This window comes from Lutjanus erythropterus, chromosome 6 (genome assembly GCF_056507025.1).
Source record: "Lutjanus erythropterus isolate fLutEry1 chromosome 6, fLutEry1.hap2, whole genome shotgun sequence".
Lineage (NCBI taxonomy): Eukaryota > Metazoa > Chordata > Actinopteri > Lutjaniformes > Lutjanidae > Lutjanus > Lutjanus erythropterus.
Window position 1 is genome coordinate 4536084 of NC_139322.1, and position 288358 is coordinate 4824441.

Sequence of the window (288358 nt, forward strand, 5' to 3'; positions counted from 1 at the left end):
AAGATTCAGGATTGTGAAGCAAAAAGGCAAAGTGCAAAAACAACAGAGGCTCTACAGGGAGTCTTTGTGCAGTTATATTTCCTCCAACATGGCCGCCTGTAACCCATGTTTTCCACTTTTAAAAGAAAACACCCACTTCATTCTCAGGTAAAACGCTCCATGTGTCCTGACACCAGTTTTTTTCTGCTGCATTACGGAGGACAAACGCACAAACATCCTGTCAGAGGCCTCTGTTTGGTTAAATAGTTCTCCCTTTATGATAAAACAGAATAAATAATATTTGAGTGAAAAGTAGTTTTGCTAAGGTAGTTCATGAACAGAAAGGTCTTTTTGGTTGTTGATGTTCCTTCACAGTGCAGACAGAATGAGGAAAGTCTGTAGATACAGTGAGTTCCCAAGAAACATGAATAATATCTTCGCAGTTCCACCTTAAGAAGCTTCAGTGTTGGCACCGACCCGTTTAAAAATATTATTGTACCGTATGTGAGCGTTTTTGTGCGTCTCCATCCGGTGAATGAATGATGATCAGTTCTGCAGCAGACTCAGATCTGCGACTAATGATCACTTTCTGTCACTTATTTTCTCGATTAATTGATTAATCATTTATAACATGTTTGAAATAATGGAAAAAAATACTTGTCACAATTTTTCAAAGCCCAAGCTGACATGTTCAGATTGTTTTGTTCGACCAGCAGCCTAAAAGATATTTAGTTTAGTTCAGGTTTTTGGAAGTGGGGTTGTATGAGGTACTTACCTCGCCTTCAAAAGGCCTTTTCTGACAGGAAACTTAAGTTTGATCGTTCATAATATTGCTTCCTCCAAAGCAACCAGACTCCTTCGACAAAAACAGTAATTATGCCTCACAGATTTTGGGACTTGCTGCTCCACTGCTGCCTCGATTGGTTAGTTTGTCTCTATTATTTTGTGACTCGAGTGTTTTTAAGAGTTAGCTCAGATTCACTGAAGTCACAGAATATTATAAACAAACTAATCGATTAAGGCAGCGGTAGACCAGAAATACAGATGTTTACAAGATAAAATTAATGCTTTTGTTAAAAGAGTTTGGTGGCTTCGGAGCAAAGATAACAGCAAGATAAAGTGATAAAATATAAATAACGTAGACTTGAAATTCTAAAAATTTTTTGTTTAAGGTGACTAAAATACATTTTGCTATCAAACTTTTCTGCTTCTCCAAACAACCCCACTTCAAAGAATCTGAATTATTTCTTTAATAATATAGAAGACAAATAGTTTTACCTTAAAAAATATGACAAATGATTAATCAATTATCAGAACAGATGATGATTAGTTATCCAACTCAGCTGGCGTCACATCCCAACAAAATATTGCAATGTTCGGGACAGTAAAGACCTCAAAAGTAAACAAAAACTAATGCAAAAAAGGCTGCTTTTCAGCTATTATTTGAAGAAGTGTTTGTGACAGGCTTTGTTGAGCTGTATGATGTGTTTCAGTGTTGAAATGCAGACCATAATGGACACGGACTCCTGCAGTGGGACGGGGAGGAGACCTTTCCCCAAGAAGCTGTTTGTCACTGCAGCAGAGACGATGACAAGTGTTTTTTTTTTCCATCTGTTTTACCATCACAGCATTTTTTTCAAAAGACGCAGTGCTTCTCTTTGACCACCAGAGAGCGCAGCAGCCCGCTGATCAGCAAGGAGGACGGATGACGACATGAGAGCGAGACAGAGGTCAAAACACAGAGGAGAGGTGGATTAAAGCTGTGGGTTTGAATCCCAGGATCCAAGGACAAACAGAATAGGAACATCTACGCTTCAGGTGGCCTCAGGTAAGGCACTTAAAACATCTGAACTCCCCCGGTGGAGCTTCTGACAGCAGCAGACTGCAGCTCCATGTGTGCTACCAGGAAGCATTAGAGTGATGATGAAAAATGTCCCTCGATTAAAATCTGATCAGACGAGCGAAGAAGTCAGGGAGTGGGAGTGTTAATGTCTCCAAAAACAAGAAGAAGCTGGTGAAGGAAATGACATCACTTCCTAACCTGGTGTCTAAACCAGACCAGTGAGAGGACGAGACATGTAAGGAAGTTCTAGAGACTGCTGTCAGAACCGTGCTGTTTTCCCCTCATGGCCTGAGTTTATGGCCTTAAACTTAACTTAACAATTTAAGTTTTGTACCAAATGTTGGACGGATGTTGGTAACATGTTGCTTAAAACACTCTTCAGTGTTGATGCTTTTAAATGAAGTAACATGATTGTCAAATGTGCAAAACTCATGTTTGTCTTTAGTGACTGTCAGCATATTCAAACCAAAAGTGTTATTTCAGACTTTATGTCCAATTTCTTCATTTTCAGCCTCAGAGACTTTGGTGCTGCAGAAGCAGCGAACCTCAAAATCGACAGTAGTTTTAGACTAGAGTGTTAGAAACAGTTAAACAGTTACAGTTATTCTTTCTCAAAATAATGTTAATGCTGCTCTGACTTGTAACAGGGTTGATGACGTCTCTATCATTCAACTGCAGAGAATTTAGAAAGGACGACTCCACACTGAAACCAAAATGATCTAAATTTGTCATTAAAGTTTCATGAATGTCTCCATTTCTAAAGTCTGTGGTGAGGATCAAGAGAGGAAAACCTTTTTTAAAATCTGACAGGAAAGACAAACATATAATTCCCTTCACAGAAGACATGATTTTAAGTGTTTATGATTTTTGTGCTGCTGTTACTTAAATATATCCGTAACTGTATCGATATTGGATTGAAGCAAAATCGGGACCTTGTGAGTCTGATTTGTTTCAGGAAATCTGTGGTGATACCCAGCTGTACTGTTGAGCGCGGCGCCAGTCCTACTGCTGAACCATCGATCACAGTGTGTCGTCACTTTGGCGGCTGAGGGAGGAAGAAAAGGCGATGTAGCTCTCTGTGTCGCTGCCAGACCCGCTGTCGTACTGCCGTCACAGTGCGGACGAGCTTTGGTGTCTGAGAGGAGGATGACTCCTCCGGGCCTCTGAGCCAGACATCACGACGATCCGTCTGTCACAGTGTGGAGCTGAAAGGTGCCGGAGCCCCCGGAGGGAGGTGTGATCATCACCGCTATAACTGCTGCTGCTGCACCAGCCGTCTGTAATGTGGCATGACTTTACTCTCGGGGAGGTAGAGCGCCATCTCCAGGGCGACCAGGATGGTGAACTCGAACGATATCAGCTCCCTCCTGCTGATCCTGAAACGCTCCTCCAGCTTCTACGGAGACACAACAGAAACCAAAGCATGAGACGAAATGCTTTCTGACAACATGTCAAGTGTTCTGTGTCCAATTCTCTCTGACAAGCCATATTTACTTATTTTCTATTTAAATTTTGTCATGCTTTTCACCCCAGGGCCACCTCAGTCACTTAAAGGGACAGTTCAGATTGTTTGAAGAGGGGTCGTTCAAGGTATTTGTCCATTAAAGAAAAGAAGATGGAGGTCAACAGTTTGGAGAAGCAGCAGGAGCACCAGTGCAGGAAACTAAACAATGTACTCCAGTGGACAGAGTCAGCAGCGAAGGTTTTTTAGCCACGTAAAAACATCTATATCAGCTTAAGTATACATTTAGAATATTTGTCAGACAGCCTGTTCTGATGGGAAACCATCATTCTATTAGACAAAAATCTCTCTCTGCAAAGCCAGCAGAGCAAATACAGTAATTTTACCTTGCAGAACACTGCCTCTACCACTGCCTCGATCGGTTAGTTGGTTTGTGTTATTGTGTGGCTTCAGTGTTTTAAAGGTTTAGTTCTGCTTCACCAAAGTCACACAAACTAACCAACCAAAAGAGACAGTGGTAGATCAGCAACTCCCGAGTTCTGCTAGGTAAAATTCATGTTTTTGGCGAAGGAGTTGATAGCAGAGAGAAATATTTGGCTTTTATAACGGCGGATTCTTATCTGAAAATGTCGTCTGACAGCAAGGACATAGTGTACACTTAAAAAAGGCCCGTCCACAGCGCTTAGCTTCCATGCTGGTAAAACTCTCTGTCTCCAGATGCTGTACAAACCCATTTCAAATAATCTGAACTGTCCCTTTGTTTTGTACAATAAACAATACTGAGATGACTGATTCAAAAGTATTGATTAATGTCAAATCAATGTCAAACATGAGGATTATTTCAAATTATTATTATTATTTTTTTTTAACAACTGATCAATTTTAGGATACAACTAACAATCACTTCCATTACAGACAGTCTGAGGGAGTCATGTTGAGCTCTGGGAAATTTTGATCAGATATATTTGTTTTGTTTGATAAAACCCACCAAATGTCGAGTTTATAATGATACAAAACAGAGAAAACCTGCAAATTCTCATAATCCCATTGTTGGCCAATTCTCTTCTGACAATTGACTAATAAATCGAAATCTAACATCTTCAACATTTCTGTTTGTTGTTATTCATCCGACATGTCTGTGATGAGCTGAAACTGTCCGATAACAGCGGCCATGTCACTGCACCTGCTGTGATTTAAGGACGACCACACAGCTGAGGTTTGATGTTGTCCACTGTGAAGGACAGAAACTGTCCTGCAGGTCCTTTTCCACCTGCTCAGGTAGATCAGCTTCACAAACACCTGAGCAAGAGCAACATGATCTGACAGACAGGCGCAGGTAAACCACTATGATCCTACATGATCCTCTGTGTGTGTGTGTGTGTGTGTGACTTACATCAATGAGGTGTTTGACCTCCTGCTTCTTGAGGTCACTGCTGATCTTAGCAGCCAGTAGGATGCAGGCAGCTGACACCAACTTCCTGTAAAACAGCGTCAGCGCTTATTGTTGGTGATGATGTACTTCATGCAGCATGGTGATCAAACATGCTAAAATAATATAATGACAGTTTACATCTGCTCGGTCAAAGCTGATCAAAGGTGAGAGTCCACCGCTGCTGGCTGGACATCACACCAAAACACAACACAGGCATAAATTTAGCAGCTGTGTGGGTTTCAACAGAAGTAAAAAGGGAGACAGATGTGACTAGTCGAAGGATGGAGGTCAGGTTGGGCGACTGGATGAATGTATCAGCTGCTATCAATTGGTTGAGTTAACTGCTAGTTGTTTTCGTTTTTTTTGGGTGATCTTTTTGTACGATTTTTGACATTTTTTATTTATTAGTCTGCCTCTGAGCGAGAGCGAGTGCTCAGTTACAGACACTCATTTAACTTTACATTACACACCCACTGAAAACAACCTGAAGAGCCAGAATACTTTACATCTTACACATCTAACAGGGTTCCCAAGCAGAATGAAAAAGTATGTTTTTTGATTTTAGTCATTTATAGGTCTGGATAAGTATGGAAAAAAAGAGCTTTGCCTATATCCTGTTCTGTTAAAATATAATATTCTTAATTTCTAGAAATAAATCGATCATACAAGCAGTGTTTATCATGATAAATGGAGCAGAAGTCAGCCAGTCAAAATATGCCACCAGGATAGATTCATATTAATAAACTGGAATTAGAGAATCTTTTTACAGTTTTTCGTAACAAATGACAACAAAGTTTACAACAAATAATAAACAAAAATCAAGTTGGCACTTAATTTAATAGTTGACAACTAATTGATTAATTGACTAATCATTGCAGCTCTAGTGTTTAACTATAACAGCTGATAATAGGTGAGTTATGGTAAGAATTACTTCAGTTTTCAGTCCTAAAATATTCACTTCAGTAGGGACGGGCATCATTAGTATTTTATTGATACCAGTACTGTTTGTAAATACTGATGCATACTGATACTCTTATTTCATACCACTCAGTGTAATTTAGAGCAGATAATAAAGATATGACATGAAATGTCACACAGTGTGTCTGCTGATCGATTGATCATGACTTCTAACCAATCAGATGTGCTGCTGTAGGCGTGACATTAAGCCAGACTACAGAGCGTAGTTGTGTATTATACTGTACAGTGTATAATGATCTACTATATGTATAGTTTGAAGTTTTTAATATTATTACCATTATCATTACTATTATCATTATTATTACATTACATAACTATGGTGATAATTACAGACAGGCAAAGATCAAAGACAAGTGCATTTTTAAAATAATTTAACCCTAATCCCACCACTTTTTTCTTTTTTGCTGATCCGAAAAATGATCCGATCTGTGACTCAAAACCGTGATACGATCTGAACCGTGGGTTTTTTGATCTGTTGCACCCCTACCAACAGCTGACTGATGATGATTTCAGTTTTGACCACGGGTACCAGTTCAGTACCAGTTCTTGATACCCGCCCCTCACTTTCACAGCACAGTGCATCCAGCTGTTGTGTTCTATGAGAGTCAGATGTTGGCGTACCTGTTCTGTTTATTGAGTCGACCCTGCAGCACCAACTTCTCAAAGTAGACGAACGCCATCGCGATGGTGACGGGCTGCAGGCCGCAGTCCTCCCCAACTACTCTCATCTCTCTCTTCAGACTGTGAGACAGAGAGTCACAAAGTCAACGGATTAAAAGTTAAAGTACTGTAAAGAAATGTATCATGTATTCTGTTACTGCAAGTCTTTCATGATATTTAGTTGTTCAAATACTTTACCTGCGTATTTTGCTGAGAGTGAGTTTAATGTGAGGAAACTTCTCCTTAAACGTCTCGTTCATGTCTTTCTTCAGGTCGGACGGTTTGACGTATTCTATTACTGTCGTCTGGAGGAAGAAAAAGACGAGAAAAGAAGATGTAAAAAAAAAAAAAGACAAAGAAGATGGAGAAAACAGAACAAGAGAAAATGAGTGGGGGGAAGAAAGGAATGAAAATGTCTTTTTTCCTCTGTTTATGCAAAGAGTAAGCAGAAACATTTAAAAGTCAAACAATGGTGAACTGAATGTAAATGAACCCCATGGGGAAGTAAACACTGAGAGGGTTTTTCTCTCTGTACCATCTTCTGCTTCACTCGGAGCTCACCAACATTTAGCCTGTATTTGGCAAGTCCTGATTTTATTCCCAGAGTCTGAACCTTTAGTTGTTAATTCAGTGAAGAAGTGTGTACACAAAATACTTTTAAACCAGGACAAACAATTCTACGGCTTAATTGTGGGAGTCGTAGAGTCGACTGAGATTCTTCCAGTCAAGCATTTTTTTTTCTTTGTCAGTCGATGTGCTTTGCATTTTTTAAGCTTCTATCTGTTTTATCCTTTAACTGTAAAGTGGGAACATTTCAATGAGGAATTAAAGAGGCAGATAAATATATTTTTATAACAGCTGATGCACTTATTAAAAAATATCCATGAGCCCACATGTGCTGTCAGTTGACTGATGAGAGGATGAAGGAGTGGTTGGTAAACAAGTTTCAGCTCATTTTTTTTTCTCCAATATTGTACATAGAGCAATGCAACAGCATGACAGGATGTAAACTTCACAAACCGGGTTTCTAAATCACCACAAACCAACCAACTGAGCGCACAGAGCAGGTGATGCTCGCTTGTTTACCTGTTGTTTGTGCTTGTATTTGCCACTGACAGGCTCAGATTGTTGCTGTCAGTGTTTGACGACATTATAAAAAGGTTTGCTAAAGCGAGAGACCTTATTTTAAAGAGTAAGATTTAATGATGTTTAATCGCTCTCACCAAACTCACCAGAATCGTTTTGAATCATCGTCAGCTTCACTGCCACTAAATAAAACTCACCAAAAACAACTTGGTCTGTCTTTCCACTGTCCCTTGATCAAAATAAATCCTGAAATCACGGCGTGAAGGAGCAGTCAGCGTGCAGCGCAGGTGATGTTGGGCAGCTGCTTTTTTAACTGAACTACAGGATGCTTTTAATTAGGGCTGTGCAATTTTTCGCAATCGCAATATGGCTTCCTGCAATTTTCAAATCATAGGTGGTGCAATATTTGTTAAAGTCAAAATGTGTGTCCTGTCCTACAAATCAGATTCTGCAGACTTAAAAAACATCTTCATTTGGTGCAGATTCCTGCAACAAAACAAAACAAAAACCCCACCATAGTTATTTTAACATGTTTTTCAATCAAAATAATCATAATGATGTAAAACTAATTATTATCTCTATATCATAAATCATACGGCAATTGCAATATCAGTCACAATAACTGCAATTTGATATTTTTTTCAGAATCATTCAGCCCTACTTTTTGACTTCTCCGACTGTGTAAAAATCTGATATCTTCACATCACAGGTCACGAGGAAAAGTTAAAACTCATTTAGGAATTTAGTTAGCACACTGCACCTCAAAATAAAAAAAAGGATACACATCAAATATATGTATAGAATATTAGAATAGAACAGAATATATAGTTTGGTTGATTCGGTTTCATTTGTTGGTCAGGGACAGCCGTGGTGTATTTATAGTGTGTGAGGGAAGTTTTGACTGTGTTTCTGATCTTGGTGTGTTTGTAGTTTAGGTCAGAGGGTTGGCACTGTAGTGGGTGGTGAGATCACACAGCGTAATGCTAACACACACACACACACACACACACACACACACACACACACACACACACACACACACACACACAGAGATCAGTGACAAAGCAGCCCACCTCTGATGGATTAAACAGTACTGATAAAGTGTGTGTGTGTGTGTGTGTCCATAATTTTTAATTCATCCCAGTGGAGGGATCAAACTAAGCTGCTGCCTATAGGATAATTATGTTGATGTAAAAGAACTCCATGTGTGTGTGTGTGTGTGTTCATGAATGTAAGTGTATGTGTGTGTTTCTGTTCTCAGTAGTGATTATTCTGTTCTCAGAGCTCTATAATCCTCTGTACTGCTCTCTCCTCTCTGCACTTCTGTCGTCTCTTCTTTATTTCCTCTCTGCCTCGCTCTCCTTCAGACTTTTCATTCTGCCCCTTTATTCCTGTTTCTGAGAACGTGAGGAATGAACCTTACAGTGTAATTTTGTTCTTAATCAAAGAACGAAGCGTATAAAGATGATTTTCATCCGAATAAAAATGAACCAGGTCCACAACTGGAAACAAATCGAGACAGAAACAAAACAAACACATTTATCTGAAGTTAGTATGAGAAATTTGATCCATTTAATTAGATTAACATCTGATTGGATCAGCACATCGCAGGCTGTTTATTTGCAACTCGTCTTTTAAAATGCTACTCATAACTCCTCTCAAACAATATTGTTTGCACAGAAAAGACTGCTGATGTATGAACGGCTGCGCTGTCATATAGCAGTAAAGTGCTCTGAGTGCATTAAAACCATCTGTCCTCTGACACAGAGTTTATTAAAGATGACAAATAGCCTGCAGAGCTCTAGATGAAGACCAGAGATGTCACAGGACCTGATATTTCAGTACCAAGTTGATTCCAAAAACGCGACGGTACTTGTTTTTCTACACTATGGCTGGTACCTGGGATGCAGTTCTTCCAGACCTGAAGGGGGCAGCATAGCACCTACGAGCGTTCGTGGTTTCAAAGGAAGAGGACGAAGGCCAACCAGCACAGAACAGGTTGAGGGAGAATTTAACCAATTAAAAATTAATTAACTGACAATCTGTGTTTTTTGTAGCATTTCTCCAGAGTTCAAGGGTTGTCTCATGATTTGATTTGGTCTGCTTTGTTAGTTCTGTTTGGTGGTGTCAAAGGACAGGTTGACAAAAGCAGACATTTTTTATTTTACTAGTCATTAATTATTAACGATTAATCGATTGTTCACGTTCAATTATCAGTTAAGGAAAATGCACAAAATTTGCAAAGCTACAGCTCTGCCACAGCTTATCGAAAAAAGTTGTGTATGGGAGTAAATATCCCCCTCAGTCTTTCTATCTCAGAAACTAAGAGTTTTTATTTCAGGTGAAAATTAACAATGGCTGAATTTCATTATTGATTTTATCGATATCAAGAATCGTACTGTGGCACAATCTGCTGGATATTTACTGCTGTTCCAAAATTATATAGATTTTTGATGCATTTTAATGAAATTGAAGAATATTTTTAACGTAGCACACCCTTGGCCTTATTAAAGAAAAAACTTTATTGTCTTCTTACCATGTAGGAGGCGAAGATCAGCACCCGCTTGTGTTTCCCACAAGGCCACTGGGGGTCACTGAGGAGGTTCGGGTCGTAGTCGGTCACATCTTCTAGACCTGGACGAGAGACAAACACACAGATTTGAGTCAGCAGAACTGAAAATATAATCGGAAATTATTTGTATATGATATGATTTGTCTTGTGAAAGAGTGAAACTGTAAGTGAGTTGATAATGAATGATATCTGATAACTTTAATGATATCTCTGGTTCTGCTGCACCAAGTTTGATTTATTTTCTAAACTGTCCATGAAATAGACTGACAATGTTATTAAGTGCTCTTATAAAATGTGATAAATGTCAATGATTAATCAGTTAGTTGGATTAATTAAATCTATTGATTGGTTTGAGTTGTATGAATAAATCCTTGTTCCTTATAACAGAGGCGTTTAGCTTAGCTTAGCATAAAGACACGGGGAAACTGCTAGCCTGGCTCTACATCAAACAACTCCATCTATCTCTGACTTTCATATTCTATTATTAGTAATAATTTAACACATGTAGAAATGACGTTGGATGAGCAGTTAGCTCACACGCTGCAGCTGTTTATAGACCAACAGCTGGCCGCAGTGATGCAGGCTACATCTCAGAGGTCCCGACCTGCTGGCGAAGCTGTCGACGTCACACAGTTTCATAAGTCTGAACAAAACCAAATGACTGGCTGGATGCTTTTGTGACTAGTTAGCCACCAAACAGTGTGAATAAAGCAGCTTTCACAGCTGAGACTGAAGACGTACGTCACAAGAGGACTAAAAATATAAACCTGCTATCAATGCACACACTGATACACACACACACAGTCTCAGATGTTTTGTAACTCTCAAATACACACACACACAGCTGTGTTGTGTTAATGAGAGGTTCCGGATTAAAGGGAGAGGTTTAGAGGCTAATACAGGGCTCTGTCACTGTGTGTGTATGTGTTTACAGACAGGAGGAGCATGAGACACACAGTGTGTACATACATATGTATATGCATGTGTCTGAAATATTCAGAGAAAAGTACTACAGTACAGCTGCAACAGCTCTCACGTCTCATCCCTACATCTCGTGTTTTTCTCTTCCTCTCTTTACATTATTTTTTTCCTTCTTCTACTCTCTGCAGCCACAGTCACACTCATCTGCCTCCTGTATCTCACTCTAAATGTCACGTCAAAATGCAGGGACATAAAACTATCAAATAGGTCTGTGATGACGGACACATCACCGCAGTCATGTGATTCTTACTGCAGGGTTGAGCTCATCACCGCAAATTTTATTTTGACGGGTCAATCTCATGTTGAGATCAGCGCACGGATTTCTTAATACATCTATGCATCAGCGCTTTCACACACAAGTCAGAAACAGCCTCTGACTGGTTAACAAGTCAGGAACACAGACTGATTGTCTAACAAACTCAACCCAAGGCATCTTGCGGTTGCCAGAGGGTGGCTAACAACATGCTAACAACAACAACAACAACAACTGTTTTCAAGATGGGAATCAAACATTCTGCGTTGGATTTATCATTATGGAGGGATCTGCCCTCACTGGAGCCGACACTGTAAAGGTACAATGTTAGCATTAGCATTAGCGTGAGATTAACATTAGCCTTCTTCTGCTCAGTTTACTTCAGGGCTAACCTCCTTCCTTTTTCCAGCAGTTGGGAAACAACAGAGTTTTCAGACTTTTCTTGGTCTTGAAAAGCTGCAGCATTTATTAACTGACAACACAACCTGTACTGTACATTTACTGCCAGACTGACAACTTTCTGCTCTGCTCCGCTAGCAGCACCATCACTCAGCCTCCTGCTCACACTCTCCATATCAGCTGCATGCTGCTGGTATATGTTGGTTTGTGACCGCGGTAAGAAAATATCCACACTGTCACAGCCCTACTATCAACCCTACGTTTGACTTGATAGTTTGTGGTGAAAACCTGACATAATCTAAAATATATAGGGGTATGGCACCTGTGTGTTTGTGTGTGTTTGTGTGTGTTTTATTACCCAGGTCCAGTCCCACAGTGCTGTTCAGTCTGCTGGGTGGGCAGCTCCTGCCCGGCATGCTGTGTGTGCTCCTGGACACGGGAATCTGCAGCGTCAGGTCGCTGGTGGACGACGGCTTCTGCCTCACCAGGGCATTAGTAGGGTACAGAAACTGGGCGTACGACACCGACTGAGACACAAAGAGAGAGAGAGATGAACTTACAGTATCTGAACACATGAAACTCTGCCTGTGACTGTTTACACCTGGTATTAACACGTGTCTTCAGTGATCTGATCACAACATTGAGGACGCATTAAGATCTGATCTCTCATTCGGAGGTGGTCTGGGCCACATGTGATCACATCCTTTTAGCGGTATGTATAGAGTGTGACTCAACTGGCAACCTGTAAAGCCACATGAAACAGCTGTCTGATTTGCATTTTATTCACTGTAATGTAAATGACGTGTTCAGGCTCTCCTACCCGCCAGGGCAAACAAAGAAACAATTTGGCAAACATTATACATTAAAGCTTCTACAGGGAACTTTCATATTTTGTGGACAGAATCTGTAGTGTTTCCACAGTAGTAACTACAAAATATGATGTCAAAAATACAATTATCCAAATAAAAATCCTCCTGCTTCTTTTTAACAGGCTAACATACAACTTACTGTAACTTTTGCTGTGAAAACACGGGCTGGTTTCAACTGATTTCAAGGAGAATCTGTCCCGGAGGAAGACATTAAGAATAACTATAGAGAAATATATGTCAGTAGGTCATATAGAGGCATCAGTATTAAACTGATACAACCAGTTAAAAACTCTTTGTTGCAGCTTTAAGTTATTTCTTCTGTGTTGGGTACTACTGTTGGGCTGCCAGTTATAAACAACACATCTGGTCTTTATAAGTGGAAATCATGCAGCTACATGTGTTTTTTCTACAGAGCGGGAGAAGTGAGATCCGATCACAAGTGGGCACTTGAGACGCATTCTGAGGCCAGGCATGAATGGAGGTGCTCAGAGCTGTCCACTTGTGATTAGGTCACCGAACACGCATGTTAATACCGCGTGTAAACAGGCTGCGTGTGTCTCAATGTGTGTCAGCGTTGGTGTGTTTATCTACCCTGCCGTAGGTCTCCAGTTGAAAGCCCTCCAGCCCCGGCAGCATCTCCAGGGTGGTGGAGATGTTACCGGACGAGTGCCTCCTCCTGGGGTGGTTTAATGTGGGGTCACTGGAGAGAAGGGGAGAGGGAGAGAGAGGGAGAGAGAGAGAGAGAAGTGGTTAAGGTGAGTGGAGAACAGAGGCAGCAGGTTTACCAGCAGGAATTTAAGAGCTCAGAAAAAAGATTGACAGCATGATGAATCTGACTGCAGTAGTTTGAATTTTGTTTTTTTTCCCTTAAAAAACTGATCTTGTCAAAGTGGAGATGTAGACTTTCAGAAATATACCATGTGTCAGGGCCGCAGTTACGTGCCTGTAACCAATCAGTGTTCAACATGTCACATTAGAAATAGACAAAGGGATGTAACTGTTGATGAGCTGATCATTTTACAAAACTGAAATCTTTAATATTATCAGTAAAAGATTTAAATATTCAGTCAGAAACCCCTCAGTCGACTGGGATTCTTCAGGTCCAGCAGTTGTTTTATTTTTGTAATAAAGAGACAAAAGTTTATCAAAATGCACAGGCATAACATTTAAATAAGGAATTATAATAATGGTGAATCACAAAAAAAGAGAGAACAAGAGCAGACACTCTTACTGTCTCTGACTGTGTGGAAATAAGGGTTGCCGCAACTTTGATATTAAATCGAAAATCACATGAAATGAGTTTTCATTAAAAAGGCAAACATAATCACAATGAATGGTACCATCAGATCACAATACTAAAGGACCAGAAAACATCAAATCAGTGAGAAATTAGTCTAATACTTTTAATAATTTTAGTGACTACTTCAATTTTCCTTTGTCTAATCTGATTATATTCTTGCTCCCCAGAGGATAAACCCTTTTAATTTTAAGAACTTTCCTTTAGCACCTTCAAGATAAACTTTACACTTTCATACTTTTGTGCTTAAAACAGTCTAAAAACAGCTAAATCTTTTTTGAATCATGAGGCGTAATGAACTTTTTAGCCTCTAGGGGCTGCTAGTGGAACTTTAGATTTCTAGTCTGGTTTAAAGACTAAACCATTTTCAATGTAATATTCTCTCCCTCAGTCCTCCTGCCTGTGGCGTTTATATGTGACAGGTTGGGACATGTGGTTCATAACATTCCTGTGCGTTAAAGGTCAGAGGTCACCTCCCACCAACATCCCACATGCTCTGATGAACACACTGAACTCAGCACCAGGAACAAGATAAAAGTGGAAGTGTGACATGTGAGCTCACTTCCTCTGCGGCAGGAGAATTACCAAGAAAACCAGTGGTACTTTGTGTGTGTGTGTGTGTGTGTGTGTGTGTGTGTGTGTGTGTGTGTGTGTGTGTGTGTGTGTGTGTGTGCAAAACAGAAAGATGGAGCAACTTCTGTGTGTTTACAGTAATCTTTGTGTATGGAGCACATTAGTTTTTCTTTGTGTACTGATAGTTCTTACATTGTACGTGTATATGTGTGCTGGGAGTGTGACGTGATGATAAACATGCACCAGGGCTGTTGTAGATTACCATCAGAAAATGTTTGTGTGTGTGTGTGTGTGTGAGAGAGAGATAGAGAGAAAGGGATTAGGATATGTTTACATAACCGTTCCTCTGTATTTTCATCTGGAGTATTTGTGTTAGAGTCAGAGAGAACAGGAGAACATGATAAGTGTACGTTCTGCTCCGTATTTATCTGTAATCATGTCAATACAGACCCAAGTGTGTATCTGTGAGGAAGTCTGCGTGTGATTATGTCAGTCTGTGTATATGTGTATGCGTGCATGTTTGTGTGTCACCAGCCAAAAATGTCCTCAGGTCAAGTCAGGGGGAGCTGAGGCTCATGGGAAAATCATCCCAAATCTCCTCCCCCCCTTGTTTGTTGTGTCGGGAGGAGGTCTTGAAAAACAACTCTTCTGTACACACAAAGAATGATAACAAAAAGTCTCACGCAACAGAAATGCTCTCATCTTATTTATTTATTTATTTACTATTTGTTCTCATGCAGCTGTTTGCACCAGCTCTGAGCATCTTGCGTTCCAGCTGTGTCTGACGGGCGTAAACGCAACCTGAAGCATTTCTTTAGATTTAAAGTACTTTTTTTTTTTTTCGACAATATGGGCACACACGTTAGGCTAGTCCGGAGTCAAAACGTACTGAAAATGCTAGGTTGAGCAGAATGTGCTTCAGAGCCAGACAGAAGTTCACTCTGCTCTGCTTTTAATCCTACAGACTCTCCCTTCACTTTTCTCAGCAGCTGGGAAACAAGACAAGGGAACCTCTTGGGCTTGAGTTCATTCAAAACTGAACAATATCGATGGGATCACTTTCGGAGCAATTTCATGAATGATAGAAACACTGATAGCCAATCAAAAGCCATCCAAACTCCAAATTAGGCATTAAAAAGTTCTTACTGATGTCCTCTCTGATGCTTGTCAAGATACCATAAAATTGATGTTGACCATATGAATGTATGAATAACATTTGCCTTGTAACAGAGCGTTGGATTCTTCTAATGCATCTAACCCTGAACCTGTATCCTTCTGTCTTTCTGGATTTCAGGTCACAGCCCTGAGTGTGCAGGGCGTGCTGGATACTGCTGTTTATCATTATTCATCAATGTGGATGCTCACAGTTATCATTGTAGTTGTGCAGTTTATTGCTGCAGTTATCATTCTTGGTGCAGACAGCCCTTTATTCCTCCTTCTCCTGTTATTCTCCAAAAGCAACTCCTTCCTCTCTCCTATTTTTTCATCTCCCAGTGAGATAATCACATCCTCTCCTAAGCCTCCAGCTCCACATCCTCCTCAACTCTTTTCCAACACTTTCATCCTGCCGGACACTGACGCTAAAGGCGGTGGTGTGTGTTGTTTACCTGAGGTAGAAGCTTTCTCCGTAGGGCAGAACAGAAAAGGCGGCACACAGAGATCTTTTAGCACAGATCAGCACAATCCTGGAACACAAACAGAAACGCACATCTGTGGTTATGTTGTTATAACATCTGTCCAGTTGGCTCTGTTTATTGGTGCAAAACAGGAATTAACTTGGCAACACTGGCAGGGTGGGCAGTGAAATCACTGGTGGGCAGCATATTTTTAGCTGATAAAACACACAGATAAAATAAATTAGAGGACTGGACAGTCAATGAAAAAGTAACCAAAACCAACCTAATTTGAGTCAAATAAAACAGAAAACTAGACCAAGATCAACCAAGAACCCTCCACAATCTGGAGGGAAAAACTTGTTGCTTCAGAAGCAGCTGTCTGTTATGAATCTGATAAAATAATCTCACTCTGTACCTAAAAACATCTTGTTGATGGAGTAATGAATATTCCATAAATATATTAAGTTTTTAGATTTTCCTATTTCTGCAAATACTTCAAAGTGTCCTGTTGACTCATGGGCCATAATTTTTTGTTTCTTCCCAGTATAAAGAATACAAGCTCCAGTGTGAGGACGGAGAATCTTGCACATGAGTGTATTCAATAAGATATTGTTTATTAACTGTTACCAAGATAAATGTGACAATTAATCTCGTCAATAATTACGCTGATAAGAAAAAATATCTGGCTGTCTTAGGACTGAGTATCTGGCATTTATTTATCACATTAACTCTTTAGTGTATTTCTATCTAACATATAACTTTCATACTTTTATTGCCTTCCTCTTGTGGAAGAATAAATATCAGAGCTGAACTGAACAAATTTAATTTAAGTCACAGCGAGTGGACTGTGACCGTTTCCCTTTTTCATTTCGTGTTCCAATCTCAGTCTTTAATTGTTGAAACCAGACTCCAGCTGTAAAACTGAGTACTGCTAATAGCAAGTCAGGTTTATTGTACAAGTTCTTTGTATTCTTCTCAGGTTCACACTCAATAAAATCGTACTGAAAATATGTGAGACATCTGGTGGTACCTCGCAGTGCTATTAAGTGAGCATGTTTTCACCAGGTGGTCATAAAACCAGTGGAAGTGCTGAGCTCTGGCCTGAAGCCACAGGACCACAACAACAGCCAGGTCAAAATATAAAACTTATCACTAGAGCTGCAAAAGTACAAGAGGTTCAGAATGATAAAACTGTCAGGGTTTCATCATGTATGATATTTCACAGTTCTTATTATTATCAGATACAATGACTCTTCACATAACGAAAAGAGAAGCCTTTTTTGGCTGAACAATCTAGGGCTGCCTTCTACTAGTCGACTTCACCATTAGTGCAAGTTCTCATTTATTTGTTAGTCACAGAAAAAAAACAACCTCAAATTCCATGCGGGAGCTGCACCTGTCCGTTAGGTCCGAGGGATTGTTGCAACACAGATCTCTGTTCCCAGCACACTGCTGCTAACTGCGCCGCAGCTGCCATTACCAAGTCAGCCCAGTTAGCAGTCCTACGGGATACACACTCTGCCTTCAGGGGATTTACAGCGTCTCTGAGCAGACTCTGACTCCAAGGACGATGAAGACACGACGGGGACAGACAGGGACAGGAGGCGTGAAGTGTTTGGCGCAAGATTGCAACCTAGCGACTTAATTGTCCATAGTGTTGTTAAGACCACGACTATTTGTTTTTGTGAAGCTGGAAGTGATTTATTCCTGTGTTTTAAACAGGTGATAAGGAAGGAAAATCTTTAGTCAGGGGCAGCCTAAAAAAATGCTTTATTATAATTTCACAAAACACAATGTTCAGTAACAATACAACTTGGTAGATTTTAATATTTTTTATCAGAATAGAATTCAATAATGTAGATGAGAAAATGTGCATGGTCTGATAACTGGCAATTTTTATACCACATCCTACTTAAAAAGACAATTTGAAAAAGTTTTTTTTCCCCCCTAGGATATTATCTCTCCTCAGCAGGGACTTAAAATGTTTTGCAGACACACATTTGCACCTTTACCAGAAACACTGCTTAACAACATCATGCTATAACAGGGTTTCAGTGGAAGAAAGTCGGTGTGTGTGTGTGTGTGTGTGTGTGTGTGTGTGTGTGTGTGTGTGTGTATTTTTCATGGTGGATCCTCTGGAGTATAAACCTCTGTGGTGCAGAGACTGGTTTGTGCATCAGAGGAAAATGTTTACAGTCATTATGTTTGGCTCGGGAACCAAAGAGACTGGATGATGATTCACAGTGTGTGAAAACATAAACACACTCATCTCTGAGTGTATCATGATTATGATGCATCAATTTATTTTCTATACACACTAGGCTTGTATTCAGCCACAATGAGACCTTAAATCACTGACCTTGTGTTTCCTTGATGGCATTAAAAGATAAAGGCCACACACTGCCTGAGCTCATCAGAGCACTGAGACTGACCACAAAAATAACATGAAGTCAATCTGAGACTGTCAGAGGAAACAGCAACAGAGGCAAATGCCCAAAAATTCAAATTTAGCCAAATCAGACTAAGACACTAACCAGCTCTGCAGTTAATCAGAATACTGGCAGAGAGAGCAGTAAATCTACCAGAGTAGTTACATAACCTGGATTAAACAATATGAGCAAATAAAATATGAGATTTAAAGGAAAAAAAAACTTTATCTTAAAATCTGCAGAGGAGGGTTGTGTTGAGGGTGGGGATGAGGAGTTTTGTTTTTGGGATGCTGGAACACAATGTTTAGACAAACTCAGCAAAACAGGAGTTATTCTGATTTCAGAGGGGTTAAAATGATAAATCTGCTCTTTGTTTGGGTGAGGATAATATTCAAGAACACTTACAACGGGGCTCGACAATAAGGATTGCCCGCAGCAAGTAAAATGCCATGTCCAGAAAATATGACCAGTAACTTGCCAGACTGTACAAGTGGTTAAAAAGTTAAACTATTAAACTACTTCAGGATACAAGAATACAAGGTGATTTACTTGCTATTTACAACAAGGTTGTATTACGAGATTTCAATGTTGTTCCCTCTTAGATTGATTTGTTGGAATTGGCTGAAGAATTATTATAATCCAGTAATCTTTCAAGTAATTTTTCATGAAAAATGGCATTAAATGTTGTTTCAGCCTGTCAAATATGGAGATTTCCTGCTTTTCTCCATTTAAAATAATTTAAAGCTAAAAAAAAAAACTTTGGGTTTTAGTCTGACAAGACAAGACTTTTAAAGACATCGCCCTGGAACGTACATGTTTCACTACATTGAACCCTGTTACTTAAAATGTGCACGATGTCAGAGAATCATGTGACAAGTTTTGTGACATAACCAGTGAATATTTGTAAGGTATTTGTAATTTGTCAAGAAGGGATGGCGGCTGGTCAACTGAGCACAAATTTGATACAGATATCTGTGATGCAAAGAGGATAAATCCTACTGACATTGGTGATCCACTGAAAATCTACAACTACTAGAAGATATCTCCTCCCTTCAGATAAATAGCGATGACTTTGGAGATCCCTTCATTTTCCATAAAGTGCCGCCATCAGGTCAAACTAAATTTATACACTACTTTATCAGCATCTGCTGTACTCTGGTGAACCCTAAGGTCCTGGTGATTATAACTGCTAAACATCAGCATGCTAACCAGTATCATTGCCAGCTTGTTAGCATGCAGAGACTAGCATTTAACTCTTTGCTATGCCTCAGTTTGTCTTGTTAACACTATTATCAAATCAAACTTTACTTATGTCGCACTTTTCAAACAAACAGAAGGCAACACAAAGTACTTCACACAATAAAAACAATAAAAGATGCCCTTTGTGTTTATTTTTTTGAAGGGAACATATGTCTAATTGCTAGACTGTCCCTTAAGTGTTATCAGATTGCAGTGTCTATATATTTTGTAGCAAGAGTTATTAAAAATGTAAATTGTTTAACAATGACAAAGTTGTGACCTAAGTAAATGTAGTCAACTCATGCAAAGGAGGTTTTTTGGTAATCTGATTCAAATTAAGTGAATTAAATAAAAATGATTCTAAGTAGTTAGTGGTTTGTGTAGACAGTCACACTGGGATAAACTTCTAAAAAGGGCCACAGACTAGAAGTTAATCAAAATCCACTGTGGTTATTTTTACAAGCCTGACATGATCCAGGTCAAACATACAGAGGCGAGCGATCTCATCTTGTGGCTGTAATTCATCATTCCAGGAGGCAGAACTGTTTTATAAAGTTATTTATCATTCAGTGGAGACCAACAGGGAACTTAGCGAGCTGCTGCGGTTCAAAGTTTAGTTCACAAGAGCTAAATGTCTAGTTGTCTTCCGGGAAATTGGAAATGAATGTGAATAAATCGTTACGACTTAAACTGATTATCCTTTTTTTGTCCCTGCTGCTCTTCCTTGATCCATCCCATGAGACAGACTATGAGTTTGGGTTTAATGCTGTCGTCGGTTGTGTGTGTCACTGAAACACACGCACACGCAGCTCGTTCCCTGATGCATGGGAAAGTGAAGAGCAGGAAGTCACCAGGGAGTTATTTGGAAACAGCAGAAGCATCACAACAGGCCTGCTGGAAACGTGACTGATGGAGACTCCACACGTCCACTTATTACCACACGTTCATAACACCGGGGGCACAATATTCCATGATCACCTTAAAGAAAAACCCCTCTGGGAAATGGACCGCTGACCGAGGAGCTGGAGCTACAGAGCTACACCAAAATCTGCCCAGAAAAAACAAATCTCTTAAGACATTTGTGGAAAAGTTTAACGGTGAGATAATTCATCCAGGCCTAATAGAGTAACTGTGGCCAGTGACTTTATGTTAATATCATTTATTTATCTGGGGAAAGTCCAGTTTCACAGAGGATGTATAATCTAGAGCTGTTTTTGTTTAATTCACACTCCCCTCCTTTGCAGGCTTATGGCATATTCACGGCACGTAGAATTTGAAGTGGATTCTCACAAAAGTGGTAATTTACATGTTTTAGGGCAGTTAATGGACAGATTTGTACACAATTTTGATTTTAAAAAGAGCTTTTTGCCTGCATGTCCACAGCTTCTTTTCAACACACAATAGATATTTATGAAGGCTGGACGCCGTAGTCGTGTTCCCTGTGTCACATGGTATCTGGGCATTCACCAGTTACACATTGATTACATTACTGTCGTTTTGCTTCTGTCCAACGTCTTTTCTCTGTCCTGAAAAATGTGTCCTGGTATCCATTGTCTGATGTTCCTCAAACTATTTCACCTTCAAGACAAATAAAGGCTTTCTTTAAAAGAAAATGATCACTAAGGACGTTCTAGCAACACTTCAGGGAATACTTAAGCAGCTAAGAGGAAACACTGAAAGATTAAAGAGTTTTCTCTTATAACATCCCAAGGAAATCCTGCAACTCATTTTTTCCTAAGCAGGGCTCAACAATAACGATTGTCTGCTTGCCTGGGGCAAGTTAAGTGCCATGTTGGGTAAGTAAATCTGCCAAAAAGGCTTAAACTATAACCCTTTTCAATATATAATTTTTCATGCAAAATGGCAGAAAATGCTGTTTTCAGCCTCTCAAATATGGAGATTTCCTGCTTTTCATCATTTATCATATTAAGCTAAATACCTGTGAGTTTTAAACGAACCTAACAAGACATTTAAAGACATCACCTTGGACTCTGATAACTGGGATGGATATTTTTCAGTGTTTTATAGATGTTGCAGCCCTAGACTGAACATAACAATTACCTTCAGTCTTTGCTGTCATCTAATACAGCTAATAAAACAATTTGTGCAGGGGCAAGTAAAAACTGGACAAGCAGATTTCTGATCCAATTGCCCAACCAGGCAAATACAGAAAACCATTAATGCTGGACTCTGCTTAGGCCTTAGATGAAAATTCAAGGAAAACCTGAGCCTAAGTGGTTTTATGCAACTGGGCAGAGAATGATAAAAGAAAATGCTCTAAAGTTTTAGCATCACTGACAAATTCACCGCTTCACCTGAAGTTATTCGCATTTAGGTGAATCTGCTGCACAGTGAAAACTTTTGCTCCATTACATATATTCATGCGAACACAAACAACAAACCTTCCTACTTTCTACTTTTACTATGACAGTGAAACACTGCTGGAATCAGGGACTTGCTCTTATTGACATATTTTTTTATTGGTGACCCACTTAAAATCTCCCATGAACCAAAGGAGGGTCATACGAGGTTCAACAGTAGCAGTTCCAAGGAAGGAGAGTTCTAGCATTCATTTTTCTCTGTAAGCTGCCGTTTGACATGGCGACTTGCCTGAACTACAAACAACAGCTCTGCTGCTATTAGCCGGATCTATTCTAAAGCAATCAGCCCTCAGTCTATAATTATCTGATGAGTTGTCCTGCGTTCCTTTGACCCAGAGGTCTGATTTATATACCCTGCAAGGAAGGACGAGAATAGAATAACAATAGAGGAAGAATGGAAGAGAATGACGCTGTCCAGGCTGCGTAAGATAAACCAAGAGCTTTGTTCTCCTCCTGCTGCGGCGTACAGGCTGCACACTTCAGCTTGTCTGAGAGACTGAGCAACTGTAGAAAAGGTAATGACCTCTGGGATATTTAATTAAATCCCACAAACAAGCAACTGAAAGAGAAAGTTGGGATTATTTGATGTGGGGTTGTAAGAGGTCCTTATTAATGCTCAGCGTATTAGCAGAGGAGCAGACAGGAGTTTCAGCACGGAAGCTAAAATGAACTGCTGTAAGGTGTTTCAGCCACTTAAAAAAAGGTCCACCTAAAATCAATATCAGTTTAGGTGGACGTTATATTTAGAATAGTTTGACCACCTTACTTTGCTGTCAGACAGATGTTTCTGATGGCAAAGAAAGAAAAGATGGAAAAAGCCTTTAGCTAAGCCCGATATCTCTCCAAACCAACCAAACTCCATAGATGAAATCAGTCATTTTAACTCGCAGAACACAGGAGTTGCTGATGTTGTTAGTTAGTTTGGGTTATTGTATGGCTTTGGTAAATCTGAACTAACCCTTTAAAATACCGATAATACACAATAACACAAACAAATTAAAAGATCGAGGCAGCAACTCCCTTGTTCTATGAGGTCAAATTAATGATTTAGCCTACAAAGTTTATTTCATTTTTTGGAGAGCACAATATTTGGCTGATATAACATAGCATTTTCCCATCTGACAGCAAGGTAAACTTGTGTACACCTAACCTTTTTTAAGCGGCTGAAAGTATGTTTTGCAGCTGACCCCATCCACAACAGCACATTGCTTAGCTTCCATGCTGTTACTCCCCTCTGCTTCTCCACACTGGGGCCGTGCTGACCGCCATCTACTGCAGGTGATGCACTAACTATGGAAAGATTCTTCACACAAACCCACTTCAAATCTTATGAACCATCCTTTTAAAATCACTATAAATAATCATAATACTATTTAAAATATGTTTTATTCATATTAGGGTAGAGTTGAAGCTGTTCAGAATAACTCTACAGGGAAGGTTAGAGTCACTCCGCTGTAGTTTGATAACGATGAATTGACTTGTTGCAGAAAATGTAGCTCCCAGCGCCGTTATAAGAGCTCCTGGTGGCTAAAAGCAATGATTCAAGCACCCTGTATTTTCACTCTACCTTTCAATTTTCCCTGGCACACCTGAGCAGAGGCTGTTTCCCTCTGACAATACAGGTCCTAGGTGACTTGCAAAAAGTTGAAAGACAGTTTGCATAAAAGTCCCCTGCCCTGACCTTGCTGTGCTTAGGTGTTGTTCTGTAACTCTACACGCTGTGAACAGCAGGGATCAACATGCTGCCCAACACTGTCTACACCTGGACAAACATTTGGCTGGAGAAGTGGAACAGTGTGATGTGTGGTACTTTCAGCTTTTATCTTGAACTTTATTGTCCCTGAGAGGAAATCTGTCTTCCAGAAAAAAACACCATGTTACTGTACACTGGATTAGACTTAAAAATGTTTTGATGAAGTTCATAAATGTTTTTAGACGTTAATATTTCTTTATAGCAACTGCAGAACAGTGTGTGTGTGTGTGTGTGTGTGTGTGTGTGTGTGTGTGTGTCACCCACCTGCTGCCTCTCGTGTCGTACTGTTTCATGTTTTTGATGAAGTGGATCTTCTTGGTGTGTCGAGGTCTGGGAGACCCACCAGAGAGGTTCCGAGTCCTACAGAGACACAGAGCGAGACAGACACAGAGATTAACTGAGGGTATCATGAATCATGTTGGGCAATAATCCATTACTCAGTTACTTATTACTATCATGTAACGGATTACAATTTTCAAAACAGTAATTATATTACAGTTTCTAAGTGTGCACGCACAGCTGGTCTGCGCAGGTCACACCAGCTGATAGTCAAAAAGGCTAAACAAAGGATGGAGGATGAGGTCTAATGGCATATTGATCTGGATCGATATATTGATTCAATGTTCAATGGTCCAATATGATTGATGCAAAGATCAATCTTCTTCCAATCATCATCTTTAAGATGCGCCTTTATTTTGAAATTTCCACAGCATGTCACAAACATCTGGAGGCGTTCAGTCATAAAATCATGATTTAGTTGCTTTTTGAGTTGACATCGACATATATTGTCTGATATCGATTGCAGACCCCTGAATTGATCAGCAGATATCATGTCATCTCCCAAAGAATTGATATATTGTATCATGATGGAACTTGTGATCTGCGCCCCTGGAGAAAGACATACTTTCCATTCGTGGAAGTATTGTCATTATTTTGGGTTTGTTTTGCTCCTCCAGAGAGAAAATGCAGTGAATTTGAAGGCCACACTCAGAGGAAGACTTTGTTTCCACCACAGCTGACATCTGGACAGCGACAACAAAAGCTTTCTGCACCCAACAGTTCACTGGATCAGCAGTTCAACTTTGAAACGCAACAACAACGTCAACAAGGTACAAAAGTAATATAGTAATATCATCCGTAACTTAACTAATTGGTTTAATACCAAATTATAAGAAAAGTAATAATATCCCTTTTTAAAAGGAGTAAAAAGTAACTTATTACACTTCCTCCTTACAACACATTTGAGTAAGACATACACACACTCACGCAGACAGACAAAATTAAGCTTAAAATCAAACCATGCTGAGGACAGCCTCAAAACTGAGGCTGTGTGTGTGTGTGTGTGTGTGTGTGTGTGTGTGTGTGTGTGTGTGTGTGTTTCCTGTGACTGTTTGCTGAAGGTCAGGTTATGAGCCAGGTTGTGCCACTGTGTCGACCTTGTGGATTAAAACAACAGACCTCGACATGAAAGCAGGCCAAGGAGCTCAGCTCACTGACATCACAGCAGTTACATAACACTACTGACACTGCAGCATAGAGTTACACACACACACACACACACACACACACACACACACACACACACACACACACACACACACACACACACACACACACACACACACACACTACAATTGCATGTTACGCACAGTGTGCATGCATCCCCTTTAATCCACATTCTCACATTTACATTTACACTCTTGGAAATAGAGGTGCTAACTAGAACTGTAGGTTCTCTGGTTTGTCCACATAGGAGAACCCTTTATATATCGTTTGCCAAGGGACTACAGATGGAAATTAGCCTCCACTTGGAACCCTTTCAAAGGCTTCTACCTAGAACCCAACATAAGGAGGAGGGTAGGAGGGTTCTACCGAGAATCCTTTTATATTCAAAGGGTTTCATCTAGAACCCACCAAGGGTGATCAAAAAAATACCCTATTTTAACACCTTTTTCTACAAAGAACCATACTGTGTTCTACAGATGAGGCCAAATTACAAGAACGCAAGAAAAAAGAGTGATTAAGGGAATTTCAGATAACATTTGAAATATGGATGAACATTTGAATATTTGAGGGTGAGAAACTTTTTATCTTTGAAAAACTCTTTCTTCCAAAAGGTTCTTACTGGAACACTTAGTCTTACAAAGAACCCTCAACAAACCCTATCTTCCAAAAAAAAGGGTTCTTCAGAAGCAAATGGTTCTAGGAAGAACCCCAGCCCCTATTAGGAAGAACCATTTTGGGGCCGTTATTTCAAACAGTGGGGCACATACATAATCTCACAGCACATAAACACACACAGCACGTTCTCCACACAACCCTCCAGCACACACACACACACACACACACACACACACACACACACACACACACACACACACACACACACACACACTAACCACAAACAGATGTTTCTCATATGTTGTTTATTTGCATAAAGAGGCCATTTCTGTGGCCCATACAGACAGATTTGCCTCTGATCGAAAACTTTTTCATATGCTTTTTTCTTTGAGAAATGATGGCATCAGCGTGCAGGAAGAAGCTCCAAACCCCCTTAAAAATATATAGATATCTTAAACCTGAATGAAGAAAAAAATATACACAGAATGCTGAAACAATCTGCATCACATTCTGTTAAAAAAAACATTTTCATATCAGCACATATCAGCAAACATATATGCTGATAACTACTGTATGTAGACTGATATAGCTGTGGTAGGCCAATATTGACTAGACAATATCACTCAGGCTTTAATATATTTATAATGTGATTTTCATGTCACAATATTGATGCTATAATCAATATGTTGCCTTGGTTCGGATAAGGAACAATATGACAACATGACACACACACACACACACACACACACACACACACACACAAAGCAGACTGGGACCCAAACCCCAGAGGAAAGCAGAGCAATAAGACCTTCTGCTGCGAAACAGAACTATTACACAACTGTGAACACACACACACACACACACACACATATATATATAAATGAACACACATGCTCACACACACATACAATACAGATACGCACACGCGCAGAGCATCTGTCACTGTTTTTTTATGGCTGACCTGCTGATTCCACAACACATGGAGTTTAAATCTCTGTTATCACTGCTGCTCACTATGACACACACACACACACACACACACACACACACACACACACACACACACACACACACACACACACACACACACACACACACACACACACACACACACACACACACACACACACTTCCTACCATCAGCCCTGAGTACTCTTAACAGGGTAGTGAAGCGTCTGTTTAAGGGAGCTGAGCGTTAGTGTGAGTGTCTGTATTGTATGCGTGTGAGCATGTGTGTTCAGTTATGTATGTAGATGCGTCTCCTCCTTCAGTCACGTTGAGTTGGTGGTCCTTTAACATTCCACCCAAAAACATAATTCACCCATTTGTCACAGGAATTGCTATCCAAGTGCATATATGAGTGGGCATGTACAGTATTTTCACACCCACGGATGATATACTTTGTCATTTAGGTGTTTGAATTAGTGTAAAATTCATCAGATTCACATTAAGTCACATCACAGTGGTGTCGTGACTCATACATCTTCAATGCAGCAGCAAGAAAGGGGTGACTGAGAATCTGCTTTACATTTCAGTCTTTTTTTTTCCTCTCCATAAATTCCTGACTGAGCAGCTGCCTGGTGCCTTTTTCAGAAGCACTGAACAAGACTCCTGCAGCACTTTTGGTCAGATAATTTTCACTCTGGGTTCATTCTTAGACACCTCTCCCCACAACTGACTGGGTTCGTCAGCTTGGACACATCTGGTAAGATGATGGTGAGTGCTGAGCTTTGTCTTTTCTTAAAACAGACACAGACTGTGTTTTCTAAAGACTGCATCAGATGCCATCTCACTGGCAGCGATCACATCTGCAAAAGGTCTAAAATGACACCAGTTTAGGCTCATGCACCCAATTTGACCAGTGATACCATCACTGTGACAAACCTGCGTAATTCTTACTTTTATGGCAGCTGCCAAATTGCTTCAATACTATCGAGTAGCGAAAAATACCCCATTTTTTGAAACCAAATTTCAGTACCCAAGGAGTAAATCTCATCAGCATAAGTGCGCAAAATCTAATACACGCTACACATCATAGAATCATGAAAGGGGGATCATTTTTTAGCTTTTTTGTTTACCTTTTTGGAGTTTATTTGGACCTAGATTGGTTGTATAGAAGCTGTGAGCACAGAATATCTACATCTAGGTTAGTCTGGACTGTACTGACTTGGAGTGACCACATGAATATGAGTTGTTCTTTTCTGGACTTTAAATACTTAAAAACCTGAAATCAAAATCTTTAAGTTTGTTGTTCATTCAACCTTTATAAAAGGCACAGCATGTGTTTTGGCACGTGCAAAAGAGAAAGTATAGTTGTCGACAGTTTGCATATTAACTACTTGCACATGTCTTGTTAATCTAAACTATTATGTAATACTCAGAGACATTGTCTCCAATTCTGCTTGGATATAAAAGAGATTCTCAGAGACGTAATGCTGTAAATTGATGTAATGCTGTAAATATTCATGTTTACATTAGAAAGTGACCCCAAAGCAGTTACATTAACAGTGTTTTCCCAGCTACTGTTTGGAATGTTCTGAAATTTTATTTTTAAAGTACCTATGTAAGTTTTCTTCCTTCCTGTGGCTCTGCTGTCAGTTATATTTCTAGCTGTTGTTCATGATGTTATTCTGTCATGTCGATGTTAAGTGTATTTATCGGGCCGCTCTAATGTCTGTAAAGACTCATTTCAATAGTTAGGCTGTAGAAATTTGCCTTACCAAGTGATAAGATGACTGGCTAGCCCAGCTGCCTCGCTCCGTATCACTGAACAAAGTTAATGTGGTCACTGCAGTTAAGTATCCACACAGTCACACAGAGAATTTCCTGATCTCAGCCTCAACGATCGGCAGTCTGAAACAACATCAACATCTGGTTTTGATCAGTTCTTCCTAGAAAAACATTTTGACATTCAACAACAATCAGAGAGATCTGTCATTGCTACCATGTGAAGCACAGGACTGTGTTTCTTATAAATATTGCATTGTTTTTTTTTAATCTATCACCTGAGATAATACACAGACACAATAGTCCTGATTCTCTGCGGCTCTATGTGTATGATGGTGTATGTACGATTGAATGAGAAGTGAATGTGCTGATGGAAACGGAGCACAGCATCAGTTTAGACACTACATCATTCAGCTCCAGTGAAGCTGATGATCTGTCAGCCTCCTCTGGATAAAAATAAAGATTAAAAGTAAGAATATCCAGAACACAACCGCCGCGGCTGTCACTTCTCCGGTCAAGATTCTAACTTTGGTAACTACTGTAACCGCGGTCACGTGATGGAATATTCTCAGCATTCCATTTCCATGGGAACCATCATCCACAGCATTCCGGAATGCTGTGGAATGTTACTACTGTGTGGGAATGGATGATGATGATGATGATGGTGGCTGGTGTTTAGGTTAAAGACAAATATGGTCACAAGGGTCGACACAGTGACACATTTAGGGTTGCATGATCCTTATTACAGCCATCAGTCTCTGCTGAAGTGTCTTTGAGCAGGACCTGCTGGAACCAAAGCCTAAGAGAGTTTTCTTCTTCTTTGTTTTCATTTGCATCTTTGTGAATCATTTTATTTTAAATTCAAGCATCCCATAAATAATGAATAATTATCTGTCTTTTCAACCGCACTGGGGTACATATCTAATGTAGCACATGAGTAGGGACGGATGTCGTATGCATTGTTTTGATAACGTCGCCATTATGATACCCATATTTCTGTACTGATGACAAAATGAGAAATGAGGAATACGAACATATTTCTCTACAAGCCTGTTTGCATTCAGCAAAAGAAAGCAGTTTATAAAGTTGCTATAAACAGGCCATACATCAGGCCAGCAATTTGTCAGTGACCCACAGTCGCCCTTTTTGTGGGAAAGATCATAGTTTCAAATAATGAGATAAATGGCTGAAAAGCTGCTGTGTAGCAGGTTGTAAAACAAATAAACAAACCCATCATGAGATCTGGCTCCCCATCCTTCCTGGAAAGGAAAAGGATCCCAAAAGAGCGAAGTAAGAATGTCTGGGCCTCCAGAGAACGGCTATTGTTTATTTTGACAGCAGTATTAATTCCCTTTTTGATGATAGTAAATATGAATATGATTATTTACGCTGAATAAGAGACTAGGAACATTTTACAACAATCATCAAATAAATTTAAATTTGAGACACATAAGATACATGAATATTCACTGTCAGTGTCGGCTGCTGGAGTTCAGTCATAACGTTACAGCACAGCAGCATCAGACTGACGGAGGACTACGGCTGACCAATAAACCACAATTAATTAATGTATCACAAACGCTCGGGTTCAGGCGAGGTCACAAAATAACTAGACATGTCTATAAAACAAAAGCTCATTAAACTCTAGGACTGCAACTAATAATTATCTTAGTTGTTGATTAATCTGTTGCTTACTTTCGCAATTGACAGATTAGTTGTTTGGTCCATAAAATGTTAGAAAATGGTGAAAAATGTTAATCTTTAAGTACAAGATGATGTCCAAAAATGTCTTGTTTTGTGCACAACCAAAGGATATTCTGTTTACTTTCATAAAGGGATAAAAAGCAGTAAATATTCCACATTTAAGAAGGTGGAATCAGAGAATTGTGACTTTTTTTTCTTAAATAGATTAAAATTAATAGATTATCAAAATAGTTAGTGATTAATTCAATAATCGATCAATCACTTGACATGAATGCATACAAGCTGGTGAAAATCATAATTTAAAAAACACATAAAATTGCCTTAATAGGATCAATGGTTTTTGATTCCCTAAAAAGTAACGCAGCCATGCTGTTTTTGGTGAAGTATCTGTATGTGCTGTTCTGACTTATAATAAAATAGCCTCACACTACCAAATCTGATAAAAATCTAACAAGACATTCAATGCCAACTTACTGGACGCTGCAGACACATTTGTGTCTGTACCAAAAAAAAGTATTAAGGTTTCATAGGCAGCTGCACTCACAAGGTACCACTGGAGAATAATGAGCAGTGTTATTCAATGCCTCAGTAATGATCAACTCAGAAGCTAACTTATCTCATAATTGACAGCTACAGTGAGGATAACAATTATGACTTAACAACATGTTTGGACAGACAACAAACAAACCTACACACACAATTATGATCGTAAAGTTCTTCAGCACGAGTGTGACTGATATTTAACAGGACGTGTTAATTATAGCAAATGATACACCGGCACAATAAACATCCCTTTTAGTTATCTCTAAATTATTTTCTCAGCTAGAAGGAGTCTGTGGAAAATGCTGTAGTCATAAACATCAACAATTTCTGGGTAACTGTGCGATAGCTGACGCCACTTCTCTTCCAGTCTTTCTAAATCCGTCCCAGTATCGAAGCTGTGGATCTGCAGACTCATTATCACAACAGTCTGACCAGTGGCCCATTTCCATGAGAACCAGCCGGCCACATCTCTCTGGGATGTTGTGGAAAATTTTCCTTCTGTGGGAACGGAAAAATCCAGTTTGCAGTTTCCCTCGCCGCTGAGGATGATGATGATGATGATGATGATGATGATGATGATGATGATGATGATGGGTGTTTAGATAAAGACACATACTGCCTGCATGCTCACTAATATCCTGAGGGTCCTGGTGAGCTGGATGAACTTCACTGTCACGTTCTGAGGAGATACTGAGGACACTGAAGCAGTAACCTTTACAATATCAGTCCATCTATCACCTGTCCAGGTTTTCACAAAGATTTTTTCTAGATACCATCTTGAAAAAGGACGTTTAGACCAAAACAAGCTCAGATGTGTACACATAATCTGCTTTTAGACTTTTTAGATTTTCTGAATGTGACATTATTCCGTAAATATTTTTAGCTCTGTGCCATTAAACTAAAGGCCAAACCAGCCAAAACAAAACAGCAAAGCTTTTCACTGGAGTCATGTTAAGTTTTAGCTGATGCCCTTTTACACAGAAACTTAATATGTTTCAGCAGGTAAGTTTCACAATATTTCTGTTGCTATGAAACAACAAATAAAAGAATTAATGAACACGTGAATAAATTAATAAAAACAGCAGATTTCCTTCATTTGACCATCGCAGTGAGACAGGGAGCAGACAGGGTTTTCATGCCCTGCTCAAGAGTTTGTGGTGACAAATTATCTAGGATGATCTCTACACAGTTGGGCTGCAACCTAAAATTATTTTTATTATCAGTTATTTTCATGATAAATTACTGAACTGAACTGATTAATTAATTATCAAAACACACTGCCTGGCCAAAAAAAGTCACCACCTGGACTTAACTAATCAAACAGGTAAGAGTCTTCCATTGGATAATTACTGCAGTGATTAGTATGTTTCAGCTGACAAGAAGTTATTTAACCCTAACTGATGCAGTGAGGAGCTTCTCATTTCTTAAACAACCATGTCAGAAGACAAAAGACATTACTGAAGAAATTACTGACCTGCATCAAGCAAAGAAAGCAACTTAAAAGAATGATGAAACTACTAAAACTGGGTTAAGAACCGTCCAACACATTATTAAAACCTGGAAGGATGGTGGTGAACCATCATCTTCAAGGAAGAAATGTGGTCGGAAAAAAATCTTGAATGAAATGTTTGGTGAAATCAAATCGTAAAAAATTAACAGTAGAACTCAAAGCTGTGTTTAGTGAAAGTAAGAACATTTCCACAAACAATGTGAAGAGAACTCAAGGGATTGGGACTAAACAGCTGTGTGGCCTTAAGAAAACCACTTATCAGTGTGGCTTCAATTTGGTAGGGTGCATAAAGATTGGATTCTGGATCAATGGAAAAAGGTCATGTGGTCTGATGAGTCCAGATTTACCCTGTTCCAGAGTGATGGGGGCATCAGGGTAAGAAGAGAGGCAGATGAAGTGATGCTCCCATCATGCCTAGTGCCTACTGTACGAGCCTGTGGGGGCAGTGTTATGATCTGGGGCTGCTTCAGTTGTTCAGATCGAGGTTCAGCAACGTTATGAGCCCAAAAACTGAGTTCAGTTCACTACCTGAATATACTGAATGAGCAGGTTTTTACATCAATGGGTTTTTAATTCCCTGATGACACGACATATTCCAGGATGACAATACCAGGATTCATCGGGCTCAAATAGTGAAAGAGAGGTTCAGAGAGCATGAGACACCATTTTCACACATGGATTGTCCACCACAGAATCCAGATCTGAACCCCACTGAGAATCTTTAGGACGTGCTGGAGAAGACTTTACACAGCAGTCCGACTCTCCCATCATCAATACAAGACCTTTGTGAAAAATTAATGCAACTGTGGACAGAAATAAATGATGTGACACTGCATAAGGTTATCGAAATGATACCATGGAGAATGCGTGACGTAATCAAAGCTAAAGGCGATCCAATGAAGTATTAGAGTGTGTGACTTTTTATGTTAATGCTGTTCATTTTGCAGTGACACATCGCCAAAAAATACTGACTTTAGTCATGAGACAAGACAATAATGATGATTTAATCAAATAAACACTACAGCTTTAATGTTTCTGTGATACGGAAACAGTGAGTTTCATGGCCACCATAGGCTCTCCTACACAGCAGGGAGGGTAGAGTGAGACGAGGTGTTTACAATCTGCAAGCTCACCACTAGATGCCACTAAATCTACACACTGGTCCTTTAAGTAACATTTTAAATGCAGCACATGTAAGAGAGTATTTCTACACTGTAAAACTGCTACTTTTACTTAAGTAAGTAAAAGATCTGAGTACTTATTAATTGATTTAAATATTAAAGAACATCTATGTTATGTGTCAGAATTGCAGTATGATGTGAAATTCAGACTGAAATGACCTTCAGCTCCATTAAATCACACAAGACACAGGAACTCTGCGGGTCAGGGCCCAGAGGCCACAGCTGGCCTGTTTTTGGGGACTGTAGTGATGGATTTGTCTGGGACGCAGAGTCATTTTATCCAGTTTGAGTCATGAACAACTCCAGAGTCACACTAATAATAGCTGCTGTCGTTTTAGCTTAAAATAAACCAGTGCAAACACACACTGTCAGAGCACTGTATGCCTAAAATAGAATAAAAAATGATTTCTGTTGAATGTTTTTATTCTGTACTCTTTCGGCCTGATTTCAGCTTTCTCTCATGTGTCTCTTTTTTTTAAACTTCCTTTTTTTCTCTGGTCACTTGTTTCATTTTCTGCCCCTGGCTAAGACTTTTTAAGGCAGTTTAAGGATCTGCCAAAACCCTGTTTTAATTTTAAATCGCTGCCCTTGAAATTTAAACAGCATCTTTACAACCTGGAAAATTAGGTCAGTTAAAACCCTCTCTATCATCTTCCTGCATTCATCTTTTTGTGCTGTGAGCTGTGGACCAGACTGAACCACTGAACAGTCTGTCACAACACTACAAAGAAAATGTCAGATTATCCAGGAAGTCTGACAAACAGCTATGATCTTCTCATCTATGCCACTGCCACTTTTAACTCGTCACTACTATCTTTTTTCTTGCCTTCATCTCTCCCTTTATCGCTCCAAAAATATCTTCCTTCATTCCAAAATTGTAAGAGTTGATGACAGGAATCACAAGTATCTTTCTATTTCTGCTTCCCTTCTACCACAAACTTTCAAAGTGCATGACATCATGAAACTGAATGTTTTTTGATGACAAAATGAGACTGGATGCTTTAACTTGAAACTGGATGATTTCGTGAACAATAACTGACCCTATGTTTCAAAAAGTAAGATGGTATGATGGTAAAATACAAGAGTCAGAGTCTTTTCCTGAGCCAGGAAGAACTTTCAATTGCATTCAAAATGCAAATAAAGACAGATTCCTATCTGACTGACTGTGTTTATCTCTGCATACTGAATGCAGAGTGGTGTTCAGGGTTTAACATTAACCATGACTCGATGGCCTGTGGCTCTTCCGCAATACACAATATAAATCTTGATATACATATTTTCGCAAAGATAACATACTGAAAATTCTAATACAGTGCAAACAAATGTTGTTCTTATAGAATATTACACATTAATGTAGATTAGGCTACGCAATGGTATATAAAGTAGCTACAATAAGCAGGACTGCAACTAAGAATTATTTTCATAGCAGATTAATCAGTCGATTATTTTCTCGATGAATAAATTAATAGTTGTTTGTTATAAAATGGGGAAAAATGTCAATCAGTGTCTCCCAAAGCCCAAAACGGCATCCTCAAATGTCTTGTTTTGTCTCTTTAACACAAAGCTATCCAGTTTATTTACATAGTGGAGTAAAGAAACCAGAAAATTTTGACACTGAAGAAACTGAAATCGGAGAATTTTGACTTTTTTCCTTTAAAAAAAGTAAAAAAATTAAAAAATTAAAAATTAATCATTACAGCTCTAAAAATAAGCACAACCTTGAACATCTATAGCAGTAAAATGCAACGTACACATTAATGCAGCAGTGATATTAATCAGGTCAGCGTGGTTCGTTGTGACAGGGAGCTAGTTAGTTAGCCGCTACGAGTCAAGCTAAAAACAACTGAAACTGCCTAAAAATCAGAGGTCTTCCAGATACTTCTCAGAGCTGGAAGCAGCAGGTACAGTAGCAAACGTGTTCAGCTGTTTATAACTGTCTGTAAGCCAGTTACCTTGCAAACAAAAGCCCACTGCTCTGAAAATACACACTCTGGAGTTTGAGTACAGTGACTGTCATTGCTCACTTTAACAGTTATAAACATCCACTCCTTCTACAAGATTATTAATGATTTCTTATGACACATAAATAGACACCATCTCATTCAGCATCAATTACCCCTATTATTCAAGGCCAGAATAGAAATTTCAAAGGGGTGTCGCCCTGCAGCATTTTATTATATATTACAGCAAATATATTACAGATTTCTCCTTTAAGTTGCATTAAATTGTTTATCCTGCATGTTTTACCTAAGTTTATATTATGGTTTGGTGTCCTTTGGTGCCCAGTGCTTAAAAATATTAGCGTCTGTCCCTGGGTGTTGTACTTCATGCTATCCTGAACATGTCACTGTCTCTGTCCTGCTACGTCCTGATTCGCCCTCGAGGATCAATGATATTTGCTTTTGTTGCGTCTTGATGGACGAGCTGACAGCTGCTTCCTCCTCGCATACAGGTTCCACTGATCAGAGGCAGAGTGGTTTAGCTCAGAATAGACTCACTCACTCACTCACTCACACACACACACACACACACACACACACACACACACACACACACACACACACACACACACACACACACACACACACAGCAGGCAGCAGCACACACCACTGACTTATATCAACACACAGCGACTTAATCTCTGCAGATCTCTTCCTCTGTAGGGACAGGAATCAATATTAAGGTCGTTCAGCATGTTGATTTTAGATTTTTTTTTTTTTGTGCTCATGCTCATACACCACTGAACTGAACAAGTTGCTTCAGTTACAAACTTTTAATGTTTGGACCGTTTTATGCCCCTAAGATGCTGAACAAAAATCACTTATCTGATCTACTCCACTGTTTAAATCCTCCTCCATGTTTGTAGTCAATTTAACTCGCAGTCAGACTAGTTTCACCAGTCAGCTACTTACTAACCTAGCCTAGCATCACTACTGTCACTATGGTTACCATGCAGCTGAATATACAGCAAGAAGAAAATTGGCGGTTAAAATGCTGACCCGAACTTTGTTTGTGGTATCCACATGCAGCTCTTTTTTCTTCTGTACCACTTAATATATTGCATAGTTACAGTCTCATATCCATTTACACTGTATGAGAAAGATCTAAAGTCAGACAGCCACTGTACAGATTTTTCACCCTGAATTGGTCTCCTCCAAATAATTTTCCAATGTGGACAAATTTCTGGCACATCAAGAGTGATCTGATGAATAGTTTGATGGAGGTCAAACATCTGACACATATCTGAACAACTTCAATTAATCAGACGGAGGACGATGACAGGATGTTTCTTCTGTGTCAGGTTGTTGGAACTGAAGCTGTGCTGAAGTGAACTGCTGGGCTGATTTCAACTGCGGAAGTAGGTTCAGTTATGTCTATAACTGCTTTCAGAACTGTCCTACACACACACACACACACACACACACACACACACACACACACACACATACACAAAGCTTTACTTAAATACCTCTCACACTAAATCCTAATCACACACACGTACACAAACTGTCACTGACCAACCACCAACCATAGATTAAATGTTCTGTTGTCTAAATCCTCATCGCGCATGCACGCACACACGCACAGCTGCCTGCTGTGTGTAAGAACACTCTGTCTGCACCTCTGACATTGACGGACGGATGCTGGACGTTCCACAGATTACACTGCAGGGGCCTCTGACTAAGCGACACACACACATAGCTGGCCTGTTGTGTGTCTTACATCACAAGATTAACAGACTCCTCCTGCTTCTTCTCCTGCCTAATCTACAGAAAAAAAATCATCCTGCATTTCTTATCCCTCCTTTTCTTCACGAAAAAAAACAACAAAATTAAACATTTACCGTTGATGTTAACCCTGCTGCAGACCAAATAACCTAACAAGGCAGAGACAACTTGAATTCAGCCTACATTAGTTGTATTTCTTAACTGAAAGACTCACACGTTAATGTGTGAATACATCAGATTTCCACTCAGTCCTGGTCATACTTCAGTTATAAAAATCCTAGTGGGCTGCGTGGTTGTTGACAGCGCTGTGAATCGAATACTCAGTCACACTGGACGGTTATAGAGGAGGTGGTATCGACATCTTGCTTAACAGTAGTTCAGCCGACTTCACAGACAGTTGAGAATGCCAGAGTGCCAAACACAAACAAGCTGCGTTACCCTTCCATGTGCTGCCCAGTAGGGGTGGGAAAAAACAATAAAGTCATATATGGCTCAGTGTGGCTCATGGACCATTTCTTCTTCTCTGCCATGACTAATTTTGGTTGTGAGTTTCCAGCAGTATGGGAGCATGAGTTTGACATCATTTTAAAATACAAAACCATCAGAAAAACAAATCAGCATTGATAAAAAGGAATTGATGAGCTCAGAGTCATTCTATTCCGATGGTTCAGACCATTTGGTTCTAAACTGGAGCTGGTTCTCCGTCCTGGTCACTGGCCTCGTTCATGTCATCTTACTGGTTTCCCACTGAATTTGCTATAGTTTACTGGCCTCTACCTACCTCTGTGTATGTTTCCAGGGTATCTTTGATAGATTGTGTATAATCCAGCTCTGCTGATGTGGTTGTCCTCACTCTGACTACAATCCCAATATTATGTAATCTGGTTAACATGTTTATGTGACAGACCAGATTAAATAAATCTGGTTATAATGGACTTATCAGAGTGTATGCAAACACACTGTATGAATATGAAGCAGGGCATCTTTGGAGAACGATATACTAGTTCAGCTGATTCACTCCTTATAAAAAATGGCAATGATTTGAGTATTAAAGAAGAAGGAAAATGTCCTTTTATCAGCCTGTTGGAGGCATTAACACATTCACAGAATCCTGCAAACCAAATGTGATTGATAAGACTGTGTGGGTGTGTGTGGGAGGAGTACAGCGATGAGTATCTGTTCTCTAACCAGACTAGACACACATACACACGCACGCACACAGAAAGGTCACAGGAAAACTGCCGCCTGCTCACACTGATGGCGACAGGTTATCATCAGAAATTGAATGTCTGCAACTAACGATTATTTTTATCGTTGATTAACCTGTTGATTATTTTCTTAAGTTTTTTGTCTATAAAATGTCAAAAAATGGTGAAAAGTGTCGATCAGTGTCTTATTTTGTCCACAAAACCAAATATATTCAATTTACTGTCATAAAGGAGCAAAGACACCAGAAAATCAATGAATTTTAACCTTTTTTCTGTAAAAAAAAATTACTCAAACTCAAATTAATCATTTAATAATTGATGAGTCGATAAAACGCTGCAGCTCAGGCCCGGAGCGGACACAGTGAACCTTTGTCTCGTTGAGTCACAGCCGTATTTGTCTAAATTTCAGGGCCAGTCACACTCCTTCTAAATGACTGAACAACCTTAGTTTGACTTTAGTTGTCTGACGTTGTGTGGACAGAATTTAGCAAACAATCTGAAAAAGTTTGTGCAAAAAAAAAACTAATATTTTTTATATATTTGTTTGTACAGAATAAAAGAGGGAGAGAAATTGTGTGTGTGTGTGTGTGTGTGTGTGTGTGTGTGTGTGTGTTAAGGGTGTGGAGGAGAGTGGGGTTCAGCTCTGTTTTCACTGGAGAGGCATGCATGTTTAAACACACACACACACACACACACACACACACACACACACACACACACACACACACACACACACACACAAGACATACAGATGATGTCAGTCAGATTACATCTCCTCTCTGGGTTCAGTGTGTGTGTGTGTTAGTCCAGAGGGTGTGTCTAATCAGTGTTCCTGCTGAATCTGATAAGTTTTCTGCTGCAGGCAACAAATTCACCATGAAGTTTTGGGAACAAAGCAGCTCACTGCTCCAACATATATTCAGCCAATGTTGATGTGTGCGTGTGTGTGTGTGTGTGTGAGGGGAAGGAGTTCAACCAAAAGGGGAAAAATCAAGACAAACTCATACATGAGTGCAGACAAAACATCTTCCTCACTCCAAATCACACGTTTCAAGGTGGTTTTAGCATGAAAATTAAGTAAGTTTTGAAATGTGATAATAATAAACGATCAGTATCGAGAGAGAGAGACAGACAGATGGAATATGAAAGAAAGGCTGATTGACAACCAGGTCAAGTTTGAACAACCAAACCCTAAAACTCTGTTTACTCTGCTGGGTGAAAATAAAGGAGGGGCACTATGAGAAAACATACGCACAAAGAGCAGACAGAGAAAGCCAAACACTTGACAGCCCTGCTACAAATACAACCTTTGCAGTATTTTTTCTGCATTTTATGTGGAATTATAGACAGTAGAAAGAAAACAGGGCACACGCTGTGGACACTGCAGTTCATGGTCAGCGATATGGAACAGATAATCTACATTATCACTTTTATTACGAGGTTACTTATCAAGACAAATCAATAAACTGACACAAATTATTGCTTCGAAAAAGGGTTTTGTCGATTTGAAAATTATTTTATTGCTCCTGAAGGGTCTATGATCAGAACTGGGCAACGTTCTGCTACAAAGAAATAACAGACCTTAGAATACAGCAACTGACCAATCAGAATCAAGTATTTAACAAAGCCGTTTAATAAAACCGACTACAAAATGTATTATAATTTCAACAATAAGATGAAATCCAAAGTGGAGCCTCACCGATATGTTTTTGACCAATATTACTGGCCAAATTTTTGCTATTTTGACAACACATATACCAAGACTGATATATCTATCAGTCTTGGTATATGTGTTGTCTGATATGTGCCATCATGAAAACTTTTTTTAAACAGAAAATAATGAAGATTGTTTGTATTTCTTAGCTTTATAGGCAGCATTTTATCTATATTTAAACAACAAGTAGTTTTTAGCTGACCAGATGAAATGAGCCTGAGCCAGTGAGTCATATGTTAGCCGGCTAAAAAGAAGCAGAGGGATCTTTATTTCCATAATTTTACTTTTGACGTTTTACTTTGTGGTTATTATGGTGGAAACACTATGGCTTTTGTCCACAGGAGACTACAAAATCAACAACATATGAAAGTTCTTTGCAGTAGCTTCAGTCTAAGTGTAATGTATACCTTTATTTTGCTGAATTTGTGTTTTTTATTTCTAGTAATTTATAGGTAAGACGCTAGAGTTTAAACTGGTTGATGAACGATGTGATTAATAAAGACAGGATTAAAATGATCATGTCCTGATCACAGCAGCTGTAAAACTGTGTCTGTGTGAACAGAGCTTCAGTTTCTCATGAGGTGGTTATTTACTGACAAGCTCAGTCAAGCTGACCCGCACTTGTTCTTCCTCTTTCTTTTTCTGTTCAGATTTATCAGCCAATAAGTGCTGTCACGTTCAAGTTCCTCCTGGCAATAAAAGAGCCTCTGAGAATCTTAGATAAACCCTAATGAAGAGAACCTGAAACTCTTCCAACAAACATCCCTGATGTCATCCGGAGTAATACCAAATCCTAATTTAAACCAGGGACAACCCTCGTTACAAAACTGGAATTAAAACCAGGGAAGGCCCTTATTACCAAATCCTAATTTAAACTGGGAACAACCCTCATTACAAAACCGTAATCATCAATGTGGAGTTTTCGACAGTCCACGTCACTGACTCCATGAGGTCATTCAGGAAACACTTGACCTTTCCAGGGGGAAGTTCAGCCAAACTGGCCTGACTGAGTGTCCTCACCTGGCTGACAGGCAGGTCAGCATAGTTTTAGTGTTTCCCCTTGGCATCGCAACTGACCTGCTGTATCAGTCACAGATTAACCTTACACTGATACAAACAACCCTCAGTGTGTCCTCTGTTTCTTGATTAAGACAGGATTCATTCACATTATTGCCAAAACTACAGAATATTGCACATGGGTCCACTAAGATATTGATAAAATATATGTGATGCCTGTCTGTAGCTAATAAAGCAGCTGCGCCGTGCACACATGCACAAGATTTTCCCCAGGAAACAGTTAAACCAAGGTGGTTAGCCACGCAGATCATGACAAACTTCATCTCTAAGTTAGTAAATGACAGCCTGAACAACAGCCACACTCTGCCTGGTAAATAGTGCCTGTGCTCATTTCCTTGAAAAGTTAAGTTTCATTTCATTAAAGTATTGTTTTGGTTTGTGTTGGATGTTATCTCTTGATAATTTTGAATTTTCATTTATATAAATAATAATATCTAGATTAAGTATCAAAATAAAGCTTTAAGCTTAATAAAGTCACAGTAATGATGCTGTGACTGAGCAGCACCTAATCACTAATACTGGCTGTGAAATAATATATTGATGTTTTGCATCTTAGCCTGATACTAATTGAATTCATGAGTTCCTAAATGTGGTGTATCAGTGGAAGGTTTATCTGAATCTGAGAGGACAGCCGAGATCCTGTTAACTAACTCAGAATAGCAGTGTGCAGTGGAAACAAACTGAGCAAAGTGCATCATGGGGAATCCTCAGTGTCATGGTCGGTTTGGTAGACTATGTTCTCTCAGCAGCTGAATAAAGCTAAATACAGCCGACGCTGCTCACAGGAGACACTAATCCTGCAAAGTTCACACTCAGGTTGATCACTGAGGACTTGACCTGGTGCCTTAATTGGAGTGTGGATGCAGTCAGGCTGAGTATAAACTTGAATCAGCAGGTGGAAAATTAAGATACATACTGTAGGGCAAAGCTGAACATGGAGAACTCTTCTGCAATGCATAGCAATGAAATATCAAAATCGCAATATGGCCAAGTGCAATAATCCAGGTTGCGGAAGCTGAATTTGAAGGAAAAATGTGTGACAAAACAGCATTATAATGAAGTACTGCAGTGCTGCAGAGGCGCCCTGCCAATATTGCAATTGCAGTATCTGTGAAAACAATTGCAATATTATTTTTGTACCATATTGTGCAGCCCCAGTAAAAACTATGATGAAAAGTCTGACTTTGAACTTAACCAAAACAAAAGGGACTAAACAAAAAGGTGCAGTTAGTTACTAAATCTGTCATATCTACGGAGCAAATCTGATCAGAAAAGAGGCGAACAAGCTGCCTGAAGCAGGAGAAACAGTGAGTCCTGATGCGACTCGGTGCAGCTTGTTGTGTTGAAACCGGTAAGGGAAATCATGCAAATCAGCGTGGCTTGGTTTGACTCTGTGTGGCCAAAAGTGCCAATGGAAAAGCCCTACAGGAGCTGTCTCAGAGCTGTGCCTCAGTTTAAGGTTTAAGGTTAGACTTAGCTTTAGGTTAAAGTTACAGTAAAGATTAAGTGTACACATGGAGTTTGGGAATGTATTACATCACAAAGTCCTCACTCTGAATGCAGTGCAACCATGTCGTCTCAGTTTTTGTCCTCTAAAGAGTTTGAGGCTGTTGTAGTTTTTAGCCAAACTCATGATTGTTTAATGTTCAGTTTAGAAAGTAGAAACAGTTTAGTAAAAACCTCTCCTTGTCCCAAATTCTAAAATCAGACACAGCACAACAGCAAAAACACATCCTGCTGAACTGTGAATTCTCTAGTTTCTTTTTCTAGTACTTCTCTCACACATGAAAACATTATATAATACCATCAAGCTTCTTGTAAACTAAGCAGCTTGGGAACCGATGGCAACTTTGCTGTTCTGTTCACACTTTAAAATGCACAGAAATCTCCCAATAAAAGATGCAGATTCACTGAAGGTGAAGATGTTGAAGCTTGTGCAGAAGCCGAACAGCCCTTTGGACACAGTGAAGGCGAGAAATCAAAACTGTAACCTACTGCAACCACAGGTTCAAGCCCGTCAGCAGCCACAGAGTGCACAAATTACCAGCCAAGTGTCCTCACTCACTGTATATGAGAGCGTCTGTTAAACAGCTTAACTGTTGATACGTGTCAGTTAGTGTGCGAGTGTGTGTGAGTGTGTTCATGGGCAGGCTAATGAAGCAGTTGGCTGGATGGTTAGCAGGCTGGCAGGACTTCACACACTTGGTGTTGTTACAGACAGAAAAGCTAAACAGAGCGTGACTGATGATCATATCTGATGACGGCCAGCTCCATCACACCAGGAAGTGTGTAGGTGAGGAGATGGCTGCTTGTAAGTGCAGCCGCTTTAGTCCCAGCCAGCACAGGAAACTCAACATTAATGTCCTCGGCAGCGACAGAAACTATAAGCTATAATTAGAGATGGGCGATATGTTGAAATTTTCGCCACATGCCATTCCATCAACCAACGGCTGCCGATATATTCACGCAGGTGTTTGTGTCCGTGTCAACCCCCTTCCCTGTGCAACTCCTCCAGAGTTTCAGCTGAGAGATGTGTGCAAACTGCGACATTGCGCCATTTGTATTCACTGTCTAATGATAAAAAGAAACTCACAAGTGTTAACGAAGGAAATATTCTGATATTCATTGTCCTTGTTTCACAGAAATGTATAACTTCTAAATTCAAGTTTCCCTCTTTTACTGAACTAAGGCACACTTTAACACTTTTGTTTTGTTAACGCATCATAAAACATTCAAACATGACAGAAAAACAAGATAAAACACACCAAAACTGTAATGGTTAGTCTTTCCACTGTTCAAACAATCTTCGGCTCTGGTTTGGTTGAAATAAATCCATAGTTCACCACGTTAGATGTGAAAATATTCTGGCTCTACAGGCTATTTTCCTCTCACTCGTCCTCCGTGTGTGTGTCCTGTGCAGCTGAATGAGTGCATCACTGAGGAGCAGCGCTCGCTCGTTCAGACCATTAAATCAACTGAATAAAATAACAAAAATTGCCCCACAAAATGGCAAAGGGCATAATTTCGTCATTCAATTCTAGATTTTTGTGTGAACTTTGCATATGAATCCCTCAGTTGTGGGCAAAAAATATTTTATAAGGTCATTCTTGAGTCCATGTGGATGTTTGTGCCAGATGTAATGAAATTCCCTTGAGACGTCCCTCAGATATCACGAGAATGGGACAGACATGAAGTTGACCTTGGACCACCAAATTCTGGTTCAATTAATCATTGCAGCTCTAGATTAAAGGTTTGAGTGGGCTGCAGGAGAATTTCGGATTTCATCTTGGGCTGCAGCATTCTTAAACTCAAGAGTGGATGCACTAAACAGTTTATCAGTTAATTCACAAGAATAATTGCTTGATCAGTCTGTCAATTACGAAAACAACAAGAAGCTGCAGCCCTTTGCCAAGTCTACTTGCTATAAACTAGTACTTAGTGTGTAAAGTACACTCCTTCTTAGTAAGACTAACATTAACCATGTTTGCATGAAATACAATAAAATATTAGCTTATATGTGCAGCACCACAGTAAATAAACAAAGGTCATACAGCAGGAGCTGTAGATGACGGTTGGTGACTGCTGCAGCAGTCTGACTGATGAGCTCTTATCTGCTGGTAATTTCCTGGCCTGTTGTTAGGTGTAAATAGGTTAAGCAGTGTTTATCGCTGCAGGGCTGACATTCTCTGGGTTTGATACGCTGCCAATGTGGTGACGAAGCTGATCCATCCATCAGCACTCACACAAGCACAGCATGTCTGAACCACTGCCAGATGAGCGAGCTTCACGTACACACACGCTCACTTCCTTACACAACCACATTCACACAGTTATTTGTCAGAAATTCATCTTACTCTTGCTCTTTTTCGCCTGCATCTTTCTGAGCTCAAGCACCTCGTGTCTGTCCCTCTGTCTGTTTGTCTGAATTTCTCCGTCTCTTAGCAGAGACCATCCAAACTAATCCCAAGTAACAGTAGTAAACACCCAAATGAAAAGAATTCTGGGTTAGTGTGCCACAGAAACAGCTTGACTTCATGATGTCTGTTGGTGGTTTTTAACCGTCACCAGGTTCACTTCCCCTCGAAAAAGCCATCAGCTACCACTTTAAAAATGATGCTTCCTATTAGACTGCAAATGCAACCTGAGAATAAATCTATGGCTGGATTTTTTGCATTATGTATGTTATATATTCTAATTTTATCAGAGATACCAAACATCTTTAAGTTCATAAAGACGGTTTGGGTCTGTGCTTTAAAAGGGGAAGTGGAGGGTCGTCGCGTTCACTCCCCACCTGCAGATACTGTTCAGCCTGACTAAATACTCATGCTATTTTGATGTTATGTAAGATAAGCTTAGAGGGGGATCTGCAAGTCTGATGATAAAACGGCTCACAGATGCTTGTTAGTTTAGAGCTCTAGAAGAAAACAGTAATCCAAAGTCAACCTAGAAAAGCAAAAATGCATAATAGTTGTTCAGTTTATCTGTGCTAGTATTACTGTGAAATAATATGCACAGATTGGTATGGCCTGACATGACCAGGGTGCACAGAGATGGGCATTGTTGAATCGGTATTGGTGTAAGGAATGTAGCAACACCAAAAACGCAAGATACAATAATACCATGAAAAAAAAGTCTATGATATGATATTTACGGCAATATCGAGACATATATTGGCAGTATTGAGATATTCAATATCTGCTTAAATTCTCAAATGCATTAGTATTTAACAGTGTGCTAGTAACAACTAGGGCTGCATTATTTCGACTGAAATTGCAAAAAAGTTGTGGTTTTGTGACATTTGTTGGGGTCTGTACCAAACAAACTTGTTTTCTTACATCTGGAGAACAATGTTTTTTGGCCAGGGCATCTCTGCAACACTGCATTACTTCATTATAATGTTGCTGTCTCACACAGTTAACATTTTAAAAGAAAAAAAAATGTGATTTGGCTCTGGCTATGTGATTTGGATAATGCACTTGGCCATGTTGCAATTTCAAGAATATTGTGATTAACTGTGCAGCCCTATTACAGACTTCGCATTAAAGATCTACACTCAATCATTTGGTGCCAACTTTAAATACTTGACATTTTGATCATCAAAAATTTCAATAAACGATTTATAGAATTATTCACTTAAAAACACCAAAAAATGCCAATCAGACATAGACAATTTGAAGATGTCAGTTTGGGAGCTGAGATTTATTTTCTGACATTTCATAAACTAAAAGATGAATAAAAAAATGGAAATATTAGTACAACATCTAAACTAAGTACATAATAAAATTAACAAAATCCTGATTGAAATGGGAAAACACACTATGAGAATAAGTCAACAAGACCAAAATTATCTGACAATAAAAGTTTTCTTAACTTAACCTGATGACGCTGCAGACACAATTTTAATTTTGTGAAGACAGCAGTGAGGGAAATGAGCACAAGCCAACTTTGTTATCTCTTTTTCCAAAGCCAACATGAAAATGAGCTACTAAGACATAACAGTGCTCCTGAACTTATAATAATCCACACCCCCACCTCCCAACGTCAGGTGGCATTAGTCACTTGAGTAGGATCTCGTTCTGAGGAGTCGTCACCTGAGCCTGTGTGGGCTGCAAGACGTGACTCAGTACATTAACATACAGTAAACGCTCCCAGTGCAGTCTTACCTCCAGGCAGGGAGGGAACAATGAATAACAGTGGATACAGAAAAACGTTACATCACGACCAGTGACACACTCTTTAACCTCCCTTGACTGTGAAATAAAATTATTCTTAATATCACCGGAACGAAACCACAAACACTAAAGGGAGCCGGAGACTTACAGCATCAGATCCAATGTCAACATGTCCCTCAGCTTGAGTGCAGAGTGTGAATACTCAGAACCAAAGATAAACTGGACCAAGCTACAGTCAAGGGCTGGTCAATATATTGATTTTATATTGATATTATGATATCATCTTGGATTTTGGATTACATAATATTGTGATATGAGAGACGTGTTGTCTGTTACTGGTTTTAAAGGCTGAATTGCAGTTAAGTGACTTGATTTTCTGAAGGAGGAATGGGAATTGACAAGATTTTATTGATGTTGATGCCATTATTGAGATTGCTTATTGGTCTGGTTCTCCTTATTGATTCTTGATCATTTATCTGTGTGGAAAAATGAAGCCTACACACTGTCTAATTACGTTACAGTCTGAAAATGCTCTCTGCCATGACGACTTCTTGATGCAAATTTCCAGCAGTGTAGATGAGTAGTTCTTGACTCAAATCCCCTGGCTCAACCAGTCTGATCTACCTGTTCTATTATTTAGTTTTACCCACTTAGCCATTGTATCACATTACTTATGATTATTTATCGAAAATCTCATTGTGTCAATAATTGTTGAAAGCACCAATGGATCACAGCAGCCACACATCATGTCCCATGACTACTTTCCCCTTTGGGTGATACCATGCACTGTAAATGCGGTCAAGATGTTACTGGGTAGAGCAGCAACAATTAATCGATCAAGTTTCTTTACTTCTCTGTGACAGTAAACTGTTTGTTATGTGGGGGTTTGAGGAGGAGGACGTGGGCTGATGAAGAATCAAAGTGACTGTCCCTCTGCGATTGTGGTCCGACTGGTCTGGCTGGGTGACTCATCTCAAGGTCCGCTGTATTAATGGAATACCTGCGCTTCCTTTTCCCACATTATTGAGTGTATTTCTGTTATCTTTCATGTATATACACCTGCCGTATTTCACCATCCAACCAATGTTTGGCGAGATGAAAGTTAGCTTTAATCTCAGTCTGGTAACATTAATGTTAAATCATGCACTCAGCTGTTAGGTAACTTTGCATAAACACTTTTACAGGGTTCTTGTTTTAAAACGTGTCAGATGGAAACATTAAAACATCAGCTGAAGACTTCTCAGCTGACTCAAGTCGAGTTAGCAGTAGCTTACATCAGCCAGCTCCACTCATGAAATTTGCTTGTGAGTCATTATTTTAGATGAAAAAATCCACCATCATCAGCTAGAAATGAGAAGCTGCTTTTGTTTACTTCTCTAAGGAATCACAGACCTCGTGTTTCTACAATTACACCCATTTCTGATGGAAAATCTGCCACGGTTATCACTGTAAATGGCATAAATGCAGTGCAGGAATAGAAAGTTTGGCAGGGGTGGCAACAGTAACTAAGAAGGGCTGTGGTTAGCGAAGGGTCAGTTGCATCTAAAGATGGAAGTGGATCAGAAAAACTAAAGTTTACACTGAAAAAAGAAGTACGGTCCTACCATAAAACACCCACTTTTAGCATGAAGTTTGGTTTAACAGTATCAAAACATCAAAATAAAATGTCTTAACAATATATAAAGTGACAGATGCCTGAAATACATTACCTGAAGATTCAGTAAGGTAGTTATATGTTAGGTTTGTCCACTTTGATGGAGACAGACTGAAAGGAATCCCCATTTCTTTAATTCTTTGTCTGTAACGACACCGATCGTAGATCGGCAAAGACATGTCACAGTGTTTGATTTTGCCCATATTGCCCAGCTCTTCTTTATACACTATTGAGTAGTAAATGTGCATATTAAGATCTAGATAAATATGGTATATAAGACCGCAACTAATGATTATTTTCATAGTCAACTAATTGGTTGATTATTTTCTCATTTAATTGATTAATAGTTTCTTGCCTATAAAATGTCAGCAAGTGGTGAAAAATGTTGATCACTGTTTCCCAAAGCCCAAAATCACGTCCTCAAATGTCTTGTTTTTCTCATAACCCCATCATATTCAGTTTACTGTCAAAGAGGAGTAAAAAACCCCAAAAATATTCACATTTAAGAAACTGGAGTCTGAGAATTTTTTTCTTAAAATACATTACTCAAACCAAATAATCGAGTATCAAAATAGTTTGTGATTAATTTAAGCATTGGTTAATAATCAATTAATCATGGCAGCTCCAATAGTATCTTATGGCATAGCCTAAAAATATCAAAATATTATTTAGAAGCCATACCATCAAACTCTACTTTATATAGGCTGCTACTGGGAGTACAGTAATGCATCATAACCTATAAGATCATCAGTATTTGGTATGTTATTTGGGAGAGCAAGTGTGATATTGTATATCAAGGCACAGCCAAATAATATCGAGATATTATTTATAAGATAAACCGTCCAGCCGTCAGTCTACCTATGGACAAGTTATGACAACAATCTCCTCCCTCAAACTTTCAGGTAACGGTGAGACATTCAAGCTAACAGTGATGTTTTTAAGGTGAACACCGGCCACAAAGATGCTAACTGAGCCGCGTTTCAGTGGCTGAAACGACACGCCTGCTCAGCCGGTAGAACAAACACAAACAGCCGCGTTGTCTCACCTCTGTCTCGGCTCTGAGGACACCGAGTTACAGCTCTGAACTGACAGCAGTGTGGAAGACTTTCGCGGTCCCAGGGGCGACGGTAGCAGGCTGCTGTTTGACGGGGACGGGGAGAGCAGGTTACTGTTCCCCGGCGAGGGGAACGAGCCTCTGCGGCACTCCAGCAGCACCTCCGCGCTCCCCACATCGTTGAAGCCCGTGTCCGACGGCAGGACGAGGATAGGCGGTACCGGGAGCAGTCCGGTCCTCGGTGCCGAAGAGGGGTTCACGTTCCCGCAGCTCGCAGACGCTGCCAGGCTGGAGAACGTCCCGTAGCTGCTGTGGTTCGCCGGCTCATGACATAAGCCCAGGTCGGCGTCTTTATGGTGGCGACTTCCTACATTGTCGGCTGGATTACTCTGGACCGGCCGTCCGTCCAGGGAGATGTTACTGAGAAACAGAAGAGCGGCTTGTCTCCGGCGAGAGTTCTCCCGGTTCCTCCGACCGTGTTCCCGGCCACTGTGCGGTTTCTTGCCGCTAACGGCGGCCGTTATCGCAGCGCTGTGTTGGCCGCAGGCAGCAGCCGCCGCCATGGTCTCTGTCCCACTGAGGAAGTCAACTGAAGGATCAGCTCAGACCTGCAACTGTCAAATCCCTTTTACGCGAGACCGCTTTACGCCCTCCTCAGCTCTCATTGGTCCAGACCAGAATACGTAATGACGTGTAGCGTCAGGGCCCCCGGGAAGTTGTTTGGCCACGCTGTAAAGTACATGCCGTTACAGAAATGTAAATATCTGAAAACTGAACATAAATGGAAATATATGGAATCAGATTTTTTTTTTTAAATAAAACATTATTTAAAATGCTGAATAAGTTACATAATTGATTCCAAATTGGGAAATTAATGGGTTCACAGCAGGTTATCCAGACATTAAACAGAGGAAATACATCGCAATATATGAACATAAGGAGACACAACTATACTATAGCTATAAAAATAACACACCAAGTAACAAAAAATACACAATATAAAATATATGCAATAATACACAATAGATACGCTAAAATTATGCTAAACACTATTCAGTTACTTAAGGCCTGTTTACCCCTTTTCTTTCTCTTTGCGCTCCTCTTAAAACAATTTTATTGTATTTTTATTTTTTTAGGAACAGTTCACCCCCAGATCAAAAATACATATGTATTTTTTCCCTCAGCCTGTAGTGCTATTTATCCATCTAGATTTGTATTTTGGTGTGAGCTGCAGACTTTTCACAGCCTGCTTTCTGGAGTAGAATCTACCAGAACTACTTTCCTTCCAGTAGAGAGAAAGTAGTCCCTACATGAAACTGCTCACAACAAGGTGTGTGGATTATCTCAAGTAACGGGGTCATGATTTTTGGAAAGAAACACTGGTTTTGAATTTTTCAAATATATTTTTTTGGTACGTTGAGCGCTGCAAGCAGAGTGACATTTAGTCCCCTGGAGTGAAAGCAGACATATCTTAGGCTTATATCTCTAAAACTCAGCAACTCACACCAGAACTATCTAGTTAGATAAATAGCTGTACGGGCCAGGGGAATATGTATTTTTGATTTTGGGATGAACTATCCCTTTAATAATAGCCTAACATGTAGTAGCAGGCAGATTCTTCACAACTACTGGCTTCACTAATATTATCAAAACCCTTTTTCAGTCAGGAAATGGCTGTTTTTACCACTTATCAGAGTCTGTTGTACTTTTAAACATTTTAATCTGGTAGGAAAAAAGAAAGAATCTTTGTCCCTGTTAAGTAAATAAATAAACAAAGAAAAAAAAATATTTCTGCCCTGATATTATACAATAAAAGGCAGCATGGTTCCAAGCTAGGTACTATGATTCATTTTCTTTTCTTTTTTAATTTTATTGAAGTTGTGTTACTTTTCTGCTGATATTTCCTGCAGTGTCTGTGGAGTATCAGGGCTGCTGAAGCATTAACTGAGCTGTCACTGCAGCTCTACCTGACGGCGGCTTTGATTGGCTGCCGGCGCTTTGTTATGAAACCTCAGTGGATTTTCTCCGCAGTGATCCCTGCAGTGACACCAACGCCGGGCTGAGTGGCACCTGGCCGGCTCAGGAGGACGACCACACTGTGTAGAATGACTGTTAGCCTGCTAAATATAACCTGTAGGACACATGCACCATGCTGTAATCCCTGTAGGCTGGGAGTTTGTTATTGTACACTCACCCCCTGATCCCTTACATCTGCAGGGCAACTAATGAACTGCAGATGACCTTCCAGATCAGCTGGAACAACAGCAGGATTGGAATCCAAATCTGACATCATTTAATTCTGTTTGATCTCTCTGGAAATCCATTTTTCATTTGCATGATGTCGTGTCTGATTATAGATTACAGTGCATGTTTTTGTCCACAGGCATAGATTTTAGGGGGGTGGAGGGGACAGGTCCCCTTCAATATTGTGCATTTGTCCCACCAGTAATGACATGAAAGTAGAACATTGCATCAGAGTCTTTAATACTGTATTATATTTGATTATACTTTGAATGAACTCTTTCCAAGTCCCGCCTTCTTTTGCTCTGTACTCCAGTAGCAGGTGAGCAGGCTTAGTACCTCAGTCAACTAGAGATTAAATAATTTCTATGAAAATGTCATGTACAGTAATTCTATACATTTTTTTTAAACTTTACTCTCATGACACTTTGCATTGCGGTAACCCGTCTGCTTCCAGCTGGCTACCTAAGGCTAGCGGTGGGTGCACATTAATATCATGACGAAAAAAGGAAAGTAATTTTGACTCAGTGGCAAAACGAAGTGGGTTATGACAAACTCTCAGGAACGAGCCAATGAAACTCAGCAGTAAAACTCAGGCTACCTTGTGTAGTCCACTCAAACAACGAGAAACAGTCTTACAGTGATGGAGACAGAAGTTGCTTATTTCAAATGGTTTACATCTAAATATTGTTTTCCGGTTGCCTGGCAGAGATTTGCACACCACTGAATGCACTATGTAAGAATTCATATGCAATACATTATATATATATTTTCAAAATAAATGCCTCCGTACTGCTTGTTTGGTGTAATCCAAGTCTCCTAAAGCCCAGGCATGTCAAGCTGACTTGGATCATGTTATTTACACCATGTTTTTTTTAGCCTTAACTTTCATTGTAGATGTTTAGCTTGGAGCCACGTTCATGTTGAAAACTGGTCACCATTCACTTAAATTGTTGTTATAAATTGTTGTTTGCAACACCGTTTTCCTGTGAAACAAAATTTACACACATTTTTTTTTTAAATATATACCCTGAGTCTGTTCAGTAACTGATAGTGAACAGATAATGCAAGGTGGCATCACAGACAGCGGAGGAGATTGTGTATGTGTGTGTTTTTTTTGTGTGTGTGTGTGTGTGTGTGTGTGTAGTGAGTAGGATGATGGTAATGATATTGTGGTAAATGCCGCCACATGGATGATTGCAGAGCAGAGTGTCAGAGCTCTAATCCGATGATGGGGATCAAGTTTATACAATGTGTCTGCTGCCCCTGGCACACACACACACACACACACACACACACACACACACACACACACACACACCAATACTGCCCTAAAACTACATCCAAACTGACAAAAATGACCTCGGATCTCCTGTCCTGATAACAGAGCTGAATGTCATTTCATAGCATTTATTCCCTGGTATCAGTCTGACTGATCGTGACCTCTGACTTTTAGAGGAGTAGTGATAACATCGCTCTTTGACTGCTATGAGCGCAAACATGGTGTCCTCTTCCTTGAACAGAAAAGAGGGCTTTTCATTATTTTCCGGGATCTTAAAGCCTCGAAAACCTTTGACAAAACATACAACCCCAATTCTAAAAAAGCTGGGACGCTGTAAGACGTAAATAAAAGCAGAATGCAATGATTTGCAAGACTTTTTTTGACCAATATTCGATTGTATACAGTACAAAGACAAGATATTTGATGTTTAAACTGATAAACTTTTTTGTAAATATAAACTCATTCTGAATTTGATGACTACGACATGTTCTAGAAGAGTTAGGACAGGATCAAGTTTACCACTGTGATACAGCACATTTTCTTTTAACAACAACTGGATCCTTTAATGATATTATAGATTGTAGATGGTGAAATCTCCAAGTTCCAAGTTTTGTGTTGAAACATTGTTCTTAAATTGTTTATCCACACCGTTTTGTCACAAAGTGGTGAACCTCACCCCATCCATGCTTGTTTAGAACTGAGCATTGCCCCTTTAATATCAAATCATGTTACTAATTAACCCGTTCACCTGTGAAAAGTTCCAAACAGTTGTTTTTGGAGCATTGGAACTTTACCAATCTTTTGTTGCTCCTGTCACAACTTTTTTGGAAAATGTTGCAGGCATCAAATTCAGAATAAGTGAATATTTACTAAAAACAACGAACATTAAAATACCTTGTCTTTGTTCTTCATTCAGTTATTGAATTCTCTTTTTTATTTATGTTTTACACAGTGTCCCAACTTTTTTGGAATTGAGTTGTATTTAGTGCTTTGAAAGTGTATGGGATGTGTATTGGAAATCTGTTTTATTGCTTATTTCATCCTGGTGACAAGCTTATTTCAGACAGCAAATACATGTATTTTAAATAATGTGTTTTATTATTATTTGTTTTCTTTGCAGTGCCTGTGCTGCATCCATCTGCAGGTCAAAAGGTGAAACTCCAGCCTTTTGGTTTCCTCTGGTACATTTACAGTAATGTGAACGGTCGCTTAGTGAAAATAAACTAACTCTGCTTTCATGATAAAACAAATGCACACGGCGGTGTTACATAATGAGAGCGAGGAGATGAACACGAGTCGGGGGAGGCCCACGGCTCCACTGACTCTCTCTGTCTGATGTTCAGTGAGGCTGGCAGAGGAGAGGACCGCGGGGCAGAGAGGCAGTGCACCATGGGAAGGTCATCAAGCTGCTGCCAGGACAACGGGTCAATGCAGCTTTGGGATAGAGAGAGGGAGACACGCAAAGAGAGAGATTTTTGATTTTCTGTTTATTGTATTATTATATTGTATCTATCTATCTATCTATCTATCTATCTATCTATCTATCTATCTATCTATCTATCTATCTATCTATCTATCTATCTATCTATCTATCTAACCTCAGTTGCCTCCATGTGGTGACTGTCAGGCATTACAATCTCTACAGAAAACACCATCATAGCAGCTTTGTAAATTATTTCAATGCCTTAATTTGATGCAAATAGGCATAAAATTAAGACTTAATTCAAAATGAATTTAAAAATAGATGCATTTGTTTTTTTTCAAGCTATGCATGACATTTAACTTTTATTATAATAAGAATCATTTTATGCAAAAAATGACAAATTCAGTAAAGATAAGAAATGAATTATAGTGAGTGATATTCAGTGTTGAAGCTCCACTACTGATTTACTCTTAAATAAAGGTTCCAAAAGGGTTCTTCCTGAAGGGCTGAACCATCTGCTTCTTTTTCATTTAAATAAACATTTTTGAAAGAAAGAGTTTTGTCAAGGGTTCTTAATATAAAACATGTCTCTGTAGAGAAAACCCTTCAATTATAAAAGGGTTCTTGGAAGAACCCCCTGGATGGGTCCTTGTAAGCACCTTTAGAACGTGAAAAGTTTCTGGACAGAACCCCAGAGGAGGCAAAGGTTCTTTGTGCCAAAATATAAAAGGGTTCTCGATAGATCCCCCTGTGTAGGTTCTAAATGAAACCCTCGGAATATAAAATGATTCTTAGTGAAACCACCCTGGGTAAGTTCTTAGAAGATGGGAAGATTCTGGATTGAAAGCCAAGAGAAGGTTCTTGGTAGATCCTCTTGTTGAGGGCTTTGGGGTGAAACCTTTTGCTTAGAATTTGCCTAGAATTTCTTCACTGTGAAGAAAATTCTGTTTGATGCAGGTTCATTTTTACAGAACTGCACATTAAAATAACATGACTCAGTGGAGTAATTTTCATTAGGCCTCACAGGTGAGTTTTAATTTCACAAAGTTCATGTATTACTTTGTGTTCAGGGTGCATGGGGAAATTAAAACTTACCCGGAAAAAACATGAATGCAATTTAGAACGTAAGGTAGTGGTGCACTCAGCCTCTGGTGGCCAAAATAAATATTACAACTGCAAACAACCTTTTTTTCCACCCACCCTGTTTGTCACAGATGAAAAAAGTAAGAAAATTAGAAAGATAACCCTGTTCTAATTTCAAGTCATAAACACAGAAGAAAACAGTTTAGATCAGTCAAAAAAAAAATTAATCATGTTTTTTTCCCCTCACTTGCCTCTCAGGGTTTCCATAATGATGCATATGTAAATTAAAATAACATTTGCTTTGTTTAATCCTTGTTTTCATTTCACTGTGTATTTACTGTGTGATGCATTGAAAAAGACCCTGCATTTTAATTAATGAATCATACTGAATTGAAGAGCTTTGGTTTTCTAAAGAACGACCATCTTACTGCTGTTTTATTTCACTCATTTTTATTTGTTTACAGGTTTTTCTGCAAATAGAGCAGGTTTCGAATGTTACATAAAACGTCGACATTAAAAAAGGCTGCCACTGTCAAACATATTTACAGTTTATTTGTGCTGCAGAGGAGAGAACGTGAAGTGCTGCACGTATTCAGGTGCATGTGGGCAGTTTGAATTCAGAGGAATCAAACTGTTTCTGTGTTTCCCTTCATCCCTCCATCAGAGGTAGTAGTCTTCCTCCTCGATGTCTCCGTGCGTGTCCTGGAAGCCGAGCGCCTGGATGTCGTGGGTGATGTCAGTAATGCGTCGGTTGAATTCCTGAGATCCTGAAGCCATAGTGCAGTTGTCATACCTGCTGGGGGAAACACAGATTATCTAAATGCTGTCTCGTCTCTGTGAGATCCTGCTTATTAAAATGTGCAGGTGATTTCATTTGACAGGAAAATTATCATTTAAAACATATTTGTGTGCATATTTTTTAGGCCATGTAGACTCAACCTGGTAAGAGGTAAGAGGTAAGAGAAACCATGACTGAACGTTACAACAACTTAATTTAAACTCCAAAAAAATCTAAATAAAAGCTTTTGACAAACATGATAATGTCACAAAAAATAGATCCATCACATCTTAAAGGTTTTTATATTACAATCTGAATTGTTATTTTATAGTTTATTTAAGGTTGCTAATGGATAGAAAATGTAAACATACTCACTCTCACATTCAAATACTAAAATTATTATTATAATTTTATCAACTATAAGTTTAAAACTTTTTAACTTTTTGCTGTTGATTTAAAAGTCTAAAATAAAAATGATGTAATCCTTGAACCACATGTTGATGCTCTTCAGTTTTATTAGAGAAAAACTAAATGCACCATATTAAATGATTATGATGTAATATGTGACATCACTGTGATATTTAGAAACAGAATAACCTCACAGACCATTCAAACCTTATTTTCAAACCAAGCTATGAGACAGATCACGGCTCACTACCCGTCCTGACCTGCTGCACGTACCCTCTCATGGCCGTGGCCGACATGTTGCTCATGCTGCGTTTGATGCGTCCGAAGCTGTCGGTTAAAATCCCGCCCTCCCGGATCCCGATGCTCTCCAGGAAACTCTCAAACACCCCGACGTCCTTGTCTGGGATGAAAGGACGCATGCCTGGGATACAGAAATAATAATAAGTCAGGTGTTCATCATGGATAAAAATGACTTTTGTTGTTCAGCATTTTGTTTGGGTTGTGCCCTCAATATGATTAATCTAAGTAATTTTAATAATAATGACAACATTGAAGTGGTCTCTTTTGCTACCAAGTTTTATGAATTTCTAAGTTTCAAAGAGAGTTGTGTTGATGTCCTAATGTCTAACCCTAACTAAGCACATTTACTCAAGTGCAATTTTAAAGTAGCCTATTTACTTTAATTATTCAGAGGGAAATAATTTACTTTTTACATTTCTGGTTACTTTGCAGAGTCAGATTAATAATACAAAGTATAATTAAGAAAAGAATGATGATATATTATTATAGGTTAAGATAAAACTTTATTAATCTCTTATGTTTCATTCACAAGCTGCCCAGCAAAGTTTTTACAATTAGTTTAAACTTTACTGTGTTAAAGCTACTACAAGGAGTTTTCATATTTTGTTGATTTTGAAGTGCCCCTGTGGACAAAAGTGTAATAACCACAAAATATGATGTCAAAAATACAACAATGTAAGTAACAACCTCTGTTATATCGCTCTCTCCAAACCAACTAAACAACACATACAAAATCAGTAATTTTATCTTGCAGAACATGATTGTAAAGTAACAGACTCCATAGAGAACAGAGCTGCACGCTGTTTTTCAGGTGTTCATAAGTTAGCTCCTATTCTGGCTGTTCAGGGTGATCTGGGTTGGATTCCTGGTTCAAAAAGGCAAAAATATGAAATCATCAGCCCGTGTAATCATCTGCTTAATATGTCAGAAAATAGGGTTAATAAGAAGGTTTTTCTTTGGAGCAAACTGCAGAATTCTCCGTGGGTTAAAGAGATTCATTATATCTTTGAGGGAGCTATGCAGCATAAACACAATTAGAAGAAAGTTACTTGTCAGATTTGATGCAAAATGGTAAAACGATATTGCGTTAAGACCAAAATTACAAACATACATTCAAATCAAACACAATTATGGCCTGAATCTTATCTTACAGAAAACTTAACAAGGAGTCAGAGGTGTTTAGTTGCACAGCTGAGAGCAGGAATCCTTCTTCGGCAGATTTAAAAACATCTGGGAAGATGACAGGTTATGTGAACTGTGTGATTTAGGGGAAGCTGAGAACGAATCACATTTTATCCTGTTTCTAAGCTTGGAAAAAGCATCAGGATGGGTTATTTGTTAATTTTGTAATTTGTGTTGCTAATCTGGTTTCTGGTCTGTTTTGTTAAATAATGGTGCCTTGAAAGCCTGTTTGGGCTGGGCACATCGCTTTAAAACATTTTAACCTTTTCTAATATTTCAAAAATATGCATAAAAATACATGTACTGAAGCTATCACTCCTCTGCAGCGGCTGCCGGTTCGACTCCTAACTGTGGCCGTTTGGTGCGTGTCATCCCCCCCTCTCTATCCCCTTTCCGGTCTACTCTTCAGCTGTCCCCATCCAATAAACCCTCAAAAAAGTAGGTGTAAACAAAGTTATTATGACTTTACTGTAAAAAAGCAGCTGTAACGTGATTAACTATAATTACTTTACATGAAAGGCTGTGAATTGAACATATGGGAATCTACATGAACTCTGTGGTTACTATTCAGCCTGTGTGCCGTGTGTTTGTCTGGTTTCTTCCTCCTGAACCTGTAATAATAAAGATTATACACCAGCACACTGAGCATTAACAGGGTGTGTGGTGAAACAGGATCACACACTAACCCTCTCTCTCTCTGACACACTAACAGGAAGTTGTGGTTTCCTCATTGGAAGTGGGTCAGAGCTGAATTTGTTGCGGTAAATACACACAATACAATAACCTCATGTATGCACACACACACACACACACGCACACACACACACACACACACACACACACACACACACACACACACACACACACACACACACACACACACGTCAGTATACAGTTTACAGCTCACACACAGTCTCTTTTCTCTGCAATGTTACCACAAAAACAATCTAAATAGTAGGCTGCGGTTTGCCGCAGAGTTTCAGTTAATGAGCTCTGTGAATGTGCATGTATTTGTATGTGTCTTTGCGTGTGTGTGTGTGTGTGTGTGTGTGTGTATGTCTCCCTTTCCCTCTCTCTCTCCCTCTCTCTCTCTCTCTCTCTCTCTGTGTGTCTCTGTGACTCTCACCCAGCAGCAGGAACTTGCGGTTGTCTCCGTACAGTTGCAGCAGCTCGGAGCAGAAGTGGTCGATGTTTGATCCCAATCTATACTCTCTGAGCAACACCGCAAACTGCTGCAGCTCCACCGGGCTCAGCTTGTTACGCAGCTGCACGCACACACACACACACACACACACACACACACACACACACACACACACACACATACACACACACACACACACACAATGAGAGACTCAGAAGAGCATACAAACATGCAGACAATATTCCTTCTGATGCAGACAGCCAAAATGTTACCAACTGATTGTTCCTAAACCCTTTCACCACAGTTAATGACACAGTAACTCTGCTGCAGGTTGTTCAACTCACACAACTAAAGCTAAAAATTATGATACTAAAACTGAAGAATAATGGAATAAGAGGTTGCAGTTAACAACAGGGATGTAACAATACCAAAAACTGACAGTGCGATAATACTGCGATAAAAAGTCCATGAAATATGTCAGTTAAAAATTCTCTTATTAAATAATAAATCTGATGTGCACATCATTTTTTGTTTGTGTAAAATTTGCTTTTCCCTGTAACTTGCTTCTGCTTTCCTTCTTTAATGAAATAAAAGTAACCAGTAGTATGTATTTTCACAGTTTGGTACGATATTGAGAATTTTTTTGATTGCCATATCACGATATTTGATATACTGTTCCATCTCTAGTTGAGAAATAATATAACATCCAGTTAGGTCATGAATAATCAACAGAGCCACAACAAAACACAACAGCAGTCACACAGATGGGGCAGAATAGAAATGCAGCTATTCAAAACCTAAAATTTCAAGGCAACTCAATAAAGTGTAAGTAATGGTGTTTCCAGCTAATGGGAATAATAGAATTTTTAAATTTTCTATATCAAAATGTACTCTTTGTCCCGCATTTGGTTTGTTAGGATTTGGTCAACTTTCTGTATAAATCTGCAGCATAATAATCTTGTAGCAGCCTTTTTTCAGTGATTCAGTGTTTAAATGTTCACCACAAACACTGTTTTGATCGTTCACCTTCATCAGAATACTGGGAGTGAAATCTATTGAGCTTTGTATGAGCTGTGATTTTTAGTCAAAAAAAGAGAAAAAAATCTGTCAGGAGCTGAGACTATTAAATTCTCTATTATCTCTTAAAGCTTTTTTTGATTTAGCATCTGTAGCTCGCTCATGGAGACTGAAACCACCCTCAGAATTTAGATGAAAAGGCTCCAAGCCATAGATGTAGGCATGTATGACGCACATTTTTGTTTTTTGTTCTGGGGTGCAGGCTATATAGTTTTACAGTCGACAAATGTAAGAATCCCTTTACACTGTAAAAAAAAAAAAATACCCAGGGCAATTTAAAATTTCAAGGCAACGTATTGCAGTACATTTTTGAATTTTCAGCTCAACTTGAACTTTTATGTTTTGAAATAAACTTTTAAGAGTTTTGCCAACATGCAATCTTTAATTGAGATCATTTTGTATTCTTCTTTAGATAACTTTGAATCTTTGAGTTTTAGAAACTCGAAAAAAATGGATTTCACGAATTTTCAAATTACACAAACCTAAAGAAGACAGGTAAATTATCTAAACAAATGATCAGTAGTTGGTCAAACTTTTTCAAAACTCAAGAGTTTGAGTGGGGCTCAAAACTCAAAAATCTATTGCGGTACACTGCCTTGAAAGTTTGAGTTGTCTCGACTTTAAATAGACCTACAACACTGATAAATGGAATTTAAAATGTTTTTTTTTTTTTAAGTCATCCATTTCCATATAATTTTTTGCCAAAGTCAGAGGGGCTAAAGAGCTGCAGGTTGCAGACCTCTGGTCAAGACCTAACCTGTATGAAGAGTGTCTTACGATAACTTTGCCATGCCATGCTGCACACACACACTTACACACACACACACACACACACACACACACACACACACACACACACACACACACACACACACACACACACACACACACACACACAGACAGACAGACTCACAGTGATCATGTACTCCTGCATCAGCAGCAGGGCAGGGTTACTGTCTCCTCCGTCACTGACTGAAGCCAGACTGCGATGGGAGTCCTGCAGTGACAGAGAGGAACTCTCGCTGTACGTCTCACTGTAGTAGAGCTCAAAGGCATCCTGGGAACCATCACTGAGACGGAGGAAGACAGAGTATCACAGACGCAGTAATAGATAGATAGATGGATGGATGTGTCTGGCAGATTTATATCACTACGAGCCAAGAGCTGCTGATCAAATGTCAATCACTCAGTTAGTCATTTACTATGCAAGCTACATTTCCACAAAATGCACTGTTTATTAAAAGCCTTTGTCTCTAAATGATTAGTCATGCAGGATTACATTCATTGTGAAGCTGCACATGCATTCTTCTAAACATTCACAATAAAATTTACTACAAACGAGCCTCTCTACTTTATCTAAAATGTATTCTGTGTTTGGACATTACGACCAAACCCGGCAGCTGGTAATGAGATTAATTTATGTAGTAAAAGTTTTCAAGGCCATCTGTGCAGACTGTCTGTTAAGAAATAAATTAATAACCGACTGTATTGATCTGGAGATGTTGAATATTACAGCCTCAGTCTGGACCAAATGTTACTCACTATGAGCTGCAGCAGCTAAACTCTGGATCATAACTGTAGGACATGTCGGTGAGACAGCTGTCACCTGCAGGTAAACAGACAGACACGGCATAAGCATTGCATGATTCCTACAGATTCATCACTAAGAAAGAAGGTTGCAGGTCAGGATACTTCACAAAAATCACAAAAATAGGTGTAGGTGTTTTGATGCATGTCCAATGCAGACATCCAAATCTTTAAGGGTTAGACCCTGCAGGAGAGTAAAACTTTTAATTAATGATAGGACAATTATTTTTTAAATGACAAATTTTCTAAAAATGCATTTTAAATATGCAAATTAGTCATTTTCTGATTAAATATGGAATAGTTTTCATACATTTCATGAACAAAAATCTGACCACTGGATAAAGAAAGGTTTAAAATTCTTTTTCATTTTGTTGACATATTAGAATCAAAGGGAATCTCTTTTGATCACTACATAAATTAGTAAAAACAGTCGACAATGTCGATATTTTTTGGAATAAAATGTTAAATCTGGTAATGAATGATATATGAAGAAATCTCCCTATAAAATCCTTCAGAATATAGACAGAAATAAAGCAAAACATTTTGGTGTATTTACAGGAAGTGGAGATTGAGTATGAGAAGAAAAAATAATTCTGAGAAAACAGCTTTTAAACATGTGTTGTAAAATTCCATATACATTTTTCAAGACATTACATGTGAATACAGTTTTAAAAAAAGTAACTTCACAAGCTGATTACAATTATCTTTTTTGCATTCCAAGTTTTCTGAAATTGTATGTTTTTTTTTTTTAATTTGCAAACAAGGTATTATTAAATACATTTTAGTGAACTGAGGAGAAATCTACAGATGCAAAGGGACAAAATGTAGAAAAATACCAGCTAAATAATAACACCTAAATGCATATTTGGATTTTCTTCCCAATAATCTGAAAGAAGAAATGTTATAGAAGTAAAATAGATAAAAATCTTTTATTTGGTTTGTGTGTGTCATTCAGGACCAAAAGCAACTGCAACCTTAGAAAACTTAAAGTTTCATTGGATTTTCTGAAAGTCATTTAAAAAGTAAATGAAAATTTCATAATAAGATCTAATTTTTAATGTTTTAAAGTCCACACAAATCTTTGCTTTTGACAATACAGAAAAGCAATGTGTCACTCACTCCTCTGCAGCCAGTAGCGGTCCGGCATGGTGTGATGAAACCCCGCCCTGTCGACACACTCGATGGTCTGATGGCCGTAAATGATCTGGAACATCTGACAGATCAGAGAACAGTACTCCTCTGCAGCATCCTGCATGCACACACACACACACACACACACACACACACACACACACACACACACACACACACACACACACACACACATATACACAACACTGAATTAATTATTACATCAGTAACATGTGTGACCCTCTCTGACATCACAGCTACACTGACTTCAAGTGTACTGAATAAGTTCTACTATGTCGCGGGGGCAGTGCCTTGTTAAAGGGCACATACACAGTAATAACTGTGAGGGTTTGAACCAGTAACCACCTAAAGCCGAGCCAGCAGTCTGTTGTTGTGATGAAACATGGCTGAGACTGTGAGCTTCATCTGAGCCAGTTAAACAATGACACACAAACGCTGCCAATCCAAACAAATTATCACTCCGGGGACGAGTGTAACAATGACAAAGGATCACACACGCACACACACACACACACACACACACACACACACACACACACACACACACACACACACACACACACACACACACACACACACACATGCACGTATGCACGCAAATAAAACAAACTGACAAAGCTACTCTGCTCTGTAAATGTGATGTAATGCTTCTGGTTATGCAACAATGCAGAGAGTCTCAGTACAAGTGTGTGTGTTTGTGTGTGTATGTAGATGAATGAGCATCATCAGTGTTGCCCTACTTTCCACAGTTCCATCACGAGAGCCAAACGATTAGTGAGCTCCTCTTTTCAGCGGTTAATTTCCCTTCGCTGTTGTTCTCTTTCTCGAGCCTGAACGTCCGACTGGACTGAATGTCCACTGTGATATTTACAACTAACTCTGAGAACACACACAAACACACACACACACACACACACTAAATGTTAGTGCGGTTTTCTTCTCCAGCTGCACAGCTCCAGGGCACCGGAGGACACTGTATCCCAACCACTACTGGATGGGTTGTTATGCTATTTGGATTAGTCTTAATGACTTCATTGATCCCTGACTTTACATGTAGCGCCACCAACAGGTCAAAACACTAAAACTTACTGACACATTCCTGTTGTCTGTATGTTGAGCTCAAGACAGCATTTTCTTCTTTCTGACAGTAGGATAAGAAGATAAATCACTCTCATGCCTTTTTCTTTAAGTGTGGAGGACGTGGTTATTCTAGTTTGACAGACTGAAAACAGGAGCAACAGGTGGTCCGGCCCTGTCAAAAATTAAAAAATACACCCCAAAGCAACCCTAAAACTCAATAGTTTTACTCTAGTTTATTTGATTTTATGAGTAAGTATATTTCCCAAAATGCAGCAACAGAAAGCATTCTGGGAACTATGGTTGATATTCTTCAGTTGAATCAGGTTTTGGCTGTACAAGTGCGGCACAGTTAACTCTGATATCAGCCTGAAACCAGTAAGAATCGTGTTTTATCACCTTTCTTCATCAGATTTTCACAGTCATAGAAAGTAAAAGTGTGCATCCACTGCATCTACGCAGCCGTTATCTAACACTTTCAAGGGTTCTCGTTTTAAAAATGTGTCAGATGGAAACATTAAAAAGTCGTCCAGAGATAGACTTGTCAGCGGGCTCAGGGAGTTCAAGCATTAGCGTTAGCTTACATTAACCAGCTGCGCTAGCGAGAGTTGTCATTTTAGCCAACAAAATCCACGGTTGTCGGCTAGAAATGAGAAGCTGCTTTTGTTTACTTGTCTGTGGAATCAAAGACCTCATGTTTCAACAATGACTCCCAATTTTGACATTAAATCTGTTACCGTTATCGCTGTGAAATGCATATATGTGCAGCACGAGAATGGAAAGCTTGACAGGCGTAGCAACAGTAACTAAGGAGGGGCTAAATGATGGGTCAATTGTAAATCTTGTGAACAGTCATAGTCTGTATTTATCTGCACAAAGCCATAGGGGTGAATGACTTTTGTTTTGGTTAGGGTTTTGGTAAAACTAAGGTGTTATGTCGCTATCACATTGACAAAATCTGGCTACAGACACATAAACACCCGACTAAATAAACATCTCTGTGGCAGGTGTTTCAAAGACCACATTTTGCCAAACACACACAGACAGATCAGGTGACCCACCCTGTTCTCCACAGCCAGGATGACCAGGTTGCAGTAGGCGTCAGGACAGGGCGTCGGCTCCAGTGGGTTGTGGTTCCTCCTCTCCCAGCTGCCGTAGCTCTTCCCCCGTTCCCAGCTTCCCGTGCAGGCCTGCCGCCGCTCCCAGCTCCCTCCGCCGCCACCTCCTCCTCCGCCGCCTCCTCCCCTCCTCTCCCAGCTCCCGCCTCCTCCGCCGCCTCCTCCCCCATGCCTCCTCTCCCAGCTCCCTCCGCCGCCTCCTCCGACCCCCACCCCCCAGCTCCCGCTCATGGGTCTCGCCCTGCGGTTCTCCCAGCTCCCTCCTGTTTTGCGTGTCTGCTGCCTTCTCTCCCAGCTCCCTCCCACTCTCTTCCTCTCCAGACTGCCTCCTCCTCCTCTCTCTCCTCCTCCTCCTCCTCCTCCACCTCCTCCTCCCCCTCTCTCCACGTTCTGGCTTTTGTCGTGGTTACTCCTGGACAGTGACGGCCTCCAGTCGACTCCACAGATCGTGTGTCGTCGCTCCATCGTGCCTCCTGCAGGTCGAGGGTCAGCATTGCAGCTCATGGTTTGACGTCGGCCATCTATGCCTGTTGGCTTTTTCCTGTCCAGGCTGTCGTCCCCGGCAACCACTGTGTCCACATTCAGACCTGTAGGATCGGGGTTAAAGACAATGTCATCACTGTCTTTTTTCCAAAAAGGTTCTTCCTTAAGGGTTGAGGTTCTACCCAGAACCAATTGCTTCTGAAGAAACCTAAAGAACCTAGTCAATAACACTTGTTCAGGATGGTCAAATCTATGGTGAGGGAGCCAAGAAGCTGCTAAGTTATATAAGTACCTCAGTAACTTTTTCAATTTTAATTAAAAAAACTGCACTTCTCCTATTCATTAGCTGGTGTCTGGTCCACAGGTGTGTCCTCACCCGTCTTGAGGACCAGCAGGTGCAGTGCATCATCTCTCAGGTAGGAGGCAGCGGCGATCTCGTGTGTGGGAATCCTCATCAGCAGCTTCTCATTGTCTCTCCACGTCAGCAGCAGGCAGCGAGCAGACAAACTCAGAATACAGTCCTGATCCACGCTCGTCTTCAACGGCAGCACCTTCAGCTGCTACTGACCAACACACAGGGATGTGTCTGTCATTGTCTCAAGTTATTGATTATCAAGCCCAACAAAGGCATAGATAGGTTTATGATTTACAAGGCAAGGAAAGGCGAATTTATTTGTGGAACACATTTCAACAACAAGGCAATTCAAAGTGCTTTACATAAAACATAAAATGCATCATGCAAAATCTAAAAGGAAAATAAGGCAATATAAAAAGAATAATAAATAAAAAGTTTTTCCAAATCCTGCTGAGACATACAGTAAGTCCTTTAATTCTTGATATATTACTTAGGTGATAGTAGTTGACTTTCTGTCTTCCTTGGCTCCAAAAAACAATTATTTGTATGGGATTATATTCCCTTGGTGATATGGTTTACGTAAATTTGTGTCTCCTCTGCATAATTATGGTTACATATTTTTTTTTTTTCCATAATTTTAGCTAGTGGAAGCGTGTAGATAATGTACAGAAGAGGCACCAGTATAGAGCCTTGGGGAACTCCACTGGTCATTTTTTTTTTCACTCAAATGTGTAATTACCTATAGACACAAAGTAGTACCTGTTCCCCAACACCAAAACTAATATCCTGACTTTGTCTGTGTTTAAGTGGATACAACAGTTAGTGATTATAGATTGTTTGGGAATACTTAACCTAAGTGATTAGGTATAGATAGGTTATTACTTGCTGGTCATATGCCAACCCTGGCTTGGATTATTTATAGATATAGGTTACAGAAACGTAAAGAAACGAAAGGTTTTTGATTACTAACCCTGAATGTTTTAGCTATAGATTGATAGTTAATCACTAACCTTAAAAGTGCTTCATTATAGATACATTATCATTAGCAGTGATTAGTTAGTGATAATGTATTGATTACTTACCCTGGCTGTGTCCAGTAGCTGTAGCAGCTCGTCTCGGCTGGAGGGGTTCAGTGAAACTGACACCCAGGTCAGGTGACCGAGGAACTGAGATGAGAAGTCAAAGGTCAAACAACTGGTCACATTGTCATGAGATCAGTGGTGATATTGTTCTGTATTTCAGTTTGTACCTTGACCTCCTTCTCTACATAGTCGAAGATGAGCCTCTCAGGGTGGATGAAGTAGTCCGGGGGGTAGAGAGGGACAGTGTGCAGCGGGCGGCGGTAAATGCTACCTCGATCCACTGGCCTGCGACCAGATTTTGACCAGACCAGCCGCTTAATAGGAGAGACAAAACCCTAGGGAGAGAGAGGAAGAAAAGGAGAAACAGTGTCTTATTGTCCCTCTGTTTGATTTGCAGACAACCAAACTGTTGATCCAATACTTTGGCTCACAGCAAGATATCTTCAGGTGTCGAGTTCACCTGCAAATTTTCTCTGCACATTAGTGGTCATGACAGGATGAACACTAATGTTTTTGGTGACCCCATTACCTTTCCTGTAGCGCCACCATGAAGCCAAATTTTGCACACAAGAAATAGGATTTAGTAATTTAAAAAAAAAAAATTAATGATGACTTTTGAGAGGGTCGGTGGCAGACTGGAGCTTCTAGAGGAAGAAATGCTGGAGTCACTCTGATGCTGACTCCTTTATTGGCAGGACAGGATCTCACAGTGCATGTTTTAAACTTTTGGGATTAAAAAAGCTGATTTATTTTCACTCCTGCTTCTCTACCCCTCTGCAGCAGCAATCCATGAAGAAATTGCGGACCTGCCGACCAGCTAGACGAGAGCTCAGCTTTATTTTTTATAAACTTTTGGGATTAAAAAGTGAATCCATCTTCATGTTTGCTTGTAAACCTGTGTGAAGCAGCAACAACCTTGAATGAGCTGACCGCGCTGTTTACAGTAATATAATTAGTCTCCCTGTCCATGTTGACTGCTGAACGTAGGAGAAATGTATTTGAAACTCACATTTTGAGAGTAAAGAGGGATGTAAAGGAAAGAAACAACTTCTCTGGTGAGTACTGTCAGGACCGACACACAAACACCCACTCACAGCTGATGTCTGTCAGTCTGTGCTTGCTTACAATGCCTCGGTAAACTGTTGTGCATATACATGAAGCGTGTGCTCCTCGTCTCGTAGGAGGGGCTCAGGATGGAGAAAACAAAACCCATCTCACATCCTGGAGACGAGACTCAACAATCAACCGTTTTTCAGACCCTCCATCTACTGCAGCTTTAACACTTTAGTATTCAGACGGGAATTAAAACAGCGGTCTCTAGTCACTATGAGGGTGTTTTGGGCTTGAATTTGAAGTAGAATTGGAAGATGGTGAATTTGTGTGTACATGCATGCCTCGGTGTGTGCGTGTGTGTCTCTGTGTGTGTGTGTGTGTGTGTGTGTTTATGCATTACATCCCTTTGGCTGTTCCAGCAGTGACTGACAGGTGAGCAGTGATCTCTGACAGCTCCCTGCTGAGACTCACTGACAACACAGCACACACGGTTAGACGCCCACTGACACACACCAACACACATTAATATACTGTGGCTCGAAGGCATAAAACGAATAGCCGTCATAACACACACACACACACACACACACACACACACTGAAAAGAGGAAATTAGCTTGTTTAAGAATCAGAAACCTGTCCTGTGCTGTCTGTCTGAAAAATAACAAGGACAGATCTCTACATATCAGAATGAGGACGGTTTGCGATGAACATCTCTGTAGTCAGCTGAATTTAATTGTAGAGACAAAGACAGAGGATGGTTATAATGAGTTTTGTTCCTCCTCGTGTCCCCATGTTCCTTTGAGGGGAAAGAAAGAAGGAAATAATTGGATTTTGTAATGAATGTGCTTAATGTAACAACCTGAACAGGTCAAACCAAGGTGCTATGGAGCAAGATAAAACTTTTTTTCAGCTTTTTTCTATTTGTATTAGAATTTTGTCAAACTCGCCTGTTTAAGAAATATTTTTTAATGCTTTTTTTTTTTTTTTTTTAAGTTTTCGAAGTTAGAAAGCCAGCTGTCTTGTGTGTAGAATATGCATGTTTTAAAATAATTTTAATGTTTTTAAAGAAGTGAATCAATTAAGTGAAATCAACAGGTGCTTTTGGCTTTTGGATGTTTATCTTTGTGCCCTCAGAAAATGCAGCTGATGAGCTAACAGTTAGCAGGCTAGCAAACCAGGACTAGTGCTAACAGTCAGAATAGCTCTTTATTGTTCTTGTTTTGTTTTCTCTGTACTGTCTTGTTTACAGTCTTCTGGATTTTATTCTCAGGATTTTAGATAATTTTACTCAACAATTCATGAAGAGGAAAAACAATCTCAGAGGTCTACAAGCTAGCTAAATCGCTATCAATTGGTTAGTTAAATTAGTTGGCTCCTTGTCTTAGTACTTATATATTGTGGCTTGAAAGCATAAACATGAATACACATTATAACACAAACACTGAAGAGAGAGAGAGAATTAGCTTAACAATGCAACTTGTGAGCTAATGGCTAACAGGCTAGCAACCCCTTAGAGCTAGTTTCTCTGTACTGTGCAGTTTACTATCTTCCAGCATTTTATTCTTGGGATTATAAATCATTTCATCCAATAAAGAATTAATGAAGACAGGAAAAACTTTTTCCAAGATCTATGAGCAAGGTAGATTATAGACCCGATAAGGACCTAATAAATTGCTCTGTCAGTTGGTTAATTAGTTGGTTAGCTTGTTGGCTTGGCACAAATATACTGTGGCTTGAAGGCATAAAAATGGGTAGACACTATAACACACACACTGAAAAGAGAAATTAGCTTGTTTGAGAATGCAGCTGGTGAGCTAATGGCTAACAGGCTAGCAGGCTGGCAGGCCAGGAAGGTACCAGCACTAGTCAGTCAATAGCTCTCAGAGCTTACTTCTGTTTTCTCTGTTCTGATGGTATATTTTCTTAGAGCTCTAAGTCATTTAATTCAAGAAAGAACAAATTAAAAGAGGGGAAACTCTGTAGGCCTACATGCTAACTAAATTGCTAACTGTCTGCTAGTTAGCTTCCTTGGTCACCAACCAGACAAAATTCACCCATTTAATTTGAGAGTGGACTCTGGTAAAAGTAGAAATACTGATTCAACTTCTTAACTTGAGTTTATTTGAGGTTGAAATTGGTCTTGATAGGCAGTGCACAGAATGAAAATATACAACTCCCCTAAAATACACAAAAACTAAAGTAATGAGCCTGTTTTGAAAATGTAAAAATGTAAGGAGTAGAAAGTACAGATATTTGTTTGTAAAATGTAGGAAGTAAAGGTAAAAAGTTGTCAGAAAAATACAGATACCTGAAAAATGTACTTAAGCACAGTAATTAAGTATTTGTACTCAGTTACTTCCCACCTTTGATGCAAACCATTCCTCTTTTGTGGTGCAGCACACAATATGGAGGATAAATTAAACTGGATCGCTCTTTTTCCCATAAAGGTCAGCGCTGTCAAGAGTTTGTTAATGGTCAACACTGTAAATTGATTTTGGCACAAAATTTAGTCATTTATTGGTGTGACCAGGTATTAGGACTGCTGGAAGGGGCTGGGCTTGTCAAAAGCTCAACTACTGTATGACTTTACTCCAGCTCGTTTGGTTTGTCTTTAGGAAGCGAGACAACATTGACGGGTCATTGGCTCCAAAATAACGATGTCCCAATTTACAGTTGGGCGATGAAATATGAGAAAATTTGCTTTGCTTGAACAAAATGAAACAGAAACTCAGAGACAAACCAGAGGCTACTGTACCTTCTTGGATTTCTTGGGTTCATAGTCCATCGTGGATCAGTCCTCCTCTGTCCTGGTCCTTTCCTGGGTCAGCTGAGTCCTGGGTCCTGGATGTATATATATATTTTTTTGTTTCAGTCTGTCTTTTGTTGTCTTTGTGTCTGTCTCTCAGTTGTTCTTTCCATCGTTCCTTCTGTCTCCTTCTCTGCCAGTTCAGGTTATTTTAGCCTCTGTCTCGGCTGCTTCATTCTTGTTCTTTCTCTTTTAACACTGATTGTTCTTTTGAGACCCCTCCTGGGGCCACACACACACACACACACACACACACACACACACACACACACACACACACACACACACACACACACAGGGTAGAGAAGAGAACAGGAAGCAGAGGAAGCCCAGTTCCTGTCCGAGAGGAAACTCCACCAGAGACTGATAAGGCCCATTCTCTCTGCACTCATTGCACATACACAAAATTAGTTTTAATTAAACTAATTTAAGCAATTTGCAGTTACACAAGAAAAATAATTGGCACTCAGTTTGTGGGGCTCAAACCACACAAGCTAAGTGCCATTTAGTCCCGTTATATTGGAGAAAAGGCTGATATCTCCAAAACTCTGCAACTCACACTGAAACTTTCTAGATGGATAAACAGCACTACAGGCCAGGGGAAAATATGTATGATCTGACTTTGGGGTGAACTGTTGCTTTAACTGTCTAATTACATAAGAGATGATTGATGCACGGGTTGCATTATGTAGCGGACACTTGTGAAAGATCAAAATATGAGTATTATTAATTAAATGTGACAGCACAGAGGAATAAATGCTTTCAATGGTTTCATAAGAATAATGAAAGATCATTCGTGGTGGTTTGTGGTTTTCTGCTGCTCCCATGGTTCTCTTGCCAAGTGTGAGTCAGCGTTAACTTTCGCAGCACTTTCACTGCAAATTTAGGTGAAAGTCTGTTAATGCACGTCTATAATTAACTACAGCGACTCCACAAAATATACTCCCATTAAGTGCTTCCCTCTTCAGCATCGATCACATTTGAGGTGATGACGTAGTTTAAAGTTTGGAAAAAAATATCAATTAAAGGCAGTCAGTGATGAGATCTGACATCAACACATTTTCTGTCAAAATTAGGTGAGTTTTGGTTTGTCAGATTTTTCTATGCTCCAATCAGAGTTTGGATCAAAACGTGATGACGGTTGTTGCCAGCATTGTCAGTCAAAGATGATCATCTGAGTGAAATGAAACTGCAAACAAATAATAACTGAATGAAACTAAATTAAATAAAAAAAAAAAATACATTTGAGTTCTGTCGGGAACTAAAGTATGAAAAGGATTAAAATGTTAGTGCTAAAAAGCTAAAAAGTTAACAAAATACTACATTGGTTGCCAGGTAACTACAAAGTTAACTAGCCAACTTCTCACTGTGAGACAAACTTGTTGGCTGTATTAAAGGGATAGTTTGCCCAAAAAATAAAGTTCAGTCATTATCTACTCAACCTCGTGGTGATTGAAGGTTGATTTTAAATTTTTAGTCCACAAAACTTCTGCAACTCTGTTTTCATGTGAAACTCCAGCAGTCAGTCAGTCAGCATGAGGGTGAAAAGATAATAACTGAATTTTCATTTTTGGGTGAACTGTCCCTTTAATGGACCAACAGACAACAGCACAGCAAGGACGAAAGACACTGCCTGCATCATAAAAGCAATCAGGTTGAGTCTGTCCCTAAACTGTCTTCGATGAACTTCATTATTTTGCACAATACATATTTAAAAAGGCAGCCATTTAAACCTCCTCAGGTGTGAGTTTAAAGTTTTGATGCAACAGAATTTAATCTAGATTTCAATAAAAACTAAACTGAGGTATAAAGAGAGGTTTAGATGTACTCTTTCCTCTAGTTTTAACGTTTGGTTTCACAAGTTAAGCCATCATTAATCTGGGTTTAAAATTATATTTATATATTATATTATTAAAACAAGAAAAAAGGTTTTAAGGCAGTCATTTTCTAAGGAATTTATCATCCTCTCAGTTTCAAGTGTAAAACTGCTGCTGTGCTGCTTTCTGCTGAAAATATCATCCTTCAGATATTTAATTTCTAGACACATCCCAATCAGTAATGTGACAGCAGGTGTTCTGCCCCGACAGTAAGTTTTAAAAATAACTTGCACTGACATCATCCTCAGTGACTGAGACTAAACACGTAGGAGTAAATATTTAGGAGTTCAGTTGCAGCGAGCAGGTTTGGCCACAGGGAGGCAGCGCTGTGACAAAGACTACCTGGAGGAGGACGGAGGAGAAAGACATATATCTTCTCAGCAGGACACTGATGGAGGCAGAGGAGACGGCATCAGACCTGTGACCTTTCTGACACACACATCATACACACACACCTACTGTCATGGTAACCACTCCATGGTGAGTGCAGGGCTAACGGCTTAACGATTGTCCAGTTACCTTGGCAACGGGAGACAAAGATGGGGCATTTATCTGAGTGTTTTTTCTTGTCCCGATCTATCTCGATCAGCCTCCCTGAGTAAACCCTGAGAGACTTGGCCTGGGGGGGATTAACGGTATCAAAATGAACGGACAATAAATCACAAGATCTGCACCAGATTCTCACCAACTCTGAGTGACAGAGCCAACAAAATTAAAATATGTCAGTTTGATTCTATTCTCAAGAAATATAGGTAATTTAGTCATTTGATCCCAAGACTGCAAACAAATCAAATGATTGTTTGATGTAGTTTCTTTTATGTTAAAGTTTTTGCTGCAGGACTGCCTTGAAAAAGAGGATCTGAACCTAAATGGAAGCTTCAGTAACATTAAAATAAATAGAAATTAAAGCAACATTATGTAACAATTATTCCTTAAAATAACTATAATCTTTTTGCTGCTACACTGATGTGTTATAGGGTGAATGGTTGCTCTGTTATTCCCACTCGGCGCCCCTGTTCTCGCTGGAATTTCATCATTTTAGGGGCGAGGCCTCGAGGTGTTTGGTGCTGCCAATGTTTTTGAGCTCACAAATGGCAAATGGTTTTGACTCTAGAAGTGAGGAATTTAATTTAAGGTTTAAAGATGGTTTTACTTTTATTCAACTTTATTTTGTAATTTGTTAAAGGTGCTGTACAGGACATTTAACCTAGAGGTTGCTGTAAAAGCACCAGCATGCCAGAAAAAAACAAATGCATGATTCGTTCTTTCTGTAAAGTTGGGTGAAAAAAGTATCATTTGAACACGCAAAGCTCTCAAATATAAGATCAAACTGTCAAACTGTGCAAGCATGGATCAGGATTCTGTTATGGTATTGCCTATTTCTCACCTAAAATGTCCATGGCAGTATTTGGAAACTTTAGGTAGCTAACTATCTACTAACCAGGAAGTTATCTACCTCCCACTAACCAAAATATCTGAGTTTACTTTGCAGCAAAATCATGATTGTAAAGCAAAGGACAGCTGTTTCGGGGTTGCCTCTCTTTTAAGACGACAGCTTTAATAAAAACAAGGCAGTGCAGTGCGCCTCACGTTTGCAACCTGACGCACATGTTTAGCTGTCCCTATTTATAACAACTCTGAAATTGGATGCACTAAATCGTAAAAATACCAAATTTTGCGTAATGCTGCTTTAAACCTGAACTGGAATGCAGTCACTGTTTATTGTGTAAAGAAATATGTTCATCTTTTTAGTTTTTTTTTCTGGTTTTTCAGGTTTATTACAAACTTTTTAATGCCATCTCTTACTATTCAGTATAAAAAAAAATGATATAGAACATGAACATTTCTACAGCAGATTTTCTCTTTCTGTAAATGTATTTATCATTTACTGAATTTTAATTTGGCTACACACACATGCAGTACATACACACATTTCACACTCACACTAAATAAATGCACCTGTGCATCACTATGTACTACTGTACATCAATATTCACATGTACTCACCTGCCCTTGATGTTCTGCCCTGATACACACTGAAACACACACTCTCTCTCTCTCTGTCTCTCCCTCACACACACACACACACGCACGCACGCACACACACACACACACACACACACACACACACACACACACACACATCAATCATGCTTGTGTGAACTTCAAAGGACGTCAGACCTTGATATATTTTGGTGCTGCATCAACTGTATATCTCTCAAAACATGTGTGTGTGTGTGTGTGTGTTTGCAAGCATGTGTGAGAGTGTGTACTGGTTCAATTCTGTGTGAATTTATGCATGTATGTGTGTGTGTGTGTGTGTGTGTGTGTGTGTGTGTGTGTGTGTGTGTGCATCAGTGATATCAAAGAAGAAGCATCCTTAAAAGGCTCCACGCTTCAAAATCACACGAGGAAGGAGGTCTGACGCAAGAGGGGAGGAAAAAAGAGGAGGAAAATAAGCATGAAGGAGAAAACAGGTGGAAGAGGAAGAGGGTGGAGGGATGGAAAATGATGGAAAAGGACGAGGGACGAACAAAAATGAGGATGAGGAGAAGAAGGAGGGCGCAGTTAAAAGGAAAAGACGATTGTAAAAGAGGAAGAGGACTAGAGATAACTGAAGGACAGAAAGGAGGGAGCAAATGAGGAAATGAGAAAGGTGGCATGGAGGGAAATACAGAAGACATGGATGAACAAATGAAGAATGGGAAAGAAGAACAAGGATTGATGGCAAATAAAATTTAGAAAAAGAACAAAGGAGAGATAAAGCAAAGGACCAATAAGTAAATGTTTTTCCATGGCTTTGTTAAATACTCAGTTCTGATTGGTCCAGCAATACGTCATCCATCCTAATCGGCAACGTCACGCCCCCTTCTGGTGAAAAACTCACAGTGTCTACTAATGGGAGAAAGAAGAAAATGCTGAAAATCTGCTGTGTAGCAGTAAGAAATAAGAATTTACGAGCCTCTAGAGAACAATAATCGTTTGTACTGATGGAGATCTAACATTAGCTTGAGTGTGAGACTGCTGGAGTTCAGCAGCATCAGACTGTCATCTCTGACTAAAACTCAGCCTAGCTTAGATCAACAGGTGTCTGTTGACAGTTTTTTTTTTTTTAAATATACAGATGTGTTAGCGGTGTCTGGTCAGTGTGTCGGCTCACTGATCCACTGAGAAGGCAGAAGTCTGAAGGAGTATGATGGCTGAGTGATTAACATTCATTTATTAAGATATTACAAATGCTCAGGTTCAGGCAAGAATATTTTAAATCCATAAAAAAGTCCATAAAACAAAGGTTTGTTTAACTTAACACCAGTTCATATAAACTTGTCATAATTGTGATTAAAAAACACAGAAAACGGCATTGTTGCGTATGGGATTTTGTGTTTTCTATCTAGGGGTTGCAGCCTGACATTTTGGCAAAAGTTGTAAATACCAACAATTTAATTCCACTTTTTGGGTGAAGATTTTCATCTTTAAGTATTTATATGTATGAAATTTATGTCATTTATGAAATGTTTTGATTTTCTTTTTTTTATTTCTAAACTTTCTGGGTTTTCTCTGTAACATTTTGTCATCTCTGTAAGACGCTGAAGTCGAGATTTTCCATTTGACAGAGTTGACGTCTAAATTTAATTAAAAATTACCAGAGGTTGGCCCCACTACGAGGTTTAGTAGCCAAAAGTTTGATCTTTTAGAATATATTTTCCCAGCATAATTGAAAAGTAAAGATAAAAAAATCAACTAAAAATATGGTTTTGTACCAGTTCTCAAAAATGAGTGCTTGACCTTTGACCTGTTTTGGTCAAATTATTGGATTGTTTTGCAAATAAACATAATAATAAGTAATAAGCTTTATAATGTACAGTGAGCAGGTCATTATTGTGAAATAAATCCCTTCATTTTGTCTGGGTTTAATTAACAATAATGACCTGCTTGCTGCACGTCGTCCCTGACATGAATGATAACGAAAAGAAGGGAAAAAAATGCAGGAATGGGAGACGGAGGGATGAGGACAAGAAATAAGAAACTGATGAAGTGAAGACAGAGACAGCAGAGGAAAAGGGACGGATGTGAGACAAAGAGAAAGGAGAAACAAACTGAAAAAATGAAAAAAGGAGGAATACTTTGAGGTGGAAGAATACGTTGGAGGGTAATGTTGGAATAAAATCAAGCGATTAAAGAGGAGGAACGCAGAAAGGCAAAGAGGGACAGAGAAGGGACAAAAATGGAGAACAAATGGATAAAAAAGGGAAGAAATTTTCAGCATCTGTCCTCTTTCTGCCTGCTGTGAATAAATGAAAAAAGGATGGTGAGAAATTGGACTGAAAACACAAAAACGAAGAGAAAAGCAAAGAAAAAAGGACAAATGGTGCAGTTTGGATCTGAAGAGAAAGAGAGAAGCAGTGTGGATTGTTGTTTGGTCGCTGGATCTCCAGAGACGCCGACCAAATAAACAACAAATCCCCAGGATGGAGGGATGCTGATGCGAGGGAGAGATGGAGAGATCAAAGGATGCTGGTTCGAGGGAGAGATTTTCTTGTCGCCTCGAGAGGAAAGACAAGAGGAGAGCTGAGAGGAAACGAGAGAAAACGGGGCGGGAAGATTCAGGAGGAAGAGGGTTGGTGGAGCTCCAGCTTCAGGTTTCAGCTCCGCCTCTCTCCGGTTTCACACCTGGAAAATTCCTCTGTGCGGTCCAAACATACAGATGGTAAGAAACAGCCAATCAGAGGGCTTCAAAGGGATTCTGGAGCTAATGGGGGACAAAACTAAGAGGTTGAGCTTTACAGAATTCATTGGATGAATTCAGTCATTTAAATAAAATGAAATTAGGATTTTGGATCAGTCTAAATTCAGTGTTTGTGGCACAGTGTTTTATGACAGTAACACAGAGCTGCTGTAGTAGCAGACTCAGGCTGTTTGACAGCAGGACTCCCTGAAAACTAAAAAGTGCCTGCATGCACTTGTTGGCTTGCATTGGGTCGTCTTGTCCCTGTCTGGATAAGTAAAACTGTAAGCTAAAAAGTTGTTTATTAACTTAATCTTTTCCTTAACCGTGAGACTAAATCTACAGGAGATCGCATTCCTTCAAACAGAGATACTTTTTTAAAAATATTTATGTGATCATCAATTTACTTTTAAGATACATGGAGAATTTTCCTCCTTGTACTGCCTGCAGTCTGCAACCACGACAAATATTAGATTTTCCTGATTTTCAAATGACTTTTGTCATTACCAGTGTTTGACTGAATTGATCATCATAACATTATACTGGAAAATAGAACTAAATCAGGTGTGTAGTGGTAAATACAGAGGTGAGTAAACTGTAGTTTACCCTTGTTTACCCCATAGATTAAATGCAGTGTCAAATAAACTTATCTCATATTGTATGCAAGTATTATTCAGTCTCGTTTTGCTAATTTCCCAAGATTTAGAAATAAAATTAACCTGTTGTTTGCCACTCAGCTCTTTTCTTGTACCCAGAGCACAGGATGAAACAGTCATTTGAGCTCACTGAAACGTGCACCGCCAGAAAACAGACTAACGACATTCCAGTGGACGATCACACAGATCCCCACAGGTACAAGCACTTCAAAAATGTCTTTGCAAAGGCCAAACAGCTGGTGCACCTGTGGAGTGGAGCTTTGTGCACAATTTAACAATCACATATAATCGTATGGATGAGTGGTGTGACTCTGTGCCTTGTGCTAAAATGTTGAAAATATTCTAATTTACAGAGACACATCGATAGAAACGTGTCACCAGCAAAACCACTGTTTTCGTGTGGTACAGCGCGCCTGCCGTGCGCTCCTGTTTTGTACCACGTGTAATTTTTTTTCCAGTGGTTTTTAGACCCGCACCAGCTGTTTTAACTTTACCAGGGTGTTTATTACGCATCTGTGCCTGTAGCCATGTGTTTCTGTGTGATCAGCCGCTGAAAAGTGATAGAAAACGCGACATGTGGTGCAAGAAAGGTGCACATTCCAGATACGCTGTACCATAGGAAAACAACGGTCATGCTCGCGACGCGTTTCTAGCAATGCGTCTCTTTGTGACCCCTCCCTTACTGCTCTCAGATGCTCAGTTTGAGCTGAATACAAGCCGCACTTTGGAATCAATGGGCCTCATGCATAAATCATTCATATTACAAACCGCTGCTCAGCAGACCAGATTAATCCATTATACTCGTGAACATCAGTGCACCATCTCCACATCTGCTGCCCTTCCTCAAAAGATAAAAGTGTAATTTCCTTTGATTTTCACTTTTTTTTCTTCCCTTCTTTCCTTCTTAGTTTTACCTGTCAGATGTCAGTGGCTTATTTTTTTGTGGTTTTCACATGGTGCTTAATTCTGCTGCCCTTATTTGGATGTTTTGGGGAGTTTCTATATGCTAACTGCAAACGTCCAACCAGCGCATCCAAACTTAAGCTCAAATGTGATTCATCAACATACTCAGAACAGCGAGAACAGATGGCAGCGCGTGTTTCAAGAATCCCTCGTAGGATTTTCGTATTTCTCTTGCACTGCTTTGTTTAAGAACGAATATAAGAGAAAAATAAGAAAACATTCATGCATGAGGCCCGTTGTTCTTTTTAGATACGTGAAATATATATAAAAAGTAAAGGCATGTCAGACTACCTGTGCCTCAGACTCTTAAAAGTACAAGTACCATAAAAATTGTACTTTCATACAAGTAAATGGTCAGTTACTACCTCTAATGCTGTAAATGAAAACACAGGTACATCAGTTTATTGTCGACGGCTGTTCAGCCATGTTTACTACAGTATTGTTCCCATCTACAGTTATCAGCACAGCTTGTTGAGTTCTTTTTTTAACAGCGTCATAGATATTTTCACCACTGGTTTATTTTTCTGCTCGTTCACTCAGAGGATGTTTAAGCAGCATTATCAAAAAAACTTAGAGCACATCCTTACATACATACTGTACATACGATACACACATACAAACCAAAGCACACATACTCATACACACACACGTCCTAGTATAGCGCCACGCTGGTATATACAGATATATAGAATGAGTAAAAAAAAATCTATTTTCAGTTTTTACATCTTAATATAAGAGTCATACCAAAGACATGGCCACCGAGTGAGTAAACAATAGATAAATAGATATAAAACAAATACAAAAATAAATAAACATAAATACTTGCATCAATTAATAAAAGATGATATGAGTTTTTAAACTCAGTTTACTTTTTAACATGATTTGTTCAAGTCGATATATATTCAGCGCACCACTTTTAACTGTTATTTTACCTCAACGACAAAAGACTGGTTCGTTACCCAATCAGAGAAAGCGAAGCCTCGCCCTCGGCCCGTGATTGGGTGTTTGATGCATTATCTGTACATTAGCCTATCATGTTCAACATGACGTAATCATTGTTGACATAGAGTCATTTTCAGCACCATTAACATCGCAGTGACTGTCACCACTGTACCAACATCCACAAGTTCAGGTAGGAGACAACACTATCAGGATAATAAAACCCACTTATTACCAATATTAATTTTAAACTTGTATTCCTGATTGTTGATTTTCCCCATTACAGTTAAATTAACACAACGGTTTCCCTGCAGAGGAGACACACACGTATGTCCAAAATGAGCTTATAGGGATATTTTTGCCCCTGGTGTCTTCACTGGGAATACAACCACAAACCGTGTGAGGGTCAGAGTGCTTATATACTTGCTTTTAACAGTTCATAAGCCTGTGCATGATGGCTGCCCCGCGTATCCAGAGGGTTGATTATTCAGACCAGCGAAATATAATGCAACCCATTCACAAGATGTAATGACACATGAACGGTAGGGGCAGGAAAGTATGACTCTGATCTGGTGTTATGCAGGTATTATTGAGCCTTGATCTGCCCAACACATTTACACTCCCAACTCATCAAACAGGGCCGTTTGGTCATCAGCCCTACTCTTCAAACTGATGCTGTAAGTAGCGTCATTTTTACATGTGCAGGACTCTGCAGTCAAGTTAGCCATAAATATATAACATCCGGTTAAATAAAGCTTAAGGCATTCCACATTTTATGAATTTTGGACCTGCAGGAAAGGTGAGTCAAATGACCTTCATCACCAGGATAACAGTGATAAACACATGGTCAATATTGAGCGAAGGGCAGGGGTGAAAAAATCCAAAAAGGGATGTATTTGTGGTTAAATATTTCCAGTTCCTGGTTTTGATTAAAATTGTTTTATTATGCGTCTTAAAGTACAGCAATTACTACATGTCTGTAATAAAAACACAAAAGGAACTTTTACCTATTTGACCATTTAGAAGAAAGTAGAGGCCAACCAATTTTCTAGCATACAGGGTAGCCTACATTATATGGCACTGTATTGCATTTGCTGCGTTGCACCTAGGAGGGCACTTTACCATGTTTTCTCTATTGGAAAGACACCCTAGGAGGCACTTTTTCACATTTTGTGCACTCTGAAGGGCACTTTATTAAATTGTCTTGGCCACTGCGCTACCCCAGAGGGCATTTTTTCATGCTTTATCTACCATAAGGGCAAACAAGAGGGTACTTTTGCAGTATTTTTTGGAACACAAGGAGGTTGTTAACAATGTGAAATGGTAGCAGTTTGATTAGGAAAATACCATGACTTGGGTTAAAAGAGTGCACTAGTTACTGAACTTAAATTCCATATGTTACATATATTAAAAAGAAGTTGATTTTGACTATTTCTTTAACACAACCTCCAGAGCTGAAAAATGAAGCTGCTGCAGAAGCATCCAAAACTGTAGTACCTCAAATAGCCACCTGAGGCTGTGGAGAACATCATGATGGCTCTTGAAAAACCAATGGCTGATGTGACGGAGGCCATGTTTTAAACAGTCTAGTTTTTGACCCCAGTCTCGTGGGTGACCCATCCATCCATCCACTTTGACGGCACAGTAAAACATTACGATAGTGGGGTGCCTGCAGAAGTGACACTAGAGGGGAACCCACAGCATCATAGTTTGAAGAGTAGGACCACTGACCAAGCTGCTGATCTTTAAGAAGTGTGAGCGACCTTCTTTTTTAATCCTCCAGGTACACACAAAGTAAGTAGATGAGTAAGAACACGAACAATGCTGCTTATCTACGTGGGCACATTGTTAAAAAACAAGTATATAAACAGCTCTTTGTGACTTGCTTTACCCATCGCACATGAGGTTGGAAATACTTCTCCTGGAGTCCCTTCAACACCTCTGAATACACACATGCATCGTCAGCATAAAGATGATAATCAGAACTGCACTGGATACTGCAACAATAAACACCGTTTGTTGGCCTCTGATGGCGGCAGGAGGGAACTGTTCGAATTCTGAAGACTTCACTACCCAAATAAGCGAGTTTTCTTTTTATCGTCCACCAGGATGGAGACGATGGAGACATGTTCAACAGCTTTCTCTGGATGAACAACTTGTTGTTAAGTAGATATTCTCACTTTTTACACAATAAACATTCTGAGGTTCAATTTTGATGTTGATACAACAGTCTGCATTAGCCTTGACAAGGGTAAGGGAAGTGCTAAAATTAAGTTAATCATCCACAGATGTTGCCTGTCCTGCTTTGTAAGAGCTAGACTCTAAACAGCTTTGTTCATAAATGAGTTTTTACTGTGCCATAGTATTTTGATTTGTGCTCGTGTCAGTCAACCATGAAGTGGCGACCCCCTGAACATCGGCATCTTCTCAATGATTGTTGGGTTGTAACGTAAAAAATCTTGGTTACATCAGCCACTAAGGTAAAAACAAGCAAACAGTTGAACTACATAATGAACTGGGAGCCTTTATCACTGCACAATATCTCAGATGCATCTTCAAATGTGTTTTGATGAACATGCTTTTTAGGATGAATCAGGGTCGCATGGGAGATGTAATGGTTTTTAGAGAAATGCTTCTGAGTGCATTCCTAAAAAATGCTAAGACCTTCTGCTGCCTTTATCTAAAACAATCACAACACTGGTTTAAATGTTGATTGACTTAAAGAACTTCTGCTTCATAACAGATCAGATCACCTTAAATGCACAGACTAACCCTAAAGGCATTTAAAGAAAAAAAAAAAAGTCTTTGAAACAAACTTCAAAGACCGACTGCTGAAGCGAAACCTGTTGTAATATGAGAAAGGACAGAAGTTAGCTTTGATGAGTTCTTTTTTTTTTTTTTACTGTTCTTCCTTCAGGTACTGTTGATGACCATGCTTGACTTTCTGAGCATCCAGCTGCTTCTAATTGATAGTAACACTCATTCACACCTGGGAGCAGTCGTGTTTAAACTTCAACCTCTGAAGTTGGTTGCTGATCAGCTCGGCTGAATTTGTCGGAGTTGTAGCTCCTTGCCTCGGGGCATCGCAACAGCAGTTTAAAGGAGCAAAGAGGGTTGCTTTTTTTTTTTTTTTTTCCTATTGATGATATCACTTACAAGTCCAAACCTGAATCTGCAAATATCCACTTTGAATCAAAGGCCTGTACATGGTTTCATTTTGTAAACAACACCGCCTTTCATAAAGGCCAAACCCTTGTCAACATCCTGTCTGTAACATGAAACAGCAGCTAGTGCTGAATAGCTAGCCTGCACAAACGTAGCATACTTTACATCTTTGAGCTTTTGTTATTAATTTGCTTTTGCTTTGCATTTATTGTTCCATGCAATAACCACTTATGGGCTGTGTCCACCAAAGCATTTTTTCCCAGCTAGAAACACCAGGTGCATGTGAGAGCACTTTGGAGACGCAGCATTTTTGCAGCTGAGACACTTTAGTTGCTGTAATACAGAATCCACAGAAGTGCATGATGCAACTGCCTGTGTATGTTTATGTAGTGAAGACTTTGAAGGAATTTAATAGCAGGTGTTGAGTGTATTTTTTGGCAAAATGGAACTTATCGCTTTATTGCCATGTATGATTCAAGTGGATAATTTCCAGTGAGAAACTGAAAAAACTGTCTTCACTTAGAGACCATTTTTACAGAGAAGAGAGATGAAAATTATGTGTCATCACTTCCTCATTTTATCCTATTAGATAGTCATGTGGAATTTTGTCATAGCGTATGAATTCTTGAGTTATGGCCAAAAATGTGAGGTCAGAGTGACCTCTGACCACCAAAATATAAAGGGTTCTTTCTTTAGTCAAAGTGGACGTTTGTGCCAGATGTTATGAAATTCCCTCCAAACGTTCCTAAGAAATTCATGGGAATAGACTCAAAGAAGGAAGGAAGACTTGTACTCAAGGTCACATGGACCTAATTGGTTCCTCTTTGAGTTCAAGAGGACACTTGTGCCAATTTTGAAGAAATTCCCTCAAGGTAGCACACAAATGGGACACATACACACAGTTGTTGCCAGTATGGAGGTATTAAATGTAAAGTACTTGTCCTGGATGAAAGAAGAGCTAAAGCACGGAGGGAGAGAGGACTGACCTGTAGACCTGTGGCAAAAATAATGCTCCTTCAAGCATTATTCTTCATATTTATATTATGGTAATCTGAGGATGGTACAAACATGGATCATCATAAACAGCAGTGTTAATTTCTCCTCTATTGCTGTTGTCTGCGTGTGTGTGTGTGTGTGTGTGTGTTTTTTTTTTTTTTAACACTTCTACATGTAAGATGTGGCAGTTGGTCTTTGTGGTTGGAATTTGTCGCGCCCCTCATCTACCGTGATTGGACCACTGGGTAAAAAGTGACAGTGACAAATGCAGCATTTTTTCCCCCCAAGTGTGCAGCTCACACTGTCACACTCCTGGCATTTGCAGCATAGTGTAAATATGCGGCACTTCCAGTGCTAACAATTCAAACCTCTGAAAAAAAAAAAACACTTTGGTGGACACGGCCCCTTACTGGACGTGTTCTTGCATTTTCACATTCTGACAATTCATTCCAGGATTCTTTAAGGTCTGTTGACGTAATTAAAAGACATTTCTCGTCAGCTACTGTTCTCCCCAAACACCAAACACTGGAAAATGTTTTCACAGCATAATGAGGTTGCTCATGATACCCTTCATACACCTACATGGTATGTATTTCCAAGAAAAGTGGACAACATTTAGACTCTTTACGAGTAAATGAAGCTTCTTCACCCAAAAGTCATTCATCGCCTAACTAGCTTATTATAATAGCTTATTTCTGACATCTGTATTTATTCAGCTGTACATCACAGGCCTGTTTGTGGTGAGTCACAGCATGCCATATGGTGGGAGCCATCGCAGAAGTCGTCCACCTTACATCCTTACATCCAGTCCTGATTGATTTTTCCTTCCTCAGGTTGGGGGTGACAATGCAGCTGGGATGCAAACAGTGGGACTTTTGCTATGGCTGCTTTTGTATCACATATGGATGGGAGGCTGTTATCACATATATCTGAGGCCTACTTTTCATAAATCATCTGGACCCAAACTGTGAAACTTGTGAGCCTAGATTTCCTGGGCCCTTGTGTTCTCGTGAGACTAGAACCCAGCGTAGGAGACTACATTTCCCTTTAGACACCATGGACACAAAGGACAGTCACCACAGTTTGCGAGGGACATGCAACCTTTTGGAAGCATGATGGTATAAAAAATGAAAAATGTGAATCCATTTTCCAGCTTTTTACTGGAATTACTGGATTTGGAGGCAAAAAGAAATTTGCACATCTTGGTTAAAACTGGACTAAATTTGGTTGAAAAGTGGGACATCTACATCAAAGATGTTTCACTCACTTTTTTTTTTAAATATATTTCATTTTGTTATGTCCTTCACTGAAATATATACTTAAATATGGTAGTTTGAACACTATCTAACATATTATAACTAACCTAGATTTCTCAACAGAACTACACATCACTTTTCAATCCAATTTATCCCAGTTTAACCTTGACATCTACGCGTCTTTTGTCCTGCAAATCACTGAGTCCCTATTTTCTGTGAGTGTCTAATTTGCTACCAAACCAAAATGATTGCATGTCCTGTGCAAACTTTAGCAGCCAAAAGTTCCCTGGTAAGTCTCTATTGAGTCTCTGGGGTCCGAGGCTCAAGTTCATGCAGCAGACTGTCTCTCAGTGATCTCAAACTCCGCAACTTCATTGCTCACAAATCCTTTTACTTCTTGTTCTGACCGTGCAGGATGAAGCTAAATCTAACACTCCTTGGTCCCAGGATGAGAGATTAAATTTCTCACCTCCAAGCTTTTAGAAAAGATGAAGATTATCCCAGTTCAGTGTTACTCCCTTTACTTCCCACGGCTCATTCATGCTACTTACTCCCGGACTGCGCCCTAAGGGGAGAGCCTTGGTCCCAGATTGCGCTTTACATTTTACAATCAAGTTTTGACAACCTCTTTTCTTAAAAAGGAGTTGCCTGACGCTCTGTGTCTCCTCTCCATGCTTCTCCTGACGAAGGTAGTCCTGGGATGAGAGCTGATCTCAGGCTGAGCCTTGGTCCCAGACTGCACTTCTATGTTTAAGAGCCCTTGTTGGCTTAGACAGTTGTCTCATACTCTAATACCTCTTTGCTGCCCATCATGCTACTCCTGTACTGTATCCTGGGGCTGACGGCGGATGTGGTCTCCAGAAGCAGAATGGTCTTGCGGAGACGCCGATCGATAAAGTGTGCATCCCAGGCCGGGTATCGCTTTCTCGGGAGGTCGATCCGGATCACGGGGCCCTCCTGTGCGCGGGATGAGGAGGAGGTCCTGTGAAGGAGTGCAGGAGAGGAGGACGGGGAGGGACGCACCTGGAAGACAGGCAAGCAACTGTCCCTGTCTCTGTCCCTGTCTCGCTCCCCGGGAACCGGCTCTCCCGTGTCTTTAGTCCTAGGGAGAGTCCTCGGAGGGCTGGTAATGACCATGTCTGTTTGGGACCCTTGGGATGGTGTGAGACAAGCATCAATCACTCCCGCCACCCCTCCTGTACCCACCGCGCCCTCGTCCACACACCCCCCCCACTGTGAGCCCAGAACGGGCCCGTCAGGGTGCAGCCAGCAGTAGTACACCAACATGAAGAAGGTTCCCAGGGCAAAGCTGCAGGCTACCAGGCACACCACCACCAGGGCGTAGGAGTCGGAGGTATGCGGGCCACGGTAGGTGTACCAGGCGGCGGTCAGTGCCACGTTCTCAGCCAGGGTCACAGAGTAGTAGACGGTCATACGGAAACGGCTGGGGCCCTCCTTGACATTGAACCAGCAGAAGATGTAGATGATGCCCACCACCATGTTGTAGATGATTTCCTCCCACTTGGACATGCAGAAGTCGGTCTCACCTTGGATGATCCAGAAGGTCATGACACACCTGGAAGACAATAAATCAGAGGTTTTCAAATTCTGAGACGGTGGGCCACCCCTCAGACAAAGCATTATGCCACGATTGACAGTCAAGCTCTGCTTCAGATTGAAATCAAATGACGTCACCAGACCGAGATGGCAGCCCTTGTATCCAGGATATTTTGGCTTCATTTTCGTTCAGATGGAGAAATTAGAGCTGTGTCGTCCATCTTTGTTTGCCGTCATTGGTCCCTCTAAACAACTGAATCTCTGATGTATCTTTTTAACCAAACCACACAAATTTAGGCTATTTTATGTTATGTTGTTGATAACTAATGTAATACCAAATAGAATATTTCTTTCACTTCCATTCACTGAGCCTCCCCTGAAACTGTTTGGACCCCCCTGGGGAGGTCTGCCTCCCACTTTGACAGCCTCTGCAATAAACAATACTGTTAGTAAGATTAAGTCCCCTGTGGATTTTGTGAAGAGCGGTAGTCTTTGTAGTCTGTGTTTGGTGTGGCGCACTTGCATGGGATAAGCAAAGTCTGTATTTTACTCAAATTTCCAGACGTTTTTACCTGCATATGATGTCAAGGCTCTGCATATTGAAAACAAGTTGTTTTGCCCACCGTCTTTAGTATGTGTGTTACAATCATACATAAATATTTGCAGCTCCTTTAGATCAAGAAACAGATTCATATTCTTATGGCTGTACTTCAGTATCCTTCCTTTTGTTGCTCCTAACCTTCTCTGTCATCATCACTCTGCTGTTCAACATATTATGAGCTCTGATCAAATTTTATGCTTGTTCAGTTGTCTGACAACAGACAACAGATGGAGTAATATGGAAATGGTAGATAAAATGGTGGAATTTTCACTTTACAACTTACGGACATGGGATTTAGATCTGTGGCAACCTCTTAAATGATCACAAATTACTAGTGGTTGCCAGGTAGTCCAGCGTGGAAAGGGTTCAACATGCCAAAATTACTTACAGGATGTCACTGGACACTGAGGCAGCAGGACAATACAATTTGTACTTTTTAAAACACCTCCACAATCACAATGAGATTAGCATGGCAAGATATCATTAGTAATTTCATACCAACGCATTTTTAGTGATTTAAATTTAATAATCTTGGTATAAAGGGATCAAAGTTAAAATCACAGCACTTTGCACAAAATAAGACATTGATATTATATCTCTGCTCACAGAATACCACATTCTTTCATCACCAATTTCATAAATCTATAAATAATTACAATGAATGGGGGAGGAAATTTATAAATTAGCCACTACTAAGTGTTCCTCCTCGAGGGAAAGAGTGCGCAAAGTGCAGAGGAAGCTGTTTTGTTTTAACCCCACTTTTGTGATCTAATGAGCGAGAATGAGCTGATTAAAAGGCTCATGGTAAAGGAGGACATACTTAGTGTTTACTTACTATTTACAAAAGAAAGCTGTTTACTGACATACATTTGTGTTTACAGTATTTCGCAGGGGAATGCATTGTTGTATAACTTTCTTACTGGTCTGATTTTGGAGGAAACTGAATAATTTATCATCTAATTTCTAAGAACATTTGTTTTTGGTTACTAGAATTGAGTGAAAGGACCTTGAGTTTCCTCCTGACAACTATTAAGAAACACATCACAATTCATCATTTTTCTAAAGTGTCTAAGCTTCTCCTTGTGAACCCAGACTCAGGTCACGTGTGGCGCACCAGTGGCTGACGATGAATATGCCGAAGTAGAGCTGGAAGACGGAGGCGAAGAGGGCGAAGGCCACGGTCCTCGCCCCGATGGTGAAGAAGTGCCACAGCATCTGGGTGATCACGGCCTTGTAGGACATGGGCAGCTTGTCGTCGCGAGAGTCCCGCAGAACCTTCTGGTAGGAGGCGATCATCCAGGCCAGGGAGACCAGGGAGGCAGAGGCCGAGAGACCTGGAGAGACGGATGAGGAGACAGACAGAGAGAAAAATGGGAGTTTGGAGGAGGAAAGAGACGCAAATAGAAAGATGTGTGAGTAATGAGGGGAGAAAATGCATAAAGCCTACTGTGATTACAATGAACCCATGCGCATACACTGACATTAAACACCAACATTTCTCAGATTATTTGATGCAATCATTGTACAAGTGTCTCCAACGTGGAATTGGCTCTTCACTCACACCGGTGATGTACTGTATATGTTAGCTGATAAGAAATGAGAAATTTGGACCATGTAAGTGCCAACCTGTTATCAGGCTTGTTTCACTCCATCTCCATATTCAGTCTGAAATGGTTTCTACTCTAATTCTCTCTAAGCAATCACTGGAGACCAACAGATTCACCTGAATCTAACCTCATTTTGAATCGGCTCTGGTTTGTTGCCATGCCAACATACTTTGTTTTTGTTTTAATGTCCGGGACCAAATTCAGGATGTATTTGTTAAGACCTTTTTTTTTTCTGGACCAAAACAAACCACAAGTGACAAGTGATCAGACAATGGAAAATCAACCTTGAGTGCAACTAATACCTGATGTTTTAATGATGTTTCAAAATTAATGAAAGACTAATCAGCTGATGCTCAAATGCTAATACAGCACATTTAATGACTTACCGCAATAAAAGCAAAGCAACCCGGTACCTACAAATACACTGAATAATAAGTGTTTTCCTTCTTTGCACATTCAAATAGACCTGAACCAGTTTCTACTGAAGTCAAATGATCATTAGCCCGCACACGTAACTGTGAAGCCCGCCGCGAGCTGCCCTGAGCGCAGTTTAACACATTAAACATTCATGTGAGTTAATCATGCAGCCTTGTCTCAAATTAGCCATGAATCACACTGAGAAGGCATTAAAATTTGAGCAGAGAAAGAGCTGCAACGACTTTTTAAGAGCTTATCGTGATTTAACATCACGTCACAAAGAGAATTTGGTGCATTAACTTTATATTATAGGAACTTTTTCTTGGTGTGTAGCGGCCTCACAAATGGACGTCAGTGGCTGTGGTCAACTGAGAACATTCACAGACCTGTGGTCAACTTGAATTTAGACATCTAATTCCAGTGGCCCTCCTGAGGGTAACCAATGACCATGCAGATGCTGACATGTGCTCTGAGTCTTATTATTGGAGATTTAATTGAAGCATTTGACATGACAGACCACTGCACTTTTTATTAACAAGCTGAGACACTGGGTTAGAATTTCCTGCACTTCCGGGTCCTGATTTATTAATTGTGTCTTGTCATCCCATTTAATTTTTATGCTGATGACACACAAATATACCTTCACATGAAGCCCCCTGACCGTGGTGTGCTACATTCATTACAGCTGTCTAGCAGGCTAGGTCCTCAACATATTTTTGATTGCATGTCCAGGCATCTAGCAACATTTCTGAACAGTGAAGTCTATACAAACATTCACGTCTAAGCTGTGTGCCAACCAGTTTTGCGTAAAGTCAGTTGTAGCTTGGTGTTTTAAGTCTGACCTAATAGTTAGCCTGGTTGCACCACCAAGGCTGAAGACTTCTCTTTGCTAAGATCAGGCATAAATCTTACAGGAGGCCATTTCTTGGCCTTGGTCAGAATTGGATTGAATTATTTCTCTCCTAGTCCCACTGCTTCTTCTTTGTTATTATGCTGGACTGCTTGGCAGTCAGTGTTTTCTTGTGCTGATTGTTTTCTTTTTCTTATCTCTTTTCTTTTATTTGATCCTCTGAAACATTGCTGCATACTAGAAATGATAAGCTACAAATTAGCAGCAAATTAATAGAGAGATTGTTAACAATGCATCCTAGCAACACATGCTACTAGGCAATACCCATAGTCATGTGGGAATTTACATAGACCAGGTTGCTAAAACTGGGTGGTTAGTGCAATGTATGTAAAGTTCATTCCAAAGACTGGTCTTCAGAGAAGAGAAAAGACTTCATAAAGACAATGGCTGTCCCAGTTGAAGAATTTTTAAAGTTGATTCTGATTTTGCTCCTGAATACAAATATTTGATTGAATATTTGTTATCTTTTCTTTTTTCTTTTTTATTCTGCAACATCTGTGATGTGAAAACGCCAGATTTTCGCACTGTCAGAGAAAGTAACAGTGTGCATCTTCTTGTAGTTCAGTCATAAAATTCCCAGCACACTTTAGAGCATCACTCCCCAAGCTGTCTGGCGTCACCTGCCCTGCATGCCCCAAAACGCCATTGACTAAGAGTTTATTTTGACTAAACCAGAGTTGTTCATTGCTGGAACAATGGAAAGATGAGCCAAGACGTTTTTGATGAGTTTTATGTCGTGCCTTTTGAGTTTGAATGAAGCTGACGACGATGATTAAATGACAGCTTTTCAAACAGAGTCTGGTTACTTTGACGAGAGCAATAAATCATCTGTTTCTGGTGAAACAAAACATATATTACTCTTTAAAAGAAGGCCCCTGACTGCCATGACCCGTTCCATAATGTTGACAGACACTTATAATAACAGTCTGAGCCTGTCAGTGTTAAACAAGCAAGCGTCACCGGTCCTACATGCTCTGCAGTGCGCTGGGGTAAAGTGGCAGACTGTGCTGCATTTCTGTCACTCAGAGTTTTGTTGCTTGTGGTGATATTGAGACTCAGTTCATAACTGAAAGGTTATTCCTGGGTATTTTTGTGCATCAGTCTATTTTATCCTGTTACTGTAATGCACACTGACTGTTGTCTTAGTTGACAGAGGGGTCTCTGACCAATGATTCAAATCTTTAACTTCAAGGAAGCAGCCTGAGTAAAGACCAGTTGGCACAACCAGGCCAAGATGCTCTGGATCAATCTGCCTGTAAAGACCTGTGTCTGTGTTTTTAATCACACTTTATTGTAGAGTTTACTGTGATTATAATCAAATCAGCTCCCACTTATTTTTTCTCCATTTTGTCCAGTTTCTAACCCCCATATTTCAAGCCTGTCTTGCCTTGTTTTATTTTGTATTTTATTGTGATGTCGTGGTTGTGTGTTTTGGCTCCTTTTCCGCAATCATTTTATAACTTCTGTTTAGGAAAGAGCTGCATAAAAAAGAAGTTCACCATCATTTTCACAAAAGAAAAGCAAAACAATGCAGCATATGCAGCATAATCTGCTCCTCTGTTATCCATTTGCATGATCATAATGTTCATAAACATTTATAGTAGCAAAACAGCATAATTCACTACTGCTGTGTCATGTCATTAACATCCTTAAATCAGTTTGCCAAAGCTAAATGTTTTCCAACAAAATATTGCATCCATAATGAGCATATGGATGAACAGTGAGGAAGTGGATTATGCTGCAGGAGAGGTTTCTCTGGACGTTTTAATACCTCGAACATCTCATACTTGACTTATTTTTCCTTCCGTAAAACCCCACCTGAGTTCATAAGTCGGACCAATGACATGCGATCCTTCCTGGAATACAGCTTAAGAAAATAAACCAGAGCAGCTACAAGAAATGAACCCAAAACAAAGGGGATTATTGGTAGAAAGAGACAGATGCAATTTGTTATGCTTGGCAAGTCCGGTAAATCCCAGCATTTGGAGAAACTGGAACCAGCAAATGTTTGGGATTTGTACCCAACAGATGACTTGAATGATTAATTGGCAGCACTGATTGGCTGTTTAATTTGATTGATTGGCTGATAGATTAATCAGTGTGCCTTATCAGCAGTAAGGTGTTGTAGGCTGTGTGGGAGAATCTGCACTGTTTAAGTGCCCACATTTAAAAAATAAATGCTTTTGAACAGATGGTAGGGTGCCAAAACAGACAGAAATGTGTGTGTGTGTGTGTGTGTGTGTGTGTGTGTGTGTGTGTGTGTGTGCATGCTCCGATACTTGTATCTATGTGAGGACCATGAGAGAGAGAAGGACATTTCAGTAAGTGAGGACACCTTCTTTGGTCCGCATTTCTTCAAAGGGCTGTTTGAGGTTTAAAACATGGTTTTAGGGTTGACATTAAAGGGATAGTTCTGTCTTTTGAAGTGGAGTTGTGGGAGGTATGTTGGTAAATCCAAAACTAAGCCTTTAAAACAACAAATTCACACAATAACCCAAACAAAATAATAGACTGAGGCAGATAGACCGGCAACTTAGGTTTTCTCTGAGTTATATTACTGTTTTTGCCAGTGGACTTGATATTTGATAAATCATGATTGATGGCCAACTAACCTTCAAGGTCCACATGGCCTCAGTTGCTCACTCATGTTGATTTTCCCTGTACAGCATCAGGAACATCAGACCCTACCTGTCTGAGTATGCAGCACAACTCCTGGCACAGGCTCTCGCAATGTCACGCGTTGACTACTGCGGTTTCCTTCTGGCAGGCCTCCCCAGATGTACGTTCAAACCTCTGCAGATGGTCCACAGCGCAGCGCCACATCTGGTTTTCAACCAGCCCAATAAAGCACGTCACCCCGCTTGTCAGATCACATACCACTGGCCTCCAGTTGCTGCCTGCATTAAATTCAAAACCCTGACACTCACTTAGCTCCCGCCTACCTCTACTCCATCATTCACATCCACACTCCCTCCCGCTCATTGCGCTCTGCAAATGAAAGGCACCTAATACAACCACCACAACAGCGCTCAAGGTTGCTAGCCACACTCTTCTCTTTTGTAGTTCTCTGGTGGGAACGAGTTACCAAACCTGTTCAGCTCTATCCTGAGCACCTCTGCACTTGATAGACCTTTTTGGTTTTTTCGAAGAAAGGGAGGAGACATTGCATCAGCTGCAACAAAAATGAAGCAAAATAATGAGAAAGAGCGAGAAATAGAGCTTCAATTAAGTATCAAAACCAGCGCACATAAAAGTCAGGTGCATACATGAGCACACTGAACAATATCCGGGAGCAGAGTGAGTATGTCTGCATTTCTTCAACCTGCTCAGAACTTCTCAACCTTGCTTGCTCATTAAGATGCATTGCCTCTTGCAATGCCTGTAGGCACCTTTGTCCTATCAGACTTGAACTGTGCTTTATGGCACTTGCTCATGTTGTTCTCTCCTGACTAGATCCTTGCTTGTGTCGTATCAGCTCTCAGATGAACGTCGCTTTGGATAACAGTGTCTGCAAAATGAAACTGTAAATTGTGCTTGTAATGAAAATATTATAATTATAGCTTACACCTAAACTGATACTGATTTTCTTAGGTGGGTAAAATTGGTTTTGCCACTGATCCTGTCAAGCTGCTTCTCCAAACTGGGGATGTGTCAACCACCATCTATGATAGGTAATACACAGACTGTGGATAAATAAACCCCAGTTCAAAAAACCTGAACCCACACTTTAAAGTAAGCGAAAAGGAAATAAATTATGTTAGTGAGGGTCCTCAAAAGTATAAGTACTAATGTGTATGATTAAAGTGTAACTACACCCAAACTATATTTTTTAGACAGCTATCTATCATAGCAGCTGCTACTGCTGTTTGCTCTGCTGACCGGCACTGCAGCCGTGCTACATTGTAAATGGAGTGCATGAAAAGCGCTTTTCTAGTCCACCGACCACTCAAAATGCTCTAAAACACATGCCAATCTTCACCCATTCACACACACATTCATAAACTGATGGCAGAGGCTGCCATGCAAGGTGCCAACCGGCTAATCAGCAGCAGTCACTAGATGGCTGCTCTGTCTTCTGAACCATGCTGCTCTTCACCGAGCTGTTAGTCAGTGTTCCCTCATAGCACACGTGCTGATCACATGCATGGGGAACGCGGCCAGCGCGTACGTCTATACTGCGTGATGATTACCAAGTGATGGTAATCATATGTGTAGGTGTTTTTTGCTCAGCTGTCCTACAATACTCACGAGTGATGCAGTGTTATGAATGATGCCCCCTCAAGATTGTGTGCTTGTATGTGTGTGAGTGAAGCACGATGATATTGGCATGTTATCAGAATTGGCTGACACCATCTTCAAGTACTGGTATCAGCCCAAAATGAAAAATTCTGCCTATAAGATGACATGTTATTATGCATATCTACAATAAGTATCTGCGGCTACTGCTGAGATACTTCTAGTTCTAATTACAGGGAGAATATTTCAGTGACTATTTAAAAAAAAAGCACTTTTAATTAACGCTTTTAATCTGCGACATGCACAGAGCAATGCAGCAGCATGACGGGCTATAAACTTTCCACACCACAAAAGTAACTGTGATGTAAGCAGAGACGAGGAGCGCAGGTGATGCGCTGTGAGCCACAGCTGCACCGGCGCACCACAAAGCGCATAGAACAGGTGGTGCTTGCTTGTTTGCTTGTTCTTTGGAAAAGATCGTCACAGCGAAATACCATCTGATATGTTAATTTCAGCTGCCCTGCCTGATCCACAGTTTATCTGCGTGCCCATGGATAAAACTGCAGGCATCTCTACTCCAGCTATAAAAACAAAAAGGAATAAAAGTAACAAAAAAGGTTTTTAAAAAATTGGGACTCACAGGTCCAGAATGCAATCATGAATGTGGAAAAAAAAAAAATTAGGCTGACCAGTTTAGCAGCACTCTCTCTCTCTCACACACACACACACACACACACACACACACACACACACACACACACACACACACACACACACGCTTTTTGTGATGTTGGTGGCATTCACTTAATTTGGGCGCCCACAGGCAGAAACATTAATCAGCTCCCAGCCCTCACAGAAGTCGAGGATGGTGGATTAACTGACAGGTTGTAAATCCACATCACTTAGTTTGTAGGCTTTCCTGTCGATCACAGGTGTGTGTTTGTAGGTTTCATGTGTGTCCTGTGACTGTGTGATTTGAGCGATTCCAATATGTGTCTGATACCGGACTTCTGTGCAGCCAGGTGTGTGTGAACACTGAGTGTACAGTGTGTGTGTGTGTGTGTTCTGAGTGTGAGAAAGAGAGAGAGTGTGTTTTGTTTTATTCATCAAAGGCCAATCTGCTTCTTGTAAGAGGTGCATGAATAAAGCATAGACCCTGCTACTGATATCTGCCCTCACACACACACACACACACACACACACACACACACACACACACACACACGACCTTTATTAAACTTTACTCTCCGTCTCCCTCCAGAAGCCTTTGTAACGATCAGAAACTGCAGCTGATAAAATCTAATAAAACAAAGTCCAATAAAGGAGATAAACATCAGATTTCTTAAAGGATAACTGCGTTATATTACAACTAAGGTCCTGTTTTACTCATCTGCATCAGTAACAACATTGTCCTCAAAAAGTTTTATTGTTTGTAAACCCCTTTTTAAGATGTTTTTTTGACGGCAGAGTTTAGGTGGAGGCAGAACAATTCCCTGCAAACATGAGCTATCAAGCAAGTTTTGTTGGCTTGTTTCGTAACGGTGTCTGAAGAAAATACAAGCTCTTTTGAATGTGTACGGTCGCTCGATCTCAGAGTGTTATTTGAAACAGTTCACATTAACTAATGAGAGCAGACTTGCAGACCCGAACACACTCACTCAATGGATGTAGGAACTTTTGAGGAGCAATTAAAGCTCATCTTAGTTTGGTGAAAGTGAGAAACTTGAATTCATGTAGCATACTACTCTGTTTTCCTCCAGTTTTACTTTGTTTTGCCTCCAGCTAACACTGTGACGTAATCATGATGTCGGCATGGGTTTATTTTCTAAATTTACATTAGTAATAACAACATCATCCTTAAAATGTTCACTGCTTAGATCTGGAAACATGGTGACATCACAAAAAGAAATCTGACCGCTTCACCTTTGACATACAGGGTTGTCCCCGGTATCTTTTGAGGGACTTCGAAACTCAGGTGAGAATCACGTGATAATGCTTTCCTCAAATTTGTGGAGACGAGGACAGGAAGGGAGGCATCAGGTGCTGTCCGTCCATCTGCTCCTCCAAAGTCTCAAAAGTCAAACCTGACGAGCGAGCAAGTATTGAGCAGTTGTTAAGACGTAGGTCAGCGTTTCGTGCGCACTTTATTTGTGCACGCGGACCAGAAACACTCCCTCCTGAGGATGGTTAACCAGATTAACCATGTTTTCTGCTTTGTGGATATCGTTCTGTGCACTTGTATCATATGCACATTTGGAAGACTACAAAGAATATGCCACCATCTAAACTCATCAGACACAGAGCATCGTTTTTCTAAGAACCTCGTGCAAACTGCTTCAACATGTAGACAAATGCAGAGCTTGACAGGCCAGTGGGGCCCTAGTTATGGTTGCTAACTGAAACTAACTGAAACTGCTCTCGCTGACGTGTCGCACTTATCACAGCGAAGCTTCTCGCTCACCCTGCAGAGGGAGGACGGCGTTTCCGTGGATCATGATGCTCAGCTGGAGGACGAGCTGCGGCGCGGACTTCAGGAAGGCTTCCAGCAGACGGAGCATGGTGATGTCGGCGCTCTCAAACATCAGCCGCCAGTGGAAGTGGCGACGGGGCCCGTTGCCGTGCCAACGGCTCTGGGCACCCAGGTAGAGGGCATGGATGTACCTGAGGGCGAGAGACAGAAATAGGACGCTTAATCATCTCTTTATCATTCCTGCATCTTTCAGAGGATCTCGTTCTAGGATGTTTCCTGAAGAATTTCAGTGGCAAAAAGTAGAAACTGAAAAACATCATATATACATACATATCTCAAAATGATGGGCTGCCACTTTACAATGATACTACCCTTATAAATCATTAATAAACTGTTATAGCACATTAAATAAAAAGGACATCAGTGACCTGTAGGTGCCAAAGAGTTGCCTACATTTATCTGTGCTGCTGAGCCTCAGATCTCATTGCTTATTAGCCGACTTTGTCTTCTCCATTCACAAATTACCAGATTCATTCACTAAGGCTTTGGCAATATTGTATTGTACCTTGACATTTTCAGCATGTTCAAAACCCTTTTGCCAGTTATAAATGTCAGTACCTCATTAGTAAAATTAATTAGCAGGAAGCAGTAATTGGACCAGATAGTGAGCCCACATCATTGTACGAGAACCATGTTTTTTTTTTTTTTTATATATATAATTATTTACTACTGTTTTATAACACCTAACAAATAACCTAATTAGAAACAATTTAAAGGGGAGAGTTATTGTAAAGTGGTACCACAGTGATGGAAATCTGCAACATGTGAGAATAGTAACCACTGGACGCTTTACCAACACAAAACGTCAGCATTTGACATCCCGGTGTCTTTCCGATGCATTTACAAACAGCTCAGAACTTACATAAACTTTTATGTAACGTAAAAGGTCTTCAATGATGTGAAGGTTAAAGTAGAAAATTACCACAGGTTGGAAAAGAAACTTGCATAACTACTTTCTTTTCTACCAGAAAGAAAGTAGTTCCTGCATGAAATTGCTCTGTAGATTATCTTGAGTAACCGGCTCATGACTTTTGGAAAGAGACATTACCGTTCAGTTTTTCAAATGTGCTGTATTTTTGGCTCTTTGAGCAGCAAAAGCCGAGTGCCATTTAGTCCCATTATATGGGGAAGAAGGCAGACATCTCTACGACTGATATGTCCAAAACCAAAACTATCTGGATGAATAAACACTACAGGCCAGGGGAGTAAATAATTAATTGTGAACAATGTATAATTTTCTGGGATAATAGAGAATGATTTTCTTTTCTTTTCCATTTTCCAGTATTGTTAAGTGTGCACACTTCCATAAAAAAGTGTACATCATGTGTATACAAGGAGACATAATTTATTTAAAAGTTAAAAAACAACAGTTTTTCTTCAGACTGAGGTGTTCAGACATGATAAATGCAGAGTAGGTGTATCACTAAAAGCTAAAAATGCTAAATTTAGCTTGTATATTTTAGAGCAGCAGTCTTCGCTGCTGTAAACACAAAGAGATATAACAGTATAAAAATTTAAATGACATCTTCCAGCAGGAAATGTGAGCCACGCTGTTCTCCTGGGAGGAAAAGAAAAAAAACACCACGGAGAGATGCACGTTCCTCCAGGGAAACGTCTTTACCCTCAGCTGTCACTGTTTGACTCTGATGTGCTTTTTCTTTTGCAGATTTTTTTGTGTCAGTGACGGTGTTGGGCGCCAGGTTGCGGCGGGTCAGCCGGTACACGGTGGAGAGTAGCCTCGTGTTTTTTGACAAATATTGATGTGAGGGGAGGAGGGGCAAGACTGTTCTTCACCTGCTGCTGCAGCACGAGGTCTGCACTGAAAACACGCTGCTGTCAGTGAGGATCAGGAGAGGAGTTTGATTAAAAAAAAACCCAAGGTAACTTTTTGGAAAACAGGCATTATGACTCAGAAGTTGTTTTATGCTGATGTGCACAGTACTAGTATGAAGTATAAAGCTGTAGATTTGTGTGTAGTCCTTCCTTCTATTAGAAATGTTACCACAAATACATGATAAGAAATGGTTTGCAGCTCAATATGACATCACATAAGTGGAAATAGACTGGTGTTGGTTAAGTGGACATATATCTGTTTTCTTCTTAAACTTAAAACTAAAATTCTTTTCTTGTCAAGTACCGGATCAAAAAAATCCTTCAGTTCCATCAAATTAAAAATATCTGAAAGGGAAAATTTCTCTAAACCAGACTGAGGTAATAATGTGTGACGAGAGGCTGTGGAGTCGACATCACTTCATTTTAAGGGGTCACGCTTTAGACTGATGGCTTTAAAATTGCGTCTGGTGTTAGTGTGAAGTGGAGGAAGCACAGATGCATCATGGGAGAAGAGGATGGCAGACAGTTGTAGTCTTAGGGCAGGACAGACAGGTTGTGGAGGAGAAATGAAGCTTGCTGGAGGAAAAGTGAGACGACACTCACTTCCTGCGCTTCTGCATCCCCAAGCAGATTTTAAATAGAGGGGTAAAAATAGCCCACAACACACACACACACACACACACACACACACACACACACACACGCACACACACACACACGTCAGCATATATGACGATGTTCAAGCCTGCAAAATACAGACAAGCACAGATACACGTGTGTGTAGTTGATGCACACTCAACAAACAACATTTCTCAACATGCGCGCACACACACACACACACACACACACACACACACACACACACACACACACACACACACACACACACACACAATGTGACAGACAGGCAGGAAGGCCAACGAGGCAGCCTGGAATTCTGTAGCTCTGCAAATAATTTGCTGTCCAAGCACTGCCGGCACTCCTCCATTCAATCCCTGTGTCTCTCTGTCTCTCTGTCTCTCTGTCTCCATCTCCACCTCTGCAACTCTCTTGTTTGTCTGTTTCTTTCACTCTTCAATCTCTTTTATATCAGATATCTTTATTTATCCTTCATTTCTTATTGCCTTGCCCTTTTCTACCGTTTTCCTTTTTTTTTTTTAGGGATGAAAATATCAGTGGGTCGGCGAATCCATCACTTTGGTCCGGACCAAAATAAATCAACAACTCTTTAATGGATCGGCGCTATATTTTATTTTGGACAGACATCCGTGCTACCCTCAGGGTGATTTATAATCTCCTGACTTTGCAGGTATAGTGGCATCATCTGGTCAAATTCTACTTTAGTTTATGACCAAATCCCATCAGCTTCAGCTGTGCTTTGTGTTTATTGTGAATACTGACGCCACTTCTTCATTCAGTCTGCTTTACTGACATGCAGCTTAGTCTGTATATTAATCTCACCTTCAACTCTTACTCAAACCACCAAAACACATTCACTTTGTCCATATCCATGTGCGTATCTAACATCAAACATAAATTAGCCTTTACTCTCAATTAGTTCAGCACCACGGACAGCTCCATAGATTTATCAGTAGAAAACACAGTTACTCTACTAACAATCTTGGATGATTTAGTTTCTGGAGCCAGCAGCGAGCTTTTCAAGATATCCAGAAAGTAGGCAATGGATATCTGTGCCAAGGTTTTGTCTTCTGTACACTGGTCATTATTTACAGTCCGATTAGCAACATGAGGCTGGTTTTACAAAGTGAAACTTTGATGCAACTGTTTGCAAGAAAGATCATTTCTATGCAACTTGATAGAGTCTCAAAGTCTCATGCAACACACTTTAAAACTTGATTTGACTTTAATTAGCCGACTAGATTGTTCTTTTTTTTTTTCATAATTGATTTCTCGCTAAATTATATCAAGTGGGAAGTGTCATGGCAACTACATTTGCATCTTTGTATCTTATTTTGAATCATTTTCTCGCTGAATGATACCACTTTAGACGTGTTGTGTCACATTGTTGTTGTGTTTTTTTCTGGCACTGGCTGATTACTTTGTTTTATACTTGCTGTCCTGCAGGATAGGAAGAGAGCTACTGGTGCATTAATGCTTATTGATATACTGGAGGATAAAACACAACCTATAGGCCACTCAAAAGAGAAACCAGTGGATCGTTACACAGCCTCAATGAGGAGCCCGATCCAGTGAACCTCCAACTGCGTCACCCTTTGATTCAAGTGAAACAAACAAATAAAGAAATACGCAAATAAATACATTCAAGACTTGCCTCAAACATTCACTCATATTATACAAGACGCTCAAAGGACTTTCATCTTCTATACTGTTGGACTTCCCTTAATCAATAATCGGTCAAACCACAATCAACATCTACATCTAAAAATGGTCATTGATTAGCAAAGAATTGTAGCACTTTTTGGATCTAATTGTAATACATGTCAATTTGTACACTTTCTGTAAATTCATCATTCTTTTTTTAAAATCAATACTACTCAGAATAACAAGACAAACTGACAACAAACGGAAACCAAAATGCTTCTGGTACCAAAGTCTTGTCTCTTGCCTGCAGGTTCTGCATTCGTATAAAGACGTCTGCTTCATTAGAGATCAGGCGGCTGATATTTCCGAGCCGTGGTCGGGGCCATAGATTCAAACTTGCACAAACCTCAGTCAGAAAAAGGATCGATGAGTCCGACAGAAACAACCTCTCTGCTCCTGCACCGTCTCTTCTACAAAGGGGATGGAGAGGTGGGTTGGCAGGTTAACAAGCAGGATGAATTTTGGCCATTTTGCAAACAAGGAGGACATCACCCCCCCTCAAATCACCTACTGGTTTTATTCTTTCACCCTTATCTCTCTGTTTCTTTCTGTCCTCTCGCTATTTATTGGTTTTCTTTTCATCAATTCGTCACTTTCTTACTTGTCCAGTATCTCTTTCATCCTCCACCTTTCTTTCAGTGTTTTTTTTTTCTCTCAATTTATCTTAATCTTTCTCTGTTTTTTGTCTCTTTCTCCCTTTTTCTGCCTCCTTTGCTTTGCTTGCTATCTCTCATTTTGTCTCTCTCTCAATCCAATTTCATGCAGCTATTGTCTTTCTCTCTCATTTCTTTCTTTCTCTCTCCATCCAATTTATTTTGTTCTTTCCTCAGGCGTTCTCTCTGCCTCGAGCTTCCAATCTATCAAATCTATATGAATCCTCTCCTCCTCTCCACTCCTGCCTCCATCACTCCTCTTCTCTCCTTCCCTGTATTCTCTCTGCTCCTCTTCATCCTCCTCCCGCTGGTCTTCCTCTCTTTTCCTCTCCTCTCCGCCAAAAACTCTACTATCTACAAGGCCACAGTTGGACCGCTGAGACCCTGAGCATTTGTAAAAAGAGCTTGTGTGTGTGTGTGTGTGTGTGTGTGTGTGTGTGTGTGTAGTCTTAGAGAATTGCTGCCAAGTGTGATGGTGAGCCAAGAATGAACCCAAGGAGAGACACTTGCACACAGAGAAATTAAACTGTTACACACACTTCATTTGAACCTCTTTTAAATGAATATTACAGGTCAGTGGATGAAACGCAGCGATCAGCAGCAGAGAGGAGGCAGAGGCACAGATTTGTAATTTAACCGAAGCCACCAGAAGCTGCAGCAGCACCAGCAGCGCTTTTATGTGTGCAAACTGTGGAAACAGTTGTGATCATTGTGTTCCCAAAATAAAACAATCTGCAGGTTAATTCAGTGCACAAGCACTGCACTTAACCCTGCAGACCCGGTGGAGCCTGGAAGAGCTCGACATTTTAAAATAATTTCCAACGTATTAAAACACAGAAAAAAGTTCTGAGCTTTGTTTTGTAAAAACATGAAGTTTAAAAGTTGAGATCTGTGATTTTCACTCTCACTGTTGAAGGTTGGCATTGTTTCCCTCCAGGGAGTGTGACAAACAGGCTTGTGGAGTAATGGATTACATGATTAAGAAATCTGGATACAAAAAAGGTAACTATTCAATTAAAGTTAGATAAAAATGGATGTAATCAGATTACAGATATGTTTAGCAAAGCGGGGGACCATTTTTTTAAGAACTCAGAACTCATATATATAATAAGGGTTCCAAAAGGGTTCTTCCTGAAGGGCTGAGGTTCTACCCAAATCCATTTGTTTCTGGAGAACCCGCTTTTGAAAAAAAAAAAAGTTAATCAAAGGTTCTTTGTAAGATTAAGTGTTCCATTAAGAACCATTTTCATCCAAAGAACCATTTTTGGAAGAAAGAGAAAGGGTTCTCAGTAGAACCCCCTGAGTGAGTACTACATGAAACCTTTGGGATATAAAAGAGCTCTTGGTGGAACCCCCTGGATGGGTACTAGATGAACCTCGGAATATAAAAGAGTTGTTAGTAGAACCCCCTGAATGGGTTCTCAGTAACCCCCTGGGTGTGTACTACATGAAATTACAGAGTTCTCGGTGGACCACTCTGGATGGGTTCTTGTTAACACCCTGAGGAGGTGGGAGGGCTCTGGATGGAACCATTGTACCATAGAGGGTTTCTCCTTTAGAACCCCTAGGAGGTTCTGGGTGGACCCTTTCGCAGATGCTTCCAGATATAATCCTTTTATGTTGGGTTCTGTGCAGAACTCTCTAAGAGAGTTCCAGATGGAACCTTTACAAAAGGAAACCAAAAAAGGCGTAAGCTGAAAAACTCTGAAAAACTTCTAAGAGTGTAAATGTAAAAAAGTTCCTCTGTTGTTCTCAGACTGTCTGAGACTCAGATTTGAATGATGACTTGTGGGCATTTCTGTTTTCATACTTACGATCATTAATATAATAATTATTGTCACCGCCGCGGCATCAATTCACAGGCTGCAAATTTCACATCATTAACGGCTCATTGAGTTGAAATTGATCAGCAGACGCGCGTTCAGGACGCAGCGAGAGGCAATAAACAAAGGTCAGGAAACAGATATTAGAGCCAGTGGTAATTAATGATTTGTTTACCTGAAGGAACAAATGAGACTAATAATAACTGTGATGATAATAAAAGTGGAGAGTTGGCACACGGAGGCTGTTATAATGTTAAATCACTCAATCATTTCCTGATGATTGATTTTATATCTGCTGCTTACAAGACTAATGACTCCTCTGTTATAACTCTACGTCTCAAACACTGTGACTTCACTGCTACGATGTCAGGCCACTCTTGCAGAGTTCAACATCGATGTTTTTTCACTTGCTTGGTCGGGCACGCGGGTCACAAATCTACTTGCCCCTGTCAAACTGTTTGATTAGCAGCTATTAAATAACAACAAAGGCTAAATTTAATTGTCATCTTTGATCCAGGGCTGCACCGGACAAATGTCCATCCAAGTTTTTCAAAGTCCAAGGCGATGTCTTTAAAAGTCCTGTTTTGTCAGTCTGAAACCTAATTTACCTCTGGGGATCATGTAATCACACCTGTGTGTGAGTGTGTGTGCGCGATCATCTTGTCTGCAGCTAATCTTGAAAACTACTGGATGGATCAGTCTAATTGTAGTATGCTGAAGGACCGCTGTGATTCAGAATTCTTGAAAAACCTAAAAAAACAAACAAACAAACTTTTAAAATGGTTTTTATGCCTTTATGCTTTTATGGCCAGGGGAATTATGTTTTCAGGTCATCCCGTTCTCGTGAATGTCGTATCTTGAGAACACCTTGAAAGAATTTTCTTCAAACTCGATTCAAATGACTCAAGGATTCAAACGCTAATGAATGACATTTTATATCAAAAAGCTCAAAGGTCAACTTCACTGTGACGTCATAATGTTCAGCTCTGTCCTCTCTGTATAAAATAGTCTCTAAGTGAAAACTGGAATCACACATGTATAGTGAGAAACACTTCAAACTCCTTCAAAGTCATTATAGTGGTAAGTTTCATATTAAATTCCTTCAAAGTCTTCCCTAGACACATTACATGAGTCTGGACAGACATGGATGTAAACTGTAACTTGACTGGTTGGTGGAGACAAACAACTGTGAGGCAGCAATTCTATTTTTTGGCTGCTCTGTTTTATTTACTGTCAGCTGACTTCTCACTCTTCTTAACTGGCCACTAGGGGCCGCAAGTGATCAACAACAGGTTCAGTTTTAAATCTTGTTTCAGCTCAGGACAACGTATGTGGAGGTCATGTTAATGTTGCAGTGCACTCTTCTAGTTAAGGTTTGAATTCTCGTGTTACGGCCAGAAACAGGTTTTTTCACCTCCAAAATCTAATCAGTTCGTCCTCAACCCCAAATGACACCATGAAATCCCCTTCAGCACGGGAGAGACTACAGGTCACTGTGACCTTTACCTTTGACCACCAAAATCTAATGAGTTCATCCTTGAGTCCAAATGGATGGTTGTACCAAATTTGAAGAAATCTCCTCAAGACGTTCTTGAGATATTGCCACAGCTGTCACAGGAAACCTAAATATCTGAGAGACTGAAAGCAGCATTTTCTCCTATTTTTCATAGAAAATTGCTTGAATAATTAATCGATTATCAAAACATTTTAATTGTTTAATTATTTTTTATGACTTGTGGAGTGAGTTGCCAGATTTACTTGCCCAACGTGGCATCTTACTTGCCCCGGGGCAAGCAGGAAATCCTTATTGTTGAGCCCTGTACTGTAAATCCTCCATCGATGAGACAGGAGAGGAGAGCTGGGGAGGGAGAAAGAGGGGGCAGAAAGAGGGGGCAGAAAGAGGGGGGAAACATGTTTATTAATAACTCGTCCCTGTGGTTGATCAAAGACTCGACTGACGCTCTGACACGCCCCCTCGTCAGTCTCCAGGGCGATAAATTTGTGCCAGCTCCAGGCTTTTAACGAGCCTGCTGATCTATTAGCTTGACTCACACAATCACACTGCAAATTTCTATATATCCTGAAAATCTGTCGGCCGTGAACAGAGAGAGTGGAAGAGTGAGAGCTCTTTAACCTTCATCACTTGTCTGAAGAGACTCTCAACCTGCCCATTATCACGCCAGCAATCAGCGGCATTTATTGCCTCTGTGTGTGTGTGTCTGTGTGTGTGTGTGTGTGTGTGTACATACACATACACACTGATCAAATGTCTCTTATGAAACACACAGTGCCGGTTCTCACTTCTGATTGGCTGAGTCACATTGGAAGCTGTTGTGCAATAACTGAGAAATATATAAATAAAAGCTGCAGTCGGTGCGTTTGGCCACGTTCCATTCGACTGGAGGATGCGGCTGTCGTTTGACTTCCTTCCTTTGTTTCGCAGTGGCCTTGGACCAGCAGCTCGCTCTGGGTTACATCATCATGCTGCGCTCAGCCCGCTGCACCGGCGCTGCTCAGCTGAAGTTACAGTAAAGTTATTTTAACTGTTGAAAAGATTATTGCTTTACCATTAAGCAGACTTCAAACTATGGGATTTTAGCCCTGGTTTTCCTCTCACCAACAGGTTTTGGAGGTTTTGCTTCAAAGACACGATCTGGCGAGAATTTTTTTTTTTTTGCAATACTGTTGCCTAAACTGCATGAACTGATACTCTGCTTCAATGTTAAGGCTAATTTGAACTTGACATTGAACAATATATTAAACGTGAACATTGTAAATAAAAACACAAATTTAACCCAGCAATTCTTCACATATAGCATTTTAAATTTATGCTCCCCAGCTCCGGGGTCAGGGACGCCCACACTGCTGGCTGACGCGCTTGGAACCAAATCACTCAGGCAGTCGAGCACGCTGCATCCCCGTGCTTTCAAGTGTAACCCGTTTGTCACCAGATGCTTCGTCACTATGCTTGCAACATTTGCTGCACGTTCTGCTCAGTGCTGGAATCCTTTCAAAGGAAATATAGCTGCACTTAGCTCAGAATTTAAACTGTGTTTACAGAAGCTACGAGCTAACGGAAGGCTACCTGCTGCCAGAGCCATGTAGGTTGAGTGCTACCACAATGTCAACAAGCGAAGTTGTAGTGTAGTGAAGTTCATACCAGAGGGCAAACATTTCAGTCCACAGCTCAGGGATGTCACACCAATATGAGGCACTGTAATCTGCTCTCTTTTGTAATTCAGTCCAGTAGGTACCCGTAGTTTCAGTACACAATCCTAGTCTGTACACTTAAAATTACCGAGTTTGGTTGCCACCCAACTGGGCAAACAGGGGTTCAATTACAGTAGAGAAGCAATGTAAAACATTCCTTTCCCTTTTTTGGTCCAGTTTCAGTAGCTCACTCCACAAAAAAACATGGTCAAAAAAGTAATTTAACTAGTTGAATAACTATGCTAATATAAATGTGGTTAAAATAAGAGCAAGTTGCTGCAAAAGTTTAATTAAATGTAGTCAGACACAAGAGCTACAGACTTTGAACCACAACCCACATTAGTGTTCCTGCAAAAAACCTCTTCTTATCTAACTCGCAAACACGAACACACATCTTTTCTTGCACCTGAGCTTGTTGAACAAGCAAACAAACATTCACCAGGGAAACCCTGCTAGCGTCAGTCTGCAGGCTGATGTTGTCATAATTTGCAGTCATGCATCAAAGATTTTTTTTTAAGAGAAACTGCAGTACTGTTCATGTGGATGCTCAGTCAGTGTTGATTTCTCAGTGCTGCTATTTTGACCAATAAAACAAAAAGTTCTCCTGCTCATAGAGCCGTGCAGCAGTGTCTACATTTACCAGGATGCATTGCAGGCAAGCTTAGACCTTCCACGCCCATGTTGATATGTATTACTTTGTTGGCCAAAACATACTGTTAAGGTGACAAAAATGCTAATTTAGGACACCACATGGCTACGCAAAAGTGGAGACTTGAAATCCCAAGGTGAAATAACTTGTAGTTCTTCCTGCATCCAGTGATGTCACATGAAAAGTGCTGATGTTTCCCCTTAAAACAATAAAATCCACAGCAGTGGGCCTACATAGTAATTGGCAAGAATATAATGTGGTGTTGGGACACACTCCTGTGAATATATGCTAAACAGTTACCGTGGATCACCTGAGCTGCAGGGATACGTGACACCAAGGTTGAACAAGAAACAGTTTATATTCATTTAAGTTTCACTCTGTCTCTCCTGTGTGTCTCCTGAGCACAGCGCACTTCAAGTTGCTGTAAACATAACAACAACAGAATTTAATTCAGACAAATTAGACAAATCTACAGCGTCTTAATTAGTAAGACTGGGAGCTGCTTGCAGCTTCACTTTGTGATTTATGTTTTGTTTGTTTTTACCTATAAACTTACGCAAAAGCAGCAGTGATACGAAGCTACGTTACTGTGTCAGCATCACGGCAGAGCACGAGAACCCCCCCCCCCCACCAACACACACACACACACACACACACACACACACACACACACACACACACACACACACACACACACACACACACACCCCAGCAGAGATGAAAAGCCCCCTGCAGTGGGTGGATGGAGGTTAGAACAGTCAACCTCCTGCTAGTCTGTGAATAATGCAGCTGTCAAAAAGCTCAAAATTAAACACATTGAATACACACAGGACAGCCGTGGGCTTTGCAGCATGCACACACACATACACACACTCACTCACTGGCAGACATCTATGCATACACACAAGCAGAAAACACACATTGTTTACATGCAGGCAGATACACAGCCCACTATAATCCCATACAGGCACATTTACACATGGAGGTAAATAAACACACTCGCACACAAGCACACACACACATACAGTATTGTACTTTTTCCTTTTAATTCCCAAATCAGCGAATGCATGTTCGGTTCCACCAGATTTGGTGTTTAAACACTTTTACATTTATTTCCTGGATCACCACAATAAGGATCAGTAGCCACATGACAGAAACATCCCATCTTAAGTCTTAAGTTAAGATGAGAAGAGTCTAAGATAAGATCTTTTTTCCAGTTCGGGTTTATAGAAGCAAACTTGCCCAGACAGATGAGTAAGAAGTTTTTAGTAACATCTGTACAGATGCAGCTTGTGAGATAAAGAAAAGGAACTAAGATAGCACACACAGTTGTATGTTCTATCCATTGTGTGCAGATTAAAAAGCTGACACTCCTCTTAGCTACTGTTAGTGCAGGTAGGAAAAATAAAATTAGAACAGGTTCAAAGTTCTGCTAAAGTTTATTGAGTTATGAGTTTCAGATTTTCTGAAAGTTAGGATGCTTGTGTAACACACTTTTCCTTTCTTTTGTTAGAAAACGAACATTGACAATAAACTGTTTATTTTTTTTCTAAATCAGGTCCCAACCCTAAATTACCATGGTTACCAAACAGTTAAGATGTGACCTGCAAGTTAAGAAGTTTCTGTAAAACCAAACCGAGGATTTTCAAGGCTAATCTCCACTGTACTGTCTTTAGAATCTTAATATGATTTAATATGGATCATTAATTGATCAAAATGTTTTGGTAACACCTCACATCCACCGATTTCAGTGGGAACTGGCCCCGTGTTGTTAGGCCCAGGACGAAAGTACCAGGGGACTGTTGCAACATGGACCTTTTCTCTTGTAACACTGAAGTACCTGCGGCGCTGCTGCTGACTCTGCTGTAGCTGCCATAACAGTGAAAAGTCTGCGTGTCAAAACCTATGTACAGTTCTATTGCTAGCTAATGAATCTCAGCTCTGTAATATGAGGGTTGATTGATGGATGGATGTCATGGTGTTACTGGTGGAAATTGGTTGGTTCAGGCTTACATAAGCATGTGTCATATTGTTTTACGAAGACAACATGATTATATTTTGATAAGAAATTTTTTTTTTGGCATATATTGTTAAAAAGGTGCACAATATGACCAAGGACGTGATGGAGCAAGGTCAGAAATACCTTTTTCGTTTCATTGTGGCTAAAAAAATCCCCTCTACACAGGCCAGTTGGTTTACAAAAAAAAAATCTTTTTGTCATTCAATAAAAAAAGCAACTAAACAAAATTTAAAAAAGAGAAAAAGTTTAAAAAGTGAATAAAATTTATTACAATACTAATGGAAAATAAGTGGTTATCTCACTAGTTTAGTATTTGTAACATTTGAAATAGAAAAACATTAAAAATTAACTCTTTTCATAAGTTCGTTTGCCTGGATGTTACCTTCAGACAACATTGTACCATTGTGAAACTGCTAATATGCTAAAGATAGTAAACATACTTCAGCAAACTTCACAACAATACATCAAACTAAACTATCGCAATATTCTCTAAAACAAGATACTGAGTCACATTTCAGTTTCCTGGTGTGGGTCTTTCCTGACATACAGCGTGTTGCCAACATTCGTTGTGTTGCTGCCATCTTTGGCTCACTGCTTGTGAGTTAAAATAAAATAAAATAAAATATTTATCAGCGCATTTACACCTTATCTCATAGCCGTTGAACTGTATATAAACCTTAAATACACAATACTAACACATGTCATGGTGGGAATCCCCACCACGCTACGGTGTTACTTCAAGGCAACACTTACATTTTAACAGTTTTCCTTTACGCAAAGCAGCAATATGCAGCAAGTGCACGTGCAAAAATGAGTGCAGCAGTGCAAATAGCAAGTTGGAGCCACAGACTGTAAATCAAAGAGGTTTTAATCCTGTTTAATATACGATCTCTGGCTGAAGTGAGTTGTTTACCCCCGCGCCTCCTCTGCAGAGACAGACAGGCTGCAGGAATCCTGCGCTGTGAGTTGATCAGCTTTTTATAATCATCACTTGTCTGTCGATGTAAAGCTAAGCCCTGAAAACAAAAGCCCACCTCTCTGAAAATACACACTCTGCACAGCGAGTTAATGACTGCCTGCCAAACTCCTTTAACGTTTTGCTCAATTTAACACTTGTAAACATCTACCCCTTCTAAAAGACTATTAATGATTTCTTGTGAGTCATAAACAGACGCTAACTTATTTGACGAACATTTAAATTTAACTTCAACTCTGACTCGTGTGACAAAAAGCGAGTATTTCAACTTTTTCAATTTTTCCTTAATCTCTGACGACACGTCATGGTCATTTTATGATTTCTTACTGACAAATTTCTCCTTTAATTCTCCCAAAAGTACTTGAACAGTTAAAAATGAAACTTTATTCATCCATTCACCCTGGACCCACCAGGGGTCCATTATTGGGTTTTAAATCAATAAAGCCATAATAATTCATGCAAAAATACTTGACAGATATTAACTTTATCTCAGTTAGAAGCAATATAGACGGCATAGTTAATATTTGCTGTTTAGCTCTGTTAGATCACATTTTTCGATAAAAGTGACATTCGATTTTTCTAATAAACTGTAAAAATAAAAACAAATCAATTATAATCAAGATATGGGTGGAAAAAATCTTGAACAAATATAAATATAAGTCCTGTGGTTTTTATCACCCTCAGGTCCAGTGGACACGAACTCCACGTGCACTCATTGAAAAAGTTGTTCTTCACAAAAAATGAGGCAAGGCCATGAGTCTCAGTTTGAAACATCATTTTTCTTTTAGCAAACAGCGAAAACGGGTCCCACAGACCTGAACACCACATGAGGGTTTGTGTGAATCCGATTTTTCCAGATGTTCAAATGACAGAAAAGGACGTTGTAAGACCATATTATTGGTGAGAGATGATGGAGTTGAACAATGTGAGGAAGGCAGCAAAAAAGGTGACAAGTTAAAACACTCCTGTTAGTTTCTTCAGGGTCCCACCTTCTTTTAAAAGTATTGCACCTTAACTGAGGATGTACTGTGTGAGTGTAAAGAGCAAAACCGTGCCATAGAGGGTTAAGAGTGTCTCGAAAATTGGAGGGAATTCAACGTCCTGTAGTTACGACTAGTGCTCACAGAGGTCACTGTTCGGCAACAGATGTGTTGGATACAGCTGCGACGTGAGGTCAGAAAGTGCTGCTGATGTGGACCTGTAGAGTTTAATAAAACAGTGTGTGTGACAGTGATAAATTCAGCTCCTCGCAGGCCTCGACAGGTCCTGCTGGGTCCCAGCTAAATTTTGCATGGCTGAGTCCTGAGCACGGACCTGATGTCCGGCTCTGCGGGTCAGATCTGCCCGTGCGGTACAGCGAGTGTGTAGAGCGCAGTGAGGCAGAGCCACGAACAGTGAGCAAGTGTTTGTATGGGAGCCCACACAGAGCAGAAATAATGTCTCCTCTCTGTCTGTGTGGAGCTCAGCTGTCAACACCGACCTACTTAGACTGCCACACTGAGAAACCCTGCACAGAGAGGAGGACGGGAGATTATGGGAGAACGGAAGGGAAGGAGAGACGGAGAACGAGAGGAAGAGGGAAGACGCAGAGGGGAAAAGAAAAACGGGAGGAGAAGAAGAACAAAGTCGAAAAAGACAAATGAAGAGGTTACATGTGAGTATGATGGCGGGACAGAAAAATGCAAAAGGAGACATGGAAAACAGAAAGAGACGGAGACAGAAGGGAAGGACATGATGTTTGTGTGTATCTGAATGTGTGTGTATTGTGCATGCATGTGTGTATATGGGTGTGTGTGCGTGAACAACAGAGGTGAACGACCATTGATCGCTGCTGCCAAAGCTGCCGAGCTGCTGATCAGATAAGATCACGCCGAGCGCTGAAGTGTTTAATTGGGAATTGTGTGTGTCTGTTCGTGTGTGTTTATGTGTGTGTGTGTGTAGTGGGTGATGTTATCACTTAACTCAAGGGCTCAAGTTTGATCTTTTATCTCTCTGCTGCTCTCTCTTTCTCTCCCTCTCTCTCTCACACACACACACACACACACACACACACACACACACACGCACACACACACACACACACACACACACACAAGTCATTCAGGAGTTGCAGAATTCGGCAGCGGCGTTCTGCTGTGTAACGACTTCAAGGACAAAACAAGAAGGAAGCAGGAGGAGAGGAGAGGAGAGGAGAGGAGAGGAGAGGAGAGGAGAGGAGACGAGGATATACAGATTGTGAAGGAAAAGTAATGGCAGAGTTAATGAGGAGGAAAGAAACGAGAAGTTGGAAAGGAGGAGAAGAAGAAAGTAAAAACAGGAGAGGAGGAGAGAGAGGAGGTGATATAAAAGAGGGGAGGAAAGGAGGGAAATAGGATGAATAAGAAGAATTAAAGTATAGAAAGAAAAGGACAAGAGATGTAAAAAGAAAAGAGTGAGCAGAAAGGAAAAAATAAAGGAAAGGAGGATGGAGAGAAGAGAAAAAAACAACTGAATAAAATGAAAATGAAATTAAGCCATAGGAAAGTAAAAGAAAATAATGAAATGGAAAATGAAAGAAAAAAGGGTAGGAAAGAAGACAACGAAAGTAGAAAAAAGAGGTTAAAGAAAGAAAAGATGAAAAGAAAAAGAAAGAAATTGACAGGCAGAAAATGGAAAGTACGTGGGGGAGAAAAAAGAGGCTGGAGATTAGAAAGAAGACAGAAAATATAAAAGAAGGGTGGGAATTAAAAAGAGAAATCTGAGGAAAAGAATGGCAGTGAATAAAAGGGGATGGAAGAGTTATAAGAGGAAATAAGGAGAGAGTCAAGAGGGGAAAAGAAAAAAGAAAGAAAGAAGAGGAAATAAAAAAGCAGAATGAAATAAAATTGAAGAAGGTAAATGCATTAAAGCCAAAGGAAAGTAAAAGAAAATATGATGAAAGGAAGAGGAAAGGACATGCAAAGGAAAGTAAGGAAATGGAAAAAGGAAAATTAAAGGCAAAGGAAAAGCAAAGCAAAGCAGAAGGTGGATAGAAAAAAGGAAAGGAAAGGAAAAATGGAAAGTTGAGGGGGGAACACAAAAGTTTAAGAAAGGAAGGAGGAAAAGAAAAGGAAAGGAAACAAAAAAGAGAAAGGGGAGAAAAAAGAGGCAGAATAAATCAAAGAGGAAAGGGAAAGAACAGAAAAAATCAAATGAAAGAAAAGGAAAGAAAACAGGAGGGAAAAATAGAAACCAAAGGAAACAAATAAGGGGAAGTAGAAAAAGAGTCGGATTGATGTAAAGAGGAATGGAAAGGAAAAGAAAAGAGAAAGGTATGGAAATTGAAAAGGAAAAGGGGGAAAAGTAGAGGAGGAAAGACATGAAAAGGCAGAGGAAAGAAAAGAGGGAAGGAGAAGAAAAAGGAAATGAAATACAAATGAAAGAAAAGGGTAAATGAAAAGGAAACAAAAAAGAGAAGACAGAGAGGGGAAGAAAATAGAGGCTGAAGAAAGGGAAGAGGAGATGGAAAGAAAAGAAATGAGTCAAAAAGAAAAGAAAAGATGAGGTCACAGAGAAGTAGGGAGGAGGAAAGGATGAAGAGGTGAGGTAAGGTCAGAGGAGACGAGGACTAAAAACAAGTAGGTGAGGGGGTGATAAAGAGAGGTGAAGATGAGCAGACAGGAGAGGAGGAGAGGGAAAAGGGGGAGCGGAGAGGTGAGGAGATTTATGGCGTGAAGAAAAGGTAATGAAGGGAGAGAAGAAAAGGTAATGGAGGGAGAGAGAGAAGAGGAATGGAGGAGGAGATGATCGGTGAGCTGCTGCCTTCGCTGATCAATCACTGTTTATGGAACAATCAGAGAGAGGGAGGGAGGATGGATGGATGAGAGGGAAAGATATTTATTACACACAGAGAAATAAATGATAATGGAGCGGTGAAAGAGAGATGGATGCTGAGAGTCAAATTCTTTCCCTTTTTTATCTTTTGCCGCTTTTTGTTTGTCTCTGCATCTTTCTCTTCCTCTTTCTTCCTCTCATTCTTTGTCGCATATTCCTCTCTCCTCTTTCTTTGGCTGCTCCGTCTTTCTTTTAGCCACGTCTCAGGCCTCCGAACATGCTTCAAATAGGTCTGGTGTTCTGCACGATGACGGCTGTTTTACCCAAAAAGCAAGGGTGGGTGAGACTGATGCAACTCTACATGTTTACAAAAATATCAGCTCTTAAATCAGCATATCTCCAGACTCTTAAATTATGATCCTTGGCAACATTAATAACATTAATCTGAGCCACAAACTCCTCAAATGTCCTCATATCTAAAAGACAGACAAGGGCGATTACTTATAACTTGCAGCCAAAGGTATTTTATTAGGTCCACCTAATCAATATGAGTTTAAGTGTACATGATATTCAGAATATTTTTCACTTCTTTACTTGCTGAAAGCCTTTTCTGACAGGAAAAGCCATTATATAAACCAAATATCGTTCTCTCCAAACCAACCAAACTCCATAGACAAAATAATAATTTTAATTTAGGTTACTAGGTTAGGTTTAGGAAAAGATCATGATATGGCTTGAAATAAGTACTTGACTTTTTTAAAGTACTTCAGCTAAGTTTCACATGATTTTTCAGAATAATTTCTCTGCTTTACCTTGCCATCAGGCAGACTTTTCCATTGGGAAACTGCCGTCATATAAGCCAAATTTCGCTCTCTCCAAAGCCACCACAGCCTCCTCTCCTCTCCTCTTCTCTCTGCTCCGTGTCTCCACAGATTTTGAAGGTCATTACTTTCAGAACATTTAATCGCAGCAGGAAGCCGAGGTTCTGCTCGGCCTCCTGTGGCTGAGGGTCAGCCCCAAAAATTTCAAAAGTCATTCTCAGTTTTCAGCAGATGAAACAACCGCTGCTCCCACACCTCCTCCTCGTCCGGCCTCCCTCTGCAGCTCCCCGAGAGGAGCAAGGCATCAGCGCCGCTCGGGCTGACGGTTCAATTCCTGCCGCACCTCAATGAGGTTGATTAAAAACTGTCCTTTTTCTTTTTTAATCGAATTTATCAAAACGCTGATTGTACAAACTGCCTCGCATGAAACGAGCAGGGATGGAACAAAAGAAATTAAATTAATCTCACAAGGGCCCAAAAGAATTAAAAAGATTAAACATTAAATTAAGAGGTAGGGGAATAAGAAAGCATGAAAGGGAATTACTTCAAATAAAACAGCTAGTTTTTAAAGTAAGTCTTATGAAAAGATTTTAAACTATGATGCTCATTTCAACCAGAGCCTTACTGCTGAAACTGTTGTGTGTGATTATATAATCCGTACTCATTCTCATCTTATTTGTACTCTCTTTTTCTTGGCTCTATCCTAGTTTTTCCGTGGCCCAATTTCCCCAAAACAAAACCGACACCAACAATCTCTAAACTTCCACGGAGAAAATCACCTGTAAACACCTGAACTCTGTTACAGAATCACTTATTTGTGCTGCCTTTGTGCTCGCCTGCCGCTGTTTTGTTGAACGCTGGTGGTACCGAGTTGTTTCAAGGAGCTACAGTGGAGATCTGCGATGGCAGAAAATGCTTCAGCGAGCTAAAACAATCTTCAAATCAACAGCAAACGCTGGTAAAAGAGTGAAAGCTGCTTATTTTTTCCAGGAGGCAGAAAACTGAAAACGCCAAGTTCAAGCATCCTGTCAGGACACAGTAGAGAGGCATTCTGGGAGATGAAATCATTAAAAAGCTTTTCAGGTTGTTGAGTCTAATTTTCTGTTTCTCAGAGAGTGATAAATGGGATACTTTTACTGTCAGTCCTGCACTGACACACAGCAAACATTGCATGTTGTATTTTTGCTGCAAGACGGCAGAAAGCTGCAGGTACTGAAGGTCAAGGGTTTTAGCTTGTTGTACTGTCATTTTTTGCTTCATGGTATGAATTGTTAGTTTAATAATCATGCCAGTATGGGTTATTATGCAGATGTGGATCGTGATTCAACTGATTAAATTAGCTTTTTTATTAATTAATTTCTTTTGTCTTGAAATGAAATGGAAATATTGATTTGAATGAATAATGAATAATTTTTGCACCATGTGGTGACAGGTTCCTATAAGTGATGGGATCCTGCATGAACATATAGATATAGATACCTTTTTATTTTTGCCATGCACCATAGACACAGAGTGCATTTAAGCCCCGCCCACATTAGAGGGGAGAACAATCCATAGCTCTCCACTGACTTGCACTGTGTGACGCTGCCTCTAGTCACTTTCCGTCTGCTAACAAACAATCGAAAAATGTCTAAAAGCTGCTGTCTGCTGGCATGTACTACGAATAAGTTAAAGAACCCACAACTAAGTTTTTATAAGCTGCCGAACACAAAAAAAACAAGTCTTTAAGAAGACAAAAGTGGACACAGATGTGAGGTGTCAGCAGGATGAATTTGGAAACTGTGACACTCATGCTGAGATTACAGTGTGTAGAAAGGTGTAGGTAAGTTTTGATCTCTGTTAAGTTAAATGATGATCTTGTTGGGTGATGCCATCAAACAGTTGTTTCACCTGTGGCCATTCAGTGGGATCATTTTTTAGCGAGCTACAGTCACTTTGTTAGTGTTTAAGCGCTTGGTTTTGCATTGTGGTGTGGACGCCCCCCCCACACCCCCGCCAGTATGACGCGTCGCGCTCTGTTTCCTTTCTAGTCTGATGAGTATGGCTATAATAAAACTGAATTACCATTTGATTTCACTTCACTCAGGAGGCCTGAATCTGTGTTCATGCTGCAGATTTTGGTTTGAGAGGAGGGTTTGTGCCGTTTGTCAAATTTAGACAAATGTGTCCATCTTGTTGGCTTCACTTCAGTTTGACAAGGAAGCTGCAGTCGTGGTGGCGAGGGGGCATTTAAAAATATGAAGTTAACTAGTGTCATGTCTTTATGACATTCAAACAAATATTATTTCTGTAAGTCAAACTGTGCAGAAGCGATTGCCACCGTCATGGTCATTATTACTCTCGCCCACACAGCTCAGGTTGGTGTTATAACCTAAAGTTGTTAAGTCCACGTGCAAATGTAGATCGCACACCTAACAATGTACGTTTCTGATGAAAGCCTTTTAAATATGTTACAAATGTTGTGAAACAGTTGTAGTGTGGTTAGGTATAGGCACCAGAATTACTTGGTTAGGAAAAGATCATGGGCCATGTGACGCTTGTAGCGTTATGTAACTTGTAGCCTTTTCATTTTCATTTCATGAAACTAAATGGCATTTTAGTCAAAAGACAAACTAAATCAAAATTTTCTGTCAAAATGAACATTGTAATGTGCCTTTTAACTGTCAAACTATATGCAAAAATATTCATTTCATTTGCTGTAATAATAATAATGAACTGATAAAAATGCTTTTGTATTTCTATAAATTATATTATATAATATAATTATGTTTTGGGCATTTTCTTGTTCACTCAGTAAACTGCACGCTTTCTTGGAGCAGCATCTAGTGGCCATTAGAGGAACTGCAGCTACTAGTGTCTACATGGTAATTACTGCACATCATAAACACACCCTGCATTTGAATTTCAAAAATAACACATAATTTTGTTTGTTGTAATCAGTACGATTGTGCTTAAAACAAAAACAGTAGATGTGTTTGAAATGACTGAACTGCAGGTTTGTCTGCTGAAGGTGATGCACAGAAACACAGAAGAAGAAATAAAAACGGTGGGTTGTTCACCAATAAAAATCTGTCATCTGTGTGTGTGTATGTACACTAAATATATCTATATATGTGTGTGTGTGTATGTGTGAATGTGTGAGTGTGTGTCGTGTCTAGGACTCACTGTCCAATATAGCTTTTCCCAACACGCTGCTACCATGGTTACGCAGGGATGTGAGGCGCCACAGAAACAAACAGAGAGACGTTTGAGCACGCTCACTGCTGATCACCTGGCTGTCGCTCTCCCTCACATACAGACAGAAACACACACACGCACACACACACACACACACACACACACACACACACACACACACACACACACACACACACACACACACGCACGCACGCACTGTATACACATGTGATACACATGCAAGTATGTAAGGACACACACACAGATGCACACTAAATCTGCAGCTGCTATTAAGTCAGAACCGATCACCTGCTATCTGATACACACACACACACACCTACACACACACACACACACACACGCACACACACAAGCTATAAATATCCATGTGCCACTCAAAGTGAATCAGTTGTCTATCCCCAAGCTGCTGTCCCACATAGCCACTCAACTGAGCTGTGTGTGTCAGTTTATGTGTGTGCGTGTATGTGTGTGTGTGAGAGAGAGAGGAAAAGTGTTATTTTTAAGTCGTGTGTTTGAACGACAGAGCGAGGGGTAGGAAACCAGGGAGAAGAAGAAAGAGAGTGTCTGCGTGCGTCAGAGGAAGTGTTTGTGTGTGTGTGTGTGTGTGTGTGTGTGTGTGTGTTTTGTGGTTGTGATGCCTGTTTGTGTGTGTGTGTCAGAATAAACATTTCATCCCCTGCAAGTGATGCAGGCACCCCTTTGGCCAATCAGTAATGAGTAAACAAACGCAGCGCCCCCCTCAGGCCAATCAAAGCAGCTCCAGGAAAGCCAGGAGGAAGTCTGAGCGAGGCAGCCGAGGCTCTGAAGTTTCAGATAAACTGCTTGACATAATGGCAATTAAACTGGTGATTGTGGCGCCCCCTCAGGCCAATCAGTGGAACATTTGAAAATGCTGTACTGAAAAAAAAAAAAAAGATCACATCGCTTCCTCCAAAACAACCATAAGTGAGGAGAAAATGCTGAAGATATTCAATAAAAAACATTAAAAGCAAATGTTTTTCTCCTCTAAAACCGATCTGTTATATTTGATTAACTAGAAAGCAGATGTGAAAGACTGAACTTCCAGATAAAGCCCCCTTTTATTCGACAGTACACTTTTCTTAAAGTCAACAAATCCCATAAAAACACACACACATACAAAACATTTTATTAGTGCGTCACAGTCCAAAGCACACTGGTTCCTACTGAGGACATAAATATTTAAAAACAAGTGGCAAATATGTGCAGTAGTTATATTTTCAGAAGTACAGATCACATCGCTTCCTGGAGAATTTAAGTCCAAAACATCTATAAATGAGAGGAAAAAATACTGAAGATATTCTGAAAGCAAATACTTCTGTCCCTTTTTTAAATTTCATATATTTTTTTTTTTATTGCAAGACAAAAGACAGGACAGTAAAGACAAAACACAGCAGTAAATGCAGGACAGGACAGTTGACCATCATTTGTCGTCTGGTGTTGTATGGTAATGTGTGTGTGTGCGACGGGGAAAAAGTGTATTAGGTATGCAGGGAGGAGAGAAAGGAGGTAGGAGATGAAATGGTGAATATAGGGGGACAAAGATGAGTGAATAAGGGTAAAATAATGGTAGAAATTAATATAATAATAACAAAGAGGGTGTGTAAAAAAAAGGAATACATGAGAAAGGGATAATAGATAGAGGAATATTACTGCTGTTATTACTTTATTATTACCACTACCACTAAAAATGATAATAACTATAAAGTCAGGGTTTGTTTCTGTCTCTTAAAACAGATATTTTACAGTAAAATCTTTTGTGCTGTGTTTGATTAACTGTCTGGCAGATATGAAAGAACATCCAGTTAAGGCTTCTGTTATTCTGAAGCATATTTTTCTAAAAGTCAACACAAAAAAGCAGCACTGTATTAGTGCGTCACTCAGCCAGAAGGACACTGGTCCCAACTGAGGACATCAGTCCTTAAAAACAAGTTGCAAATACGTACAGCAATAAGCACAGCAGTTTAGCCAATTTTACCAAACGGGAGTGACTCATGCATTTGTTGGAGACAATTTTCAGCAGCAGATTAACCCGCATTTAGTTACGGTTAGCTACACTGGCAACAAGTTAGCTAAAGCTATCTGTTCATCAGAAAACTCTGTCATTAAATCACCGACAGCTGAAGCCGAGCAGCCGGAGGCAATCGGAGGGGAAACCAGAAAATAATTTTCTCCATAAAATACGATCCAGTTTCACCCAAATCAGTGTGTGTAGCCAGGATGTACCCGTGCCACCAACGAGGAAGCTGGCAAAAAATCAGAGGCAAGACACATTTTTAGTTATAGCTTCACAAAAAGTTTTCTATAAAACTGAAAGCTATTGTGGTAGAATTATAATAATTGTTCATTAAAACCGACCCACCAATCAAATTTATACAAGGTGATACATTTGCAAACAGCTGTAACCCCAGCATGCATCATGGGAGTTTAGCAGTGTAATAAACAATGCAACGCCTGCAGCTAATGCTATAATATAAATAGCCTCTAGTTTGAAAGGGAACTTTGTCTAATGAAATATTTGAATCATTTAAAGCCAAGTCACGTTGTCTTCCTCTAAGCTGTAAACTTGCAGCAATAAAGTTTCATGTGTGTTTTTTGTTCTACTGTAGCTCTATTTTGTTTTAACATACAGACCTATAAGAATGACAGCACTGTGATATTTAAAATAACAATCAAAGAATGTACTGTGCAGTGACTACAGCGCATTTTATTTGTTTTACTGTGTTATGGATATGTTGGAGGCGAGCCTATATGGAGAATAATGCATGCTAGTCTTACAGAGTTAATACAGTGAGGCAGTGCAGCACGCTCCGGTGAACGGATGCATTCTCCTTCAATGTTTTGCTGCATCATAAGTGAGAAAACTTTTCATTGGACGCCCCCAAGTGCAGGATGAGTCATCGACAGTTTTTAATCATTTACGAGAAAAGGACAAACTCTGAAATACCATTAAAAATACCAGAGAACACTTCAGAGAACTTTTTTGTCATTTTAAGGCCAGATACTTGCATATAAATGATGTATAAATAAATATGTGTGTGATTAAAAAATGTTCAACTACAACTACATGGGACCTTTATTACTTTTAAGTCGCTTTTAAAAAAAAATATTTTAGGGGATTTTATGCCTTTAATTGTATTAGCAAAACAAATAAATTCAGAGACAAACAAAATGCCACCTGAATCCCTTTTTTTCACATAATGCAAGATGTTCAGTAGCAACAGTTGTAACTAAAGAATAATTAAAGTTTTTGTGATTAAGTTTAAGCACTCCAACATCAAGGTTAGGGAAAAAATGTCATCTGGATAAACACTGAAATGCATAAGACAGGCTGTGTTTACTTTGATAACGTTTAATTAAAACCACAGTCTGTGCAGCTGTGTGTGTGTGTGTGTGTGGTGCCTTCATGTGCTGGTAGAAAGCTCTAGACTTCCAAAACTCGGCTGCAATTTGAGGGGAGTATATTTTATTTTTGGGTTTGACAATTATAAAACTATTATCACTATAAATTACAATCACTCAAAATGACCAACCCTATTTCTTTACTTGTTCTAATGTCTGAAAAATGTGAGAGAAGTTAAAATATTCTGGTTGCTCGGTTGGTGGAACGTGCGCCCCCAGCGTACCGAGACTGTGAGCGGCTGTGGGTTTGACTCCTGCCTGCTGCCCTTTGCTGCATATCATCCTCCTACTCTTTGCTCACCTAAAAAGGCATAAAAGTCTCCCCCCAAAAATAAGATAATCCTCCTTTTGCACCAGACTCCTTGCAACCCATTCAAGGACCCCTATTGGTCCACAGACCCGAGTCTGAAAACCACTGAGTCATGCAAACAAAAACCGGCTCCTTCAGAGAGCAATCATATAAATTTGGTGGCCTCTGATTATTCTTAGGAAATTCTACATCCCCACAGGCCTTGAATGCACCACAGCACAACAACAGGTGGCAGCTACAATCACACAACCAGCCTGAAGCAGACTTTTTAAATGGTATGTTGTAAAAAAAAAAAAAAAAAAAGAGAGAGAGAGAGATAGAGAAAAAGAAAAAGGACTTGGCATGAGTCTTGACTGAGGTTATAAAAGATACATGAGTGAAGAAGAGGAAACAGTGAATTCATCGTTCTGAAGACAAGAGCTCAGCAGCACCGGAGGGAGGCAGTTAGAAAGCAGATGATGTGTTAAATATCTAAGTGTACACTCAGGAAGACTGTAGTATTCACACAGTGGTGCCTAAAACATCCTTCTTCGCACATTTTCATTGTGTTAACCAATAGAAAAATAGTCATGTCTTTATAATGGAGATAAGTCAGATGCTTGAATAAAGCAGAGAGCACAGGAGTGCATATATATATATACAGTATATATACACACCTACAGCATCCTGACATGATATTTCGAAGAGGCAGAGATGCTCATCCACACAGAAAATCAAACTCACACCCACAGTTCAGCATATAATGCTTTAAGCATCACGAAATGTCATTTTTTCCCCCCTCAAACAGTCGCCATGGATACTGACCCACATTTCAGCCAACATGAAGATGTGCTTCTCATTTACATTCACCTCAAATAAATCCTCCTCGCCCAACCTGAACCTGCTGCGTCTGGGCTTTGGAGAAAACAAAGAAGGTAAGAAATGTCGGAAAAGTTTACATAATAGCTTCTTTCTTTAATGCAAGATTTATGTTTTATAAAATCTTGTGTGACGGTGACCTTGTTTCAGAACAGATGATTTCTCTTTTCTGTGGCTCTTTGAGGCTTTTGAGACTTGTGGTGTCTGACTGATTGACGTGACAAACTTGGCAATGATTTTTCCATTCTGTAATTAAAATGAAGTGTGTGTTTTTGTGTGTAGTGAAAATGCAATGACCAATTACATCATGGTTGACACTCAGCTGGAGGGCCAAAGAAACGAGAATGAAATGAAGAACGCCTTAAAGAAGAGCAAGATGAGACCCAACGACGTGAAGGATGCTGACTGTGCCACCTGATGATGGTTGTCTTCTGAACAACCGGAAGACAGAACAACAGAGCCAGTCCAAACGCAGCGATGGTTGCCATGGTTATATAGATGAATCTAACAAAGTACCATAAGTTAACAAGCCGCCATTGCTGCAGTGGCGTCTAACTACAATAGGAGCGCGACTGAATGCAAGCCGTCATAAGAAGTTTACAACTTTCTACTTTTACACTTTACTTTACTTGTGACAACAAGGTTTAGGAAGTCAGGAAGAACCTGTTCATTTCAGCTGCTGCAACAGTCGAGTCAAACTTCAACTTTGGACAAAAACAAAATGTGAAATACGCAAACATTTACTTCATAAAGAGAGCCGCTGTCTGAGAGCAGAGACTCTATAGAGATTCACTAAGTGTTAAAAGGACCACCGTGTGTCAGAGTGGATCAAAAATATTAACAGAAAGGAAGTTTGCTCATGAAAATCTTGAATACCTGATGAAAAATGTGAATTCATATATATTTTTTAATATATATTACACAGTACTTCATCACTTAAATGTGGCGGAGGCGGTCCGTTTTTTCTCCTCTGCATTATCCTTCTCTGGCTGACCGTGAAATCATATACATGTAAAATCTGAAGAACATTAATATTGCCATCCTTAAAGGAGCCTTCATCAGTTACAGAAGGCTGCTGTTTAATGTCGTCAATTCAATTATCCGTGCTGTCACTGTTAGCGAGGATCAGCAGACACGGTGTCTAGAAGGGAACCCCAGATCCACATGATCTCACAGAAGTGAGCATTTCGGCTGATGCACATTTGGGGTTCCCTTCTAGACCCAGCCAGCAGACACGGACAGCGATGGACACAAAGTGCAACTGCAGCAATGGCTGCGCCGCAAGGTGGAGGAGCACACAGAGCGCTCACCGGATTCGTCTGTACGCCACACCTGCAACACCTCGTACCAAAAGTAGAATAAAACTGTTGGAAATGTTGCATTCAGAGCAGTCTGAAACCTGAGCTTTTTGCTTGCAGGTATAACTTTTACAAACCTAATTTGAAACTCTGACTGCATTTAATATGAATATCAAACACTGTAACTTCATATGATAGAAAATAAAGCAAAACATAATATTGTAGGACTCCTTTAAATATCAAGCCAAACACGAGACGGGCTCTGGACTTTTCACGCTGATGAACTGATCAACATGAAATGATCCTGTAATGTGGTCTTTAAAAAGTTATCTACATCCTGCAAATGACCTTACTGCTCTCTTCTGGAGAGACGGCTCCATCTAACAAAGTTTACTTTCACTATCACCATGCCTGCTAACTGAGTAGCACTATTATCAGCACGGTCAATGCTCAGTTCAATCAGCTGATCCATACTGGGGCTTTGTACTGGGAGCAGCTGGGCAGAAACACAAATATGGCTCAGGAAAAGTATTGCGAGGCAACACAAAATTTATTTTGAGAGAAAGCAAAACGTATTGCGAGACAATGCAGAAGTAGTCCTCAAAAAAAAAAGTCTTGCTGTGACCCTTGACTTGTGCTGATTTGTTAACGTTTTTTTCTTCTTCTTCAGTTATATTTCCAGTAGATTAGATGCTTTATGTATCCTGAAATAGGTAGTTCCAGGTGACAGTAGTTGTGGATTTCAAAATAAAGGATTAATTTAATTTAAAATTAAATGAAAAAAAAAAAAAGCAAATTACACTGATCATTTTTGGGACAAGTTTGGAAGGGATTGGAGGAATGGTGGGACACAAAAAAACATAAACCGCTCTCCAATTCTGATAATAGGATAGGATATAAACAGGTGACAGGTAATAACATTTTACTTTAAGCATTAATTTGTTTATGTTGCATTAAGGTGGTTTGATGATTGTACTTAAATTTGTTGCTGCAATTAGGTTTGTTCTAAGATCTGTGAAGTGTGTGAGTGCTCTCATTTTAACATGTTATCCCCCAGGTTCAGTGTGTTTTTGTAGATCCATAAATAAAAAAGATCATAACTCGGGATCAAACGTTTAATTTGGACGTGTAAGTTTTACACCTTCACATGTGACTGTATGTGCTGTTATAAAAAGCTGTTTCTGTAGTTTTTCTTTCTTTTTTTTTTTTGTCTTTCAGCAGGTGTTGCTTCTTTCAAACTGTGGCGATTTCATTTTGGAAACAAACTCGTGAAATGTTCAGCCAGGATTAGTGGAGGCGTTCTGGTGGCTTCACAGAGTGATTTGGTTGTGAAGAAGAAGAAGAAGGAGAAGGAGAAGAAGGAGCAGCTACACCGACGGACACAGCGAGAGAGAGACTAATTCTCATATTTCAGACTGCAGACACGCTGAGACGAGATGAGAAACTGCATATTTGTGAAACATCTTTGGATCTAACACAGTTTTACATCTTTTAGACACCCACTTCTTTACAAACACATATCAGAAGCTAAATCCTCCTCTTTCTCACACTCACACTCACAGACACACACACACACAAACACTACAATCAGCTCCAGCACTAAACACAGTCCAGTGAAATAAGATGCCATTAAACCATTAACAGCCTGCTGATTATCTCTGCTCATCTCCTCTCTGTTGTTCTGCTTCAGTGTTTGTTCATGTTTGTTGAAAATTAGCCGTCAGCTGTGTGTTTTCCCGCTGAACCGAAGGTTGAACCACCTCCTGCCTCACGGCGATGGGTGCAGGACGATCAACAGATCAACTTATCAGGTATGTGGAGCTCCTTCTGCCTCTCACTTCCAGCTTTACCAGCAAAAATCTCAAGGTCACGTGCAAATAATTGCTGTCTCTCAATTCAGATACTTTTGCTGGTACGCCGTCATGTATGCACTCAATTGGGAAGCGAGCGAATTTCAACTGGTAAGTGGTGTCTCAAATGGCCAATGCGCCCTTACTGGATGTGCTGATTACAGCTTTGTGGGTGAACTGAAGCCGGGCGGAGCTTTCCTGCCACCCGCCAAAACATCTACATCAACATGATGTATTTATATTTATTCTTATTTTATTTATATTTGATTCATGGTACCAAATAACCATATTGGTTAATTCAGTCCAGCAGCAGTAAGGTGGTACTCACTGATAAAAATACATGCTGCTTCCACGGCCATCTGAGCCCCCGTGTTCACAAGTTTGATATCCCCGCCTCTTCCGCCACGTAGACAAGATGGCGAATGCTGAGGGAAAGGCTGGGTGGGTGTTTTGAGTACAACATCCATGAACTTGCAGCTCACTTCCTGTTGCCGTAAATGTCAATGTGGACGCATTTATGCACTCAAAACGTTCTCTGAGTTCCAGATTTAGAACTTGAGTTTAGTTCCTTGCGTTGGAAACACACCTGAAGATTGACAAGGAGTTGACAGCCTGAGTGTGACAACTGTTTCCACCAGCACACACAGATTTTCAGAATTGAGGGACCGAAAAGAGAAACTGAACGGTGACACCGGATGACAGGAAACCACGACTGTAGTTTTTCTCAATTGGGATCCACTTGATCTTTGATCTTTGTGTCGCCACGATACCAAAATTTTGACTTTAATACCAATATCCGGTTTAAAAACTTACTCTAGCTGATTAATTGAAGATCATTATAGCTGGAGATTAATTTAATAATTTAATTCATAATCGATTAGTGGATTCATCGTTGCAGCTCGACATTACACTTTGGGTTAAAATCAGCATGGTACACACATCATGTCATGTAAGTAAAATAAATCACATGACTTAAGTCACAAGTCATGGAAGTCACATGACGCATGGTACATTATGCAACTTAAAACCTCCAAACTCCACCACCTCCATACTCTGACCTTCTCGCGATTTATGCCACGTCATCTGACACTGATTGGTTTACACAGCAGATGATTTGTTCATTTTTAGCAGGAGGGCGTCGTCTTTCATTCGCGACCAGCAAGCTGACTCATGAACAACTCTTTAGCTTGTGTTTTTTAATACGTGTGGAGGGCAAGAGGCGAGATTATTCTAAGTTACAATTACAAATCCTTCTGCCACTTCAGCACCATGGACAGCGCCATAGATTTATCAAAACACAGCACAGTTTAGAGCACTAATGTTTCAGAGCCACGGTCAGGGCCATAGAGTCTAATTTGCACAAACCTTAATCAGACATAGGATCAATGAATCAGGCAAACTAGACTAATATCTTCAAGTACACATCATCAAAATAGTTGACGATTAATTTAATAGTCGATTTATTGATTGTTGCAGCTGTACTACCTTGTGCATCTGTATGAGACTCCAAAGGACGTCAAAGTCTTTACTAGCTGCAACATTTAAATGATGTCAATGCATCAGTGATTGTAATCCAGTAATAATGTATATATACTGACAAAAATAAGACGATGAAGACCAAAGAAGAAGAGCTCAGACAACAACATCAGTTGTGCATTTTTCTCCTGTCTCCTTTCTGATTAAAGTTTTCAGACTGCAGCTCCTTCGCAACCATGAGTCTGTCTGTGCGGCAGCCGAAATCTGGCCAAATCACAGCTGGAGGTAAACGCTCTCTCTCCGAGAAAATACTGATTCTCACAAGGAGAGATAAAAGGATGGATAGAGGCAGGATGGAAGAGAGAGGGATGGGAAGTGGGGCACGTGTCAGAAGGAAGGAGTTGAGCGAGGAAGGAGGAGGAGGTGGAGGAAGAGTAGGAGGAGGAGGAGGTGGTGGTGGTGGTGGTGGTGGGGGGGGGTTCTAATTTGAGAGGCGAAATGAACGGGAAAGGATCGTGTGGAGAAACAGGTGAAGAAAATGAAATGAGAAGATGAAAAAAAGACAGATGCGGAGGAATGTGAGAGAGTGAGCGATAACGAACCATATGCATGAACACTGTGTGCATTGTTCCCTCTCTCTATACGCACACACACACACACACACACACACACACACACACACACACACACACACACTGACTCTTTCTTTGCATGTTCACACACATTTCCCTCACCTTTTTTTCGCTCTTCTTTTTCTCTCCATCCACCCACTTGTGCACAAAAAAATACCCCCAAACCCATCCGTCCTCCCTTGATCACACGCAAACACAAAAAACGCACACACACACACAAAAACACACACTCACGGGTGAGTGAATGAGCCGAAAAGAGTCCTTATCGCTGCAGCAGCTGCCAGTCCATTCATATCATTATAATAATTCTGAATGACGCTAATGAGGAATACACACCATGAATAGACCAGGATGAGACTGTGTGTGTGTGTGTGTGTGTGTGTGTATACGAATGTGTGTGTATAAAAAGTAGTGCAGTGATAAATAGGCCAGGATGGAGAGCTGTAAATGTGTTCACATATGTGCACAAGTGTGTCACAATGTGTTTTTGTGAGTGTGTAACTGTGTGTGTTTGTGTGTCTGTATGAATAAACACAATAAGCAATCAGAGAAAGAGAGACAGACTAAAAGGAAGAGGGAAGAGAGAGTTAGAGATGCTGAAATTAACTTTACAGGAAACCTATTTTACATCTGAACAAAAAGCTCCAAAAGCACTTATTGATTCAAAAATAATTCATCGACCTGTTATGTAAGAGGCCAATTTAAAGCCCTGAATGCAAAGATGAATGATCAAAAAACAAACAAAAACAAAATTAGAAAACAAGCCGGTCTGATTTCATCAAAAAGATTCATTAACCAACCACCTCATTTTTTCTAAATCCGGTGCCGTCGACATCAAAACTTTTTTATGAAATATCATCAGCCAGTCCGTGTCGTCCGCAGAGATTTCACTTCAGCTGAAGTAAAATCCGGAAAACACAGTTTATGAGCTTGTTTACGGTAATTAATTAAAACAGTTTCTGTAAGTCAGGGTTCATTCAGGCCAACGCTAGTACAAAGCCAAGTTATGCAGCCTCCTCGTTCATTTAATCAGAGCTGAAGTCCTGACGTGAGCTGCTGTTCCTCAAGCTGTGACTCAGTGCAACATTTCTTTCATCTGTCTTTCTGTGGAAAATAAAACATGTTGCTGTGACTTTCTATCCACGACTGCACTTGGTATTAGAATTCAAACCCTTCTTATTTTACCAATTTTATCAGTTGCACTCCTGTCCAAACACTGATTTAAGCTGCCATATGTCCATATCATAAATGAAGGAATTTAGTAAAATGTATTAAAGGTCCAGTCTGCAAGATTTATGGAGATCTATTGGCAGAATATGACACAGTATAATCATAATTCTTTCATTCATTCATTCATCATTGAAGGGTTGCAGGGGGTCTGGAGCCTATCCCAGCTCACACTGACCAAGAGGCAGGGGACACCCTGGACAAGTTGCCAGTTGACCCTTCACTAAGCCCCACCTCCAACAGCAACTGTCCAATCATAGCTTAGCAACTGTAACTAGAGCTGACAAGCTTTCCATTTCTCTACCTGTTGAAGGTGTGCAGGAGGCTCTGAGACGAGTGATACTCTACGTTTCATGAGTCTGGACGGTGACGTCTTTTCTGCAGTCTCTCAAAAACGTGAAACACAAGAGCACATGTGTGGTGAATGGATTAAACTCTGTCTTCATCTGCTCTGACATAAGCTGCAAATGTTAGCAGAGAGAACCCACAAGGACACGACAAGAACATGCAAACTCTGCACAGAAAGGAGGCCCTGCTTCAGCCACAAACTCCCCAGCCCCCACAGCCAGCTGGGGCATCTGAACTCAGGACCTTCTTGCTGTGAGGCAGCACCACTGCACCACTCATATTCACAATTATTTTTTTTTTAATTTAAATTATTATATAATCACCTAAAAACAGAACTGTCACATGGTTGCATGAAGTGTGCGCCTGCACAGGACCTTGAGCCTCTAGAGGGCCTCATAAGTGAATACATCCCAGGCCTGGAACATGCTTTACTGTGAAAGAGGACCTTCCTACCTGGAAGTGATGCAAGAAAACTTGAGCGGATGGATGGAGAAGTGATGGAAACAACCAAACAGCTGATTCTTAGGTTCTTTTTAATGAGGATGTCTTCACCTGCTCTGCATGTCAGCAGACAGGCTGAAGGTTTCCTCCATGTCTATGATAGCAATGTTCTGCACAGATTACTTCGCTTACAGCACAATTCTACCATTTGCTTTGCAATTTTTGTTAAGTTTTACACCCTCGACCACTGTTTCCTTGGCCTGAACAGTCACTTAGGTCTTCATATAGAAAATTTTATGCGTATTAGAGGATTATTAGATTTTTTTGGCGCTTAGTTTCATCAGTCTGGAGGCCATTTTCAGTTTCCAATTATGGCCTTTGACAAGAGGAATGTCCAGGGGAACACTGAACACTTGATTTTTTTTGTGCATGTGTGTGTAAGTGGCCTCTGTCACACACACATGGAAACTGTAACCACCTGAAGCTAAGCTGACCACAGCTGCTCCCCACCCTCACACTTGAAAGATGTTTCTGAGTTGGCTCGGAGCTGACTGCAGCTCAGCAGATGTTGGTTTCACAGCACCTTCAGTTGCAACCCAGAGTCACAGCAAAAAAAAAAAAAACATATCAAAACGTAAACAGAAACATCTTAAACCTCTCTTGCAGCGTAATCCAAATTTCCACATTTGATCTGTAACATCTATATTTCTTGGCAAAGTGAGGTTTGAACACTTGAAAAGTGTTTTGAAAAGGTTTTTTTTTTGCTACTTCAAGAGACTTTGAATATTTGATTCTCAAAAGATTTTTTCCGTTCTTGGCATCTCTGCTTACAGGGTTTATTGCCTCTACACTACTTTGGCAGCACTGGACAAACATTAACTCCTGAATCCTCTGAAGTCTGGAGGTAATTCAGGTTATGAGCAAACACGACTGAAGACTTGCAGAAATCTTGGAAGTGGAAGTAAATAATTACAAATACTCAAATTAAGTAATTTTGTGGTATTTTTTCAAGTCTGCAATTTTACTGTACTTAAGTAAGGGCTGCACCCAGAAAGCAGAAGATTCAAATCATTAGTGGGAGACCCCTCAGCCGACTGAGATTCTTCAAACTGAGCAGTCTTTTTTTCCCTTTGTCAGTCAGTATGCATTACAATAACATGATAGAAACTTACAAAAATGCAGAACATTTCAATGAGGAATTATAAATAAGGAGAGTCAGAAATATTCATATTAGCTCATTTAAAACCTCGTGACAACATGCGCTGGGGGGGAAATTGATGAGAGAAGGTGAAATGAAAATACATTTGTGTCAAATTATTGATTTTTTTCAGCTGGATAATGTACAGCGAGCAGGTCATTATTGCAAAATACACCCCAACATAATGATGCATTGTATTATTTTTTTGCTTAGTATCTGTGTAATAAGCAGGATAATGCCTCACATCAGGGTCCTACATCATTTCACATCATTACATGGCTTTGTTAAATTCACTATTCTGATTGGTTACAGTATTCTAAGGTCTGTAATTCCATTTAGTAGATCGTTGCTATGAAGAACAGACCGTTGCTATGGACAGTTCTGATCACAGGCTCTTGAGGAGGAATAAAACACTTCTAAACTCACTGGATAATTTTAAAATTAATATTTTGTGTCAAGTTGTTGTTTTTCTGGTGAGTAGACATGTAATATGCAGAATAATGTACAGTGAGCAGGTCATTATTGAAAAATAAACCCTGAGAGGATGATGCATCATCTTGAAAAGGTCCCATCAACGATCTGAAGGGGTTTATTTTGCAATAATGACCCTAATGTTTTTCTGACAGCTGACGAAAATGAAAAGTTCTGCTGTGAGCGACTTCTCCGAGCCCCTCACAGCACCACTCTTTAGGAAACAGACGCATGCTGCCTCGATCACCAGGTTGCTTTCAGCTTTGGTGTGGGTTTGACTTTCACCTGGCTGACAACATCCCACAAAACCCCGGGGAATAAAGACTGACACCTATGAGCTATGAACAGAATGATGCAAACAGTGAGAAAGACACAGAGATGATAAAACAAACCAGAGGACGACAATGAACCGGAGCAAGACATCACAGAAGAAGTTTGTGGTGAATAAATTATATGAGGTTAAAATCGGAGGATGTCCACCAACATCCAAACACCACAACATGTAACTCCTCTGTGAGTGTGTGTGTGTTTGTGTGTGAAGGGTTTTTCTGGCTGTGTTCCCGGGAAACAAACTGTGGTCAAACGAAGGTAATTAAAAAGAAAAACTCGTTAAGATCGAGACACACCCACTGCATTTCAACCTCTCTCTCTCCCACACACACACACACACACACACACACACACACACACTTCTGCCTCACTTTGCAATTCTCCATCTGTCATACACACTTGTATGGATGCAACATGTCTCTCTCCTGCGCTCACACACACACACACACACACACACACACACACACACACACACTTCATTGATTTTCATTGTTTCATCCATCCATCTTTCTGACAGTCACTCCTCCCCACCTATGACTCAACTGCCTGGTGTGTGTGTGTGTGTGTGTGTGTGTGTGTGTGTGTGCGTGCATTTGTATATCTGAGGCGTCCTGTTTGTTCAGAGTTCTCTGCAGACATCTCTAACACAGTGAAGTGGGTTGAATGTCTTTGTGATGACTGACAGTTTGACAGGCGGGTTGGTGTGTGAGGAGCTGCCGTGTCTCTTCACTAAAGCTTCGGCTGAATTTGAATAAACGTGTTTATAATGTAGTGACATAGAATAATGTCGATCCTGCAGAAAAGAGTGTAAAAGTTCATGACTCCAACAATGGAGACTTTTTATTTCAGCAATGCAGCATTAATAATGTGTCAAATGTCAAGATCTCTTATAACAAAGAGCCCTCTGAGGATTATTACTCTGCAATACTTGAGAGCTTTGAAGTAGAGCTGGGACGATATGCTTATCTCCCAATTTAATACTGTCATGATACTATGGTTATTGCGATTTTCGTTGCTTTTTAAATACTAGACTATGAACACAGCATCAGAGTTTTTCATGACAACACAGTGCATTGTCCAGTAAAAGTAAAGGATGTCAAAGATAACAGTGTTTAACAGCCAGAACTTGAAGTATATGCCATCCACGAATCTCCAAGATGAGTCCAACATCAGAGCAACACTTTATTAAATGTGAGTGAGAGCATGAAGGGTTCACACACGACAAAACTAGTTGCAATAAAGGTGAGATGAAGGCAGTTTTTTTTTTTTTTTTCAGGGGTGATCCAGAATGAAAATCAGTGGATTTTTTGCTTGTAATGTGATAGACAATATTCATTTAAACAAAATGACAAAAAATGTTTTTGAGCAAAAATAAAAATAAGCACACAATACATTAAAACAACCTAAAATTACCTACAGCAGGGCTGAAAGAAATATTTAGCAGAGTTTAGTAAAACCTCTAAATTTGCGCTTTTTGTCCCATCACCAGCAGTTCAGAACAAAGTGTGAACAGAGAGAGCGTGAGCGAAAATTAATTTGCAAAACAACATCATTGATTAATCTGTTAATTATTAATCAGTTAGTTTTTTGGCTCATAAAATGTATGAATACGGTGAAAAATGTTCAGGTGACGTCGGCAAAGATTTGAAATTTACGGTCAGAGAGGACTAACTTAACCAGAACATATTTACATTTGAGAAGTTTAAATAAGAGACTTTTTACATTTTTGATTAAAAAAGAAACCCCTCAAAATAATGACTCACTTATCAAAATATTTGGCAGTTCATTTAATATTAATCGTTGCAGCTCTTAACCATTAATCTTCTATCTCCCAATTACTTCTTCAACACATATGCAAACACATATATTAATAAATAAGTGGTTATGTGCTGCATAATATTGAGTTTTACAAGCAGCATCTCTTCATTTAAAACCTGCAAAAAATCTGCAGTGAAGACTCTGTGTTGGCCTGGTGACAAGTTATTCTAAACAGAGAGCATTAATTATTAAATCGTGCACTTCTTTCCTCACGACGTGCAGCCCTTCTTGAACAGGTACGAGCTAGTGGCTAACTTTGTCTGCTGTTTGGTGCTGTGCAGGTTGAGCCCAGTAGACTGTTGGAGCTTTTAGCTGAATAGAACTGCCTGCTGCTGGAACTGACAACTAATGCAATGATCCAAAGAAAGATTAAGAGGCTGTGTAGAGACGAAAGAAACTGTGGAGTCGGTGATAATTCTCTGTCATTACAAGTGACACCTTTCACATTACACACTTTGATCAATTGTTATTATAAAAATAATGGCGTTAAGTACAAATCACCTGCACTTTAGGCTACGTCGCTGTTGGCAAATTTCCAAATCATACCATCAGTTTTTAGATGGATTTCCCTCCTTTCAGTCTCCTTTGCTTTGAGTTAATTTCTATGAAAATCAGCTTGCAGAGACTTCAGACTTGCTGCAGAGAGTTAATCCATCACAGTCGACACCCGTTCACCTTCAGGTTTTGATTAAAAATGCTGCCTTGGAATGGGTTTTATGGGATTGTGTTTTCTTTTGGCAATTAGGTGTTTGTGTTAAAATATTTGCATACTTGGAGCAAAAATATTGGAACCGTTTAACAGCGTAGAGCAGTCCAACACAACAGATGTAGCACCGCTGTTATTTCTTCAGGGAGAACCGTGTTTGTGTTTGTGTGTCACTGAGTGTGATACTGCTGACAGTCGAGTATCTGTAGCCAGGAGTCACATCCTCACTGAAAATGTCACTGTTTGACCCGGGCATGCATGCGCGCGCGCACACACACACACACACACACACACACACACACACACACACACACAAACACACAAACACACACACACACACACACACACACACACACACACACACACAAATACACACACAGACATTTACTTGTGACATTTTTTGGGAAACTACATAGACTTGCATTCATTTCCTACTAGAAGGAGCACAATGGAACGGCTTTCAAAGTCATGGGAAAATCCATGTACCCTGACTTCCTGCCTAAAGCCTAAAATAAAACATACAATAGAAGAATCCGGCGAAGTACCGGAAGTTAACAAGCTGCCATTGCTGCGGTGGCGTCTCCATACAATCACAGTGCAAAGGAATGTGAGCCGTCATAAGATGTTAACAATTTTCTACTTTTACACTTACTTTTAATGTAACGTTACATTTTTTTTTTTTACACAAATTTACCTTTACTTGATGAAGAGAGCTGTTGTCTGAGACCAGAGACTCTACAGAGATTCACTGAGTGTACAGAGGACCGTCATGTGTCATAATGGATCAAAATATTTACAGAAACGAAATTTGTTCCTGAAAATCTTCAATACCTGATGAAAAATGTGAATTCATATATATTTTTACTATATATTACACAGTACTTCATCACTTAAATGTGGTAGAGGCTGTCCGATTTTAATCTGCTTCATTATGCACTGTCACAACCAACGTCTAACTACTGTGCAACATTTGGATAATGTTAATAAAAGGACTACACCACTTACTGAGGGCTGCTGTCAATCCAATTATCTGTGCAAACAATGAAAAATCTTGTGAGAGTCCTGCAGATCTGGGGTTCCCTTCTAGACCCAACCAGCAGACACTGAGGGTGACGGACAAGACGTGCCGCTGCAGCAATGGCGGCGCCGGAAGATGGCGGGACACACAAAGCAGTCGCTGGATTTGTCTATAATGCAATGTTTCCCAATCCTGGTCCTTAGGGCCCACGGCTCTGCATGTTTTAGATGATTCCCTGCTCCAACACACCTGATTCAAATAATCAGCTCGTCATCAAGCCTCTGTCTGATAAAGACCTAATCATTTGAATCAGGTGTGTTGGAGCAGGGAATCATCTAAAACATGCAGGGTCATTTAAAACCAGTGCCCTTAAAGTGATACCAATACCTGTGGAGTGCTTCATCTGATACCTATTTTAAATATACTTTTGAATGTTTTGGTGTTACCTTGGTACCAAAACTGCCAACTCCGTCAAATACACCACGCTCGACTTCTCCACATGACTGACAAATCGACTGTAGCTGCAGCAGTGGGCCATTCACACGCTGCATCAAATTGACGCCTCTGCAGAAGCCTGATAACAACCTGATCATCTAAAACATGCAGTGCAGTGGGTCTCGAGGGCCGGGATTGGGAACGCAGAGTTAGCCAGACATGCTAAAGGTTTCAATGCACTAGAACACATAAACACAAAGTTTAATAAACACAAAATGTGCTCTTGTGTTTTTGAAAGACGACAAAAAGACGCCCCGGCCAGACTCGTGAAGCACAGAGCGCACAAAGCACAGAACTCTTCTTAGTGCGCAGTGCACATCACGTCAACATGCAGAGAAACACAAAGGTTGACAGGTGCGGCGCCCTAGTTTCAGTTGGTAATCTATGATTGCACAGTTGCTGTTTGCAGGAGAAGCTTAGCGAAGGGTAAATTCAGTTCGATGTCAGGCCACAGTATTTCAATTTAGCATGTTTCCTTAATCTCTGATGACACGTGATGGTCATTTTTTTTTTATTTACTACAGTAAATATTTCTTTTTTAAACACTGACCCACGGATCAGACACTGCTTGTGTCCCCAGTTGCACCATCTGGTCGAGTGGTCTTGAGTCTGAAACGTGTCCCTGAAAGTATAAGTCATACCTGCACACACAAACACACACAGATCATACTTTAGTACATGGGTATGTTTATATGCAGTATACAGACACACTCTCTCTCTATCACTCCACTATCGACCACACTTTTTATTTACCTCTCAATCTTTTTTATATTCTCCCCTCCTCTCTACGTTTATCATCTCTCTCTCTCTCTCTCTCGCTCTCTCTCTCTCTCTCTCACACACACACTCGTCTTTTTTATAGTGTTCTTCCTGCTCTACTTCCTTTCCCTCACTTCATCCCTCCATCGCTCTTTCCTCTCGTCTACCTCTTCACTTCCTCCTTTTTATGTCATTCTGTGAATCACGTACACTTGTTTCCCGTCTTGCTCCTCGCCGTCTTTTTATTCATCTTCCCGTTTGATCTCCTGCTTTGTATTCCGGGCGTCTCTCTTCCTCAGTCTCTCCTAGTTGCTCCCCTCTCTCTCTTTTTCACGGCTGTTTTATTCTTCCCCACCTCGTCCTCTCCCGTCCACTCTCTCTTCCTCTCATCAGTGAGCAGACGGCTGGGTTTGATGAGGGAGATGTAAATGTCAGGTCGTGTTTCTGCAGGGGAAGACGGGCTTCAGAGCGAACATGACAATACTGGCTTTAATAAAGCCTCAGGTCAGAATCAAAGGGGTTTCCCTGGGCTGCTCTCAGGGCTTCCACCCAAAGAGAGAAGTCACTCTGCTCACATCAAATACACCTATTTGATCAAATAGTCACTTAAAGGTATCATGAACCAGGAACTTAAAGTTCCCCTTTTTGGATTCCTTTCACTCAAGCACTTAAGAACAAGTTTATATATCATAATTTTATAAATACTTCTTCCACCACTGCCTGTTTGCATTTAGACCACACGTGCTGTAAGATCAAGGAGATAACATTTAAAATGTGACAGGAAAACAACAGACTCATCACATTTTTCTTTACAATTTACTGTTGCACACTGCAGGGTGAAATCTTCAGTCAAACATTGGTTGGACAAACGGCACAGCACATAAAAATAAAGTGCCTCTCCTGTATTAGCTCCTATTGGTATCCAAATACACACACACGTGTGTGTAGAGGTCTGTATGGTTATACTGTAGCAGCCTTGTGTCTTGTGTTTTGTGTCTTGTCTTCAGCTGATTTAATGAAGATGCAAATGAATACAATGCATGCGGTCACACCTGAATGCGTGTAACGTGCATGATGTTAGCAATTAGCAAACAAAATTATGTTTTGTTGCTGTCATACTGATTCTCTCCTGGGACTGGGAACACAATGACTTCAGTCATGTTGTGACGTGTCTAAAATGTCCCCATCATCACAACCGCAATGAAGAGCACAACTGAAAACCATAATGTACGCTGTACTTAGGTACTGGGCTTGTCCATGTTGAAAAGAAAACCACATTTTGAGGATGGTTGAAAGATGTTGCTCAGTGACCCTTGAAAGTGACAGTCACATCTTAAGTTAGCCATGTTAGAAAAACCCTATCTAATTAGCCAGCTAATCTGCATCAATTGTTCGCTAGTTGGTTAGCGTTCTTTTTTAATTTACTTTCTAAGTACAGGAAACAGGAAAGGAGAAATTTGGTTTGGTTGGTTAACTGGTTCCGGCAGGTACCCAGCTTTCTCAACTGTCGAAGCCTGGTCACATGTGCACCATTTAAGAGATGAATTTGTGTCCTTTCTTCGTGTCAAAGTCAACTTTGGTGAACTTTAAGGGCGTGGTCTAGAGCTTGAAACATTCCTAAAGTCTACTTTCAACTGTCCCAGACTCAGAAACCATTGAAATTCTATATAATAGTCCTGGCAGTTGTTCCCTGCACAAAATTTAAATCACCCTAGATGTTTGGATACGATCAGTTTTCATTATTCTAGGTGTGTAAGTGCAGAAGTGACCTAGAAAAGAGTTTGTGCTGGTGCCATCTCACATTTTTAATTTATTTAATATGATACATATTTCATGATGCAAAAATTTAATAAGTTCATTTGTAGTGGTAAGTTTCTCTACTATCCCAGCCACTGTATCTTTGTGACCCAGGTGCTATTTTTATTATCCAGGGACAATGGAACATCCTTAATTTCCAGCACTGGCCAAGTCACAGCCTCAACCAATAGCAAAGACACTTGGCAGGCAATGGCCACTCCCCTGCATTTATATACGTATATGTGACCTTTATTGGAGCAGAGAACAAAAATAAAGCATGCGTTAGACAGGGTCAGCTGTTGAGTTAATTTTGATTAGTATTTTTATGAATGCCTGAATAGAGTTTATATTGCCAATTTGTCTCACTGCATCAATATATTTGTATATCAAAATGTATATATTTTTAAAAAACTATACATTAAATTATAGGCTACATTAATTAACCTGAAGACAAACAAGTGGTCTCCAAGTCCAAATGGGAGACACCGCCGAAGGTGGTTGAGAAAGGCAAAAAGCTAAGATCCTGAGGCACTTTATCTTCCAGACTGACAAGCAGGTGCTGACTAACCAACCGACACCGTAGCTGTCAACAGGAAACAGACGGCAGTAGTGATCTGTGTGGCAATCCAGAGGCACGACTACATCAGGAAGAAGGAGAATGAGAAACTATGGAAATACCAAGGGTTGAAGGAAGAACTAGATCCAATGTGGAGAGTGAAGTCCACGGTAGTCTCAGTGCTAAACTGAGAGAGTGGCTCCAGCAGATTCCAGGAAAAAACACCTGATGGTCTCTGTCCACACGAGTGCACGCCTAAAAAAACAGCTAAGGTACTGTGCAGAACCCTGATACTCCCAGACTTCAAGGACTCAAGCTTGTGAAAGAGAAACATCACCTGATAATTTTTTTTATGTTCAAGAAAAAAGGGTCAGTTTCAGTTTGGTTTGACGTTGATTTGGAGTTAAACACGAAAACTTGTAGTGTCTCAGCCAAAACTTTGAGTTTTACACAGTCTGTGTTTTAGTGTTACTGGTTTCAGCAGAGAGTTTAGTGACACATCGTCTTTGGTGATTTCAGATTTAATGTTATGGGTTTCACTGGAGCTTCATAAATCTGCACTGAAAATGAAAAGAACAGAATAAGAATTTCCATAAAAGCCAACTTATAAAAGTGATTTAAAGCCTCACAATGATCCTCAGTGCTACTACAGGATGGGCTGCACCGTCGAGGATTAATTGTAAACGTGTACTAACCCATATATTACACCATGCTTTAAACCTGTTAAAAGCATCTAAACCACTATTAAAGACACTAAACTGAGATTTTAAGTCCACATTAATAATAGATTTACAACTTGAAACTGACAGTTTGATTTAAATTAAAATAAATGGCTTCATGTTTGAAGCGGATAGAGTGAAATGTGAGAGATCCCAGAGGGAAAGACTCAAGACTCGATAAAAACTCAATGAGGCAACACAAAATTAAGTTTTGTCATATTTCAGATGTTTTAAGGTCCGACGGGAAGCAGAGAGACTTGAGCATCTCCGCTGAGCTGTGCAGCCAGAAGTGCTAAAGAGCAACACGGTAAATTTAAAGCTACTACAAAGGTTTTTTTTAACTGGTTATAGAGCAGTCTCAGTCTAATACTGATGCCTCTATATGACCTACGTAAGTTAACGAGACCAACAGCGAGAAGATTGTCTATTTCTATAGTTGTTCTTAATGGAGTCTCCTTAAAATCAGATGAAACAAGCCACTGTTGTGTCTGGCAAAGTTACAGAGAGTTGTACATTAGCCAGTTGCCCACAGTGTCCTCCAAAATAAAAAATATAAAGGTTGATTTAAGTTTTAAAGGAGAATTCTTTAATATATTTATTATAAAGTATTTAATGAAGCATAAAAAAAGACCATGAAATGTAGTCAGCCCTTTGAAATTTCTATTCCAGGTCAGAATAAGTGTTTTGTTCGCCTGTTTCACACTAATCATAGTTTAAATTAATGCTGAATATTCACCAAATAATTTAGTGTCTGTTTATGAGTTGTGAGCAGACAGTGAGACAGGCAGCCACCTAAAGGGGTCGTCACATGATAAGAAATTTGTCCCAGACTCACTGCGAGGTAGAGCGCAGAGGGGCAAAGCACAGCGCTACAACCGCTACTTCCTATAATGTTGCATGCATCGTGTACTCCTGCAGTGCTCCTGCAGACAGCTTGAGTGAAGGGAAACAACTCAATTCAACCACAGATTGCATGATAAATAGGATTTCAACATATTTAATGTACTGTACCATCTACAGCTTCAACTTGCTACTTCAAGTTCTGTATCTTTGCATGTGCAATTGCTACATATTGCTCCTTTAAGCTGGGTTTGACTACTTTAGGATAAAAGCCAAAGGAGACGCTTGTGTCCCAACCGGAAATCGAACCCACAACCTCCAGCAGTGTTGGTGCATTGATCCACTGATTGATACAAAGCCAGTGTGTGAGCTCAGGGGGGCAGTAATTACAGAAGAGGGAGAACAAGTGGACAGAAAGAGACGCACAAAGACAAACAACAAAAAAACCCCCAAAAAACTGAGAGATCTTTAAGGTGTTTTCATGCTGAGAGAGAAATGATGTAAAAGACAGAGCGGAGTGTGTGAAGGAAACTTTTGACATCTTACAACTGTGTATGTGTGTGTGTGTCTGTGCTGTTGGTGCACATGAGGAAAAAGGGAAAGCAGAGAATATACTTGTGGCTGTGTGTGTGTGTGTGTGTGTGTGTGTGTGTGTGTGTGTGTGTGTGTGTGTGTGTGTGTGTGTGTTCCAGAGATGTAAAAGTGCTTAAACAGCAAACAGCCCACGGTGGAGAGAGCTCCAATGGGAATACTGTGATGTCGCTACCGGCAACCATCCCTCTGTGTGTATGAGCCAAGACAAAAACACTATATCCACACTAGCGCCTCCACGAGGCTGTAATGATAACTACACGGCAGACAACAACATTACTGGATGGATGAAAAGTTAATAAAAGACAACTCTGCTATTCCTACATCTTCGACACTAGTGGAGTAAACGTCAAGACAGGACATATTTTTACCCTTATTTCCCTCATTAAACAGAAGAAAAAAGCATGCACCATCTGAATTCAAGTTTCTCTCTTTTACCAAACTAAGACAAGCTTCAAATGCCTTGTAAACTCATCATAAAAAAATATACCACGTTAGATGTGAAAATAATCTGGGTCTACAGGCTGTTGCCCTCGGAGCGTCTCACGTTCCAGCTGCATCTGATGGGCGTAAATGCGTCCTCTCCTTTCGCTCCTTTCGCTTTACCCTGCAGCTGGGAAACAAGACATGTGCTCTTCTTGGAATTTTCGTTGGTTAAACTGTATGTTTACTGCCACTTGACAACTTCATGACTAAACAACACAGCGCTCTCTTTTCCTTCCTATCTTTTGCTCATCCACTCCCCCTGCACATGACACATTGATGACAAAAATAGATCAGGATTATTCACACATATCGAAGGTAAACTGCATGTTGCAAGTTTTGCTGCTACTGGCTGCTGATGCTTTGAAATACACAGACAGTTAGAATCCAATATAGACAGGTGCTTAAAGTGTGGTGTGAATGGTGTCATCATGGCAGAGAGATGCTGAAGTGACTTTTGCATTTTAGGCATGTTATTGGTGTCACAACGACTGTGACAACAATGAAATAACAACAACGTCAAAGCTAGTAGCCTTGCATAGCCAGACCTTCACACTCTGTTTTAGTCCTGTAGGACCAAAAGAATTAGTCTATTTGTCTATATTTGGCACGTTTTAACTCTAGCAGCAGCATGTGCTACTGACATTGACTTGACCTTTGAACTGATTTGGGTAACATCACACGAGCTTCTCTGATCTGTTCTGCAAGATTTACGAGCTTATAAACTGTCTGTGGTTTTAACAAGTTCAGTAAGCTCCTTCCAAGTTAAAGCATAGACAGGCTTTACCTCAGGGCACCGATGATGAAATGTTTGCCTTTTTTTATCAGTAAAAAAGAAACTGATTTAGACTTTTACTGTGTCGTTTTCTTTGGCATGGATTTAGCCATTTTAATGCCAGGTATCGTCTCCTCACGTGCAAATGTTCCACCAAATCAAGCTGTCCTGATACTCTTCGTAAAGACACCATCACTAGCTAGGTAGACTAGCTGTTACCTAAATGAAGAGGTTTTATCTTCTGTCAGGTGGTCATTTTATCTCAGGCTCAGCTCTGCACCGTGTGACATCAGTCTGAAGTAGACTTTGTTAACCTCTGCTGTACTTTTATACCATGCATAATAACATTTATTTATGCAACATAGGATGTTAGCAACTTGCATAATAGCATGATAGCAACTTGTTAGCTTGTAGCCTAAATATGTACAACTGCTTAAGGACATAACATTGACAATTTTATCAACAACAATTTTATCAATCAAGTATACGTTTCCATGACAAAAAAGGATATTAATTCACATGCAGTTTTTGTACACTCTGCATATCAAATGTCACTGATATGAGAACAAATATTTCATGTAGCCTGCTCTTTCTATTTTCTTCTGCAGCTCTAAGGAATCATTTCCAGCTGATTCAAGTCACTTAACTAAAAATAACTGAAGGACAATTTTTTGATATGCTGGAAGGAGATATTTTTTCTCTTCTTACTCAAGTACTGCAAATGTGTCTGTAGGCGTGGGAGTAAAAATGGATTCTCTTCAGTTTCTTTTTTTAACGATTCCTGAATCAATTATGTATATATACATATATATATATGTATAAAAATACAGCCAGTGGCTCTAATAATTTCGTCCCGACACCTTATTCGATTTATTATTTGCTTATGACACTAGCTTACTCAGCAGGAATAGCTAAATGTAGCAGTTTACTTCAAAAAGTATTTTATTTGCTACTTTTATAAGCAAGCATGCGTTTGGAAATATCAGTCATAATACACAGTCTGTAGAAGTGTATAATTCAACGTGAAACAAAGAGCGTATTTCTCACTGGTGTCACACTGGAGTGACTGATAAAGACATCTGACAACATTTGGACCGATCTCAAGTCCACGCAGCTGTACAACCCAAAGTTCAACATCACTTTAATTGTCTTCTCTGGGGCCGTAACCCAGCGTTACTCATTCTTCTTCCCAGCGCCGCTCAGAGGACTTGAACCTGCGACCTTGACCTTTGGGCCGCTGTCGCCCTGAGTCCCAGCCTGCAGGCTCAGGCTGCCTGCTGCTCTGTTATCTCTGCTCCGAGTGAACACAGGAAAAAGAAGAAATGGGAACATCATGACCCGCAGCGCAGAGACCAAAGTCTTACTGGCTCGTATCATTCTGTGGGCACTTACTCACAACTGCAAGGGATTATGGGAAATTGGGACATTTTATTGTTTCTGCTCCAATCATCTCTTTATCTGTCTGCCTTTCTCACCCTCCTGTCCTTACTCTCCTCTTTTTCTCTCTCATCCCTTTCATCTACCATCTTTTCTTCCTTTTAACTTTTTCCTTTTTCCTTTCTCTTCCTGTCCTCCTGGTCTCCCTTCCATCCTTCATTCCCTATCTTAATTATTTCCCATTTCTCTGTCTCCTTCTCTTTCCTTCATCTGTCTCTCTCACCTCCTCATCCTCACCGTCATCCCTCGCTTCCTATCTTAATTGCTCTGCCCACTGGAGGACACAGTCAGGCCGGACAGCTCCCTGCCGGCCGTATTGTCAGCACCAGTTTTATTGTAAAGAGTGAATATAAGAAGGGAGAACAAAGCGCCACGCCAAGAGAGGAAATTGTAGAGACCTTTGTTTCCCTTTCAGCGTGCCCTCCCAGTGGGGTTCAGTTATGCCAAAAGCTACTGCCGAGACAAAATAAGAGACCTTGCTTAACGCCTCCTGTTTAGGATGCTCCCCTTGAAAAGATCTGACACGTTCAGCTCCTGAAAGCGGCAGGTGCTACATGGTCGGGATATTTAGTGACACTTTGATTATGAGGCATGACATGTAATGAAGTTTTGTGACAAAGAATGTCATGAAATGCAGCTGTCCAGTTCTTTTTTTTTAAAGAAAATTTAACAGAAATTCTTTCAAGAAAATCTGCTTTGGAGCAGTCAGATTAAAGCTACTACAGGGAACTTTCATATTCTGTTTGGAGACCCCTGTGGACAAAAGTGTTAGTGCTTCTACCGTAATAACAAAATATACCATCTAGAAAAAAAACTCCTCTTGCTTCTTTTAACGTACTGCTCACTGAAATTTTAGCTGGGAAAAAAACACTCGTTTCATCTGATTCTGAGGAGAAGCCGACCCAGTGGCAGGCACTAAGAATAACTATACAGAAATAACCAATCATCTCGCTCATGGTCTTATTAACTGGGTCACATAGAGAACATCACTATTACACTGAGACTGTGTCATAACCAGTTAAATACTCCTTCTGGTAGCTTTAAATAAAGCTGCTCTGGCTTACAGGAAAGATGCATTTGTGGGAAGAAGGCATAGATAGCCATCAAATTGTAGGCTGTACAAAGAGTGGTAACTAGCAATTTAGTGGAAGAACCACTAATGCTAACCCGCAATTTCCACCAGGCATGGCTGCGCCGCTTTACGGCTGCACTGCGGCAGTTGGAGCAATTCACTGCCATTCTAGAAAATGTTTGCGATTCCACCAGAAGTGCTGAAGCACGTTTCAGGTGCATCCCAGAAGCCGCTCAGTGCTCCAAACACACCAGGTCTATTTTTGACAGATGCAGCGTCGATTAGCACAGAGGAGATTGAACGGGCAGGAAGTCAGACACAGGAAAGGCAGGGAGAATCTGGTTAATTTTCAAAATGAAAGACCCCGTGCAGACTCACGATCATAAAGACTAATAGAAAATACACTATTTAACCACGTAGCCTGCTTATCCATGGTAGAAGCACAAAGAGCAAGGAAAGTCAGCAAAATCTGAGCAAGTAAACATAATAACAATCAGGAGGGCAAAACGCCTTGCCGCTGAAACGCTTCTGAAATGCTGCTGGTGGGCGCTGCAGTCGTGCGGAGGACGGATCAGGACTGTGGCGCAGACATGCCGCGCCTGGTGGAATTTACCAGTAAGGCGCTCTCATTAGGGGAGTGTCGCTGCAATGCATCATCGAGCCACGACTTTAAGCCCACCCAAAATACATTTTCACCATCCTCTAACAATTTATGGATGGACCAAACAACGAATCGATTAATCGAGAAAATTTTAGATCAGTGTATTTTTTGCACTACTGAAGAAAGGAGGATTTAAACTCTGCTGTTAATTAACTTGTTGCTTCACATTTTATTTTAGTTTGTATTGATTCCTCTGTGAAAGAAATTGTTTGCAGATATTTTTTTTTCAGATAAGACGTGTTTTCAATATATAATTCTGTTCTTATTTAATCTTCTTTTTCATTCTTTTCATTGTTGTGTGTTCACTTATTTAATTGTTTAAGTGTTTATACTCATTGTATTTAGTTTAATTTCTTGCTGTTGCACACTGAGGTGTTTGCAGGACAGACACCGGTGTTTGTGGTTTGAATGAAGAAGTGAGCCTTTAATTCATTAAGCACCTGTCTCTGTTTGTGTTATAATTGGATTTGGGGGATTACTGGATTGTGTGTTTGTGGTCTGTATTTATGAGACTCTCAAAGTTACGGGTCAGCAGGTTTACATTAACCTGAGTGTGTGTGTGTGTGTGTGTGTGTGTGTGTGTGTGTGTGTGTGTGTGTGTGTGTGTGTGTGTGTGTGTGTGTGTCAGGCCGAATTCCCTATTACTGCACGGATCAGTGGGCATATACGCATTCAGGTGTACTTTAATGTAATTGGCTTTTTTTTGTGTGTCTGTGTGTAAATAATGGACTGACCACTCCATGAAACGTCTAAACACACACACAGACATGGGACAAGACCCCCCACTCAAATGTGTTTTCTTGTTTCTGTGCAAACGTCCCTGCAGACAGAAGTTAAAAAAAAAAAAACTAGAGGAGACACAACAACGACAACAAGACCAAAACAAATCAAGCAACAAAAAAAAGAGCAAATATGAAATATTGATGTAACAGGAGGGAGGAGGAGAGGTGAGAGGAGCAAGGAAGCTCAAACCTATTTTTTATTGTTTTGTTTTTTTTGTCCCTGAAGACAGAGAGGACAGGAGGAGAGCAATGACAAAAAGAAAAGAGAAATGAAGGGAAAAGGGGCAAGACATATCTAAACTGTCCGGGCAGAAGGATACAAGAGGAGAAGAGACAACAGGGACAACAAAATACACACTTTGCATCACACAAGTACATTACAAAGTTTAGACTTAAGCATCATATCTTTTCATTTCAGTGGAAACTGTTGAAACAGACAAACCATCACAAACCGAATCCGATTCAAGAACTAACTGCTAATCTGAGAGGCGCCATCAGTTCATTCAATTCAAGGAACTAAACAAAAACAAACTAGGAGAGGTCAGAGATGGTGAAGCACCTACAACCACACAACTGACACAAAAGACAGAAAGTTCTCACTACATACGTGTGATTCCAGTGAATAATTTCCGGTGAGAAACATGCCATTGTCACTTCACCGAGGACTGATAGAGAGCTGAACATTATGATGTCACAGTGAAGCTGATCTTTGACCATTTGGATATAAAATGTCATCACCTCATCATTTTATCCTATCAGATATTTGATGTTAGATTTTTAAATTATGTTTTCGGGCTTTTTTGCATCCATTCGAGAGGACAGCTGAAGAGCAGACATGAAAGCGAGTGAAGAGAGGGGGGATGACACGCAGCAGTCGAACCAACAGCCGCCACAGAGGACCGACAGCCCCCACGCACGGGGTGGACACTCCACCAACTGAGCTACAATGGCCGCCCCTATTTGGGAGTAATTCTGTTATAATTGGTGCATGAATTTTTGGCCAAAAATGTTTTCAGTGAGGTCACAGTGTCCACCACCAAAATCTAATCAGTTAATCTTTTCGTCAAAGTGAACATTTGTGTCAAATTCAGAGAAATTCCCTTCAGGTGTTGTTGAGATATTGCGTTCGCAGGATGACCTGAAAACATAATGCCTCCAGCCATAAAAAAACATACAGGCATGAAAGTCATAAAAATTACAGAGGAAAGCAATAACGTGACCTCCCTCCAGACTTATGCCTGGTGGGGATAGTAACAATCACAATTATATACTGTTTCAAAATCATTCTGCTCTATCGATCAAAATAAGTCAAGTTGTAGTTTCACCCAGAAATACAACACATCTGACACAAAACAACAGCTGCAAATACACGTTTGGATTCCAGTTGTTTCTATGGACTTCCAGCGATCCGTTTGTGTCTCTTTTCTTTAGTTTTTGTACGTTTGTAAAACGATCACTCAGATTTCTTGTGGAGTTGATCTGAAAGGTCAATTACACATATGTGGCATTTTAGCTGATTGCTAACGCTGCCACTAGTGTTGTGCTTTTTCCACTCAGAGTGTGTAGCTGCAGTGACTTCTATTACACACTTTGGCATGAAACCAGGTGGCTTTACCTTCCAGGTAAACACAGGATGAGTGTGGAAGACAATCTGCCAACGTGACTAAACATAATGTGAATTAAACTTTCATACATTCCCTTGTCCACTAACCTTCTTCCTGAGTCATGTCAAATTTTCGTTGGGATTGGTGGTTTTTAACAATGAAGACAACAACTCCCATGATGCCATGCTACTGTTTTACTCTATAAAGGGTACAGCCAGCTCCTGTATCCACAGAGTAATCAAATCTGAATGGATCTGTAATCCTGTTTTTCAAAACCAGAGCATATCCACATCTATGAAAAAAGTTGTGACATCTGAACGCGCAAAACAAAACACTTGTGTACGGTCACATCCAGCTGGATGAGAGCTGGACTGACATGTCAGCTGGAGAGTCGAGACTCGACTTCATGGACTCCCAGTGAAGTGACTTCACTTCAGCGCCATTAACCCACTCGTCTGTCTGTATGTTCATCTCCTCTTTTCATTCCCAAACTGATGTTCTCTCCTATTTAACGTCTCATCTTTTCAGCCTCATATCCATCCTCCCTTAAATCCCCAGAAAGGGAAGGAGAGGGATGAATATGCATCGGGACGAGTCAGAAAGAGGTTAAGCTCTCACTTACGAGAAATTCTCTCTTTACTCCTTTCCCTTTTCTCTCAGTCCCTCTCTTATTTGCCTTTCTTTACCTCCCCCATTTCTTATTCTGCTGTCATAATGAAACACTGTTTTTGTGGTATTTTTCTTTAAAAAAAAAACATCAAACATCCATGTCTGCTCCATCTTCTCTCTGCCTTTTCTTTCCTTTTTCATACCTTCATCCTTCTTACTCTTCTACAGTCACTTCCACTGATGATTATGAGCATTTCCTGCCTTTATTCCCCCTCATCTACAAGGCATTAACACAAGGCTTCATTAGCGACTCATTCTTTTACTCCTCTCTTTCTCTTTTAAATGGACGGATGTCTGTAAGCGCACACACACTCATAAAGACGTTCTCTCATGAGGACATCTCGACAGAAGTATTTTGTCTGTCAATTGCAGACATGTCTCCTCTGTCTTTTCCACCCAGCGAAGTACAAAACACGAGGGAACAAAGAGAGAAAGTTGAGAGGGAGGAAGAGGGGGAGGACGAGGTGAGAGGGAGACAGATGGACACGTAGCGAGGGAGAGAAAACAAGAGAGAAGGAAAATGTCAGATTTGATGTTATTGTGTGCATGTCAGGATTTCCAATCTACAGCCGCTTTGATTGACAGGAGGGGAGGGCGGAACTTGTTGTTCAAGAGCTGAGACAATAGAAACCAGAGAGCTGAGAGCTCAACCTCCACTGCGGCTGCACAATCCTCTACACTTGTCATCAGAATGATAGAAATGGTGCTAATCTGCAGCACTTTAGTCACGTCTTGGAATATCACAGCGAAAATTAATTTAGCTAAGACTTACTGTACAGTACGCCCACTTTAAATATATGTTGTGTAATACGTAGACATATGTGATTGTTGTCCATCTCATTCAGAACCACAGGCATCAATCTGCTGCTGTAAACATCCACTCTTCTGGTTTCAGGCTTTCCAAAAGATTTCACAACCTGGCTGCAGAGATTTGCTCTCAGTCACCCATAAGATCATTAATCAGGTTCAACACTGATGCTGGGTGATCAGATCCGGCCACACGGATGTCTGACAGATCACTGTGAAAGTTATTTCTCTTAAAACCACATGAAAAAAAAGTACAACAAAATGTTTCCACATTAGGCCTGAATGATAAAATGATACTGATATATATATATATATATATATATATATATATATATATATATATATATATATATATATCAGTGACACATACGTCACTTAAATGCATTATATGCAAACAGCCATGAAATACATAACGGATAAGTCCAGGCTCATGAACATCCTTGGGTAATTGAGCAAGCTACGAGCGACACACAAACAGCCAATCATTTAACAGACGAAACCCCACATGTGGCTCATAAACAGCCTATCATATCACTGTACAGTAGGTGCTATGAGTGCCGCACAAACAGCTAATCATTTAACGGGTATTGTGTGCTCGGCTGCACCATCAACACGCGAGAAAATCTGTGGAGTGACAAAATGAGTACGGCTTATAACTGATCGTTGTTCGCCTTTCATTGTTCAAAATCGGAGGTTGAGGGGCTCGGACATTTGGAGGGAGCTCAAGTCGAAGCGCTGCTCATTTATATTGAAAGGAAGCAGCAGAGGTGGAGGAGCTGGAAAGCGTTGCTCAGTAGCCTGGTTAGCCTGCTGCAACCCTAAAACGACCCTGGATGGTGAAAGAAGATGGATGGATGGATGGATGGATGGATGGATGGATGGATGGATGGATGGATGGATGGATGGAGGATTTATCAAAGTGTACCTGCCAACAGGTTATCAATAGTTAACGAGATTGCCAAAATGAGTTTCAAAATTAGAGCAGCTAACTGTAAAAAACCTCAGCTTTCGTGGGTTTCATGGGCATCCAAGAGCCTAATAAGACAGGAAGCAAGTCTGTCTTTTTGACCTTGGTGCCTAAATTGTTAAGTTCTTCATGCTAATATTCTGTAGACAAAATAAATCATTCTTAATCCATAAGACCATGAAGCCAAAAGTCTTTAAATGTTCATGGTAAATACGTCAAAATGTTCTCTAACAGCTAAGAAGTTGAACCCGAGGCTAGATTTACCTCTAAAGAGGGTTTCAAAAACTGAATTCCAAAATAAAAGCTCAAGGAAAAGCCGTCTGAATAATTGACAAGTCAAATAAAGGTTCTTTTAAAATTAAAGTGAGGAAACTTGTGTCCTTGTTTAACCAGGAACAGACTTTAAATTTACTTCAGAGACTCTGGATGATGAATGACTGTTGATGATTGTTTTCCTTCAGAATGAAAAGGAGGTGCTTAAAAGTTTCCTTATTTTTTCCTTTACATAGATTTTTCATTACTTTTCTATTTGATCGGTAAGTAAATGCAAAAAAAAAAAAAAAAGAAGTGGACAGCTTCAATCCAAATACTCAATTCAGGCAAATTCAAACACAATGGAGGTACAATAAATAAAATGTGGCACATTGTTTTATATGCTTACTTCATTACTCCTCCTCCTGAAGAAAAACCCTCTAAACTATGTAAACTTTCATTTATAGATGTTCTGCAGGAGAACAGAGAGCCGGACGAGGCTCGACGAGAGGAGTCCAGAGAGGAAGGGAAACAACAGCAGAACAGAGCCGAGGCTTTGAACTGTTGGTAGGTTTGTGATTGATTTATCAGGCCTGTTCCTTCTGAGCCTCATTTCTCACTACAAACAGAAGAGGGCTGATCAGACATGAGTGTAAATCAACAACACGAACACGAAGACGTACAGTTCACATGACTGCAGGCTGAAATGGCTGTACTTGTGAAAAGTCTGTTTACCCACACTATGCTGCCTTTAGCGCCTTATTCTATTATTGGTGTAATATGTCATATGTTTTGTGTTTCTGAGTCACTGTAGCATTTCTGATTCGTTTATCCATTCAAGCAGGTCTGATGAAGACAGAAAAGCTTTGTGAACAGCATGTACTTCAGGGTTGGCAGTGCCTGCAGCAGCAAGATGAACATACAATTAGAAAAAAAAATGGGGGTACAGGGACCAGACACTCATCTCACAAAAATCATTATCTCGTGCTCATGATGTTGTTGGCTTAATCCTGCATTCAAGTGATGTTGGAATAATTAGAAAAATTAGTGCCTGACTTGGAAAAATCACATGAACGCCCCCTCAAGTCACAAAAACAGCTGGTAAAGTTTTGGCACAAGTCGTTGACGTCACATACACAAAAACGCAAAGTAAATTTTTAGCTGATGGTAAGGAACTTCTTATTCATTCACGTGTTGCATATAAATTTGTTACTCACATGTAGCTTGTAATATGGTATAGGCTTGGTATATCAGAGTATCAAGAAATCAAGACAGCATGATTTTCAAAACTGTGGTTAAAGAGATGCTGTATTGAGGTGACATACTGCAGTGCACTGCACGCACCACCAGAGGTCAGTCTCTCTACTGGTGGACAAAGCAGCAAAGCTGAGCAGACAAACATGGCGTCTCAAAGAAGTTACAGGACTAACGAGTAAAAAGGAAAAATACTGTACCCCTGTTACATCGTTTCAGGAGGCGGCCCTCTGGAGTTAAGATTTTATGTTGCATTGAAGTCAGGTGAGTAAGAAAATTTGCACGTGGAAGAGGAAGTGGGATGGATTGATGGGTCAGAACAACCACAGGATTTTCACCCAGGAGACCAGGATTCATGTCCCACTGGAAATTAAGCTACTTAACATAAATTGCATACTTGAATTTAATGTACTTTTGTTATCTTTTCCCCAAGCAAGTAGTTTTTGTGCCTTTATTTTGAATGTCTTGCTGGACGTTAGATGTTTATTATTGCTAACTTGACCATGGAGCCCTGCAAATGCTAATCTGACACTCGAGCGGTACCTACAGTCTTGTAGTTTGAAGTGTAGGTCAACTGAGCAGGTTGCCATATTTGATGAGTTAGTTGTGAAAATGTTGACCTTACCCTTTATAGCATCCATGTTGTTTCCACATTAGAGCTTAAAAGTTCCTGAACACACTAAAATTGAAAGAAGGACTTTCCAGCTCAGGAGAACGGGAATGCATGTGAATGCATCACAAAAGTTGTGAGATCACCAAAGTTATTTTAAATTTAGTCATAAGGGGGGCATTTATATCTATAAATAAGTACCGCACCCCAAGCCAAAAATTTCCAAACTCATTGTGGCGTTTGGTGAGGAATAAAAGACCAAGCATGTCTGCAGCAAATTTCATGTGAGTGCGTCCAGAGATAGTTAAGATATTTCAGTCTGCACAAAAGTGGTGGCCAACATTTTTAAACCCATCCCAGCTTGGCTAAATAACTTATAAACAGACTATCTTTGGCAAACATAATCATATTTTTGCACTTGAAGTAGGGATCCTAGAAATTTTCTCAGTGTATCTTTTTTGACTAGACAGCCACAATCTATTACATTCAGATTCAAACATGCTACCTACAATAAAATCTTTCTGTGGACCCTCCATCTACAGCGAGATACAACAACAGAGTAATTCAGATTCATATCCTTGAGGAATCATTTTGGGCAGATACATTCTGTTTTCTTTCTCTTAAACACTTACACAGTTGTTATGCAAAATCAGATCACCATTTTATTCATCTGTCTGAAGTTGTCCAGGCTGTTGAGAATATGCTCAAAAACTTCCAGACGCTGGAGTCAGAATGTCTGGATGCATGTGCAGAAATCCTGTTGAATCTGGTTCAAAGTGTTGCATCAAACCCCTCTCATGTTTTATTTGGAGCATGTGAGTCTATGTGGTCTGATCGACGGCTCAGGGTTCCACAGGTTGCGTTTAACAGGCTGCAGAACGCTGTTATTTCTCAGTCTACTTCACCGTTAAACAAAGAAGGACACAGCAGGCCGAGAGCGATATGCAATTAGGCAGAAAATGCAACAGAACGGTTCAAACTGTGATTAAGAACTGCTGCTGCGAGGCTCATTGTGTTGTTGAGATGGTACCTGTCTCTGTCCGACGGTGAATTAGCGGCGGTGAGAATGAACTGCTACAGTTCGTGTTGCATCTGAATATATCTGTGTCACAGTGGCTCTGATCTGAATTTTATATCTGTTTCCTACTGTACCTCTCACTGCTTTGATGTTTCCTCACTGGACTTCACAGGCTTCACCTGTCAATCAAACAGTGTGGGCGGGACAGAGATGTCCTTTTGATGTTTCTCTTGATGTATTTTGACTTCCTGTATGTGTTTCTCTGTTCTTTTTTCATACTTCAGCCTTGTTGGCCACCTGTACTCATGATCATTATTCACATTGTAGTGAACTAGCAGCCAGGGTTTTCAAGTTTGCGGCTGAAGTGTCTGAAGACTCAGTTCCTCTAGTGGCCACTAGATGGTGACGCCAGTATTTTTTCTTTCTAATCTGTGTTTGGCAGCAGTTTTGAAAATTGTTTAAAAACACAACATTAAAACTCTACTATGAAAGGACCAGTGTGTAAAATTTACAGGGATCCATTGGCAGCGTATGGCAGAAATGGTATGTATGTTGTCATTCATGTATAATCACCTGAAAATAACAGTTGTTGTGTTTTTGTTGCCTTAGAATGATGTTTGTATCATGGATCCTCTTCCACAGAGCCCACCATGTTTCTGCAGTAGCTCAAAGTTGACAAACCAAACACTAGCCTTTCACATATTTTGGAAATTTCATGGCCACCGTAGGCTCTCTTACACACTTGGAAGGGGAGGGTGCAGCGAAGGGTATTTAGCTGGTTGCAATCTGCAACTTCACTGCTAAATGTCGCTAAATTATAAATACTAGTCCTTTATCAATGGATCAGATGACTAGTGTGAAGTAAAAGATGTCTGACTGTTTTAACTTGTTGTTTTGGTTGTATTATTGAGTCTATATTATTAGTGGTCTGCTGTTTTAATCAAAACACATCTAATATTAAAACCTGCTCTACACTTGAATGTTGACATGAAGGCTGCATCTGAAATTCCATACTCACTTGCTGTTTTTTTTATTTATGCTAAAACATCAAGTCAGATTTATCAGTATGTTCGAAGTCTTAGTATGAAACCAATACTGTGCAGGAGGCATACTATGTCTGGGAAAATATTACAGTATGCAAACACTGGATGCTACACCAGAATAAATATCCCACAATGCAATGCAGTGACGATGACAACGACAACAACATAACAGACAATGACGGACCGTGATCGAGGCAACTCTGGTGTAGTGTCTATAACGCTTCAATTTAAATGTAAGTAAGGTTTCACTTCGCTAAGCACGTTTTGGATATGTTTTGCATATCTGTGCATGTACGAAGTAGTTATGGTAACTCTGTATGACATGACTGCATTAACACTTATGTCTCCAGTATATAAGGACCTGAAGTTGGAGGAAGACAGGAGTGAAAAAAAAAATCATAATATTAAATAAAAAAACATACAGGGGAATCTTATGATGTCCATGTTTAGTTGCATAGCAACAGTGTTCCCACAATTACTTGTATGCCAAGTGTGTCATGTACTCGACATCCCATGTCAAAAACAAACTGAAAACATCCATTTGAAAACATAAAATGCATCACTTTTCTGGAAGAAAGCGGTTCCTGTGAGTGTGTACAGGACAAACAATTGTTGTGATTAGAGCAGTCAGAGAGAGGCAAAGTGGAAACTGTGATAAAATGTCAAAAATTGTTACCGAAACACTGAGATGGAACCTTTAAGTCTTGGGCCCTTAAATGGTCCCTGTGTTTTAGTCTGGTCCTCACATTTGGAGGATTTTCCTCACACACACACACATGCACGCACACACACACACACACACACACACACACACACACACACACACACACACACACACACACATGCACACACGCACGGTTGTACAAAGGAAAATCCAGAGAGACAGATCAGAGAGTGTGTGAGTTCAGAGAGCTCAGAGAGAGAAAACTAGAATCCACAGCGATACAACTGTTCCTCTGGGCTTGGAACATAAAGTTCACACACTCGAGGAGAACGTGTCTGAATGTGTTTGTATGAACGAAAGACCAAAAGAGAGAGAAAAATGTGTGTCTCTCAGTGTGTGTGTATGTGTATACACCTGCAGGGTACATGCTAATAACATGCATCACTGAAGCGCACACAGAGATAAACTAACAAACCCTGTGCAGGCCCGAGTCCATGTACTGTCCCAGATTACACTATATATATATATATATATATATATATATATATATATATATATGTATATGTATATGTATCTATATCTATCCATCTACGTACATCCAGCCCTCCATCTGTGCATCCAGTCAATCTGCACTGAAACCATGGGGAGAATACCCAGGTTAAACACAAAACCGATAAATCCCCAAACCGAAAACAGACATGGAGAGAGAGAGGAAAATGTTCTGGGGCCACGACTGAACTTTCTGCATCACCAGCTCACTGATGATTGATGTATCTCACTGCCATTTATATGATACAACTGGTGGAGTTTGGATTGACCCACAAGACTAATTAGACCAACTTCACTGACTGATTTCACCGAGTTGTTATCAGCGATCTGACACTTTAGTTTGCATGGTGGACAAATTAGTGAAGCACATTAGAAAGCCACCCAGAGGGTAATGTCACAGAAAGATGGTCCGGATTCCATCGAACGCCCAGTAATGACATATTTACATTGGAGTGATGAAGCCCTCTAGCACATATGGAATTATGACTTGTGTCAGTTGAAAGTAAGGGGATGAAATACTGTGACATGATACAGCAAAGAGTCCACAGCAAAGGTGGCAAACACAAATCAATCTCCTGATTCAAATCAGTTTGTTGTGTTCGGTTCTGTGATTTGTGGCCGCTGACTATGAAGCTCTTTAACATATTTTCCTAAGCAAAGTGATTGCATTACCATTCAAGTGCACTTCAGTATATACAGAAGTAAATGAACGCATTAATCTTTACAAACCAGCGGCCTAAAACTGCAGACCAAGGGGCTGGAAATGCCCGTCCCTCCCTAATATAATCTGTCTTGCAAGATTTTTGTTATTTAATTATTTTTTGTAGTTGTTTCACACAGCTATCAGCCATTTTTATCCAGCCCATCCTTGCCAGTGCATGCAGCTTATTCTGACTGATATGTCTGTTTATCGTGAGGCGGCGCCCCCCAGTGGACATAGTAAGTATGAGAGGAAAAGTATAAGCAGTGAGAAAGTCTGCATATGAAGGCGGTGGTGTGGATGGATGTTTCAAACAAGTACATGAGTTTCACAGAGGAGAACAGAGTTTGAGTCCTGTGTGGAACAAAAAGTAAACAGAGTTATTCAAAGTTTTGAGTAACTTAAAATTTGGTCGGTGGCGTCTCCCGCATCACTTCCATCATGCAAGTGACATCACTTCAGTCATGTGATGTACATAACAGTTATTTTAACCCCAAATCACAATTTTTCTTAAACCTAACCAAGCAGATTTGTGCCTGAACCTAACCAAACTGCAGTTGTTTTTCATGTGTAATGTCATGCGAGTTATGTCACTTGACCCAGGTGACATAGTTAGGGTTCGGTAAGCCTCTGACTGCCAGCACTCTCCACCAGTAATGTCATTTTGGGAGTAATCAGCCTATTCTGTTGTTCAGGTATGTGGATTTGTTGTTTTTATCAGGGGTATCAAAAGCCAATTTCAAGTAACTGAACTGAAGGCCTGCTGAGTTTGTGTGAGTGCAGAATCTGCAGGCAAAATTTTAGTTTAGGCAGCATTCTGGTTTCCTTTTGTTGTACTGACCAATCATGTTTGAATGGAACGTGGTTACGTACAGGTAAACAGTCCATGTGGAGGGCAAGAGGAAAAACACATTGACCAAAACGCAACCTCGGAATCAATCAGCTATTGTCTGACAACAATTTAGCTTTTGATTAGCTTTTTAAAAGTGTTTTAATGGTCTTGTCGTATCACAAGATGGTTTATGTAATGGATTCAGTGTAGTGCATCACATGAGAAAATAGCAGGTGTCATTCTAAAGAGCAAGGTTCTGTATTTTTTTTTCAATTAGGAGGACCTGCAGATTCAAAATTGGATAAACCTGCAGATTCTCGCTGCTGTCTGTTTGTCCTGGAACAGAGAGAAGAGAGATCCCTCCTCTGCTGCTCTTGCTGCGGTTTCTTGCATTGTTTTTCCCCATTAATGTTTTTTTCAGGGTGTTTTACCCCATCAGAACTGAGGATCTAATGACACAAGGCATTGTGTGCTCTTCAGATTGTGAAGCCCCTTGAGGCAAATTTGTGGTATTCGGCTATATAAATGAAATTGACTAGCGTCCTAAAGTGGATGCTCAAACTGTAACCCACTGAGGCGGAGATAAAGCGATATTAAGATATCTGATCCCCACGTGATTGGAACTGTTCAGTCACACAGTCCGTGGAGAAGATTCGCACCAGTTATCCACAGTAAATTGTCAAGTTTTGCAGCTGCACATGCAGGAGCAAACAGAAAAAAAGCATGTAGGAGCCCTCAGGAGGGAAGAAGCTACTTTCCCTCCGTCTGGCTGTTACTGACTCAAACCATAAAACCCTCCATTCACCAGCAAAACTGTTAAAATACAGTCTGCTTTTCCCAATCCATCAGCTGATAATGATCTGATTCAAATGGCAGAGTGGAGATATTCTGACGGAGCAGTTAATTTGGAGCAAAGGGCTGTAAAACAAGATGAACTTTCTTGATCCCTGAGGAGAAACTGGGTCATTACTGCAGCTCCGAGGCTGGGAGCGAGCCGCGAGGTGGTGCGCTGTTCAGGAGGCCGAGAAACTCTGCTGAGGATGTTTATACACTGAAAACTGTGGTCCAATCAGTAATGAGGACAGCTCTATCTATCCATCTGTCTGTCTGTCCATCTAGATGGGGAAAGACGTGACAGAGAGAATGTCAGGGAAAAAGCGTTGAATGTAACTGTACAGCATTTTTGCTTGGTTTGACTGCTTAAAGTTGTAAGAAGGTTGACTGACATGTTCATGCACATCTGTCCATTCTTATTCTTACATATAAAAAAACCTGTCCCTGCCAGACAAATTAACTACTCCTCTCAGGAATGTTTTTAAATGCACAACACAGAAGCAGACAATCAGTCTGCAGTCTGCTGTTTCATTTAGCTTTGCACACAATTCTGCTGCTGTTGTTGTTTGTTATAAACTAAACTGGGAAAAACAGCCAAAATATTGGAACATGTTCAAAAACAGACTGTTTCCCCCCAATTAGTTTTCTGTCAATGTTGGGTAATAATCACAGCTTCTGCTCAGTCGTAATGTGTCACCAGCTGACACCTTCGGTTTCTAATGGATAAGCCGACCACAGAAATAGGCTGTTTGAACTCACCAGTGGTGACTGTGGTTTCAGGAAGTTAAGAGTAGGCCTGGGTGATAAAACGCTGTGATATGTATCAGCGATAGACGACTCATCAATAGCAATAACGGGGTAGTTTGATAAAATGTTCGATAGTTTCTCGTATCTGCATTAAAGATTATGTAAAGCAACAATAAATGTGTGTCAAGGACAAGGTCAACTTATTGATGTGCAACAACAAAAACATACCACGGTGTGTGGTCTGTATTCTGATATCAGTGTAGTATTTTTGCCCAAACAGACTTAGAAGGCTCACAAACATCAATTAAACTGATCTCATATCGTATCTGTGTATTAAGTTTAGTTTGCCCGATTTTTCGAGCTTTATTAATAATATTTGCTTATACTTTTCCATTCAGGCCAACTATTTTTTGAGTAGTCAGAGCACGGGATGAGACAGTCACACAGCTCGCCCATGAGTTCACTGAAGCGTGCGCTGCTATATCCTGCAAAACCATGCCAAACTGGGCGAAATACCAAGTTTTTAAGGAGTCCAGAGGCAGAAGGTAGCTGCAGTATCTGACACGGTCAGAAACCGTTTAACACGTGATGAAAATTTGTGAAAGGGTTGCAGTCTGGTTAGATTTAGGCAATAAAAAAAAACAAAAAACTGCATGCCTAACCATGTAGTTTTTATTATAGGATAAAATCATGTTTGGGGTTTCCATGACAATGTTCTGGTTTCACATGGGACACAAAGACCAGTATCCTGGATGAAAGTCCAGTGTCTGTTTGAACCAACTTCTCCATATGTGGACGGGTTGGGGGGGGGGGTTGCCCTCCCTGGCTCATAAACGGCCTATCATATCCCTACGTGTGACATGTGAACAGCCAATCATTTAACAGGTGTGTTGTTCGGTTGATCTACGAGTTTCCTCCTAATCCTTCTGACAGACAAAAACAAACCTCATAGAAAACATAACCTCCTAGGAGGAGGTAATAACAGCTGATGAATTATGAAATGAGAATTACCATAGTCAAATTGGACATTTATTTCACAATGAATTAATTTGCGTGTAGGCTGCTGTTTGGAATTTAATCTATATTTAATTTAGCGCTGGAACATCAGAATCTGTCTGTTTAATGGCCACAGGTTTGGTTTTGGATGTTTGCTGCTAAAAGGACCAAAATTATACCTGAGCTTTGGTGCACGAGTGTGTGTCGGCATGTGTGCACGCTTTCACTTTCTGTTTATGAATTCATTATTATACATAGTCACACACTTCAATATGAGTGTGGCCACCTGCAGGGCACATGCTAATAACATGCATCACTGCAGCACACACACCAACTGAGCATGTGCAAACCGCATGTGCTGTCCTACATACGGCACACAAACACACACGGATACACAAACACACTAAGAGGATGTTGAAGTGAGGGGATGAGAGGCACGTGTCACGTGTCAGACTATTGAAAGTTTTAAACACGACAACATCCCTCCACCCCGCACGCCACCTGCCCCCGCCGCCCCACCTCCGTGTTGATTTTAGGTTAACAACTAAAAGCAAAAGCAGAGAGACACAGACTGTAAACAAGTGACAAAGACAGATCGGATGACAGGGGCAGCTAGCAGGAAATGCTACATCCCTTCACACACACACACACACACACACACACACACACACACACACACACACACACACACACACACACACACACACACACACACTGGAAATGTGATTGACAGCTCCCTCAAGGGCTGTAGTGAATTATTCAGCACAGTCTGACGGACCAACAGACAGGAGAGCACACAGAGAGACAGAACATCAGTCAGAGACACAGACTGAGGGGAAGACAGACGCACAGTGAGACAGGCAGACAGACGGAGAGACACGCAGACAGACAGGCAGGCAGCGGGCTGTGGATCATCAAAACTTCCCCCCAGGCATATTTTTATTCTTGATCAATAACTCTATTGAATTTTACATAAACCCATGTGCGTTCACAGTCCCAGGATTTTAAATTCTTAAAGAGACATGTTTTGAAATTCAGAGTGTTCCTCCACCTGCTGCCGGCCACCGCCGGGGAGAAAAGTTACAGCTCAAACAGGCAAACATCAACAGGAAACCAGCTTGTAGTTCAACACATCGTAGCCAGTTATCAAAGCCAGCCAATCAGCTTTCGGCTAACAATGCTAGTTAGCCTCAGACAGATACAGTAGACTCCATGACAGGCTGAATTCAGGGCACACTGTCCCCACAAGCAGACCACCAGTTATTACAGACAGTGGAGCAGTCAGCTCAGCTCACTGCACTGTTCAGTGAAGGCTGGGTTCCTTTTATGTTTAACATTCACTTGTTTGAGGCTCTGATTTACATCAGGTGCTAAAAGAATTTTGGATAAAAGAAATACAAATCTTAACCAATGTTTTTCCTTTCTTCACACTATGCTTTTACTTTTGAACATTACTGCAGTTTATTATAAAACAGCAGCAACTTTTCAGACTAGAATTAATTAAGTGTCTGACTGATGTTTGTAGATATATCTATATCGCCATATGCCAGCCGATGAAACTGAAGCACAGAAATGCAAAACAGAGTAGTGACAAGTATAATTTTCAAATGTAAATTTCCCTGTCAAGTACTAAATTAAAATTAAAATTAATTTAGACGCGCTGATACCTTTTTATCTGTCTCAATACAGAACCTGAACATTGCATATCTGCTGATATCAAGCACCAATGCAATACCTGTGCATTAAAAAAAAAATCTCAGTCCACTCTGTAAAGTGTCCATTTTGTTTTCCCCACAACCTCAGAAAAGTTCAGTCCAATTCGGTTCAAAAACCGGCAACTGTTTTTTACTGCAGGTCCTCACAAAAACAAACCACATCAGGAAATAAAAATTGAAATAACAGAGTCTGTGTTTGCAGATCAATCACAGAGATTATGAACAACATACATTAGGGCTGGGACAACACACTTATGATTCTGCAAGTACTGCAATTCAATATTATGATTTTGTTTAACTTCAGACCATGAGAAAAAGTTGAATCACATACTTCTAGAAACTGTCTATCAGACTTTTATGTCAGCAGCATCGTTGCTATACTGCATATAAAAGTAGTAAATAAAATATTTTCTGAAATAAACTACTACATTTACTGAAACTGCTTCTGCTCAGCAAGCTAGTGCCATAAAAACATAATAAATAAGATGTGAGGCAAAAATGAATAGAGCTCCTGAAAACTGCTCATGGCCTTTAAATCAACATTCCCTCACACAGGAGGTTGAACTTGAAAAACGTCCTTTCAAAACTTAAGACCTGACTGCATATAAAAGTGGTAAATAAAATGTATAATAAAATGAATAAAAAAAAACTACACTTTTTGAAGTATAGAGCCACATCCAGCTGTTCCTCCTCATCAAACAGTGAAAAGTGAAATGAAAGAAAATATAAATGTATGTACTCTCCTGGCAGGCAAGGAGTTTTGACCCTCCGCTGACCATGAAATTTGGGGTACAGGATGCTGCTTGGACATAGCAGGGTCCCGTTTTGTGGCTAATAGATTATGTGGTATCGGATCGGTGCAATACCCAAAATCCAATGCCGTATTTTAAGCAGTTTCTGACGCATTTTCTGGTACTGGTGTTCGCAGTCGAACAACCCTACTTCTGAATGTTTATTTTGTTGTTTGTCGTGCAAAGATAATGTTGGCTGATATCATTATCAGATTTTTTTAAGTGCACAAACCGTTATGGACCGGGATTCAACAGCAGCATTTATTTTATACAATGGTCCAACCAAGCAGTGACCCAGTTTTCTGATGAACTACATCAAAACTGGAAACCAAAACAATATACGGCAGTGAGGTGGGATACCCACTGAAATCACGCAGCCAAAAATTTGTTCTATCACAAAACAGGTTTTCAGGTATAAGACCGACAAGACAACAGTCCCCAGTCTTTGTCCACCACTGCCTTAAAAGATTATAAGAGGAATGACACACTCAGTTACTGGGAAAAGATTTCCTCAACACACGTGAGGCGGCACACAGGATGCACAGGTGCCAAACAAGAGCTGACTTAGAATAACAAACACAATGTCAGCATGAGCTGCTGCAACGCACCAAAACAACATTCGGCCGCACACATTTTAATCCATATGTTCAAATGTATCTGGAACGACGTTTTTAATTCCTCAACTTTAACATCCCATCCACCTTTATAGCTACAATATTACCACTGCTTGTAGCTTATAGCTACACTATATCACACAGTCAGAATAATCCGGGTTTACCTTCATGTTGCCGAGTTAATAAGCATGAAAGGAATTTGCTTTTCCCTGCAACCTCATCAATCATATCATGTGAACACATACCATAACTTATACATAAGCATGAAGGCCTCCAAATTTTCTTGAGACGTCCTGTTCCCTGTTATGTCGGTAAAAAAAATCATGGATGAGAGAAGATGTTCGGCTGGAATCACATCAGAGGGTTTTGGGCAAAAATGAGGTATTTCAAATGAATTTGTTAAAGATAAAATTATTAAGTTTTGTAATGCAGTCATACAGTCATTTTTTTTATTTTTTAGAAGCTTGTAGTGGAGTCTTGCGCCGGGTTGGGTACCCGCAGGTATCCGCCGGGTCACCAGCAAATATAAAATGTTGCGTAATGGGTAACAAATATACATTTATATAAATTCCCGAGTGCAGGCATGGGTAGGAATGATCCAACTACGGATGGGCAGCAGGTGAAAAAGCTACCAAATTATGATTCAACAATATTATCAAAGAACTCTTCCAGACATTTGTGAGACAGACAGGCCATGAGAATTTCAGAATAAAAGCATCTTAAAGATGGCAATATAGATCAACATTTTCACTTTGCTTTGATCATATTGAATTCGACAAAATATACAGTTTACATTTTGACATATTTCCTTCAAAACGACTGAATAATGACTCATTTTTCAAGATAGTTGCGGATGAGTTTTCTAAGGGACTATTCAATTGATGTACCAACTGTTTCAGCTCTAAACCAGACAAAAAATACTTTATATGGCTCCTTTCCCCCCCTTTATGCCAACAATAAACAGTATGTTTTACAGATATCTTGGCACAAATATTGTTTTGTTTGCTTTGCTTGAGCCTCAGAATTGTGATTTTCCACTTTTACAAATGAAGAAACTCATAACAGACCTTCAAAAACATAAAATACTCACTTTCTTTGTTAGTTAGAGGCCATCATTTCAGTTGTACTTTAGACAGACAATCATTTTGGTTAAAGATTATGACACATTTAAAAATGTTTGGATTGTAGCTCCAACATATCTGAAAAACCTGGTGAAGATATTGACTGCAGAGACAAAAAAGTGTTCTGAAAGGGACATTTTGCTCTTATGTCTGTATTTCTACAAGTCTATCACACTGCCTGTCCGTCTGTCTGTGAGTCTGTTTCTGACTGACTTTCATGAATCTCTCATTCATTTCCCTGCAGGCTGTTGGATGCTGCAGGATCATACCTTGAGGGCAAAAAGAAAACGAGAGAAGCTTAAAAAACCTCTCCAGCCTTGTCAGAGTACATGACTTTACCAAGAAAACCATAGTAATGAAACTAAAGACCACAAGGATGAAAAGTTGTCATCTGTGATGGCGTAAAGGAATGGAGAAGTACCTCAGAAAATTCCTTGAAATTGCAGTTTTCAGTAATAAATGCCGAGGAGAAATACCGAAACAGTCTCACAAGTGGTAAATCCAGGTTGGAACAAAAAAATAAAGTTATTTTCTGGGTGAATAAGCCAGGACGTCCTCGAAAACATGATCATCTCTAAACAATTTACACACAATAGTGAGGAAAGACACATAAAAAAAGAGCAGGGTGTCATGCAGCAAACATCTCAGTCCAGATTTGAATTTCACGAGAAGCAAAACTGTGTCTTTAAAAACCTGACAGATTTTTCAAGGTTTTGCTTCTATTAATCTTCTGCAAAAAACAGCAAACTCTTGTGACTCGAATGCCATTTTACAAGACTGCATTTAAACTTCTAAAACTAAAAACACACCTAACTTCAGCCCGACGTCCCTGGGAGCTGCAGCTGCTAATGTTCCCTGGCTCTGGACCAGCCTGCTCTTTTCTTCATTGCAGACGGTTCATGTTTTGTTCAGCAGTGCAAGAAGAAGAAGAAGACTTCTAAATGGTTAAAAAGTCCAAAACAAAACAAAAAACCCCCGAAAAGCAGCTCAACACCTTGAGATTGTTGTTTCAACACTGCACAAACTCCACATCCAGTCAGTCTGTCCTGTTCAGCCAAGGTGTGTCACATCTGCAGCTAATTACCAATCAGGCAACTCCCCCTAATTATGATCAGTGGTGGAAGGGTAACTAAGTGCATTTACTCAAGTACAATTTTGAAGCCTGTTTTACTTAAGTATATCCAATGTCCCACTTTATACTTCTACACCTCAACATTTCAGAGGGAAATGTACTTTTTACTTCACTACATTTATTTAATAGTTTATTTGATTCCCACATGCGCTCACAGGTGTTTTAAGTTATGTTGCTGATTTGGAAAAGGGCAGGCACTTTCAAACAACACTTGGCAGGTGATTGGATCAACACGAGCTAACTTCAACCAACGCCAGAGTTGTCCTTCGCTCTTCTTTCAGTGAAGAAACTGATGCTATCACAGTGTCTATGCTAACCTCTTCAGGCCATTGTTTGTACGAGACGAGTCGTTTCCATGGACGCTTCTCGCGGTCGGCGCGCCTAAAACCACGCCCTTAGCTGGCTGTAATCTTTCCGAGGATGCTGATTGGTTCGCATCACCTCTGGTGTGGACATGAAGAGATAGCTTGGAGCCTGGCAAGATGGATTCCTGCCTGATCATGTGATCTTGTGATTGCTTGATCTCGCAAATCTCGCTGCCTTGCACGGCAAGATCAAACCTGCTCATGTTGAATCTATAAATATATATTAATCTATAAATTTGTGTACATGAACACATATTTTTCTTTTCTCTTCTCAGGCCTCACTGGCATGACTTTCAAATTAATGTATTATCCACTGTCATTCTCAATTGGTGGTCAAGTTAACAATAATAAATATGCAACATTCAGTTACACTTTCAAGATAAAGGTCCTATTTTACGTCGTTGGTACTTCTACATTTGACTCTTTAAGTACATTTTCCTGGTAATCGGGGTGGAAGTAACAAATGACAGTAATTTTACTTGTACTTAAGTATGCATTAGACTATTTAATGTACTTAGTTACTTTTAAAATTCTAATTAAGTACACTTTGAATTAATACCCAGAGAGCCACTAAGGCTCTCTGATTGCAGACGGGCCAGTGAGAACCATGAAAAATGGATGGAAAAAAAAGACAAAACAAAACACTGCAGCAGGCACAGGTTTGGAGAGGAGACCATGAGCACCGAGCAGTGAACAGTGACCAGTGCAGTGAAAGTAATTTAGACCAAAGATTTGGAGAAACAGAAACCACTTTTGATTGAATTCCTGCCGTTGAAAATGCATTAAACATTAAAGTAACTGAAACTGAGTAAGAATACTTTGTACATTGTCTTAAGAATTTTTAAGACATGTAATTGAGTAATATTTTAGTAGTGAAACAGAACTTGTACTCAAAGACAGATTTTCACTACTGCTGGTAATACCCCCCCCCCACTAAAAATAAACTAAGACAGCGCCCATACCAAATAATTATACTATACCTATCTGCACTAGTATATAAAAATTCATTTCTTGTCAATTATAATCCACAAAGAGAAAACAAAATAGTTTTAAAAATCTTTGTTTTCTTCTTCGTCTTTTTTTTTTTTTTTTTTACTGGAGGTGTCTAGAACTCTTTGATTTGCATTTTACACAAAAGAAACTACAGTGTCTAAGAGGAGTCAATTAAAAAGCAGCATTAAGCAGATTTGGAATAAATACGACTGTTTTCAGTTTATTTTGTAATGTTTGCACTAAAGCTGATTTCAGCTACTTTGATGTGAATATTTTCTGGTTCATTTGCTTCTTTTTGACATTAAACCAAATATTTTCGGTTTGTGGACAAAACAAGATATTTGATGAAGTCACTTTGTGCCTTGGGACACAGTGATTGACATTCAGCTCCATTTTCTTACACTTTACAGACACAATAATCAACAGATTAATTGACTGAAAATAATCGTTAGTTGCAGCCTGTAGTTTGAAACGTGAACGCACTAAACTGGTTCAGCATTAGCATGAACAGAACTGGGACAAAGTACAGAGGGATCGTAATCATAAATGTTTACCTACGGTCAATCAAAGATTTCAGCTGTAAAGACAAAAAAAAGAGAACTGAGACAAACTGGATCATCGATAGAACAATATTAAACTCTTTTCTTGTAGATGATTGCAGAGATTCGGTTTATCATGCAAACCTTTGTAGATCACTCATTCAGCGGTGCAGAGCTCAGTGAGAGGGGTTGATGATGTGAAGACAAACAGAGAAAGATAAGAACAAAACCAGACGATAAGGAGGACCCCACGCCTGCGTTCAGGCTTCCAAAACACTTCATCTGCCCTCGTCTGTGTGATGTGAAAGGAAGAAAAAGACGTTTCGGGTCTGAAAAAAGTCACACGCGTCTATAGATGGCAACATACTGTATTTTAAAAGGTAAAAGATCTGACAGGAGGACCTGCTGACATTTTTCCTTTTATCGTTCTTCTTTCAACATGGCTGCCAATCGCTCGTTACCGCGGGGAGCCACCATCTAAAGACACTGAGTGACAGCCCCCGAAATTAAAATGAAAAGTAAGAGCAATAATCACTGAGAGTCACTTCATTTATGAATGAACAGTGAAGCGACCCCTCCTTTTAACACACACACGCGCACACACACACACACACACTCACACACACACACACACACACACACACACACACACACACACACACATTGAACGATTTGAATGATTCAGCATATTGAGCTGCACTGGGTCTGCCAGTTAGCCACTCGGGCTGATTATTAGCTGCGGCCGGTCGGACACGACTAACAGTCGGACCACCTGAGCTGAGTGACCATTTGGAACCGATTCAATTACTTCTCTCTGGGATTGATTGATCTGGTCTGGCACAGACAGCAACCAACTGGATTGTCCTAAAAACCGCCGCGCTGGCCGACCATTGAAGCCCAAGCAGGACTGAAGCTGGTGCTTTATTGGTCTGTCCACCTGTCTGTCCATCTGTCCGTGCTCTGTCTGTCTCTGAAGATATTCCTTCAAAAACCTTTTTGAGGAAGGAAAAAGAGGAATGCCTGAATTTTTTTCTTTCTCTTTTTAAAAACATTATCTAATATGGTGACATACAACAAAAATGTGGTTACCATAGTTTATGAAACGATGAGGATGATGGGAATGAGTCTGAAAAAGAAAAGTGTATTCAGCGTTTTACAGTCATTCCTTTTTAACATAGTTGTGTGACTTTTTGGGCCAGTGCACATGACGTGACACTGAGTGTCGGCAGTCCACTGGCTCATGCAAACGTTAAAAATTAGGTTGGATTAGTCAGAGCCCATCGTTATTGCATTAGGATGTTAAACACCAACGTTTTGGGTTGATGAAACGTCCTGAGCAAAGCAAAAGATTGAGAAAAAATAAGGAAATACAGGCAGAGGGCAGGATTTCTGCAGAAACAACCACCACCACACACATACAGTGACTCATAAGTGACAATTGAAAGGGACTGTGTTCATACATTCTATATTGTTTCATGATCTTCATCAGTGATGCAGTAATATGACAGCAGAGCAAGTGCATCACTGCTACTGTCTTATTTGTTGTTTAATGATTGAGTGTCTGATGAGTTTCCTGTTGCAAGCAAACATTAAATGACAGAGTCTGGATGTAAGTGAAATATTGTTCTACAAACAGTAATAAACAGCCTAACTGAAGCTAATAGTTTATCAAATATCTTGTTTTACTATCTGTTATCCTTTCCGTTGCTGATCAACGATTTGTCAGATTTCTTAGGTTTATGCGACTTACTCGTTTGCATCGATCAACAACAGTACTAGAGTACTTTAACATTTAAAAATACTTAAGTATTCAAAAGTACAAATTCATTCATTCACAGGACTGTTGTATTACACTGCGTGTATGTAACTGACTGACAGCTGAGTGTTTCTGTAATCAGTTGAAAACCTTTAAAATAAAACATCAATGAATCCTCTAGCGGTTTATGACGCTCAACAAAATCAAGGTTACTTTGTGATGAGCTAAACTCACTTCTAAACGACCCCGCATTCTCTCATCTGCTTCAGTTTCAGTCAAACATCCCCTACAATTCCCAGAATGCCTTTCAACAACCGCCAAAGAGATGTGACCTTGCTGCTTTTCAGCTGTGGATTTTAAATGTAGATGGAGAAAAAGATATCAACAGCAGAGCGAGAGTGTCCAGTCGGGAAAAGGTGAGTCGACCTTGATTCAAACCTCAACCTGTCTTCATACTGCAGTGCATTATGGGCTTTGTCATGTCCCTGTGGCTGTGGATACTAGTCTGTACATCTATATTGAAGTGGATTTACCCCACGATTGTTGAACATCGAGGGAAAATGAGAGTTTGACTCCAGAACTTGATGCTTTAGATGACTTAAAAAGCCTCTGCTGAATGAAAAACAGATGTAAAATGGACTGTAACCACCACTCGCTGCTCTGTTTCTCTGTCGGTGTTTACATGGATTATCTTTTAATGACTGACAGGAAGATGCAGGACAAAGACAGAAAAAAAGTCAGCAAAAACAGGGATTTTTCTTTAATCCAGTGATTTGAATTCTTAAAAAACAAGGGCTCAGTGGGAGTTTGCTGAAGGCTTCTCATAGAAACTAATTTAATTTGAGTGTAGGTTTAAATTTTCTGTCAGATTTCATATCAGAAAATGAGCTAAAACTCTTCACAAAGAATATTAAGTAAATTTAGTCAGTGTTCGCCAAAAACAGGCTGAATATTAACTCTTTCCCCACCACTAATGAGACATTGCGGTCCCTGGACCTCCACAGCGGCCAGGACATGGCGAGGCTGCTCACACTTCGCTGCCCCTGAGGCTCACGCCGATCCGGGGCAGAGAGTACTCCAGCCCCCGGGCCTCTCGGACAGGGGACGGGTGAAAACACACGGCTAACGTTAGCACCACTGGTGACAGCGATGTCTCACATGTAATATGAAGTGATTAACAAACAAATAAAAGTTGATATTCTGCTGAAAAATATTTTTTGTCTGAAAAGTGGATTTTTTGATGCTACCACCCAACATTCAAGTGCCTATAAAAAAATGAAGCTAGAACAAAAAAATTTTTTTGTCTCTTTCTTAAACTATATATATTCCATGTTAACATATTCATAGAAATGAATATTCTGTGGGTGTTGAAAAGTCTGTGAATTTTGTCAAAAATCCTAGCACTAACTTGCAACTTTTTACAAAAAATGCTGCCAGGGAAGAAGACAAATTGGGCTGCACTATATGGTAAAAAGAAAAAAAAAAAAGACATATTAAGATTATTTTCACTGAAATTGAGATTAGTGTGAACGATCATTTTTGCATTACAAGCACAATTACTTGCATCTTAATCTTTAATCTGTAGAAGAAGGATTTTAGGCCAGGGCATCTCTGCAGCACTACAGTACTTCATCATAATTCTGTTTTCTCACACATTTTTACTTTTTCAAAAAAGTGCGATTTGGTTCAGGTTCTGTGATTTTGTTATTGCACTTGGCCATATTGTGATTTTGATCTTATTGTGCAGCCCTGATATTATAGAAATATGTTTAGCAAACAGGATAAACTACAGACAGACAGAAACACAAACTGTTGCTCATCATCTCTGAATGAATAATAGTTAAATAGAGATTAAATATGCTGCTACTTCTAACTGTTCATCAGCTTTACTACTAATCTAATATACACTGCAGACAATTAACTTTTGCAAGCCAGGTCTGTAAGGAAATGGATTTCCCAGTTTGATGTGGAAGAAGTTGACTGGCCTTCACAAAAGCCTGGACTCACTTCCATCCAACAGTGTTGGGACAAACCAAAGACGTGATCACCCAACATCAGTGTTGGACCTCACTGATGGAAGCAGATCCGTGCAGCAGGTTGCAAAATCATGTGTTAAGTCTGCAATGTCTCTAATGAAAGAGTGTTATATACGCTTGAGCAGCCCGTTCTCACTCCCGACGCCTCAAATACGACAGCTTGGTTGGTGCCGCTGTGCTTCAAACTGACACAGTAGGTTCCCGTCGTGCGTGCTTTCTCGAGGCGTCCCTCTGGCGTTCTGTTCGGATGTGTCGTCAGAGTCACGTGACACAGTACGAAGAGCAAGAAAGTCTGCATACGGAGGATGCGGGGTGGATGATTATGGCAGTATTTGTATAAAAGTTGTGTAAAACGGCTCAGCTCCACTGTACCATAGTTCTCCTCTAATCATCATTGCAACACTCAGCTGGGAAACAACACACACTGAAGAGCTCTCTTTGGTCTAGAGAAGCTTTTTGTGGGCTTTTACGCCTTTAATTTATAGGGCATCTGAATATATGACAGGAAAGTGGGAGAGAGAGTGGGAGAACAACACACAGTCAAGGATCATAAGCGGGAGTCGAACCCACGGCCGCTGCAGAGGACTCACAGCCTCGCTGCGCATTTACTGCCAGGCCGCCAATTTCACTGCTCACATTTTCCTTTCCGCTTACCTTTATCATCAGGAATAAATCCAAAATACTCCCAGGGCAGAGGCATTTTTCTTTTTTACTAGTTAGGCCTATAACTTTATCCCCCGGAGAGGAGGAGAGGCCACGTTTCTCGGCTTAGCTGCGCTGCCGTGTCCACCAGTACAGAGGCTGACCTCTGGTAGCATTTGCTGTGAACTACAGTACATCACCTCAGTACAGCATCTCTGAATCAGTTTAATGGAAAGAGGACTGTCTGTATTTATGATGGTATGGTCTTAATACCCCGGTATACTGTAATACCTTCATACCTCTCAAGCTTTGGAACTAACATACTTATTTTATCCCAAACCATGATCTTTTCCTAAACCTAATGTAGTAGTTTGTGCCTTTATTTTGAAAGTCTACATGGACGTGTTGTTTTAACAAAATAAGACATTGCTCAGTGCCCTCAAAGACACTTTGAAGTGGTAGGATTTTCTGAGTTTCCATCTATATTCCTGACATCTTATTTAAGTTTAAATCACTTCGTAAAAGTTTGTTGTCATGGTTACAAGAAACTACTGCTGACCGTTGGTACTAGCCAGGATGGCCAAATCAGATACTTTGTACGGCCAACCCAGCCTCATCCCTGTGACTTTCTGTGGAACTTTAACAACATCACGATATGTCAAATCAATTATTCGCATGACCACATGTTTTAAAGGTGCACTATACGACATTCAGCCTCAAGAGATGTCAACAAACAACTACTTGTTATGTAGAAATGTGTCCTCAGAACAAAGAGGAAGTCAAGCATGCGTGAGTCCCCCTGTGCCCTCCCTGCATCCATTTTTGACATGTCATCCACCTGCTCGCCAACTTTCTTGTGTTACAGCTAAACAGTGCCCTAAAATATGCTTTTTGAAAACATCTGAGGCGAGAAGTAGGTGATACGATAATGTGTGTTCAAGTGCCACTTTCCCTCTTTTCCCAACTTTACTGAGTAGATGGAGTGAAAATGTGTTTTGCTGTTGCTCTAGTGCATTTATCTAGTGGCAATGAATGTTGTATACTGTCCCTTTAAGAGCACAGTATGATAGGATTGCACTGGGAAAAAGTGTTAACCGAAAAGATGTGAAAATCGCAACAAGGTATCTAAATGTAAATGTAAATAAAAATGTAAGTTGTAGCCTGTTATTTAATACCAAACACACTCTGCCCAAATGCCAGTTAAGCTAACCTTCTTTCTTTCAGTTGTTCTTCTTTCTGTCCATCATTGTGTGTCGCAGCATCTTTTCCTCACACTGGTTCTGCTGAGCCGCTGCGCTGCAAAATGACTTGAGATATGAGCTGACAAATTCCAGCTTTGAGAATTAAAATGCATTTCACATGGAGACTTCATACTGCAAGATTAGACTTTTATGAACAAATCATGCCCAGATGTGGACTGACTTTTTTTTATTGCTGTTCACATTGATTAGAAGATCAGATCTGAATCACATGAGACGAGAAAAAAAAAAAATCTGAACAGCTGCGGGTGAACCTCCTGAGCCATTTCCAGCCACGTGATAGATAAAATCTCAGCTCATCGCATTAAAATCTGGACTCAAATCGGAGTCACACTCGACACTGTCTGACTCTCCCAGCAACAACTATCACATTAAAACCAACTCATTTTCATTCTCCAGCTCTCAGCATCTTACTGTTGTTCATTAACGCCGTTCATTACCGAGTCTGCATGTAATTATGTGTGTGTGAATCCCCACATGCTCTATTTCTGCATTAGTTGATGCAAAGCCATTCAAGAAAATCTGTTTTTGTGTTCTCCTCTCTGTACAGAGAGGTCAGAGGTGAGCTGCAGCCCTGCAGCGGGTGGTTAAGAGGCTCGCGGACACTTCAGCAGGGGTGGTCAGCGCTTTTACTCACCCCGCTCCGTGAGAAGTGATTTAAATCCTCTCTGAGGGGCAGAAATCATTACGATCACAAGCAGAGCAGTTCTCTTATATGAATCCTGCGCTTGCTGTTTAAAGGGATAGTTCAGATTATCAACAGGCTTGGGGAGTAATGGATTACATGTAAGAGGATTACAAAAAAAGGTTGCAGTTACAGATAAAAGACATATAATCAGATTATGAATATATTTACTAAAAATGGGGATTATTAGTAGGATTACAAGTTTAAAATAAAGACTGTTGTACTACAATGAACAGTGCACACAAAGTTCCTCTGGTGAAAATGTGCTTCACTGGGTGGAAATTTCACAGTTTTTTGTCTTAAAATCAATCAGTCAATCAGTTGCGCACAACAAAGGAAGGAAAAGCTGGACAAACTAATAAACTTAACAATGAACTTAAAATTTTAGAGCTGCAACGATTCATCTCTTGTTAATCGACCATTAAATTAATCTGTTTTTATAATAAACAGATTGTTTTGACTTTATTTTGAGAAAAAAAAGGTCAAATTTCTCAAAATGTGAATATTTTCTGATTTCTTTACCTCTTAACTACACCGATCAACATTTTTTCACCATTTTCTGACCAAACAACTAATCGATTAATGGAGAAAATGATTGACAGTTTAATCCATAATGAAAATAATCATCATAGAAAAGACTTGAAATATAGGTCCAAACAGGGTTGGAACTATTTTTCAGCTGATAAGATTGTGACAGGATTGATTAATTGATTAATAATTTTAAGTCACTTTTAAATAAAACAAAAAAGTAATAATAAATCAAAGTGCTCTGATTTCAGCTTCTAAAATGTGAATATATCTATTTTTCACTACTTTCTGACATTTCATGAACCAAACTACTAATTGATTAATCAACCAATTAATCAATGAATGAATGAAGAAAATCATTAGTTGAAATCCCAAAAACAGTATTGGGTTATGCAAAAGGATAAAACTATTAAAGTTTTTGATAACTGATGATTTGTGCAAAACGGTAGAAAATATTGCAGAGATTTCCCACTTTTCATGTTTATTATCACATCAAACTAAAAATCTTTTGGTTTTAGCCTGAAGATAAAAAGATATTTTAAGACATGACCTTGGAGTCAGATGGACATTTTTCACTTTTTTTCTGGTATTTTATAGACGTTGGAACCCTAGATTAAACATGACAATTATTTGATAACCACTCATAAATACAACAGTTTGCATACACTGACTATGGATAAGTACATAGAACTCCACTTCAAACCATCCAGAGTGTCTCTGAGCAAAGCATCTATCAGTTTCTTGCTCCAGTGACCTTTAACCTTCCTGCTAAATGAGGTTGAAACAGCAAAAACACATCAAGTTCAAAAGGTGCTGACAGCTCCTCCTGTAAATTTCTGTCAGAGGATTAAAATCATGTTCTGTTTTTCCTAAGAGTTGAACTAACGTATAACGCTGAAACACTTTCTACAACAGCTCTCCACATCAACGCGTCAAGAACAAGCAGATAAAAAAGTTTCTTGCTGATCTAGCAGCCCGACTGGCCCTGGAAAATATCATAAAAAAAATAAATGTTTTTCATCAGTGCACAACTTTTCTGTCGGGTTCTGCAGAGTTGAACACAGTTGTTTAACTGTTTTTCTGACTACACTGTCGGCTACATTGCTGACACGTCTCAGTCTCGTTGGTGTTTTGACTGACTTGTTTCAGTCACTGGATTCATCCTATGCAATCTTTAGTCCAGTGTTTCTGTCTTTCTTTTGTTTGTTTGTCAGTTTCCTGCTGAGCCTAAGCGGCTGCTCTCGGAGCGGACTAGACAGGCTGCTCTGGTGTCAGTAAGTCAGGCGTCTGCTCGCCAAAATCCTTCAACATCACAACTGCAGGTGATGTTTTTATTCTATGGTGAATCTTTCCCATGCAAACATCCCTGTTGTAGATGAGCTGCTTGTGTAAAAATGTGTAGACAGATACATATTTTAATAATTTCAGTGGTGGAAGAAATTTTCTGCATTTTCCTGAACCGAAAGCTGAAAATGCTACCAACTGATTAATCAAGTAATCGTTAATAAGACAGCACCTCATTTTCATTTTTTTCTCAACACATGGCTCCACCAGACAAAACAATGCCAAATGAAGTGTAATCACTTTCAATCACTTTCATTAAGTACTGATTTAAAAAATAAATACATTTTTAATCGGTTCAAGGTAGAATCAGTAGGATTTGTCTGAGCTGTTCACAAATGCAACATACCACAACATCCAGAACCGAGCTTTTGGGTTGGTAAATCATCCCGAGCACAGAAAAATAATCAGAAAGAAAAAGAAATACAGGCAGAGAGCAAATCTCTGCAGACACAGACGCCACCAGACACTTCTAATGCGTCATCAGTGATGACTGAAAGAGATTAGGTTTAAATGAGTCTGTATATTAGTTTTAAAGAAAATGTTGCAGATTATATCCTTAAATTCTTAATGGCGATGAATCGATTGATTTATAAGTAACATCCCTACTCAAAGCTTTAACACCGTGACGTAAAAATCCTCAAAATAAAACTCCTGAATTTATAATCCTACTTAAGTATAAGTACAACAGGATTATCAGCTAGTAAAAAGTATTTGTTCTGCAGAAAATTAACCCCTGTAACTGTGTGAAATTATTAATATATTACATTATTAATTTTCAGCAATGCATAAGTACCATTTTAGTAGGTGCATGATATGGGAAAAAATTCATATTCCAAGTATTCTGACAGATATTGCAATTGCGATGTGATTCATGATGATCAGTTTCGCTTCACAGTTTTAATTTTCACTGAAAAGAACTTAAAATCACGAGGATGCAGCACTTCAGTACTTTACTGTAATGCTGTTGCAGCTTCTGTGATTTGAATGACTAGTACTCGAGATCGGTCTTGACCACTTTTTGAAGGTCTCGTGTCAGAATCGACCACGTTATTACTCAATCCTGTCTCGATCTCAGACAAAGAGGACTAAAGATTTTATTTCAAGACCATTCAAGCCCACAATTTTAAGGATATATCTAAATTTCAAAGGCGTCGTCTGATTTATTTAGCGTTTCCCCTCACAATTGTCTCTAAAAAAGAGAAAATATTTATGTTGTGAATTTTTTGCATTCAACATTTTTATTCAGACCTTTTATTTTTATTTTTATTTAGAGTTTACACTTCCTGACGCTCTGCTGTCAGCTTGATGGAGCAAAATAACTGTCTCTCTCTCTCTGTATTTCATGATGTTGCACTTTGTAGTCGATGCTCAGTGTGTTCATTGCGCTGCTGTAATATCGGTAATGACTTGTTCCATTAATTAGCCTGTTCTGAAATTAGCCTCATCAGAGCGCTGGATGTTGTCTTTCTATCCCTCAAAGTCTTGGTCTTGTCTCGGTCTCAGTATACTCTGGACTTCTGCTTATTAAATACAGAACTTGAGTACTCAGTTACTTTTCGACACTTGTAGCTTGTAACGAGGGCTCGACTGATACTAGATCTTTTTTGTGGCTGATGCTGATACCGATATTAGGGAGTAAAGAAAAATCCAATATCTATGTATCGGCTGATATTCTTATATAATAAACAGAATATAGAATATATACATAAACACACTCAAATATACACAGAATAAAACAATTTGCATTATCTTCTGTAAAAAAAAAAAATTTCATGTACGCAAACATTGGACAAAGTATATGTCAGACCAGTAAAGATCAATATATCTCTGATAGGCCATTGTCGGGTCAATAATATTGGTCAATCAAAGTAGCTGTTGAGCTCGATTTGAAAAGTCAAGTACATCTCTTTTCAAAATGACCATGTATTCTATGTACATTTTTCAGAGTTGTGATGAAGACTTTATAAAATAATGCAACATTTAAGCAAATGTATTGATTTTTCTACATCAAGCTTTCTTATTTCGGTCGTTTAATTGCTTTTCTGATATATTTTCTCATGATTGTGATTGACTTAATGTAGAATGTGGTTTCATATCACATCTGTGAAGAACTGACAGCTTAATGATGTGTGAATCTGAAGTATCAAGATTTTAATTGTGCTTTCAATGTTTTTGAAAAAACAATTTCCGGAGACTGTTCAGCCCAACATGTTGTCTCACATCAAGCGAACGTGGCTGTGGAGGAATTTTATCTCAAAGCAAAACCACCAGACATCTAACAGGAATACACAGGGCTCACAGGAGAGGACGCTGGTTTGGCTCCTTTAAAGATTTCATTTTACATTTTATCACTCTCGCTGATGCTCTCATCCAAAACTACACAGTGTGTGGAGGGAAAAAAAAAAAAGAAGATTCAGTTTCAAGATTCACTAACATGACAAGCAGCCAGAGAGAGGAGAGAGAGGAGAGAGAGAGAGAGAGAGAGAGGGAGGCAGCGGGATCTGAGGCACAGAGCTTTGATTATACTCCTGTCAGCATGTCAGGACCATGACAGACGGAGGAACCAGGGACACAAACTGTATGTTAGAGCTCAGGCGACCATCCAGAATCTGTCACAATCAGGACAAGGAGGGCAGATGGACAAAAAGGCTCATGGGAGAGTTATTCATATTTGTACTGTTACTGTTGTGAGTGTTTGGTGAGAGTGAATGCTTGAGGAAAACGATTCTCACTCTTTTCTGGTCGATTTTCTGCACATTTCTGTCACCGGTGCATGAGAAGGAAAGGTATAATATTTCGGGGGACCAGCGCACACACATGCAAATGAACGGGCATGGACGCACGCACACGCAAATACACGTAGCGAGCACGTACACACACGCACACACATCTCCGGAGCAGGATAGTGCTGGGGATGCAATGCTCACATGTGCACCGCGCACATATGAAACACACACCAGCACACACGCGCGCGCACACACACACACACACACCCCTCTTGTTCCCCACAGCACCCCACCAGCGGTCCTACCTCCACACTTGCCCCAGCTGCAGGATGTGAAGCACGGTTTGAAAGACCCACATGCAGACGGTGCAGCACCTCGGGGGGGCCCCGACTCTCCCTGCCGTCGCAGGCGGGGCAGAGGACGTGTAAACCTGGGTAGCATTCGCGGCGTTCCCCGTCGCCGCGCTCCCGCCGCGCTGGTCGCTGTCCTTGGTGCTTAAAGTGCTGTCGCCCGCCGCGGCTGCTCCTCCGCCGCCTGCCGCGCCAGCCGCGCTGCCGCTCGCCGCTCCGTCCCCGCCGCTCAGCTCCGAGTAGTCGTACACGAACCACCTGAAACTCAATACCTGGACGACCGCGGAGGGCACCACCACGAAGACGAGCGTCAAGCCGAACCACCAGTAGTCACCTCTCAGGTAGTAGTCGGCGGCCAGCCACAGGTCGGTCGCGCCGTCGGAGAAGAAGACGAGCAGGGCGCAGAGCACCCAGCAGCAGTCCAGCAGGGTGTAGGGTTTCCCGCCAGCGGCGCTGCAGCGGGGCCGGGTGGCGGGGTTCCCCGGCTCCGAGAGGCTCCTGGGCGTGTTGTCATCTTCCACAGACACCGCTGCTCCATCCGACTTAGCGGCCATGTTGGTTAGGATAGGAGAGAAAGACAGAGAAAGAGGTGGGGATACGGGAGAGAGAGGGAGGGAGGGGGCTGGCAGTGTGCAGGAGAGAGAGAGGGAGAGAGATTACATCATAACTAGCCTCATCATCAGCCAATTAATTGTGAGGCATCATTACTAACAGCGCTTTTAACACCATGACACCAGCCACCGCGGTGTTTTCAGGACAGTCAGCGCGCAGACACAGGGACAATTCTGCAAACAATTACGACCTGCAGGGTTTTTAGTTTTTATTCCTGTCATTAAATCTATCACAGTCACATTACACTGACTCTGCAGCAGCAGCGGCTCTCTGCTGCACATGACAAGTCTGTTGTTAAAGTCGAGATGAAATGAAAAATACCTTTTTAACCCTTTAAGATCACATCTCCACTCATATTATGCACATATGTAACAATATGTACACCCCCAAAAAAACTTAATTGCGTTTTTATTTAAAAATCATGGAAAATCTGTTCATTTTTTCCATTTCTTCCTGCAAAACTAATATGATGCATAAGCCAGAACCAATTTCAAGCCATAATATCATGAAATGCACCAGTCTATGATTTTCCACTTTTAGCGGTGCAGAACTAAGATTCATCAGTTAGTTAGCTAGCAACAGTGTGGTATGTTGTTGTATCATCCAAAATGCTCGCTGCCTCAGACATTTCACCAAAATACAGTGATTACCATGGTTACGGGCCAGCTGGCTATTCATTTTAGGGGAGGCGGTAACTATGACAGCAGGCCCACATGCAGCACCTCTGGGGGGCCCAGAGGCCTTAGAACCCAAGTTAGCATTAGCAGCGTCCACTGTTGCCGCGCATCAACCGCTCTTGTCACTGTCGTTGGTGCTTAAAGCGCTGTGACCTCAAACCTTGTTCTGTTTCACCAAAATACTGTGGTTACCGTGGTTACGGGCCACTGGCTATTACAGCAGAGCCAAGTCAGAGAGTTTCTGCTAACTTAGCTGCTGTTAGGGGCATCTATAATTTTTTTTCCAACCCAGTTTTGATGAAACTGTACCCACTTGCGCGTGTGACAGCCAACGACAACCATGCTTAGCTGCAAGCTTGTTATTCTCTGATTGGCTTAAACAAACAGCTAACCGTGGTGCTGATACACTGGATTGTCAGCTGTCGTCTCACTCATGTAAACACGTTGACCTCTTGTCTTGAGTGTGTTTGTGCGAGGCAGAGCGGACAGGCTGAGTGTTTGCAGGGAGGGCTGCCGCTCCACACACACACACACACACACACACACACACACACACACACACACACACACACACACACACACACACACAGAGCTTGGACAAACGATAGGCATGGCCAAGAATACTTGGTTTTGGCTGCGGTGTAGTGCCAAGATGGCAACCACAAGGTCCACCGAATGGTGGCTCCCCCGAGAGGAGCCACAGCAGCCAGGGTAAATTACATCTCACAACCCGCTGGATGAGCTCCGCCGCTGGCTGTTTGTTTTACAAACCAACCGCAAGAAAAACACAGAGACGACCAGAGCTACATGTAATACAGCCTCTATTCTTGCTCTCTCACGCTGAAGTAACATTTATTAATGTTTGCCATTACTCGACACTCTGAAAAACAGTAAATTCATGAAATTTACTGCCAAAAGTGGCCATTTTCAGCTGCCTTTTATAGCCGCAGACTCTGATTGGCTGTCATATGTTGCATCATGTGGGTGCGGTTTTGTCTAAACTGGGTTGGACAAACGATAGATGCTAACAGGGGGCCTTGCGTTAATGTTCATTCAGTGCTACTGGCTACTTGCTACTCTCTCGCTGCCTGTTTTTACAGGAAAACTCAGTATTAAGATGGTTTTATATGCTGCACAGGCTGAGTATCAATTTTGGACTTGCCGCTGTCAGTGAGGGGACTCATCATTTTTACTATAAATGTTGTAAACCGGTGAGTGTTTTGCATCCTGTCCGCTGTTTTCTCTGATGCTCCTGCAGACAATAAATGCTCAAATGTGCTGTGCATTGACTCAAAAGCATGAGCCTCCTTTAATCGATGAGAGATTGTGAGACAATGCATTCAGCAGTCTTTATAAAAGTAGCTCACAGTGACAGTTTTTGGTTTTATTGGCTAAGAGAAAGGGTTTGCTGAGGCTGACAGATGTATAAATTCACATAAACTCTTCAGTGAAACCACAGTCTGCTGTCTCACTGGAACAGAAAGGTTAAAGGTTAAATCAAACTGTTTTTTTGTTTCTTCATCTTGGTTCTTTCTTGTCTGCATACCCTCAGTAGTATCTAGTAGTAGTAGATATCAAGGGCTAATTTTCTTCCTCCAGAGCAGAGGTCTGCAACCTTTACTCTCTAAAGAGCAATTCTTGGGCAAAAAAAGAAAAGAAAGAAAGAACAAAATCTGTCTGCAACTATTAAATTCTCTATTTTCCGCAGAGAGTTTTCTTTTTTTGGATTTGGCATCCATGGCTAGCCAAGGGAGACTCAAGACTAACCACCAATATTCTGAGGAAAAGGCACTGAGCCATTTTTTTTATTTGGTGTATATGGTACATGTTTTTACTTTGGAGAATGTAAGAATTGCTTTAGGCCTACAGCAATTATAAATGAAAATTACAATGTTAAAAAAAGGAGCCGCCGGTCTCTGACCCCTGATCCAGAGGAAGAAGCCTAAAGCCTCAGCATGTTGATGCTTGTTCAGCATGAAGAGATCAGCTATTACAGGAGAAAAAAAAAGGAAAATTAATGCTGCATTACCTCAGAGAGAAATAGCATCAAGAGACAGCATCAAGTCATTGTCACAAGTAGGCTGAGGTCTCAAGTCTTTGTACTCAAGTCCCAATGCAAGACAGCCAAGTGCAGGGTCAAGTGTCAAGTCAAGATGGACAAAGTACCAAGTCCTAAACAAGTCACGGTAACAGTGAGCTTCCAGCCTCATTTATTTACAAAGTTTCTTAGCTATTACGTTAACATTTAAGTCAGCGGCACTGCTATTACAAAGACAACCTCCTACCACTTAAATAAACTTTTCTAAATATAAAATGCATGCATGCTCCAGCAGATTAGATTAATGTAAAGCCCTTTTTGCAGGACTTTCCAACAAGATCTATACCGCAGATGTCATCTGTATGTTGTTGTTGCTGTTTGTTATGTTTCACTGTGAGGCATGTTGAGTGCATAAAATATGCTATGCAAATAAAACTGAGTTAAGATAACATTAGCTAAGCATTGGCTCGCTAATAATATTTGTTTCAATTAGGGCTGCACGCTGTGCCAAAAAAATCATACTGCAGTTATTTTTACAGATAGTGAGACAGCGATATGATTCACAATTAGTGGGAATAATCATGGGAAGATCTCACATCGTGCCAGACTAGTAATTTTACCTCAGAGAAATCAATATCAGTTTCAATTTACACTATATTTAGACATTTTCGCTGCTTTACTTTGCCGTCAGAGAGCCTTTTTCCAACAGGGAACTGAAGCTGCCGTCTATTTTTCGGCGCCATAATTAGAGCCATTTCTAAATGAAGGCAGGTGTGCTCTGATTAGTGACTGTGGAAGACGCCACACGCCGCAGGGATACAGTCTTCAACCACTGCATTTTTTGGTTATTTTTTGTTTGATGAATTAGCTTTTTTCCATTGAGTTGTTTGGAGAGGAGATGGGGAGATGTTTTGTTGAAGTTTTTGAGCCAAAAGAAGTTTACTGCCCGCATTGCAGCAGCTCACAATACATCCCTTAATAAGTATCGGACCATCCGAAACACGGTGGCTCATCAAACAGTGAGTACTAACCAAAAGACAGCACGCTGATCATGTTTATGCCGACTGTGGACGGGGGAGGTAGCAGTAGCCATCGATACTCCTTTGACCAAACAGAAATTTTACTTCGCAGGACACGAGAGTTGCCTGTCCACTGCCGCCTCAATCCACAACAAGCAACGTTAGTTTAGACCAGAATCAACACATTAAAACACTGAGGTCACACAATAACAAACAAACTGGTTGAGACAGTGGCAGACCAGCAACTCTCATGTCCTGCAGGGAAGAAAATTGCTGATTCTGTCCAAAGAGTCATGTGGAGTTGAAAAGAGCAGAGACGGCGGCAACAGTTCCACATCGGAAAAGTCTGATGGCAAAGTAATGTGGTGAAAATGTTCTAATAGAGCCTACACTCACCCAAAAACGAAATTTCACTCAATAGCTACTCACCCCTGTGCTGATGTGAGGATCCTTACAGTTTACAGACATTTGGATTACACCACATGAGCAGTATGGAGACATTTTGTGGTTTTTTTTTTAATCTTTTTTTACATTTTAAAACTGGTCACCGTTCACTTCAGTTGCACTGGATTTGGCTGCAACGCCGTTTTCTGCTGAAGCTCTGGGAGAGTTTTGTGAACCGGAGATCTTCACCCGTCCTCACATCAGCACTGGGGTGAGTAGATGTTGAGTGAAATTTCATTTTCATTTCAACTATCGCTTTAAACTGATGTTGATTTTTTTAGGTTGTTCTTCATACATTTTCAATACATTTTGCTCCTGACCCTGTACATGGCGCTCTCATGTTGGTACCCCTGAGATGTCAATCAAACGTGATCTGCCACGCCCACACAGTCTTTACAAATTATCCAAACAGCAAAATGTGCTGTTTTTTTTTTTAATCATGTTTACTGGTTACTAATAATTATAAATGTTTATTTTCACCCAGATTTTTGTGAATGCTTAATGAGAAACCAAACATGGATATCATGTGTATATTTTCCTATTTAAAGCCACGTCTCCAGAGGCTTTAATGGAAAGAAGTTTATTTCTCAGTATGTTCTCCTGTTCTTCAGCTCGTCCCGGACCAGCAGCTCTCTAACCTCAGAGGCTGCCTCCGTTTAAGTATCAGGCTCTTTAAAGTGTATTTGTCTGATTGTAATGAGGCAGTGGTGCATAAAGCTGACAAGACACAGAGCAACTGGTCTGTTTATAGCCGTGACTGTACTAATTGAAAAGATCCCATAAACTCTGAGCAGAATAGGCAATAAAACTCTTTGGTGAATTATGGCTCTGCGCTTCACTGCCCTCAATAAACTAATCAGCCACCGTGTTTCCACATCGGGGCCGAGCGGGGCTTATCTGAGCAAGGGGTCAATCCAAAATGTCTGCGGAACAAGATATAAAGCTCGGTTTGTTAATCTGAGGCTATCGCTGCTCCCACAAGCCACCTCAGCAGTGGTCACATCTGCAGTGGGTGTTTTGGGTCCAGGCCCTTTTTGGCCCAGATGTGGAGACTAACAAGATTTGGAAGCTGAGTGAGGCTGCGTGAAGAGTCCTGATTGGCCCTGAAATGAAGACAAGGGACTTCATGGAAAAAACTCTATGTAGATTTGAGAGATTGGCCGCAGTTTTATCTAATGAGACATTGTTCAGACATCAGAACTAAAGTGGGCCTGAACAATGTCACAAACTTCTGTGACGTGCGATATTATTATATTATATTGCTCAATATATAGCAACTCATGAAAAATTGTTCAAGTTGAATTTTTGTGAAATAAATGTCAACTATTGTTTGTTTATTTCCATTTCATTCATCTTTGTAGCTAGCTAGCTAACAATTGATGTAGATCAGCTAGCTAGTTATGTAGCTTTTGTTAACATTAGATATCAGATTTAACTAGCTAGCTAACGATTGATTGTAGATTAACTAGCTATTTAACTAGTGTTTTGCTAATATTAGCTAACTTAAGATGTAACTATACAGTTGGCCTATATATATGTAGCTTTTACAGACCACCCAGCAACATCTTTAACAATCTTCAAAATTTGGTTCTTAGAACCATAATTTAAATAAAACATTATAGCTATAAGGAAGGGTTAGTTCCCTTTAAAATTTTGAAACTCAACAAAAACATCTGTTACCATACAGCAGACATGTCCAAAAATTATTCCACAAAGGACCGAGTGGCTGCAAGTTTCTGCTCCAACCAACCAACAGCACAAATGACTTGACTAATCAGCTGTTTGAAGATTGAAATAACGAGTAACGAGTTATGACCTCTGTTATTTGGCGTCTGGATGTTTTCCCATAAGACATCAAACTTGCAAAACTCTGACTTTAGTTGCAGTTTTGTTAGCAAGGTTTTAGATTTGCAGCTTCTCATGTTTGTGTATGTTGTTCCTTTGGAAGTTTCCATGTTTTACACAGTGCATATGTTTGTACCAGCTCTTTTTCACCACAAGGTCTTCCACCACAAATGTTTGCATGCTGAGTGTGAATGCATGGTGCATGTAAATAAAATGTTTTTTCTTATTTACAGTATTTCAGGAAGTTTTTTTTTGCACATGTTCATATCACATATGTATATCACAATGATAATGAAAATACTATTCATTGGTCAGCACTAAGTTAGCCCTAACCAGCCTGATATTTTACAAAACAGTTCAGTAAGTAGCTTCAGTTTCTTCCAGTTTTATACCAGGAGGCTTCTGGTTGGACTGATAAAATCTATACACCCATGCAGATATTTCAAACACTTAAATGGTCTGAACCACAGAGACTGAAATTACTCTCCCAGATGGTTTTGAACGGCTCAGTGCTGTATAATTCAAAGCTGGAAGTGTTTGGGTTTTTGTTTCACAGCATATATTAAAAAATACACAGATTTATCTGATTTTTTTTTTTTTTTTGATAAATGATGCCCATTATGAGTTTGAGACTAAGGGGAGCTAATTAGAGATCCCAGATCATCACGGCTCCGACTCCTGACACACTTTAGAGAAACAGAGCCGAGTTTCTGCACTGAACAGAAAGCTCTGTCACATTCTAACCACAATTATAACATTTAAAGTTTTATGCAAAGTTTTCCATAAAGCCCAAACAATGCTGAAAAAAAACATACAAGTTTGCGAATGTTAAGAAAGTTCGCTCATAGGAACCAGAAAGACTCTGCACGTTCACATTCATGATCTGTAAGAGTCAAAGAATCAATACAGTTTACCTTTGTGTTATGAAGCAAGAACAATAAAACTGATAGATGTAATAATTTAATCAAATTCTTTCCACCTTGAGAAAATGAGCATCAGAATTAACAAAACTGTTCAAATAGAAATAAACATTGCTAGACTCATAGAATAAAATTGTTTGAATTGTTGAGGCTGCAACTAAATGTCAACTTGTTCTCTCATGCAAGTCTGAAATAATAATTCAAGTTTAAGAATTACTGTTATATCAAAACACATTGATGTGCACCCAGGTTGAAAACGTGTTGAAAAGCAGCTCTAAGAAAGTGAAAGATGAAAGTCTTTTTTTTACGTGGTTGAAAGGGCAGCTATTTAAGGACGTCCATCTATGTCTGGTTGTAGTTGAAATGAACGGTGAAAAGTCAGTGTTGAAAAGACAGACAGAATAAAAACAGACAAAATTTCAATGTCTATTTTTGGGCTACATTTGGGCCAAATCAGACGGACTAAACACGGCCCAATTTTCAACCTTTGGGCTGAATAAAGGCCATGATGGACTGACCAGATTTACCCCAAAAAGAAGACGGTGAAATGACACCGGGTGCTTGTTGAGAATAATCAAAAGCAATTACCAACATTACTTGCCAGGCTTATGGACAGAGGACAAAGGAGGTGCGAGCACAAATCTAACCTCCTACCAGCAGCTTTTTGACTGAACTCGACCACCGATTGCACTTCACACTGCACATTTTGACTCCTTTCATGGCTTGTTTGAGGAGAACACAGGTCTGTTTTGCAGAAAACTTAAAATAATAAGGCCTAAACAAAGAGTGCAGTCATTAGAAAGCAGTGGCACGGTGTGAGACCTTTATCACACCGAGGCACGCTATACCGCCTTTTTGTTGAAGCTGCTGTTTTAAGAAACAGAAAGGAAAAAAAGTTGCACTGAATGAGCTGTCCTCCTATATTTTGGTTAGCTAGAGGTAGTTAACTTCCTATATAGTTAGCTACCAAAATATCTGCAAAAAAAGTGGACAGGTGAACAGGTGGACAGGGCTCTGGCTCTGACTGAGGCTGTTTCTAAACACCTTGCTGGCTACAGAGAAGCACAGATCTGTGTGAAATTACAGGCAGCATGCCCACAGATGTGTGGAAAGTGAGCAAATATTAGCTTAACACAAATCATGAACTGTATGCTACCAGTACTTGCAGCTTAAATGAATGAAAAGCAAATCCTGGTAACTACATTTGGTAAAATCCTATAGCTGCAGGTATCAAGCAACAGCCAACTCTAATTTGTCTTCCGTAATTGTTATTTCCAAGCAACTGTAGACTTTACTGTCTCCACCACAGAAGGCTTGTATTTCAGTTAATCCATATGGACAATGACTTTATCTTTTCAACTGGAAGCATTCAGGCTGTTCCTGCAAAATGTCTGAAATGCTAGGTGCCTGAGGTGCGTTAGCGGCACGCAAAACGCTCACTGCCCGTAGAAAACAGCTGGAAAAAGACGCCTCTCGCTGGCAAAACTGCACTCTGTCTGACAGACAGAAGTCTACGTGCCTAACAATATATTTGTCAAGTTGTGAGTCAATATTTTTGTCAGTCAACCGCACACACAACTCAATTATAGAGCATAATAAAACCCAACTCTAATATCTTGAACCCTTGAGAACACATACCCAAAAGCAAAGGCAAACAATAAAACACAACAGATATATCTCACTTTAATTAATTATATTAATGCTCAAGTGCAGGCAAGCAAAAAAACAGCAAAATCGAGTCAGTATATTGCCCCCCAAAACAAAATAATATTCCTTCAAGTCCTGTAATAATTTCAGTTCAGTCCAATTGAAGAAAGATTAAGTAAAAAAAAAAAAAAATTAGGGAACCAAAATATTTTTCTCATGGATTGTACCTTTAAGTCAGGGGATTCCAGTGCATGCTTTATATCAAATCAGTCGGGGTTTATTTCAGCTGCATGGCATCAAACTCCTCGGTCCGATGAGCTCATGGGAATTAATTGCCTGGAGAGTTTATCAAGTAAGTGACATAGATTTACATACAACACAGACTATAAAGAAAAAGCAAAGAAGACAGGACCGTCCCAGCACTTCTTCGCACCACTGCGCCATCGTGGATTTAAGTGTCATTGCCATTTTAAACAGAACTTGAATGAGGAAGGTGAATTACAAGTTGGGCGTGTCTGTGAATGAGGATAGGTGTGTGTGTGTGTGTGTGTATGAGCTAAAACATGAAGTGATTGTAATATAAATACAACCAGTGATTACTGGCTCAATTCAAGCGCTGCTGAGAACATTATTTTCAGCCTTTTCTGAAAAGCTGCACGCGTTTCTGGGGTTTTCTCTCCATATTCCAAGATTAACGAGCATCTGCTTAACTACTGAACAGCACAGTTTGAACACTTCCTCATTTTAACAGATGAAACAATGATTATTTTGGTAAGATTCAACAACCACATTTGAGGATAAGCTGAAACACCACCGCCAAAGTCACAAGGGAGCTGTAACTGCTGAATGGTAATAAAATCATTGAAGCTTGATATTTCATCACATACCATAAATATGTTTTAGGATTTTTCAGTAATGTCAGAGAAATCCTGTTTGATTTAAACACGTTTCCATTGATTTAAAAGTGTGGCCAGCAGTTTATTGTGGCATCATTGCGCAAAAGTTCCCAATAACCTTTATGTAGAATCTGATCAGGTGATCGCTTCTCCTCGCATCTGTATCAAGGATATCTAACCTATGACGGGAGTCTTTGACCAATAACAGTGAGATCATTTATTGTCTCATTCCCAAAACATCATTATTTCACGTCCTGGAGTGGCCATGGCTACTGTGCACCCCTATTTAACCTCGCAGCCACAGCGGCCTTGATGCCCCGCCCACACTGCCACAGCTGATGTCATCGTTTTCTCCTCTGCCTCTTTCCTGTCAATATGGTCTTTAGACACCAGCGTCTTTTCCTGAGATTAATCAACATCAAGTAAAACGCTTCGTACGCAACCAGTGTTGGGTTAGATTTAGAGCCTGGTACGAACTGCTGCAAAACCAGGCTATTGAAGCGTAATACGTACTCGCAGCAGAAAGAGAGGGCGTGCTCTGGACAAGCATGAGAAAGGGAGTGTATGAATTTGGACAGACGTGTTGATGTGATACAAAGATTTTTTGACCATGAAGCACAAAGCTTCTCTACCATTTTGTGGTCTACACTGCAGACTGAGTCTCTGTTAACAGACATGCTTGTCATTAAATTGCAATTATAATGAGAAAATACTTACTTATCTCAAAGTAATGACTTATTATCTCAAAATAACAACTTAAAAAAGACTTAGACTTAAACTAATGAGTTGGTATCTAAAAAGAACAAGTCATTGTCTCAAAACAATGACTTAATAAATAAGTGAAAAGATCAGTCCACAGGACCGAGAGGTGAAAAGTTTTAGTTTCAGTGCGGCTGGTTTATTCATGCATGAAGGACAAAACATTGGGACAGGAGACACAAGCTTTTCTCATCAGACATAGAAAGGTGAGAGCCTTACATATATGTATCCTGGTCCAGACTCTTGCGTGCCTAATTACCTGACCTCTTGACCTTAATGTGTGTGAGGGCGCCTAACTGTAAGCATCATGGCGCCACCATCCTCCAACGGAAAACATTAATCATATCGTGGGGCCTCTATGTCTCATGCCTACGTGTGTGTTCTCAGCCAGATGTCTAAAACATACAAAAAAAACACTGACCATGTACTCAAAACCCAGAACCATACATGCAAAAAGTAATTTACCACCTCATAAATACTTAGTATCTTAAAATAATGAGCAGTAGTATCTAAAAATAACTTATCTCAAAATGATGACTTATTAAAATAAGTCAAAATAATTACAGACTTTCTCATTATTTAATTACTGTTTTGAAAGCTTCACTTTATTTTAACATACTAAGTAATTATTTTAGGATACTAACTATGAAGTATGGCTTTAAGTTAAATGCATTACAGTATTTTTGTGGAGTTAAACTCCTTGTTTTATTTGACGGCCTTGCTGCCTTTGCATTTGGCATTTGTGCCCTTAAAAAAATTACCAGGCTCGGACTCAACAATCCAAAGTGTTGGTCATTTTACAAGCTGGGAATGAGATTCAACAATCCAGAATCACTACTGCACCTTTAAATTAATAAAAGACAATTTTAGTGAATACCAGTTATGTCCAGTATAGGCCGAACTTACTTTCAGCGCCCCCATCTGGCTAATTGGTGTCTCGTTTTCAAGCATCAAAACTGTGGTAAGATGCATCACGACTCCCCAGCCACACCTGTGGTGTTTGAGATAAAACATTTGAATTAAATTCTGCCTTTTAATTATAGTGCCCTCATCAGGCTAGGGAGTGTAAATTCACTGCGCGGCAGACAAAACGTCCTCCTGGGAGTCGCAGTTCTCTTCCTCCTGCCTCACCTGAACTCACATTCTGTCGTTGTATCGCTCACGAGCTGCACATTCCCTGACAAATGAGGGTCATTATGAGTTTGAGAGCGCAGGGAGCTAATTAGAGGTCTCAGATCAGTGCCGCCGCCGTGATACACTTTGGTGAATACACACAGACTCCCAGCTTCAGAGGGACTTTTAAAACATCTGCGCCGGTCCACCACCATCTTTTAAAATAATAATTTTTTATGTCTTTTATGAATTGCTCGGTGGCTTTCAGTGGAAAGTGACAGAAAAGATGGGAGAGTCTGAAGCTGATGTGTGCTGATTCAGACCAACAGGTCTGTGCCACCATGACACGGCTGGGATCCGGTAAACTCCCAGGATGATGCAGACCAACTGAAGCAGCCAAAATTGAATTCTTATTATAAGAGATATAAATGCAGTGTGGGAGTTAAACATATAAATAAACATCTGTTAAATTCAAACCCTTGTGGATCAAATTCACACAGTGCTGATTAGGCCTCTCACTGCCAGGTAAATCTCTTTGTATTTTGCAGAGTTTTTAAAGGAACAATCTGTAACAAGTGTTCCTCCTATTGATACAACAACAAGAGAACTGAAACCGTGTTCGGTACTAGAGTAGAAATGCCTTTAACAATGCAGATACTGGCAAACTGAAAGACATGTAAGCACATATGACACCTAGAACACAGAGAATGATAAAAAGAGAAGGAAGCTCAGAAGGATAGCATTTTTTTTTAAAGAAATATTGATGGATGTAAATCTTTCAACAAATGCATCTCAACACAAAGCTTAAAAGAAGCGGGAAAAATCAGACATAAAGTTGAAAATTGAATATAAAACAGTGAACTGCATGAGTCCTGGGGAATAAAAAAGGATGAATAAAAGCCAGATGGAAAACAAGACAAGCTTTAGATAAAGAAAGAGGGACCGAAACCTTCTAAAAAGTAATCATAAAAAAAAAGCATGAATAAAACAATAAATGATAAAAAGCTTCAAACAAAAGCTCAAACTGAATGTTTAAAAAAATGAAGAAAAATGGCTTAAAAGAATTACATCAAAAAGTGCAATGAAAGCAAGGAAAATTTTTAATTAAATTTACCATCACCATCACCATTACCATTCACCATACCATCACGGTTTATATAATTTTATATCTAGAATAATTGTTCTGTGAATTCAATGAAGAAATGATGTAGAATAACCATACCGTACCGTACTTCACCACATTTTATTATTTTACGCTTTTATTTGGTGCTTGTATGCAAACAAAAACAACTGCCTCACCTGAGACAACACTTGAGTATAAAAAGCAAAATTAACAGTCTTTCAAAATGGAGGGCTTCCCTCATTTTGGATTGGCTGAATGCTTCGCCTCTCTGTATCTGTAATGTTATAGCTCTTACTTTGATGATCGGCGTCATCTTTACATCCTCCCCTGGTTCATTATTAAGTTTCAAGTTGTCTGTCAAACATCCACCACACTGACCCCCAACATCTGCAGCTGACGAGCTGTAAAGTAACACTAATGTTAAGTACATGCTGGTTGTATGTTAGCTCCTATTGAGGCTATCTAGATTTAGCTAAGTTACCTACGGTTTAGACAAATTAGCACAAGTTAACATTTTTATGGTAATATTGATTCTCCAAAGGGTCACGGCAAGCTTATTTTTTTGAAGACTACTTTTGCTACTGTCTTGCAATACAGTTCTTCTTCAAATTGTTCTGAGCCATCTGTTTCCATTCAGCTACTCCCAGCGCAATGCCCCAATATGGATCAGCTGACTGAACTTTACTCTGAACTCCTCCTTGTCATTAAGCCTGCTGATATACAGCAGTGCTACTGCTCACTAAATAGGCACAGTTATGGTAAAAGTAGTGGTGGTGGTCTCTCGAAGAAAGCTGAAGGAAACAGTAACCTGCAGGATGCTGTCGGTTTCATTCACAAACAGTTACTGTTCTCAGACGTGAACATGTGCAGAGCTGCATGCACCTTTCGCCAGAGTGTTCTCATGTAGCCTGACGTTGCTTCCAAGTGATTTAATGAAGGTAAACACAGTGAGCGGCTGTGTGTAACAGCACTGCGATGCCATAACGGTGGGAGCTTTGTATGGTAACATATTGAAACAGACAGCTCAGACTGAATGGATGGAAAAAAGTGTTGCAAGGTAATACAAACGTTATTGCAAGAAAACACAAAACATATTGCGAGGGAATGCTAAAGTAGTCCTCAAAAAAGTCTCACCATGACCCTATAGGGGGCTCCATATGGTCTCCCTGCCAAATCTCTACCGGTGGACACATGTCTGCTGTTGCTTGGTACCGTCATCTCTGCAAACACTAGACAATACAATGTAAAGACATGAAAAAGAAAGAGCTTGGAAGAAAGAAAACTTAACAAAAAAACAGAAAGCCTAAAAGGAATCAGACAGAAACAAGACAAAACTTGACTTTGCTCATATTAATTTAGCACACACGGTGATTTGCCAATAGTGAAATTTATGTGGTCAGATAAGCAGAATGAAAAGCCTAAAGCTTTTACTTTCAACATCAGTCAGAGGATTAGGAGGAAACAGAAACTCCCTCGGAGTCATTAAAGGAAGGCAAGTCCATAAAACTCAGTTCTTTAAAGTGATTTATTACATGGAGAAATACATGGAGCCCGCTGAGCGTTCACTGATCTGTGAGACCCTTCCGAATTACCGAAATGACAGCTTTCTCACAAAATCACTTCATTTTGTATTTCTAACCATGGATGGTTTGAAATCCCATCATCGGTTCGGTGTGTTTAAATGCCTGTGGGGTCTGTGGGAACCATTTCAAACTGCTCAAATCAGATCAGATCATGTCTCCGCAGAGAGAAACGGAGTCTGGAGGCACACGCTGCTTTCTTGAGATTTTCCTGATTAATACACACACTAAAGTTATTCATGTGTCCATTTTGGCTCCGTGGGTCTACTAAATAAAACATGCAAAGTGAAGGAGATTAACACTCACTGCCTTTTAAAGTATAGCAAGTGTGTCGCAGCTTGTAGAACTAAATTCTGAGAGACATGATGCTGCTGTAGCAGGGTTATAGCTTGAATTCATTCAAATAAGCAACTGCATTTTAATTGCATATGAACGAGTACTGAGTTCATGTAAACATTCTCTTATTGACAATCATTTTCAGCTGAACAAAATCCAAAGGATGCTGAGGTGGAGGTTCCCTCTCTGACTAGAAACCCTAAATTGTGTATTTGGTTGTTTCCTGTATCATGAAAACTTGCTTTTATATACTATTAAAGGAGACATCTTGTGCTTTCCATTATTTTCTGTCATATATATAATGTTGCAATGTTGGATGTTCACATTAAACATGGCCAAAGTTTCAAATACTGAGTTAAAAAAGCTCAGGTTTCAGCCCGGTCTGAATGCAAGTAGATGACATCAACAGCCAGCTGATAGGACTGCTGGCTGCAAGGCTGACTGAGCTAACTAGCTAATGGCAGCTACACTGAGTAGCAGTTAGCATTTCCTTTAGCAACAGGTATCTAAAGCTATCTGTCCATCAGGAAACTGTTAATCAGTGAGTTTTTCACACATTAAATATGACAAATCAGCTAATAAAGTTATGATTTTGTGTGGTTTTTTTTGGTACAGTAATCAGTGAGGCCTGGCCTCATCAAATTCAGTGCTCTATATAGCTGTGGTTTAGCTGTCATGAGCACAGCAGGATGAGGCGGTGTTGATAAGCACTGGGTCCTGTCTACAAGGGAACCCCAGATTTACGTAACTCTCGTGCATGTCAAACAAAGGTAACCAAGTGTTTGCTTTTTGAGCTCCTCAGTCATGGAATGACCTACCAGAGGTGCTAAGAGAAGCTAACACTTTGTCTTCTTTCAAGTCACTTTTAAAAACTCACTATTTTAGGCTTCTGTTACAGATCTCAGGCCGAGAACCCATATACAGATAAGGTTCCTGTAGAAAACAGGAGAAAAGAATGAGACAGGCCGCAGGTACTTCAGTTCAATGCAGCTTCGCTCCGTAGATTTTATTTGCCAACATGCAAAATATATTTCTTACTGTAGTTTTTTTTTTTTTTTATTTCTGTGATATGACTTTAACTGTACAAAAACTGACAATATCAAAACTGAAACACAATATGTAACCTGGGTACAATCCTTTTTTTTCTCCTTTACTTTGAAGTAAAACACACATTCTCCCTTTACAATAAAAATACTGGAGTTCAACCAGTGAACTACTGTACTAATTAGTCATCATTCAGTCCACACACTGAGCTGTGTTTACATTTAGTCTACAATACTACAAGTAAACAATAGCAAGAAAAGTAGATTTCTTAGGGCCTTGTTCCCCCATGTATACTCATTCAGAAGAAATGTATGAGCTAAAGATTTGCAAAGTAACCGTTCAAAGTGCTAAAAATATTCAGGAACACCAAAGATATAGTAATTTAAACATGCTATTACACCAATACAGTATTATTTAATTAAAAATGAAATGTGCTGGAGCCAAAAACAAGCCCATGTTCGCATCTTACGTTCATTTCAACAAGCAGTTTACGGGCAGCGCCATCTTACGTCACACAAAAAAACAAAACAAAGGAAAACCATATTTTCCCTACTGGTCAAAAACCCAAATATGTGCACTACTTACCCTCACAGAATCGACCTCACACTCAGTTTAGGGTGTTTAACAACATGTGTATGTAGTTATGTTTGTTTAAAAACTTCACAAACCTGTAGAAACCTGTAGAAAAGGGTGAGACAGGTGACAGGTGCTTCTGTTCAATGCAGCTTCGCTCCGTAGAGGAAACAGGAGAGGAAGCAGGAGAAGAAGGAGAGCAGCACAGCGACACACTGCCTCCTACTGGTCACACTGATATGCAACTGAACTGCAGAGAAGACTTGGAGGCCATAATTAACCCTTAAAGCTCACATTCAAGTGTTTTCCTCCCTGAGATAATATCCTCAAAGAGAGGACATGAATTACACTATTTTGTATACACTGTATATAATATATATATATATATAAACAAAATTACAGAAAATGTGACCATACATTTTGTGTGCGTCACACTTCCTTTTTATTGATTTTACTGTGTGATTGTTTTTTTTTTTATATAGTTGTTTTATTTATTTATTTTATCTTATTAACTGCTCGTATTACTCTTTAAATACATATTATATAAAGTGTTTTGTAAAATATTTTTGTATTATTATTATTATTGTTATTATTAACATTATGTAAGCAGCTCATTTGCCACTTTATTCACAGCAAATACATTTGAATGAAAGACTACACTGACAAAGTTTGTCGTAAACTAAATATGTGCAAAGTTACACTGTGTTTATTCTAACTTAACTGCTGCTATCTCCTTACAAAATCAAAGCAGTTAAAGCATGATTAACTTTTATTATGGTTCTGTTTAGACATTAACAGCACTTGGTTAATGTTAGGGAAAGATGGCGTTCTTGGTTAAATATTAAAACAGTCACAGGTGACTGAAAGCACAAGAAAAAAAAATTAACCATACAACAAATTTTCCCCTGATTTCAATATAAATTATTTTTTGAAGCCTAAAGCCACACAGGATGCAAACCTCAGCATCAGCTGATAAAACCCATTTAGACTATTTCTGTACGACTTCTGTTTTGTATAAGAACATAACAAAATAAAAAAGTATGTCATTAATCATAATCCAGACAACAATTACATTCCCTCAAAATATTATGAGGCAAAAGCATTTAGTGATATATATAAATGTCATTTTTGTAGGTCGAGCCTACTCAGGATGAGCTGATATAGATAATGAATAAATGGATCCAGTGCTTCAGTGTCTCATTTACGTCAAACATGTTTAAAAGCAGTCATAGTAAAGCATCGACTCATAAAGCATCATACAAGTCATTATTTCCTGCAGAATACTTAAAGAAACCATGTGTTTTTCACTGCACAGCCACCAGCAGCCACCACTTCTAGAGTCGTGTTGGTTCCAGCCGACAGCTGTACGTGAATGGATATAAACTGCTGAGTGGAGAGCTGTCCATTAGCCCGGCCCCATCAGCTAGCTTAGCTTTTTACTGGCCCTTCACCCTCATAAATCCATCCAGCTGACTTTTCTGCCTCCTCATCAGAGAACATCCAGACTGAGCGGGCTGACGGCCTCTGGCTCCTCATCTCACTCTTCTTATAGCTTTTATATGATTAGCTCGGGTCTAACAAACACAAGTAAGCTTTTTTTTGTGCAAAACCAACAAACTAAAGAAAAAAAATGCCTGGATTTGGATCGGTGTCCTCTCTTTTTGCAAACTGCCAGTAAATAAAGTCAAACTCTGTCACCTGTGTGCCAAATGTCAAGTCTTTCTGGGCTATAGAAAATTAGAAAAGTTTATTTAAGGTTTCTCAAAGAATCCAAAGCAATAGTGGGAAAAAATGCTGAGCATTTACCTCTTTATGTCCTGAGTGTTGACTGAAAGTTTCAGTAGTCACCTCCTCAATGACTGGCCCTGCACCACTGTACATTTTATCCAGTCACAGAGTATGTGGCATTGAGAGTCCCTCATCTCCTCTGCCCATAGCACACACTGAGTATGCAGTGGAGGAAAGTGATGAAGAACATTTACTGAAGCACTTTACTGAAGTACTTAAGTATTATACATCTCCTCAACTACATTTCAGAGGGAAAATATTTTACTTTTTCTCCATTACATTTATGTTGCAGCTACAGTTATTACCTTTCAGATTTAGATTTGACATAAAAATGGATCAGTTTATAAAATATGATTAGAGGTTAAACTACCCAACAGCGCACAAAATTATTAGAATTAGTTCCACATCGACCAACGAAGTTCTAACGTTAAAGGAGCAGTTTGTAATGAGCACCATACAACAGGCAGCATATCACCAGAGAAAATGCTAACTGCTGCCCACTAAACTCTCTGCTGTAACTTTCTTTGGCTGTAGCTAGCGTGCTAGCTGCTGTTAGCTCAGTTAGCCGTGCAGCTAGAGCTTCTATCATGACTTGAGTCTGGCCTGATCTGCAGCTCTGAGCACCGGTTTATGTTTGCACAGAACCAGGCTCAGCAGCCTCTCGGTGAACATGGCTGGGCCGGGAGCGAACCAGTAAGGACAACAGGGGATACTGGACTGAGCAGCTCCGACCAGGACTCTGATTCTGGGAGCGATGAAGATGGCAAGTTTAGACAGGAGAGTGGGCAGCCAGAAAATTTTCACATGCAACATGGTGGACTAAGGATTTATTTCAACCAATCCAGATTTAGTAATTTTTGAACAGTGGGGAGACAAACAAAAGACATTTTGCATAGTTTTTTTTTTTTGTTGTTGTTGAGTTTAAAATGTGTTTTATGAACAATATTGTCTCAGTTTGATAAAAGAGAGAAACCTCAGAAGGCGTAGTTTATAACAGACAAAAGGTGTAAAAAATATTTATTTTCTTGACATTTTATGAGTTTGTTTTGTTTATTTAAAGGTAACAAACTCACCACTCACATACGTCTCCCAGCTGAATCTATGAGGGGATCAGACTGACGCAAAGTGGTATTAGACAGAACAGGCTGAGGCTAGCTAGTTAGCATGCTAACTTCAGTAGACATCTCTGCAACACAATCCATAGACATCAGTGACATAATTTCATAACTGTTATTTCTTCACATTCTGTTCTTGCATGTTTTAAATTTACGTTCTGGCCATATTTTACATGTTGCACATTACAGTCATAATGATCCAGTAACATAACACTGACATTTATCTGTGTGCATAAAGAGTCACCAGTATTAAGCCAATAAAGTGTCTAATACTCAGATGTACCAGATGAAGAACTACCAGACCCTTCACATAATACAGGGTCCCATTGTGTAAAGGACGCTCCCTTTGTGGCCCCTGATTTTGATCCTAGATCTGCCCCTAACCACAGCAAACATGTTATACAGACAAAACTGATCAAATTGCTGCTTTTCTTTGTCACGCATGATGTTGGGAAATACAGTGAATTATGCCAGCTTGCGTACAAGCTGACACGTCACCTTAGTTTTTACAATTAAGCAAAAGTTTTGCAGATTCTAGTTAACTTTTCCAAGTTCACAGATGTCAACACATATTGCCATTTGTGCCATCTAGCAAAATAATTGTGTGGGGACTATGGAATTAAATCCCTAAACCAAACTCAAGTTGCCTAAAACCAAATTATTATGAAGAGAATCTAAAGAAAACAAACACAAACCTTTAGAAAGCAGCTGGGGATATGTGTAAATGCAGGATATGCATGCCTGGATTCTGCAAAGACTCATAATACTCAGGGCTGACCTGCACATATTTAGATTTGTGCTGGTCAACGCATCATTTAAAGTGGTTTAAATACGGTAATAAACACTACAGCACTTGACTCCACTGTCATAGAGGGAATAATGTTTAATATTTAACACAGTTATAAATATGATTCTCACAGCAGAGGGCCGTAGGTGGATAAAACAACACGGGGAGACAGAAACAGCAGAGTGTGAAGGCTGTCTGAAGAGACTGAGTGGACACCATCACTGAAGACAGATGGATGGATGGATGGATAGATAGATAGATAGATAGATAGATAGATAGATAGATAGTTAGATAGATAGATAGATAGATAGATAGATAGATAGATAGATAGATAGATAGATAGAAAACAGAATAGAAAGAGATAAAAGAGTCAGAATCTCGAGGGATTCCAGCTGAACCTGATGATATTGTAATAAAACTGAACTGTTTGATTTGAATAATTGCCTGCCTGTTGTCTTTGTGTAAATCTGTGATTGTTTTCTCTGAAACAGTCCTGGGAACACAGATGGGTTTCAGGAATCTGCTCACTCCACAGGAATTGATGTTCTCTGCCTGCTGTCACTGTTAAATAAACAAACAGTTCTAACAGTAAATAATGCATTTAGCAAAATAAAAACAGATTTAGTATTCATTAGATTATTATAATGTAAAAGTAGCCTAATGATTAGTTCCCCTGTGATATCTGTTGACTTAATTGTCGATATAAAATATTCAGTTTATTAAATGCAAATGTATTTCAGATGTGAGAGCTCTTATTTCTGGTTTTATCATCATTTCACTTTGACAAGAACTACTGCTTAGAAGTCATATCAACACGAAATAAATGGAAAGTTTCAAGCGAGAACTATGAAATAATTCATGAAAATAAACAAGGCCAAAAGTCAGTGGTGATTATATGCAACAATGTGTTGTGTTGCGCAGAATAACTGACATGCTGATGATTATTTAAGTAGTTTCAGATCCTTGTGGAGCTAAAAATGTAAAGGGGAGCATGAGGAGCTTCTGGAGATCTGCTCATTAGCTTTGATATCGATTGTGTTAAAGTAAAAATTTGGGCCAAACTGTGACGGTGCACAGGGCTGCTGATCTTGTTACGGGAGCTCAGCACCCTTGTGCTGTTTACAAAGTTCATTATTAGAAGGTAGGTCACCTCCATGTATGGAAGCGATTAAATATTTAAATATTCTCTGCTGCAGGAGGGCTTATGAGTGGACAGCAGCTGTTTTATGGTTTTCATAATAAAAACAGAAGTTACAGCATCACTAAGACTCTTTCCTGATTCATTTCGATCCAAAGTGTTTGTCACAGGCACTCTGAATGACTGGCCTCGCTCTAAAGTGTTTACCAGACAAGAAAGCAATGTCTGCGGTTCAGACCACTGACTGAGCAGGACGGGTAAGGGAGGGGGCATAAACATAACCTTCAAACAGTGTTGTGTTTATGTCTGAATTATTTCTAAAGTGGAGTCAGATTAAATATATATATTTTATTTTGATGATGTATTTTGAAATAATTTATTGAAGGATACAACTTAAAGTTTTTTTTTTAAATTTGGAGGGGGACACTTTCCCCAATAAATACTGTCATATTCAATTTTGTGGTGGGAATCAAATCACTGTTTTTGGAGATGTCTTGCGTTGTTGTTCGTTTGGCAAGTTTTGGCTTTGAAAAACAAAAAACTCCAGTCACCAAAAACAGCAGGTGCTAAGTAGAACCCAGCTGCTCTAAAACGAGCACAGGTTCAGCTTAAACAGCAGCTAGACTGCATATAAATGAAGCAGAAATAATCCTGTGCGTCAGGGATCACCAACTGGCGGCCCGTGGGCCACATCAGGACCGCCAGGGCTTCCCACCCTGACGGCAGAGTGGCCACCGATGAAAACAAAGCAATATATATTTGCAGTATTGTGAAACTGGTGAAATCCCTGGTAGAAAATCTGTATTAAATTGCTGCTCATCTGCTGCAGCTTCAAGTTAAATGGATTTAAAATGGATTTTTGACAGTGGATAAGTTTGAAAATGTCACGGTGATTCAGCAGTCAGGAGCAGCTACAGTGAGCTGTTAGATGAAGAGCTGTACACTTCGGACACTCATGATGTTTGCATTATAAAATCAGATCACAGTTGCTCACACAATGATGGAAAAAGCATAATTATTGCCTAACTTTTGTATCAAGAAAATAATAGTTTGTTTCGCTGCCTCTGGGATTCTGGGACCTGTAGTATTAAGCCATCTTTGCTTTTACCCCATGCAGCTTCCATAATAGTGTCAAAACTGGTCAGAGTTAATTAATATGTCCTGCCAGTCAGGACTGCATTCTGCAATTATGTTTCTGGAATTAGAGATTTTAATCATCGCTCCTCAATGAACTGCCTCTGAGAGCATTTTATAGTCAAGTATCTAGTTATAATTATGGATTTCCCATGTTTTTTAAGAGTCTGTTCACGCTCGTGTAATATAATAAGTGTAAAAGTGGTAGAAACCTGTATATTTCTACCCTTTCACTGAAATCTACGAGCAGAACGGAGCTACATGTAAGAATTAGCCACCTGTTGAATTCATACTCCAAACCAAGGGCAGATCTAGAGAAAGATTCATGGGGTGCCAAGAGGGTGGCATGGAGACTTTAAGAGGTGGCAAATAATAATGCAATTAATGCCAATTTAATTTAAACAGTAACATATATCAATATTTGCATGGAAAAGCCCTCAAAGAAGATATTATTGTGGCACTTGAGCAAGCCATTGAATAGAAGAATCTAAAGGTGGCAATAAAAATCAATAAATTATTTTATTTTCATATATTGAAAGATTTTTTTTACATTGAACATAAGCCTGGCCTAAAATGTGGCCAGAATAGCTCATTAAAATATATGTATAGTGCCATCTCAGTCCAAAACTGGGGTGGCAAGGCATCTTTTAGGGGTGGCAACTGCCACCCCATGCCACCCTTCTAGATCTGCCCCTGCTCCAAACAAATTGGGTTCACTTCTGTAGTAAGAAAAAGGAAACGGACGTCTCTGATAGGTCTTTCTTTCAATAAACTACAAGTAGCTACCTTTATAAGATATAGCTAAAGTTAGCTTTAAGAGTTGTTTATTTAGAAGTTTTGACTTCTGTCTTAAAGATTATTTGGGGGGATTTTTACCCTTTGCAGCAAAGGGCCGCATGTTGGAATTGAACCCAAGGCAGCTTCAGAGGACTCAGCATCTGAACCACATGAGCCACCAAATGCGGTTTCTCATCTTTGTGACAGATTATTTCTTCATCCTTTCATATTGCACTGTTGGCAGACTGGACGCTACTATGATTCACTGTAGGTACAAAGGTACAAAAACTAAAGTCCAAAGTGGTATTAAGTGGACTAGCTGGTTAGCATGCTAACTTCAGTCGATATTTCTGCAACTCGACAACAACTCTGCATAAACCGACTTGGAGATAGTCCACAAATTATCTCACATACTACTGGATCCATCAGCCTACTATGTTTTGTTCCTTCAAACTTGGACTCAAACATAAATTGCTTAGATTTTGGTCAACAGTCACTGTGACCTCACAAAATGTTTTTGACCATAACTCAAGAATCTGTACACTAATTATTTTGGTTGCCTGCCTCCACTGCGCGACTTATTCTAGTTTTTGAACTTTAGTTTTAAAGTAAAAGTCTTATGTAAATCTTTCTTTAAATCCAGGCCTGCAGAAAGTTTAACTAACTTCAGATTCCTTGACATCTCTTAACATTTAGGTGATTCCTGCAGGACATCTGATCAGAATGCCTCTTGAGTGCCTTCCATTTGACGTTTTCAGCTACTGCCAACCGGTCGCAGATAAGCACCAGAAAATGGATGGATGGATGATTTTGTTCCAGACAACAGGGTCTGACACTTGTCTCACTTTAAACTGAAGCCAGACCATAACAAATGAGCTCTGTGAAATTCTTGTGGATTCTAAAAAGTTGACTCAAGGTTTCATAACTGCACTTTTTTGCCAGTGATTGTTCTTTAATTGTTTGTCGCATCTGGAAGTGGCGAAAATCTCATTTTCCAGCAACACTTTTAAGATAAATCCATAAATAATAATGATAAACAATCCCTGTTTTTCCTCTCTGTACACATCAGATGAAATGAAAGTAAGCAGGAGTTTGTGTCGCTGCTGTTTCACCAGAAACTTATTTTTCATTTAAGTGGCTTTAAACTAAATTCACAGCCGTTACAGGGAAAATGTCTGCAGCGGGGACGGCTCTCTCCAGTTTCTTCTCTCTCTCTCTTTTTTTTTTTTTTTTTGAAGTGACAACCACAGTCTTTCACAGCTCATTATGGTCGGCCGGAGATGAGAGAAGAACAGAAAGCCCAGTAACATAGTGTTAATGTTAATGTTGGGGTTGGGCGAGCTGAATGTACGGCACAGGCGTGTCCTCACAAGTTAGTATTACTGTACAAACAAATCTCTGAATGCTTGCGTTTGTGTGTTCATGTACTTCTATCTTTGTGAGGACAGGTTTTAATTCTATTTCAAAGAATTGGGAATATCAAATGCCAGAAATAGTGGAAAATCTCAATAATAATTTCTAAGAGACAAAGGTAACAAACTATTTATTAATTTTTTTAAATTTCATTTTAAATAGTACCTGCTCCTACTGAGGATGTCTGAGTCTATATAATTATACTAAATGGTGTGCTATAATCATATTTTTTGTATTAATTTGAATGGTCAGGATTACTTCTATCTATAGTTATTAACACACTTTACAACAATTTGAGAACATTTTACACCACAGCAGACAGCAAAATTTCCAACAGGAAAGTGTAAAATTTCAGTTTTGCAATACCATAATGCATGAGAACCGCTAGAAGAACCGAGATGAAGAAATAGACGAAACAGTAGAGTGAATCAAAAGCAGATTTATTGGTGTGTTTGTAATTTTTCACAGAATTCAGTCTGCAGCGTAGTTCAAACCCTTAATGCTGCATAATCAAGTTTTTAAATCATGTTAACATTTCTGTCCATATTCACGTTTCTTTTCAGTTCTTTCTCTCTGCTGCAAATTGATCACACTTTTTTTTTTACATCAGCTGACAATGTGAGCGCTGTTCTCTCTCTCAGTTCACGTTCATTAATTGCAAACGGATCCATTCAGTTCACTGCTCACCAAAAATATGAGAACATTCAATGAACGCCACTCTTTTAGCGAGTGCAACCAACAGTCCAAAATTCAAAGATGTTTAATTTACAGAAACACAAAACAAGAAAATTTTCACAGTTTAAAAGCTTGAATTATTGTTTTTAAATGTCTTAATTAATTGGAAAAATTGTTGGATTTTTTTATTGCTTAATAATTTCAGTACTACTATGAATTAGGTTGAGGCTCATAACGAGTAATCGACATCACTGCTGTATCATGTCAGAGAGAGTCCTCACGACTATAGAGTTCCAAGTGTGTGTGTGAGTGTGTGTGTGTGTATGGTTCATCTGAGGAGTGGGAGCTTGTGCAGCATGGCAGCTGCCATGTTCACTTTCTATTGTTTAGTCACATGCTGTTCCGAGTGCGTGCGCATACACACACACAGACACACACAGACACACACACACACACACACACACACACACACACACACACACACACACACACACGTCTCCGCAAGACAATCACAGCAAACATGCAGAAAAAAAGAGAGAAACATTCAAATACAATCACCTACTGTACAAACTATACACATACTGTCTTACAAGCAAACACACACGTGCACACACACACATGCACACACACACACACACACACACACACACACACACACACACACACACACACACACACACACACACACACAATCCCATATATATTGTCCAGCTGACTGGCCCTCGAGAGCTCACTGTCTCAACAACTGATTCACAAAGACAGCCTGAAATAAACAATGAACACAGAGGATAGAGCGAGGTAGAGAGACATACGAGGACGAGAGAGAGAGAGAGTCTTCCAGAGACTAGTGCGACTGAGAGTCCAGAGGGGAAGGGATGAGGGGGGAGGGCAGGGGGGAGGATGTGGGATCATTTTAATCCCATTATAACGTTTATATTAAGAGGAGTAATTACTCAACCGTTGATTAGGATTTTGCTCTTCCTGAGACTCGCTGGAGGGCTGAGAGGACTAAAGAGCAGAGCCGCGGAGACGCCGCAGCCGTCCACACAGGCAGACAAAACAACGGCTGGGTTTACACACTCGGGGAGTTGTTGATGTCTGAGTCTGTTTTTTTTTACATGTTGTAGCATGGGGACACAGTGACAATAATGCCAATAATACACCTTGTGAAGGAAAAAATAGCAGGGAAAAGGATTAGGAGGAAACTATAAGAGAAAACTGAGTAAGTGAAACAGGGAGGTGGAAAAAAACGACTGAGGAATCCATCACTGTCCATAGATGTAAAACTAAAAGATGCAAATTCTAAAAGATGTATGTATTTGAACCAAACTAAATCATATGTCATAAGAGATCAAGGAACCATCAGAACTGAAATACTGGCTTCCCCCCCCAAAAAACGCTGCATGCTCTCTGGAATGTCTGTCTTGTTTTCCCATTTCACATTTATTAGAGTTAAAATTGATGCCAAATGTTGGCTGAATGAGTAAGTGTCTGTTCATGAGTCGTAAGAAATCATTAATAATCTCTGAGATGGAGTAGTTGTTTATAACTGTTAAATTGAGCAATATGTCAATGGGGTCTGGCAGGCAGTAAGAGAGGCAGTCACTGAACTCAGAGCAGTGGGGTTTTATTTTCAAGATAACGGGCTTAGCTTCACACTGACAGATCTACTCAGTCCTGCTCTATGACAGACTGCAGGCCGGGCTGCAGGTCTTCTGCGCTGACATGTTTATTCTCCTATAGAGAAGAACTGCATGAAGCCAAACAAGCTAAAAAGGGATCTCAGCTGAGTTTGGCGTGTTGTGACTGACAGCTGCCACACTAGGCAGTGTTTTGCAACAGTTCTCAGCTAAACTTAAGCCAAATGCGGCCCATATTTGACCAGGTTTGGGATGTTTGTAGTTTTAGGGAAACCAGTACAAAAGGGGATCTCTATTCAAATATGCAAGACTCTGTAGGTACCAGTGATATGATGAAATAAAACCGACAAAGGCTGGTTTGCTTCGTAGCTCTACGAGTCTGAAGGCTTATCAAACATGAAGCACTGCACAACCGTTGTCTGTGTGATATTCATGGGCAGGATCTCCAGACCTTCAGCAAACACTGGGGCGGTTTCCAGCCGAGTCTTCAGTCGCTGCGAGAGCCCCTCCAAGTGCAAGGATATGCTTCTCCACTGGGGAGTGAGTTGCTCCTCCACGCAAAAGAGTTCAGGTATCTTGAGGTCCTGTTTGCAGCAGTGATGTGGGCGCTGCACCAGACCTCTGAGGTGACAAGGGACCTGACCCAGAAGGCAAAGCTCTTGATTTACCAGCCAAAGTTACAACCCAGTCCGATATCCATGAGCTTTGAGTAGTGACTGAAACGCTTAAGTTGCATATACAAGTGGATGAAATGAGTTCCCTTCATAGGGTGGCTCAGCCTTAGAGACTGAATGAGGAGCTCAGACATCTGGAGGGAGGTCGGAGTAGAGCTGCTGCTTCTTTGTGTCGAAAGCAGCCAGCTAAGATAACACCCGATTATGATGCCTCCTGGACACAACTGTGAGGAGACCCTGAGGTTGACTAAAAACTACCTGGAGGGATAAGTCATCTGGTCTGGGAACGTCTCGGGATCTTGCAAGACGAACTGGAAAGTGAACCGGCCCCAGATAAGGGGAAGAAAATATATGGATCGATGGATGTTACAAAGAAATCTAGCATATATTTTATTGGCCCACACAACTTCTTACCCAATGACATAGCAACAAAAGAAAACATTTTGTCACCTATTAGTCACTTAGACTCCAAAATATGTAAAAATGTGTCTATAGGATAAAGTCTGGACCATTTCTAGAACAGCTGTCATGTCTGGCTGCAGGATGGGATTTACTGTTTACTGATTTACTGATCTACTGATGACTGTTTAAAATAATGACTGAGCCGATCGTATGCCTGTTGATCCTTTCCAGACACTGACAGAAGGAAATATGAGTCAGTTTTGGTAAATTATTCAGTAAAATACGGAGGTAAGCTTAGCAAGAGGTAGAAATTGTTTTTGTGATGAAAGAAAATTAAAGTGTGTAGAGGCTGGAGAGATGTAGAGGTGCACAAGACACGAGTTTAATTCAGCAGGGAGAAGGTAACATGAGGTAGCTCTTAAAGACGAGAGCGACTTACACTTCTCTTAATGTTTTAATCTCAAAGAAAAGCTGATCGAGCACAGAGACTTTTTTTTTCCCCAGCAACACTTTGCTTTATATTCCTACACTAACACATTCACACCTGGAAGACTCCCAGAACGGCACTGAATGACTGTTTGATATCACGCCTGTCTTGCCAAAATAGCTGTGGGTACCTTTATGTGTGTAGGTGTAGATATACAACAATATTAGATAAAAGAGGAAGGAGCAGAGTGATTTTTAGTTCATAAAAAGCCTCAAAAAAGGGAATCCTGGGCAAAAAAGCGCAAAGATTAGATACGTCAATGATGACATATGACCTAGAATTTCTCTTCAGTATCTCTGTGGAGCTTTTTAATCTCTTAGTTTGGGTGTTTAGTGGACATTTGCTGTAATCAACTCTGTTTCCAGCAGCAGCAGACAGATGTTTTCAACAATACAGCTCTGGTTAACCCACTCTGCATCACCAAACAGCAAATAACAGACAAAGTTAGTGACAAGCTGGTGAAGAAAGTGAACCATCCAGCAGCGAAGGAGACACATTTTTTCAGGAGGTGGTGGAGACCAAACCAGAGGTAAGAGGAGGGTAAATATTAGACTCAAGGCTCAGTTATATGCCCGCTTTATGTATGAAATTCGATACATCTTTCTCAAATAATATAGGCTAATGGTCACTGCCCACTAACTGTACTTCATTAGTCCTTTATGTTGGCATGGATGTTAAGCAATACAGCAATGGGTGGGGTCAACTTACCCCAAAGAATAAAGTAAAGGCAAAGGTTTCTGACAACAGTAAACATGGTGAGTCTGTAATAATGTACCTCTTGAGCAACACTGTAGATGGCAGCGATCTGTTATTTAAATACACTGAAACATGAACTTCTTTGTTGTGTCACACAGACAAAATGCACTCAGAGTACGGACAGAAGGTTCTGTCGATATCAGTAACATTCAGCATGAATGAGCCTTAACATTCAACTGTGAGCACAAGCACCTCTTCAATGGGAAGATAAGCTTCCACCCGCCTCCATTCTTAAGTCGGACTGTAAAAAAAATGACGGGGACATGAAAGTCTTGGCCAGGACGTCTGTGACCTGTGATCAGCTGGCAACACCGGAAACCCCGAAACATTGACTGTTGCCCAGAGACTAAATCGTCATCACACGTAGGCCAATGGGTTCTGTACATGTACATTCTTCAGCTCGGGTCGCAAGTGTGCTGCAATTTCCTTAACTGAAACAGAATTCTCAAATGAATTAATTATAATTAGTTTAAGTTGCGAGAACTTGAAATTTGTTTACACGTTCTAATTCTAACTTAAAAATGTTGAGTGAAAGTAAATTTTTATTTAACTCATGCGGTGGAAAGACTACTCAGAATGTATACTCAAGTGCAAGTACTGTTATATTGCTGAAATATTACAAGTAATCGATTACGAGTAAAAGTACTGGTGTTGACAAATTCCTTTTGTCAGTATGTCATGGTTTCATTGTCCAGTTAAGCCACATTACCTACCAAAATGCAAATGAAACATCTGAATAAATTCAAATTGTACTCAATTATGATTTTAAAAGTAACAAAGTAGATTACATAGTGTAATGTATACTTAAGTTTGAGTAACATTGCAGACTTGATGAAATACAGGTTAAAAAAATTGATTGAATTACTGTAATTTGAGGAGTTGAAATTAGTTACTTTTACATTTTTTGATTAATATGAACTTTACTAAAGATGAATTAATGAACTTGAAATCATTCAGTTCTGTTAACTTATTGCAAAGAGAGAGGTAAATAAAAATTCTGAGTTGCAGTTACTGAAAATATTTGAGTTGGCGTAATCAACTATAATCAAAAAGTACATGTAACTAACTGTTTATTCTCCAACAACCTTAAACTTTTGAGTTTATGAACTGAAAAGAAATTATGACAACTAATTTCCTAATTTTTTTTGAGTACTGCTGACTTATCAGGGATTACAGTGTAGCTTAACATATTAACAATCAATAATCAGTTAATCATGAAAAATTAATGACATACAAAATGCATGTCTCTTTATCAGTTTAAGTTTTATGTAATCAGTTATAGTGCTCCTGCCCACTTGTGAGAAATGGTGCACAAAACATGCATTAAAGATAAATAAAATTTTAATCAGTTAAATTTTTTACAGCGATTAATCATTGATCATTAAAATCCCTATCTTCAACATCTGCGTGGGCATAAAACCAGGAACTGTTTGGTTCCTGCCCACTTTTCCTTCTGGACATACGGTTACAGGTAAACGAGAACAAGGAAAACTCTGAACTCAACTAAACTGAAATTGAACAACACTTTTCTTGCTGTGGAGTAAATTCTGTCCAAAAAACAAACAAGCACGGTTATTTATGTGATTTGTAAGAGATGGAAATGGGGACAAATGGTGCGCTGTCATCCATTTTGTTACAGATCTCATTTAGCTGTCCACTAACACCAGGCTTCTGCTCTTCATGTCTCACAAATTCAACTGAATGTGTGAAAGTAGAGGAAGATTGCGCAGTATATTCCTTCTCTCAAACTTTTGTCATGGCGCTCAATAAATCTGGGCCTGGCTTGTCTGTCTAAACAGTCGAAACTCTCCGTAAATCCATCACTCACTGTCTGAGGCCTGATTGATGTTTCTACCGGGGGACTCTGTGATTGAGAGCCACCGCTGGCTCACAGCACTGATCCCATATTAAACTCTGCGGACTTGTTGTACTGCGCTATAAATAATTCAAGTCCTGCTCCTTTATCAACGGCGCTTCATGTACTCCTTAAAATGAAATGAGATGTAAGAAAAGATGGGGAATGATGAGACAAGCCAGAATGCAACACTGTCAGATCTAAACACAACAGAGGCCTCACAGTTGCCTCAAATCAATCAGGCGGGATTGACGAGGTCCTCTGTAGGGCTGCTGTACATGAAACAGCTTTACATGTATTATACAGCTCACCCTCACCAGAAAACTTATTGTATAGGTTGTCTGGCAGGCGCCCTATAACAACCCATATTTACGCTTATTGTTAGGCAGCAACCTTGAATGGCTGTAGCAGTTATGACGGTAGATCATGGTGGATTGATCAAACACACCCACACTTTCACCCAGGAGACTGCAGTTCATGTCCTGTGTAAATCCAAAAGTCAGCGCTGACTTAGTCTCGCAAAGCCACACCTCTCTACACAGCGCTCAAAGCTGGAGAAAGGTCACATGATCATTCTGCTGTAGGGGAAAAAAAACAGTCCTGGCTCGTTTATATTTCTGTAAACCAATCACAGTCATCTTTGGCGGCATTGAGCCTAGAGTGCAGCAATGGTGTTTGGTAAAACGTTCACAAGTAAGGAGCTGAGGCCTGGCATTAAAAACACTGAATCCATGCAAAATAAACACGCTAGATTGTTGATGTTAGTAAACAGGTGCTAATTTGCCATTTTCAGCATGTAGGTTACTAGCTCTGAGGTTAGCTGTTGTTTCCCAAGGATTTTACAAACACAGACAGTAGATGCTGCAATGCATTATATCAATAGAGTACATCCGGTCAGTCAGACTAAACCATTGTCTAGACCACATGCATCGCATGATGACAGCAGTCACGCCACACTGAAGCGTCTGTCTTTACTGGGTCCCTATTATCCATGTATTTCAAAGCATCCAGCAGTGAATGAGCATCTGTGCTATGTGCACTTTTCCATCAAAATGTGTGAATATTCCTGATCTATTTTTCTGTCAACACAGTGAATAAGCACTGCAGTGTGCATGAGTGTGCAGTGGGTGTAGATGAGCAAAAGAGGCAGCGTTTGTGCAGACAGGCGATTAGAGCAGAGGGATTAAAGTTTAGCAGTGAAGCTGTCTAGTGGCAGTAAATGTACAGTTTGTCCATGAAAACGCAGCAGAAGAAGTTCAAGAAGTTCCCACGTGTTACTTACCAGCTCATGGGTAAAGTGAAGGGAGAGTCTGTGGGATTAAACCGGAGCAGACTGAGCTGCTCTCTGACTGTGGATCACACTCTGCTTTGCCTCTAGGTTACAACATGTGGGGAAAAAAATCTGTACTTTTACTGGGCAGTAAAACTTGAATGATAAACATTCTAAATAAATGCTTCAGGTCACGCTTACGCCTGTCAGACGCAGCTGGCACACAAGACACATGGAGCTGGTGCAGACAGCTGCAGCGATAACAATAAAAGTGTTTTAGTTATGTGAGACATACAAGTGAAAATTGTCTTAATTTTAACTTGCGTACATACGCGAATGGTTAAAGGAAGTCTGTCTTTTCTAAAGAGCCCCAGGAGGCTTAGTCCTTCCTTCAAAAAGTATCAATGAAAATGGGTGCATGCATGAATGTAAGGGTCTTGAATATAAGGCTCTCACTTAAGGGTCCAGGTGTAGGAGTTTGTATATAAATATGGTCACACTGGATATAATTTGAACACTCAAATATAAAAAACATCAAATGAGAGTAATCTTGGTGAAGCCTATATGCTAATTGTTCTTAATCTGTTTATGGTTGATACTTGCTGAAACAGTTCTGGCACAAATTCTTAAAAAGTTGAGCTAATAACAGATTTTGATCCAGACATTGGTGTCAGTTTTGAATGATCCTCTCAAATCCTGAGTGACTGTACGAACCATCTGAAGCCCCAGCATCAACCCCAGCAGCCTCCCCCCCAAAACTCCCTTATCTTTTCAATTATTTAGCTTCAGCAATGAGGATGAATTACGTCTAATCTCAGTTTCCAAAAACGGAAACAGTCTCATTATGATTTTAATGGTCCCGCTACAAGAAGGATGAGACAGAAGAGGAAGGTGATGGAGTACTGGATGGGTGGAAGGCTATTTTTACTATCATGTACATTTGCTATTTTTGGTGAAAGATATTTTTTTTACTTCTTTGGAGAATTTCTCATCAGTTTGGTTTCAGATCCGTAATTTGGAACCCACTCATACAGCACACAGTTAAACCAGAGTAAAGTACCTTCAAATGAACACCACATGGCAGCGTAGCTTTTCTGCAAAGAACCTAAAAACTGACACATCAGACAGTCGCTGAGTTCTCTGTTCACTTAAGTTACAAAACACATTTCCCACTCACCACATCTGCCAAGATGCTGATGATGTTTTTGCTTTGCAATTATTTTCATTTCTGATTTAACCAGGAAAAAAACATATTTTGTTCTTGTGTGCATCATATTATTATTCTCACCTTGTACCTACCCGCAATTGGTTAATTTTTACCCAAGCCTTCACCTGTGATGACCTGGTGCAGCCACACTTCAGACCATTTAGCTTGGCATTTTAACCATGTTTACAGTAGCTACTAGCTAACGGTAAGCTAACGTTACCTGCTTCCAGAGCCAGGCAGAGTAAGTGCTGTCACAATGTTAACTAGAAACGTTTGGTGATGCTGCCGGCTGCACCAGATGGCAACTATTTGACTCGACAGCTCAGGCCTGTGGTCCTAAAATGAGGCACCAAAGTTTGGGTTGTGATTCGGTCCGTTAGGTACCAGACGTATAGGAGCTGGCGCCATATTGGTGCAGCATTTTGGTACTCCCTACCCTAGTCCTACCACTCTTTAAATCTTTGCTAACGTCACTCTACGTCCACCTTTGCAACTTAGAGAGTGTTCCTTAAGAGGTTGCTTTTCAGGGGGCACAAGAAGGTGAATGTCACCTCTCATTTTACTTGTGACTTCTAGATCTTACAAACGGTGATCTTTAAAGTCTTTATTTTCTCTTTTGAAGTTGGCATATCGGAGGCATGCATGTGTTTATTTATTTTCTTTGTGAAGGTATTAAACATAAAACCAATACGAGTATTGTGATGCAAATTACTGGGCTCTGTACCATCGACAAGGCTTATAATCCTCATCAAAATATGAAAAAAAAGGCTCTCTGACTCTGTCATGTGCCACAGAGACAATTTGCGGGGAGTCAGAAGTGCTGCTCAGCCAGAGTTCATTTAAAAAACTCCTGACGATGTGTTTCCCCCTGCCAATGCTCTGCCTGATAGTTTAATATCACTTACAGTTGTTTATTTATGACCTGCGTCCCCGTCTGTGTTCTTAGCTTAATTACTTCAGGGTTATGTGTAATCGCTGATGGAGGGGCTGGAGACGGAGGAGGGAGATGAAGTGAGAGAAAATGAAGGTGAGAAAAAAACTGTGAGGGAGATGAAGAAGTGAGAGGGAGTAAAAGTGAGAGGTGAAATCTGGGTGAGTGGGAAGGAAACGATGGGGAGAGACATATAAGGGACATGGGGGTGAAAAGACAATTAGAGTTTTACTACAAGAAGGAAAAAAACAGACTGGGAGAGCAAAATGAAGAGGTCTTATGAGGCTTCGTAAATGTAATCACATGGTGAGTGGATGATGATCATTATAATCACAGAATCACAATCAACTCAAAAATACTATTGGGTTTGAGACTACAGCTGGTGGAATACATGATGCTAAATTAAATGTCATTTCCTTATGTTAGATTGTATTTTGTCTAATGACTGTATTGTTCAAAATGTTCATCTCCTTCAGACGGCACTGTGATTTGCATGTAATAATACATCACAATAAGCACTCAGAGGCTGGGCAGGGGGAGAATTGCCCCCCTTATTAGCCACGGGTTTGAAAAACGTTGCCCTCTTGGTTGTCCCTCCAGTGGATAAAAACACGATAAAGTTCCTGGCATCTTCAGTGGAAAAAATGTGAAAAAGTGGCCTTGGGTGCCCTTTCAAAGGACAAAACGTGAAAAGTTGCCCTCTAAGGTGCATTTCCTATAGACAAAACATGAAAATGTGCCCTCTAAGGTGTCCTTCCAGGGGACAAAGTGTGAAATTGTGCCCACTAGGTCCCTTTTCCAGTGGAGAAAAGGTGATTCCAAATAGATTCCTCTAAATGCTAGAAAAGTAGTTGGTTTCTACATGTATCTAAATGGTTGAATAGTTCCCTGTGTGTTCTTATTACACAGGTGTAGTAGTTGCTACATATAAGTCACATAACAGAATAATTTAAGTCTTAACCAGAAATTGGAACTGTCTCACCATGAATGCATCATGACCTTTGGTGCCCCGGTGCTCCAGCTCACACACACACACCTGGTGCCCTTTTTATGTTTTTGCCCCTGGTCCTCATACAGCCTGAGACCACCACTGTCAATACGCTTTAAAACCCAAAAACAGAAACTTGATGATTGAAGTAGTGTGGCTTGTTTTATTTATTTATTTTTTATCCTGAGAAAAATATCTGGCTCTACATGTTCCACTTTCTTCACAAGCTCATCGCTAATTTTGTCTGTCTGCAGTTTGGTCCTGAGCAGGAAGCTGAAATCAGCTGTCTGCTGCTGGAAAGAAAGCTCTGATAGTGAACCTCTTTTCACAGGCTGTGCAACTCCTAAATTCATCCTCAGCATTCCAACATTAAAAGTGTTTTTATGATTTATTTTTATTTATTTATTATTTATTTACTCATTTGCTGTATGCAGTCTTTGTGTATGGTTATGGTTTCTGTGAGCAGCATAAAGGGAGCAACAACTAAGAACCCTGTGGTTTAAAATGAGCCATGAAGTAAAATTAACAAAATAAATTAAATTAAAAGTAGGTTACATAACAATTTAAAATAGGGTTGCAAATTTTTTTGCATTTTCCTTAATCAATAGTTAAAATCATGAATAATTAATAAGAAACAAAATGTGTTCTTTTTCTCATCTGCTTTTTTTTTACTTGTTTTTTTCTTTTTGAGTTGAACTTTGAGCTTACCTATTCGACAAATGGCTCCGTAAAAGGTGCAAATAGTGCCAGTCGATTCATTTTTAATCAGGTAACAGTCTGTCCTCAGTCCAAGATGAGAGGATGAAGAATCAGTGCCGCCCCGAGGGGCAAGAAAGAAAAGGTAGAATCGTTGGAGACAGCTCTTGGTGAGTGAAAAGATGACGTTTGATCCTGATCTTAAAAAGTTTCTTCTAGACTGCTTGGGGTGGCCAATCAGATTTCAGGGTTGGACAGTGCTGTCTGAGGACCCTCCTGTATAAACGTCCACCATAATAATATGTCAGTTTCATTACAGGAGAGATTTGAAGTTCTCTCCAGTTAGGTGGAAGAAAAAAATTGCCTATATATCTGCATCAAGAATCATGAGTTGGAAAATATCGGCATGTTGGATATCTGCAAAAATACAATCCCACCCTAAGAGAGTCTTAGTATACTACTGACGGCCACCTTTCAGAGAAAGACAGACAGTGTTTTGTGTTTCCTGTGCGGCCAGTGCTGCCTGCTCTAATTCATACTGGTTTCACTGGTGTCTACAACAGTACAGATGTCTGTGTACCTCTGCTGCTGAACCAGCTCGGACCTCCAGACTCCAGCAATAAGCCAGCGCTGCTTCATCCCGCCAAAGCAATAAGCTAAACACGTCTCCCCTCGGAGCCTCATGCCTTAAAACCAATAAACCGAGAGCAAAGCATAATGAAATGGGCGATTCAGGGAGAGCATAAGCCCGAGTCCACAATCAATAAAGAGGAGAGGTGCTTTTTCTCCTGACTTAAGTATTTACAGTCGGGGACTCTAAACTTTGGAGGGGCCTGCCCGGGGAAAAAACGATTGCCAAGACGTGCACCTTCTTTTATAACTCTGCACCTTCTTTTATTTGCATTTAAAGTGGTAATATCAGTTCTGTGTGTTATTTTTTATTTTGTCTCCATCTTTTGCTGCGATGGGTCATTGCTGTTCCTGCACCGAACTCCCCAGGGATACTTTATCAGTCAAACGCCGTGGCTACTGCTCATGTTTGCTTTCTTTTGGATTTTATGTTGATGCGGTTTCAAGTTTATTTTCACAACGCTTTGCCGGAGTGTCTCAGAGGACTCAGACTGAGAGGTTTTAGCTTTGAAAGATCTAGAGCGAAATAATGCATTACAATCTGAAACACAAGGAAGGAAAAAATTAAAATAACGCTGAGATTAATGAAATAAATGCATGTGAATTAAGATGACAGAAAACACTGATGTTATTCGCTGCATGTCTGTGACCTCCATGTTACAACAGAAAAAGTTCAAGTTGCAATGCCCCCCCCTTTTGTCCCAGCTCTCCCCTACTTTTTACTTCACTAGACTTATCTGACATTTACAAATTTGTGTTAAGTTGTTAAAACAAGCTCCACTTTCATGAGCATCATCAACAACACAATCATAATAATAATAATACTACAGTATTTAATATAATTAACAAGGGCCACTATTCATTAAAATACCATAATTACATTTTCACAAGTACAGTTTTGAATTATGGTCTGGCTACTTTTACCTACGTCAAGGTTATGTTCACTTCTTCAGCAACAGTTTGTCAAATGATGTCACAAATTCAGATTGGATTAATAAAACAGCTTGGCAGATGTATGTTTTTGGCTCAATATTTTTTTATGTCCCACACAAAATAAAACATGTTCAGTGATTCACAGCGCAGAAATATCAGCTATAAGACACAATGCAACAGCCAAATAAAACATAATGAGGCAGGGAGATAAAGATTCCAGGTGGGCCGACGCTCGAATCCACCACCAGGTGAAATGACAGCTGAACTGAGCACGTCCCACTCAGTCAGAAAAGACACATTCAGCCACACAAACACTCACAGAGACAGCAGATAGTGAGAGTGAGGTGATGTTAAAAGAGGCATCTGTAGTTCCCAACAGCAGGTTGCTGAAAGTAAAAAAAGTTCAAGGACACTTGGGGAGCGCAGATGTTAACAAAAGTGAAAAATAATTTGTGTATCTGCCCCTTGATTCAGATGCAATCCAAAATTTAATGGGTTCTTGCTTGTTGCATGTGTCATCCTTTCACCAAGTTTCATGAAAATCCAGCCAGTAGTTTTTCTCTAATCCTGCAGACAAACAGACAAACAAACAGCACTGAAAACATAACCTCCTCGGAGGACGGAACTAGCAACAAGCCTGTGCTGTGTGTTTGGGGATGCTTCTTGAAGCACTGCCTCCTGTTCAGGCTCAAAAATGTCCCTGTGGCAGTGACATGTTTCAGTTCTGTCGATGTTCTAGTATGAGTGCAAATTTTCAAAATGCTTTTTATATGTCGTTGGCTTTGATTCAACACGTCTTCATACCTAAATGACAGAAGAGGTTGTTCAGTGACTCCAAAAAAGACATGTGACATTTCCCAAAATGACACATGACAGTTGAAGAGTACCGGCAGCAGGTGTACAGGACCATCATTCTCAGAAACACAGTGACTTGTATTGTAGATTCTAAACATTTATTATATTTTCACATATTTTTTAAACTAAATGAATTAAAGCTGTTATCAGTAGTGTATTTTTGAAAGTAGGGCTGTATGATCAGGCCTGGAAAGTAACGTACTACATGTATCGGGATAGTAGATACGAAAAAGATAAAAAAAAGACATAATCAGATTACAGATATATTTAGTAAAAATGGGGATTATTGGTGGATTACAATTTTAAAATAAATAACAATAAATTACCATGCACAGTGCACACACAGTTGCCAATTCATTATCATGGTCTCTAGTGAAAATTTGCTTCACTGGGTGGAAATTTTACCATTTTTTGTCTTTAAATCAATTAAGGAGGTTGCACACATCAAAGGAAGAAACAGCTGGACAAACTAGAAAACCTAACAACAAACATAGAACAGAGCTTTAACAATTAATCTGTTATTAATCGACTGTTAAATTAATCTGCATCTTGAGTCATTTTTTAATTTAAAAAAGTCCAAATTCTCAGATTTCAGCTTCTTAAATGTGAATATTTTCTTGTTTCTTTACTCTTCTCTTATAGTGAACTGAATTTTTTTGAGTTGTGGCCAAAACAGGACACTCTAGGACGTCATCTTGGACTCTCATCAACATTTTCCAGCATTTTCTGACATTTCTTGGACCAAGCATCTAATCGATTAACTGAGAAAATAATCAACCAATTAAACAATGATAGCTGCCGCCCTGAAAACACTATATATTAGGCTAAACAGTTTCAACATATTTTATTTTGATGTAATCCAAAAGTAACGAAAGTAATCTAGTTACATAATTTATTGTTGTGGATTATGTTACTAACTGTATCAGAATACATTTTTAAAGTAACCCTCTGAACTCTGCTTATGATTAAGGTAAAATAATCATATTGCGATGATTTTGACAGATATTGCGATATTACTGGGAATGATACTTTTCGCACCACAATTTTCTTTTTCACTGAAACAAAAACTGTTAAAATCATGATGACATGACAGTTGTTGGGGTCTGTACCGAGTAATCATCTCTGCAGCTCTACCGTGCCTCATTATAATTCTGGTTTGTCACATTTTTTCTTTCTCAAAAATCGCAGCTCCTGTGATTTTGATACTGCACTTGGTCTTGGTGCCACTTTCATAATATTTCGATTGACTGTGCAGCCCTGTTTCAAAAAGAACCAACAGTTTTGTGTCTGAATGTCAGCCAGAATCACAGCTACTATATCAGGCGTGTTTCTCAACATGCTGTCGGCTCATGTCATGTGAGGTGACGAAGGGTTTACATACATTTTATGCAGTGTGTTTCACACTGCAATTACACCCCATTAAGAGCAGTTCATGCTGACAGGGAAAGACTGCTAAATGTTGCATTCTTCAGTTCCCAGGAGATATCTCAGGAAGTTGAAATGAAAATATCATGCCTGCTGTATGCTTCATTTTGTACGTCTTAATGCTGCCTCATATGTCATATTCACTCTGAACGCACAGGTAAGGTGGCTGCTCTGAAGAAGAGATGACTTAAAGCAACGTTCTGTGAGTGCATGTGCATCTTTTGCATGTGCAATTGCATGTTTGTGCATTTCGATGTGAATTTCCATGTGCATGCATTCTGTATTTGCATGAAGACAGGCTTGCATGTGCGTGTCCTAAAATGTGTGTGTGCTGTTTGTGCTGCTGCAGTGTAATCGCTGGGGGAGAGAGACAGACAGAGAGACGACAGAGAAAGAGAACAAGACAGAAAGACAGGAGAAGCAGAGGTGAGATGAGAGACAGAGAGGGGAAAAGACGACGGCCTGATCGAGTGAGAGAGAGAAAAGGCGTCAGGGAGGGAGTGAGATGGGATGACATCACAGCAGATCGGTGAGGTAACGTCTGTGACACAGAAGTTAAACACATAGAACAGACAGTCACATTTCACATCGATTAGAGCTGCTGCTCCTGCTGCAGCTCATAACTGCTCAAAATGCAATGATACTTCTGTTTAATGGTTCATTTCGTAAGATTTATGGGGAGTTATTGGCAGAACAGGGCTGAAATGGACAGAGCTGGTAGGGTTATTTTAAAATGTATTCCAATACAGTTACTGATTACCTGCTAAAAATGTAGTCAATAACCTAATCCAAGTATCCCCATAGTTGCAGAGTCTCACAAACAATGGAAGTGAATGGTGACCAGTTTTCAAATGTAAAAGGCAACTGCAAATAAAACATAAAATGCCTCCATTCCACTTGTCTGGTGTATTCCAAGTCTCCTAAAACCCCAACATGCCAAGTTGACTTAAAAATGTTATTTACACCATGTTTTTAGCCTGAATCTTCACTGTAGATCCTTAGCTTGGAGCCACGTTTGTATGCACTTACATACCGTCTGATTCGGGTGTGTGTGAGTTGTGACGGTGTGCAAACAGCATGTCGGGACTTTAGGAGACTTGGATTGTAGCAGACGAGCAGTATGGAGGCGTTTTCCTTTTTTTTTTTCCAGTTGTTTTTTCTGTTTGAAAACTGGTCACCATTCACTCCCATTGTTTGGGAGATTCTTCAATGCTGTTTTCCTCTGAAACTCCAGCAGTGTTTTGTGGACTAACGAAATAAATCTGACCCTCAATCAGCACGAGGGTGAGTAGATAATGACTGAATTTTCCTTTTTGGGTGAACTATTCCTTTAAAGTAAATTTACAGAAACCTATTCTGGGGCTTGCGTTTTTTACCCACACACCATCCTGGTCAACAGCATCACCACATATGGTCCCAAAATATGTTTCAGTCATATTAGAATTAGCAGTCGTATTCGCGGGTTAACTAGCTAACTGGATTTATGTGTAATTAACTTTCGCGGTTGATCTGTGTAGCTAACAGTGGTTAGTGCGTTGTTGTGAGACTCGTTAAGTATTGTAATGTGTGAACACATTGTGCATCATGATGTAGATCACAGGATGCCAAATCTGGGTTATCTGAAGTCTCTGACATTTAAACTGTCAATAATGGGATTCCTCTGTTACTATTCAGTTAATCATTTCTGAGGTGCAGTTTTATGAAGGAGACTGTCATTTTGTTTCTCTAAACTAACCTGTGACTTCACCAGTTAGGATCAACAAAGCTGGGCTTGAGATAACACTGGTCCTGCTGTGATTTAAAATCAGAATGAGAACAGGTCGTCAGGTCAAGTCAATTTTATTTATATAGCACAGAATCACAAATTACAATTTACTTTAGACCCTCAATTTGGACAAGGAAAAACTACCCTCAAAAAACTTCTAAAGGGGAATTTGAATTACCAATTATTTAAGTTTTTATTATGGCTTTTATTATTTTTTTCTGCATTGTAAATGAGGTCTTTCAACTCTGTTTGTTACTGTCACATGTGTGTAACAAACATGTCGAGACCAAAAAAAAATCACAATGCAATAGTGATACAGTGTTCTTGTTATAGTTTTACAGTTTTAATCAGCTGACAGCATTTTCTTAATTTCCATCATTATTCCATCATTTTTTTTTTTTTTAAGAAAAACTGATAAATGAATAATGAATTCATCTGTCGGGCAGCAGAGACACTTTTTTAACTGACAACCATCTAGATTTGCTTTGCGAAACTTAAATTAGCATCACGTTCATGTGTTAATAATTACTGCCTGTGTTTGCATTTTCAAATCCCTCCCTGCTCTGATGTCGATCTGAAGTAAAGTCACATAAACACAAGAATCCTGAGTTGAAAATCCGTCAGTTTGATTTCACCTGATCCTCCTCTACTAAACAACACATATTCAAATGGACTTTCTCAGTGTGATTTACCACAGAATTTTACATCCTGTCTAGAAGGAAAAGTGTCTTAAACAGCTTTGACTCCCAGCGATACAGAGGCTGTGCTCACCTCTACCAGACGATGATGTCATTTGAACTCAGGTGACACCAGCACCGCTGAAAAATGTCTTAGGCCTCTGACTGTGGCGTCTGTTGTCACAAGTGAATACAGAAAGACTTCAGAACAGAGGGGTTTGTGGGTAAAAGGAGACAGATTTGGACACATGTCAGTCAAGGACACAGTGTTACACTACTGCTGCCCAGCAGGATGTGTCTTTTCTATTCTTTTCACTTCTGTGTTCAGACTGTCACTGCTGGCTGGACGAGACAGATGCTCTTCTGCTTCCACCTGCTGGTTACAGCCTGTAATTACATCCAACTAAAACCATGAGCAGGAGATGCATTGCTTAAAATCTAAATCATTTCAGAGTTAAATGCGTTCAGTTTTGTCAGGAGACTTTTGTATTGCACTAGCAGACACATACTGAGCAGAACTGTCATTGTTAGCAAGCAAGAAAGATTTTCTTCATATAGCACATTTCTTTCCAGGTGAATGCAGAATGCGCTGCACAGAGCATGAGCCACAAATGTTGCATCCACAAGAACTATGTGCATAGTGTAAAAGAAACACAATTAAAACACATGCATTAAAAAATTTGGGATACAACTGAGAAAAGAAGATCAATCAGGACCAGCAACTGACCAGTAAAATGATAAAATATGAGAATTAAAATAGGAGGAAAACATAAGATATAATAAGATGAAATAAATAATTAAAACCAACAGCTGACCAAGAAAAAATATTGCGTAAATATTGCAAAAGCATATGAGGTAAAAGAAATAAAGGCAAAAATAAACTAAATTAAATTTCAAAATAAAATAAAACCAGACTACTGAAAGGTGCAGCTAAAAAGGATTGTTTTCAGATATTAGACATTGGCTGTTTTATGTGTGGCTCATGGTGTGTTTAATGTCTCTGTTAACATGGATGCTGAGCCACCCCACAGGGCCAAACTCAATTTCAGGGCAACAAGGAGGTCCATGTTTGTTTCTACAAGCACCAATGTAAATTATTACACACTGCAAATATCAAGTGCAGTATTCATTGTGGTGTTTGCTTGTGTTTAAGTTTGTTTTGTTTATTTAGAGACTCCAGCTGTGTTTGATTCATGAGCAGGCTAATGGAGCCCAAAGCCTTGTGAGCATGTTATATATTATGCGTAATATAAAACAAAGGATTTGTTTGTGTATCTTATGTTGTTTGATTATTAGAATCTAGAGATGTTTTTAGTTAAGATTTTTTTTTTTTTGCTGACAGCATGAGTGTAGCATCTCTTCTCTTTTCTCTTTTAAACTTCATTTTGTTGAAGGCAGCGACTCATATCTGCCCATTTGAGCATAAAATGTGTGTTTTTATCACCCCTTGCAAAGACCTTTTGTAAACACGGCATAAATCAAGTTTGATCTGAATCAGTTTTGAGGTTGTTTCAAACTTCTGGATGAAAAGATTTTGAACTCTTCAAGGTCAAGCTGGTGGTTGCAATCAGGCAGCTGTAGGTAAACACACACACACACACACACACACACACACACACACACACACACACACACACACACACACACACACACACACACACACAGTCCAAATACTTTGCACACACATTTGAAGTATTCAGACACTCTACCAGGACAGCGCCATCTGCTGGAGTACATGAAGTTCTGTCAAATGCAATTAAATAGCATGTTTTTATGCTGCAACATATAGGTCACACAGCCTGTATTTTCTTTTGATGAAGAAATATATATAAATGTATATTTGAAATATATATGGCGTGTGTGTTGGGTTCATACCACACTCTTTGTGCATATGAACGGCTCTCTGTCTACTTGGACAACTGACATAAGATAGACAATATGACTGCTCCCCAAAAACTTATTTATCGTGATTGCCCCCTGGTGGCTGGCTGCAGTAAAGGTCGTAAAAATAGGACATGGACCAAACTGAAATATCAAACCACATCTAAAATGGTTTGTCATTTTAGGTAGTTTGTATCATGTTGATGTTTGTTCAAGTGTTTATTTTACTGGCAAGTTTGGCTTAAATTAGTTATGTGTTGCTACAAAAAAGTTGGTTTCACATGATGACTGACAGCTGAGCTCTGCTCTCGGTTGAGTCAGCTGAGTGTATGTGCAGGACATCGGCACCACGGCTCCAAACCTGATCACAACTGCACGGCCTCTGGCTGCAGCTGACGTCACCAATGGAAAATGGCATCACTCGTGTCCGGGACATTTCGGTTTCATTTTTTGTACGATTGGAGGAAGTGGAGACATATCGTCCGTCTTTATTGGACAGAGAACTTCTTTGCACATAGCCAGTCACATAATAATCCAAAGAAGCAGGAGCTTCTGGCACAAGACAAAAACAGCTTTACACTTTGAACAACAATCCTCTTTAGTTTTTTAGCTGAAGTCTTCTTGGACATGTCTTGTCCTGCACCTTAGCTTGTACCAAACAAACATATACCATGAAAAGGGGCTGATAATCAGCTACTCAGTCTCCTGCACACTAAGATCTTAAAAACTTACCTGCAAATGCCTGGCAGATAAAATGATGATGCTGCATTCACATGGACTCAGATGATAGAGGGCAAACAGGAGATCAGGTTAGAGGACAGGAGCAGAGCAGTAAAATTAGGTTGAAAGTTAAAGTTAGTTAAAATATTTTAACTTTTGCAACTTTTTAAATTTAGAACCAGAAGTTACGTAGTTCCCTTACACAGAGAGAAAACATCGGCGATGTGACAACGAGAACTTCAGTTTGGTTAATTTTGATGCCGGTGTTAATAGAAAAATATCTAAAATAACATACATGGATGAATGTGTTTCCGAAGGATCCAGAAAAAAATAGCTTTTTCAACAATATTTCTCTATCAGCAAACACAGATGTAGAGCAGATTAGCAAATAATCAAGTGACATTTATGATCAGTTATGTGACAAATCTTAAGTTTTCACCGCATACTCTATTCCTACTAACACAAAGTCTTTGCAGGAATGTGGCTGCAACATAACTTTTGCGACACGCGATGTTGTAGCAACCTACCAAGTGAAAATCTAGTGTCAAGTGCCAGATTGTCCAATGCAATGTAATGTATATAAAATTGTACAGAAATGGCTGTTTGCTTTTTTTGTTAAGTATGACGAAAATGATGGAAACTGGAAAGTGAATTTTCAGAAATACTGCGCTTTCTCACAGTACTTGAAAGTGCTTCTCCTGTGAGATGACATTACCACCAGTGGCCCAAAGCCAATTTGAATCAGAGAGTGCTGTGTTAGACATTAACATGTGTTCACTTCATGTAATTTTTCTTTGTGTGTGAAGCAAAGTAAACACCTGTTCTAAAGCTCAGGCAGGGGTTTTCCCTCCAACAGGATGTTTAGAGCTGAGAACAGGAGGTCCGAAATCTCTCTCTACATCTTTCCCCTCTCCACCATTTTCTCCATTTCCTTTTCTTCTCTCTCTTTATTGTGCTCACGCTCTTACACCCCCGTCACATCTACCATGTCAACAATATCTGACCTCTGACACTCTGACAGAACAATCCCAGCATTGTTTTCCCATTTCAGCTCAGGGAGGCAGGACGTCAGCGTGTCTTTACCTGAACTTCTGCTCAGTTTTCTTCTTTTGATGGGATTTCTGTTCGTTATTTGGCCTTTTGAGATTGTAACTGTCACTGAAGGTTTGATGTTTAAATAAACTCCAGCCTCGGCGTTGTCAAAGTTCATTCTGTCCATCCAGCTGCAGATGACTCAAACACAGTCATCATGCTCTGTTTGGTTTGGCTGAAAAGTAAAGAACTGCTCACTGTCATTATTGGGTTGTCACACTGGAAGATGCTGCATGTGTGTGTGAAAGAGAGAGACTTTACACAATTCTGTCTGAAATCTTATCAGATATTTAGGGACTGTTTCAGAGTTAGAGTTTGCTCAAAAGTCATTTTTAGTTTGATGAAGATACAGAAGTGTTGAAATATTGATCTGTTTGCACAATTAAAGGCTGCAATTCAAAACAGTTCCTTTTCTTCCTTATGAATCTGGCTGTCCTTGTTCTGAACTGATTCAGCTGCAGGATGTACAGAGAAAAAAAATCACATAAAGTCTGAAATTTGTTGGAAAATAAGGTCGTGAATATTGGACTTTTTGTTAGTCTTGCAGCAGTGTGGCTTTAGGGATGGCAGTGTCAGTTGTTTGATTATTGGTTGATATTCTTTGCTCAAGTAGAAGTGCGGACACATGCGTAAAAAAAGACTCAGGTAAAAGTAATGATTCAAATTTTTTACTGCTCTGAGTATAAAAGTAAAATATAACCCTTTGAAGGACGTCTAGTGGTTGTTTCTGTGCAAAGCTAAGTGAACTTTCTCCACAACTGAGTCTCTCTTTGTCTGTTTCATCTTTTACTTTTTGTTGTCTTATGCCTGTTACATTTTTTTTCATTTTGTTTCATGCTATGTCGTTTTTTTTTTTTTTTCTTAAATAGCTTTTGTCTTATTACGTCTTTTACATAGTTTTCATCTTGTCATGTCTTGTTACATCTTTTACTGCCTTTTTATCTTATCAGGTCTTTAACATTGTTATGTCTTGTTAAATCATCTTGTTTTGTCTTTTATGTAGTTTTCATCACGTTATATCTTGTAAATAGTTAATTTTACATTAATACCAAAAAAACATGAAGTGAAATGTCATGCAGACCCAGTCTGGCCACGAAGCTGCATCTCAGTCCGGCTGAACACCTACTTCAGCCAGATTGAGGTGCAGCTTACAGCCACCCCTTCTCCATCTCCTTCTTTTCCTCACCTCAACTTCGCTCCCATTCTAGACTCTTAGGGCTCTATCTTACACCTGATGCAAAGCGGGTGTGTGTATGACACACACACACACACACACACACACACACACACACACACACACACACACACACACACCGTCTGTGGGATGGGAGGTCTAAAAATGAATGCAAAATGAAGGCGTGACCAAACGCATTTGGTATCTTGCCCTTGTGCCTTAGACCGGCTAAAACCTGATCAAAGTGTCAAGTCTAATGCTAGCTGGATATACCTGTTGGACAACCCATGTACAAGGATATCAAACTTCAGAAACACTCTCTGATTCTGTTTCATCCACCCACAGCAGTGTTAGTGGGATGGAAGGAGAAGGAGATGGAGAATGGCTGCAACTCAGTCTGGCTCAGCTGGGTGTTCTGCTTGATTGAGATGCAGCTTTGCGGCCACTCCGGGTCTGCATGACATTTTGGTTAATGTACTGTATAATTTTTTGCAGTTGACAATGTAAAATAAACTATTTATGCATGAAACTACTTTGGAGACTTCCTGCCGTCTTCATATATTGCATTCTGAAGCAGGAGATTTGTCTCCTCACTCAAAAATCTTTTGTCTTTGTTTCCTCCTCGTAAATCTGCCATCATGCTGCCAACGCATGTACTCCACTGACTTTCTGATTGTTTTTTTCTCCATCTTCAGCATAAAGCACACCCATGAATTAATTAAGGCACTTGGGCACAGCTGATGGGTGCATCCTGCTGTGTCCTGCTGGCATAAGGGACAGGAGAGGGCAGGATACCCCTACATCTTAGTCTTGTTTGCTTGAGGACACCTGCAGTCCTCGGCAATATCTGTCTGAAAAAGTTTAATGGGTGTTTTATGCCAGTTGGAGCTGAATCTCTGCAGGAAAGGTAGAGAAATCATGCAAATTAGGAATATATATGAAGTGGTTTAAAAAGACAGTTCACTCCAAAATTAAAGATACATATTTTTCCTCTGGTCTGTAGTGTTACTTATCCATCTAGATTGTTTTGGTGCGAGTTTTATATTGTATAACTGTATAGCATGGCTGTATAAGTGACCTGGCTAAATCTATCCACAGTCTCACATACTGTACAGTTTTTAAACAAACTGCTGCCAAATCTCCAGGTCACACTCTGTGGTCTGGTGGATCTCTTGGCTTTAGCAAAGTAGCAATAAAAACCTGGATCTTTTCTAGAAGCTCTTATGGCTTCTAACCCAGTGCTTCGGATGGGAACAAACCTGAGCAAAATGCTAGTTGAAATAACTTTAAATACTTATATTTTATTTCTTACTGCCTCTGTCCAAACCAAACAGTGTTTAAGTCATCTGGGACTGAAAACATCTGACCCACTGGAGATGATCTCCACACTAAAGAAAGACTGTAGAGTCTTCACACAGCCACGCTTTTCTTTCTTTTTCTGTTGTTTTTCAACCTTGGCTTCGACAAAGTGCAATGAAATAATTTAATTTACTTTTACTGTTTGTAGCTGACTAGACTTTGCAGATGAGTGTCTTTTTTCCTGATTTATTTTTTCTATTTTTTCTTATTTGTGGAAGAAGCAAATGCTGCTCAGAGCTGTGGAAGCAACGTAACATTGACTTGAGTTGTACATAAATGCATACAGATGAGGTCTGCAACAAGATTTGTGAATAATGGGTTCTGGCCTGGTGTTGGCTGGACCCTGATGACTTTAGACTCCATTTAAAAAAAAAAAGAAAAACAGACCCGAGGGTCAACTTTGAGTTTTACATTAATGCTGTGGTGGACAAAAAAAAACAGACAGAAACATGTAAAACATCTGACTCAGGAGTTAAAAATAACTGTGACTGTGTAATAGTCACAACACACCAAGGGACACCTTATCATTGTCTTTTTGAATGTAACAAATATTCATTTATTTCTGTAAATTTGCTATACTGTTTAATTGTTAACAATGTTAAAATTGCCTAAATTGTTGTTTAGGATGTGTACTAACTTGTTTAGGACTCCAAACACAGTTTAGGACTTGAATTTGACTTCAAAGATACTTATTAAACTAAAGATTTTCAACAAAACCTCCAAATGCAACAAAGTGGTCACAAAACTCTCTTGGAAAATTTTTTTTAAAAATTTAAAAAAAATTATAACTGACGACACAATTTAGATTTAGATATTAGATTAGATTTAGACGCAAATATGACCTGGTTAGGTAATATCTTGGTTTGTGTTAAAATTACTACTTTGTTAAGGTAAGGGGACCTTGTCGTCATGGTTACAATAATATCCACATAGTGAGGGTCATGGTGTAGTCAGAGGAAACAACACATCCTCATACCTACATGACAGGATGTTTTGATTGCTAATAATTCCCAATAATGATGAGACATACTACTGAGAGTATCCACAGTTGCGGGTTTACGGGACCTTTACTACATTACATAAGTCATGTGATATAAATGAGGTTAATGTTGTAAAATGGTCACAGTTTGGGTACAAAAACCTACTTGAGAAGATTTTGGAAGATTGTGTTTCAGGTTAATATAAGTAAATTACACATTTCACATGATGGAAGTGTAAGTCATGTGATGGTGATGTAATGGAGGTCTTAATGAAATGAATGTAAATTAAAACTTTAAATAACTTGATTTTTTATTTCACTCTCAAGAATTCAAACCCTGGTCTCCTGGGTGAAAGTCTTGTATTTTTCAGGATTTTTAAAATTTTAAAAATGTTGGAAGTGAGGGCAGTAAAAACACTGTAACAAAAGAAAATCCATCATTTTATCCGTATCTGAATGAAGAATCATCTGTCTTCACATTAAAAATTTCCAAATTAATGAAATTCTTTCAGGGGAGGCAGCTGCTCAGGTTTTATCATTACTGACAATCAATGAGTAACTGATAACAGGTGCATCCCGGTGGCTCTGTGGGCTTGTATGTTATGGGTTTTTGGAGCATTTTAAAGTGTGAGATTTACTCTGTCTCACAGAAAACACTGCTCCTGAACTGCCTGAAATGCCTTGTAATACTCAAGCCTTTTCTTTCCGTTGCTTGTCTGAGTCACTATGTAACACTGCACCACCTTCAGCGAGGTGATTGTCCCACAGCTTGTCAGGGGTCCCTCACACTGAAACCTAGTGAACCTACCTCACCGTCTTCTGTTATTTCCTCGCTAATGCCGAAGGGTGTGAGGAGCTCTGCTGTTGACTGCAAGACCCAACATATCTTTTCCTCTCATTCCATCTGAGGATAACCCAATGGATTATCTTACTTTTGATAGAAATGTCCCCAACACAACTGAAAAACTCTTACAAGCATGTGCTACCAATTTTATTAGGGACTGTTTTATTAATGTGCACCAGTAACAGAACAAGTTTATGCTAGGATGGATCAACATCAGCTGTCTGTAACTTGACTTAACACTCTTAGGCTGTAAGATGCCATAGTTTATGTTTTTTTACAGCTTATTTTGCAGGCCATCTGATGTTAGCATGTTGCATGGCTAATGTTTGTAGTCCCACAGGCTGGGACGAAGTTAGACTAATGTTGTAGTATTTAGGGACAGTCAGGAGAAACAGTGTGAAAGTAAAGCTTCATTTTAAGCCAGCTAAATAATGAGCGTTGTAGGTTTTTCATGTTGCTTGTTGTTGGCCAAGCCGTGAAGTGAAAACGCCACATGATGCACTTATTTAAGGAGAGGAGAGGGGAGCTAAAACTGAGCGCTTAAGACAGATGGTGAGTAGTAGGATTGGGCGGTATGATGGTATTACGGTGTCCCATCATAAATCCTGATGCTTCTCTTTCTATTAAACTAATAGGGAGATGCTATATTGTAATGTGCAGCTTACACCAGCAGGGGTCAGTCTCTGTGCAGCAGTGCAGCTGAGCGGACAAACATGGCATCTGGGGGATAAAGTTACAAGACAACTAAAACGACAGGGATTATTTTGGATTCAGTCCTGATGATTAAGTTAAGTTTAACACTGCAAAACGTTATTTGAAACACAGATCAAAATGGGGCAGGACTTAAGAAGACTCACTGAGTCTCAGTACAATGATATTTCATGTCAATATGGCTGGCATGAAAAAGGTCCATGTGGCCACTTGATAATTTTTTAGAGAGTTTATGAATCTAGTCTCGACTTTTCTCTTGTACACTTCATCACACACTTCTTCAACATGTTCTGAACCAAACATGTTCTGGAAGATACCTTGAACCGAACCAAACACATAATCAGATAATGACTGATGAGACTGGAGCTTTGGCTCGACTCATGTCTGATTTATCACTCATAATGTTGGCCTTGACCAATTTTAACTGAGATTGAAAAACCTGACACCGCTCCAGCGTTAAGTGGTTTTTCTAAGCCACAGAAATGAAATTCAGCAGAGTGTAATTAACCACCGACCACTGATTAGAAGGTCAGAAATTTACTTGCCCGAATAAATGTCATGTCCCTCTACAGTGTTCGTGTCCCGTCCCCCTGCTGGATTAAACACAGTTCAATAACACTGCACTGATTTAGCTATTGTCTGCATACTCAGACTAAGTCAGTTGTGTATCAGTAAAGCTCAGACAGTAGATCATGACATTAATTCCAATAAACTCACGCACAGTAGTGTGCAAGGTTCAGAACTCTCGCCGCTATTTATCATTTAAGTGGACAGAGCATCCAACACCTGATGAATATTTGCATGCAGCTGCTGTTTGGTTCTGGTTTGGTTTGAATCACTGTTGGACGTAACAGCTTCTAGAAAGATCCAAGTTTTTATTGCTGCTCGTCTGAAGCCAAAAGAAGCGGCAGACCACACGTTCAGAACCGCGGCTCGTCCCAGTAAACACAACATCAGAACAGCTCCAAGAGGCTCCCGGAGGCTTCCAGGTTTCTGGGTTTCAGGTTTGCTGAACCAAGAACCAAAAACTAACTGTACACACAGTTTCCAGAGCACACCAAAACAAAACATACATGACTCATCAAAGAAAAAGACATTCGACCAGACACCAAAATTATATTGCAAACAAACATTCCTTCATGTCAGCTCATAATTTTACTCTGTGTCTTTGGTTTGCTGTTATGTACTGCATTTTTTCATTTTAAATTTTTTTTTTTATTTTTACATTTTGTTGTTTTATTATTTTAGCCAAAACAACAGCATAAAAGCAAGTGGAGATCTTTTTGGGTACAGTGAGCACGACAAGACCAGGACCAAATTAGCCTCCAAGGCCAAGCGAGGACAGGTAAGTACGGTAAGTTTTCTTGCTGGGTTTGGCTCCCAAAGTCAAGGCTAACCATGCTAATGGCAGTTAGCGGTTAGCTAACTTACTCTAGTGACAAATAAAACCATCTCCGCATAAAGAAACAACCTCTGTGCTGTTATTTCTGTCAGTCTCGAAGGCTGTGAATAAAGAAAAGTGAATAAAGTTATAAAGTTGTGCTCCATGCCGCTACACCGTAACCAAGAAAGCACATTAAAAGAAACAACTTTAGCAATGACCCCAAGTGCAGGATGAGTCATCAGCAGTTTCAAATTGTTTTGCAGGAAAATAAACTCTGAAATACCATTAAAAATACCCAAGAAACCTACAAAACAACTTTTTTGTCATTGTTGGGCCAGATACTGGCGTATAGGTGCCATACAGCGCAACACACATGATAACATTTTTGACTTCATGGGAAGTTTTTGAACTCTGTAAGTTATTTAAAACATGCTTCAGCAAAATACATAAAAAAGGGCAGTAAAAGACAGAAAATGAACACAAGATTTTCACACCAATCCTCTGACAATTTTCATATAATAAGACAAAACATATACATAATAAATGCCAATCAACTGTACTGCCATTTTAGCCTGGTCTTTATGGAATCAGATACCCTCATCTTAATGGCATTATTAGTACTATAAGGGTTTTTTAACTTGTTATGAAACAATTTCAGTTTAATACTGATGCTTCTATGTGACCTACATAAGCAAACAAGAGCATCAGCAAGAAGATCAGCTGTTAATACCCTTTCCTTGAAATCAGCTGCACGTTAAATCTGAAAATCATGCATGTTGTTTTGCTATGGTTTCTGGGTTGAGTGATAGAAATACATTAAACACTGCATTAAAAAGGCGGTATGCTTGCATACAACACACCACCGTTTCCATAACATTTGTTGGAGTGGATGCGGTCCATTTCAGACAATCTACAGTCCTACTGTATGTTAAGACCAGGACAGTAACCAGTTAAAAAGCACACTGATGTTATACTTTGTGGTTATGGAGGAGGAAACAATAACACTTTTGTCCACAGGGGCCTCATAAAATCAACACAATATGAAAGTTCCTTTTATTAGCTTTAAACAAAAGTAAAAATAACATAATGAAACGTTGCTTGTTCTTTCTCTGTTCTTCCTTCCTCTTGTCTGTCTTCTGTGTTCAGCTCTGCATCTGTGTGTGTGTGTGTGTGTGTGTGTGTGTGTGTGTGTGTGTGTGTGTGTGTGTGCAGGACACCTTGACCTTATCCATGACTCGTCCTCTCATCCGGCTGTTGATCACACATCAACCTGACGTCACTGCTGCTTACTACTGCTTCCTCCTACTGTATAAGTGTGTGTATGTGTGTGTGTGTGCGTGTGTATCTGAATGTGTGTGTGTATTCGTAATCTTGGAGGAAAACAGGAAATTACATCATTTACAGTAGACACACACACACATACAACATCACAAGTGCTGTTATGAAGAAGGATGGAGGATATGAAAACTTACGACAGTCACATCTCAACCTTTCCTCTCAGAAATTAAATTTATCTACATCTAATTTGCAACAGCAGATCTGTTTTTTTCAGCAAATCGTTCTTTGCTGAATGAAACACTACATTTGGTCGGGGCGGATGACAACCAGAACGTCTCAAGCCGCTGCTGACTTTTTCTGTACGTGTCAATGTCCAAACTTAATCACAAAAGAGTTAAATAATGCTGTAGTCACTCTTGTAAGATTGTCTAATATGTTGTTAATGGTACCTTAATTAGCAACATTTCCTCATTATGTTTACATAAAATCAGTGCAGATAAGCCTTGAGATTTGTCCTGACTGCTGTCTTGACATGTCTCTCCTGACGGCTACATTTACTGACACTGAACGTGACTGGCGGATCGAAATAGCTCACAGATGTGCAACAAACAAAATCAGTGTATTTGGAGATAATTTGAAGTGTTCTGGCAAAAAATATGAGTTTGGGACATACCGAACATAAAGTCAGAGAAGGGAATTTGCTGCTGAGGCGGTTTAAGAGGTTGCTGATACTCCTCCTTTTTCATGACTCTGGTTCACCAGAGGAATTCAGTCTAACAGAGAACCCAAGCTCGCAGTGCAGCTGAGAGTTACAAACTGCTCAGAGTATTTTTTTTTATTATTATTTATACAACCCCAGTTCCAAGAAAGCTGGAACATTGTGTGAAAAGTAAATAAAAACAGAATGCTATGATTTGCAAGATATTTAATGTTCAAACCGATAAACCTTGTTTTTGTAATACACACTCATTCTGAATTTGATGCCTGCAAAATGTTTCCAAAAAAGTTGTGACAGGATCATCTTTACCACTGTGATACATCAGCTTTTCTTTTAACAACACTCAGTCAGTGTTTGTGAACTGAGGACACTAAATGTTGAAGTTTTGAAGTGAAATTCTTTTTCATTCTTCCTTGATATAAGACTTCAGGTTCTCAACAGTCCGGGGTCTCTGTTGTTGTAGTTTGTGCTTCATCATGCACCACATATTTTCAGTGAGAGACAAGTCTGGACTGCAGGCAGGTCAGTCTAGTACATGAACTCTTGTACTACGAAGACACGCTGTTGGAACACGTCCACAATGTGTCACATTGTCTCACTGGACTAAGCACGAACGTCTCAGAAAAAGACGTCATCTGGATGGCAGCATATGTTGCTCTTCACAGATGTGACAGTTACCCATGATGCCACGGGCACTAACACACCCCCATACCATCACAGCTGCTGTCTTTTGAAGTTAGTGCTGGTAACAATCTGGATGGTCCTTTTCCTCTTTAGCCCGGAGGACACGACGTCCATGATTTGTGAAAACAGTCTGAAATGTGGACTCGTCAGACCACAGAACACTTTTCCACTTTGCGTCAGTCCATCTCAGATGAGCTCGGGTGCAGAGAAGTCTGCAGTGTTTCTGGATGTTGTTGATATATGTCTTTCTCTTTGCATGGTAGAGTCTTAACTTGCATTTGTAGATGCAGAGACAAACTGTGTTTACTGACAATGGTTTTCCAAAGTGTTCCTGAGTCCATGTAGTATCCTTTATACAATGATGTGGGTCTTTAATGCAGTGCTGCCTGAGGGGTCAAAGGTCACAGACATTCAGTGTTGGTTTTCATCTTTTCCCCTATGTGCAGAGATTCTCTGGATTCCTTGAATTTTTGAATGATATTATGGATTGTAGATGGTGAAATCTCTTATTTCCTGCAGTTTTGTGTTGAGAAATGTTTTTCTTAAACTGAACCTCACCTCATCCATCCTTGTGAACACCTGAGCCTTTCGAGGATGCTCCTTTAATACTCAATCCTGATACGGTCACCTGTTTCTAATTAACCCATTTACTTGTCACATGTTCCAATCAGGTGTTTTTGAGCTTTAATCACTTTTCTCAGTCCTTTGTTACCCTCGTCCCAACTTTTTGAAATATATGTGAAGAATATTCACTCTGATCTGGGTGACAGGGATCTCCTCTCTACCATTTTCTTTCCTGTCCAGTTTGACCTGCAGGTCTGGTTTCTCATGTGTACGAGTTTTGGCTGCCACACCAGAAATCAAACCTGTGGTAAAATCCTCACTGTCCAGAAACCTGGAAGCTCCTCAGAGCCGCTGAGAGTTCGAGGTCTCCTGCGAGTGGGTTCGGCTCCAGCAGTTTGGGCTGGTGGTTCTCCTGGCTGCAGACGTGACGATTAGGAGGTTCAGTCGGAGGTTTGAGGGTTTGGAAGCTCAGGGAGCGATGCTCTCAGTTGGAGGGTTGCTGGTTTGAATCCCCGCACCAGCTGGGAACATCTGGAAAAACCTGTGCAGGAGCTACCGATGAATCAGCAGGTGTTGAAATGCCGGTCGTCCATCACATTATCTAAGCCTGACACATCAAATAACAGCCAGAAAATTAATTTTTTAACATTTAAGTGTTTATTCAACCAAGCACTGGTTGATATGACTTTTAAATAATATCTTGATATTTTTAGACTGTTCCACAATGTACGATATATATGTCAGTAAACATATTTTCTCTAAAATAACATACCGTTAGGGTTGGGTAATATCGACAAAATCAAATACATCACAATATTTTTGACCAAATATCTCGATAACTATATTGTAAAAATATAGTAGGTATTATGCTTTGAAATATCAACACAATGAGACTTTTGATTAAAAAAAAAAAATTCAGTAATGTGAATATAACAACTGAGACAAATGGAGCCACAACAGTTAGTCAATTAATAGATTACTAAAACTACTAGATTAATTGCTAAACTAAACTATTAGATTAATTGCCAACCATTTTATACTTGACAAATTGTGAAAAATGTCCAAAGTCTCTGATTTCAGCTTCTCTAGTGTGTTTTCTTTCTTTAGTCCTCTAACTGAATATCTTTGTGAACAAAACAAAACATCTGAAGACGTCACTTTGGGTTTTGGGAAACGGTGTTTAGCATTTTTCACCATTTTATGACCAAACTGGACCAAAGAACTCACAGATTAACTGAGAAAACAAAAGAGAGATTGATCAATAATGAAAATAATCATTTGTTAGTCTTTGTAAGTGCAGAAAATTACATCTGTAATGCAGCCTTTAAAACCAGGAAAACACTTATGGTGTATCCCAATAAAATAACATTGTTTGTATTTGATGCATTGAGCATTTATGAAAATTCATTAATCACAATCATTTTTATTTTAGAAACAAAAACAAATATTGTTTATTGCTTTTGGAAAATGTGGCACATTTAAATTTGTATAGTTTTTATTCAAACAGGATCCTTTTTAATTTACCTTAGGGTGGAAAATCAATTAAAAAGACAATTGTTTGTAACATCCAAGCAATTATAATAAAAGCAGGTTGCATAAATAAAAAACTGATATAAATACCTCAATTTCCACTCTAAATTTATCTTAGATAACATTTCAGTTTTTAATTAGTTTAATTAAGTGCTCTTGTGATAATGGTAGGCATGATGCAGGTTGTATTGTGAAATTCATTGTAAATCAAATTTGTTTGTGTAGCACCTCTTGTATAAGTTCACGCAATTTAAAGTGACTGACAAACCGACAATAAGACAGAAAGAGTGAAAACTGTAATAGAGTGAAATAAAGACTTTATACTCTCTGTTTCAAGTACAGAGTAAAAACAAGGAATAAAACTGTAGAACATGACAAACGTCAAAATAGATTTAAAAAGCAATAATTAGAGTTATATATAAAACCTGGATTAAGAACTGGATGAAATAGACCAAACAAAATAATATTACAACTGAGTAATGATTGAGGGATTCACAGATAAATTACACCATAAGGTACAAAATATTCAGTAATTATTGGCTGTTTGAATACAGTAAATATTCATAATGAAATATTAGTGACAATCTATCATATTTAGCGTAACTTTTTCAAATTTAGCAAAGATTGTCTCACATAACCAGACCTCTCTCCACAGCTCTCAGCACTGGAGAAAGATCTGGGCCCAAATCATTGATCTGCCATTAGGGAAACAACGCCGTGGATTTTTTTCTTTTCTTTCTAATTTCTGTAAACCAGTCACAAGCTCAGGATGCAGCAACGACGTCCCTGCAAAATAGCGTTGGCAGAGAACTTGTTTTGGTGATACATTTGCATGTGGGGAGGTAAGTACGGGCATTAAAATTGTTTATTCCATGTAAAAAGAAAAGTAACGGCTGTTAGCAGGTCGACGTTAGCAGCATTAGCGAGCAGGTTCTAATTTGCCATTTTCAGCGTGTTGGCTGGTTGCTCAGAGGTTGTTTTTGTTTCCTGGGGACTTTGACAATGTTGGTAGCAGATCCCGCCTGAAACAAGCGTCCAATGGCAGACTTAGACCCACAGTTTACATCCAAGGACCAAGATTTCCGTGAAGAGGAAAGGCAGCCATGTTGGATTCTGCACTCACAGGACGGCTGCTGCCTGCACTGCACTGATAATCCACCAGAGGGCAAAAGACACATCTCAGATTCCATACAATGAGTTATTCAGACCATATAGATATTGCAGAGGTCTCAAAAAGTCATATATCAAGAATGATTCAAGTGGTGCAGTTTCTCACAGTGAAAATATAACTTAATGGAAGTGTGAGATAAAGACCTGGTCAAACTTGGAAGGTCATTTTTGGTGGAATTATCCCTTTACAGATTTTGGACGCAGCAGAAAATGACAGAGTGAGACTGAGCGAGCCATAGACAGAGAAAGAGAGAGAGAGAGAGAGCGAGGTGCCCCTGTGTCCCTGGTCACACCAGTGGGTAACCACACTCTTCATCCCATGGCTCCAGACACACACACATTCACACACACCGAGGCCAATGATATGTTGGGAAACATAGTGAGGGGGAAACCTGAGAAGGGGAAAACTGAACGAAGAAGAAAAACAATAACAAGAAAGACCAAAAAATATGGACGCCCTGTCTCTGTGTCACTGTTTTTTTCTTCTTCTTCTCCATCTCTGTCACTCTGTCTCATTTACAGTGCACATGTCTCCACAGCCCTGACTCTTAGAAATTTAATAAACAGCAAAGTCAACAAAAGCAAAATTGTTTTGAGGGAAAATGTTGACGAAAGTGGCCTGGGCAGTCAGAAAAATGTTAATACTGAATGTGTCAGTAAAATGTTCAATGACAACATATTTCGGTGTTTCGGTGTTTTGTTGCCCACCCCTACCCAAACTGATGATCTTTCTTTACCTTAACCACAGTGTTTTAGTCGCAGGACTATTTTCTACACCCACCATCCGCCTCAACTACCTCCTTGTAAACCCAGTGCATTGAAGTTAAAGGATAGTTCACCCAAAAATGGAAATTCAGCCATAACCTTCTCACCCTCAAGCAGATTGAAGGTCCACAAAACACTGCTGGAGTTTCACAGGAAAACAGTATTACAGAATCTCCCAAACAATGGAAGCAAACAGTGACCTGCTTTCAAAGGTATGGAGAAAAAACAAACAGAAAATGCCTCCATGCTGCTCGTCTGGTGTAATCGAAGTCTGTTAAACCCCCGACGTGCCAAGTTGACTGGAAAGACATCATTTACACCATGTTTTTAGCTTGAAACGAGTAGATAATGACTGAATTTTCATTTTTGGGGTGAACTATGCCTTGTAATGTAAACGTAACGTTGTTTCAAAGAAACGTCGACTGTGATCATAATCTCAAACTTTGCCACCAAAACTTAATTATGAAAACAATTTAGTTCAAGTCCTGCAGTGACCGAGAATCGTGAAAGTCCCTAATAGTGTTTGCCAGACTCCGTTAACATTTTGGTCAATTTAACCGTTAGAAACATCCACTCCTTCTTAAAGATTATTAATGATTTCTCATGACTGTTAAACAGATATTTTGTCTTTCAGCAAATGTTCAGCATTGAATTGAACTCTAATTAACATGAAGCTGGCAAAATAAAAACGGTCATGCTGGCTGTAGCGTTGTTGTCAGTGTAGCCATTAGATACTACAGTAAATATATCACATATTTCTTCTTTAAAAGTTAAAGTACTCAATGCAGATATACGTCCCCTGTTGATTGTTACACTACTAAATCATTAATTTTGAACTATTCAGTATAGGACTGTAATGGATTAACCTGCTAATTTTAATCACATATTTATTTATTGTATCAAGGAGAAGGTCCACTAACCTTAACAAAATAGCAGGGGTGGAAGTACCTAATTACAAATACTCAAATTACTGTAATTAAGTCGTTTTTTTTTTTTCTTTTTTGAGTAGATTTTCAAGTCTGTATGTTTACTTGTACTTAAGTATTCATTATGCCATGTAATCTACTTAGTTGCTTTTATAATCATAATTGAGTACTGAGTACAATTTGAATTCATATTCAAACATTTTATCTGCATTTTTTTAGCCAATCAGGTGATCAGATCTCAAACGAGCCGATGAAAACCAGGACATGTGACTGAAAACAAAACAGCAGCAGCAGCAGGTTTGGAGTGAGATTGTTAATGACTGAACTTTATTGTTCAGAATTTAACCAATTAAAAATGTATTCATGGGTATTTAATCAATAGTCATGGCAGTGATTGCACCTCATCTGACTCTGTTTTGTCTGGTGGAGACGTTTGTTGAATAAAGAAATAAAAACTTAAAATGACAAAAAAAGACAAAAAATGACAAAAAAATAAATAAATAAATCAAAACATGAAAACATGAGTTTTGTATCTATCAGTTATTAGCGTTTCAACTATTGGTAAAGCAAAACAAAAAATTCGCAACCCTAGTTTGGAGAGGTGACGGTGACATCAATACTCTGAGTAGTTTTTGTGAGAAACAGTACTTTTACTTGAGTACAGATTTTCAGTACTCTTTCCACCAACTGAAAACATGATGCTGCTCTAAACCTAACCAGGCTGTTTTTGTTCCTGACCCGTCCCATCATAAAACAATCCCTGACCTTCAATTCTGAGGACTTGTTGAAAGACGAGGGAACAGTTACAGCTGTTGTCCCTCACCCTCATTTGATTCTGTTCAGGTCAGCTCTGTTTTGGATTGGGTCCTTGGATCTGTTTCAAACCAGTTCTGACTGGATCTGATTTGTTTGTTTGTTTTCTGGAAAAAATTCATTCATGCACTCTGGTTTTGAAAAGCAGGAAGGTTTTCCACCACTTTGTTTCAGATCGGGTCTATTTTGTTGCTGGCTGTACTTGCGATTCTGAATATTGTATAATTTCATGGTTTCAGACCAAAACAATTTAATTTCTAAGAGGAGAAAATAAAATATTCACAGCTGATGGCCATAAAATCTCCCTATGATAATTCAATCATGCATGACATTCCTGTCCTTCATTGAGAAACAGTGAAGTTATAGTTTAAAAATAAACCTTGAAATGCAAATTACAGTGAGGAAAAATACTTCCTAACCTTCAACTATTTAAATCGATTCTTCTCCTTTTAAAGAACTTTTTGCACTCAGTTTTACTTTCTGTTCTTTAAGTTTTTATCTCACCATTATCTCTTTTTCACTCTCTCTTCTCTACATTTTCTTCTCCATCACTTTCCCTCCCTCTCTCCGCTTTCTGTCTGTTTCTTTCAATTTCCCACACTCCTGTTCTCTCTGTCTGCTGGCAGCCATGTGCGATGCTTACTACGGCGTCATGCTGGGTCACCACGCCACACACACACATGCACACACACACTCCCACGCGGCGTCAGTGCCTGTTATAGTGACAACGCCGCGGACAAAACCAACAACAGACAAATATATAAAAATGGGCTGAAATTCCGTTTAATTTTAGGAGATTTCCACATCAGCGCTGCTCTCATAAACCCGGTGTTTAGACATGCATGTAGGTTTAGGAAAACCAGGGGAGCCAGAAAGATAAATAGACTGAATTATAACAGAAAGTTTTGGAGCCACTCATCTCCAAATAGCACGGGTACTTTTGTCACGGGTTTAAAAATAGACGTCCGAGACCACAGAGAGCCTGAAGTCCCTAAAAATGTCCTCATCTGTTCTCACAGAGTCAGTCGTCTTTCATTTGGGTCTCATTTTTCTCTTGTTTGCTCGGCCTTTCCCACGTTTTTTTGACATTTTAAACTGTTTCTCATCTTAAATGTTTCGAGCTGTTTGGAATATGACATTTAGATTATAGGAATAGTGATTAGTGGGAGAGAGGAAAACAAGGAAAAGTAGAATCTGAAACAGGCAAAACATTCTTAGAAAAAAAAACAAATAAGGAAATATGAAAAAGATGATCTGAGCAGGAAAAAAAGGAACAGTCAAATGAATTTATGAAAAAGTGGGAAATGGTTAAATGAAGAATACAAAGATGAGATTATCTTTTCAAACTCTGATCTCAACTATTCATCATTGCACAAGAAATGTTTTTACTTTATTATTTTTCACTATGCAAGAAAAATCTTGGCCTCACCGCTGTGTGATTAAGTAAAACAAATAAGAGACTGACCAAAACCTCAACCTAACTTCAAACAAAATGTTTAAGGTCAACCCAAGAATGAGCCAGCATTTCAAATATCTCCTGACATTTACTTGCACCAGCAAAGATTAATTTGAGCTAAAATAAGAGTTCAGCAAAACTAGGTTCACAATGACTTAATTCAGATTAAAAATTAGGCAAAGCTCTGCTGCACAATTAAAAACTAATTTCAGTTTAACAAATCCAACTTTACTATCATTATTACTAAATACATTTGCATGCTGTCAGGACGAGTATAAAAGAGGATGTATTCTTTTCTGGCTTGATAAAGAATATGACAAAACATTACATTTTTGATCTTCTATCATTTGGCCATGCAAAAATGAACAAAATATTAAATTTTTTTGCTAGCTAACTAAAAAGTTCACAACATTTTACATGGTTTACAAACTAGCTAAAAAAAAGTTAACAAAGCATTACAATCTTTGCTAGCTAACTAAAAAAACAAACTTTTAGATAATAAGCTAGCTAAAAAGTAAAAAAAAAAGAAAAAAAAAGGACAGTCTTTGTTAGCTAGCAGGCTAAGCTAGCTAGCTAACATGCTGTGCTCTTCTATCATTTGGCCATACAAAAAAATGTAACAAAACATCACAATTTTTGCTAGCTAACAAAAGGGTTGACAGAATTTTATATGGCTTACAAGCTAGCTACAAAAGTTAACAAAATATTACAATCTTTGCTAGCTAACTAAAAAAAAAATATCATTTGCAAGCTAGCTAAAAGTTAACAAAAAGTTATATTCTGTCCTGGTTTGCTAAAAATATAAGAACATGTTATACTTTCTATAATTTGGCCATACAAAAAAATGTGACAAAACATCACATTTTAGCTAACAAAAAGATCAACAGAATTTTACATGGTTTACAAGCTAGATACAAAACTTAACAAAATCTAACAATCTTTGCTAGCTAACTAAAAAGTTAACAAAAGGTTACATTGTGTGTGAGCTAAAAAGTTAGCCTACTCATGATGGATAGAGCAAAGAAGCTCTTCTCCTTTGAGAGAAAGTTGTTGGCCAAATTAATAGAAAAGTGTGACCAAATGATAGAAAATCAAAAAAACATGCACAAGTAAGAAAATAGAGACTGTCTGGTAGCAACTCTGAGACTGTTTCAGTGGATCAACTGAAGTGAAAGAAAGAAGAGACACATCATTAAACTTAACTGGGTTGAGTCTGGCCTTTAACTCTCTATGATGAAATTGATTATTTTGCTCAAACAACCTCAAAAAGGCAGAGATTTTAAAAGTTAAACCTCCCCCAGTGTAACTTTAAGTCTAAAGTTTTACTTTTTCACTTTTATTTGCTTTAAACATTCTGTTTTTGTGTCAGATTCCTTGTTTTCTTACTTTGTTTTGTATGTTATTCCAGAGTTTCTATTTTTTAAAGAAAAACTTCATCTTTTTGTCATTTTTGTATTTTTATTCATCACATCCATGTCACACCTGTCGAAGTACAAAACTCATTTCAGAGAAAGATATTAAATAATACAAGAAAAAGTAGAAGGGTGAGCACTAACACAGTTTGAGACAACTGACTAGAATAGAATAGAACTGAACTCTTTCTCTGGATTCCTGCTGACTCAGATACTGGCTCACTGATTGGCTGGTTTGACTGTTTCCACGGTGATAGATGGGTTCCACCAGTCAAGGTTAGCGGTCAGGCCTGCCCGGGATCTGAACCCGCAACCCACAAGCCCTTCAAAGCCAAGGCCACCAAACCAGCAGACCTCAGAGGTTTAACACCCACACCTTGGCTCCCACTGAGGAGAGAGGGAGGGAGGGAGGAGGGAGGGAGGAGAAAGGAAGGAGGGAGGGAAGGAGGGACAGAGGGGGAAGGAAGAAGAGAAGAGAGGGAGGTGAGAGGAGGACAGATAGGAGACAGAAGGGAGAAAAAGGAGAGAGGAAAGCAAAATTGAAAAAGTTTCATAACTTTCCAAAACTGTCGATCTAATAACCACGCCCACATAATGCAGTGATTGGTCAGATCTGCAGAGGTGTGAAAGTAGGTGGGGTTTGACTTTGTGCTGTAAATTTACGGTGGATTTACATTATCTTAAATATTTCATAATAAATGTAAAATAATGTTAAATATTCAACCTTCACATGTAAATTAATAGCAATTAATCAAAACATCAGAAAACTATTTTATCAGTATGATACAATATTTTCTGTGAAGCAGTGCAAACGTGCTATGATCAGGTTTAAGGAGTAATGGATTACATGTGGAGGTATTATGTAATCTTGAATACTAAGTAGTCTATATGGCACTTACCAATTTTGAAGTCAATCTGATCAATTCTGTGAGAGGAGTTATGCCTGCAAATCACCCAAAATGACCACTTAATTCAAAATGGCCGACTACAATTGAACTAAATGGAACTCGTCCTGTGGTGCTCAAAGTGCCAAAAAATAAGTTTAACAGCAGTGTCTCTTTCTCCAGTTTCAGGTAGGAACTATTTTCCTTCTGCAGTCATATCTGTGGGGTTGTGAGGGTTACTTTAATTTGTTTTATACTCATATTTCAGATGTTCCTTCCTTTGTTGTGCACAATTTATTGATTGATTGATTGATTTAAAGACAAACAATGTTGACATTTCAAAAAAAAAACTGGTGAGATTCAATAAAAATGTGTATCATCTGAAATTCCATACCAACATGCTAGTTAGTATGGAAATGACTTGCTATTATTTTGAAGGAGGTGATTTTATTTTGAAGGCGGGATGCAGATGGAAGTAAAGGATGTATATGACAGTTAAACTTTGTAGGCTCTTCCAGCAGAAAGAAAACGTTATGCTTTTGTTTACTGGTTGAAAATGTTTGTCTGTGTTTTTGTTTTATTTGTGTGCAATATTGAGTTACATTTTAATGCCCTTCCTCAATAGTTTTTTTCTAAGTTTGTTTTGAGTAGGTCTGTATGTGTCAGCTAGCTAAATTGCTTTATTAGCCATAGTACGTCGGTTTCTATTGCCTTAAGTCACATGTGGGTGTGGCCAACAAAGTACATATTCTGTCCTTTCAAAATGGCAGGAATTTCAGCAAATATGTTTTTTTGGCAGTAAGGGAATTTTCTGCACCACCATCCTGCATTCCTTTAATCTGGCTGCCACACAAAGCTGGATCCAGTACAGGAAACACCATCAGGTCTGTGGGAGACGTGCAAACGACAGGTCGCAGTATGTGCTGCTTTAAAAGTTTGTGCAGGAGAGAAGGATGCAGTGGGAAGATGTTAGTGAAGTGCGTAAAGTGTAACGTATCTCAAAGAATAAGAACTGCTTCCTGATGTTGCATTCATGACTTTTAAGCACGTTCATGTCATTAGTTTTGACTCATCTCCATAATCAAGATTCACACACTGATCAGAGTTTTGAATGAATTAAAGTATTACTTTATTGTTAAAATGACAAATGATACAACTTGTTTTATGTTTACGCCCAGTATTCATCAAATAACATGAAATGAAGAATGAAATGCAAATATGAATTATGAAGCATTGTAATGTGTTTCTTGTGGAAAATACTGATCTGATGTCCACTAGAAGGGACACATTTTAAAGCATAAATAAATTATATTTTACACATAAAAAAATGCTCTTTCAGTGTACTAATTATTTTGTTATTTTACAACAAAATGTAAGAAACAAAGTCTCTGAAACTCAAATTTGTTGGTTTCGAAATTCTCCCTATTTTTGCCATCTCAGGATTTGCAAGTTTCTCTCGTCTTTGTATCTCTTCCTCCTCTTCAATCAGCATAAATTCAATCACTGTCTTACGTACCACAGATTATTTCACTTTTAACAGACTGGTATGGGCCCCTCAAAATGTTCTGAGAAAAATGGCTGCCAAGGACCTTCCGGCAACACACGAGGGAATGCTTAAGTATCGAAGGGCAAACGCTTGTGGATTAAAGGGTTTTCCTAAGAAAATCGTGATGGTTCCTAAGTGGTTTTATACAACTGGGCACTGGTGTCTATTAAAAGTAAAGATAGCTTCAGTCAGGTTCAGGAGTCATTGTGTCTTTCCTGTGAGTCGTGGAAATAGACCAACTGTCACCAGGTTACAGTCGACAAAAACACAATTCAGCTTCCTCCCAAATGGGAAAATTTGGATCCCACAGTCTCGATCCAGCCCTTTTAGTAATTGTCCTTGACCTCACTTTTGATTGTTCCCTTTAATGTTCTGTGCTTTATTGTACTATTTTAATCTTTTCTCTTTTCTTTCCAAATCTTAGACACGGCAGTAGGATAAAGAGTTTTTCTGTCTTCATGCAGTCTTAAATCCGACATTATTACAGGCTGTTTCTACAGTAAAAGCTCTCCATTCCTGTTCTCAACAGCCCCTTTGACAGGAAGTGAACGCAGAGCTACTTTCTGCGGAGACAGGAAACAGGAAGCAGTGGGGGGCATGGAGGAGAGCCTGACATCCTGCGGCAGAGATCCCCCCCACCACCCCCACCCCATGACATCATCTGATCCAACCAGAGCGCCGTACAGCAGGCGCAGTTCAGAGTTCAGTTCAGGTATGGAGTGTGCAGTTGGCCCCAGTCGCCCTTAGTTACTATTGCTGTGCTGAACCTTACCACATCCTTACTTGTGACTTACTGAGTCTTTTTAGGATGCCCCTTTAATACCCAGTCATGATAATGTCACCTGTTATCAATGAAGTTTAGTTTTAAGTTTTTGAACATTCACCACCTTTCCCAGTCTTTTGTTGCCACTGTCCCAAGTTTTTTGGAACATGTTTGGAACCCATCAAAGTCAGAATGGGTGTACATTTACAAAAAACAAAAAAGTTAGCCAGTTTGAACATTAAATATCTTGACTTTATACCGTATTCAATTGAATATAGGTCGAAAAGGATTTGCAAATCTGCACAGCGTCCTAAGTTTTTTTGGAATTGGGGTTTGCATTATCTTCATAAAAGAGCCTTCATTAAAACACTTTGCTTAAACCATTCTGACAAATCTCACCAATAAACAGATGGTCAGATTGATACAGTAGATATGTTTATTAGACCAACAAATGTGAATAAGTTTAAAGAGAAAATATAAAAAGAGAATCACAGACAAAAGTCACATATCTGCACATAAAACCCTGAGGCAAGACTTTGAGTCTCGACTGTATCTGTCATCAATTCCTACTTAATATGACACACACACACACACACACACACACACACACACACACACACACACACACACACACACACACACACACACACACAAAACCATTATTTCATGTTTGGCGGTTAGAGTCACAGTGGAAATTCAAAGGCACATGGACATAAAATAGAAAGTTTTGGTCACTTACACACACAAACACACATACGCACACATTTACAGTATAATGAAACACACACACAGACAGGCATGCATTCAAATGCTGGACACACACACTCACACACACACACACAACAGATACCGAGACTTTAATGCAGGAACATTTCAGCGCTGTATACACAAAGAAGTTGCAAGTTGCACAAACTCACAAACAAACACATTTACAGTGTAAACCAGCTGTCATCTCACATCAGAGTCTGAAATCACACACACATGGACGACCGCAGACACACACACACATGCACACACACACGGCTACACACACACACACACACACACACACACACAGTCAGTGAGTCAGTGTGTAGCTGTGGTGACTGATCTGACATCCTAACCACATGTGGCCAATAAAACACCACAGAGACAGAAAGAGATGGGAAAATCCCTCACTCTCTCTCTCTCTCTGTCCCTTTAATTCTCCTGCATAGTCTCTCTCTCTTAGTCAGTCTCTTTCTCTCTCTCTCTCTCTCTCTCAAACACATGGATGTTCAAATTCCATTCTCTCTGCCTCTCCCTGTAGCTCTCTCTGGAGCTTTTTCTTCCTCGGTGTCTATCTCCATATGCATCTTTTAACCTCTGTCTCTCTCACCATGCATTCACACAGTGAGCACAGTAATGAAGAAATCACCACCATGCTCTCGTTCTCCAAGGAGATGGACGAACATGGACAGACTACCCTATTATAGGGGGCCCCTCAGGTGAAAATGAGACACTGGGCCCTTATTAACCCCCTGTACCTCCCACCTTATTTTACAGTTTTTCGATGATACCTGATCGTGAGTTTCCCGTGTGGGAATAGAGAAGTGAAATCCCCATGCGACCTCACTTCAGAAAAAATCTGAACAGCAGTCTACAGCGAGACATGAATATTTTTTTTTTATCCCATTTAAAATGTGCCATGACTTACATGTGTTATGTTTGTTAGTTGAAAACATAATTTTACATGTAAAGTTTGTCGTAGGTGGGTCAAACACTCACACAGATTCCCATGCGATACAGAGTTCATGTTGAAAGTAGTAATTTTAACTCAAACCATAATCATTTTCTAGTTTTAGGCCTAAACCAAACCAAACTGTCTCAGAAAGCTTTATTTTTAAAGTGTAACCAGACGTTGCATGTTTACTATTGCTAATAATACATGTACACAAATCTTCTTTTTTTTTTTTTTTTTTTGCGACATGGAAACTGTTTATAGCAGCGGTCTCAAACTGAATCCAATTGAAATAATTAAATTCTTTTAAAAAAAATGTGTGTATATTTGAGGGATTGTGTTTTGCAATTTGGTGATTTTCTACATCTAGAAGAGAATAGTTTGTTCGACTATGTTGTTTCTCTGTCAGCAAACACAGTGGCATAGCGGGTTAGCAACGTGACAAGAGTTTTCACTTCATGCTCTCTGGCACTGACGAAAGCACAGACACACCGACAAAGCTCAGCGAGCCATTTTCATCAATTCAAAGAGACAGAAGCGTTCCTAATGTACATAAAAATGTAATGAAACTGCTATTTACATTTTTTTTGTTTAGTGTAACAAAACTATAATCAGAACAAAACTGTGAATTTTAGATGCACATACATTGTTTAGGTGTTTCTCCTCATCCTCATCTCCTCCTCCTGTCCACCGTACTGTGGGTGGAGGATGCAGCACCAGAAAGTATTTCTGAAGTTCTGAAGTAACCCGTGTGCAAAATTACACACAGGTTATCCAACAGGTACACAGCCAGCATCAGGCTCTGACAGCAGCACGCAGACTTTTTTCTCCCCGGGGTCTGGACGTTCTCATGGTCGAATATAACATCTTGTTCATATTGTGTTATTTATCATGAGTGTTTAATCCATGTTTTTCTGGATCCCAATAAACACGCAGACACAAACACCACAGCTGCTCCAGCTGTGACTGATCTGTTAAAGACGATCTGACAGCTGTGATCCCGTCCCTTGCGCATTTTGCAGTTTTATTGAAATTTATTTGGCTTTATATAATTATAATAATAATTCCACAATCCTTATTAGTGAGAATAATTTTAGAGAGATGCAAACACTGTTTAGGTGTTTTGTGATTGTGGAGACGTGTGTGTGAACCTCAGTCACACACAGCGGTTGCTATCTTGTGCAGATGAACCTACTGGGACACGGACTTCGCACTTCGACCAGGTTTTAGCCGGTCTAAGTTGCGTGTGGTTCCAGCTACAACGTGCCGTGCACAAGATACCAAATGCGCCTGGTCACACTTTCATTTTGCTTTAATTTTTAGACCTCCTGCCAAGGCGCAAATAGCAATGCCACATGCGCCACTGGCACATCCGCTTTGCGCTGGGTGTAAGATGGGGCCCTTGGTGTTACTGTGAGATTAAAGATTTTAGATCATGTTCTTCCCTCCTTTCTACTTTCCTTCAGTATCCCCTTCTTTCTTTCTTTCTTTCTTTGGATAGTTTTATAGATAACGGTTTCAATAACGTTAAAGTAATGTTCAGAACTTGTGAAAAAACTGAAACATACAAGAAGTCTTATAAGACCATTTTAACGTTCTCATAACCAAAAGGGAAGATCGTATCGACCAGAAACAGAGCACAAAACCAACAGAGACTGATGTGAAATATCTTGTCTGTTTGCAGAAACTAAACTGACATTTTTTATAGTTCTACACACACAGACCATGTACACACCCTGGAAGCTCACGTGTGTTCATTTCCAGCTGGGAGCAGGGGAATCCAGCTTTGTGTTATCTTTTCCAGTCAGGGTAACAAGCAGCGGGGTGAGGTGTTCCCATAAAAATATACACCTCTTCCTCTCTCTCCCTACACACACACACACACACACACACACAGAGGCCCACACACCCTTTCCGAACATCCCAAACTTCCACAGTAGTTTCCTCCTCGTTGTTCACATTCCTGTCAGTTACCTCAGCAACACATACACACTGTTAAAAACTGTTACGCTAACACACACATACACTGAGCTCAGTACATGACCCGGTGTAGGAAAACGCGCACACTCTCCGCACCATACACAACCCAATCAGCCGTTTGGTTTTCACAGCCTGGTTAAGACGTGTGAAACCCTCTGTTCTCCCACCAACAGATAATTGAATCTTATGGACATGTTAATAAAAAAAAAAGTTCCAAGTCAGACAAAAAGACAAGAGTGTGAGAATCAGCGGGGGCAGAGGTGAAAAGGGGTAAATGAGGTGAAACAGAGCAAAACGTGGTAAAACAAAAAGACAGGACAGGAGGAGGAGAAGGATGAAAAGACTTTGTTGGGACAAGGAGAAAAAGAAAGATGGGAGAAGATAAGGGAGAAAGGATGTGAAAATGATTGTGTGAAAGATAGAGGATCAATGAAAGGGACAAAAACAGGAAGTGATGCACGAAGGAGAGGAGGACTTAGAGAGTTTCACTGGCTCAGGAGCTGAATCTGTACCGCAGTGTATTTCGGGATGGCACCAAGTTTGAAGGGGCAGAGGAGTGACTCCAGAGAGCCGATTGACCCGGAGCACCTCTCTGTAAAAATAAAATGTGTTATATGATTTGCAAATAGTTCCAGCTGTGCACAGTCCACATTTTTGTTCATTCATTCTTACTCGTCGACAGGAGGGGGTTTCAAGTTTGAATTTTAAACACACGTTTTTCCGTTGACTGTACGCTGTCGGTGCGAAAGCTTGCTTTGGCTGCATACGGGTTTGAAAAATATTGCTGATGTGTGAATTAACAGCTGGTGTGAAACAGCCTTAATTCTCAGAAATAACTGGAATCCAGGCGCAGAAATTTGGATTTGTGGTTGTCCTTTTGTGTCAGGTATATTGGATTTTTGGGGAAAATTCTGATTATCAGTTACATATTTAGCATCTTTCATGCATATTCCATGTAACTGAATGTTTTGCTCTACAAACGTCACAGCGTCCAGACATAACTGCAAACATCAATGCTGCTGCATGCCTCTCTAGTAATGCAACACAGTAAAACAAAAATATCTGTGCGGACCTATCCACATTCAACCAGAATATCCTTTGTTGTCCACATCTCTGTTATTTTACCAACGAATCCTGCCTTGAAATACGACCAAGCATCCAGGCCCGTTCCCTCAGGCTTTGTGTATTTCCCCAGTGTCGAAATCAAGTACAGTATCAATGCCCACGAACCGCTGTGTCTTTGGTGAGTTGCACGGATCACCGTGGAATCCAACTGCCTTTAATTTACGTTTGTTTTGCTTCTGGTTTCACAGTTTCCTGACAGAAGGCAGCCATGTTGCAGGATGTTTTGTGGTGGGAAAGTGACAACAGCGCATATCCTCTTCAGAGGAAAACAGAGGGAGGGAATGAGGGAAAACGATGCAAATGGGGTAAAAAAAAAGAGAGGAAGGCTGCATGAAAGAAATGGAGACGTAAAAGAGCAATGTTTGTTGCGGTAAGAGACTTTTTAGGGGAAAAGAGGATGATTGCAAGGAAAGGGGCTGGGTGAAAGAAGAAAAAAGAACAAAAAAAGGAATCTGGGTAGAAAGAGGAAGGATAGAGAAAAAGGAGGTGATGGGGAAAAGAAAGGGAAAATAAAAATGAGAAGGGGTTTGTTACAGGCCTATAGAAGATGACTGGAAGAAAATAGGTGAATGTAATGCAAAGACAGTTGGTGGAAAAAGAGAGATACAGCAAAAAATAGGGTGATGGTTAGGAAAGGAAAGGGGTGAGATGACAGCAGAGGGAAAGGAAGACAGGATGACAAATAGAAAGGTGGTAGAAAGAGATTTAGAAGTTTAGAAAATTCCACTGATGGAATGAAACAAGAGGCAGAAATCAAAATTGTGGGAAAGAGAAGAAAAGAGAAAGAAAATTACAGTGACTGGGGGGCTGAGAGGGAATAAAACAAGACCAAAAACTGGGGGGGAAAAAAAAGACCGTCAGAGAGGAGAGAAAGAGAGAACAGTTTTTCCTTGTTCCAAATGTTTTCTTTTGAGTCCGTCAGCGGTTTGTTTCGGGGGGGAAACTGTCCCGCCGAGCCAAACTCGTTTAGCGTCGGATCCGAACCCGGAGAGGACAGAATCAAAGCAGATCACAAAGGATTACAGCACCACACAACACTGAGGTGATTGTCTTTCTCTCTGTTTTCTCCTGCTTTTCCCACCCCTCCTTTTGAGACATGCAGGACGGACATCCACAGCTTTCACAGTGGACATAGAAAAGTGCAACAAATGCTGCTGTTTCACTACATTTTCAACAGTTGTTCTATAAAACTTGGATGTTGCAAAGTTGCTCAGTCCATCTGTCTCCATCTGTTTGATTGTTCTGATCATCACCTGTATCTCTGATTCGTTCAGTGATTTAAAGGCGTCTGGTGTTGTCATTAGTTGGTGCTTTCATCAGCTGCCAATCAACCAATCAGTGATTTGTAGGTGGGATTATAAATGGGGACGTAATTTTCCTAAATATCTAGCTAGCTGCTTTTCTACAGCTAATAAAAATGGCCACAGAAAAAAATGGCAGCAGGCATGAATGGTGAGGACAAGCCTGTACAAGTCGTTGTCAATTTATAAAACTGTTAAAGGGATAGTTTGGATTATTTGATTCCAACTATTTTGCAAGTCTTTTCCCGTAATGATATTTTCATGGCCGATTGATCTGGCGATAATTTTGTATTAATCAGTTTGTTCTTTCATCCATAAAATGTCAAAAATGGTGAAAAATGTCAATCAGCGTCTCTCAAAAGGCGAGGTGATGTCCTGAAAAGTCTTTATTTAGTTCACAAGTCAAAGATATTCAATTTACTGTCAGAAATCAGAAAATTTGGGAATTTTTCATTTTAAAAAATGTATCAAAATGATTATCAAAATGGTTGCTGATTAATTTAATAGTCGATTAATAATTGATTAATCATTGCAGTCCCAGCTGTATCATACAACAGGTAGTTCCAACCAAGCAATCTGATTGGTCAACTAGACACCGCCCAGAGGGGGGAATGTTTTTAAAACGTTTTTAATAATGAAAATAAATCATAAATCAATCAATCAATCACGTACCACAGTGGGCCTTTATAGACTATGACCTCCTGCTAAGCTATTTCTTATCTTATAGCTGTTTAAGTAAGATTTATAGGATTATTATTAATTATATCAACTTTCTTTAATGAATATAATTCATGGTGCTATTAAGCTGCTGCAGGCCGCCCCTTTAACACAGATGCTGCCTCTCTTGTGTGCGACAAGCCGGAGAGGAAGCAGTTTTTTGTGACCACAGGGAACATGTTGTTTTTGAAAGGTTGCATTTTGACATTTGGACTTGAGAACACTCTGAAATGTTTGGACAGTGTCCTCCATCAGCCGGTGAGTTTGACACAGCGCTGCCAACTTAAAAATACATGAGGTTTACAGACGTAGTAGCTAAATCTGTCCATGTAAAATTATTTTTATTCAGCAGATATCCTAGTTACAACAAGACTGAGCAAACAGAGAGTATATTTTGAATAAATCTTCTTTTTTACATGAGAGCGTGAGCTTTAATGTCCTGACTGCATCACTATCATACAATAAACATTAAAGTTCACCCACATGGAATCAATATAATCTAAATGACTTGTGCACCATTTTATGCACATATTCCCAAAAGTCAGTCTGAGATAGCGTTTTTTTTTAGAAGTTTTAGGATCTCCACTTGCAATTGCAATATAAAGCTCTAGTAGGTTTGCTAAACAGCAAGAATCGCTGAAGCTGGAGCACCGTTTGTAAAGCATTGAAGGAAGGTACAGGAAGTAGTCTGACATTTACACGGTGCAGTGAAAAGTAATCATCCATGATCGGGTATTGATTCACACCAAGACTATTCCTGTTTCAATTTTTAGTTGAAGTTTTTCTCATGCAACCAATTAAATTGATATCAGAAATCATCATTAATTATCATGTAATTTTTCTAATCTTAAATCTTAAATGAATCTTAATCATAAGAGAATGTGGCTTAACATACTTTTTATAATGTAAACAATATCCAAATCATGACGTTCTGACAGAATTAAATTCAAGGTGGTTAAATCACAGAGGCTTGTAAAATTTGTGCCACAAAACTATACATTATTAAACTAAACTAAACACATAATCTACATTTAATTTTGTTCTCATTAGACAAAATTATATGCGCATGCAGGTTTGATTGAACATGAAACCTTTAATCTAAACAAATCAAAACTTAACAAAACTTGGGGTAGTTTTGGTTGATTCATCTGAACTTGTTGCTCCAGAGACTCACACACCAAAGTGCAAACTTAGAAGTGTTTATTTTGTAAAATTATTTTATAAAACAGAACAGATCCATTTACAGCCAACCCATATTTCTTCAAATATAAACACAAACAAAACAATTTACTACAGAAAATATAATAACAGTCCCTGTCAGACAGATTTAGAAGCATCACAGTGACACTTCTGGGAAAATCCTGGTTTTAATTTGGCGTTATACGACTGCTGAGAAAATGTCCTTTGTTTTAATCCCAAAATCTTGGGTGTTTCGTTTTTTTTTCCTTCAGATAATTATTACCAAAAGCCCCAGAGTTATTGCACGACTCCAAAAAACGCCTGTCCCTCTGATGTTCTTTGTGTGTCACAGTAAATTAAAATGGAAACAAGACTCTGTTTGGTGTCAACAGAAAAGAATGTCAAATGCAGATGTAGAAGTATTTTTTTTTTTAATCCTTTGCTTGAACTGCTGCTTCTCTGTGGCTCCATCCTCTCGAGGAAACGTTAGGAAAAATCTACTGTTGCTCTGTTTTCAACCAATGGCGGCCACAAGGAACGGTGTGGTAAATATAACTGGTTTTACTCTACAAGATACTCAATTTTGTTCTACTGTTTCATGTCCAAAAAAAAAGTATTGTCTGTAGGACTAATGTGGAACAGATGCAGGATAACTCCTTGAAGAGAGACTTCTGTTTGTTGCTCCCACTGTATACAAAAATATTACAAGATAAATGCTACATAAACACATACAGAGAGACCTCTACAGTGGCTACAACTGTTGATTTTTCATTTTCTCAGCACAAACAAAACCTCAGCTTCTCATTTGAATTTCCAGTCATTTGGGTAAATAACATTGGTGTGGGAGGGAATGTTTCTTGTTTGCTGGTGTCGCTGGTGGAGCGAAGTGTAACATGTAACCCTAATGAACTCTTTTAAAGACCAACAGAGATCTATGAGAGGTCTTAACATTTCTAGATTTCCTTTTGAAGGTGAGTTTATAATACACAACATTTTGGAGGAACAGGAAAAAAAATGACCAGTGGAAAACCACTGCTCCAATGCTTTTATATTCAAATAATCTTTAAAAGAATAGTTTAACATTTTGAGGAATATCTTTTTCTTATTCATTTTCTCGTTCAGAGTTAGGCAAGAAAATCATTATCACGCTCATGTTTGTGGGATAAATATGGATCTGGAAGATGATTAGTGTGACTTAGCAAGGGAAAACAGCTGGCCTGGACCAGTCCAAAGTTCAAAAATCTGCCTGCAATCACCTCTGAATTTCACCAATTAGCACATTTGATCTAATTAGTAAAGGTAAACCCAAAAATTGTGTGGTTTTGCAGGGAGTTATGTGGCGCATCTATTCTATTGTTTTTGCTAAACAACAGCAGGAGCAGTAACTGCACAACACAACTCCCTCTGAAAAACCACAAATTACCATTTAAACATTGCTGTTTATGTTCAGATTAAACAAACAAGATCCAAAATGTTAGTTATTTAATTATCGGGCTGTTTACTTTCAAAGAAGGCCAGGCTAGCTGTTTCCACCTGAGTCCTGACTTTATGCTAAGCTAGGCTAATCGCCTCCATCTTAACACACAGACACGAGACAAGAGTGGTCTCACTCACTCTCAACAAGAAAACAAAACAAAAAAAAACTATTTCTAAAAATGTCAACTTATCTTTTTGTAAATAAATGTTTAAAACATAACCTATAAATCAAAATAAACACAGTCCTTTCTGTACAAAACATATTTAAACTTATGGACATTTGACTTTTGATAAGTAGTGTTCCTTCTATACAGCTAAGACATTAAACCCAGTGCAAAGAGAACATTTCATAGTCTCAATTTCTCCTTCACATACTGCCAAGAGGCACAGCATCTATATATACAGTAAACGGCTACATCAAACCAAGATTTCAAAAACATTATAAGACCTAGCACATGAACCATTATCCTTCATTTCCAATCGATCATTTTATGAAATTAAGAATAGGACAATTTGTGTTTTGAGAGGTTAAACTGCTGACCAATATGTGGGAGTATAAAGTTGCTTTGCGTAAATTGGCAAATATGCAGACGTTGGACATGAAGAAGTTTAAGTATAAAGTTTTTATGATCTACCACACAAGACTTATTCCAATGGCACTTAATTTGTAGAAGCCAATCTTCTGTTATTTGTAGAACTAAATTACACTTTTTGACTTTGCAAAAGAACATTTTGTTTAAACAAGTGATATGCTTGTTATACCAGAAAGGCTTACTGGTTAAAAAGAATGATCTTTGAATCATCAACATATATCTGCGTTTGCCAAGAAGCAAAGCAACTTCTAACTCGCAGATTTTGGCTCGGAGCTTGACATGAGGCCCTGTCATGGACTGAGAGACTGCGAGAGAGGGAACGGCATGTATCACGGTCAGAAAGAACCCAACCCGGCTTGTAAAACATCCTGATAGTTTGTGGGAGACATCAGTGGTCTGCTCTGGGTCTGTGGCCAAGGCTTTCCCGACATCGCTGTGGAGAGATACGAGGAGGCTGGATCAAGTCTCTCCCATCGAGTCTTTTTTCTCTCCGTCCATCTCCCGACTTTGTCCTCCATTGTCTGTCATGTTCCCATTTTACGAAGGAGATGAATCAGTCTAAACTTTAAAGAAGTTCAGTGAGATGAATATTTGTCTCTGGTCCTGAGATGAAATGTCAAAAAACATATGAGATGATGTTGAAATTCTGATTCGTCTTAGTTGTGGAGTTCACACAGTGCAATTAAAGACATATTTTCCTATCACATGTACACGAAAGGGGGTTAGAGTGCAGAGAAACAAAACCCATGGAACAGGAAGGAAATTTAGTGTCTTGCTCAAAGGCACTTCAACTAAGACAAGCCCTTGTTGAGTCCTTCATACTATGTATCCAGCCATTGATAAAGACTCCTGGATTGTCAGCATTACACAGGCTAACATTGAGACCTAGCACCCTTGATAAAGAACTGAAAAATGCATTATTATGGATTTTCTTGGCAAGACCGACCCTACTCTGCCTCTGATAGGTATTTCCTCATTGTTGGGTTTGGTGCAGACGTGAGGATTGAAATGGAAAAGTGTTACCTGTTGATTCCACTAGTCTGTGCCTCGCTTTTGATTTGTCCCACCAGCAGCATTTCAAAAGCGTTTCAGCAGCAGAGTGTTTTGCTTGCTCAGATTTGTTGATTTGGCCCTCTTTTCCTGATTTTTGTGCTTCTATCATTGGTAATAGGCTCTGTAGTTGAACATGTTTTTGTCTGTTTTCATGACCGTGAGTCTGCACGGGGTCTTTTATTTTGAAAATTGATCATGACTCTTTGCTTTTTGTTTGTCTGACTTCCAGCTCAGTTGATCTGATCTGTCAAAAATAGACTCTCTTTGAAGCAGAGCAGAGCAGAGAGCCGCTTCGGGGACGCAGTGAACCACTGCTGGTGGAATCACAAGGATTTTGTTGACTGGCAGCTTCAGCAGACGTGGCGCAACCGTAATGCGACACAGCCATGTTTGTTGGAATCAACCCATCAGGGTAAGAATATTAGAGTACGGGCCTGGTCACAAATACGCAAATGTAAAGGAGTGGCCATCGCAGATCATTGAACCTAATGCAAAGAAAGGATGTAAATTTGTGGCCATGCCCCCTGATTATATATGTGTGACTGGGCCTTTAGCCAATCAGAGGCAGAGACGGGTGGGTCATGCCCAGAAGAGCCCAAAAAACCCAATGCTAGAAGCTCTCCAGCTGCCGTCTGTTGGGCCTACTTCTTTATTTTCTTGTTTTTTTCTGAAAGCACCTTGAGAACTTTGGTAGCTACTCATTTGAGTGAAGAGACCATATCTTGATGAAGAGCATCACGGTTAGAGTGATGATTTTTATTCTTTGCTAACACCTTTACAGTAGCTAATGCCATCTGCTATGCTAACTAAGTGACTGACAGTAGCTGATTTTGCAGTTGCTCAGCAAAGCTGTGACTTGCTGTTTTAGCTTCTGCCACCAAAGGTGCTGGAGCTAGTTATCCATGCATATCTCACAAATCCTACTTGTAGGTTGCAAGTTACCCATGCTAGCATGTTAACATACCTAACCTCACAAATCTAAACTAGCCACACTAGCCTGTAGCTATCAAGAATCAACATCATGTTCAGGAATGTGTTAACTACTCTAAAAATAAGTAAAAGGCACCTGTTTATTTAATTTGACAATAGTGGTTTCTTTTTTTTGTTTGTTTTTTTAAAGTTGCCACATTTTTCAAAAACTGTGGTTTTTGGCTCTACCCAGGTCGGGCTCCAGTAAGTGTTGCAATGAAACCACTCATTAGTATCTTTCTTTTTAGTGTTTAGACAAAACTCAACTTTTTAAACTTTTGCAATTTATCAAAGATAAGCAAGACATATGAATGACTGGACTAAAAGTATGAGCCAAAACTAATCTTGCTGATATACTTCCTCCCTATCTGGTTCAAATGAACCAAAATAAACTGTACAGTCTGAAAGGAGGTACGTATGAGAGATGAGATCATGGAGTATTTATCCAGTGATACAGGCACTGTAATAGACAGCACTGCTGGCATCAGAGAGAGCTGATATAAGAGGGCTGCTCCCTTCATCACACCCACCAGCACCATTCAAAATACTACTGACATCCCTGTTAATAACATTGCTGTTCATGCTGCTACCTACACTACTACTACTACGCCCACTCAGGACTTTCAACGCACCGGCCCCACCACGTCCATAGGCCTCCTCTCGATTCCTTCCAACATTTACATACTGGTCGAATTCATGCCTGTCCACCTCGGACCAAAACTCAGCAGAAGAAGACCCCAGATGGCTGGAGGACTCTGGACTTGAATGGTCTAAGTGCAAAGTGGGAGGGAAGGTTGACTGGACGATGGAGGAGGAAGAGCAGGAAGAGGGAGACGTTTCAGGAGGAGGTGAAAGCTGCCCCAGGTGAGAGGGCATATAATATGTAGGATTTGGGGTGCTGCTGCTGTACATCTGGCCGAAGTAACTGACAGGAGTGGTGGCTTGATGTGGTGTTTGGTGGGATTTTATGGGCTCAGGCAGGCTGATGGATGGCTGGGAGTAGGAAACAGGGGAGGAGGAGTCAGAAAGAGATGGTGGGCACTTTACAGGACTCCTCAAGGCGATATGGTGACTAGAATTTAACCTGGAGTTGACAGAACTCGTCAAAATTGAAGTGGCAGAGCTCATGCTTGAGGGCATATTTGATTCGACAGAACTCATTCTTGAATCAACTCTGGAACTTCTACCAGGACTCAAACTGGAATTCATACTGGTGCTGCTTAAACTGGGACCCACACTCATCCCTGCATTCTGACCATATGGAACTGCACCGTGTATGGAGTTGTGGTGACTATGGTTGTTGTAGTTATGGCTGTAATGCTGGTTGTGATGGTGAAGGTGGTGGTGGTACCCACTCCAACCTCCCATCCCTGCCTCCTCTTGCATATGTTGGGGGAAAAACACAGATTCCCCAGCTCCATCTTCCAGAATATCCAGAGGGGACATTTCTGGAGTGGGCAGACCATAGGTCTCCAGCTCTGGGTGTCCTGGGGCCTGGAGGTCCCTGAAGTGCCCAAGAGAAGGCAGCAGATGGTGGGAGTGATGGTGATGTGAAGGGTGGGAGCCTGAATGTCCATAAACAGAACCTCCAGAGATACCATCTGCACCCAGCGGGCTGACGCCAGGTCCTAATCCAAGGCCCGGTGCCCCACCCTGGGCTAAACTGTGCAGCAGAAGCCCCGGTTCGACCCGCTTGAGCTTTTTGGTGGTCTTTTTGCGGCGAGGCCTGTACTTGTAGTTTGGGTGGTCTTGGAGGTGCTGGACACGGAGACGTTCTGCTTCCTCCACAAATGGTCGCTTGTCTGTGGCACTCAAGGACTTCCAAGACTGACCTGAAAGGTACAAAAAAGTCAGTGATTATTTTCATCATCATAGGGCCTTCAAGGTACACAAGCAAACAATCGCTATCTAAATCAAGCCATCACCAAGATTTTGATCAAACAGTAGATTCGAAGGTACAGGAAATAATTTTCTTTATTCTGAATTAATTTGACACTTATTTTGTCAATTTTTAATCAAGTGCTTGGCCTACAAAATATCACAAAATAGTGAAAAATACCCTCACATGTCTAACAAACTGTCAAAATCCCAAAGGTAGTCAGTTTACAGTCATAGAAGACAAAAAATGTCAGTAGAAAAATCCTATTTTAGGAGCTGGAACCAGTGCAATGCCAACATTTTTGCACGAGAAATAACTTAACAGGGGAATTTCGACACATTATTATGCGAGAAATCCAATCCTCAATGTATTTGTAATGCCAGTGTACGTGGTTAAAGGGACAGTACACCCAAAAATCACAAATACATGGCATATAAAACAATTTATCCATCTAAATTGTTTTGGTGTGAGCTGCTGAGTTTTGGAGATATCGGCCGTAGAGATGTCTGCTGTCGCTCCAATATACTGGAGTCTCGGTTATCATGATCGAGTACTCAAGATAATCCACAGACTTGTTGCACGCAGTTTCAAGCAGGAACTACTTTTTGTCCTGTTTCTGTAATGCCTAAGACAGGAACAGTCAGGAGACGTGTCTCAACATGTTTGTGAGTTGTACAAAGCACTGAAATAAACACAATACAACCTATAAGACAGAGCTTCATTTTGAGAGGGTTATTAATATCATATAGTCTAAACGTTGCTGAGACACATAGAACCCCAGATTCCAAAAAAAGTTGAAAAAAGATGAAAAAAAGATGCTGCAAGAGAAAAGAGTTCAGTCATCTGGTTGTTACTGAGCCTTCTGAGGATGCTCCTTTTATACCCAGTCATGATACTGTCACCTGATACCACTTAACCTTTTTACCTGTGAAATGTTCCAGACAGGTCCTTTTTTTTTGTTGGCCTTGTTCCCACTTGTTTGAGGCATAAAATTCGGGATATTTACAAAAATCAATTAAGTTGGTCAGGTAAATCATTAAATATGTTGCCTTTGGACTGTTTTTAATTGAGTTTATGTCCAAAAGAATTAGCAAGTTGTCACATTTGGTTTTATTTATGTTTCACAGAGTGTCCCGACTCTTTGGGAATCAGCTTATTTATTTGATTTATTTACTTTATACAAGCTACTACAAGGAACTTTTATATTTGTTGTTTTTGTAAAACCTGTGAACACATCAAGAACACTCTGACCCTGTGGTAGGGATCAGGAACAACTGTATATAAATAGCCAGTCTTCTTGCAGATGGTCTTGTTAACTTATGTAGGTCATATAGAGGCATCAATATTAAATCGAGACTGTTTTATAAGTAGTTGAAAACTCCTTGCACAGGGCTGTAGCTACCATTGAGGGAATATGTTAGGCTGAGTCAATTTTGACGGGCCAGTTTATAAATGAAGCATTAATTATTTCCCCAGCGGATTTTTATTTTCAACAGAATCAATAAAACCAAGATAAAAGGCCTTCACAATGGGAAATTACACCAACAGTGTAACTGAATAGTCAATTGGATGATTAAATGTTTGAATGTGACTTTATTTTTGGTGTCAGATCAACTTTTTATCGGTCGACAGTGACCCCAGTGCTTACATTCCTAGTTTGTCTCATGTTTGTCGACACCAGCAGCCTTTAGATCTGAGAAAGATTTTTTCCTTCCAGAAACCTTCTGATGATTGTCAGACTGGCTCTGAAATTCTCAAGCTGCAGAGGAGCTCAGCAGACTTTGATTAAACCGAGAAGCTCTCAGAAGTGTGAATATGAGACATTGTATGAATTTGAAGTAGGGTAATAAAAAGAGCATGTTCCTCTCTAAAAGTAACAGAAAAACAAGCCAGTAAAAACTGCTACATGCTCTTGTGCAGTTTTCTCACTTTGTCATGCTTTTCTGACATCAACAAGAGGAAATTTAGTGGAACAAAAATTAAACTTTGGCACAAATGTTCAATAATTTTTTTTTTAACACCTATTGAGTTTAGTACTGGAAACTACTCAGATCTAATTCTTATTAATCCTTTCACTTGTACACTTTTGGGGTTTAATCAGTTCACTGAAGTCTTTAATGCAGTGAGTTAGTTTTCCATCAGTCCTTTCTTATTTAACGATGAATGTAAGCCCTGACCCCTCTGATTGGTTCCTGTTACACTGATGACAGACGACCTGCTTAAATTAAGTTTTAAATAAAAATATATACAGAAATAAAAACTCCAGCCAAAATCTTTTCTATCAGATCCTCACCTCCTGCACAGTTAAAATGTGGTCATAAAAAGTTTGTAGTTTCCTCACTGGGGGAGAGCAGCGGCTGTGGTCACTTTGGATTCATGTTGGTTACAGTGGACTCCATATTTTTACAAAACTGCAGAGTTTGGACCATCATAATGAGAACATGATGGACAGTGGAGAGGTGATTTATGCTGCCGGAGCGGTTGGAGACATTTCTACTGACATGGATTTTTTTTTCCACTGACTCTGTCACCAAGAAAACTACAAACTTTGTGCTCCTTTCGAGTGTGTGATGCTCACTTAAATGTCATCACTTTAATGTGGAGATCTAGGCATGAAATATTAATTAATTTCACCGCAAGTTATTTTAGATCATCAGCTAAACATCTGACATCTGAAACTGTGTTCTTCAGCCAATCATAATTTATGTCAGTTTAATGCCTCAGTGGTAAAGATGTTAGCGCTTAAAACTCCTCAAACCTGGCAACGCATGAAACTTACAGATTCAACAATAATAACACGGCAAATGTTGCTCCCTTCCAACAAAATACTTTCTATCTCTGATAAAATAGTCAATAGTCTCAAACAAGGGTTTGATTGTAAAAGTATATACTGTATCAGTGTTGAACATTTTATTCTTGTTTTTTCTTTTTTACCCAGTTCAAGGTGAAGATTAAGTTTCCTTATCTAACAAACACTGTCAAATGAGCCACAATTACTATCATTTCAATACTATCAGTTAATTATCGATAAATATATTTTTAGTTGGTTAAATTCTTAATGGTGATTAATCAATTATCCATCAATCATTAACATTTCTAGTACATATGAAGTTGTGGGAATAAAACTGCCTTACTCATAAGTCATATTTAAACGATGGATGATTTGTGAAAAGAAAAAAGTAACAAGCAAATCATGTAGTTATAGAAATGTGTACATTTGTGAGTCCGACATGTGTACAATGATTTTAATATGAAGCACTTGATGGTTTACATTAGTGCTATTAAAACTACGGTGACTACAGTGACTCAGACGGGTGGGGTTTGTCACAGGAGTCAAAGAGAAACTGCTCAAACATTTAGTCACAATTACATACCTGAAAGTTAATTTATAAAACATTTGTTTGACATTTTGGATCTAAACTGTTCAAGGCCCCGTTTCCCAACAGCATCTTCAGACTAAGATGATCTCAGCCCACAGACTTGTCTGTCGCCTGAAGATGCTTTTGGGAAACTGCTTTCTGATGCGGGAAATTTCACACTTCAAGCGGAAATAATTGCAAAAAAGTGAATTGACCCAGGTCTTGGCATTCTCAGAATCTTCTCTTCTGATGAACTTTTAAAAAGCTGCCAACTTTAATTGGATTTCATAAGTGTGGTTTCACTGGAAAGTTTTGAAGTCCCACAGTTTAAGAGGGGTTTTTTTTCCCCCCGATTAGGCTTTTTTGTCTTACCGAGCATCTTGCTGAGCACAGCGTTGTGCAGGTCAGGGTTCTGCAGGGCCAGTCGTTTCCTCTCATCTTTAGCCCAGACCATGAAGGCATTCATGGGCCTCCGGATCCTCTGCTCGCCCCCCATGGCCTTCCCGTCGGCCGTGCCCGCCGACACACCTCCCGCCTGGTTCATGTCCGGGCTCTGTCCCCCTGAGCTGGGCGTGAGAGAAATCCTTGCTTCTGTTCTCCTCATGCTCCCGCTCCCAAGGCCGTCGGGAGAACTGCAGTCCCCGGAGAGGTTCTGCTCGAAACCCATCTCAGAATCAGAAGCAGGGCTCGGTGTCCTGGACGCCCAGGGGCCCCCGAGAGACACCCGGCCGGCATGCAGGAGAGTCTCCCTAGACAGGCTGGGCTCGGTTAAATTCATTCCAGAACTTGGATTCAGCTTTTTAGTCCAAGTGAAATCCTGCAAACGTCTGTCTCTGTTTGTTGGGTTGCAAAGTTCTGGAAAAAATTTGTAACTCGAAATGTTTCAGATGACAAACAGAAAGATCAAGAGAGGAATTTGATGGATTCGGAGCACAAATCCCAAAGCAAAGCATCGAGATCTGAGAGGAGGGGGAAGACGAGAAAGAAAGAGAAAACAAACAAGTTGTGGTGCAGGATATTCCCCCTGAAAATGATCCACAATGACTCTGCCTCTTTCTTTTCTTCACTCGGACTTTTTTTTTTTTTCTCAAAAGACAACAGTTCTTGTTTGGAGTGTGTGGTGCAGCGGTTTGTCCAGAGCTCGATTCTCCTCCGTCACTCAGGCCGTCCGACTCAATGTCTCTCTGTCTGTCTGCCCTGTTTGAAAGTTTTGAAACTTGTGGCCAGACTTAACCGACCCACGCTGAGTATATATACCCCGCCCTGACCAATCACATAAATATATAGCTGGGGATTTAACCAATGAGACGCCAGGCGGGCGCGAGAGGAAGGGACGAGTGTGTGTGGGAGACAGAGCAAAGGAGGGGTAGGGGGGGCCGGTCCAAGCGTTGCCTCCCCCTCTTTCCTCCTCCATGACCGCCACCCTTTCCTCCCCCCTGATGCTTCACACACACACACACACACACACACACCCTGTCCGCCTGTACAGGGAGATGTAATCAGAGAGGTTCCATTGTTTCTGCCCAACTGAGAATGGAGCTTCTCACACACACACACACACACATGAATACACACATTCAAGACACACATGCATGCAAACCTTGGCACACACATGCATACATATATAAATGCACAGACACACACTCATATGCATGAAACAAGCACACACATTAAATGAGACCGAGACGACACATGTATAATTAAGTCTGCACACAAATGAGAGACAAAACATGAATATACACACATGTAGTATGTGTTTCTATATGTGTTAGAGTATGTGTGTGTGTGTGTGTGTGTGTGTGTGTGTTGGTGTGTGTGTGTATTTGAGGGCAGGACAGCGGTAACACAGTAGACCACAGTCCCAACCAAAGCGATTAGTGGCTGAGCTTAACAACAACTCAGTGAGAGACAGAGACACAGAGAGAGAGAAGCAGTCAGGGGCTGGAGAGGAGGTGGGTGGTGCTGCTGACGGTGTTTACTGTTGCACCCCGGCAGTAAAAATCCAGGTTCAGTTGACGGAGCTGCAGCTTGTTGCTCATACAAGACACTGAACTGTACTGACAATCAGTCCCTCAAGGATTTCACAGGCTTGTTTGGGATTGTTGTGGCCTAAAATGCCAGATTTTCTGGCAGTTTTTCTAAAACAATTTTGATGCATGTTGCAATGTTGTTTTTGTTTTGTTTTGTTTTTTTGCATTGAAATTTTGGGAGAAAAATTACATCAAAAAAAGTGATGTGATGTAAATTTCTTTTGGTATAATTCTTTAAAAATCATAGACAACTTATCCCAGGGAGAATAAAACCACGCTGTATTCGGAGTGTTCAACATAACCTTACCAAAAAGGCTCAGGATCACAATTTTTTTTGTAAAGGTGCACCTGAGAGGTATTCCACAAGGAAGCAATATCAAATGTAGTCAAAAGAGGACAAAATTATAAAATAGAAAAGTGCACAAAGCATGTGTAGATGTCAATAACCATAACAAACATTCTGTTCTTTTTAGCACTTGTGACAAAACTTTAAAAACTAAAAACAAAAGTGCAGAATTCACAGAGATTAGTTGAATTTGTGTTAACTGTTACAATCTCACCTTCATGGAGCGACTGTTAAAATGCACTGGGACTGAGCGAATCTTTGCATTTAGTGATCAGACGGTTGATTGATGGATATTTTTCAAATGACAGAAAGTTGTAAAGCAACAATTCTGAAAACTGATTCAAAATGTAAATGATTTATCGAGTAATCATGCCAAACATTGTCTGGTTTTAGTCATTCACAGGAGAAGAATTTGACTTTTGGGCTTCTGGTTGGACAAAACAAGCAAAAAAAAAAAGGCTTGTAAAACATTTTTCATGCATCAGTTAAATGACTGTTGTGTTGGATGCGCTTGTATCCAGTGGTGACCTTGCAGACTGCAAACTTTTTGTCTCACTCTCCCCTACTGTAGAAGTCTTCACAAAAATCTTCACAAAAGAACTTTTATGATTTTTCTAACATAAATGACATCACCAGAAAAATCTAATGTTCTGCAATATATGAACTTCACCACAGTTGCATAACTTAAGCGTCACCACCACTGAGTGACTGGTGTTCAGCGTGATGGTATTCAATGTTCCCAGCAACTTTTGTCTCGTTTAGCTACTTGTTAGCAACTGCCTTTTTTAAGACGTGCAAATGATTCAGAAATCATGAGTGGGGTATTTTCTGGAATCTCATCTCAATGAACAAAATGGCGACTTTTCTTACGCTTGTCTGAACCACAGACCCATTCAACAAACCCACTGACTTTGATACGAGGGAGCTGGCGGTGCAAAAATGCTAACTCGTTTCTGTGTTTTAGAACTGACACACTCAGCTTTGACTTTTGGACTGTTCGTTGGAAAGAACAAGCAAAAAGCAAAAAAGAAAAATGCTCAAAAAGTTGATGAAGTTTTTTCATGCTCACATACTTGACAACTGTCCTGCATCACATACTATCACGCGCTAACGGGGTGATGTGTTTGTCCCAGAGTGTCCATCTGTTCGTGCTCAGCCATGTCTTTACGTTGCAAACTGCGGCAAAGACACTTCCACCTGAGCCGTTTCATCTCAAGCAAAAACAATCACTGTGAAATAATCTGTCAAAGTTACCTTTTCAATGTACAGAAAAAAAGATTTTCCTCATTTACTGTGGAGCTTTCTGCTGGTCGGAGTACATGGAATCATCCCAGCCAGCCACAGATCAGTGTTGCATTCATGCTTTTGAGACGTGGGAAAATTTATCCTTAATCACTGGATTAAATACATTTTGTTGTTATTGCATGTTTTATATCTTAGTGCAATTTAAAATATTCAGTCTCAGCAAATAAGACAGATTCAGATAAAAGTGAGTTTGAAAGGACAAACTGTTCCTGTAAAGTCAGACATTATTTTCAACCTCATCCCTCATCTTAACCCTCTAAAGATGAATATTGTATGTGGTGTGTTTGTCTGTCAGCCAAGGACATGCCCCCTGACCCCCTCCCTCCGCCACAACATAATAACCCCCTGTACACACACACACACACACACACACACACACACACACACACACACACACACACACACACACACACACACACTTACTTTCCTCCCCACGCCCAGCTCCAGGGGAGACTGCTGCGGCGTCTCAGAGCCTCCTGCTAGACCGACCGGGAACTACTCCCACTTACCACTACTGTCCCAGACTCCCTGTGTGTGTGTGTGTGTGTGTGTGTGTGTGTGTGTGTGTGTGTGTGTGTGTGCTACATCTTTATGTCTACATGTTATTGTTTATAGTGTGTAAGTGTAGTAAGTGCATTTAAGTGTGTATATTTGTAAGCATAGAAACAATGCACTTTGAAGGTCACAGTTGAAGCTGAATCTCTCTGCTCCTCATCTGTTAGTGAATATTAGATTCAGTGATTGTACACATCACAGAAAGAACAATCAAATTAGTTAAGTGCGAGAACTGTGCCTCTGAAAATTTAAAATGGGTGCTTCATTTTGTCCTCAAATTGAATTTAAAGTCATGACTTGTAGAATGCTTGAATTAATTCATTTGTTCAGCCTTTAGTATCTCTGCCTGGTGTCATGTGTGTGCCTGTGTGCTAATCTCACGTATTACTGAACCCATGGTAAATATCAGACATCAAACCAGTCATAAATAAATTTGAACACCATAAATATGTACAGTCACTCAGATCTGATTGTTGCAGGCACAGGAGGACTAAACTTAATTCTCAACATTTAGAGAAATAGTTCAACATTTTGAGAAATATGCTTAATCGTTTTCTCTGAATCTGTGAGATGAGATGCTTGACACCATTTTATAGAGACCTGCATGGTGGAACTTAGTACACTTGTGCATGAGGGAGAATACTGAAACTCCACTCCAGCCACAGCCTGTTCACCCTGCTGCTGTGTGGCAAGAGATACAGAAGTATCCACTGTTGTACCACCAGCATCTTTCCCCTGGCTCTGAGCATCCTGAATTCATCCTCAGCACTAAAACTTGTTCCAGGGAGAACAAAACCAAACTATTCTGACTGTTCTAAGTAACCATACCAAAACAGGGTCAGGATTATAAAGATTCTAACAAAATAGGCTTTACTTGTGGAAGAAGTGCATGTGGGGGTTGTTCCACAGAGAATCAAAATCTGTTTGGAGCTCAAACTTAGTCAAAACAACACAAGTTTTAAATCGTGCAGAGTGTTTCTAGATGTCAGTAACACTGATGAATGTGTTCTGTTCAGGATCTGTGATAAAATCTAAATATACTGTATAAATGCAAAAAAATTGTGAATATTAAAACAAAACACTGAGTTGGTTCATTAAGACGTACATGTATGATGTTGTTTTGCTACGATCGATGGAACTAGTGGGAAGCGAAGCATCAAATTTGCGGAAAAGTTGCAGCGTTTGAATGAAATTGTAAAAATGTACAGATTTCACAGGGACAGGGATCGCGGCATCCTGGAGGGACTGACTAGTAAAGCTCAAGTAGAAATTTAAACCTGTGTCTGATAAAAGGTCAGGCCACCACATTTCATCCTTCCTTCCCATAGTTATCAAGATATTTCCCGTCAAATATCTGTAACGTCGGCATCCAGAAAGCCATGCAAAAGAAGGAGTCTTCCTTTTTTAATCAGTTCATTATTTTTTTCTTTCCATACAGTATGATAATGTACTCACTGGCAGAGTAAGTCAAGGACTCAGTAGATGAATCACTACATCACTGGGCATCCTTCACCTCCACCTCATCTGCTACGTCCTTATATCAGGCTAAGATCATTATCACTTAGGTAATACTCCGTCCACAGTGTGGATGTTTTTTTATAACTAAACAAGGAGGAATTTGTGCTTGTGTGTGTGTATGTGTGTGTGTGTGTGTGTGAGAGAGAGAGAGAGAGAGACAGTGTCGTGGCACCACACCTTTGCCACAAAGGAAATTTGGCAGAGACTCCAGACTTTGTGGCGAGAAATAAAAGAGAGACAGAGAGAGAAAGACGGAGGGAGGACATGGCAAGGGGGACGTTTTTCCTCAGAGCTCCTGATAATACACACACACGCAGACACACACACGAGCGAACGCACACACACACACACAAACACACACGCACACATGCAGTCGCGCAATCACACACAAACACAAACAAACACGCACCCACATTCTGGACAAGAAACCAAGACACAATGGCATCGTAATGGGTGTGTTTACTAGTGTGTGTGTGTGTGTGTGTGTTTATGTGTGGGAGAGGTCATGTTCACACACCGTTCTATTTTCGAATGCGCCGAAGGAGGGAAGTGTGTGTGATGATGGATGGGAGACACACACACATACACACCGTTAACACGGGTCGCTGCGGGAATCCCCCACCTCTATCAACCACTGACACACACACGCACACGGACAAGCACACACACACACAGTTGCATAATGCACAAACACACAAAAGAAACAACAGACAAAGAGAAACATATGCAACCAAACTCGCATCATTTGTTTGACCTTTGACCTTAAAAATGAGACAGCTGGAGCTGGTCTGAAAGCCTTCATGAACTCTCAGTTGCAGAAAAAAAAAGATCAGACCATTTTCTGCACCTTTTAGTTTGTTTATGCTAAAATGATTTAGATGACAATTATCTTTGTTAATTCCTGGGCTTTACTTGCACTCGGCTGCTGAAAATTGTCTCAGTTGTTACTTATGGCTGGTAGGTGTGGAATAACTTCTCGTAACTCGATACTGTGACCAGAAATCTACGACACGTGTGTTTGTTTGAAGGTCTAAGAAAAGTAGAGTGCTGACCTCTTCCAATATTTTGATGTAACTCTTTTGTGATCAATAACATTTTGATTAATAACTGTAATTTAATTACATATTTTTTGTCAGTAACTGTAACAGTAACAACAATGATAGTATCCAGTCAGGCGTGTGTAAATTACGTCACAATTGAGTGATGAGTGATGAAAGAAGACAGCAATGTGGCTGACTGAGAGGAGACAAAACTACAGAAAAGAGAGTGGAAAGTGCACCTGGTACCAGAGTATCAATACAAAGACAAAAAGAAAATCGAAAGCATTAAAAGATTGACTGACTGACAGACCAACATTGCCATTAGAAACACTGGTTTATGCAAAGATTGCAAATTTTTTTTAAAGGTTTTTCAAGAATTCTGAATCACTGAGGTTCTTCATTATAAAGTCATGCTTGTGCACAAAATAAAAAAGAAAATTAGTCTGATCGGGCCGGTTGGGTGCAAAAGTTTTTACTTGATTGTGGCATCAAAGTGATTGCAATTCATTCTGAGGGGGACACAAATGTCTAAACCAAGTTTCATGGCAATACCTGCAACATGTGTTGAAATATTTCCCTAAAAACTACAGATTTCCAGCTCATGGTGGCGCTAGAGGAAAAGTCAGGGGTGGGGATGCACCCAAATCCGAATATGTTATTCAGGAAAACACAAATAATGGAAACAAATATTCCTTCTGCCTGAAGATGCTTGTTATTATTCAGGGGAAGAACGTTTACATCTACCTTAGTTCTCAATATCTTACACTGTAAATAGTGTCTATTTCCAAGAGTCTTTACTTGCAGTTTCTTACTGTTGAATGCCTCCAAATTAAAGGGGTCTTGGTGGCAGTGGGGTTCAGACAGTTCATAAAACTTAGTGTTAAAAATAAGAATAAAAAAGAAAGAGAAAAATATCAAATCATCTTGATGCTATGAGGAAACAACAACTGCATTGCCAGTGAATATTAGTTTAGAAAATACAACATTTGGCTGATTTACCATGAGCTCCAGTATGAACCACACCCATTTTTGGTCTTCCATACAGATACAGAGATAAATAATTTTGTTGGTTGAACAGATACAAGTAATAACACCTCTATGCACCTCTGGTCAGAGGATCACCAAAGTCAGTAGGATTAATCCTCTGGGGACCATAAACATCTGCACAAAATTTCATTTCAATCCAGGTAGTAATTATTGAGGTTTTACAGTCGAGACCAAAGTGATGAACCGACTGACCGACCAACATCACCATTGCCATGCTTATAGCGTGCTGCAAACGAAAATGATTAAGGAATAAAAAGTATCATAACTTTTAAAATGATCTTAATTAAATGCTTATGTGGCAGTCTACTAAAAAAATGCAAAATTAGGTGTCAACTGCTTTATAATTTGCAAAAGCTGGTACAGAGCCAGTCTTTTGGGTGTGCTGATGACAGTGGAAACCCTACAACATGCCAAAGCTTCATTAAACATAAACAAAAAGTTTATTTTTGAGTGCTCTGATTTTTTTCTTCCAGTTTTCAGTGTTGCACCCTGCTGACACTGCATGAACAAACCTTCTTACATTCTCTTTTCTTGCTAATTATGCCTGCTTCTATTCGAGTCTTTTGGCATGCCGAGTGGGCTCCAAGAGGAGTTTCACGACGCCATGAAACTCGGTCAAAAACCCGCTGCACAATTCAAAAGATGCCGCTCAATGGGAAAATAAGTTTGTTTTTCTTAATTTTGCTTGTGTTAGCTGTCTGGATGGTCATTTATGTGTTTGTGTGTGATGTTTTATGATCCAAAAATACAGGGGCGTGATTGAGAAGAAGCGTTTTTTTTCCTTGAACTGGAGGTTTATACAAACCTTTACGTGATGAGTTGGTTTCAGGGTCCTGGACTGTATGACAGTCACTCCAAACTCTGATTGAATAATTTCATAAATGTGAGTAAAAGTGTGAAAACAAAGCTGTTTTTCCAAACTGCTGTCAAGGCTGATTAACGGCTTAATTCATTTTACTCCTTTAGGAGACACAGAGACGGGATGAAAACTTCACTGCTTGTTTTAGAGTCGGTTACTCAGACACTCCAAAGCAGAAACAAATACTGATTAAGATCAGGGAAATTTTTCTCTTGTTTATTGTCTTTATTTATGTATTTGTTAAATTCAAACTGTTGTGTCTCTGTGTCAGATTTACATTTGAAAATAATATTTACCTCCAGGTTATGCAGGCAATTTAAGATTTCACGGTGACATAAAATGTGGATGTTATTCTTCAAAATGCAGATTATGGGGAAAGCCTGAATAAATGAGTGGAGAAATGCATGCAGATGCTTTCATGAAGGGAACAGAAAAAGACTCTTGGAAGGAGTCTGAGCAGCCACAAATAATAATCCCATTTGAACAAATTCATACATCAACATTATTTTAATCAATAATGCCAAAAATATAGGAACTGAGGAGGAGCATCAGCAGAGTGATAGTGAGAAGTGTCAGATCATGATGAACACACTGTACACCTGTATGAATATAAGTGGACCAGTCCACTGACTGTCGTCAACATCGTGAAACACCGGACGCTGTCTGTGCACTGCACTCGAGATCAGACTGCAGACGTCACCACTCAAGATGAGTGTGTACTTGCTCTCTTCCTAAGTTTGTACTTTTTAATCAGAAACCACACATTTTACACTGTAATATTTAGATTTTTATTTCACTGGAAATAACATACAATACAGCCAACGAACACATAACAGCACAAAGGTTGGTAGTGGCAGCTTCCTGGCAATCTTTGTCCTCCTCATTTCATAATCAGTAACCAGCCAGTGAAAAGCAATGTAGGGAAAAAATGCTGCTCCCCATGTAGCAGGAGGAAGAGCGCAACCATCACCCAATATTAATCACAAGCACTCATTACAGAATGAGTCAGAAAAACAAAGACATCCCACAGGTAAAAGCTAAGGAAAGTGCAGGAGAAGACCAAGAAGTCACTGTCATTCCTCCATGCAAAGCTGAGAAAGCTGAAATTATTTTACAGTCGTGGCAAAGCAGGGCTGTATGAACACAAGTGGGGCAAACAAACCAAAATATTCAGCAAATATGACCAAGATAACCTCCCTTAGTAGGGCTGTCACCTTTTCAAAAAATCAAGGTTGAACAAATTTAAAACGACCCGTTATTAATTTGGATAAATCCGAAACTCAAATAAAAAAAACAGCCCTATCCCTAAGTTACATGTAGCTAATGCTGAGCTCAACATGTTTGCTAGTCGTCCATAGGCACAGATGTTAACTTACGGTACATTACCAAGTGACTCACCTTTCAGCATTTTCAGGTGCCTGATAAAGTGTGATGTGGTTGATCGGGCACTGCTGATGATGCAGATGTTCCTTGTGTGAAGATATCGCAGCTAAAGGTTGCGACAAATGGCACAGCAGGCGCAGGTGCACTCGGCATGGTGTTACTGCTGCAGTGCACCTGATGTGTAATAAGAGCTTGACATTTCCTTAAATGTTAATGTTAAAGTCCCAAATCTTGAGTCAGAGTCAATTCTCAAATCTTTTGAGTAGGAATGTGTGCGATTAGTCGACCATGTGATTAAACATCATCACCCTCGCTAGTCGGCACCGGACATACTAGTCATTTAAATTATTAATCAATATTTCTTTCATGCACAATGCCAGTTAAGTGTTGCCTCTAAGATGTTATGCAGCCGCCAACCACTAGTTGGGGCTGTGGCCCCATCTGATGGCAGCCCCTCTCTCCGTAAGCGCGTATGCCCCGATGGCCCAGGCAACCAGCAAAGTCAGACAGATAACAGCTCGTAAAACCAGCGTGGTTTGGCAGTGTTTTAATGTAGAAAATGGAAATAATGTTGACTGTAGGCTGTGATGTTAATAAACTGGGGTGTAACCACTCGACTGGAGCAACATGTGAACACACTAAGCACGTTAAGCATAATGACACGTACATTAACCTGCAAGCAGAGCAGCTGCTGCTGCTAGCTCGGCTAACGGTAGCCACACTGTGTGTCAGGCTGGCAGCTAACGTCAGCTCCGGGTTGTTTACCCGCCGACACCGTGATCCTCTTCAGTCTGAAAATTTTAAACATTTAGTGAGTTGTTGTCATGTTTTGTAGGTCAATGTGTAATGTTTGTACTGCACAGTACAAGTGGCGCATGTTTCAGTAGCATTCAAAGTGTGATTTGGTGATTGTAGACTGTGATTAACAGCTTCAAATGGCTTTTATTAAGCACAATTTGTTTTTTGGACACTGTTTAACATTATAAATGAATAAATTCTGCTCAATTTTTACTGCTTTCTGAGTGTTTTCTAAGTGTTAAACTAGTCGACTTGTCTAAATTACATTTTGAATTTAACAGGGAAATTAGTCACCAGGAACATCCATACTTTTGAGGACAAACCTCAAGAAATCTGACTCTTTGTTGTTCTTTTTCCAAACTTCATGAATTAACGGTTCCTCGTCCATGATGCAACGCTTCCAGTGTGAGTGACAGGAACAAATAGAAACAGGATGACTGAGTGAAGTTCAAAACAGCACCCCGCAGCGCTGTGTCACTTGCAGCCAGTATGAACATTCCCAAGGAAAACAATGCCGCCAAACTGATTTTGCTGCATTTAGTTAGGACCCAGTGTAATAAAGCATGAAGGAAACAGCTAACACTATCGTTCATTCATATTTTATGGCAACTTCACGGTCACCAGATCTTTACCTACAGTCTTGTTTTCTTTTTTATATGAATACATTTAATATGAATATGAATGCCTTGCTTGTGGCAGGGAAATAACAAAGATTGTAATTTAGTTGCCCCCCCTTTCCTCCTCATATTAATTGAGACACGACAGTTATTTGAGTAGCGGCCATAAGAAATTACTACAGATCGCTTCCCTCTAACAGCCATAAATAATGAGTGTTTGTCCTGTCAAACTGTCCTTGGCAAGAAAGACACTGACCTTCCTTCTACCTGCTCACCAGCTTGCTTTACAACTTCATCTTCGACTGTGAGTAACCCAGAGACAGTCAGCATCCGGTTGCACTGTCAGCTATCTGTCTGTCTCTCTGCCTGTCTATTCATAGCCCTGCAGCAGAGCTTATCATTTCTTATCCTGTAATTAATGCATCGCAGCACCGCAGGACAATATACGACCTTTCCCACTGAACACAACGCCTCTGTTCTCCAGTCGAACGCTTGTTTTTGTCTCTCATCTCTTATGTCTTGTTGTTTCTCTTTCTCTTCTCACCCCTGTCATTTTCTGTCTTTCTTTTACTGACTCTCACGCTACTCTTCTCACAACACTGCCTCCTTGACGGAGACATCAAGTCTTTCGTTGTCATCTTTTCCTTTGTTGTTGTTTTCATCTTAAATCTCTTCTTTATACTTCATTCCTCTTCACTCATCTTCACTCTCGTCTCTCCCTCTCTCTCTCCTCCAGCGCTGCATAATTTGATTCTACTTCACATCCAAGTCTGAGGAAATCTGGAAAGCCCCATGCTTTTTCTCAGAATCAGACCTGCTCACACAGACAAACGGGAAGCTCACGGAAAGGGTCGGGAGATAAAGCGGAGATGCACTATGGGAAAGTGACCCATGGGCAATGTGAAGTCATGATCTTGATTATATTAGTCATCTTTTACGATAGGTGGATCAGTGACTCAGTGGTTAGAGTTGCGACCTTGCACTGCAGGTCCTGGTTCAGATGTAGGCCAGTGGTCGCCGGGTTTAGTGTGATGTTCAGATTTTTGAAATGTTTTTGCATGAAAGGAGACAAAGCTGCAATTTGATACACAAACTGTGGATGGAGAAAATCTTTTATTTTAAACTGCTTCTTCTACTTCTTTTAGTAGCACCACTGTTACATGCTACAGTGTGTAGTCTTGCTGTCTTCTCCTGTGTCCAGGTGCTGCACCTCCCCTCGCTGCAGCTGCAGTGATTGGCCACAGCTGTGGTCAATCGATAATCAGGCCTGGAGTTTAACAGCAGGGCCGGGAGGCATTTGGCAGATGTCTGTAATTTAGTCTGTGTATGCCAGGTTAGACTGCTTGTGGCTAGCATGATGCTGGCATGGGCTGGGTTTTGGCACTTACTCCCTTTTTAGAGGGCGGGTGTCTGTGTGTTCTGTGTTTTAGTCTCCTTGGTAGGGGCAACCTTTTTCCCTTTTGGAGGGTGTGTGTTTGTTGAAAGATCCCTGGTTGTGCATTTACCTCAGTTTCACTTCCTTCTTTTCCCTAGATTACTATTTCTTATTCTCATTTCCCTCATCCCCTGGACTACCAGACTAATCTACCAGGCTTATGTTTTCATTCGCTCTGGCAGGTGCATCCGGCCCCCTTTTCATTTAGACAGAACTGAACTATAGCATCGGATCTGGACTGGCCAATCACAACCATTTATTATGTGGCGGATGATTGACACAGTCTGGAGCTGAAAAGTCACATGCCACATGTTTCAGTGCTCTGACTGGTTGTAGGTGTATCTGGTTGTGTCCAGTCAGCAGGTCCGTCCGGCGCAAAGCCTGAAACTCTGATCAAACACTTAAAAGTAGGCAGTGCTGATCAAATATGGATCAAGATCCTGTTACTGCACTGCCTGTTTCATGTCTAAAGTGCACCAGGGAGCATTTTGGCCTGCACCTGTTAGTAACGCCCTTTAGAGAGGTTAAAGGTTCTGGACTGTGGAAATTCACATCTGCAAATTAGTGTGGCGATGCCAAGCTACTTTCCACTGATATCAGCTTGTAAACCATAAACATTTGCATTTGCATTACGTTTGTTTTTTTTTAACATCACAAAGGCATAAAATGTCCTTTCGACATTATTTTATCCCTGCCACTCCCCCCCCCCCATCAATTCCTATTCACATATTTGCTGTGCATTTCAAATATCATAGCTGTCAACTGACAAAAAGAGCCTTTAGTTTTTAAAAGGTTCAACCAATAAAGTTAAATGAGAGGTGACCTGTTGAAAGTTTGAATAAAGTTTCCAGCTTCAAGTCTGACAAAGTTATAGGACTTCCAAGGAGTGTTTCAGCTTCCTCACATCCCTTTCCCATTACTATCTATGGGAAAAAAAACTTGAAGCATTTTTGCATATTTCGCTGCCAAAGGCCATCGCATACCATTCCTCCTGATTACAAGTATATGTGGCGCCAAAAATGTGGTGGCAACAGGGAAAAAATAAATAAATCTGTCAAATTGAGGGGTTATACATAGTAAATGCTGCTGACATGTTCATCATATACTAGATTGTATGGTTAGGAAATAAAATTAAATATTATGGATTAGCATATTTGTGTGTCTGTCATGGTGCCTGCTGGTATTCTTCAATTCATGGAGGAGACATTTACATACATATGATTAGGAGCTTGGAGATGTACAGACAGGAAGTGTTAGCGCACCAGCAGCTTTAAATTACAAACCTCTGCTGAGCTGTTTAGTTATACATTAGAACAACTTTTTTAAGACAAGTTCTACTTCAGCGACCGCATCAGCCACATGAGCTTAAGTTCAGTCAAGCCCTGTCAAACTGTGCCACTCTGCCTAATAACAGGTTAAAGGTTAAAGATTCAGATCGCGGCGCTGTCTGGGAAAATCTGACTATGCGAAGCAATAATTAACACTCTTCTTTCCTTAATAACCACTGAGGAGGCCAAAGTTATCGCAGCGAAGCGTCCCAGTGGTTTTTCCTGCGGTCAGACTGGCAAGCCATCCAATGAATATGTGGAGTCAGAGTGTTGGTGACCTGCAGACAAGACAAAAGAACAGAGTTTGATCATCCAGCCATTATCTGTACTGGTTCAGAAGGGTTCAGAGAGTCATAAACAGTGTCCCTGGACCACTTCTAAAGGCAAAACTTTTTAGAAGTTTTCCCAAAAAAGATGACTGTGGTAGTTGAGTTATGGCCAAAAACAAGTTTTGTGAAGTTTCAGTAGCTTTTGACCACCAAATATAAGCAGTTCGTCCTTGAGTCCAAAACAGAAATTCCCTCTAAGCGTTCCTGACAAGAAGTTCATTAGTTCATTCTCGAGTCCAGTGGCAGACTATGAGTTGCAGGGGCAAAAAAACATGTGAAGGGCACCAGTTGTATGTGGTGAGGCACCAGTGTGGCAAAAACTGTTGTGAATTTAAGGTGAAAAAGTTCCAACTCCTGGTTTAGATTAAAATTGTTTCATTGTACAACAACTACTGCAACTCTGTACCACTGTAATAAAAGTACACAGAACTATTTAAGCATTTAAATCCACGTGAGAGGCCAAATAATTTTTAGTATGTAGAGCAACCTTTATGGTACTTCTGGAAGGGCACCTTAGAGGGCCCTTTATCATGTTTTCTCCACCAGAAGGACCCCTCTATCACATTTAATCTATCACAAGGGGATCTAAGACGACACTTTTGCATCATTTTTTAGAGTTTTTGAGTCCACCAGTTTGTTTGTACGAAGTCTAAAGAAATTCCTGCAAGGTGTTTTTGAGATAAACCACTCACAAGAATACAATATACATGAGGTCACAGTGGCCTTGTTCTTTGACCACCAAATTTTAATCAGTTCATCCTTGAGTCCAAGTGATCATTTGTTCCAAGAGGTTTAAAAATGTAACCAGACCGCCTCAATTGAATCGACTTAACTAGCTAGCTAGTTAATGTTACATTAATTATACCTGTAAAACTTTGAGACAGTTGTAATGATATTAATTTAAAGATTCAGACTCGTTTAAGTTTAAAGTAGACGTGGAGGAGTGATGGCAGCAATCGTCAAGCTAGCATAAACCTTTACTTAGCATGTGGCACCTGACATTAGCTAGCTACTGTGAACTTATGGCAATGATACAGCCTCCAGTTGTCCACATCCATCGCTCATCATAGCATATGTGGTTATATCAGGGTTAAGTTAAAGTTAGCTATATGGATTCTGACCATAATTAACTTGTGTCACATCTGTGGTCCCTCCCTATATTGTAATGAGATCTGCACCCCTTGTAAAAAACACCTTGAGATCTCAGATACTTTCAGAACTCCACACTCATGGCCTACTGCACCATGAAGACTGCATGGTTCTCCAAGTGATGATTTTGTAAAACTATAACTACTAATTGTCAGATTTGTCAAGCCTGTTCGATGACCCGAGAGGCAGCGTGTCGACATTTTTACAACGCACCCATGCAGCCTTTAAAAAGATTTGACACCAAATATTTACAGATTACAGTAGTCTCTGTCTGACTTCTACTAAATGTTTAAAATTACAAATCACATGCGGTCTCTTTAATGTTTTCCCTCGAGGTTGGTTGTGACAAACTGGGGACTCCTCAGGGATTTCATCTCAGGGTTGTGTGGGGACTCTCAGGGTTGTGTGGGGACGAGTTTCTGAGTTCAAATCATTCTGTCACAGCCCAGGCTCACCAGTGCTGACAAGTGGCAACCGCATATAACCACATCTGGTACTTCTGGTATTTTAACCAAGATTTTTTTTTTTATTTTATACCAGAGGCAAAAGATATGTCTGTGAGTTAATGGTGATTTCAGTGCAAAGTGTTGTATGGTGAATGAGAGCTCAAACCAAAAGAAGTCTCGGTCTGTGATGATGAAAGAGACAAACTAAACCATCTGAAATATTCTGGATCACATCGAGTATGATTTATTACCCATTCATGGAAAATCACGCAGACTTAATTGGAAATTTCCAAGAAGAGAAAGTGGTTCAGCCTCTTAGCTGAACAGAGATCTAATGATTTTCTGACAGCTACGTTATGTCTCATTGGGCAAAAACCGCAGAACTGTTCAAAGGTTACGACAAAATGGCTGCAGAGCCATGTGCACCAGCTGGCATCTACATCTAAATAAGATCCAAAGACTGATTTAGCCAATTTAAAAGTTATAAACTGTTTATATCTGCTTTTACATCATTGATTATGAGAATATTCTGGATCGTCTGGGGCGATCGTCTTAAGTGTGGTCGTATTTTAGACAGAGATGCAACAGTTTGGCTCTCTTTAGCTCCACAAACTGGACGTGACTCATTACAGCAGGATAAGTGGCCCGAACGAGGGCGGGATGTGAAGCACCGTGCGACCTGTCCTCCTCCTGCAGCTGCAGCTGCAGCAGGAGTGTCAACACCCAAACACGATATATGAGGATTATCAGTGATGTCTGCACCTCTGCTGCTAACTTTACACCACGTGTCATCACTCGTTTTGTACTTTCTGTCCACTTTATCATCCATGTATGAGACGGAAATGGCTAAAACTAATGTTACAGACTGTCTGTAATTCATTTCAGTCAGCAGAAAAATGATGAAAAGTATTTTCTTTGGCTCACACTGATGCAAAAATTCCCAGCCACTGATCATCTTACCTGCATGGCTTCAGAGATGAAATAACTTCATGTCATAACCAGTTTAAGGTTTTTTTCACCAAAATACTGATTGTCCAGTTCAGTGAAGGGTTGACAGTGATTAGTAATTAAATTAATATGCATCATAGCTCCTTTTGAATGAGGCTTAGTATTTTTCTGATCAGGAATCTGACATGTGGTCGATTAAATAGGGTGGAAATTAGACAAATTTTAAAACATGCCACTATTATCATTATTCTAAGAGGCTTTATGTGTCTGTTTTTCAGGATTATGATTGAATAAAATATTTAAATGTTAATGAGACAGGTTTATGAGACGTATTTTAGGTAAATTAATTCTTATGAACATCAGATTATCAAGCTGGTACAGCTACCTCCCTGCTTCCACTCACCAGACTCAGAATTTTGCCAGTCAAATCGGACCTGGCTGCTCTAAACAAAGATTTAACTTTTCTTTTCTTTTCTTTTTGCTACTTCAGCGCCCCACTGAACTCAGGATGGCCATCTTTTCAAATCCCCAAACCAGGGCACTTAAGTGTACAGTCCTATGCACATGCATGCAATTATGCACACACCACACGCATTTTAATCAGGATAAATTAAAATCATGCATTAAAATATAGTATTATATATTAAAATGATGAATCAGAGACAATCATTTCAATGCTTAACACACCGATGGTCCTGTTTTCAGAACAAAATGACAGGGGTACATCTGAAATTAGTGGAAATGAAAATAATGTTTATTGTAGATAAAGCAGGAAAGTCCGATAAATGAATGTGGGTGATTCTTACAGATGTCCACAGCTGCTTTATACTGCATGGAAAGCTTCTTCAGTTCATGAAATCCCTACAGCACCTGAAGGCAGCAGAGCCAGAGTGCAGCGGAGAGACGCCCAGTCTGTGCGCCAGACCTGCCGCCTTGCACTTGGCATTTTTTATTCAAATTTCTGGGGCTGCAAAATATTAAACTGTGGGCGCAGTTCATGCTTTTGCATCCTTGTAGTGTCTTTAACAATTTGGTGACAGCTTGACTAAAGTCCTGTATCGGCCTACATGAGTCTCATGTTTTATCCTGCCTCACATTTAATGTTGTTCATAAAAGTGTGCGTCAGAGTTCAGAGTGTCTCTTCTGCCAGGCTGCTGTCAGCTTTAGAGTCAGTCAGAGGAAACTACACCTCTTTGATTGACAGTAGTAAAAATGTTTAGTTACATTCTTAAAATACTGAGAAACAGCTCAGAATCTACATACTTGCCGACCTTGACACCTCAAAAATAGGGAGGATTTTGAAACCAAAAAATCTGATTGTTTTATGCATTCTGGTGACTTAAGAAGAATTAAAGTAAATACATACACTGCAACAGTGTTTTTACGTTAAATGCTTTTATGTTTAATACTTTTAGCTGCTAAAAGAAAATTGAGGCAGCTGATTTTACAAAATGCATGCTGCTTTCCTTTAAAACTTTCCATAAGAAAGGAGAACTCGGGGCGTTTCTACAGCTCAGTTGGTTGAGCACGCACCCCACGTACTGAGGCTGCTGGTCGTCTGCAGCAGCCGCCGGTTCGGCTCCCGCCTGTGATCCATTTACTGCGTGACATCCACTCTCTCGCTACTCCCTTTCCTGTCACATCTTCAGCAGTCCCTGTCAAAATAAAGGTAAAAAACCCCAAATAATAATAATTTAAAAAAACAGAAATCTCAGGGATCTCTTCTCGGGAATTCTGGTTTGGTGCAACTATATTGTTGTCTGGATGCTAACCGTAGACTTTTAGGATCATAGTTATTATATATGTTGTACAGTGTCAGTCAGAAACTGGTTTTATTAATGAAAAGCAAAAAAAAAAAGGTGTGAAAAATCGGTCATAAATTAGGAGAAATACAGGAGGACTGTGGTTGGGAGGAAATCTGAGATTTCAGTGAAAAACTGGAGCCTCTACATCTATTTATAATCCATATCTGTAGCACAATAAACTGGAATTTGTGGAAACTGTGACAACAAAAAACATGATATTTTGAGTGAAAGCAATCTAAGTGACAGAGATGGCTCCAAATTGCTTCCTGTCTCGACTGACTATAAGTGAACTAAATATACTATACATGTAAATTGCAGGCTTATATTACAGGCCATTCTTTTTTTGGCTCATTATACAAAATTCAGTTAACTTCTACATGTTAACTGATGCTGTCAAGGTTGCAGTAAACTACAGTATCAACACCTTTAGAGAGGACGGAAGTCTAACTAACAGTCATATTTCACAGACTGCTCAGTCTGCACACCCAGCACTTTCTGAACTATTTTCACACAGACTCTTTAAAATTATGACTCAGAGATGTTTGCAGTGGAATTCTTTGAAACCCCACTCTGCATTGTTGTGAGCCGCATGTTCTTGGCTTCCTTCACATACATTCCTGCAGACTGGTACAGGCCAGTGACCTAACAGCACACAGCCCCTTTCTAATTTTCAGACGAGGTACTGACATTTGAAGTGAGTAAAGACTGGGCTTTATGGATGCATATTCTTCACCCAGACTTACAATCAAGGGGTCTGAAGAGGAAGGTTATTCTCTGTTGTGTTTTGAATATACAGTATTCTGTCAATAACAAAAAATGTACCTCTTAAAATGTCTTCCAAGAGAAATAGATATGTAGAAGAACAAAGATTCAAGGCAACAGTTTTATCTTGTGTTCAGATTGAATGTAAAACTATTTAAAGCACATTGCAGACATAGTCTGTGGAAAAATACAGACACTCCTAACTCCTCACAATGCTTTACATGCATTTATTAAACTCTTAAATGTATCCTGTATCCTGGGGCATTAAGAGGGTGCACTTTATATCATTAGAAACACTGAACACACTGTGACTTCATGCCCACTTTCACAAATATGCTCATAATTTGCATCAAAAATCTAAAGTGGCAGCCTACATAGACAAAGGTCATGATGAAAGTGTTGCTATTTGAGAATTATTTTATATATTCTTGATGAAAAGTAAGGAATTACATTTTAACAGCATTGATAATCAGGCATTTAATGTCTGTATCCTTGAGGGGTATAAAACAAGGATAATCACTCACAGATATAATTATGTTTTGAGGCCTTTACACTGCAGTTAATCAATAATGGAAATATGCTAAATACTGATTACTCCTTATTTTACTCTTAAATTAGTATTATTGATTAATTAACCATTTTTCACTGATGAGGATATTGCTAATGCAGGGAAATCACAAGGAAGATGGTGGGATACAACAGGAATAAGATGTTTTGTTTGTGAAATTAATAGTTTGTTATTTATTCAATAAAACTAGTAATTTAACTGGTCAGAGACTATTTAGTGATCACCCCACCTGCTGATCTGAATTCACCTTCATCTAGCCCATTTTGGACGGTTCCAAAAACATAAACCGAAACAGAATTGTGCATGGAAATGCACAGTCTGTGTGCCAAACCTAGCACCTTGCAGCTGGCATTTATTATTCAAATTTCTGAGGCTGCAAAATATTAAACTGAGGGTGCATTTCATGCTTTTGCACCCTTGAAGCTTCTTTAATAATTTGGTGTGTATTGAAAACTGGGACATTTTAGTGTTTTACAGAGATTTTTCAGGACTTGGAACACCCAGCTTAACTAAACCAGGTTTTTTACTAAACTTTTTTTATGCAAAACACAGAAGAAAGTAACCAGTTAGTTGTTCATAAAATGTTTTAAAAGTTTGCAATAACTGTTTAAAAAAGGGGAAATGTTACATTAATACCATATATAGGCAATATATCTTGGGAGATACAGAGAGTACATGGGAAACTACAGGTCGATCAAGCGCATTTTAACATGTTAGCAGGACAAGTCAGAGATCACCAGTCATACAGTAAAGGGCTGAACTGCTCTGCCACCCGACTCCTTCATTAAAGCACAGAAACCAGAGGGAGAGAACCTGGAGTAAAATCAGCTGGATATAAGAGAAAATGAACTTCCTGGGAAATTTTTCGATTAATCAGTCTGAGCTGCCAGACAAACACGCACAAGCTCACTTTCCCAACACATGGTCAGAGCTAGAGTTGCTATCAACAATGAAAATGATTGCTCAGTATTTTTAACATTTAATAATACACTAATATCAAGCCGAATCAGCTGACAGGCTTTTATTCTGAAAGCCTGCGACAGAACCTTTGACCCCGCATCCTGCCAAACCATGGGATGTCACTGTTTGACAGCGATGGAGGCTAACTGTTGGCTAAAACTGTTGACATAAAGGCAAAATTAGCCAGCTGAGGCTGAACTTATATTAAAGGCAGGGCTTATATTAATGGTTCTGGACGGGTGTGGATTTTACTCAGGGGTAACAGGTCGGTCCTGGATGTCAGCTTTACGGGTTTGGGCAGCAGCAGGTTTGCAAAACTGGACTTGCGCAGGACTCTGCTTCACACTAGAAAATATTATCTGTCTTTCAACCTACAGCTGAACTAATTATCAAAATTATCAAACAAATATGTGTTTTGTGAAATGTTGATGTAGTTAACACATTTTAGCCAATCGAACAGAGTGCAAAAGGAGGTATTGGATGTTCAGACCGAACATCAACCAATTTTCAGCTCGAAATCAACCATTAAATCCTTCTTGGTTCTGGGAAGCATCTGTTCAGCAGGTGCAACGGGCTGCTGATGTGTAAACAGAATTCCAGTTTGAAGATATAGATTTTTATTTTTTAGCAGCAGAAATAGACTTTTGTTTATTGTTGGCCCAGCAGAGGCTCCTGATGAACTCAACATCGAGCCCTGCGGCTTTATGAGCAAGAATCACCGCTGTCATCACCACTGCAGCTTCATTCATCATCAGGAGGTTCATTTATAGACTTATTTACGCAAGAGCACTTGCAAGTTTAAGCAACACATGTGGACTGATTCACAGAAGTACAATTCACACTGGGAGCTAACCAGTGAACCCACAGTCACATCAACCCATGTACATGTTAGCAGAGCGTAATGTAAAACTGTGAATACATTCTTACTTTTATTTTCTCCTTCTTCTTTTGTTTTGATTTGTATTTCCTGTTGCTGTAATATCATTTATTGTTCTTTTTTGCTGTTTTCAAGTTTGTGCCCCACGACGTCAACTTTCATGTCACAGACTGAGTTTCTTTGATCGAGGCATGTCCTGGCGTGTTTGTCGCTGTCATTTATCACTCTGTTTGCGACTACATCGGTTCTTTGTGTTGTGCAGATTGTTTTCATATCTTTATGTGTTGGATTTAATCAGCCGCATCTTTAAAGCATATGGCGAAAACTGAAAAGTTGCCAGATTGAATCTCAGTCAACTTTTTTTTTTTTTTTAGATGGTGGGAGTTGTCACTTCATTAACTGCTGCTTTGAGTTTGAGCAGAGCTGTTTAGCACGTTGTAAACTCTGCTGTGATTAAAAGCCCAAAATATTATGTTAAAACCTGATTTTGTCTCATTTTCAGCCATTAAGGCACATTTTTAAAATAACAACAAAAGACAAACAAAAGATAATTCACTTTCTCTTGACAGAATGAAGCAGATGCATGCTTCAAATAACTGATCCTAACCTGTGCCTGCCCGTAGTAACTGTTGCTATGTTGGACCACCTTTTGTCCACAACATGGAAGCATCTTTTCTGTAGAAAACCTCTTGTGGTGTTATAACCTAATTTGTCATTTTAGTCAAAAACACACACAACATTTCCTCATATTTGATGCTCTTATCACACATTGTTCGTCAGTGTCTTTCAAAACTCCTAAACCTAATTGCTTAGGTTAGGTTTAGCAGCAAAAAGTACAAGAGAAAAGGTCAAGAGGTCACCAAAATACTGTGAATTGTTCTGTGGGAAATATGAAATAGAACAGAAAATGTCACAACAATGTGGGTTTGTTTTGACGTCTTGTTACAGACAAAAAGATGGACAAACAGACTGACCAAATGACAGGCTACCGTGCTGCCAAAATCAAAAACAGTACGTCTGAAATGCCTCAAAGACAAGAAAAGTTAACATTTAAAAGATTTAGTGACAACCACATGCTAATGTCTTCAATATGGAGATTGTCTATGGAAAATTTTGTTTTCTCACGATTATACAGACTTTATTTTGTGGTCTCCACACAATAAGCTTATTGTCTTAAGATCACAAGAAAAGCTTCTCTTTTGTGATTATTTTATCTTGATGCAGCAAACTTAACATGCTGCCAAAAAAGAACAGAAACAAACAAAAAAAAAGCTCCCAGGCTAATTACTTTGTCAAGTCAACGTGACGTCAGAGTGAACTCTCACAAACTTAATTTTGCAATGACAGGAAAACAAAACCTCAGAAATAATTGAATGCATGTCTTCTGCGGTCTTTTGCATGTGTGTGGCTGAGAGATCAGGCAGTAATTTGTGAAGTGAGAACTCATTCTATGTTGGAGAAATTAAAGAAACTACGAGGCACAGAAAGATCGACTACTGAAACACCGGTCCAGTCGTAGGTTTGACCCGGGTCAGATCTCGCTCTTTCCTAAATTCTACGTTTGCTTGTCCGATTGTGTTTCTTCTTTTGTATTGGTTTGGTATCAAGATCAAATTCCACGCAGCTTAAGGGCTCCATCCCATTCCTTATCACCCTCCGGCCACCGTCGACCCCATCCCAGTCCTTATCGTCCCCTCTCCTCCCCGCTGAACCAGGGCCAGTGTTTGAGTGTGTCTGAGGCTGATAGCATTGACTTCAGGAATCACTCCATCTCATTCAGCAGTTCCCACAGGCTCACCACAAAAGAAAAAAAACCCACACTTAACACACACCACAAAAGAAAAAAATAGACTTCACTTGCACCACAAGAAAAAAAAAACCCTCTTTATCTCCCACCCAACTCCTCTCGCTGTGCCAAACAATCCAAAGTCCCACTTGTTTCACCCCCTCCCTCCACATTGTAGTCTTGCTCTCCCTCTTTCTCTTGTTTGATGGGCAGAAGATATTCCCTTGTTGCCGGAAATGAATGCGAGT

At 39.8% G+C, this 288358-nt stretch overlaps 4 protein-coding genes across 4 annotated transcripts; all 4 read right to left on the minus strand.

Annotated features, from left to right (window-relative positions):
• Positions 1–2634: 2634 nt before the first annotated feature.
• On the minus strand, positions 2635–50309 carry cables2b (Cdk5 and Abl enzyme substrate 2b). The gene is made up of 10 exons (XM_084720318.1): positions 49687–50309; positions 24067–24162; positions 15992–16069; positions 13106–13214; positions 12004–12172; positions 9977–10074; positions 6553–6659; positions 6316–6435; positions 4678–4762; positions 2635–3218 (listed from the first exon to the last, which is right to left on the minus strand). Exons 1-10 carry the CDS (start codon positions 50256–50258, stop codon positions 3072–3074), a joined length of 1581 nt encoding a protein of 526 aa, XP_084576444.1. The 5' UTR covers positions 50259–50309; the 3' UTR covers positions 2635–3071.
• A 5848-nt stretch (positions 50310–56157) lies between these two features.
• Positions 56158–71539, minus strand: ccm2l (CCM2 like scaffold protein). Its single transcript, XM_084720320.1, has 11 exons — positions 71278–71539; positions 67635–67802; positions 67468–67551; positions 66407–66590; positions 65491–66134; positions 63320–63449; positions 62156–62219; positions 61527–61683; positions 59519–59657; positions 57184–57331; positions 56158–56517 (listed from the first exon to the last, which is right to left on the minus strand). Exons 1-11 carry the CDS (start codon positions 71305–71307, stop codon positions 56385–56387), a joined length of 1881 nt encoding a protein of 626 aa, XP_084576446.1. The 5' UTR covers positions 71308–71539; the 3' UTR covers positions 56158–56384.
• Positions 71540–85268: 13729 nt separating this feature from the next.
• On the minus strand, positions 85269–180201 carry xkr7b (XK, Kell blood group complex subunit-related family, member 7b). The gene is made up of 4 exons (XM_084720321.1): positions 179548–180201; positions 97696–97895; positions 89179–89398; positions 85269–87482 (listed from the first exon to the last, which is right to left on the minus strand). The coding sequence occupies exons 1-4, from the start codon at positions 180144–180146 to the stop codon at positions 86675–86677; spliced, it is 1827 nt and encodes a 608-aa protein (XP_084576447.1). The 5' UTR covers positions 180147–180201; the 3' UTR covers positions 85269–86674.
• A 78551-nt stretch (positions 180202–258752) lies between these two features.
• sox18 (SRY-box transcription factor 18) lies at positions 258753–265458 on the minus strand. Its single transcript, XM_084720322.1, has 2 exons — positions 264592–265458; positions 258753–260813 (listed from the first exon to the last, which is right to left on the minus strand). The coding sequence occupies exons 1-2, from the start codon at positions 264995–264997 to the stop codon at positions 259423–259425; spliced, it is 1797 nt and encodes a 598-aa protein (XP_084576448.1). The 5' UTR covers positions 264998–265458; the 3' UTR covers positions 258753–259422.
• Positions 265459–288358: the final 22900 nt, after the last annotated feature.

Excerpts from the sequence above, each read along its gene's own strand:
- cables2b (XM_084720318.1), bottom strand. The coding sequence starts at position 50,258 with ATGGCGGCGGCTGCTGCCTGCGGCCAACACAGCGCTGCGATAACGGCC. Across the intron at positions 24,163-49,686 it reads TCCTCAGAGCCGAGACAGAG|GACTCGGAACCTCTCTGGTG; the intron begins GTGAGACAACGC and ends GTGTCTCTGTAG. Across the intron at positions 4,763-6,315 it reads CGACTCAATAAACAGAACAG|GAAGTTGGTGTCAGCTGCCT; the intron begins GTACGCCAACAT and ends GCTGTTTTACAG.
- ccm2l (XM_084720320.1), bottom strand. The coding sequence starts at position 71,307 with ATGGACTATGAACCCAAGAAATCCAAGAAG. Across the intron at positions 67,803-71,277 it reads AACCCAAGAAATCCAAGAAG|GGTTTTGTCTCTCCTATTAA; the intron begins GTACAGTAGCCT and ends CTCTCTCCCTAG. Across the intron at positions 67,552-67,634 it reads ATGTAGAGAAGGAGGTCAAG|TTCCTCGGTCACCTGACCTG; the intron begins GTACAAACTGAA and ends TTCTCATCTCAG.
- xkr7b (XM_084720321.1), bottom strand. The coding sequence starts at position 180,146 with ATGGCCGCTAAGTCGGATGGAGCAGCGGTGTCTGTGGAAGATGACAAC. Across the intron at positions 97,896-179,547 it reads CAGCTGGGGCAAGTGTGGAG|GTACATCCATGCCCTCTACC; the intron begins GTAGGACCGCTG and ends TCTCGCCCTCAG. Across the intron at positions 89,399-97,695 it reads CGCCGTCCTCCCTCTGCAGG|GTCTCTCGGCCTCTGCCTCC; the intron begins GTGAGCGAGAAG and ends CCGTCTCTCCAG.
- sox18 (XM_084720322.1), bottom strand. The coding sequence starts at position 264,997 with ATGAATTTAACCGAGCCCAGCCTGTCTAGGGAGACTCTCCTGCATGCC. Across the intron at positions 260,814-264,591 it reads TGTGCTCAGCAAGATGCTCG|GTCAGTCTTGGAAGTCCTTG; the intron begins GTAAGACAAAAA and ends TGTACCTTTCAG.